Raw genomic sequence first — 288,358 nt, 5'->3', positions numbered from 1 at the left:
CTGCTTTTCAACAAAATATTGGTATGATATGTTCATATATCCGAATTATATAGAGACTGCCCACAGTGACTCCCTGTCTATAATGACCTTTTTTCTTTTCTCCCATCGAAGGTCACTGTAAACAGTCTTTACTGTACCCTGCATTTAGCTGTAGGACAAGTGGATGCTAACAAGTTTCTTTGAATTATGGCATGCATTTGAATTCGAGCAGTTTTTCAACAGTATAAATATTTTTAGCTCACCTGTCACAAAGTGACAGGGTGAGCTTTTGTGATTGCTTTTCGTCCGGCGTCCGTCAGGCGTCCGTCCGTAAACTTTTACTTTAAATGACATCTCCTCATAAACCACCAAGCCAATTTCATCCAAACTTCACAGGAATGTTCCTTTGGTGGTCACCTTTAAAAATTGTTCAAAGAATTTAATTCCATGCAGAACTCTGGTTGCCATAGCAACCGAAAGATAAAACTTTAAATGTCTTCTTTTAAAAAACCCAAAGAGCTAGAGCTTAGATATTTGGCATATAACATCTTCTAGTGAGTGTCTACCACGTTTGTTCAAATAAATGCCCTGGGGTCAAAATTGGCCCCACCCCAGGGGGTCATTGATTTTCCCTATATGCATATAGTAAAAACTTTAAAAAATCTTCTTTTAAAGAACCCAAAGAGCTAGAGCTAAGATATTAAGCATGAAACATCTTCTCATGAGTGTCTACCAAGTTTGTTCAAATAAAAGCCCTGGGGTCAAAATTGGCCCCGCCCCAGGGGGTCATTGATTTTCCCTATATGCATATAGTAAAAACTTTAAAAAAAATCTTCTTTTAAAGAACTCAAAGAGCTAGAGCTAAGATATTTAGCATGAAACATGTTCTAATGGGTGTCTACCAAGTTTGTTCAAATAAAAGCCCTGGGGTCAATATTGGCCCCGCCCCGGGGGTCATTGATTTTCCTTATATGTGTATAGCAAAAACTTAAAGATCTTCTTTGAAAAAAACCAAAATAGCTAGAGTTAAGATATTAAGCATGAAACATCTCCTAGTGAGTGTCTACAAAGTTTTTTCAAATAAAAGCCCTAGGGTCAAAATTGGTCCCGCCCCGGGGGTCATTGATTTTCCTTATATGTGTAAAGCAAAAACTTAAAAATCTTCTTTGAAAAAATCCAAATAGCTACTGTTTAGATATTAAGCATGAAACATCTTCTACTAAGTGTCTACAAAGTTTGTTCAAATAAAAGCCCTGGGGTCAAAACTGGCCCCGCCCCAGGGGTGTCATTGTTTTTAACTATATGTGTATAGTAAAAACTTAAAAAATCTTCTTTTAAAAAACCCAATGAGTTAGAGCTTAAATGTTAAGCATGAAACTTACCAAGTTTGTTTAAATAAAAGCCCTTGGGTTAAAATTAGCCCTGCCAGGGGGGAGGGGGGGAGGTCATTGTTTTTCATTATATATGTATAGTAAAAACTTAACATCATGAAAAATTTTCTAATGGGTGTCTTCCAAGTTTGTTCAAATAAAAGCCCTTGGGTTTAAACTGGCCTTGCTCCGGGGGCCTATATACAGGTGAGCGACCTCAGGGCCATCATGGCCCTCTTGTTTCAAATACATGTTTGTGTTTGAAGGAACTCCACTGAAGTCCGAAGGACTAAAACATAAAATTTAAATTTCTTACATAGATCAGCTGGGACATAAGAATAAATATTCTAGGAAAAACAGAGAGCGAATGATCTGAAAGTTTGCACACAAGTTACAAGTCTAGACCTACATCAAATTGAACATTTATCTCAAAAAAATTCTTCCAGTCCCATCATGTCAAGAAACCTAAGTGGTTTCCCTTTTAAGAAGGAAAAATAGAACATAAATTCAAAGAAAAACGAACAAAAACTAAATAAAAGAAGTACATCTATAAAGAGTGATATAATAACAGTAAAAGGTGTTAATGGTTGGCTGTATGGGGAGAAGATGACCAACAGATGCCAGAACTTTACATGCATATAAATACTAAAACATAAAGACACCCTGTTAAACGTTAAACATTTTAAAGTATATTTGCTACCTACACTGATAGCTCATGTTCTTATTGGTGTTTTTTACCTATTGTGTTTGTTAGGGGTTACTGTTCAAGGCGCATCAAAAGAATACGAAAGTCTCTACACTTTCCACAAGGTGATAAGAGAAGAGTTAATCCCAAGAAAATAAATATGGATGCAATCAAAGATGTCAGGTAATTTACTCTTCTTTCTTTTTCAATGATAAATAATTTGATGGATGTCTCTTAATTTCTTAGGGGTTATATTTCTAATAGGGATGTCAAAATCAAATGTCGGTATTGCACAGGCTGTCCCATAGTCTGTACTAATAAATTGGTTATTTTTAAGAAAATCACATAGATAAGTTACAAAATGCTTCAAATAAAAACAGACAAATAAGTCAATATCAGACTTTGCCAGTCCTGCTTAAAGTAGTCTGATGAATTATGATGTTGATATAGGGAAATGTTCCAAGAAACAAGCTTAGTATTTTTGCAGAAGTTGACAGACAATCAATTTAAAACACAGTAAACAGTAGACTGTAAAAGATCCTGTAACACAATTTTTTTTATGGTTTTATACCATAAATATGATGCTCAAATTGAGATTTATCAATATTGTAAGTTCCAAAAAGCATTATTTATAAAGATATTACCGAATCTAACATTTCATGTATTTAATGAAAGGTAATTATAAATTTATTTTCTTTAAAGTCTTAGCCAATTTTTTCAATAAAAAATGAATGCATATCTTTTAATGATTACATAATGTGCACAAATATTTGCAGTGATTTGATATTATATAAGAATAATTGACAGAGCTTTTAGCAACAGTTGTTATGAGTTTTAATAAAAAGGTAATTATGTGGTATACAAGTCAGTTTTTAGCTGCAAGATTGTTTTATGGGTTCTCCTTTAAGATTTAAATTGATAATGTAATGCAGCTAAAAAAAATGTTTGCTATTAACTATACATTCCAAGGTTTCCTAGCAACATTGATATTTCTTTTTAATTGATATTTGACAGTGTTGTATTCATAATATTTGCTGTCTCCTTACCTAAATGGCTGGAACAAATTCAAAAATGATAGGAACAAATTCAAAATAAAGTTAAAAAAAATAATTTCAAAAATATGCAGTCATAGTCTAAATATTCAGTATCACTGAACTGTTTTCATTTAGATATGTGCATCTGCCTCTGTTTTCTGCTGAACGAGCGTGGTCTTATGCCATGCAGTTAAAGTCGGAAGCAAACACAGAACCTCGTAAGCGCTTCCATATGATCTCCAAACTGAAGAAAGCAGTTGTTTACGCTGAGGAACTTTATACATTATGTGAACATGACAAGTGTGATGCAAGAACTAAACTAGAAAGTCAGGTAAGAAAGCTTTGAAATAATGTTTTATATAATACAGTCTGAAAAAAGGTTCAGGGAACTAACGATATTCACATCATAACTACATAATTGCATCGGTTGTTTCTTAACCAGAAGAAAATCATTCAAATTTGTATGGTTTCATTTAAGATGTAAGTAATCATTTCCTTTATTGATGACACATTAAAAGCTTAAAAGTTGTATGCCTCCAGACGAGCCAAAATATTTTTTAATAAATTAACTTGTGAAAAATGATTTAATGTTTTAAGAAAAGTAAAAAAAAATATATAATATTCAAATAATAATTTACATGTTATTTTTTATTGATTTTGCAGTATCAGTGTTTTTTTTCTTTATATAACTACTACCCTAAAACGGTACCATTCCCAATAGAAAATAGACATTAAAATTCCCAATTGCCAATGTTAAATTCCCAAAATGACTGTTCAAAATGCCCACAAGGCAAAGTGATTTTTCTAAAATCATTTAAATCCAACATATTCATATAAATCACCACTCAATAGTTCTATCTGGACAGTAGAAGCTGTAAGCTATCTTTATTCATGATGTCTAATCTCATTTGTAGCTGAAAAAATGCATTAAAAAAATTCCCAATTTTAGTCAAAATAACGCATTTTTTCCCAATCAGTCTGGTACTGGCACCATTCCCAAAGTAGAGGAAAAAAACGCTGAGTATATATCCCATTATTTTACTGTGTGAAAATTTGACCTCTTTTCTTTAATTGTATGTGGTTTGTAAGTGCCATTTGTAATGTGTAAATTACTTTCTTTATTCACACAATATTTTTTTTTCTTAAACATTTCCAAACTAATCATGAAAATAAGCATAAACAGGGATGCATGCTGCGTGAATTTGATTTGTATTGTTTACAGTAAAATATTAAACAGACAATAAAGAATATACATGATAATCCTTACAGAATTGAGAGACTTATAGGTTGATAAATGATGTATATTATTTTCAGGCTTATAGGCATTATATGAGAGGTAGTTTAGAGTTTGAACTTGAGAAATGGAAGCCAGCTATAGAAAGTTATGGCAGTGTCAAGTAAGTTAAGCCAATTACACACTTTATGTGTGGTTATTTTTTATGAATGGTGATATTTTTAGGGAAACTAAGTAAAGGGATTATCAAGTTAGCTCAAGTTCAAAGGTTATACACCAAATATTGACCTACATTTTAAAAATATATGTTTTTAGCTCGACTATTCGAAGAATATGAGAGCTATTGTAGTCGCCGCGGCGTCGGCGTCGGCGTCAGCGTCCGCGTCGGCGTCTGCGTTGGTTAAAGTTTTTTGTAAAGTCAAATATCTCAATTACTACTTGAGATATTCAATTGAAACTTACAATACTTATTTATAGTAACAAGGTACATCAGATTGACAAGTTGGATAACTCTGCCTACAATATTGACAGAATTATGCCCCTTTTTAACTTAGAAATTTTGGTTAAAGTTTTTTGTAAAGTCAAATATCTCAATTATTGCTTGAGATATTCAATTGAAACTTACCATACTTATTTATAGTAACAAGGTACATCAGATTGACAAGTTGGATAACTCTGCCTACAATATTGACAGAATTATGCCCCTTTTTAACTTAGAACTTTTGGTTAAAGTTTTTTGTAAAGTCAAATATCTCAATTATTGCTTGAGATATTCAATTGAAACTTACAATACTTATTTATAGTAACAAGGTACATCAGATTGACAAGTTATATAACTATGCCTACAATATTGACAGAATTATGCCCCTTTGGAACTTAGAAATTTTGGTTAAAGTTTTTTTGTAAAGTCAAATATCTCAATTATTGCTTGAGATATTCAATTGAAATTTAAAATGCTTTTTTATAGTAACAATGTACATCAGTTTGCAAAATTGCATAACTCTGCCTGCAATATTTGCAGAATTATTTGCCCCTTTGAAACTTTGAAATTTTGGTTAAAGGTTAAAGGTCTTCAAAGATATTTACTTGAAACTTTACACATGCACTTAGGGTCATAATTGGAGGGTCATACTATCAAGCACTTAGAATAGTCGAGCGTGCTGTCCTACCGACAGCTCTTGTTCTTTTTCTTATTTAATTATTTTCTTCCTAAAATAAATTCTTTCAAAGATTCAAGTTTTACAATGATTGTTAAACTAGAAGTTACTTCAATAATGCGTTAAAATGCACTTTAATTCACAGAACAATCTATGAGAATCTAGCAAAGGCTTTCTCGAATTGATAATAATGTTGAATATACTTTAATTCACAGAACAATCTACGAGAATCTAGCAAAGGCTTTCTCTGAAGAAATGCAGACACTTTACCTACAGCGTGTGTCGGAGATTGAGCCAAACATTCGATATTGTGCATATAATATAGGAGACGAGACTGCCATCGAGGATCTGATGCAGATGAGACGTGAAGCAGGTGCTGGCGATTTCATGTTAGGAGAACTTGATGTAAGAATTTACTTTGTACAGTTTGTCACCACAGGTTGCTAGGGGAAATTTTTGTGTTGACATAAAGTATGACCCAGCATAAAAATGTTCTTTAATTGAGCAGCAACATAGCTCTGAAACAGTTTTTTTTACAGTCCGAGCATGCTGGAATCAAGCTTCTGTTAGGCTGTACATATTTTTCATGTATATTTTTTAGCTCACCTGTCACATAGGGACAGGGTGAGCTTTTGTGATCGCTTTTCGTCCGGTGTCCGTCTGTCCGTAAACTTTTACTTTAAATGACATCTCCTCATAAACCACTAAGCCAATTTCATCCAAACTTTACAGGAATGTTCCTTTGGTGGTTCCTTTAGTGGTCACCTTTAAAAATTGTTCAAAGAATTTAATTCCATGCAGAACTGCAACCGAAAGAAAAAACTTTAAATATCTACTTTTAAAAAACCCAAAGAGGTAGAGCTTAGATATTTGGCATGAATTATCTTCTAGTGAGTGTCTACCAAGTTTGTTCAAATAAAAGCCCTGGAGTCAAAATTGGCCCCGCCCCAGGGGGTCATTGATTTTCCCTATATGCATATAGTAAAAACTTAAAAAATCATCTTATAAAGAACCCAAAGAGCTAGAGCTAAGATATTTAGCATGAAACATCTTCTAATAAGTGTCTACCAAGTTTGTTCAAATAAAAGCCCTGGGGTCAAAAGTGGCCCCGCCCCGGGGGTCATTGATTTTCCCTATATGCATATAGTAAAAACTTTAAAAAACTTCTTTTAAAGAACTCAAAGAGCTAAGGCTAAGATGTTTAGCATGAAACATGTTTTAATGGGTGTCTACCAAGTTTGTTCAAATCAAAGCTCTGTGGTCAAAATTGGCCCCGCCCGGAGGTCATGATATTCCTTAATTGTGTATAGCAAAAACTTAAAAATCTTCTTTAAAAAAACCCAAATAGCTAGAGTTTAGATATTAAACATGCAACATCTTCTAGTAAGTGTCTACAAAGTTTGTTCAAATAAAACCCTGGGGTCAAAACTGGCCCCGCACAAAGGGGTGTCATTCTTTTTAACTATATGTGTATAGTAAAAACTTAAAAAATCTTCTTTTAAAAAACCCAAATGAGCTAGAGCTTAGATGTTTAGCATGAAACATCTTCTTATGGGTGTCTACCAAGTTTGTTCAAATAAAAGCCCTTGGGGGGGGGGGGGGAGGAAGGTCATTATTTTTCATTATATGTGTGTAGTAAAAACTTAACATCATGAAATATCTTCTAATGGGTGTCTTCCAAGTTTGTTCAAATAAAATCCTTGGGGTTTAAACTGGCCCCGCTCTGGGGGCCTATATACAGGTGAGCGACCTCAGGGCCATCATGGCCCTCTTGTATCATATCTTGTAGGAAACATATGATCAATTATAATCTATTTCAATTTCATTGTCTGGTATTAAATGTTCTAGCAAGAGATCATGTGGTCTTATTAATTATATAGTGCAGTTTTGTTTGTTTATATCATATTTGCTTGTGCCTGTTACTAACTGTAAAATTGCTTCATTTTTCTGTGGACAGACTCTGTTATCACAGACGAGAGAAAAGCAAGCAGCGACGCTGTCGGAGGTGACATGGCAAGGTCGTACAGTTCCAGTGAAGAGTGAACCGGTTCGACTTTTCCTGCTCAATCTACAGGAGAGTGGAGAAGAAGTGGAGAAGGCGGAGGGTATAGATAATAAAATCTCCATATATGAGAGTATATTGAAAGAGTGTATAGAAGCTCAACAATATCTTAGAGACGCACTACATGATGATCAGGTAAATAATTGTTGATATTTTTTACTCTCTATGAAAAAAAATAAGTCTTTCACAGCACTTTAATGTAGTTATTACAAAAGTATAGGAATTAAAAGGAAAATGAAATTGATTTCATCAGATTGATTTTTAAACAAAACTTGACTGTCATTTTATGTTGTCATATGATTATAATACTTTTAAGAATAAAGCTGAATTAATTGATAAAGGTGCTGTAACTGAATTAATTGAATAATGAGTAAAAACAATGTGGCCAACATTGTTAAAGCAAAGTAGTCGTATCTTAAAACAGTCTGCCTCCAGATTCATGTTAATTTTCGTGAAAATTTTGAAAATGTATTTTAAAGAATAATGTTAAGAAACCAAAAGGTAGCAATTTACACATTATCAGTGACACTAACAACTCACATGAATTACCAAAAAGAGGTCAAAATATGCAAAAATAGCCCTTACTGTGATAGTTATGCAGCAGAAATATAGTTTTACATACTAAAGAATCAGTCATTAATCACACATAAAGTGTAAATAATTACTTGAATCTTGCTTTTCCTAATATCTTAGTACATTTTTCTCAAGTTTGATTTCATTGATATTTTGACTCAACTTGAGGCATGCATAAACATTTTATTACTGCCTAGGAGGTCTTTTATATTTTCTTTATTTCAGAACTTAAAAATTCCTTTATTTATGTATTAAAGTTTATTTTTGCAGTACCCATATTAATTTACATTTACAGAATTTTAAGTTAGCTTTGCGGGGTCAGCCTATAGATGGAAAGATTTCAAATGCACATTACCTACACAGCTACCTGACTTATATTAAGTTGACAAAGACGATAGAGCGTAATCTACTCCTAATAGAAAACCTCAAGTTATACCTGCCCGGAGGCCAGGTCGAGGAAGGCAGGAAAGTCACCAAACCACAAGATCTTGTTAGGCTATATGATATTATGATACAGGTATTGTTCCTTACATATTCCAATCAGATTAAGCATAATATTATTTAAATGATTTAAAATTTACTAAAATGTTCTTTTAAAAAAATCATATAGTTGTTTTTTTAGCTCGACTTTTCTATGAAAAGGGGAGCTATCCTACTCGCCCCGGCGTCGGCGTTGGCGTCACACCTTGGTTAAGTTTTTCGTACCACCCCACTTTATTTCAGAAGTATTACAAGTATGGCTTTGAAACTTACCATACTTGTTCACCATCATAACCTCCATCTACAGACAAGAGTACATAACTCTGTCAAGGTTTTTGACAGAATTATGGCCCTTTTTTGACTTAGAAAGTGTATTGAGCTTGGTTAAGTTTTTTGTACCACCTCACTTTATTTCAAAACCATTGGAGGTATTGCTTTGAAACTGACCATACTTGTTTACCATCACGACCTTCATCAACAGACAAGAGGACATAACTCTGTCAAGGTTTTTGACAGAATTATGCCCCTTTTTGACTTAGAAAATACATTGAATATGGGTAAAATCCACTTATTGCCTTAACCCTTTGAGATATTGCTTTGAAACTTTTAATGCTATTTCACATCATTACCCCCATCTGTACGCAAGAGAAGGTAACTCTGTCAAGGATTTGTTTTAAAAATTAAGGCCTTTTATCGACTTAGAATCTTGGTTAAGTTTTTAGTACCAGTCCACTTTTTGACTGAACTGTTTGAGATATTAATTTGAAAGTTGGAATACTTGTTTACAATCATGATTCCCAAACATGTCCAGGAGAAGGTAATTCTGTCAAAGATTTTATTTGAATTATGGCCCTTAACTGTCAATGTTTTGTATTATAGGCAAGCACTAAAAAACTTAAAAAATCTAAAAAAATTCATTCCTATCCACTTGTTCACTTTACCATAAATTATGTCATAAGAACATTGCTGTAATATTCAAGGGTATCAAACAACTAGTTTTTTTTTCTTTCTTACCAGCCCTCTTTTGACTTAAACATTTCAAACTTTGCTGCAGTGTTCAAGGGTATCACACAATTCAGTAAAATAATTCTTCACTAAATATCTTAATGCTCATGGCCATTGTTCACTTTAAAAATACAGAGATTCTTGTATTGCCTTTTACTGCAAAAACTTTTTTTATTGGCAAGCAATAAAAAAGTCGAGCGCGCTGTCTTACGGACAGCTCTTGTTTAGGTTTGTTTTGGGTGGAGGGTAGTGGTTCTGGGGGGCATATCAGATGCCAGGTAGTCACCTAGTGCATATTGTTGGAATTTTGAAATCTGATTATTTTATTTTTGCAGAATTTTAACACTTTACACAGTGAACTTTTAGCTTGTCTGTTTCGAAGAAAAAACATCAAGCTATAATGATCCATTTGTTGATGTTCTTGTCATCTTGAAAAACTTTAAAATGTAGCCCGTTATTCAAACATTTTAAAAGTTATCAACATGAAACATGGAATACTTGCTTATCTTGACAAGGTGCAGTTGTTACACTGGGAGGCATAATTCTGAAAGCTATATTTTTAAGTCATACCCTCTTTAACTGAGAATTTTTGTGAAAAGTTGCTATTTTAAAGGAGGAGCTTGTTCTTCCTATATTTTACTGGGATCTTTCATATTACCGGACAAAATATGATGTTTTTTCGCTATAACTTGTATTTAAAACCATAAAAAAGAATGGAATTTTACCCAATTGCTTTTGGGTTCCTAATGTATGTTAACATAACTTTATCAAGCACAAGATTTTACATTTTGACTAAAAAATTGTGTCTACAAAGTGGAGCATTATAAGAGAAAAAAATGGTGTAGACAACTCGATTGAAGTCATGAATTGAAATTAATCTTAAAATAATCAAAACTGGAACTACGACTGTTAAATGGCAACGTTAAGAAAACCCAAAGCTGTCACTAAAAATAGACACTGTATCCATGCTTGTTATGAAGAGGCATATATATGTGGTGTAATGAAATTTCACATTATCAACTCAATTATCGTGTTGATTCATCATAACTCGGTAAAAGTAAAGTTTGATACTCATTTAAATTCTGTTCTTTGTCATACAGTTTCAGTTTTATCATCATGAAGCCAGTAAAATCCAGACAATATATTTTATTAACATTTCATGTAGAGTTTCCTCCCTTGGTTTGAAAAAATTATGCATGACCGGTTTCCTAATGTGGTCTTTACTTAGCATTTCCATGTAAATTACAACAATGAAATACTGTCTTGATTAAATTTTAGTACATCCTTTATCATTAAAATATGTTATGATTGTCTGCTGAGATAATTCAGAGAAGATGTATAAGTAATTCCTGTCTAAAATAACCCTTTTAGGGCCTCATTATTTGGGCCTACGCAGAACACATAATTCCCCCTCATGACCAGGTATGAAATAACATTACAAATAAAAGGGCATGTAATTAAATAAAGAACTGAACTGAATCAACAATATTAACCTGAGACTGGTCTTGTTGTTATTTACTTCCAAATTGAAAGTGTGTGTGCAATTTAGACTGGATGACATGAATTGAAACAAATATAAAGCCTTATTCGACAGTAATAGATTTTTTTCCGGTAGACTGGTTGTATAGTTATTAATATTAGGGATCCTAGTATATGTATACTAGCAGAAAACTTGTTTCTCTTTTTGACAGTCTCCTGTCATTAATCTTGTTTGATTGTACCCCAGCCTGTTTCTCTTGACATAGCAAATTCATAATGTTTAAGTATATAAAATATATTTCAGAATTTAGGAGAAATACCAAGTTTAGATGGTATAGAAGAAGATGAGTCATTGAGTATAGAAATGAGTACACGAGCTGTAGGATTTAAGGCATTTAGGTGTGTAGATGTTTATTTTAAATTTCTTATCCATGACCCAGCTGAAATGCCACCAGTATAAAGGCAGGCCAGACTGTTTGTCCAAGAAGTTTGAGCTGTCCTTTTAGCTCAATAGGTAGAGCATTGCACTGTGAATCGGGCAACTTGAGTTCGATACCCAGTGCAAGTCACTTTTGTGATTGATCATGAAATCCTTTCTACCGTCATTCGCATTGTACCTCTGCTCTGGCATGTACAGAAGTTATCAGTTCCTTGCCCAAGTGAAGGCAACTAGTACTGGTTAACTGTTTAACAGCATGCCAAGGAACAATGTGGTGGCTGAACTTTGCTCTAGTATGTTCAATGTGGTATACTGTTGTGATCTGGAGGGTAATTTACCAATGCCACCACTGTCATTGTAGTTTGACAATCTGAAGAACATCATTTTGATATTCTTAAATTGATAATAGACTGTTCCAAAAATGGAAGCTAGAAATTTTCATTATAAATATTTAAGCAGGCTGAGAGTAAATATTATATATAAAGGTTATTCTGAAAGAATAGAGGTTTAAATGGATCCAGACCAGCCTGCGCAGACTGATCAGGATCGATGCTGTTCACTTACCAACCCTACTACAAGTAGAGAAACTAATAGCGAACAGCATGAATCCTGATCAGACTGTGCAGATGCGCAGTCTGGTCTGGATCCATGCTGGTCGCAAATGCACTATGTTGGTTTTGTCATAACGGGCTCAATTTTATGTTAAATGCAATTTGTTTTATATTTCAGATGTTTTTATATAGGACAGTCTTATGCTGGTGCTAAGAAATGGAAGGAGGCTATAGGATTATTTGATAGGGTATTACAATATGCCCAGGAAGCTATAGGCAAATATAAAAAACTGCCCAATAATTCTGTATATAAGGTACATATGTGTTGATATATTTAATAAAAACCACTGATATTGGAATTACTTGTTTACCATGAAAGAGTTATGAAAAATTTGGAGATGCCTCCCCCAATTGCAAACTGGTTAAAACCAATTTCTTGAATCACTTTGGCAGATTGGTTCCGGTCACTAACTTTGAATCACTAGGGAAGACTTGTTTAGTTCTGTAATTTTGAATTACTTGGACAAACTGGTTAATGTCATTGAAGCAGACTTGTAAATTTTGTCACAGTTTTCTTTTATATGAAGAATTAGCTAACTTTCTGAGATAGGTAGTTTTACTGATGTAAATGCTTGACTTGAATGAAAATTGGTAAGTTGCCAAATGATTTTCATAGTGCTTTTGTGACTTTAAACACCGTATGGCAGCATTTTGTGTCTGGACATGCTTAAAAGGACATTTGTAATACTGAACTTGTTTTAATTGTCATACTCTTCTGTGACATTACATATACAGAAAATAAATAACAATACTACTCTTATGAATTTGAGGCAATGTACCGTATTGTTGTAATGAATTGATTATATAGATTTGAATGTTGCTATGTTCTAACATGGTATAGATTTTGTAATTAACTAAATGGCTTATGCTTACATTTGATCATTAATTTTGTGCCTGATCTAGTAAATTTGAAATTTGTAATGGACCTTGACAAAAAAAAAGCGGATAATACCTGTTCAGATGTTGATTATTGATAAACGATACAATATTATGTAGGTTGAGGTGAAAAATTTAGAGGAGCTAGCAAAGGAGGCAGATAGTTTGAAGTACTCGTGTCACGCCTCAAGTATTCTAGATACTGAATCATTGACAGACCAGGTAGCTGATATGTCTGTAAGGAATAACAAGGTATGACTATAATACAAATTACCATTCTCTATAACTTTCTGTGTTAGAAGAGCGTTTAAGCTTGTTTTAGAAATTATTTTGATTTAAAAATTAGATATTATTTTGAGTTCATGGTAGAATGGTTAACATTGCTGACATCAAGTCCCTAGACCATCACAGATATGGATTCAAATTCTGCTATGAACAATTTTTGTTAGGAAGATACCAAACTAGGTTAATGAAGGTTGATGGTCTACTGTGCCTGAAATAATGCCAAATGGGCAACTGTGGTATTCTCCACAAGTAAAGTTGCCACTTGACCTGTGTTGGTGTGGTTTGAATAAAATCAACCAATGAAATTCATAGATATGTTTTAGGATATTACTTTTGAAAAATCTTTCAAAGGATTTAGAAAAAATATGTCCCCAACAGTGATTTAATTACTTAATAAAATCACTGTTTCGAGTGTGAGGAATTACATCTTGAGGGCATAGCTGGAGTGATATAATGGTGGGAACGACAAACAGTGATTTTATTAAGCGACAGAATCACTGCTTGGGATATATTTTTATTATGCCCCGCCATGTAATGGCCGGGGCATATAGTGTTACCCTGTTCCGTCATTCCGTCCTTCCATCCTTCCGTCATTCTGTCATTCCGTCATCATCAGTTTCCGTTCATTATCTTAAGAACGGTTGCACACATTTAACTCAAATTTGACATATGGATATGTCATGAGAAAATACAGGTCAAGTTCGAATTTGGTCATGGTTCGATGATTTTTGGCAGAGTTATGCCCCTTTTACTTTGAAAATAATATGAAATTTCAGTTTCCGTTCATTATCTTAAGAACGGTTGGACACATTCAATTCAAACTTGACATATGGATATGTCATGAGAAAATACAGGTCAAGAACGAATTTGGTTATGGTTCGATGATTTTTGGCAGAGTTATGCCCCTTTTACTTTGAAAATAATATGAAATTTTCAGTTTCCGTTCATTATCTTAAGAACGGTTGGACACATTTAATTCAAACTTGACATATGGATATGTCATGAGAAAATACAGGTCAAGTTTGAATTTGGTTATGGTTCGATGATTTTTCGCTGAGTTATGCCCCTTTTACTTTGAAAATAATATGAAATTTTCAGTTTCTGTTCATTATCTCCCCAACGGTACAATACAATCAACTCAAACTTGACATATTGATATGTCATGAAAAAATACAGGTCAAGTACGAATTTGGTCATGGTTCGATGATTTTTGGCAGAGTTATGCCCCTTTTACTTTGAAAATAATATGAAATTTTCAGTTTACGTTCATTATCTCCCTCAAGGTACAACACATTCAACTCAAACGTGACATATGGATGCGTCAAAGGAATGTGCAGGTCAAGTTCAAATTTGGTCATGGTTCAATGATTTTTGGCAGAGTTATGCCCCTTTCACTTTGAAAGTAATATGAAATTTTCAGTTTCCGTTTATTATCTCCCCAATGGTACAACATATTCAACTCAAATTTGACATATGGATATGTTTTTGGAATGCCCAGGCCAAGTTCAAATTTGGTCATGGTTCAATGATTTTTGGTAGAGTAATGCCCTTTTCACTTTGAAAATAATATGAAATTTACAGTTTCTGTTCATTATCTTCCCAACAGTGTCACATATTCAACTTTAATTTGACATATGGATATGTCAAAGGAATGGGCAGGTCAAGTTGGAATTTGGTCATGGTTTGATGATTTTTTGGCAGAGTTATGTCTCTTTCACTTTGAAAATAATATAGATACATCTTAGGAATAAGCAGTTTCAGTTGGAATTTGGTCATGGTTCAATGATTTTAGACAAACTTATCTTTCCTGAATGTTGGAAAAATTTTGAACTTTCAGTTTCACCACTCATTCTTTTAGCCATTATTTTGGCTACAAATATGCAATATGCTATTTCTAAAAGGTTAAGACTGAATAATTTCAGTGCCTTGAACATTGTATGGAAATGGTTTGTGTTAACATTGAAAAGTTTTAAGGGCTTTGAACTTAAAATGAAAAAAATAATTAATGCACCAACTGAAATTTTGGCTGCATGCGGGGGCATCCGTGGCATGATGACACATTTCTAGTTTCAATTCTGATATAGTATAAATAAATGCTGCCGTACCTGATCAAGCTAAATGAATACATCACATGTCTAAATATAGATCGTCAACATTGATTTTATGCATATTTACACACACTTTTGGTCCTTATATGTTAAATAGGGAAACATGTGGGTCATATTAGAATGTTTCTCTAAACAATCTCATTCTCTCCCTTTAATAGAGAAGTATGACCAGTGTGAAAAATTTGATCCATCCTTACAGTGATATGTGTTAATGTTAAAGAATTAGTAAAAGTAGTTATTTGTGACTAAAATGGTTTGAAAGTAAAAAGCAAAAATGAACTACTAAATTTGTATAAACAATGAGGAATTAAGACTAATAGAAACTTCTGTTTTGACTGCATCAGTGATATTTTTCAAAGCAATTTTGAAATATTTACAGAAGTGATTTTTTTCAGTTATATTGTTGGCAGTTTGAATCTGCATTTAGAAATATGTGTGCTTGAAAGTGCATATTCCCATAATATTTATTCACTAATTTTGTTTTATTACCCACTGCACCTCTTACTTTGTTTAATGTATTTTACATTTCTAATTATGTCATAATATTAAACTTTAGCAGCCAATAGAATAAAATTTTATCAAACTGAATTGATGTGAACATTGACTTGTAGTAAAGGCAAGTTAATTCTACCTGTTGCTAAGTGGATGTCATTGACTTCAAACCACTTGCCCCTCACAATGTAGTTTCGAGCCCTGACAGGGACTTTTGGTTACTTTCATGTGAGGAAGCTGTTCAACTAGCTTACAGAATGTTGATGATTCTACGTAGGTGCTTGTTTGTGTCTGAAATAATGCAAGGAAAGGCATCTGAGTTCTTCTTCCACCAGTAAAGCTGGAAAGTCACCATATGATACTGTGTTGGTGTGACATAAAAGTTGATAAAACCAAAAAAAACAAACAAACAACTTTTTAAAGGTTAAAGCCTTATTGATAAGGTTCATTTATCAAGTTTTAAATCAATATTGTATGAGTTATAATTTTATAATTTTTATTTCAGCCACTGATGGAAAGATTAGACCAGTATGTAGAGGATCCATCCCTAGCAACCAAAAAGGCAAAACTAGTGACATTTCCCCCAGACTTTACCCCAATACCTTGTAGACCTTTGTTTTTCGATTTGGCCCTGAATCATGTAGAAATGCCATCTTTAGAGGATAAATTAGAACAGAAAAAGGCACCCAGTGGTCTTACTGGTATGGTTAAAGGTTGGCTTTGGGGTGGCAAGAAATGAAACGATGAAGTTGGATAATTATAGGATGACAAAAAACACACTAGTCACATGTGTTGTGAGACATCAGATGGCAATTAGTGAAGTGTTCAAAATTATAAATCTTGTAAAAAAAACACAGAATTCGACAGGCTTTTTCTGCCTTTATTGCAAAGGAAATGAGTAAAGATGACAAATGCAAAGTATGTAAAATTGTTAGAAATAAATTTGTTAAAGTTATAGGTTGCCTAAACAATGTGATTTATACAGAAGCCCCTTTTTTATTTCTATATGACATTGTATTTATTCTGATGGAATTGAAGCACTATTTATGCTTATAGAAATGGCTGAAATGGTGAGATGATGTAACTTTGCCTATACAGGTTTATTCTTGTTTTTGATATATAGAGATTTTAAAAAGAATGACCAACTTTTGGTGATAGATCATAGCATACTGTACATTTTTTGTGTATATATATTTCCTTTGATAAGATAATGTTGGTATATGGTGATATACCGACCGTCTTAACACTACTGTTTTATATTGGTTTAAATGGTCACGGTGTGTCAACACCTCCAGTGTATATGTTTGTTTGTTTGATTGTTTTTGATATGCTAATTATGTAAGGACAAGGTGATTGTTTGTATGACTGAGGTTTTTTGCCTTGTAATATTAAAATTTTCTCTTTCTAATATCTTTATAATATTTCCAACTTTTTGAATGAATATTGTACTGTTATTAAAGATCATCATCACTCAAGAAGAACATTTTATACTAGGATAGTTTGTGCTGGTAACTTTGGTGCGATATTTACATGTATTTATTTATTTATTTGATTTTGCTGCTATAAAACTTGAATTCAGCATTATAAAAATCTTGCTTTTCTTCCTGACTGAATGCTAGTGACAGCAATTACTGGCTGATGTCACTAGAACAAGCCCTGACACCATGCAAGAGAGTCTTATATTGATGACTGCTATATCTTTGTACTTTTGATATTGTAACAAAATATCATTACAATGGGCAGTTCAAATGCAAAGCTTAGCAAGTGATTTAGACCAATTTAGCTGGATTAGTGTTAAAAAGTTTAGGAAAATTATGTATGGATAGCATTAAAGTACTGTGACATGGTATACTAATGTATTTCAAATGTTAGAAAGATATAATATCACAGATATAATACATCAACTAAATATATTATATTATTTGTGTTGATTTATTAAACAGGCTAAGTGCAAATGTGTAATATTTACGTTATATTTTTCAATTATTTTTCTGATGTTGAAGATAAAGGATTGTAATGAAAATGTATGCGAGAGTACATGTGGGTATTTTCTCAGGAAAACATCCACACATTTTGACAAAAATTTAATAATTTGTATTTAAAAACACGCAACAGAGTAAATTTGTTTTTTTTATTACTGTTTAATTTGACATTAATCAATATTTACCCATTCTAATGGGCTCTTGATCCTTGATATTTACTTTAAATGTTATTAATTAATAGATTGAAGCTCAATTTTGAAGAAATACTAAACATATCAAGTTTGTTACAACTGATTTTGGTTGCGCATGATAATGGAAAAATCTTAACATTAAACTAGTGTTATAGTAGATATAAGAAATAAACAAAAAGACGACCTTGTTATGTAAATTTTTTGGGGGTATTATGGCTAACACAGATTTTGATAATAGTTTTGGGCGTATCTATCTTCTTGCTTGATTTTTTTTGTCTTGTTTATTTTTCTTTTAAATTTAATAAAATTGAGTCTGGACGTGTGTAAATAAAATTGTGTTCATATAAGAAGTTTAATTGTGAGAGAGTGTGAGATGTTTACCACGTGCTATCACTATGAGTGCTTGACTATATTTGTCAGTCGTTTTTGTATGTCTGACTTTATACAAGTAGTAGAAAATTATCTTTATAAAAATTAAATCAAAGGAATAAAGAAATTCTTAAACCGAAAATGATTTGTCATCATTTGCAATTTGTATGTTTTATGGGATTCTTTATTAGCTCACCTGAGGACAATGTCTTCAAGGTAAGCTTTTGTGATTGTCTATGTTCCGTCCGTGCATCAACAACTTCTTTTCCTAAACCACTTGACCAAATTTGTACAAAAATTGTTCACATTAAGCTGTTCCTCGTTTCTGGTGTGAATAGGGGCTTCACTTTGATGTTTTTGACCTATTTCTTAGGTGAGCGACCTGGGCCCTACTGTTTAATGTTTTACAGATACTGCATCAATCTTAACTGTAAATATTATAAGTAGGAACAAATTCATTAGAAACTTAGTATATCGTTACTTTAGTGCAGTAACAGGTTTACTCCTACTGAGTTATAAACGGAGTTAACCTGTTACTGCAGTATGTTGACAATATGATGAAATGCTTTCATGTTATAGTAAAAGCTTTAAAAAAGCGAAAGAGCTAGAGCTTAAATATTTGGCATGAACCATTGTCTGGTAAGTGTCTACCAAATTTGTTCAAATAAAAGCCCTGGGGTCAAAATTAGTCCCATCCCGCGGGGGGGGGGGGGGTCATTGATTTTCCTTATATGTATATAGTAAAAACTTAAAAAATGTTCTTTTAAAAAACTCAAAGAGTTAGAGCTTTGATAATAAGCATGAAACATCTTCTGGTGAGTGTATACCAAGTTTGTTCAAATAAAAGCCCTGGGATCAAAAATTGACCCTGCCACCGGGGTACTGATTTTCCTGATATGTCTATAGTAAAAACTTAAAAAAAATTTTTTAAATAACCCATAGAGCTAGAGCTTAGATATTAAGCATGAAACATCTTTTAGTGAGTGTCTACCAAATTTGTTTAAATAAAAGCCCCAGGGTTAAAGTGGCCCCACCCCGGGGGTCTGATTTTCCTTATATGTCTATAGTAAAAACTTAAAAAAATCTTCTTTTAAAAACTCCAATGAGCTAGAGCTTAGATATTTATCATGAAACATCTTCTAATGGGTGTCTACCAAGTTGGTTAAAAAAAGCCCCTGTGTTAAAATTAGCCCTGCCCCAAGGGCCTATATACAGGGGAGCGATTTCAGGGCCATCAGTGCCCTCTTGTTTGTGATGTAGTTTCTGTTTTGTGCCATTCTCTTTTTCTGCCTTGTACACTTTCAAAGCTATATTAAAATTTGTATTCCTTGTAGAACCCTGGATGACGTAACATAAAGGAAAATCTTTTAAAAGCGAAACAAAAAAGACTCTTCAAAACCACAAGGACTGCAGCTTTACTGTTATATATTAAGCACAACCAACTTGTATTCTGTAGTGTATAAGTTATCTGCCCTTTAATTGAACTCAAATAAGTAGAAAATTTTGATTCAGGGGCAGATAACTCAAAAACGAGAACATGACCCCATTTTTTTTTCGCTTAAAATGTTTCTGCTATATTCTAACAACATGCGGAGTTTAAAGAAATTCTATAGAACAGTTTCAATTTTGCCTATATGTCTACATGAAAACGTCCTTAAGATGGTATACTTCAACACGCAAACCACTGGTTATAATAACTTTATTTACGAATGGACTGTCTTCATACATGGACTACATAATTGTATCATAAATGATTTGAACGTGATATCACTCATACTTGAAAGCATCCCAAACGATTGCTAAAATATTTCTTTGATTTTATTATCTAACTCTGAACTTAGAATTTAACACTAGTTATTTTGGACACTTTTCAAATTCGGATATATACCGGATATAGAAACATATGTTATGCATAATCATATGAAATACATTAATGGCTGGTGCATAATATTCTAATTTATTGCATTCACAAATTGCATGATAAATTGGTTTCATTATGATCGGTATAATAAGCGAAACATAAATTATTGTGACTATAGAACTATCATAATCGAGGGATGGTACAAAAAGAACGGATTGTTACCTCGTGAATGTAAGATAAAATTCGACAACATAATAGCTGAAAAGATTTGAAACAAATTAAAGTAACAAGAATATTTACACTGCAGTTAAGTTTAAATATTTAAACAGTCATATTAAATATTGATGTATGATTATATTTATGCATAATTATCTGTTCTTTCAAAACATTCGCAAAATATGTTTGCCTGCAAAAATGTTTAAGAGGGAAAAAATCACTCTTGCGATTCCGGATATTATTCGACAAGTTATATGCTAATTTGCACTCAATAGAACTTTATATGACATCATCATCATAATTTTGTCGTAAATTATTTTCGCATCATGCATCAAATTAATGCGTTCCATTGGGTCAAAACTGCGTCTACTTTTTGTTCAATTCTAAAATATAGAGATATATAAGCTATTAAAAGAAGTGAACATTGCACACCCGCGCAAGTTTGGTACACGTGTACGTTATGACCATGTACCGCAGTGAAGACATAGTCATTGTAAAAGTGAGCCGCGTCACGACAAAACCAACATAGTGGGTGTGCGACCAGCATGGATCCAGACCAGCCTGCGCATCCGCGCAGTCTGATCAGGATCCATGCTGTTCGCTATCAGTTTCTCTACCTGTAATAGGGTTTGTTAGCCCTGATCAGACTGCGCGGATGCGCAGGCTGGTCTGGATCCATGCTGGTCGCAAACACACTATGTTGCTTTTGGCGTGACGCGGCTCAAATTGAAAAAAAAACAACACCAAGAGGATCCTTAATCACGAAAAGATGACAAGAGTACAGGCAAAATGGCGCTACGATCACCGTATTGTCTCTCAGCGTTCGGAAAGATGGTGCAGAAAAATTGAAACCACGATGCAAAGCTGCGATTCTTCCTGTGACAGAACGGCAATTTTAACCTAACTGAAATATAAAAATAATTTATTATATTAAAATCTTATTTCATTGGTGAACGAAAACATACAAAGGCGGCATATGTCAACTTACAATTAAAACAGGACCAAACGCAGACGTAACAGCGTCAAAAGAGACAGACTGTTAGTGTCAGAAGTAAATATTTAAGTAACGCCATGTTTCGTAATGTGAACATTTCCCCCCACTATATCTTCTTGGCCTTTAAAAGTAAGTGTTGCCCCCATATTTTTCGTACAATATATATTACAAAAAAATTGAACTAAGGCTGGCGAGGAAAGATAATGTCTGAGGACACAATGCTCATAAGTATCGCAATCATCGTGCGTCTATTGAACCAGTTTGAAGAATAACAAACATGAGTAAATCCCTGGTTGGACCAGCAACTTATTATTATAGAGAAGGCATTCGGAATCTGATAACATCCGTATATGCTTCTACGTCTTCTACATGGTGCTGTTTTTATTTGTTTTTTTTTTAAGCTATGGGACATTCATGTGTTACTTTACTATGATTATGTAAAATGAATTTACGAGTACGTAGGGGATCCTACATATTATTGTTTATAGTTTCAACATATTTTATTGCATTAAATACATATTTACAAACATATTATACAAATAATGAGTATATATCAAAATGACAATGGGTTGGGAAACAAGTTCTTACAACATTAGATTAAGCCCTTCCCAGATAATTGTTTATCAAAATTAATTATAATACAATGTATAATAAAATACGCGGTCCTTCCCCTTAATTATAATGTATGATACCACATAAAAGATCCATAAGCTTTAAATGATAACACAAAATGTTTAATTCTTGAATAAACCAGCATTTTTCAAAAGTATAAAGAAATATAAACCCAAATAAATTGAAAATCATTTTTGTACCATTTCAAGCGTTTTCAAAATGCTTTTCATTTTTGAATCATTTTCCACAATTAATATGATAACTGGAAAATAAAGAATAGAACGAATTGTCATAAGTTTAAATACAAGATATTGGTCCATATAAATGACATGCAAATCTCAAAGAAAAAAAATCAGCCCCGTCAAGTAAAAAAACCCAACTAAATGGAGTCCTTTTAATGAGTGTAAAACAGCAAAGATACTTTGAATCTTAATAACAATAGCAGGACCATCTATGAATGAATGTTCACCACATTTTTTTGCGTCTCGTCTGCTTTTATATGTATGTTAAATTTTAGGACATCACATTTGAAAATGTGTGGGAAAAATGTTGTCAAACCGGATATAACATAACATTAGTATTGTTTGAAAGTAATTTTCGTTTTGAATAGAAATATTAGATATGCCTGCATACAATATATATGTGTCTTTTTTGTTATATATTGATGCCTAGTGTATGAATAAGCGATACCTTTTCTTTTCTTATGCTACAGAAAATAAAATAAGGCAATCAACGTTTTATTACCTCATTTAGACAAAAACTGCTATTTTAAATAGGTATATTAACATAAGAAATAAAACTACAGTGATTCGAAAAATTTGACGAATGGTTTCAAAAATAAAATTTTACATGAGCTTTTGAAGCTGAAACATTTTAAATATAATATTTTGTTTCTTATATTCTCTATTAATAAGAACGGCTTCCTGGTTTGTGATCCTATATAAACATCTCTTTACATATATAAGCGAGTGTTATATTGCAAACGGCCGTTCGTAAACGACCATAAAACCTGTCAAGAATCTCTATAACTCCTTTTATTAGAAAAAATTATTGTATTATATACAACGCAAATTTGGTGGTGGTTTTTTGTAGTTAACCTTCAGGATCATAAAAGTAAGCTACTTTGAACTCACCACCACAGTTCAGCCACAGCATCATTCCATGTGTTTGTCAGTACTAATAAAAAAAACTTCACTTTTGCATGGAGCTGACAAATTTCTGTACATCCCTTAGCACATGTACAATATCAATGTGAAAGGATTTCATGATCGATGGGATTGAAAGTGACCTGCATCGTCCGAAAATCGAACTGGGGTAGCCCACGCCAGTTGCTCTTCTAAGAGAGCTAAATATATATATATAAATGTCTAGCGGAAGCATTAAAAACGGCAAATTTACATGAAAATTACAGACTCGGTTTGATTGAGTCTGAACATGGGGGTGATAAAAACGTGAAACATCCCTCACGCCCCCTAGCACCGTCTTGAGCAGTACTCAATTCTCAACACTTAAAAGTGCTGAACTCAATGATCCCGAATAACCAGAAAAATATAACAACACTGGCATATATATATACGTATTTAACCGATTTTATTTATAAATAGATGAGACAATACTATTGTAAGATATCTTAAGGATATTATAATTGATACAGTGTATTTTGTACTGATTTTTAACATTTTGATGGGATATCTGTACTAATAATTGTTAGTTAATATAGTAATATTTAATAGCATATTTTGTTCCAGGATAAGTGAAGTAATAATGACTACACAAGATTCATGACATTCATAAAGATTTTCAGACTTTCCTTATCCTTCTTCATTGCCAAATGATGTTTAGGACTTTCTCTATTTCCTGTTTGGTGATGACGCTTTTGGCCTTTGACCATATCTTATGAAGCCATACCTAGGCCGTAACCTGACAAAAGAAGAAATGATTGCTGCTACAGAATATCTTGAGGTGCACATTTTGTCGAAAATGAATCGGTTTTTACTAGGAAGCAAACAGACTATCTTAGGGAGGCGTGTGCTATAGCCAGAGAGGATGGTTGAATGATTGAAATACATGTGTAGAAAGTCGGGACATAAAATGATGTTTTAGATACTGTATAGTTCTAGCTGATAATGTCTTCTTCGTCATGTTCATATATTTTGTAAACATATAAGAATAATACATTAAGCAGAAATAATGGCGTTTAATTATTCTCCCAAATTGTCTATGTGACCTTCATTTTTTACCGTTTGGACACAATTTTAACACTCTTGGTTTTATTACTGATCTTAAGTGTATTGATCTTGTCTTACACAGTAGGGGATTCTCGTGTTCATTATTCTGCTTCTGCATTTGCTGTTGATGTACTGAAAGCACTTCCATTAACGAACGTAGCCCAGAGTGAATGCTTGTGGTCGGCGGAGCTGATTGGAACAAGCGTGAATGCCATATGATTGAGTACATGGGTGTTGAGTGGCTTGGTCTCTGTGGAAAATTTCAATATCATTTAGGTTTGCTGTTGGGGGTGGCAAAGGTTCGGTGGAGGATTGCTGTTGTAGAGAAAACTGATGTTGCACCCAGAAAGGATCCGCGGATCCTCAAACACTCGATTGGTTCTTTTAAAGGTGAAGACCACATCTGAGGGGTAGATGCCAAACAGTTTAGGATTCAACTAAAGATGTACTCTGTTAACCTCTCATTAGTTCATTATCTCTTTAAACATCAAACATCAGAACAGTCTTCGTGATGATTCTGTGCTTCTTATTCCAAAGACATGGATGGATTTTGTAAACGAGCTCTCGAAAGTAATCAAAGACTGCCTTTTTCATCCGTTTTTTTCCGTTCTGTCCACATTCAGCGTTTTTCAAATCTACAAATCAATAAATTGGTCCAATATACCGGAATCTTATATATTTAACTTCTGTTGTACTCCAGCTCTTTAGTTATTATCATTTTTATATTTATTATTATTATCATTATATATCTCTCTAGGGATTCATTCTTCCTCAAATATATATACGTTATCATCACCTACATCATATATGAAAATGTTCTTAACTCTAGTACCATCTTTCTAGAATCATCTCATCCGAAACTATGACCTTTTTTAATCCTTGTAAATATATTTCTTAATATCTTAGATAAAAGAAACCAGTCAAAACAAACATGGGCGTTCTGTGTGACCAACTATTTAACCTTCTTAAAAGTACCCTGGCAAGACTAATATGCATATACAATTGGTATAGGAACAGGAGATATTTATAAAAACTAGTCTGACAACTTTGTCTTGCACTGGGCGAGGTCGATAATTCTTTGACATTACAACTCTATCCTGTTGATCATTTAAAAGCAGTTTATACTTTCATGATGCATATATACTTATTTTTATTTAGGATTATGCTGCACAGCTATAACGCTGAGCTGGATAATTTCATCTCAATCATTCAAAAACATTTATCCATTATCATCATCGTTTTTATTCTTTTTTATTTATTTATCATTATTATTAATTTATTAGGATTATTAGGATTATTAGGATTATTATTTTTATTATTCAAACTCAGTCAGAAATATGCATAAATTAATATTTTCAATATACTTGATATTCGAAAATAGTCTGAAATACTATTTCTTATTTTATGGAATTTTAATTGGTCTAGAAATTGTCACGTTTTTTACAGTAATAAATTTTAAACGTGAAAGTACAAAATAAGTTTAACACATTTGTTCAAGCAACATGTCATATTATATTGACTAATTTAGTAGGCGTATTTGGTTATATTTCAGTCCTCTTCTCTGTTTGTAAAATGCGTTGTAATTTGCGTGGGTAGATCTGTGACCATTTACTTAAAAAAAAAGTAATCAGTAAAGTTTGAATGGGGGATAACATATCTCTCTTTACTAAACACATACATGTACATGACATTGCATACATTTTTTAAATTCATTTATAAAAGTCTCACCTATAAACATGATGAAAAAAATATACACATATACAACATAAATCATGTCAAAAACTCTTTTACCCTCGATACGTGCTTGTCGTGTAGCGGCGCAGAACATCGGCCGATCATAGAAGATCCATTGCAACATACGCATGTGTTCTACAGCTTGGTATAAAGCGACACTACTTAGCTCGTATTAAATTAGATGGCGCTGTCCTGACTGAAGCAAATAGAAGTGGCCCTGCAAAGTAAGCAGAGACGGCGAGGAGGTGTGCAAGAGTGCGTGAGTACACAGTGACCTCATTAGAAGCAGGCACTTTGTTTTGCACATTTTAGAGCTAACCTCACAGGAACGTTTAGGTACTCATTGACCGCTAATACTCACCACATAGTGCTTCAAAATTAACTCTCTAAAAGCATGACTTGTGACATGTCCGGGGTCCGTACTCGACAGCGAAAGCTGCTTTCTGTGCCTTAACAGAACAGATGGATCCTCATTAAGTTTAGACTACATATTACATACATCATATTACGAAAACTTATGTATAGCCATTCTAGGGACTTTATTATGTACATAATTACATTAAAACTGATATCATTTGATCGTAAGTGCTGTTTTTTTTTCAGGGTGGTTAAAAGGCGTGGTAATTTTCAATTCATTTATTCTACATTTTCAACATATAATAACAAATGTAAACAATCTATAAATATTTAATAGAAGTCTAATATTAAATAGAAATCTTCAACAAGTATAAGTTATAAAGTTATTGGTCGCTATAAATACCTTTCTATATATATATAATAATTAGTCAAATCATACATGTACATTTCAAAATTGGTATAAATTGAATTTGTCTGCTCGGTCAGCGAAATGGGCGTTTCTTTTTCTTCTTTTTTCTTTTCTTTTTTTTCAATTTTTAAATTATTCAAAGTATATATTTGTTAATGGACAATAAATACCCAGGCATGTACATTAATATCATGATTGTTGAAAGTAAATATTTGGAAAAAGAATTGAAACGAAATTGTAGGTCATTAAATGGGATGGAAGCAAACTTCACTTCTTTAGTATTCTATATAGCCCTAGTATTAAATGTGTGATCTTGATAAAACATTTTTAAGCAAAGAGTGAATGAATGAATGAATGAATGAATGAATGAATGAGTGAGTGAGTGAGTGAGTGAGTGTTTGTTTGTTTGTTTGATTTGGGTTTTACGTCACATCGACACAGTATAGGTCATATCGCGACGTTCCAGCTTTACTGGTGGAGGAAGACCTCAGGTGCCCTTCCGTGCATTATTTCAGGTACGAACGGGCACCTGAGTAGAACCACCGACGTTCCGTAAGCTAGCTGGATAGCTTCCTCACATGAAAGAATCCAAAGTCCCTGTCGGGATTCGAACCCACAGCGGTGAGGGGCAACTGGTTTGAAGTCAACGACCTTAACCACTCGGCCACGGACGCCCAGTAAGTGAGTGAGTGAATGAATGAATGAATGAATGAATGAATGAATGAATGAATGAATGAAAAGTTACGAAGAATATTCTGCAAAACTAGATAGAACCATCAAGAGCAGATAAAAACTGATTAGAAGATTATACACAGATATCTGAAGATTCATTACATTATTTTCAATTGTATCAAGGGAGGTAACCGTATTTTACAGAACACAAGAAGCAGTCATTTTTCAGTACAAGTTTACTCAAGCATGTAGATTACATTTGGATTGGTAGTGAATTATTTTGAAAATGTGATCTTATCAAGTTTGATTTTAATCATTACGATACACGGCGTAAAAAAAGAAGATAAATATCCAACATAAACACAACGTTTGTGTCGCTCGCAATAGATAATCTGAAATATACAAGAATTATGATCACTAAGAAATGAAGTTCAAACAGCTGCTTTTCATTACTAGACCTTTCATTTCGAATTTTTTCAGCCGGAATATAAAACTAGGCGCTGGGCCAATTTTCTTTTTTGCAAGATGGGGTCGCAAACTTTCGACAAAGGGTAATGCATTTTCCAAAGTATGTTAGCAATTTATTATTTCTCAAAGTTGGTTATGAATCAAATTTTGTTGATTTTCGCTAGATTTTGAGTGATTTTCGCTAAAAAAATGTAAGTTGATATCCAAATCTCAGGAATGTTCCATATACAAGCCAAATCAAGGGGATGGGGTGGAGGGGTGCAATGACCGCTTAACCCCTCCCTCACTGGACAGCGCATGTAAACCTGTTGAAACTCTCAGTATCGATCTCAGATCAGTCATTAATTTCAGAACAAAAAGTCAGCTTGAATGTAGAACACTATAACTCTGTAATTTAGCTATTCATGATGCTTGCTGAAGTGAAATCATATATTTATCAATTACCATATTTATCATATTTCATCGTAACTATAGAACATCGTTATTTAAACGTAATATAATATATATAAGGATGTTGACAGGTCTATAGAAATGATACATCGTACATTCTTACAGTCAACAAAGACTGTTACTTTTTCTAACGCGAACATTTTTTCGGCAGGAGACACGCATACCCTATACCCATGTTTTATACTTTTGATTTATAATGCTTCAGTATAACACTTAGTGAAACTTTGCTCTGCTCTCAGTACTAATCAACGTTTGTAAAATAGAGAATAAAGGTAAATTTGTCAAATATTTGTTTATGGTCACGTTCAGTGAGTCTGTAATCACAGGTCAATGGTATATATGGTATGGGCTTACATATTTCTATAAAGCCATGGTTACTGTATCTTGAAACGTACTTCGAAAACTTATATATCTTTAACAAGTGAGCACTTAACGCCTATGTGTTAAAAAGTGTAGGGCATTTATCTACCATAGATCAATGGACCAAATGTTTTGACCAACTTTAACTTGTAAAATTACATTCTTATTCCCCTTTATAATTTGATTTTTTGGAGGCTACAACTTGTCATCATTTTAATCTAATATGTTTATTCCGATTTTTTTACCTTGACTTTTGCTTATCATATTTCACATTATTATACGTTTGATGATTTTGTTGTTACGTTTGGTGATTGTGTTACATTTGATGAATTTGTTACGTTTACTTGTATAAGTAGTTTGAAGAAGGAGCATGGCCATGTCTCAATTAAAAGAAATGTAAAATAAGTATTAAAAATAGAACCGTTGCATTGGTTTGATCTTTTGTTTATTTTTTTATTTTTTTTTTAAATTGCCAGACTCTATGTCTACAAGAATATTTAATGTATTTAGAATGTCTGTGCCTTACTGTATAACTTTGGGTATTTAAGTATCAATTCTTATTGTTCCTTGTTTTGCCTTCTTTGACATTATCATGCCTTATACATAAAGTTAGATTCATATTGCCGTGGTGTGACGAAGCTCAGGAGCGGGGTCAGCAATATCAAAATAGAAAATGCTGAATAGAAGAGGGGTAGCCTACATTATATGCCTGACTTTCATTCGACGGAGATAGGATACTGCTTAAAATCTGACCATAGTCAAACTTGTTTCAACGGGTAGCTCTTAAATAACATTGTTCACTTTGACCTATTAATTTTTGTTGTGGTGTCTGACAACCATACTTCGAAACCATGCACATTTATGTACAAGTTAAAGTAAGGGTCTCACTAACGCTGGAAAATAACAATATAAAGACATAATGGACTGGAATTTCTATTTCTGCGTATGAATACTGCCTGTTTGAATTGCTCTCTGGGTAAGAACATATAATAATAAAGATATTATTCAAAAGCTAAAAGCTTATTCATTATAATATAATATATTGTAATTTTAAATGAAATTACTATAGATATCATGGTAAACAAACACTAGAAGACGTAAAAATGTTTGACTTACATTAATCAATATACGCAATGGTGAAATAAACCTAGTTAAATATAATCGCAAATTAAAAGCCAAGAAGAAAGTTGAATATTTCTATGTTTGTTCTGTCCTTTCTGATATACAACAAGTAGTAATTTTACTTCAGCGTTTGACAGCAAAGAACGTATTGAATACAAAATGAAGCACCCGAGGTGTAATGTCTCTGATTTTAGTCATTAACGCACGGTTTATAGAAACTTTCGTTACTTCAATGTACACTCCAATTCAAATTCACTAAGATAACATTTCATGTCAGGCAATTCTCCGGTAACCTTTTCATAAAAAAGTGGTTAGTTAGTTGGTTGGATGGTTTATTATTGAGCTAGTTAGTTAGTTAGTTAGTTAGTTATAGTTAGTTAGTTAGTTAGTTAGTTAGTTAGTTAGTTAGTTAGTTAGTTAGTTAGTTAGTTAGTTAGTTAGTTAGTTAGTTAGTTAGTTAGTTAGTTAGTTAGTTAGTTAGTTAGTTAGTTAGTTCCTCGACTTATCAGAAGACAACATAATACGACACAAGCATTGTCTGTATGATTAGATAAATGAGCCGCGTGACGACAAAACCAACATAATGGGTTTGCGACCAGCAGTCTGATCAGGATCCATGCTGTTCGCTATCAGTTTCTCTACTTGTAATATGGTTTGTAAGCCCTGATCAGACTGCGCGGATGCGCAGGCTGGTCTGGATCCATGCTGGTCGCAAACGCACTATGTTGGTTTTGTCGTGACACGGCTCAAATATTAACATGAAATGCAGATCAAATGTACATATATATAGACAGGACAATATATGACTGGTTTGAATGTCTGCAGTAGTCACCTTTTCTTATAAAACAATTTACTAATATTCTTAAAAAAGTATTTTGACAATGTCTTTCTGACTGTATTAAAATGAATGATCAAATACACACTTAATTATTTTATTGAGCAATACATAACACCATTTGTTGTGTAACCAAACTTGAAAACAAACGTTACATTTACCATAATTTAAGTACAGTTTGCAAATACTTCGACGCAAAAACAAACTTTTGATTGTTACATATATGTTATACATTACGTTTTTCATTATTCATGAATTACTGGCGTTATTTCCTTTACTTTGTCGGTACTGTCAAATTGAAAACTATATACTATGCAATTGTAAGATTTTTAAAATAGAAAAAAAACACAAAGTATATCATTTAAATATTTAAAAATAATATGCATACGATGCATTTCTTTCTTTGATTAATGCATGGTATCACTTAGTCTGGATAGCTCTCTGATATATAATATAAGAGCTCCATTATACTATATTTATTCAGTGTGAAATGACAATCTTTGTTTGTATAGTTTTGCCGTACGGCATTTTACGAATAATTTGTTGATAAATAATGATAAATTTTCTTTTTTGAAATAGTATCAGGTTTATGTGCATCTCTCGTCTGACTACCCAGGGCTAAAGCAAACTAATTATGTGCTTTATCATCTAAAATCACAGCTAAGTAAGGGTTGTCATGCCGTACGTATCTCCCGCCAAATATAGCTCTACGGGAGCTTGATCCGTTGACACATTACCTTAATTTGTACCGAATGTCAACCGTTACAAAGTAGAGCTGTAAACATCAAGATGTTTCAGGCTTCCCGTCGAATTTTAAATTATGGGAAAATGAATTTTTATCAACATATGTTTGTTTCTTTATATACATCATACACCATACACAAGGTTAAAGCTTGTTCGCCCAATCATTTAAGATTCCTTTGACCCACAGTCTTCATAATTGGCATGGAAGTTTGTCATGACTAGTAGATGACCCCTCTTGATTTTGAAGTCACTGGGTCAAAGGTCAAGGTCACAGGGGCATTGACTTAAAAAAAGCTTGTCCGCCCAATACCTTAAGATTCCTTTGACCCACAGTCTTTATATTTGGCATACAGGTTAGTCATGACTAGTACATGTAGATGATCCCTATTGATTTTGAGGTTGCTGGGTCAAAGGTCAAGGTCACAGGGGCCTTGACTATAAAAAAGCTTGTCCGCCCAATAACTTAAGATTCCTTTGATCCACAGTCTTCATATTTGGCATGGAGGTTAGTCATGATTAGTAGATGACCCATATTGATTTTGAGGTCACTGAGTCAAAGGTCAAGATCACAGGGACTTTGACTTCAAAAAATTGTTCGCCCAATAACTTAAAAACCTTTGACCCACAGTCTTCATATTTGGAATTGAGGTTGTTTATGACTAGTACTTTGTTTGTTTGTTTGTTACATTTTACGCCTTTTCCCAACAGTATTTTAGTCATATAGGCGGGTAGTTTCCTAACCATCGTTCCTGGAGAGTTAGACTAGTACTAGACTTTCTTCCTCCGTGCTAAACTACCAAAACATCTCCCGGGGATATGGCTAGTAGATGGCCCATATTGATTTTTAGTTGACTGTGTCATAGGTCAAGGTCACAGGGATTTTTACTATGATAAGTTGGTCTGCTCAAATGCTAAAGAAGGCCTGTCCGCAGTGTATTGATTTTGACATTTTCACATTTGAAGCATGTAGAATACATAACTTAGCAATGCACTGGCTTCAAGTAACCTCAGATTTGGCAGGGAGGTTGTCCTTGAGCTCTAAATGGCCACTGTTGATTCTGACAAAGTGGTATGCGGGGGTATTCACGCCATGACAGTGGCAGTTCTAGTTAAATATGCACTATATATGACTGTGGACGTAATGTAAAAACAGGTGAACGAATGAAGAGGCCTATCAAAAGAAAACTTTTAAATGACAATGACTAGCGCGTGGGAAAGCATGGCACAAACAATGGTTCCATATACGAAACAGTCAACGAAACGCGGAATTACCTTTTCAGACGTATACTTTTATGCAAGAATAACCGTCATACAGGCTCAGGATTTAAATACATCCTCAAGCGTCTGCAGATGTTAAATATCGAAAAAGGGGCATAACCTTCTATTTAATACAAAGTACTCATTTCAAAAGCGTTCATATCGTTGAATATTGTGTCAACCATCGGCCAGTTGATTAGTAGCAAAGTTATCTCTTCTCTCAAAGCCGAAATTTTCTTGCCACCTTGTCACCTACTTAAATTGGCGAGAAAAGCACCCAGAACGTACCAGCATTCAGTTCTCAACATGGACTATTCCTAGTAAAATTTACCACACACTCGATCCTGATACCGTCACACACGACTTATATACGAGTTTTCACTTCTACTTGACAACATTAGTCCGAGACAATTCGTCGACATATTTACAAATCTCTAATCGATGTTTGTTCAACCAGCTGGTTAAGCAGTCAAGATGATGAAGTTACTGATCAGTAAAATTATGAAAGCTCTACTTACATGTCATTAGACCTTTTACAATCGTTTTACGATTAACTTCACTTTAAATGACCAATTACCCAAATGTCTTGTTTTTCGATCCTTGATCGAATTTTATTGATTAATGCTTTGTTGGACCGTATTTGGTACAAAAACGAATATGGTACAAATGTACCATATTCGGTCGAATATGGTACAAATGTACCATATTCGGACCGAATATGGTACAATTTTCGACCGAATATGGTACAAACATTGTACCATATTCGGTTGGAATAAGTTTTTCTATGCTCGCCAAAACGTATTTGGTACATACCAAAAAAACTCATAAAATGAAAATGGCCTACGTATATGGTACATAAATTATGTATTTCTTAATAAATGAAATAGTCTGCCGATGTGTAAACTTTTTTTCAAACTCAAATACATTGTATTAACCTAATATTGGAAGTGACAAAAGTATCATCATCATCATCATCATCATCATCATTGTCGTCGTCGTCGTCGTCGTCGTCGTCGTAATTAGCAGTAACAGAAACAGCTAACCTAACCACACTTTACATGGATTTTGCTGGTTGTGTAACTGTTTCGCCGGCTAGCTCAATCGGTTGCGCGTCAGATTGGCACGCAGGCGGCCTGGGTTCGATTCCCGGGCGGGCCAGATACTTTCGTGGAGATTGGTCACGAAATGATTTCTACGGCCATTCTTCCCCTACCGCTGTTTCAAGTAGGGCAGTTGTCAATTACTGGCGAATGTATCTGCTTAGTACTGGTTACTAAGTACTAGTACTCTAAGACTAGAGACGTGCTTGCTCCAGGTAACTCTGTAAAAGTTTGAGGATTATCGCATTTTGGTTATGTTCATAGAGTGTGAACTTGTAAGGGTAAAGGTAGGCGAGCAAATCCATGAAGCGCGCCAGCGCTTCTTGGAAAATTTGATCGTTTAATACCCCTCGGTATTAATGCTTATATTTTAATACATTTTAATAATAATTGGTAGGTTTTGTCCAGATATGATTGCTTTAAGCAAACGTCGTTGCAGGAATGTCGACGTCGCATTCGATTGGTCGAATGACGTCGCGTCAGCCATATTAATGATTTCGTGCATTGTTTGGGTCAATCTAAAACTTCTGACAAGAAGATATTGCATGAGAAAATCCGAAAAATAAACAAGAAATTGGGCCGAAAAAATAACTAACGAAATTCATACTTCATGCATTTGCAGTTGTTTTACGATAGAATTTTGATATAATTCAATATCCTTTGGTCAGTAGTTTTAGATTGACCCAAACAATTCACAAGATCATTAATAGCAATTTTCAAATTTTTAAAACTTTTTTTTTCGAAAGTGTATTTTCACCAAAATCCGATTTAAGAGATTTTGAACTCTTTTAAATGAATATATCTCTCCAAAAATAAGGATGTTTGACTGGCTGCTTTAGACAGGTGTGACTGTATTCCTAAACATTAGGCGAAAAGAAAAAAATTGTCTGGTTCCGGTGACCCGACCGAAAAACATCGCAGTTATCATCATCACATTTTTGTGATCTTCATTACGATGATGATAATGGTGATGATGATGATGATGGTGTTGATGATGATGATGACCTTGATGATTGTGGTGATAATGATGGTGATGATGATGACAATGATGATAAAAGTTTGTGATGATGATGATGACGGTAATTTTGATCGTCGTCATCATCATCAAAACTTTTGTCATCATCATGACGATGATGATGATAATGGCGTTAATGGTGACGATGATGATGATGGTGTTAATGGTGACGATGATGATGTAATTGATGATGATGACAATGGTGATGATGATTGGGGTTTGATGATTGTGATGATGATAACTGCGATGTTTATCGGCCGATGATAATGATTATAATGATGATGATGAAAAAAGTTTTTTATTATGTTGACGCCAATGATTACCGGCCGCCGATGATGATGATTATGATGATGATGATGATGCTGCTGATGATGATGATGATGATGATGATGATGATGACGATGATGATTATTTTCATGATGGTATTGATGACGTTGATGCAAATTGTAGTTATGATGATGATGATGATGATGATGATGATGATGATGATGATGATGACGATGATGATGACGATGATGATGATGATGATGATGATGATGATGAAGATGATGATGATGATGATGATGATGAGATGACGATGATGATTATTTTCATGATGGTATTGATGACGTTGATGCAAATTGTAGTTATGATGATGATGATGATGATGATGATGATGGTGATGATGATGGTGATGATGATGATGATGATGATGATGAGATGATAATGATAATGATGATGATGGTGATGATGATGAGATAACGATGATGATGATGATGATGATGATGACGATGATGAGTGTGTACCATATTCGGAACGAATGTGGTACATTTTTAATCCGAATATGGTACAAGTTTGTACCATATTTGGTCAGGCATTTTACCCCAAAACTGCAGATACGTATATGGTACAATTAGACAGTTGTACCATATTCGGCCGAATATGGTACAAATTTGTACCATATTCGTTTTTGTACCAAATACGGTCCGACAATGCTTCAAAGCATCAATGTATGAAGCCGGACTGATACCACCCCTTGTACACCGCTACTGTCGGACAGCCAACTCGATCGAGTATTTCGGATTTAGTGATCTTGCTTAATTAAATTGTGTTCGACTTCAACAACGTATCTTTAAGAAATTGAACTTTGCTAAATGCTACCATAAAAGTGGCTAAACTATCAAAATGAGCATGGTATTATAGCAATTTTCTTTAAAAAAGATTAAATAGATTTTTTCTTGTCGATTTTGTTAGGAGGAATGAGAGGATGCAAAACCCGCTTTTGTTTTGTGACACACTAATATTTTGGATAGTATGTGATAAATTATTTTAGTCGTTTTCCCATGACATTTGAATCTCAAAAAATTCATTAATTAAAATTCATTGCTTTTACATTATCATGACGTTATTTTTTCTTCTTTTTTTTCTTCGTTTGCTTGTTATATTCCTACTATATGCTAAAAATGACCGTGAGAAATTGGAGATTTGTCAACAGAATGACATACACCATTGTTTGATATCTGACAAGACACTCTTATTTACCCTTACCCCGGGTTTACATAAATTCTTTAGTAATCACTTAGTTATATACATTTTGTATTTGAATTATACAGCTTTGAATGAAATGATTTTCCGAAACGATGTACATGTATACTAAAATCTAGGTATGTGTCTAAAAGTAAGTAGCGGCGTAGAAATTAATGATATATTTGGATAAAAACTTGATCCTCTATTCAGCACCCATCTGTATTAAGCAGCCAAAATATGCCTGCATCCCTTGGCTGGCTGCTTAAGACAGTTTTGACAGTCAAGTACGTCACAAAATGGCAGTTCATGTCAGGTGACCGCCAAAGAGTGGTGACCGTTAGTACAGTTTCGACTGTATGTAACTCCTTTTTTCATTTGATCATATTGCTTTATTTTCATCATCAACATCATCACCCTCACTGTTTTGAATTTCAGTGATTATTAATTATTATTATAATTATTTTTTTCATGGCACAGACATCAATGCCTTTTGACACTGATATGTTTTTCTATACTGTAATTTTTTAAACACTGTGGTGCAAATTCAAGTAGATTGAATATACGCGTTATTTAACAATATAATAATATTCAAAAAGGAATGCATAATGATGAACTGCACGGATGCTTCGTAAGCAGAGCAAATTTCATACTTGGCTGAATATATGTGACTCGTACATAGTAATGGTACAATTATGTATGTAGTACAAAAAGTTTATTTTTCATATTAGATTCTGCTGTTAAAAGAAATTATGCAACCATCACTTGGTGACTTTTTTAGAAAAATTACACTGTTAATCAATTTTGTAATAAGCCCACGTAAATAAATGTTTATGATTTAGTACATGTATTTAGGAAAGGTAATATCATGCCAAAAACAAAGTCTACTTCATGCAATTTCAACCAATTAACCTTTTTTAATATGGTATTTTACTATTACGCAATAATGGCCAGAATGTAATAATTGTTATATTTCAAACAGGCATGAAAGTCTGTTTACTCGTGAATTAATGAAAAAACGAACGAACGAAAGAAGGAAAGAAAGAAACTAATTTTGTGTTTTCTCTTATTTGAAAACAATACCATTTTACTGAAAAGAAAGCAATATAGAGTTTGGCTGTCTTCTTTTTGATACAATTGCAAATCATTATATTAACATGGAAATTGGGACAAATTGTTTAAAAAAAATAATTGTTTCGAAATACAATTACCATGTTTTAAATTTCGTTGTTACCAGCAAAATTTAAAATGTCAATAGGTTGGTACAAGCTCTCTAGCACATTTTTTGACATTGTCTCACAGCAGACGACACTCGCATTACAGATTTAAATCTTTTTTAATAAGCTCCTGGTGACCTCGAACACTTTCAATGAATAAATAACACATGCAGCGATGAGCAAAAATTGAATATATACATTAAAAAAAAAACTATTTAATTTGTAAGATGTATTTTAAACCTAAAATACTTGCGTATTGTGCAATTTACTGTTTTGTATTTATTGTGTTTATTGAATTTATTACATAAGCTTTATTTCGAAGACTATATATCAATACAAGTTGTTATTGTGTGATATAAAATACATAAGCTTTATTTCATAGACATCTTGTGATATATGAAATACATTAGCTTTTTTTAAGAGACATTTTGTGATATATAAAATACATAAGCTTTATTTCAGAGACATTTTGTGATATATAAAATACATAAGCTTTATTTCAGAGAAATCTTGCGATATATATAATACATAAGCTTTATTTCAGAGACATTTTGTGATATATGAAATAAATAAGCTTTATTTCAGAGACATCTTGTGATATATAAAATAAATAAGCTTTATTTCAGAGACATCTTGTGATATATATAATACATAAGCTTTATTTCAGAGACATTTTGTGATATATATAATACATAAGCTTTATTTCAGAGACATCTTGTGATATATAAAATACATAAGCTTTATTTCAGAAACATCTTGTGATATATATAATACATAAGCTTTATTTCAGAGACATCTTGTGATATATATAATACATAAGCTTTATTTCATAGACATTTTGTGATATATGAAATACATAAGCTTTATTATAGTGACTATAAATCAGTACAAGTTCATATTCTGATATATATGAAATACATAAACTTTATTATAGTGACTATATATCAGTACAAGTTCATATTCTGATATATATGAAATACATAAGCTTTATTATAGTGACTATATATCAGTACAAGTTCATATTCTGATATATATGAAATACATAAGCTTTATTATAGTGACTATATATCAGTACAAGTTCATATTCTGATATATATGAAATACATAAGCTTTATTATAGTGACTATATATCAGTACAAGTTCATATTCTGATATATATGAAATACATAAGCTTTATTATAGTGACTATATATCAGTACAAGTTCATATTCTGATATATATGAAATACATAAGCTTTATTATAGTGACTATATATCAGTACAAGTTCATATTCTGATATATATGAAATACATAAACTTTATTTCAGAGACTAGACTAATATTTAAGTACAAAATGTTATTCTATGAAATATGAAATGCAGAGGCTTTATATCAAAGGCTTTATATCGGTAAAACTTGTTTTTCTGTGATATATGAAATGCATAAACTTTATTTCAGATACTATATATTAGTAAATGTTTTATATTGAACAGGCCTATATACGAGTACATGTCACCAGGAAATCAAAAAGAGACTCTACATCATTCTATAAGTTGTTTTTTGTCTTTTATACATAGGATGATAAACGTATTTATACATGTAAACTTCCAAAAAATCGTGTACACATACTTTAATACATGACTGCCAGTAAATTATAGGCTATAATTAGTATTCCAAAGTAACATTTAGATGCTTTATAAATATGAAAAAAAACTTTTGATTTAAACGCAAAATAAATAAACTACAATTAAATATCATTTTACCGTACATCAAGATGAATAATTGTGTGGCTTATTCATATCATTTTCTTGTTATCGTTTTTTTTTTCGACTATCAGCAAATTTAGAAAGACATAGATCATATTTCAAAACATGCTATAACTATCACCATTTCTATAGATATTAATGAACAACATTTTTCAGGTACAACTATACAGGCGTGAAATTGAAGTTAGAATGTTGATTTTTATCCGATTTATATGGTGATATCATCAATGACCTTGCTGTCACTTATTATAGTTAACTGCTATATGCATTCAACTAAACCCAATATTCAAAGCTAGGCAAACATTTTCCTTTTGAAAATGCGAAATTCAGGATAAAAATGAAGATATACAAAGATCAACTGTCTCGTAGCTTGTGTTTTCACATTTTCGGATTTTGTGGCGGAGAAGCAAATATGCCAGATGGCGTGTACCAGTGTAAATTGTGCTGCGTCAGCCCAGTTTTATTGGTTGAACTTCTCCTTGCATCATTTCATGCACAAAATTAGCTCTGGTAGAACCATCAACACAACTGAATAACTTGTCAGTATGTAATAAGTATATCATAAAAATACCTTATTCACCCTGCCCTCCGACAAAACATATTGTCAAAGAGATAAAATACCATTCATAGCTCGAAAAACGTCTATTCACAAAGATGAAATGTTCCCGCCAGTCTTTCAAAATCTTATGATACCAGTGTATAATGTATATACGGTATGCACTAGACGAAAAAGTCCACTTATTTCGAAACAACAAACAAAACAAAAGCGGAAGAAGCGGAAAAAACAAGACAAAAACCATAAAACGAACACAAAGAGGTGCAAACGAGAACAACTTGGGTCACTAGCTTTAACCAGTCAATGATTTCAATACAACACACTGTATAATTATTGACCATTTCCATTGCTTTTTTGTATATTATTGTGTAGATATGTTATTGCAAAACATCACATTTTGTACTTTGTATTTTTTTCTAATTGAAGTGTGTATTCTTTAATGTAAATCAAAAGTTACGCGCTCTGACATTGAAACCCTAAAATGCGACGAGAGTATTTTCGAAAGGTTGCACAAGTTATTATTTTGGAAGCTCGGCAACTGTTCAGGATTCAGTTCATAAGTTGACATCCTAGATTTTATTGATATTTTATATAAACAGGCTCTCCTTGAGTTCTAATTCAAATATTTGATTTTTCAAACATACCCATACCAAATATTGGAAAACGGTTTATCTTAAATTTAGAACAACTTTATGCAATGGTTCTTTCTGTCCTATATATCAATAAAAATCTATACAAAATTCTTGTTGTACAATTTTTATGTAACTCGATGACTTTGAAATAAATACATATAAGCATACGATTTATGCAAACGAAAATAATATGCTTTGGAAAAGAATTTTACTTTTTTCTTTCTTTAATGTGCAAAATTAAATGTAAGGATGCTTTAAGTATATTATCATACAATCAGCTATATACCACATTACTATTATAATTGTTTTTGCCTTACAATCGGTTCACATGTCTGCGTAATGCAGGGATCCTGATGAAAATTCCAAAATTTCTGCATTGTGTATTCTCAAAGATTTAAAATTCAATGATAACTTAAAAGTGGACTTGGCTTTTGAAAATTTAGTTACTTGTCATTACTTTACAAGTATGCACATTTAGAAGTTGCTCCAGATATTGGTTTTAATTCCAAACTTGATATTTATTTTGATTTTTTTATATTGTATTTCGGAACGTTATTTCTTAATAACATATCAAAATAAGTTTGCTTCTTTGAAAATCAGCATTTTTTAATGGTTTCTTCTAGCAAAACACCCGCAATTATCTACCCCTTACATGTAAGTAAAAAGCAGTAGTCCTAAAATACATTTTATTGCGCTATATTTTCTTTTTTAGATTGTTAGATTGCACTAAAATACATAACCTTGAAAGTTTGACTTGACTTTCATTTTCACTTGTTTTATGGTTCAAATCCCTCACCGCTGATTCAGAAATCATGTGTAATTATAGTCGTTCACTTCGGAGAAATCGGTTATTACTGGGAAGACGGTTAGGTGGAGCGAAACAAAGATATGATCAAAAGATGCGGAAATAGTCGTAAAAAATAATTAAAAAAACTTTTGGTTCAACCTGGATCTTACAAATAGAATGATCCGGAGTCGGACCAATTTTATGAAAAAAGTTGTCTGGGTTGAATCCAAGACCAGACCGTGACCTGGCTTAGAACATTACCATTCAAAAATCAAATTATAAAATAATGTTTTGTTAAATCGATAAAAAATTATATTTGAAAGACCCTTGTTCAAGTATTTACAAGATGTTTAGTGTACATGATGCCAATCTATCACGTTGTTTAATATAAGAAGTGCCAGGATATATTTTTATTTGTAATCCTGTACAGTAACATAAGTACTAGTAGGTTTACAAGGAAATCCACACTATAATCATGCATTATTTATTTAGAATTGTTGTGTTCATCATAATGATCTGTGATATTTTAAAAACGTCTTAGCCATGCATCTAAAAATGTTTTTTACATTATTAACAACAATTGTTTAACATACGAAAAACGTTGTAAAACCATCTTTATATGTAGTAACATTTCAAATGTATATAAGTGATTGAAACATTCAAATTTAAACAGAATTTGTTTTATTTCATAAAACCTTGAAACCTTTGTACCATTGATTTATGTAACTTCTCTCTCAAAATAAGTGTCTAACAATTTAAAGTACAAGTTCAGCGGTTTTCTTTCTTTGATGACAATCTATCTAGATCTACCTTAAGATATTTCATTTAAGAGAGACAAGGTCACGCTAAGGTAATTAATTGTTCTGGTTTTTGAACGTACATTTATTACATAAATATAAGCAGGTTCATGTTTTTGAGAAAAAGATAATATTTTAATGTATGTTTTTGATCATTTCTATTTTAAAAGGATTTTTGAAGTATTGAAGTGCTTCCTTTCGAGCAATAAAAAACCTAATAACTATACATGCGTTTTATTTATTCATTTATTTCTTTCTTTGTTTTTTTTTTTCATTTATTTGATTTGTGGAATATTTGTGTCAAGGATAGCAACTTAACTTTATTCCACAATCTCGAGGTTTTTTCTAAGACACTACGAAAATTGTAATCTTTCAACAATAAAAGGGTGTTTTAATCGAACTGAAAGTAGTTCGCCTTAACCACTTTGTAAACAAGCCAGGTCGGCCTGTACATCTGTGCAGTCTGACAAGGCTCTATTCTGTTTGATGACCAGCTTCGAATTTTCATCTTGATATCCCCGAAAAATGACAAGAGACAGTTTCATAATGGAAGATGGACAAATCCATAAAAGAAATTCAGCAGGTTAAAAGTTAATTTATGTACTTTTAATATAGATTTCTTTTACTGGCTCCTTCCTGGTCATACTTTATATACTGTAACGTACATATACAGGGGATGTTATTGGTTTATCCTTCTGATTCATCAAGGTTAAATCAAAATACTTAAAATATCTATACATAGATGTTTTCGTGGAAAAAGAAACACCGTGAAATTCATGCTCTGATATACCTACATATATATAAATAAAGCATGACATTAGTTTAAATGTTCCTCTATTTACAAACGTATGAAATAAGAACAAGTATGAAAGGGAGAGGGGGTCTGATGGTTTAATTGTCTGTTTTCCAACCCAGAAATTATCCTTTCATTCCTGCAGTAACAGTCATATGTCTTCAATGCCGCAAGTTCTTATGACGCGACAGTGGCTTTAGGTTCTCATTACAAATGCACTAAAATACGAATATGTATACGGTACGTTTAACCTGAAAAAGCAAGATTGTCAAGGAAATACTTTTTTGGCAGAAAATATTACATGTACATCCTAATAATGCGTATAAATTATATTTAGAATTTCAAATGTATTAAAGATATAGTTTGCTTTACTTGACAGTAAAATAATCAAACTGTTACATATGAGTGTTGTTCCATAATATTTACATGATTTTTATGTGTTTGCCATATGAGCCGCGTCATGACAAAACCAACCTAATGGGTTTGCGACCAGCATGGATTCAGACCAGCCTAAATATCCGCGCAGTCTGATCAGGATCCATGCTGTTCGCTATCAGTTTCTCTACTTGTAATAGAGTTGGTAAGCGAACATCATGGATCCTGATCAGACTGCGCGGATGCGCAGGCTGGTCTGGATCCATGCTGGTCGCAAATCCATTATGTTGGTTTTGTCATGACACGGCTCATATATGTTTGCTCTTGTTGTTCACTTTTATCTATTCAATTATCTACTATATCTATACAATTAGCCTTCTATGTGCACGCATCTTTGAGATTTTACAATTGATTCAGCGTCATTAAGTTTTAACAACTTGACATATTTTCATGTTCATCGCCAATTTATGTCATTGCTTTACATCTGTTGATTTAAAAAGTTTCCTACAGCAGTATCATAGTCCGTCGGATTCACGGGTTGAACCTGGCTTTTGGGTAAATAGTAGGTCTGTGGTCGGTCGGGAAATTATAATATACCGGTATTATTCACGAATCCGTTAATCATTGGTGAGCCGGATGCCATTTTCAAAATGGCATCCAATGTGGTTCAATATGAAATTCATTAATAACAATAAATCTAGCAATTATCGAAGATTGGCAGCCCTTGTATTGATATTTTACAGCAAAATAAATTTGCCATGTTTCAACGGTTCTAAATATATATAATATCACACTTACTATTTAATTATATTACAAGATTTATACTAGTATCATTGCATGTTTGATTTCATTGTGTAATCGTTACATTTATACACATGCCTACTATCAAAATATAAAATTTTGTTCATTTTTCCTCGTATAAAAGAATTTTGTTGTTTAATAAATTCGTTAACTTTATGTAAGAAATATTTTTACGGTTATATTGTTGGGGCCTATACCAATTCGTAGTAGGGTTGGGGCCTTTACAGTTCGTAGAAGGGTTGGGACCTTTACCAATTCGTAATGGGGTTGGGGCTTATACCAATTCGTAGAGAGGTGTGGGCTTATACCAACTCGTATTGGGTTTGTGGCCTTAACCAATTTGTAGCGGGGTTTGGGCCTATACCAATTCGTAGTGGGGTTCGTAGTGACCTACACCAGCTTGTAGTTGTTTTTGGGCCTGTAACAGTTAAAGGCATGGATATCAATATTACAGCATAAAAATAAAATCTTCTCATAAGTGTGATGTGGAACTATAAGAAATTGATTATCAATATCTTAGGTTTGTTTGCAGCTTTAAGTAGGAAAAGGCGGCGGATGTATGTTAATGTGTATGCCTGTTCCATGACGTTTAATGTTTTCAATTATGATGGTGTGGCTTTATTCTATTTTTCTTTTAAATGCATGTCCATGGGTCAGAATTTTGAATCAATACATGCGAGACTTACATGATCTGAAAGAATAACGAGATTTAATATCAATATTCGGAAAATATTCCTGTAAGACTTGTCTTCAATATTTCAAGCCTTTTAAATTCCTAACATTTGAAACAAGCCTTTAATTATATATTTTTAACGCACAGGAGGTTTTAATGTCAGGTGTTTATTGAATTACTACGTCCTACGCAAACTTTATACAATACCGCCTATGCACACATTCCTCTATATTAAGTGTTCATTTACTTCATGAATTAGTGTACAATAAAAGATCATTGATCAATTCAATAATGTCTAAAATGTTGTACAAATGTAGATTTTAATGAGAATTAGTGGCCATTATATTAGCAGTAAGGAGGACATGCTGAATGTTTTAACTTTTTAAAAAATACTTCAAGGTATATGTTGCAGGTACATACAGACATGCAGAATTAAGAAATACATGATATTTATAATTTATTCAAACTTTGCATGGTTTTAGAGTACGATAATAGTAAAAGTTTTAGCGTAAATGTTAAAAAATAGGTTAGAATATGCCCTTACTGCGTTAGTTACGCAGGAGAAATATTGTAATAAATAATGCCAAATCAGTCATTAATTGAATATAACGTGTAAATTATTTTTTGCATTGTAAATATTTTTACTTTTCTTAAATTCTTAGTTTATTATTTTCAAAATTTATTTTCTTGAAATGTTTTAATTATCTGTAGGCATGCAGATTTAAATGCTACGCTTGTAACAATTGGTCACACTCGGTGTTATTCTGACAATGCCAATATCAAGATATACCTATCAAAATATAAACATGTTCATCTAACTTTTTAAAGAAAATCTTTCCTCTGATTCTAGTTGGGTCAAGCACAAAATAACATGTTTCACTTATTTTATTTGGTTATAACATTAAGCAATCTTTTTTAACAAGTGTAATGCATATTTGACTGTCAATTCTTCACACTTGTATGAAAAGTAATTCAAACAGTTTTTATTAAAATATAATTATTCGAATCGGCTTTTAAGATGTTAAGTACTTTGTACATACACGCGTATTTTATAGGGTCTACATTAAAAACTAGACGGCACTTAAATACAATTATTATAACTGGTACGAAAACAGACAACTTGATTGAATGATTCTAATCTATTTCATTCAAGTTAGAATGTAGGTCAAAAAATTTACTGGAAGGTTATGTCGTTCATAATAAACTACCTTATTATGTGCAAAAAAGTAATATGATATTAAAATTAGGCTATTTATAAATTTCAAATTAACTCTTTGGTATACAATGTAAAACATACTGCAGAAATACAAACGAATTTAATGTAAAATGAATTACAAGATTTTTCAAAAAGAATTAATTTAGTCACGCAAAGGCCGACGTTTAAATGCATATATAGCGCACTTTAACAAAAAATAACCTCCCGCCGATTAATTGGGTCTCGTCCAGACGACACTTACAACAGAAGTGAAGGTGACTTCTTTGCGACTGCTGTTTCCTAAAGAAAGTCCAAAACGGAAAAAAATGAAATCTTTGCTTGCTCGGTTTGATTGAGCATGTTCATGGTCGGTTATGGCAATTGCAATCTACCGTTCACACCTGTAGCACCTGGGTTCAGTAACATTAAAGATTTGTACATGACAAATATGAAATTTGGAATCTAGAACATTCGCAGATGTGTTTATACTGCGATGATCACGGAACTTGACAAGTTTACATGAAAAGCAGTGTAGGAGCACATTTGTCTCGGAGCACATTTGTCTCACGAAGTGTGACCGATGTGTTCGTAAACATTCATATATGCGAAAAATTGGAAATGAGACCGATGTGTTCGACACACAATAGAAAGGACACTCGAAGCACATTTGTCTCACATTTTTCCATAAAATTCTTAAAAGGTAATAATTATGCCCGTCCGTTTACCGGCAACCAGCCATTGTTCTGTGTTTTCTGTATTTATAAAACCGTTTTTAGGTCACTTCCGGTCAGTCAAAAACTTCCTGCCTCTGCATAGGAGTCATATATTAAATTAAAGAATATCCCTGTTCTGCATTTCTACAAGTGCAGCATCCAGAACCTAAACACATATGAAGCAAGTCTATTGTTATCGTTATCAATTGTGATACGTTTATTTTCAATGCTTAAAGTTTTATAAATGATTTATGGCACTAGAAATATTCTTAGCAAAAACAAGGTAGTATCTACGGTGGCATAAAGGGGACATACAATTTTCTTATTTATTATGTGCGCACACGATAGCTTTTACGTGGCCACGCGATACTATTACGTGCGCACGCGGATATGTATTACGCATTTGGACACTGACCGGGATCCTCGCAAAGTTCGATGAATAGTTCGATGCCCCGTGTATATGTCGAACTTACAGCGGTTAGGGACAAGTGTTTATTTTTAATCAATCGGCCACGGAGGCCCTTAAATGATCTATGAAGACCATTACACACGTATTTTGTTTTCATCAGAAATATATGTATGTAAAAATTGTCATTTTCCAAGAATTGCGGCTTTCAGATTCGCCATTGAAAAAGCACTTACAACATGTTTGAGTTCCTAAAATAATCCGGGTAATGCCATAATTACATTGTATGGAATATCGGACCACTCAGAATCGTGCGAGACGCGGCATTCCGATGAGACACGAAGCGAGGCACGATATTGTTACACGAGATCTCGCAATGTCGAAGTATCCCCCGTACTACGAGAATTAAGAAATGAATAAATTTTTACTTCTTTACATAGAGCAAGTATGAATTTATTAATATTCAAATAATGATTTCTGAGGAGGTTAGATGCTTGTAATCTAAAGAAATTCGCGATAAATGTGAAATAATGCGTCATAAAAGTAGCAAAATGTAAACAATGTAGTATTTTGACTTCAATACAAAATTCTAAATCACTTCAACTGTACAAACTGCAAAAGAGCAGCAGATGAAAAATGCTTTAGGTAATTAGCCAATGAGTAACTTTTTGGGGCTATAAAAGTATACCAAAATACAAAGCTTTTAAGGAATACAAATAAAGGCATTTGTCAGGCATAATGGGCCTTTAAGTGATTTTATGTAGACTATAAAGGGAATACTGCTTAGCGGTATATGACCTGGAATCTATTTCTTGTCTCGCGTCGACGAACGGGATGCGAAACGAGACGCGAGATTTCGGCAAGATGCGAAACGAGTCACGATATTGTATCATTCAATATCAACCTATTACGGTGTTCCGTTTGGACATAAGTAACATTTTTGACTCCCTGAACAGCTATGCGCAACGGTACAAAGGTGAAATTGAGATGGTACGATGATTAAAACACGATGACACGATGGTGAAATCACGATGATGCAATGACACGATAGAGAAAATAATATCGCGTTTTCATCATCATGCCATCGCAGTTTCATCATATCGTACCATCGTATTTTCGCCATCGTAACATCGTCTTTCACCATAGTATCATCACGTTTTCATCATCGAACATTCGTTGTCTCACCATCGTACAGTCGCTGTTTCACGTTCGTACCATTATGTTTTCATCAACGTAACATCGTGCCACCGCTCTGTCACCATTGTACCATCGTGAACGGGATTTAGTTTGTTTCAGTGTACGCCTTCAGGGTAAGCCAATCAATTACTTGAATTAGAGATATTAGGATTAATAGTTCACTTTAGATTTTCATAAAGAAAGCATAAGCAAACCTATTGATGATTACACTTGACATGAGGTAAAACGGCGAACCTCGATTCTAAAAAAGAATTTCTGCCGTTGGAATAATGTGACAAAATTAATAATAATTCATAAAAAATGACATGAGACAAATGTGCTTTCTTGTCTCTTAAAAACACATGAGACAAATGTGCTTTTTTGTCCCTTAAAAAACTTGATCGGAGCACATTTGTCACACAAATGAGTTTTTTGGGGTAGACAATTGAGGTCCCATTTGTCTCATGTGGGACAAATGCGACCGCATTGGTCTTACGTAAGACAAATGTGCTCCGAGACAAATGTGCTCCTACAAAGCAGCGTATGGCCTCAAAGTAAAATAATACTTCTGTCCTAAACTAAAAAATAACGCTAAAAAAACAAATCATGACGGAACAAAATATAACGTGATTATAAGGGGAAACGACGTTATGAACACTGTGAATGTTCTTCAAGCTATTTATAAACACCGTGTTTTTGTACTAATAATCTGTAATCGTTAATTCAAATTTAAATTTATAAGCTATACTAAAAAAATATGACAGGATAATACTAAAATGATGAAAAAATACTGTTATTTCGAGATGATCCATTTCTCTATATTAGTTTATACCGTTTTTGTTTAAAACAATGAATCTTCAAAATGAATATGTTGGAAATATAAATTTACTATTTATAAAATGCAAATCTTCAGGTATGTATTAAATTTGTAGAATCTTGCAATGTTTTAAAAATATGACACCATGTAATGTATCTGCTTACATAATTATTTTTATCAAGATACCTTATCTAACTATAAAACCTTGTCATTTCAAATTTAGGAACACTATATAAATTAATGCTTTTGAAAAATATTTTTGCTTGCGGTTTTTAGCACACACAAAAGGTCATCAGTGCGAGACCGTCGCCGAGAATAAAGCATCTAAGCCGTCTAACTACATTTATAACAATTGATCAAAAGTGTTTTATTAATGATTCGACAAGCTTTTCAAAAATTTCGAAATTTCGAAATATATTGCATTAAAAATAGATTCGATTTCAAGCTACTTTTAAAGCAAACACAGCTCGAGTAATTTTTTCATTTGTGCAAATAACAGTTGTGTTTGTATAGTAAATAATTCTACAAGAGAATGAAACGCTATTCAAAGCAGTTAAGCATATATCAAGTAGAAAATATTTCATGAATTTAATAAATTTATGAAGTGGGTAGTTGAATTCTTTACCCATTTTTTCATGGGCTATTTTATCAGATTAACCAAACACTTAAACATTTTACCATGATTGAAAGTTTGAATATCATATCCATATTCTGTGTTATTAATTAATTGATCGTTTTGCTGCTCTGCTATGCCGCATATTGCTCCCTACAAATATAGCTCTCCGGTACGGTGGCTGATTTACGCCATGCTTTGCCTCCAAAATGCGAAAACACGGTTAGACGACAAAGTTGACTATATTCGTGTTTCCGCTTTTTTTCGGATTTTCGAGACGAAAAATCGAAAACACGACAGAAGAAGGGAGACAGTTTGACATGTGAAACCTATCGTCTATTTGCACTTTTGCATATCCGAATTTTCGGAAAGATTATTGTTTGTGCTGTCAAGAATATGCTTAACATGTCCAGCTGACAATATGCCGTAGCATTTGATCATAATTATATGCTTAATTATGTCTTTCATTCAAGGTGACTTGTAGACCAATTAAAAAAAATGTTCATATTGTATGTTGTAACAAATGCCACTATAATAATTTATCCTTTTCGAGTTATCAAGGGCTATATATTCGTTAATTTCAAACGAATAAATCTCAACATGCATCGAATTAAAAGTGATGCCTCTCTTTGGCGCATAAAGGTATCGTCTTAAAGCTGGTCAATAAAGACATATTAATAACTATAATAATCAAAGTCGTCACAATGATCCCCACCTTTATCATCGACATCACCATAATAAATCTTTAAAACGTTTATCATAATTAAAATTATCATTAACCTTTATCATCATCATCATCATCATCATCATCATCATCATCATCATCATCATCATCAGCATCATCATCATCATCAGCAGCAGCAGCAGCAGCAGCAGCAGCAACAGCAGCAGCAGCAGCAGCAACAACAGCATCATCATCATCAACAGCAGCAGCAGCAGCAGTATCAGCATCAACATCATCATCATACCACAATCATCATCATCATCATCATCTTCTTCTTCTTCTTCTTTTTCTATTTCTTCTTCTTCTTCTTCTGCTTCTTCTTCATCATTATCATCATCATCATCATCAAAATCAAAATTGTCATAACCAACTAGCTATCATCCACATCGACAAAATTATCATCACACCCAGCTTCCAAAATATAATAATCATCACCTTTATCATTCCCAATATCACAATTAACCTTTATCACCCCTATCATTACCTATCATTATCAAGTCCTATAGTGTCATCATTTACATTATTAAAATCGTTATAATCATCACCTTCATTTTCTAAATTGTGTTTTAATTATAAAGAACGTGGACTTATTTATCTCACTCGGTTTCAAGCAGTGTAATAGGACTTTTACCCCTCAAAACATATTTTTCAAATTTATAATGAAATAAATATGTTTAACATGACTTGCTGAATAATGAGCCACTTTGAAGGAATGCTTTTTAAAATTTTGAATAAATGGTAACAATAAACATGATGGTGATGATGATGAAGAAGATGATGATAATGATTATTATGACAGTCTACTTTTTCTGAAGATGATGATAAGGATTATGTTATTACTTCAATAAGCATTAGGTTGCTTCCAGTCTAATCCTTTTCTTGTTTTGATTGTAAATATCATGTATGTAAATATGCTTATGTGAGAAAGAATAAAATATGTTTAAACCAAGGATTATGTTACCGTTGCAATTGTAGTGAGGTTTCGAATAACAAAGTTCTCCGGGGACCTATGTTTGTTGAGAGTTTCGTGTATATGCGGCGTAATACTGCTCTTTGATTTTGTAATAACAGATTTTATGACATTTTTTAAAATCGTCATTTCAAAATTTTATTAAATGAGTTAACAAATTTATATGAGAATTATTCAATTGCAATGTTGATTTTCTTGTCCGTTCGCAGCTTAAGACATTTCAAAATCAAAATGCAAAAACTGGTCCATGAAACGCCTCATATAGCTCTCAACGAATATAACTCTCCGGATAGCTTTGATGATGAAAGTAATGATATTTATGTACGTGGCGGTGATTTAAATGATAATGATTATGAAAGTGATAATTATTATTTTAATGATGGTGGATGTGATAGCGATTTGATGTTGATGAAGATGATCATATTTTTGATGATGATGTCACCTTCTCATACTCCTTATTAGGTTTCTGATCGTTCTAACGGGTATTACTTCCAATTCTTGGACCAACATGGCTCTTGGTTGCAGCTGACGAGCTGAAACTCTAACATGCAGCTCAATCAACGTGCATTCTATCGGATATAAGTCAGATGAGCGAGCTGGCCAGTCCATGCGTCTATGTATCGCTGACTTGTCAATTTGCCTCTATTTAGCACAACCAGGTCGGTTCGTCCATCCCAGCTGATGCCTCCCCACACCATAACTGGCCAACATTCGTAGTGGTTGTGCTTAAAACCGTTTACCTCGTCTGCTCCTGACTCTAGCACGTCTATATGTTAAGTCTAGGCAGAACTTGGACTCATCAGTGAACAGAACATGTCTCCATGGTCCACCGTGTATGCTCCATGGTCATATCCAAACGTGCCTGGCGATGTCGACGCGTCAAGAGGATATGTATGCAAGGTCTTCTCCACCGCAAATTGCCTTCATATAGCCTTCTTCCTGCCGTCTGCGTAGAAACACGGACCCCCGCAGCAATAGCAAAGTTATTTCGAAGAGAAGGTGCTGTCGAAAACCTCGCACGACGTGCCTGAACGGCTAAAAACCAATCCTGAGCTGGTGTTGTGACCTTTTGCCGACCTTCAGCATGCCTCCTGGCGGGTGCACTATGTAGCCGGTATAGTGATGACGGTGTGGTGTATACCAAGCGCTGCACCGACCTGGTGGAAGGTGCCCCCTGCTGTACCATCCCTACAGCCCTCCATAACTCTGTTTCTCTCAAATGCCGTCTAATATTAGCATTCGCCATATCGAAGTGAAAGATGTAAGAAATGTAAGCCACTGAATGACAATAAGCCGGTAATGTTGCAGTTTAACAAAAGACATGATTTGTACACGCCAACAAAAACATGAAAATATTGGGTTGCCTGCTTTTGCCTAGGTCACAAATAAAACGGGCGCCGTCCGATTAAACGATTTATATAAAATCGGCAGATTTTTTGATGTCGTGGACGCCGGGCGATTTTAAATCTGATACCTTGCGTGGTCATGAATGAAACAGTCGTCGGGCGATTTTCGCCGAGTGGATTTTACAGAAAGAATTGAACGGATCAGGCGGTCGCCGCCCGATGTCCGTACGGCGACTGTGCGATTTAAAAGTGAATCGGACGGTTGCCGCGCGGGCGCTGGGCGACAATGACTTTACATTTAATGACATCCTAGATAAATCAGCCAGTTGTTGTAATTATGCCAGCAAAGAAGTCAGCTGCCAAAACCAAGGGGAAGACCAAGGAGTTGGTCCGTGTTGTTGACAACGAGTCACCAACGGCCAGTATCGAGGCCGTAGAAGGCGAAAATCAATCAGACATTCGCATGGACATTGAAGAAAAAATTCATGTTTACTAGTATTCAAAAGAAATTCACAAATATATTTTTGAGGCAATTACAACTTCTTCAAGCTGAAATTACAACAAACACAAGCAGCCCGGTCGCCGGATGACAAAACGATGACCGCCCGGTGCCTGTACATGAATCGTCCGGGTACCGGGCGATAATCGTTTGACTACTTGTCTCTATTCAGGCACCGGGCGGGGTCCGGCCGATGTCCGCCCGGACGCCTTTTAAATCGGTCGCTGTTTTAATTAAAAAAAAAATCGCCCGATCAAAAATTCATCGCCCGGTCGCCGCCCGGCGACCGAGCGATGTCCGCTCGATGATATTTATACTCAGTGACCACAAAAATTATCGTCCGGCCGCCGTTAGCTTTTAAGTATTACTTAAAACTCGAAGCTAGCGCCCGCCCGATGAGCAAAATTTTCAGCTGCTGCCGTCCGATAGTCACTGCCGCCGGACGGACGCCGGCCGATATTGCTATTTTTTGGAGAAACAGACGCCGCCCGGCGGCATTTTCTTATTTGTGACCTAGGCTTTTCCATGCTACCTAGACGAGTTGTAACATATTAGTCAGCACGGATTCATGTCAGGGGACTATCTCAAAACATTGCTGAATCAGAATTTTCAGAATTGGAAAGAAATCTGTTTTATACTTGTGATAATATAAAAATTAACTTATTGTGCTTAGCAAAAGTATAGTAGTATAATATTCTTGCATGTCATTATGTTCATTTTGCTGCACAAACTAATAGCAGTAAGACATCTATGCAAAGTTAAATTATCAGTCCTCGTACATCAAATATTTTGACATCTTCAACCAAAACTGAATATAACCTTTGTTACTCTATCAACGTGCCATCCTACGATTAGCTTCTTTTAAAATAATGCGTTATTCGTCGAGAAAATGAATAACTCTATAATAAGTAAACTAGTATATTTGATGATTATTCATAAATAATATATCGAAATATATTTCAGTGTTAAGTTAGTTATCTTATACATGTATAAAAGGCATAGGCAAACGAATTTAGCTATAATGTTAATTTAATCATAACAATGGGAATCGTTATGTTTATATATGTACCCCCATATATCATGTAAAAATACATCTGTTCTCAATCCTCAAACCATGATTATCACACTGAGGGGTTGGAAGTGACACCTTCTATTTCAATGTCTTCTTCTTTGCTTGTGTCTCTATATTTGAGACCGTGATCCAATACTCCATGTTTTTCTTTGTTTTTGTTTCGCTGCTTCAGGTTTCTAATTAAAGTCCGGGAATGACAGCAAATGAGGAAAGAAAAACTGTGGCAACCTTTGACTTAATAACCTCATGATTTGTTTGTTTCAAAGAAGAATCCTCTCATATACATGTAGCTTACATGTTTGTTATATTGTCACCAAGCGTGTTCTCTATGTCTCGTCAAGAACACGTAAGGCTGGTGAGGTGTTGTGGTACTTTTCACTTCAGATCATGGCGGTGAGCCACACTGAATTTACCAGTTCAGCCACCGCATCTTTACTGGGCGACTGTAAAAATTTGTAAAAGTTTAAAAACGGCTGTTTACTTTCGCTAACTGAAAAAATTTTGTACAACCAAAAGAAGAAAATACAAAACAATGAAAAATGACTTTCACCGTCCGTTTCACAATCCAAACCGGGGGCTTTTTCATGTGGCGTTTCTTCAGTGTATGAATGCAGCTCCATACAGAAGAGTATAATTTTTTAAAGTGATTGAAGTCATATCCGAATGTTGTCAATAATTTACCCTAGATTACATTTGGTTAAAATAAACTTGTTCAACGACGCATTAACAAAATGACCACACACATGATGAATATATAATTTGAATGAAATAGATCAAAACTTCGAGTGTCGTTTTTTCTATAAAAAAAAACTTTCAATACACTTTACTTTATGAAATCTGATATGACCTCTATTAGTTTTGCACAAATATTTATCCCTTATAATTTTTTTTTAAAAGTAACTGATACGCCATTATTTAAGGCACGATTTTGTCCTATATTTAACATAAATATATTTTCATTCTATATGCGAGTTTAGGCTTAGATTAAATGGTGCGTAATAACTAAACTGCCCTCGTCAATTTTTAAATAATAATTATTATAATAATGTACCGTTTAAAAGCGTATGCTTCAGTTTTCTGCTATTGTACCTATTTTTTGTTTAATTCAAGGACAGATAATTCACGTCCAGGGTATGAAATATCTTATTTTTTCTGCTTTTCATGTAGCTTATTTCTTTTTAGATGACTGTGGAAAGTTTCAAGATTTGGTAATGGGTAGTTTGTTTATTTTTTCATTCTTTACTTTAAACTTAACCATTTTTTTGTCTTAAACTGAATAAACAGAACACAATTTTAGTTGCGAATTATCATTATATCTTAGGGAAGGCCTTCCTACTGTGTGTTGAGTTATCTGTCCCTGTAAGCGAGTTTTTCCTTCTTTAAGGCCTTTCCAAGAGCAGATAGCTCAAAAGTGTAGCAGGCAATACCTTTTTTATTTCAAATTTGTGTTAGTTACTTCAGTCATTGTCATGAAGATATGCGACAGATCATATTCTGCAGTTGTTTATGAGAAATGGTAGAAATTTACTTCCAGTAATGCCTCTTTTTTGAAGAAAATTGCATTTCAAGAAGCTTACTCGTGGGAGCATAGCAAAATGGTTGTTGGATAGTATTGTTTTAAACTTCCACAATGACTAAAAATGAATAAATAAATTTTGAAATAAGGTAAGGTACCGGTACGCTTCATGTTGAGTTCCCTACTTGATTTTTACCGAAAACAGTAAAAGAACTGTTTTAGGGGAAGATACCATGGATTATCTCAGAAAGCAGGGATGGTGGCCCCTTATAATTTTTTCTCATAAATTTGTTTCACATATAATTATACAAAAGATAAGAAAACTATGTTGACTAGTTTTAGTTTATCTCCTGTGTCTATGTAAAGAGCCTTTATAGGAAATATTAAACACATTATGAAGTGTTAGAAACATCAGTTTTTCTCTTAATTTCTCCTTTTTGGTGGGGGGGGGGGGGGGCTAGATTTGTTAATGATTTTTAACTCTCCACCAGCATAATCAGAACAGTGGTACATCCGTCCGGACTATATTTTATGTTGTTAGATGCTGCAGGACACACCCGAAGGTAAATTTAAATCACTATGAAGAATGTGCTCTTTTTTCTATTGTTTTTTTTTTTACGGCGCATGTTCTTAGTGTAATTGAACTATTTTAACTGCATATTATCATTATATACTGAAAAATGAACTAATAAAAAGCTAATAATATTTTTATTTAAAGCTCAACCATCCGGCTACACATGAAAACAAATTGAAATTTTCAGTATGTCAGATTAACATAGGTTACCATGATCGTTTACGATAGAAAATCAAAGCACAGAAGGCGCTGAATTTGTTTTAAAGGTGAAGCTTGTGAGATTATATACCAATTTGTTTGTAAAGTGTCACCAAATTCTGTTTTCAGTTTTATAACAATAGTAAATTGGCTATAAGACTAATTGCAACACTGATATCAATTCAATGTTAATTTGGCTTAATCAATTAAAATAATTAAATATATATATTACTTACATATATTACTTACTTACTTACTTACTTACTTACTTACTTACTTACTTACTTACTAACTTACTTACTTACTTACATACTTACTTACTTACTTACTTACTTACATACTTACTTACATACTTACTTACTTACTTACTTACTTACTTACTTACTTACTTACTTACTTACTTACTTACTTACTTACTTACTTACTTACTTACTTACTTACTTACTTACTTACTTACTTACTTACTTACTTACTTACTTACTTACTTACTTACTTACTTACTTACTTACTTACTTACTTACTTACTTACTTACTTACCTTACTTACTTACTTACTTACTTACTTTCTTACTTACTTACTTACTTACTTACTTACTTACTTACTTACTTACTTACTTACTTACTTACTTACTTACTTACTTACTTACTTACTTACTTACTTACTTACTTACTTACTTACTTTCTTACTTACTTACTTACTTACTTACTTACTTACTTACTTACTTACTTACTTACTTACTTACTTACTTACTTACTTACTTACTTACTTACTTACTTACTTACTTACTTACTTACTTACTTACTTACTTACTTACTTACTTACTTACTTACTTACTTACTTACTTACTTACTTACTTACTTACTTATATATATATATATAAATCAAAAAAACTAAATTGCCTGAACTTGGACTTGAACTTCGGATCTCTCGCTTCCAAAGCGAGCGTGTAAACCTCTTCACCACGGGGAGTTATATAATTGTACTGTAAAGAATACCATATTATTCTTAATTAGAGTTTGTAACCCTTGTTAATTTCGATATATTTTGTTCACGGTAAATCTGTTGTTTAACACTGAAGTAAATAATCATGGAGCTGAATATAAGCATGTATATCTATAAGAATAACACAATATTAGAAATCTTCGACCAATCGGGAACGATTATTTTGTTACGAAAATTAATGCGCCTGTCATTTGACAATCTTTATGCAGTGATCTCCCCTTATTTTTTCGGCGTTAATGTACATATGAAGGGAAGTAACCACTTCGAGGAGTTTGGACTACTTTCGGCATTTGCAAATAAGAACATCAGGGTCTGAAATTTTGCTAACATTATTTGTTTGGTCTGACGACCTAAACAAATAAAAACCGCACTTCTCCTTCTGTCACCACCCACTGCATCTCATAAAAATTAAGAGTTTTTTTATATCCTAAACTGGAGATTATTAAAGCGCACAAGTAAGGTGATACGAGACAATGGAAATAATTTAAGCATAATGTTCACATACAAAATTTCGGCAAGAAAATTAAATGTTGAAATTCTGTAGAATGTAGTTATTCTCTTCCCGAGACCGTTCATAGGAAGCAAAATGTGAAATCATACTGCTTTGTTGTTATATTATCTATATGCTGAATACAAATCTTCTTTATGAGTAATTCTGAGCTATACACCAAAATTTACATATCAAAAAAGTCAGTACAACATCACTCATAGTCATCTTAAGGTACTGAGCATTCGTAAAAGTCAACACCCCCGCACGTGACACCCCCACACGTGTTACATTTATCGTCTATATGTTGGAACACGTTTCTAATGTCCGGTTCCTGCACGAATGCACGTACTTTGATTCAGTGTACGAAACTGTTTTCCATGGACGAGTGAGGAAAGGTGCTGACTTAAAATGACTCGCCCCTAACACTTTAGGTTTAAATACTTAGACTGCAATCAACCAATTACAACCCACTTTCCACCCACATACACACATTTCCGCTCTAAAATTTTTGCTTACCACATTTCTACCATAAATGCACATTGCAGATATGAAATCTCAAAATTTAAACATTGAAAAAATATAATTGATTAAATTGTAAGCTTCTTGTCAAGTAAGGGGTTATGTACATAGTGATATAATAGGTAAAAAACGAGCTAATTATAGTTATAATTATAAATTATGAACATGATATCTATAATTTATTTTGCATTATAATAGCGTTTTGAAAAGTGTAAAATTCATCTTATACATTTCGTCGTTAGATTACAATCAGACAACATAAACATGACAAATTAGATTTTTGTATGGAAAGAATTTATAAAGGCTATATATTTATCTTTTCAGTAATTTAATATTACATATTGCCGACCGACCGACCTAAATCTGCACCGTATACTCTTACTATTATGGAACGGAATAAATCGACATGATTGTGAAATGGAACTTCTTTGAGATCTGAGGCACTAAAAGATACACATGTTTGAACTTCCAAAAAGGCTCGAAAAAGTGCGATAATCATGAATAGTCATATATATGAATAAAACATAATTAATTCATGATATACAGCGTTTTTGCAGCCATGTGCCATTTTGACGATAATGTTAAACTTATCTGACATTTAAAAGCATTCAAGCACACACAAAGATTTTATTCATATCAAGCAATACAAGCATGCATTGAGATTTCATGAACATACCTATATATGACGGTTCAGTGATGAACCGTGAATGTTTCAATACTTTTCATCACTGAACCATGCATTATCTTCTTCCATAAAAAACTGTTGAATGTAATAAATATAAACTAGTTTTAAATATTTATGTTATTATTGATAAAGATATTTGACAAGTTTATGGCCCAAAGTTAAAGGTTGGCAGCTTGTATTACCCGAGCCGCTGGTATTCCTTTAATTGAGATAAAATAAAAAAAAGAGAAACTTTATGAATTTACACCAGTCGTGAATATAGATAATATATAGTAAGGTTTGTGGACAGCGCTATAAACGTGTATAAAGATATAACGTACATGTAAAATATTTACAAATAAAATACACGCTTTATTAATTTGAAAAAACAACAACAACAAACTAATAGATCTATAGTGAGCATTAGAACGCACACCAACGTCATGTCCTAAAAAGGAGTAATTGGCCCGTACGTGATGCATAATCTATGCCTTTCTATATATAATGACACCATCTTTCGTCTCATGTTTTTTTATAAAACTGCGCACAGCCATCGTTTACTTGATTCCGTTAAATCTTGTCCGTTTCATTTCAATTTATGGAAGATCTCAAATTCCACTCAGTAAAGACTATAGTCCTATACGTAGAATCTTTATTGTAAGCGTAATGCTTATGTCACTTAAATATTAACGGTCCTCATACATTTTGAAAATTATAAGCAATTGAATTTTGTTAATGAAAAGAGTGTCAAAAAGTATGGTGGCTGATTTGGAACGCTTTTGTGCGTCGTGTTGGCGCTAACGACAACAGGACAAAGCGGCAAACGGCACGTTTTCGGACTTTCGTCTTGTCGTCCTGTCTCAAGCGCGGCATGCCAAACGGCGCGTTGTCGTGTGGCGCGTTGTCGCGATGTCACCCTGTCGTTTGGCTTATAAGACAATCCTTCAATTTGAACCGAACGACAATGTGACATCTCGACAACACGCGGCACGACAACTCGCCATATGGCGTGCCGCGCTAGAGACAGGTTGACAGGACGACAGCGCGACGCACAAAGGCGTACCAAATCAGCTACCATACTTCATACATTTTCAAAATTCTAAGCGATTAGATTTCTTAAATGACAGACAACAATAGTGCTGATTTGGAACGCTTTTGTACGTCGTGTTGGCGCCAGCGACAACAGGACAAAGCGCAAAACGGCGCATTGTCCGACTTTCGCCTTGTCGTCCTGTCGCTAACGATGCGTTGTCGTGGCGCGTGTTGTCGAGATGTCACATTGTCGCTCGGTTCAAATCGAAGGATTGGCTTATAAGCTAAGGGACAGGATGACATCGCGACAACGCTCCGTTCGGCGCTTTGTCGTGTTGTCGCTAGCGACAAGACGAAAAGGTGAAAACGATATAGGTTTCGTTCTCGCCATCGACAACGCAACGAGCAATGTACCAAAATCAGAAATTCTTGATAAATATGGTGGCTGATTTGGAACGCTTTCGTGCGTCGTGTTGGCGCTAGCGACAACAGAACAAAGCGCCAAACGGCGCGTTGTCGGACTTTCGCCTTGTCGTCCTGTCGCTAACGATGTACGCCAAACGGCGCGTTGTCACATTGTCGCTCGGTTCAAATCGAAGAATTGGCTTAATTGCCAAGCGATAGGGCGACATTGCGACAACGCGCCGCACGACACACGCCGTTTTGCATGCTTCGCTAGAGACACAACGACAAGACGACAATGCGACAACGCGCCGTTCGGCGCTTTGTCGTGTTTTCGCTGGCTAACAGACGAAAAGGCGATAACGATATAGGTTGCGTTGTCGCTATCGACAACGCAACGCGCAATGTACCAAATCAACCACCATAGATAAATGATATATCGCTCAGATTAGCAGTCTGGTAAAACCCAAATTTACTTGTACGGTAAAACCATGGAAAAGCAACAAAAAGCTCGTTAACAGCCAACGCCAAACAATAAAATAAAAAAAGAAAAGAAAAGAAAAGAAAAGAAAAATAAACTCGCACCAACAGCAGTCTTAGCCACTATTGGTGCTATCACATTTTTCTATGGAGAATGAGAGCATTTGCAATAAATAGCTACTTAAATAGAAAGAATCTTCGTGTGCATTTCAAAGCGGATAGACTAATTTACAAATTTTGCAAAACCAGATTACCTTGCAAAAACGCGAAGGAATTAACTGATATGAATTAATGCGCCAAATTAAATATGTGACTGCAATCAGTGACATACCTTCAATATCAGCAGCCTATCATCACAGGGGGCTTACATCATTTCATATGTGAGAAATCAAATATAAGATACACTGTACTTTTTGTATTTGTTCCAAAGGATTCTTTTTTCCATTCAGAATTTACTAGCTTGTAAAACGAATTTACGAAGTTGGATGCTGTTTGTAAAATGTAAATATATGGTGGCAATGAACCGATATCAGTTAAGTGTGCTATGGAAAGATTTAATTCTCCTATATATCGAGAAAGTTTTTATGTTTTGCCCAAACACGTATGAGTCTTTATTCAAATACTATAAGGTTGAGTGATAGAATTCAAAGCACATACTTTCGTGAAGTTTTCATTGGACTGAGAAGTGACCACAGAAGCAAAGATCTATTGCATTGCAATAATGTTTTATCACCAACTTCAACGTAAATTTGCTTTGCAGCGTTCATGTTTGCTGTAAAAGATATAGAGGATATTGAATGAGTATAAGTTCAATACTGAATTTATTGCACGAGTTGAATAAAATTATATTATGCGAGCCTCTGGCGAGCTTAATATTATTTAATTCAACGAGTTCAATAAATTCAGTGATGAACTTACACGAATTTAATATTTTATTTATCACATACCCAAAATAAAGACCGTTTAAAGTGAAAATAGAGTCTTTTTTCATTGACGCACCTAAAGTATAACGCTTACGCTATGTTTGTATAATGCTAATGACGTCACGTCTAAATATATGCACGGCCGTGCAATACCATTTTTCGGAGTCGCAAAATCGGCACGGGTATGTGATATATATATATATATATAAATAATAAACATTTGGTAGTTCATTAATTCCTTTAAGCTATGATAGTGCTAGATGGTTTGTAAAAACGAACAATTCATGTTTTATATCGTTGTTAGTATGAATACCTTTTAAAAACGTTAAAAGAAATATTTCAAACAATAAACAAATAAAAAAATAACCTAGTGTCGTCCGAACTATCATTTTCATTTTCGAAATTTTCAGAAAATTGCCCCGATGTATTTATTTCGTTTTATTCGATTTTTGGCGTCGCACGGTTGCCTGTTTTAGTTTTGAGATACAGCAAATGCGTTGTTTTTATAATCACAATGCAGTATTTACATTTCTTTCATGGAATATATAGGGAAAATGAAGCAATTTAAGATTTTCCAACGAGGGACTTAGAGATGTTTTACACATACGAAGCAATCAATTGATATATTTTAGAAGTTTGAATGGCAGAATTATATAGATTTGTTAGGTTAGCATCTGAAATACTCTAAATTGTGGGACGCTATATGAGTATGTTTTGTGTCGTCGTTAAGATTATACGCTTCGTGATAACGACCATGCATATATCATTTTATATTTCGATAATTTAACTTGCCCAGTGAACTCTTAAATAAATGCTATTTTAAACACATAAGCCCACTAATATATTTTCGTTTAATATCTCAATTCAAAGAATTTTATTGATATTGAAATGGTAGTCATGATTTTGCAAAATTCAAATAAAAGTAATTCTTTTTTCTTTCTGCACGAACAAAATCTTGCGGTTGCGAGCACATGTAAACAAAATTTATGTGACATTTCTTGCAAATTTATACAGTAAACATTTCAATGTGTAACCTGTTTTGCAAAAACAAGCACCTATTAATTCCGGTCTCTATACCTTTCTTGGGGAGCTTTATACATCTACTTCATCTTCATCTTATCTTCAAGATAGAAGCCCTTTTGCGAGGTCATGTTTTTAGTAACATCGGAAAGAACAGAGCTAGACAATTTATACAGTTCAATCGCCAAAGATTGAACTCTTCATTCCATCCAAAACAGATTTATTGATAAGTTATTTTTAGCGCACCTATATAAGAAGATTAGCGGCGTGGTAGCGGTCTCTTTCAGATAAAAAAGTTCGAAGAAAGTAGCATGTATATTTTCAACTTATTTCAACTTAAATTTAATCTAGCTTTACTCAATAACCACACCCTGCCTCCCTATACTTGATATTTGTTGCCGAAAGTTTATTGTAATTTTCAGGCTTTTACAATGTGGGAGCTTTTCGTCATGGCTGGAAACAGAATTCTTGTCTGGTACTTATAACCTTTTGAAGAGGTACATTGTTGAGCATCAGGTTCCGTTAACGGCGCTGACGTTGATATGACATGTAGTAAAGTTCATTTTCATTTATATGGAACATAAATCTGCAATTCATATGATTAGAAGCATGATTTACGTTTTCTTAAATTAAAAGTATCAAATAATTGAATTTGCGTAAGGCATATTCTATCATAACAGTATATGGCCAATGTCATTCAATAAAATGAGAGTTCTACAAACCTCTCAAAAGGCTTTTTATCCCGAAACCAAGTGATCATGGTTATTCACTCACTGCAAAACTTCTGGTTGCTCGATATGTCTGTAAATCAAGACTTCCGCCCTTGCCTAGACGGATTCTTTTGACCTCCATATTATATCAGTTTAAACAGTACCTTAGACATCAAGGGGAACTAAAGTTAAATTTTGTTCTTTTCCTTATAGGTTTAATGAGTTCGTTTACCAGTAGACCTAAAAGACTATTCGCCGATATCACTATGGTACATGGTGCCGATCATATTACGCTTGTAGTACGTTTTTAGTACGATTCTGGCGATGATGTATATATAATATCTTGGGTTTCAATCATTATTTTTCACTGCTTTCCAAACTTCAAACATGAACGGACGTATTAATGCTGATCCGATTTATATGGCACTATTCCAGCAAAAACAAATGTTGGTTGAAATTGAAATTGCACAGGCGGAGGCGCAGAAGAAGGCAAATACGATACTGGGTATGATCATGACTGTCTCTAGTTTGGACACTATAACGTACTGCTGCGAGGACTCCGAAAAGAAGAAACCAGGTCATTCTAATGTTCCTTTTATATTGCCGCCCTTTATATGTAGTTGACAAACTGCTGCCTAATAGGTCGTGGTATGATCGGCGTAGGGTCATGCGCTTTTTCGACGATCATAAAGATCTCTCAACGATGCTACCGAGCTCCTTGTACGATTACGGCGCTCCTACTATGACTTTACCCCGATTGTATTGACCATGATCCAGCTACGCTTATTTTGATTATATTAAAATAAGCGTGGCGAGGGCGTAGAGCTTCACGACCATCACTACCTTTCGCGATGATACTGCGCCTATGAAGACTCCACTACTTGTCAAGGTCGGCCACGCTATGATCGAAGTAGAAGCGGTGTCTATGTGTGAACAAGAGGTACGGTTTAAGCGTTTTTATTTCAGCTCGACTGTAACAAAACCGTGCAGTTTATGTGAACCACTCACGAGTCCGTTTTCTGCAACTAACAAGTACTGGTGTTATGCGAGTAGGGCTCGAGATCGCAATCTCTTGGTAAAGATAACCAGACGATCGTACAGAAAATTTAAAATATCTAAGATTTCTAAAGATTGCGAAAATATTTTTAGATAGTAAAACTTTATGAGAAGCACACTTTACGTGCATGTTGCTTGTTTCACGCTCAGCTAACCAATGAACATTAAACACTGGCACAAAAGCTTTTAGACTATTGCCTTACTAAATAGGTTGTTAACCCATTACTTCATATACACGCCTTTTAACGCCTTTTTCACCCCTCCCCCCTTTTTGTGGTCTCAAATGGTGAAAAAATGCATTATTTAGGCCCTTAACACTTGTGTTTTGTTTGAGAAATGTTGTTAAAAAAAGTGACCACTTTTTCGGCGCGGCCCCCCAACCAAAAGATACATCAGGGGGTTGCCAGAAGGGGGATGTGCCCCCTTCTGTTTGGGGGGTTTGAAGGGGGCGGAGTCCCCCTCATCGCCAAGAAAATTTTGGACTTGTGAGAGGCTATAAATGACCCCAGATTGATCATAAGGTAACGTGTAACCAACGCTGAAAAGCATTTGACTCTATCTCAATCCATTGAGAAGTTGCAGCACTTTGAAATCAATCATGATGGAAAGAATCAACGCAAAATAGTGATTTTTGGCAATTTTGAGATGTCCCCTCGTTGCCATGGTAACAGAAAATTTAAGCCTGAGCATGTTGTTGCAAGGGCAATGGTCCAGTCAACATTTGTGCCAAGTTTGATTAGTGTTGAAGCAGTTTTTATAGTATTATAGCAATTTGAACTTGTAACGGTTGACTTTTCAATGAAAACAGCCATTTTTCACAAAATGCTCATGAAGTAATGGGTTAAATAAAAGGTACCTGAAATGAGATATAGAAAAAATGTTTGACACATAGTCAGTATTTATTGTTAGCAAATGTCGTGTTCTTATATTATTTATGGCATTTTATATAATAACTTTTTCGTAAAAAATATTTTCTCTCCTGTGTTATTAAATTTATGATGCACTATTGAAAGGAATCTTGATTTTAGCTGGTTAATAAAAACATGCGGTTTCGCAACATGCGCATGCGTGTAACAGATAAAAGACAAGATAAACCTTGATTAACATCAAATTGACACAGAAAACCGTTTAAGTTTATACTATATAGGTCATACAGGATATTCATATATATTTAAGGAGTTAGTGCTTTAAAATAAGTCATCCAGCCTCTGTCATTATAAAATAATAATGCCCACTTGCGTCTGAGATATATTTCATCTTTTTGACCTGAACATAACGAGTGTATTTATAAGACTTAATAGTTCTTAATATAAAAATATAAGATGCATATTCCTGTTAAATGCAATGCTGAAATGTATTGTACGAAGCACTAGTCGAGTGCAATATAGGTTTTGCATCAAAGAATGACAGATTCTTTTGGAGAGCTCGCTTGCCACTTGTCATAAGTCATTGTGTGTAGATTTCATGTGTGTTTTTAAACAATGGCAATATGAGCAAAAGTTTTTTTTTGTGTATTTAAACAATCTTTGGAATAGACAATCGGCGATGTGTTTAATTTCATTGCTCTAGTAAGTACTATGTATATGTATGCACCACATTTATAGTTATGAAAACTTTTTTTTTTTTTTCCCGCCGCCGAACCTACCTTTTTTTGGAAAAAATCAGTAAACCAAAATATAAAAAAAAATTGGCCTTATTCTGAAAAATATCCCAAATTTTACTGAATTCTGTAGTTACATTAATTGTTAGTGACTCTAGGGACTTCAAAGTCGCGTGATTTCCGGGCGGGTGGATAAAAAGAGTGGAAATCAATTAATTGACTAGGAAGGAGAGCATAAATCTGCCAGAATCACAATCACCTTCACCACCGCCGATTCTGTTGTCGTCGTCGTCGTCGTCATTCAGTTCTTCATTAGCATAATCAAATCACCATTATTATTGTTCAAATAAGAAAACTTTATTTTTAGCTGTATAATAAGTGGTTAATGCGGAGGGAAAATGTCAGCTTCTATTGTTATGTTATTAACTTCATGCAGCGTTGCCGCGCGAACGTGTTTGCACTGATTTAGCATTGAATAAACGGAATGGACCACTTTTATACGGCACCGCTTCTGTCGCGGACACTTGGGGTATGGAGTTTAAAACGCATTAAAATTCCAAATATAATGTATATTTGTCAATCCTAGCACATGTACTTATCATATATATATCAACAAAAAAACTTAATATAAGACTTTTGAAAAAAAATCATAATTCAATGTCTATAATATTACTATTGTCGTTGAAATATGAAATTCTTTCAATACGGCTTATATCAAGTTTTTTTTGACATATAAGATAAGAACATGCGCAAGGATTGACAAATGTTTCCAAATACATTTCATTTGGACTTAATATGCGTGAAGAGCTCCACACCCCAAGTGTCTGTGGATTCTATGCGACGTTGAAAAGTACAATATATCATTGAAGAAAAAAATGACCCTTTTCATACAAATGGTCACTCTATCATTGTATAGAATATCAGTATTTTCATATTTTATTTAAATTGTTATATTTAGATTGCTGACTAATGTAAACAGTACATACTGTACGCCCCGGAGGACACACACACTATTGACCATTCAAATATTATATTAATTCGACAGGTTTATACAAATCATGAATTTCGGCGGTGTAAACTGACCTACCAAGCGGTCAAATATGACAGACATTCAGGCTATGTTGAATCATTCATTACAATATTATTGATTTTATAATGTTTGAACTGCCTATAACATTTTAAAGCGTATTATATATTAAGGACCACTTTATGTTCGTAACTAATTTTAATATTAATCATGACAAACACATGTTCATTGAAAAATGATTAACATATTTATTTTCACGAATCTAACATAGTCATATTATCAAAAATGAAAAAAAGAATGATATTTTATTTTGGTTTTTGTTTAAATGTGCTTGTTAAAAAGCTTAGTCGAATACTAGTGTAATTCCCCGTGGGCAGATTGATCTTAGTTACTGACAACGCCTGTGTTACTTAAGTCTTTGTCCTACTTTGTGGCCGTATGAGAAGGACGGAATTTGACATTATCTTAGTTTTATTCCCCAAAAATTTTCTTCTACATCGTTAGACATAACCTTCTGAAAGATGTAATATTAAAAGGTGTTAGTCTGCACATCCGTGCAGTCCAGTTAGACTGAAAGATATTTGCATTCTCTGCACAGATTCTGTAGATCTGGATTTATTTCACCTCAACATGCACTGATAAAAAATCAAAGCACAGAAGGCGCTGAATTTGTTTGGGTCTCAGAATGTCAGAAAGGTAAAGGTTGTGAAATCATAAACAAATTTGTTTTTGTATAGTGCCACCAATGCTTTCCAGTGTTTTAACTGTAGTAAATTGGCTATAAGACAAATTGAAACACTGATATTCAATTCAATGTTTATTTTACTTAAACAATTAAAGAAATGAGTTCCCGTACCTGGAATTTGAACTCCAGACCTCTCAATTCCTAAGCGAGCGTGCAGACCCGTCGGCCACGGTGAAGTTATGTGCTAACGGCCTGAAGAAAACCATATGATTCTAAATTAGGCTTTGTAACCCTTATTATTCCGACGCTAAACCTGTTGTTTAACACAAAAGTAAATCATGAAGCTTACTATAATCATGTATATCTTTAAAGAATAAAACACTATTAGAAATTTTCAAATATTGGGGAACTATTTTGCTTAAAAATTAATGCGCATGTCATTTGATAATATTTACGCTTGATCTGCCTTGAATTTTTCGGCGTTAGTGTACATATAAAGGGAAGTAACCGCTTCAAAAAGCGGGCTACTTTCGGCATTTGTAATTAACAGCATCAGGGTCTGAAATTTCGCTACCATTATTTTTTTGGTTCAAACAAATAACCATACTACTTGAAGACTCCCGTGCTCTTTTCCTTTATGTAGTATACAACTGATCTTGTTATAATACATTTTTGCCGACGTTGAATTTCTACCGCGACTAACCGACAACTTAGAATATCTTTCCAACGACCATAGTGCAAAGATCGTATTTAAGAAGGTGGTAGTTTTTGGCTTCCATAGATTTCACACGGATGCGACTCCAATCGTTTAAATTCGACAAAATTAGAAAAATTTAAGCTTTTGAATTTTACTTTTCCTGCCAATATATCATGTTTAAAAAGGTAGGGAGAGACAAAGTCATGCATGTAAGAGACATCTAAACTTGGTCACTTCTTCCATGTCATGGAAGATGATGTTTTCCAATTTGTAATGAAATATTAAAAATGTTTCACAATTCACATGGCTGACTAATGTCTGCAAAAGACTTGGCATATAATCATCAACAATATAAGCTTGACAATTTTCTATATTATATGAGGTGTTTCTGTTGTACATTGTACAGATTTTTGCGATTTTTTTATCAAAAGTTATATCATGCAGTATCTAAGAACTAAGCAATTTTTTACAAAGACTAGTTACTGGAAAATGTATTATGATGTAGCAAGAGAATAATTGACTTTAATTGATTAAAATTCGGCTGAATTTCAACTATATACATAGCAGAGTCTTTGGGAAAGTAGAAAAAAGAGGAAGAGTAAATGATTATAATGGCGATTTTTGAAGCATATATGCTGATGAAACTAAGAAATATTTGGCATTTAGCAATCGCTTAAGTGGAGGTTAAGAAACGGTTGCAAACTTCTGACATTTGCAATAAAATACAAAATATATAAAATATACTTCATACTTTCATATTGCACAGTTCAATGTTAAAGAACCTATAGATACAATACACATTTTATTCAGCATAAAACATAATTTGTTTAAAGCCAATAAAAAACCCCAATGGCGAAAAATCATTCGAAATTTCTTAAACAATACTGGCAGCAACACAACACTTACAAATGTTGTAGGATTTACAAACATAAAAGCATGTTTCAGACATACATAATACAAGAATGAGATGTGGGTTTTCATTGCTATGTGTCGTTTGCGTTGATTCAAAATAAAGTAATTTTATTTGATTTGTTAGAAAGTGTCTTCTAGGAAACATTCTTGCCTTAAGATAAGAAAATGATAAATGAGCCATGCCATGATAAAACCAACATAGTGCGTTTGCGACCAGCATGGATCCAGACCAGCCTGCGCATCCGCGCAGTCTGATCAGGATCCATGCTGGTCGCTATAAACCCTATAACATGTAGAGAAACTGATAGCGAACAGCATGGATTCTGACGCGGACGCGCAGGCTGGTCTTGATCCATGCTGGTCGCAAACGCATTATGTTGGTTTTGTCATGGCGCGGCTCAAATTTACAAACGTTGTACAGTAAACTTCACTTATAGCGAACACGGTTATAGCGAACTTCCGGTTATAAGGAACAATTTATTTTGGCCCGAATTTTGCCCTTCTTTATTTAATATAAAAATATACGGTTATAGCGAACACGGTTATAAGGAATTATCGCTTATAAGGAACTCATTTCTTAGTCCCAATTGAGTTAAAAGTACAGAAAATTACACTTTTATAACGAACTCCAAAATATCGGCTATCCGTAAATAGATACCGCATTTTCAACTTTCGTTTTCAACACGGATTAAAACTCAGCCGAATGTACCGTTAATTGTTGTCTGTACTTCAATACATCTATTAAAATGAATTTGAATAGCAGTACGTACTAGTTTTCTTTTTAGGATATTTTTAGCATGAGTTATTGTCACCAAGATAAAACGGTCATTCCTTTTATTCTATTATTTCTTTTCTTTAATAGTTTTGCCCGGGTAAAATAATTATGATATCATTTATAATCGGTTTTCAACATAATCACGCATGCTTGCTAGCATAATCCTTTGAAAACTTTATCATTCATTAGTAAAAGTCACCCTTAAAATATAATAGAAGATGTTCAATATAAAAAGATGGAAAAATCAAAAATCTTGTTAATTCTTATTCATGGAAAGAAAACGAAAAACACTTAGTTTAGAAACAATATATGATATTTTATGAGAAATTGAGAAAGGGAGTAAAACCAACACTTTAAAAATAGCAAAGGATTTTCAAATTCCAAAAGTACGCTCTCGGGTATTGTGTCTAAAATGGAAATTAATGACTATTTTTTCTTAATCAAATGACTCTTCAAATGGCGGACGATGGTAAACAATCAGTTCGTTATATGTAAATCTGTTCGCTATAAAAACTCCTGATACAAGGAACTAATTCGCTATATGCTTACAAGGAACTCCGGATATAAGGAACAGATTTTGAATGTCCCGATGAGTTCGTTATAAGCGGAGTTTACTGTATTCTTTTTATCACATGACACTAGCCAATCGGCGTATTATAATTAGAATCTATATATTAGAAAAACAAAGATTGGCAATTATCTATATCATTTTTGTATCTAGACACTTAACCGAAATATTAAAGAAAAACATTAACATTCAAACATGAACAAAATAAATAAATTAATTAGTAAATTTATTTGGTAAATCAAAAATAAAAGACATATAAAAACACAGAGAAGTCAAAACTGTAAGAATGATGCTAGAAACAAAGTCAATATTTATTACTTCTTTCTTATCTATAGGTATTTCTCTATGAAGCTCCCGTCACTGGCGCGCGGATAATTTTATCAACCATAATATTTCTGCTTTAATTCGATATACTTCGGTTTAAAATTAACATAAAATAATTAATAAAAGAATAGTCTTTGAGAATCTGTCCTTATATAATTATTATATCTGCGCGACATTTAAACTTTCTGGTATTGTTATCACAGTAAATCCGTATGTACACATTAGAACCGGTTTTGCAACAAAATGTTTACAATAGGCAGAGAGTTACAAGAAGCGACCCGCTGATAGTCGGGTATATAAACCTCAACTGTACAATACTGAGACTTACTAGGCGTGGTAAACGCTGAAGGTAAGAAGGCAGGACTTTTGGTGGATAAATTTTTTTCGACAATTTTTTAGACCTGGAGTGGAAAAATACATACAACTAGATAGACGGTAAATCAGTTTTGATTATTTCATTTTTTTTTTGGAAGCATTTCATGTCATATTTATTAACTTTTCTAATCTCTTGTACTTTGCACGGTCAATACTGTCAGTCGCTTATTCCAGCGTTCATATTGACAATTTCAAATTGATTAATACTTGTATAAAATGCTCTCATTGTTCAATGTTCAGTTTCAAGCAAGTCTTTTATTTAGTCAACATTGGTCAATAAATAACGTGTTCTTTTCAGAAATCATATTTGTACTTTAAAAAAGTATACAAAATGCACGCACAGGTTTTGTAGCATTGTCGGTGCTGTTATTTCAAAAGCGTAAACGTTATAATGAAGCCGCTATGTTTTTTTATTTACTTGATTGTTTAGTTTTCATGAATATTACCGTTATAAATAACATCACTGAACATGTCCTGCGTATTCTTTGTATTTCTTCGTATGTTTAGCGGTTTAGAATTCAAATGCAGGGTGATTTCTGTCAAATAATCGTCGAGGAAAAAATGAAAATGATAATCGTTTACTGTTGGTCAGTTGTATGTTTAATATTATTGATATTGCACCGTGTGTGTACATCATACATGCAATTGGTGTAGCAATCTGTTATGCAAACAAGTCTAAAGAATATATAGCGTGCATTTAAGAATCTGCAATTGTATTTTAGACATTATCCATACAAATGCATCAATTTAATTTAAAGTTGAACTCATCAGTTAAATACACAAAATTGTGTGTATTATATACCAACTTGTGCATTATGCATAGAAAGTATTTCACAAACTTGAGCATAAATATCACCGAACTTACAAAAGTGGAGGGTCTTACCATATAATTTTGGTGTTCGAAATAAAACGTATGGTATGCGTCTTTAATAATGACGTATGTTATAGAACATTCGTTGTACATGTGTGCTCATTGTCTACGAACTTTAACAGTTTAATATTAAAATACGAAACTGACATCAACAATATATATCGTACATTGAAATCGGGGACTGCTTAGATGTGTCAAGTAGGCATGCTGTGTCAAAGGTTATGAGCTCAGGTACTTGTATTTGATTGGTCTAAAATCAGCACCGAACATATATTGACCAATGAAAATCCTTCGATTTGAGACCAAACTCGAAAAAAGTTTATAATATTGACATTCCCATTATTGCAGCATTGACCTACAAGCTGCCGCTTATATTATTGTACTAGTTTTTTTTTTAATTGCAGTGATTTAAAATATTAAGGCTGTCGACGAAGAACGCAAATATCACATGCCCGTTATATTTGTTAATGACATTCCGAATTGTCGGATTTAGATATGTATTTAGAAATGGCTGATTGCCCAAAATCTAGGTGTTTACTGTCACAGATGTTTAAATTATATAAAAAATACAAATTCCCATCAATGCCGTTTATAAAGTTCAGAAATACCTTGAGCATTCAGTAGTTTTTCTAGGAACAAAAAAAAACCCCACATTTTCTCTTGTAAAAAAAAACAATAAAAAATATGTCTATATAATTTAAAAGTTAAAATTCCCGCAAAATGCGCAAATGTTAATGAGCCGCGTCCCGACCAAACCAGCAGTCTGATCAAGATCCATGCTGTTCGCTATCAGTTTCTTTATTTGTTATAGAGTTTGTAAGCTCCTGATCAGACTGCGCGGATGTGCAGGCTGGTCTGGATTCATGCTGGTCGCAAACCCATTATGTTAGTTTTGTCGTGACGCGACTCAAATGTGCATCATAACGCAAAATTTGTTTTTTTGTTTTGTTTTTGTTTTGTTTTGTTTTGTTATGTAGTTGTTATATTGCCCTTACATCTAGAATAAATGATACCATGTGTATAAATTGCAAAGTTTTCGTCCGTTCATTACGATACAATAAATATAATTTGAAATAATCCGGGTGTGAATCTGGAAATCAAGGACAAATGTCAAGTAGGTTCAACTTAAGTCTATCTTCTCAATAAAAAGAAATATGGTAACGCCTCGAAAGCTTTTCAATTTAAATAAATTGCTCCATTTTGGGAGAAATGTATGAAATGAATTATACTATTATGGTTGTAACTATGTCACTTGTCATTGAAATTTTTACCGTATCGGGTTGATCTACTAATACTATTGAAATATATTAATGAGGTATGTCACAATTTTCAGCCACAGCTTGACTTTCAACATTTTATACTACTTAAATATTTAGAAATACTACTTATTTTGTTGTTTACAAGAACAAATCATGAACCTGGATGCCTCTCTTATTCGCAACATTCATGCATTATTTCGCACCATTTTTGCATTTCTATTAGAATTTAAAGGCGTTACCATTTTATAACGGAAATACTTGTATAAAGGCAATACCATTTTTATAACTGAAATACTGATATAAAGGCATTACTGTGTTTTAACCGATATACTGATATAAAGGCAGTACATGTACCAATTTTGCATTGCTATAAGAATTTAAAGGCATTACCATTTTATAACTGAAATACTGGACCGTCTTTATAACTGAAATAATGGTATAAATTTGTTAGTATGTTTATGATTGAAGAACTTGTATAGTATAAATTTGTCAGTAGCAGGTTTATGTATTTTTGATATATTTCTTCATTCTATCGGCAAATGCAAAAACCACAATACTTTACCTTTCACTCGTTCTCTCATAAGACGGTGGCATATGTTATAAAGATTTTTTACCGGTTGACCTAACATCATGACAACATTCGGACTGTCATTTTAATTTCATCCATATTTTTCACAATCTTGATTGACCTGACCTCTGAATAACTTTGAATTAAGACGTTTTTCGTTTTCGGGTCGGTATTATTGCTGATTTGGTGATTAAAATAGCTAATGTACGTTTAAAAGGTGACTGGTTTTGACTATCATTTGACTAAAAAGAAAGAGTACTGAGTAAACCGTGGTACATAGTTGGTTAGCATAGATCATTAATCTTCATTTTCATTCATTTACATTTTGAAATAATTTATCCTTCAATAGTAAAATTTAGTCATCCGCATCGTGTACATCTTTCGGATGTTTAATTTGCATGAAAGTGAAAATTGGGTATTTATTTTTCAAATTGTCGAATGTCTGCCGAAAATTACTTTAGTCATGGTAACTATAAAATTATCTATGTGAGAAAATGACAAACCAAACATGACAAAACAAAACCTGTAAATGTAAGAATTATAATAGTGCCTGCAGCAGTATCACAATTTTTAGGCAGATTAAAAATCTTGAAAAAATCAGGTTTTGCATGTTTTCCCTTGTATATACGTTTTAAAAAACATTTTCATCACCTTCACTTAAAAAACACTTATGTAACTTCAATTGCCTAAAGAAATAAATAAATCATTTGTCTATAGAATCTAAACAGAAATTTTAACAATGTCATATTTGCTTTAACGCGGTTAACTTTATTTACTTTTTGCAATGGCCAACTCCAGGGTGCTTGTATTACTAAAGCAGAATTTTCTAAAATAAACCCGTTTGCACTTTTCAGGTGTATATTCAAGAGCCAACTTTGTGTACAAAAAAATGTTATGACATAAGAGGAAACGTGCAGCTATTTTTTTATTTTTTATTTTTATTGTTGTGTGTGTGTGTGTGTGGGGGGGGGGGGGGGGGGGGGGGTGCAGTGTTACAAAATGCGCATGCATATTTCATCGTGCACTTGTTTTCAGTGCAATTACAATTGTTGCTTGTTTTGTCATTACATAATATGCAAGTGCAATTTTGTTAAAAGCAAAATATCTTTCAGGTATTTAAGCATTTTAATTGAGCGTAAACCTTTTCTTTAAGGAAAACCGAGACATCACGAGTATTATCCTCCCCTCCCCCGGATTAAACTAACTGGAACAGTGAAAACTTGAGCTTAATTACAAGTAAAAGCTTAAAGGGAGACACAGGCAAAATTTTCATTTCTTAGTTTTGAATTTTTTCATTCCTTATTCTGTTAATGCCCTCAAAATGAATATATTAGACAGTCAAAGAAACAAAACTTTTCTCCATATAAAGAATAAAATTGTGGTTCCCTATCCTGACCCGCGTGGGTCAGGTTAGAGCGCTAGGATTTCACAATAGTTGTCACAGTGAACTCTGGAAACGTTAAAGAACATGTCAAATGAATGATTTTGACTTGTTTCAGTCATACAATATCTACACTATCTGTTAATGTAACTTCAAGGATTTGTTCAAGTCACATGACTTGTTTTAAAACTATTTAGTGATTCTATCGGCGTCTAAATTTTGTTCAACATATATAGATATATTTATGTTTCAAATCCAAAATATATAGAATTTAAAGAGAAATTCATGCTGAAACTTTTAGAAATGTCATTTTAGCACGAGTTGAGTACAAAAGATCATTTTAATATTTTTGTCATTATTTTGCCTGAATATCCCTTTAAATATCAAAAATAAAATAAAATACTCCATTACATTCGTTATTGAATTTTTAAACGCAATGCAGAATCTTTTATCGCTGATGTAATAATTATGGAGTGCTTAAGGTCGTACGAAAATACCTATTTATACCCCCCCCCCATAAGCATATCTTTTATCCTTCATCCATATGTCATAAATATGTTGGGTTTTTTTGTCAAGAAGTGTGTAGTAAAAACAGTTTCTTAACGAAAATTGGCGCCATTTTTATCATTCATTGAATCACGGATTTATATTACATAAAAAATCGTGATAGAATGAACCTCATGTCTACTATTTTTACAAATGAGACTTGTGGAGTTCGTTCCACGACTTTTTTCTTGGTATGGGGATGTGGAGTAAGTGAAGAATTCTTGCTGGTATTGTTGCGGTCTTAGTCTACCTAAGGTCGTCGTAAACGTTATTTTTTTACATACATTGTAAAATTCTCATATTTCATCAAGCATTGTAGGTTCCTGTAGCTCTAGCCTGTGCGTCTTCTTAATAATTATTCACATTTATCAATCTTAATAAATTCCTGCACAGGAATCTAGCATTTGTATTTTTTAATAAGAATAATCGTACTTGCTGTCCATCTGACAATACAGTCGGGCATTTTGCGTTACATTATTGTAATAAACGGCAAGTATTTAGATAGAGGCGTAACACTCCCCTTACATATAGACGATTTTATATTTATCTTAATGGTCGCAATCAAAATAGCGAATTAAAGAACTACAGTTTATATTAAACACCATCTCGTTACTTTATATATAATGGGTTGAATTGTTCCAAGGTCACCCGACCTGGTCAAGCATTTATAGATATAGATATAAAGAAAGTACTGACACAGCATTCTGAACTGGCGTGACATTTCTTATGCTATGTGCATCAAAGTATGTCTTCAAGCCAAATTTTTACTTTGTGACAAATAAAAAAATTCTTTTTTTGTATGTTCTTTTTTCTTATCGGAATATTTTTTTACCTCGATGCAATATTTTTTGCATTCTAGTAATAACGTGCAATAAGGTTCAAGTAAAATACCATCTTCGGCAAACTTAATACATGTTTATCAACTCCGATAAGGATCGAGGCGTCATCTTTGCAGAAACGTCTTTAAGCTGTAGCTCTAATTTATGATGAATGATCTTCCGATTTGAATTTTCTTTTGGCAATTCACGTAATTTCTAAAATATTCAAGTTGAAGTTCATGACATCTTTACTGCGGGAGGAAGATCTCCTGTGTGGTTTAAATCGTTGTCGATTCGATTCCCGCAAGGGAATGCACGGAGGAGGAGCACCTGAGATCGTCTACAAGAAAAGCTAAAAATTCATATGTCCATTAGAATATCGGTGTAAATTAAAACTTAACAAACAAAAAAAGAAAGACCCTGTGTGTTCCTCTGTCACTCTGTGCATTGTTCAGTTACGAGTGGGCACCTGAACAGAACCACCGACCTTCCATGGATAGCTTGTTCATAGGAAAAAAAAACAGTCCCTTGCGGGAATCGAACCCATGGGCAAGCTGCCTTAAGCGTGTATTGAGAAAAAGTTGGTTATGATAAAATAATGTAATTACTTAAAAGTTATAAATCATTACTCTGGTTCAGTTTTGTAATACTGTAACAAAAATTGAAAAAGCAACATAAGGAGATGCAACGTTTCTATAAAAAAAAACAGATTTTCTATTTCGAAGTCGTTCTCTCTCAATTCCTAAACTATTTTATAGAGAAGGTTGATTTTGAACTGCCTACTTAATGGTTTTCTACGCAAATTCATCCTAATTAGCCAACATTTTGTCTGCTGCACGTGGAGATCTAATAATTTTGTTCCTATTCAATGGCTAAATAACAGTGGTCACACCACACTCTGATATTACTATGTCGCATCGGACATTCTGTGAACTTTGACAACCTGCAGCTTTCGAAAGCCAGGTATTGTCCTGAATACTCTGTCCGTGTTTGCATTTTAACAAGGGCTTGCCGGAGGGTTTCAGTTAGAGACCGATTTTTTTTAATGATTACGTACTTACGGGCGGTAAAAACTTGTAAGCCTTCTACATGATAATTTCACAAGATAACAAACCATGCATGCATGATCAAGTGTTGCGCATGTTTCCAAATGCAGAATTAGCTATTGCTGTACACGGTGGTCAGTTTTATGCACAAGAAAGCCAGTAAAACAGTACTTAGCATATTAACTGAAAATACGAAGCCGGGTTAGTTTCTGACTACATTTTTTACGCAGATTAACGATGAAAGGTTTCATTCAAGATAATAGAACTTTATTTTCTCCAAATCATTTGAGAGCTTTCCTTTATTTGAATTAAAAACTGTGAATACAGATTAATCGCGCTATTTACAAAGAAATAGACTGATCATTGAGACCATCCTTAGGTTTAATGTTACGGGTCACTTGTGGTATTATTAAGCGAATTGTTAAAATTGAATGCGGGTTGTATAAATATACGTGGGAATTATTAAAACTTTTTATAAAAGGTAATGCGAATAAATCGCTTTCAAATATTTCAAGGGCGTTCCAAACTACCGAGTGCCAAAAATGTCCACGCTTCAAAAAGAATCAACAGACTTATCCTATTTGTGTAACTTATTAAAATTTTGAAACGAAATTGCACAATTAAAAAATGCTGAATTAGTGAACCTTTGAAACGAAATTGCACAATTAAAAAATGCTGAATTAGTGAAATTTTCAATCCTAACTTTTTGAACATTTAACAAAATCGTTTTTCCGTATTTGTAGTAAGATCCAACAGTTAAATTAAGATTCGTGTGTTTTATATAAGTTTACATATATCTATAAAAAAGTTTCGTTGTATTAACCCAGGTGTTCTAATGACATTTACGGATTCAGTGGGTGCTAGTTTGAAGGCTTGTCTGATAGAACATAGTAAAATACTTTCTTTAAAAAAGATATTCAGTTGAACAAATTAAAATATGAGCCGCGTCACGACAAAACCAACATAATGGGTTTGCGATCAGCATGGATCCAGACCAGCCTGCGCATCCGCGCAGTCTGATCAGGATCCATGCTGTTCGCTTAAAAAGCCTATAACAAGTAGAGAAACTGATAGCGAACAGCATGGATCCTGAGCAGACTGCGCGGATGCGCAGGCTGGTCTGGATCCATGCAGGTCGCAACCCACTATGTTGGTTTTGTCGTGACGCGGCTCTTATTAGAAACAGAGTGACCCACGTTATCCAATCTGAATGTACATGTATATCGTTTTTTTTCTCTTCTATTGCCGCTTTCCATACTTCAATGATTTCATAAAATTTGATTTAGCTTTATAATAATATCTCGGGTCATTTGTTATACATGCAACTGTCAGATGGAATGAGCATTTTATACTTGAATAATTTCAAATGATGTAGAGGAGTAGCAGAGTAGTGTTATTAATAAGTTTATGATTCGGAATGTAAAGTTCAGTTCTTGACCATAGTAAGCACATTCAGTCGAAGGTAAAACCTAGACAAACTAATGTACCCTTTAAATCTCAGCGGACCAACCGTCATATCAAGTGCATTAATCAATATAAACTGAATAAAAAAAACGCCATCATGCCGAATAAGATATCCACAGGTTGTAATTACGTTAGGCAGTCAGCAACACACGCTTTTGAAATGAAATATAAATAATTACGAAACCGTGTGTATATTCTTATGCAGATCTGAAAAGATTCACAAAAAATTACAGCATGGGAGGGTATTCCCAGTTTCAGCCAAATGTATTCAAACCATGGGTTTTAATTACTTAATTTTAATATGAATCGGTGATTCAAACGTTAAAAGAATTACCTACGTTCAAACATGGCAAATAAATTATTGGTTCAGTATAATTATATATTTTGTTGCAGTTTTCAATGTATAAATAAACATATTAATGGCATGACTGTGTCTCTAAAAGTCGGATAACAACTAACTTGTCAGACAAAATTTTCGGTATCCATATAAACAGGAACTCCGTAATGAGCTTATCTTTTTGTTAATTTCAGGTCAGGGTCACAAGCCTGCCAGAATGGAGCGAGTTGCACCACCACCCGGGTGGTTTGCCTTCCTTGTACTTGTATTTCTTGTATCGACTGCGCAGTCTCAAACACGTAAGATATTCCGTCGTGTTTTTTTTTTTTTCAGAAAATACTTTTTTGTCTTTCACCTGATCTATTCCATAGACAATCACTGTCTTTTTTTGAGGTTAAGCGCGGTATTATTTTACTAAGAACTTGATAAAAATAGTAAATCTAAAAGTTAGCTCCCTTTATGGACAATGACTCCATTTACTCGAAAAGTTAGCTCCCTTTATAGACAATGACTCTATTTATTCTACTGTTTACTTGTTATTTTCAGCGTGTACACGGGATGATTTTACCAACAGCAACCAGATAAATGTCCAAGTCGATGAAACGGACGTTCGTAAGTTTTAATTTTAGTTGAAATTATATGTTGAATTGGATTATTTATCCAACAATCGTAGGGAATATACAGGTTCAGTGCCTGGTACTACAATTACCGACTTTCTTAACATTTCACCATATCTGGATTGAGTTTTAATGGTGAACTTAATGATATATGTTTTGTTTGAAGACATCAACCTTTCTTTAAACAAAGTATTTTAGTCGAACTGTGCCAAAGACTAAAGTCTAATGTAACCTTGACTGCACATTTCAAAATAATGTGAATGTGATGATGATAAAAGATGCTTTCATAATACAGTTTGAGTATGTATGCATGCAGAATTGAGTTTTTGGTAAATCCCTGTCTTAGTTATTATCTAGAGAGAATTGATAGTATGTAGCTTGATCTGAGAGGTATTTTGCCATTGATGTAGTATGGCCATGTATACTTGAATAATAACACAATTGAATTTTTTATTTTTCATTTCGAAATATATATCTATACTGGGCTTGAATTTTCTTTGCAGAGCCAAATTTCAATGAGAATTACAGGGCTAAATTACCCCTGTTTGGTACTGTTGGTCAAAATGGATTATCGGTAGCTCTAAACCAAGCTAGTTCCGATTTGTTTCCAAATAACTACTTTACACTGGAAAGTGTTTCAAACAGTGGCATTTATGTCCGTTTGATCAATGCACTTGACAGAGATGTAAGTACTTACTTAAATTAATTAGAACTTTACTATAATAACTCCTTAATCTGCTGAATTTATGTAATAGATTTCCCCTTCTTTGAAAATTGGACACAATTTTAAAAGAATTAAATAATCACACAACTATTGAGCTGTAAAAGTTACAGAACCTTCTGCAGTCCTGCGTTTGTCTTTACTGGTGGCAAAGGCTAATTACTTTTAGTTTGAGGATGTTATAAAATAATGACTATGCTTTTCATGTGAGAAAGCTACCCAGCTAGCTTATGTAATGTAAGTTGTTCTACTCAGTAGCCTGTTTGTGCCTGAAATAATGCAGAGGGCGTCAGAGGTTCCCCTTCACCAGTAAACCTGGAAACTAGCCATGTGACCTTTAATGTGTTGGTGTGATGTAAAAACCCAATTAAAAAAAGTCTACAAGGTTATGCTTAAATATTGTTTATTGTTCAGCAGTGACAATTTAGAAATGAAAGATGAAACGATTATAATTCTGATGCACTTTCATTTGTTGAAGGACAGCTCAGTATGAATGTAGTTAAGAATTCATATATTATTGCTCATTTTTATACAGGGTGGTTTGGATGGAAATCCTCCAGAAAGGAACAGTGTGACATTCTCTCTCAGCTGTACATGGAATGGCCAAACAGTAAGATAATATAATATATCGCGCAATATGTGTATTTTCAATACATTGATTGACCTCATATTTTATTCAAGCTTGTAAAAAGAACATTGTAAATATTTTTTTTTTATTTCTTATACGTGGAAAATGGTACATGAATGTCATAAATATATTCAGTTATTTGGTAATGTGATTGTTAGCATATATTAGTTCTGTAAAAATTTCTCACTTCAAACTTTTTTAGCTTGTAAGTTACAAATAAACGAAATATTTTTAAAGTTCTTCTTGCCAGTTGAGAAGGTTTGAGGCATCCAGTCTCTCTATCCACATGCTGCAGCATTTAGCAAGTCTCAATTATTGTCACAGCAAATGTGTGTATATATTATTGTCACAATTTGGTTTCGGACGGAGTTTTAAAGTTTTAAATGATTTAATCAAATCATAGGCAATTTCTCACAATACAAATGGGACGAGTATGCAAAGAGTTCAAACTTTCATTAGGTAACTGCCTGTACATGCCTGTATATGATATATGTTGTATGTAAATGGTGCTTAAACCAGGGAGGGAAGTATCATAAATCTTCTTATTTAATTTTCAGTCGACCTACAGTCTGACCATTGTACTCAATGACGTGAATGACAACACTCCATTCTTCAGGAACATTCCAGGCACTGGGACAATCTCTGAGGTTAGTATACTGACTTTACTCTTGTTCTACATACAGATATTTCATTAAAACACAAAGATATTATGAAATATGGAAATGATATATTATAGTTACTTCATAAGCACACTAGATTTTGTTCAATTTTCTTTTTCAAAATAATTAAAAAAAAAACAACAAAAAACACTGTCCACTAAACTATATTAAACTTTCATCCATAAAACAACTGTTATTACAATGTTACAGGAAACAGCCTTACATAGGTTTGCAAAGTTTTTAGTTAGCCTACATATACTTGTACTGTATAAGTGGATATTTCTGTGTGCCGAAAAGTTAGCGAATTTAAAATTCCAGACATTTCACGTCAGAAAATATTTAAAAAATATGCAAGGGTATAATCTAAAGACAGGTTGGTTGATTTTTACACCAGAGGAAATTGTACGGATTTTTGTCAATTTGCAAAATTTGCCAATATTTCTGCGTCGCGAACTTATGAAGATGATTTTGGAGAAATATATATATTTTTTTGTTTCTTCTTCAGTTTGATGATGGAAGGACTCCTGTGTTTACAGTAACAGCCACTGACAGGGATAGTGCCCCAGTTAATGGAGTTGTTGAGTACTCGATTATTAGCGGGGTAAATAAATTAACTCTTTTGCTGTTAATGAATGTCAAATGTAAACTTTGTTTTTTTTTATCCACATGAAAATCTAGTAAACAGGATAAAATGACAATGTTTATTGTGAAAAAGCTTGCATCCTTCTACTGTAATTGTCTTTCCAAAGACTTATACAAAACAAGCTTTTGGTGATTATGAATATGAATCTGCTAAAGTGCATAAAAATATTTGCCAAAAGAAAATCTGTATAGTTCTGTTCTAGATAATATAAACTGTATAACAGAAGAGGAGTACAGAACTTTCGCATTGTGAAAATTTTTGTTTTAAAAAGTTAACCAGTTTAACAAACAGTTTTTTATTCTTTCTAAATAAAAAGGAAGTCTGAAATCTGAGCAGCTTTTACAATGGTTCTCATTTAATTTAGTGTACTAAAATTTGAATTCTAAAACTGTTCATGTTGTATTTTCTTTTTTTACAGCAATCTTCCCAGAAGTTTATAATAGATGTGAATACTGGTGCTATCAGTGTAAATGAGAGGCTTGATTTTGAAACACAAAGTTTCTATCCACTGACCATCAGAGCTGCTGTAAGTTAATTTTTATATAAATTTGATTGGTCTAAATCATTGACCAAATGTTAATTTTAACCGACTTGGAGCAAATTATCAGAATAAAACTTCTAATACCAGCTCTGAATATCTTTATGTTTTTTTAATGTTTAAGTAAAGCCGTCGGTGATTTTTTTAATATTTGAAATAATAAGGGGAATGTTCCCAATGTAGAGTTAGACATCCATATACAATTCTTCATGGGTGAACATTGTCATGTATGATAATAAATACTATCAACTTTATTATAATTATGGTAACACAGACCTTCCATTATAGACCAATTCACTTAGATAAATACAAATGTTTCTTTTAGGACAAGGCTACACCATCTTTATCCACAACAGCTTTCTTCAATATCTCTGTGACAGACAAGAACGATAACTCTCCAGCATTTACGGTGTCCAACTGCCAGACGGACAGTAGGGGATTTTGTGTTGGTGCGACATATACCACCAACATTATTTCTGGGAGCAACGTAAATTCTGTATGTTTTATAATTGCATCATTTGCATAGTAATAAATAATTTACTATTGTAACATTTTAAGATTATTAAGATTGTAAGGTTGTCTGTGATGACATTTTGAACCCCTACATATGGTATATTATGTGAACATCTGTTGCCCAGCTAGTGCACACACAAAAACTATGAATCTACTCTTGTGCCTGAAGTAATGGCTGGAAGCAACTGGCAAGGTTTCCCTCTCAAAGTATAACTTGATAGAAGTCCTAAAAGCTTTACAGTTTCAGATAACTAATAGATAAATCCCAAGGTTCATACTTATTTATTGCTTTTGCTATTGGTTGCAGCTTTAACCTAGTTGATCTTAATACAATGTCATGTTAGGAAGCATTTTGACATATTTGAAAACTTAGGAGTTAAATTATTATTATTTATTGTAAATAATATTGGTCTGAGCAGTGTTAATAGGCTGTTTGACACCAGTTATGAGTTTTGATGCATAGGAAATGACATTGCAGTTGTAAAGTTGGTAAATCAACAAGCTCGGAGTTTCTCTTCTGAAGCTGTATGAAGGTAGTTACACATGGTTGAGTTCTTTATGAGGCATGTTTGAACAGTAAATACATTCAGACTTTAAAATACTACTTCATATTTGTTTCAGCCTGACGGGACTGTACTAAGTATAAGTCCAAGCCCATTTGCTATCCGGGCAAGAGACAAGGATACTCTCAATGCCCGAATTAACTTCAATATCTTCAGAAGTAAGTATTAGTTTCATTTTTAGCAATTTGTTTCTTTTTATTTGATGTTAGTTGTTTTGTCAAGATGACTCTATTATGGTTTTTCAGAGTTTTTGCTCACTCTGCTTGTTCAGAATATCATTTTTAAAATACAAAATAAAAGATGACAATAAGAAGTGTTTAAACTCTTTTTAACTAAAATTGTGCTAAGAATCCAACATTTTAACTTTGAGTATATTCTTTTGCTATCTTTTTAATGGAACTTCTTTAAAGCCAAAATGCAAGTTTGTAATTAAAAAAAATTGATATAGATCATGTACATTACAATTTCTCTCATTTTTTAAAAAAATTTTCACCCAATTAAACTAATTAGCATTCCATACACCTTTAATCATTGCTATAAAGATAAGGGACAACTCTGCCTTTTAGTGTAATAACATCATAAAGCAGAATAAGTTTGTTTACTGTGAATCCAAGAGCTTAAGTTAAGAACATTTTCTTTTATAAACTGGAGATACTGGTTCAGGTTTTGAACTACGTCAAGCCCTCTCTCTTCTTGTGTTCAATATGTTTTAACTGAAGGTAACAAATTTTAAAGTCATTATAACTATTAAACTTTGTAACAAAAGAAGAAACTTAACAATTTTTATTTTAGAAAATGATGTTTTGGTTTTTTGTAAAGTCTTCTATCACCTGATGTAACTTGTATATATATTTTTTTAACAGCCAGCCCAAGTAGTTTTAACTTATATATTTTTTTAACAACAGCCAACCCAAGTGGATATGAAAATGCTTTCACAGTCAGTACATCAACATTTACAAACAATGGTGATTACACCGCCACTGTTAGACAGGTGCAGACAATAAACAGGAACAATTTAGCTTCTACCGAGGGACTTATTGTTGTAACTATAGAAGTAAGTTGGCATCGGATCTTAATTGTTTTGCGAGTTTCATCTTTGGTGTATGTGATATATATATAGAGTATGAACTTTAGTTACTGACTTATAGGTTTGATTGGACTTTAAATCACTAGCCTTTCACCCCTGTGGGTTCGAATCTTGACAGGGACTTTAGATTCTTTTGTGTGAGGAGTGAGGAAGCTATCCAGCTATCTTAAGGAATGTGTGGTTCTAATCAGGTGCATGTGCATGCCTTGAGTGTATGGAGAGGTCTTCCTTCACCAGTAAAGCTGGAAAGTTGCCATATGATCTATACCGTTGGTGCAACGTATAACCCAAAAAATAAAAAAAAAAAAAAAGAAAAAAAAGGACAAAAGGTTTGCTTCATATGAGGAATCAGACCTCGATAAGTATATTATAGCTTAAATGTGGTAAAGAAAAAGATGATTTCTTTCTGCAAAGTTTATCAAATTGTATATTGAGAAGCTTTAACTTGAATATTAATTGATGAGTAATCTTTAAACAAAAAATGTTTGTAAGCAATCAAAGTAATCGGTAGTTTGTTGACAAAACGTAAGTTGCATTTATATTGATAATATTTCAGGCTGTTGAAGACAATGTTATAAGGTACAGATCATATGCTTTCTTGAATGTGTTTGTCAACGTTGCTGACCAAAATGCGCCACAACTCTCGGTTATTGGTGGTGGCACGTCCGGTTCAATCTCGGAGGATGCCGACAGTGGGGAACTTGTAAGGCGTTCTAGCAGTTTCGGTACAAACAACTTCATTCAGTTACAAATTACAGATAATGACTACGTAAGTATTTATTTTATGCATACAGTTTTCAACATTCTGCAAGATGCTTTGTTTTGATTATGATTGATTAATTAGTGTAGTATTTTGAGTTTCCTTTTCCAGTGTTGAAACTGATATTATTATAATAGCATAATTGATAATTATTGTTATAGCGTAATTTATAATTATTGTTAGAAACTTTCAAATTTAAATTATCAGTACTATTTACAGTATTTTACTTATACTCTTAGCTTGGTAATTGATTATTCTAATATTCAAAATGTCATTAGTATCCATCAAATTTTGTATTAAATTAAGTTTCAAAATTGATTTGTATTCTTTCTATTAAAGCTGGCTTAATATTGTATTACAGTATTCTACAGAAGATCTCCCAAACAGTTACACAATAACAACTAACTTGCCAAACCTATTTACTGTCAGTGACAGATTTATCGCTGTGTCCAACAACGCTGGATTAGATTATGAAACGGCTCCAGCCAACCCAGTTATATTGGACGTAAGAAGTTTTTACAGTGACATTTCCCTAGATTATTATTTTAATATTCTCTGGCAGGCACAAGACAGTTTGAATTGCTTGAAGTTAATTAGTTGTGGCAATTAAATTAGATATAATTTCGGATAAGTTTTATTGAATAGCATTTAGCATGAAGATATTTTTGTAGTTTTATCAAGAAAGTTATTCTATAAAATCTGTTTTTGTTGGATATGGCTAAGCACGGTCTCTTAACTTTTGTTTGTAAATTTATAATGCTGCACGTTTGTAACATCTTTTTTTCATTGGATAATCTTGACGTTTATATAATTGGAGTTGATTTATAATTTTTTTTTTCTCTAATAAAAAAGTTTGCAGTATCATAAATTCATTATAAAGATTGTGTACAAGTTATACGTCCGTATATAAATGGTGTTTTACAATAGACAAACAACCATTTATTTAGGGCCATGTAACTGGTCAAAAATCTTTATAATACACACAGAAAGTAGAATAACAATTCATTGGTATTTTTACAGGTTATAGTTACAGAGCAGAATGGTATCAGGCGAAGTTCCACACTTACGTTGACAATAAATATCTTAGATGCAAACGACAATGCCCCTGTTTTCCCTAGTTCTGCTTATCAAACATCATTCCCGGCGGGTACTTACACATTTGATAACTTTAATAACCGACCTCGTGACTTGATCACTGTGGCAGCTTCTGACGCCGACACATCACCTAGTTTTAGACAGATCCAGTACAGTATCGCCAGTGTAAGTGATAATGGAGGCAACCTATTCACAATAAATCCTTCATCTGGCCTTATACAAGCTGATGGAACATTCACACCAACATTGTATACCATCACAGTACGAGCTACTGACGGACAATGGTATGTGTAGACATTCTTAAAAATAATAGCTACGTGCTTTATAATACTGCATGTTTGTAATGTGCCTTTTCATTGGATAATCTTAATGTTTATAACATCTATATACACAGCTGCTGTAAATTGTAATGAAGTAATTTTTTTGTTTTTTCTCTCGAAGTAATTCAGCTGTATAATAAAATTTGTTTGTTATATGGCCGTGTTTATATAGTTGTTTGCAGTATAACCTATATAACCTATATATTCTCTAAACTATTCATATGGGCCATATAACCTGAAAGACATCTTTATAACTGGTAATATATGCAGCTATAGCAGCTTCTTCAAGTTTGAAAAGTACTAGGTCTTAGATGCTAAATGAAATTGTTTCCAGCTGATTGTAGAAATTTGTTTTATATCAATGCTATACTAATGACCTTGTAAATAATGTCTACATATAGATGCCTATAGATTAAACTTTTCATGGCCAAATTTGTGTAATGGAAATGTGTTGCTTTAATTTAAAACTATTGCAACCTCCCAACATTTTGAAAGGTAAAAAACCTTTTTCATCAAGGAGTTTTCTGTTTATTTAAATAGCAAGCTCCTTGATAAATAGTGGTTTAACCCCTCGAAATGTTGGAGGTTGATAAACTTTGTGAAATAGTTATTTATTGTTTCCAGTGTGATTTCTATTGTTAGTAAGTTTGAGTGATTTGTTCAATATTTAGTTTGCAATTTATGTAAACATGTAAGATGCTGTATACACATCTATTGGGTAAGTAATTTTGAAAAACATCTAGGTGTAATGTCATTTGATCAACATAACTTTTGGTAGCTACAGACCAGTACATTTCCTGAAATACAGCATAATACAATTCATTACTAGGGACAATTCTGAACAAAATGTACAGATTACAAAATTATGCAATTATTTGTTCAAGTATTTGACTTCATACATGTGAAAACTGAAATGGACCAAAACTAGATTTTCAGCTTTAGGGGCTCAAATCTGGATTTTTTATCAACTCAAATTCCAACATGTGTTTGGCACATATGGTATATAGAACCCAGACACTCAATGACTTAAAACACAGAAGGGAAAAGTGCATGTTTGGGGCATTTTTCAGGCAACAGGCAATAATGGGACATGTTCAAAAGTGCTTGACAAGTCATTTCTTCTATAACAATAGTAAAGCTATTTGAAAACATGCTGGAATAACTATCATTATTATAGGACAGTAATTTTACGCTGGCAATGAAATAGGCCATATAAGGGCCATTGTGGCCCTCTTGTTTTTTTTCATCATTAAGGAAAGCACATGTATCTTATCAAAAATGATTTTTTACTGTTTGTAGGAGTACCCAGACTGCTGTGCTGGTAACTGTGACAGAAGTTGGAATATCACAACCATCGTTCCCAGCTAACACTGTTAACATCTTAATTAGCGAGGGCGCACTTTCCGGAACATCGGCATATCGAGCAGATGCTACTGATCCTGATGGAGACGTGTTGACTTACAGCATGAGCAATCTTAACTTTAACCAGAATCAAAACAATCCAGATTTTGTCATTTCCTCAAGGTACATTTGTTAACAATATCGGTATAATTATTGCTTACAGCAGTGATTAATACATTGGTTTGCCTTATAAAAATAACATCTGCTTAAGATTATACCACATATAACAAAAATCAAACTTTTAAAAAAAATTCAAGTTTTTAAGTTGAACATTTTTACAAATTGTTCTGGCATCAATGCCAACTTCATAAGATCATGTCTTATAAGGATGTACATGTATATATACAAAAATGACTGGATATGGTGAACTAAGACATGTATTGGTTAGTCATTTTGTATACTATGTGTTATACGTATTTCAGTGGATTGGTGACTATTCGTGCTGTTTCTGGTAATCAGCAGACGAAGGTTTTGGACAGAGAATCGTTCCCAGCTTATGTTTACCAAATATCAGCGAGAGATAACTCTTTCCAGACAGCTACCATGACATTGAGTATTACAATCACAGACATTAATGACAACTCTCCATTCTTTATCAATGCTCCATATTTCTTCACAGTGAATGAAAATGAGCCAAATAATGTTGCCGTGGGAACTGTGACTGTAAGTATAAAGTACACAGCATTGAGGCAATCTTTTAAATATCTTTGTCATGTAATAAGCTCACCTTTGATTTAGTAAAGAAGTAGTATAGTGATCCTTTTCTAGCAAACATGGCATATGACTGTTTTCCTCTTATTAAAATTGATTGTGAAAGTAAAATGAAAAAAAAAATTACTTTAATTCTTAAGCATGAATTGAGAGTTTGGAATGTGTTTGGTTTCTACATGTATAGTTAAACTGTGAAATAAATGAACATACAGTACGCTTACTCAAATTTTTCAAAAGCCACAGAACCCGCAGATGGGACTCCTTGCAGACAAACATTTGCTCAAAATATGGTCTTTGTAACCCTGTGGACAGAAAATTTTCAATTCAATGTACAATTCTTAATTTTGCAGGCCAGAGACAATGACCAAGCTGATACTCTAAATTCACAAGTATTCTACCAAGTGTCGTCTTTCGGCCAATCAGGCTTGCCATTCACAATCAATTCACAGTCCGGAGAGATTTCCACATTGTCACCACTGAACTATGAAACAAGAAGTCAGTACGTCTTCATTGTTGAGGCTGTAGACAGTCCTATTGATAGGAGAACCGGAACTGCAACTGTCACTGTCAATGTCAATGATTTACAAGATCAAGTGCCGTTGTTTGTTGAAACGAGTGTAACCGAGACTGTCAATGAGAATGTACCAATTGGAACTGCTGTTGCTTTACTTACAGTACGTAGTTAATGATTGCTATTTTATACTTTCTGATTTTCGTAAAAAAAAAAATTATTGATTTGACTTACCCATGGTCCCCTTGTGACCCCTTAAAAAAGGTATTGCACAATTGTGTATAAACATTTGATTGACATGGTTTAAAGATGTGCTAAATGTTACCCTGTTATCCCATTAATGAAAAAGTGATTCTTTTTAACTGTAAATAGTTCTTATTTTGATATGTAATAAATAGAATATTTGTGTTGGTTCATTACTAAATTTATTGAACTTGTTGAATAAAAAATTCTTAATCTGGCCAGAGGCTGATTTGATGTAATTTTATTCACCCTGTTTGAATAAATTCAGTATTGAACCTTCATTCAGTCAATATCGTCTATAGCCATGTCTAATGAGAATATGTATATTACCAAAGGGGGTCTTGCTTTGTTCACGATACTAAACAGATGTTTTGCATACAGCCGTAAGAACAACTTCTCAAAAAAAAATCATGTTAGATTTATAGTAGACTACTTGCATAATTCCATGAATAACAAGTAAGACTTTTTCCTGCAGAAAAACAAACAAAATCAATCAATTTCTAGACTTAATTTGTTGCTTTTTTCAGGCTATTGATGGAGACAGTACTCCAAATATCGTGTACATATTGTCCGGGACAAACAGTGAAGATTTTGCAGTGCAGAACTCGAATGGAATTGCACGTATTACAGTTCAACGAAATCTTGATTACGAGACTCGTCAAACTTACAATCTGTTTTTGACAACATCTGATGGACAAAATAGCAATATTGCTGGATCCAGTGCTTCTCTATTTATTAATGTTCTGGTAAGGACAAATGTTTTGATACTATTGATTATGACAGACATATGGCACCAGTGTTTAGCCACAACATCCTTGACCTGCTGGTCAGTTCAACTGGACTACTATTGCTGCTTCACTGCATCATTTTGACTCCCTTAAATCTCTAAATATAGATAATAGATGCCTTGATCTTTTAATCTGGGCAAAACCATTTGTTATTTTTAGGGAGAATTTCTGACTGAAATGTGCACAATGCAAACACATGCTTGGATATGTTCTGTTGAACAAGCAGAGTTTAATTCATAGCAGGTCTATTAGTTACTCTAGATTGAAAATTCAGCAAGGATTAAGCCAAACAAAAATAGGTCATATTTGGATTGATTTTAAAACATCAAGTTCTGATAATTTGTTAAAATTGAGATAGGTTTGGATTTTTTTCCATTCAAAATGAAGTAAGCATTTTGAATACTTTTGAGGAGATATGATCATGAAAAAGTACACAGCAAATTTTCTGGAAATTAACATCATTTCAGTTTTTAACATGAAATAAGCATTGTCATGGTAGGTCAAAGTGTAGCTCAAAGTTTTTTATTTACAGAATGTTAATGAGTTTTCTCCAGTTTTGAGCATACCAGACACGGATTTCAGTATTGTTGAAACAACAAATCTTGGCCGAGTTTTAACAACAGTCACAGCAACAGATAATGATAATCCAGCCAACAACAGGGTACGTTGAATATATCTACAATGTATAATATCCCAGTGATGAAAGAATGGATAGATTTTGATATAGATATTAACTTCCCATCTTTATATACATATTTATACATATTTCATTAAACACCTGTATTAGTAATAAATAAGGTAGTTTTTGTATTGAAATTTGAAAATTATACTCTTGAGCCTTGAGTTATATTAATAACAAAACTAAAAGTAATTGAGTCTTTCATTTGCTCGATCAAAGCTTTAAGTAGATTATATCCTCTCCTCCTGGATACAGTGTTTTAAAGTACTTACAACTGTTCTAACAATTGAGCCTATGTTTGAGCCCATGTTTATATTATTCCACCTTTTTTATTTTGGTATATCTTGTCTCTATGTTTAAACTTGGTCTTGTTTAATACAGGGTGCAGGGATTGTTTACACGATTGAAAATGTCTTTCCCACGTCGGGTTCGAATCTCTTCACCATGCAACCATATGATGGGCGACTGTTCCTTGTGGGAAGTGTCCTCGGAGATACAAGCAGCCCGTATACAGTAAGATGGCTTCTTTTAAAATGATTAAATCATTAGTAAATGAAGTATGTTTTAAATGTTTTTGTAGTTAATTGCAGGATTACCTTGTAGTTATGTACAATAGCATTGTTAAAGACCTCACTTGATCGAAACTGATACAAACTCTGGATTTAGAATAAAAAAAAAGAATTTTAAATTGTTTCCTTGCTAAGTTTATGAAAAGCAGTACAGAAACTAACTTTTTTGTATACATTTACAGCTAACAATTAGAGCTAGTGACAACGATCAAAACCCTAGGACTGATACTGGTACTATCAGGATTACTGTGGTTCGTAACCAAGGACCACCATTTTTCACTCAAAATGGTAATTATTTTGCAACTGTGGATGAAACCCTCGCTCCAAGTGGCAGTGTCTTGACAGTGTCAGCCCAGGACTCGGATTCACAGGTATTTTATCAGGATTTAACTCACTACAGTGTTGGAGCAGTACCTAGATGCTTGCAGAAATCATGATCACAATGTAGAAAAATATTGTTTTTTTGCCGATTCTTACATTTTTCATTCATTATCTCTATAAATCAGTTTGAAAAGATGAATTTGATGTTTTAAAGTGCATTTTGTTAGTTAAAACAGAGAGGTTTAGCATTTAATCATTCAAGCGCTGTGTCCGGTATATACTGGAAATTGGTAGTTAGTGTGGTGCTCCAACACTTTTTTTAGTCTCACTCATTTTATCATACGTTTTTTGAACTTAGTCTTTAAGTCTGATTTTGTTTCTTTAAAAATTTATTTTTAGATGAGATCCATTGATTTTAGCATTTGCTAAAATTTAAAAAAAACCCCAGAAAACTGTAGAAATTGTAAAAAAATATTTTTTCATTCATGCATATTTTTTATATTATTTGTGCTAAAAACAAAGCAATTTTTAGCAATTATCAATCCATGATAGAAGTACAGCCATTAACTAGCTTCATAGACAATCTTAGACAAGGACATGTATGACCAAGAAGAATAAAGCCACATCAGCCTGTTTATAGATTCAGTAGAACTAGTCGACTAAAGCTGCTTGATTTTAAAATAAAAACAACAGAATAAAACGCCAAAAATACAACAACAAAATGAAATAAATGAAATTGAAAATCAAAACTTTTTAAAATGTTGGCTGAAAAAGTTCAACCAATTGTGATACACTTTAGAATGAAATGGTTGTACCGTAGTTTGCTGGTAGATAACTTAGTGTATTTAGTACACACAAACATTATATTTTTCCTTGCAGGTTGAACCAGTGACCTACTCAATGACGTTTCTCGATATTGGTTCATTCTACTTTAGTATTGATTCTGCAAGTGGAATATTACGAGTAAGAAGGGAACTAACAACAGACAGTGCTCTTTCATACAGCGTACGTTTTTCTGTATTTTCCAATCAAAGGTTACTAAAATACAAAATTTGATGTGACTTGCTTGAACTCGGATCTAAACAATTTTGATGTGTTTAGTTTGACACACTTAGAAACTGTATATGATGTCCAGTGATCTTGTGTAAAAATGAGTTGATTTTACAAAGCATAATTATGTTCTTAGTTAACCAGCATGACCTAGTTGTGATTTTTTAGATATTTGCAGTAATGAAACTAATGATGAAAATTTTATATTGACAGATGCGAGTAGTTGCAACTGATTCTGGTGGACTTTCTGCCACAGCCACTGCTGTGGTTCAAGTGAATAGAAATTTGAACACTCCAATCTGGACAAGAACAAGTTACGCACAAACAATAGATGAGAATTTCCCGCTACAATCTCAAATTCTTGCTTTGGCAGCCACCGATTCGGACAATCAATCGCCTCACAACTCACTTATATACACCATTGTATCACTCAATAGTAATGCTGCAAACTTCTTCTCTATCTCAAACACCGGATCTCTGGTTCTTACAAGCAGCCTCGTCAATACGAACATTGATACATTTACGGTAATATATTTTGTTAATTTTTTTTCATTTGTATCTGGGTAAAATAGAAAATCAATAATAAACTATGCTTCCACATGATAATGCCGGTAAATCAGACATTGTTTTTAATGGATTCACAATTTTACTTAAAATGCAGGCTTTGATGTTAATTAATCAAACAGCAGGTTTAAAATACTGTAGATGCATGTAAAATGGCTAGCTTCAGTGATAGATTATTGATTTCTGTACAATTTGAGACGTTTCAAGACAATCTTTTAATATTTTCAGAAAATTTGGGCATGCATTGGTTAAGAAATGGAGATCTTGTTGGGTAGCTATAAGTCAGTACATTTTCAATATACTGAACAAACTAGCTCTTGACTTAAGAAAAAAATGAAAGGACAAGATTTTTCATTTACCTCTTAAATGCTTTAGCTTTTCATGTTTATGGATAGTGTATATGAATTTTTTACAGTTTGAGGTGACTGTCCGAGATCAAGGTCAGCCGAGCCAGAATACAGCTACTGAAAGAGCGACTGTTACTATCAATGTCAGAAGAAACGAGTTTTCTCCGTTGTTCTTCAACCAGAGCTACTATCAGGTCATCCTGGAAACGGCAAACATAGGCTCGTCAGTCGTTACAGTGTCCGCCCAGGATCAGGACACAAGTGTACGATATCAGAATAAATTTGAGATTTTTTATCCGTTGTATATAAACAATAGCTGATATATTTCTTACAGAACAATAGCTGATAAATTTCTTACCAAACAATAGCTGATAAATTTCTTACCAAACAATAGCTGATAAATTTCTTGCAAAACAGTTGCTGATGAATTTCTTACCAAACAATAGCTGATAAATTTCTTGCAAAACAGTAGCAAATAAATTTCTTGCAAAAACAGTTGCTGATAAATTTCTTAAGTTTTCTTTATTTAAACCTAAACAAATGTGAAGACTGGAAATTTTTTTATTTCAGGCACAGTTTAATCAGATAACTTTCGAAGTAATTGGCGATGACCCAGCACCTACGTTTTTTGGTGTTGTAAATGTAGGTGTAAACGGACGTGCAGAAGTTCGTGTTACATCCAACCTCGCAAATGGTAACCAGGACAGATATTTTGTAAGTTATTTTACATTTTGTCACATTTTAAATTTTAATGACCTTCATGGAATATTGGGAGTTTTTCTTATGAGAAAGACATTCAGCTGGTGAAAGAAGAGTTGGTGGTTGTATCCAATTTCCAGCCCCTGCGGGTGTTGATTGGGGAAACTGATTTTTTTCTAATGTATTACTTTAACAATAAGGATCAATTTATTTTGAAATAGAACATTACAACATAAGGGAATCATGTATGTCTTTAATGAAGTCTGATCTAAGATAAATAAAAATAGGCAAATTCACTGTGCATTAAGGTATTGTTAATATTTAATAAGGTTATTAAGAAATTTGTAGGGGCAATGGGACGTTTGCCTTTTTGTCTCAATGAAAAAACTGCCTAAAAAATAATGCATATGCAAGAAATTTCACTAATTAAAATGCGCATAGCTGAAAAATATTTGTCTACAAGAGTAGAAAATATTTAGAAACGTAAATTATTAAAACATGATTGTGTATACTTTACTTTTACAGGTAAGAGTTTTGGCTAGAGATAATGGTTCCCCAGCTCGATCAGCCACTGCTGTTGTTACAGTAGATATTCAACGAAACTTCCAGGCACCAATTTGGGTCGACACCTCAAAATCTGTAACCATACCAGAAGTTCTAGCTTATGGCGTCACCTTCACTAATGTTCAAGCAAATGACTTTGATTCTCAGGTAATGAAAACAACATAATGTGTCTAAAGGGGATTGAGATCCCTTGCCCAATTTAATTTGTGAGAATTATATTTTTTCAATTTAAAGATTAGAAATATTTATTGGCAAATCATTTTACAATGTCCATTGTCATCATTTTGGTGGTAATAAAAATGTCCTGTTTCACTGGTGATTTGATATTCCAATGATATTGTTTAAAGGCCCATTATGGCCTAAAACGCTTTAATTTTTATTCTCAAAGCTTTCAGTATTGGTGCCCTGTTAATGGCGAAGTAATTTCTTATCAGTTATAACCCTGAACCATTTTTGCTTCTTCTTTTGCTGTTAGGAAATTAGTACAAATAATTTGTATGGATGTGAAATACGACTTTGTTTACATTTTGCTACTTTTATGACTATTTTACATTAAGTACTACTTTATTCAGGTGAGCATCATCTAACATGCTCTAAAACCATTATTGAAATGTTATAAAACTCTTGCGAGCCTTTTCCAAAGAAGAAAAAAAATTGTTTCCATCGCAGAATATGCCCTTAATAATGATGTCCTTCTGTTCACTATTCCTTCAATCTTTTTTTACAGCGATCTAATTCATGTTTAATGTTTATATTATTTTTCAGGAACCACACAATGTAGTGAATTATGGTCTAGTGTCGGCAACTTACAATAACATAAATACACAAGTTGATGCGATAGCTTACTTCCAGGTCAATCCATCAAATGGGGATATAAGTCTACGTCAGTCTCTGTTAAACGATGACAATAATCCTTCTTTTTACACAGTAATAACCATTTTATTTTCTACATATTGACATTTAAATGTGTTAAATCCTTTTAGATAATGTTATTTTAAGAAGACTTGCCTGCCATCAATATAGAGGCAGGTTAACCTGGCCATTCATGCACTTTGCCTACGCTTTATTCCTGGTCTGTGTTTCATAGAAAGTCCTAAGTGTGTCTTATGTCCTAGGACTTGTGACCAGCTATATAATAATAGAAAGTCCTAAGTGTGTCCTATGTCCTAGGACTTGTGACCAGCTATATAATGATAGAAAGTCCTAAGTGTGTCCTATGTCCTAGGACTTGTGACCAGCTATATAATATTAGAAAGTCCTTAGTGTGTCCTATGTCCTAGGACTTGTGACCAGCTATATAATAATAGAAAGTCCTAAGTGTGTCTTATGTCCTAGGACTTGTGACCAGCTATATAATAATAGAAAGTCCTAAGTGTGTCCTATGTCCTAGGACTTGTGACCAGCTATATAATAATAGAAAGTCCTAAGTGTGTCCTATGTCCTAGGACTTGTGACCAGCTATATAATAATAGAAAGTCCTAAGTGTGTCTTATGTCCTAGGACTTGTGACCAGCTATATAATAATAGAAAGTCCTAAGTGTGTCCTATGTCCTAGGACTTGTGACCAGCTATATTATAATAGAAAGTCCTAAGTGTGTCCTATGTCCTAGGACTTGTGACCAGCTATATAATAATAGAAAGTCCTAAGTGTGTCCTATGTCCTAGGACTTGTGACCAGCTATATAATAATAGAAAGTCCTAAGTGTGTCCTATGTCCTAGGACTTGTGACCAGCTATATAATAATAGAAAGTCCTAAGTGTGTCCTATGTCCTAGGACTTGTGACCAGCTATATCTTGAGTCTGTTTCAATGAGTATTTTTATCTTAAGCCAATGACTTCAACTCAATTACATTCATTCTTCTGAGAAATAAAAAGAAATATATCTTTACATACTTTAATTTGCAATGTGTTAATGTTCATCTGCATTGCTATTCAGAAATTTTAGGAGTCTAAACATAGGAATCATAAGTTAGTTTTGCATCTAAAAGAAAAATGTTCCCTCTTGGTTTTGGTCCTAAGACTGATTCTAGACATGGGACATGCCATGAAACGCAGCCCCGGATGCTAGATTTATCATTTTGAGAGTGAACTCCCTTGCATTAATAGTTGACCGTTGACCGTTTTAAATTCAAAATAGCACGAGCTCATGTACAAATAAAAGATGGTAAATGTCTATGTTGTCTACAGTTTAAAGTTATACAGTCTCGATATAAGAGCTTGAGTAATGTAAATCTTAAAATATATCTTGTACTACAGTTAACAAACTATGAAAAAAGTAACCAACAGGGAAATTATAATGATGCTTCGCTAAATCGCATCTTTCTTTGTCTTCTTAGAAAAGAAGACATTGTTTTGTAGTTATATGTTTAAGTAAAAACTTTTGCTTTTCCTGTTTAAGTAAAAGCTTTGCTTTTTCAGCTTACATTGAGAGCATATGACCTTGGTACCCCAGAAAGAGAAACTGTACAAAGAGCTACAGTAACAGTGAATGTTTTACGCAACAACAATGCTCCTCAGTTTATACGTACCCCATACCAAACCACTATCAACAGAGACCAGGGACTTAATACTGATATATTGACAGTGACTGCAACAGATGCTGACTTTAACAGTCAAAACAATGTATGTTGTTTAAACTTATTCTAAAATCTTTTATATAAATTGTTATTTCTTATTTAGTTTTAAAGCCAATTTGACAGTGGAGTGTGATTTATATAATTTCTTTTAACGTTATTGTTGTTTGATTTTGAGTATATTTCTGTGTTATCCTTTGAGGATTTTTCCATTTTAAGTGCTTTACTTGATATTTGTGAGATTTTCAAGTTTTATATTTTTAAGCCTTTTAGCTGCTTTAAGTAAAAATAATAATTGTAATACATAATGTAAAAATAATTGCATTAAATATTTAGAGGAATGCTAAATTGTGTATATGAAGATAACTAGAAATATTGTTAACTTGAATCTGTTTTCAGCTTTTCGGTTTAGTGAGTTATGAAATTGTAGGCATTAATTCGGCCCCGAACTACTTCACCCTTGATGCTACAACTGGTGTGATCTCCCTTAGACAGAGTGTAGCAAGTGACACAGTCACCCAGTATACTGTAAGTATCACTAAAACTTGTAATAAGCCATTTTAATCCCTAGCCTGCTGATTTTGTGTCATGGATTTGCCCAGCATTAGTGACAGTGCATTAGAATTTCTAATCTTAAAGTGGATTTGTCTACATCTGGCATATTTTTAATAAGTATTTCAAATAGTGGTACAAAACAATATATCATTTAGATAAATGTTAATACATTCTGCAGAAAATTCCTTAAAGCTACAATGCATATTGACATTTAAATGTAAATGATGAAGAAAAAATTCTAGCGTTTTAATTTCAGTTGATAGTACAAGCGTACGACAATGGTATCCCGAGGTTATACGACACTGAGACCGTTATAATAAATGTCAATCGTAACAATGAGCGACCAGTCTTCCAGCCTCGTAATTACGAAGTTACCATACTAGAGACTCAAACTCTTGGTTTGTCAATAGAAAAAGTCACAGCTACTGATCCAGATGCTCTCTTTGTGAGTTCTTTGTAACAATTGCTTTTATAAAATTTATTAAGTCAGTCATATCAGAACAATAGATGTTGCCCTATGGCCATGTAGTGAAGCTGTCTGTCTGAAACGCTCGGACCATCATGGCTGTTTGAATCTCACAGCGGACAATGCATTTTTGAGAAAGCTATCCAGCAAACAGAAATTTGATGGCTTTACTGGCAGGCCGTTTTTTGCATTTAACTAAATGTATGTCTTTTTAACATTTTCAAGCATCTTTTTATTTCCTATTTTCTGTTTGATAAAGGTTTTAGAAAATATTCTGCATTTTTTTAAAGTGCTTATGGTATTTAATATTATTACAGGGTGGCATCAACAATGTAGAATACTTTGCAACAGGCACACAGAGGGCGCTTGAATATTTCTTCATAAATCCAACTAGTGGAGATATTTCTGTAAGGCAATCACTACAGAATGATGTCAATACAGGGAATAATCAATACACTGTAAGTCTTCTAAATAACTGTGATATAATATATGAATAGGAGTATGTGATATGATAGTAATGTTTGAATTGATGCATGAGGTTAAGGCATATGATTTAACATGACAAACAATGATATATGTTGCCATGGTTTGACATGACATATTATTACATTTGCCATGATATGACAACATATAGTATAGTTCTTAATATAAGAAACATAATATACTTATTTCACATGGCTGGATATAAATGTTTTAACATGACTTAAGATCAGTCTATTAACTGACTTGACCTGATATACCATATATGACCAGATGATATGACCTGACATGACCTTATATGTTGTTATAAAATGAATGCTATAACTTGATCTGATATCTTTAAACATGAAATATAACCTAAAGTGTCCTGATATGATATAACCTGACTTGTCCTGATATATATAACCTGACATGTCCAGATATGATATAACCTGACTTGAGCTGATATATGATATAACCTGACATAACCTGATATGATATAACCTGTCTTGAGCTGATATATGATATAACCTGATATGATATCACACAACATGACCTGATATGATATGGCACGACATGACCCGATATATCACACGACATGACCTGATATGATATCACACGACATGACCTGATATGATATCACACAACATGACCTGATATGATATCACACAACATGACCCGATATTTCACACGACATGACCTGATATATGATATAACCTGAAGTGACCGGAGATATGATATATAACCCAACATGACCTAATACATAATGTACGAACCTCTGGATTTTCATACACTTTATCATTTTGATAGTAGCAAAAGGAATGGAGAAATTTGAACTGTGATTTTATTTCCTTTATACGACATTCTTCAATAAAAAGGTGAATTTCCCTTGTGTGAGTCTGTTTTAAACATATTATCTAAATTTTAAATCTGTAAAAGCTGTAAGTTAATTGTGTGACCCACAACACTGTTAACATTAATTAAGTGTTTTATTAAAGATGACTGTGTTTGCACGTGATCAAGGAACTCCACAGCTACAGAGTGATCAATCTGCCACAGTCACAATCAATGTGATTCGTAACAACTTTGGTCCAGTGTTCCAGGACACCCCCTATAGAACAGATATTTCACAGAGTATTAGCTCAGGAACCAGTGTGTACAGAGTAACGGCAACAGATGCTGACACAGTAAGTTGAACATGATTTTTTTAGCTGTTCATGATTGGTTTTACTACCCATGATTGGTTTTCAACTGTACAGTTACATTTCAGCTATGCATTATTGGTTTTAAGCTGTTCATATAGGTTTTCTTTTGTCAATAATTTTTTACAGATATTCATGATTTTCAGCTGTCCTGGATAGGTTTTCAGCATTTTATAAGCTTATTACATTTGGACCATATAACCTGTGAAAATCTGAATTAGTTTTATATACAATTATTAAAGTTGTGACTATTGGCAATCTTTTAATTCTTTGAGTGTACATTAATAAGATTGAAATCTGCCTTGTACAAGTGAGTTAGAATTGAAAATGTGTACATGTGACACATAGAATTATACATATATATTTTTTTGCAGATTTTAAAATTTACATTGTTTAATTATGGTTACTGAAATTTTATTAAAGTGGCACTATGCCCATCTAAGGGTACCGGTATGTAATGAGTGGAAAGGTGAAAGTCAAAATAAGTTCATTCTGAAAAAATTCCTTTCAATTTAATAATATACTTGGCATAAACAATAAATAACTCACATGGCCTAAGGAAATTTCTGAAAGTATCCATTGGAATGTAACTGTAACGTTCAGTTTATAAAAAGAGTAGGGCAGTCTTTTTATATTTAAGGCAAATTTATATTTTATCCTAGACATTTTCTAATACCAACAGTCGGTAAATCACCATTAATCAGTTGATCTTTTGAAATATAAAGTCAATTTAGCTTAACAATGAACAAACAAGTATAATGTCACCATAAACACCTGATGTTAATATTTTCTTCTAATCTTTTGATCTCTCTGTAACTCTTTTTTCTCTCTCTGGTGTACATGAGTATTGAAAAGTTTGAAATAATCAATTTATATATTTTTTGTCTTTTCAGAATCAGTTCAATATTGTATCATACAGTATTGTTGGTGATAATGAGGCAGTATCTTTGTTCAGCATTGACCAGAATGGAAACATCCGTACTAGAGACAGCTTGTTTGCTCGCTCGGAAGCTTCATACACGGTATGTTATACAGTCATTCATCTTGTCTACCATGATTTATTAATGAGCTGTGTCACAACAAAACCAACATAGTGCATTTGCGACCAGCATGGATCCAGACCAGACTGCGCATCTGCATCTTAGCTTATTTTCCTGTATATGACCAGCCTTCATATATGTCTGTAATTTCATCATAAATACTCTGTATTTCTATCACACAAAAATTTTATATGTATTGAACCATGTCTCGCATCTATTAATAATCAATAATAACTGTGCAGTTTCGTAGCAAGTATGAGGATTCGTAAATATAGTATATATTATATATTTTCACACATGATAAAATGCCACATGGTTTCACCTGCTGTCCCAGCTTGTGAAAATGTGTGGCATTTTATCATGTTTCTTGAAAATATATTCCATATTTCACTCAAACGAAAAAAATATTGTCTTAATATTTTTTCTTTGTAAAATGTTCTTTTAAGTTGTATTTATTCTGAGAAATAAACAAACTTTTATTTAACAATTCTGATCACAGCAAGTGTCTTGTAGAGTTTGATGCAAATTCCAAGTGAGCACAGGGGTAACCGCCTGGTTTGCATAATTCATTGGTATAGAGTATTGAATTGTGAATGCTTTCAGCCTGGTATGCTTCCCAGACCGTGCAGGCCACTTTCATTGTCATTGATCATGAATTTCTTTTTATGGTCATTAACACTGTACCTTTGCTCTGGCATGTACAGAGGTAACCAGCAGTTCCTTGCAACACTGAAGGCAACTAGTACTGATAACTCCTTGATAACTTGCCTAGGATCGATAGGGCAGAGGAATTGTGCTCTGGAAAATTCAAAGGGGCTTACTGCTATGATGTGGAGGGTTAACCACAAAAACCACCACCACAGATTAACATTTTATTTCTTTATATAGGTTTTATTTCATTTACATTCTGAATTTAGAGAAATAATTTTTGAATTGTTTTAAAATCAGGTGAGAGTAATGGCTTCTGATAATGGTGTCCCAGCTCGAACAGCTTATGAAGTTGTTGTACTAACCCTTTCAAGGAATGAGAACACCCCACAATGGACCAACCCATCTAATTTCGGCAATTATCAAGCCACTACCAGTGTGCTAGAAAATGTTGACTTCAACACCAATATTTTCACTTTTGGTGCCAGAGATAATGATGTTGTAAGTAATTGGTTTATTTTTAATATTTAATTGGCAATTTCGTGCCAAGTATTTACCCCCAAAAAGCATCTTAATTGTTATGCTGATTATTTTTACGAAATGTAACTTAATCATGGCTGTGCTTATATATCAAGTCAAGTGAAACGGAAGTTAACTATAACTTGTCTAAATATGTAGCAATTCTTCTAACTCAATAATGGGGTAGAATTTAGTTACATAATATATCCAAAGTTTCTCCTGAAACAAAATATTTAAGCATTTTTTATATACTACAGAATACAGGTAAACATACATTTTATTTTTCGTAAGTTTGATTTATTGACTTAACACTTCTAAAGGTGTGCTGTTTCAAGTGTGAAGACATTTTGTTTCATGTAATGTACATGTACAGTGAAATTTTTAAGACCAATTCATTATAAAGACACCATAGTTTGGCATTTGTATTTTTTAGTTTTGTTAAAAGAAGTTTTGTAATGCATATGAAAGGATTGTTGGAGTTAACTATTGTAGTATATTTCAAGTACATAAAATATTTTGTATTTGATTTTGTAACTTTGCTCAGATGTATTTGATCAGAATGTATGAACTATGCATATATTGATGACCAAAATTGTGTTTAACTTTTACAGGCTGCGCCTTACAATGTCCTGAAATATACAGTAGTCGGTGATAATCCCGCCCCGCTGTACTTCAGTGTTGCCGAGACAACCGGTGTCGTCACTATTAGATCAGCCCTATATGCAGACAACACTCGAAACCAATATATTGTAAGGACCTAATAATCATTTTAAGATTATAAAGAATGAATTTTTGCTTGAATCAAGAGAACTTCAAAGCTTTTAGTTAATAAGTTTTAATGCTTGTACTGCGTAATAGTTAAATAAAAGCTCAACAGTTTTGGAAATATTTTTTTAAAACACCAATATCTTATTATCACCAACTTGAATTACACTTTTAACAATTAGCTTCATTATAGAATATATATTTTATCATGTCTTTTTCACTTTTTAACCCACAGCTTCAAGTCACCCTTGGAGACCAAGATGGAAGAGTTAATCAAAATACAGCAACTCTAACTATCAATGTCATACGTAATGAAAACACGCCTCAGTTCATCAACTTGCCATACAGTGTGGTAATAAACGAAAACTTTGGAACAACACAGAGTATATATACTGTAACGGCAACAGATGCAGATCCAATTAATACCTTTGAACGTGTCCGTTACCAGCTAACTGGTGATGGCACCGCACCAGCATTTTTCTCTGTCAATGAAATTTCAGGCCAAATTTACATCACACAGAGTTTGGCAAACATCGCACAAGTGACGTACAATCTGCGTATAACAGCCTATGATAACGGTATTCCTAGCAGAAGTAATAGCACAATTGTAGTAGTTACTGTTGATCGTAATCAAAACTCGCCAATATTTCAACCCAGGACTTACAGTGCCTCTGTTGCTGATAATGGAGTTCTTGGTTCTGAGGTGGTTCGGGTAACGGCCAATGATGCTGATACTATTGAACCATATAACACAGTTAGATACTTCCTCCGGGCTAACGCTGGTAGTGAATACTTCTTCATAAATGAAGAAACTGGTTGGATCTATGTAGCTAGAAGCATTGCTCTTGATACTCAGTCATCTCCAAACTACAATCTCCAGGTTGGAGCATATGATCTTGGAACGCCTTCAAGGTCTGCCAACTTAGATGCTGATGTGTTTATAACAGTAACAAGAAACCAGTTTCCTCCCGTGTTCTTCAATGCACCATATTTTGCACAGATTGAACAGACGAGGGCAGTCGGTGAATTTGTTATCAAGGTAACTGCGGATGATTCAGACACTGTTTCTCCGTTCGGAGATGTGACCCTGCGGTTAATTGGAGATGAGCCTGGAACGACCTACTTCGCCTTTGATCCATCAACTGGAGATATAACTGTAAATAGACAACTTACATTGGATTCAGCTTCATCATACCAGCTACGTATAGAAGCCCGTGATGGTGGAACACCGGCAAGAAGTGCAACTGCTCTTGTACAGATTGGAGTCACCAGAAATCTGTTTGATCCAGTATTTACACAACAGTCTTACAATAGAACAATAGATGAAACTCAGCAGCTTGCAGATATCATCCTGACTATTTCCGCAAGGGACGATGATGTTTCAACTCCACATAACGTCATTACATACACATTAAATGATAATTTCAACAACCTTGCTTCTCAGTATTTCTTAGTTAATTCAGCGACAGGTGCAGTAACTCTCAGGCAGTCTCTTCTCAATGACAACTCTGACACACGAAGGTATACATTTACAGTCTCGATCACAGACAATGGCATTCCACTACGTCCCAGTAATAATGTTGCCAATGTTGAAATCAATGTGATTCGTAACATGCAACCTCCATTATTCATTAACACGCCCTATGATAGAGAGATGGACTACACAGAAACAAGTGGGACAACTATTTTTACTGCTACAGCTCGTGACAATGACATTGCTCCCTACAATGTGATAACATATGACATTATTGGTGATGGCGAGGCCACAGTTACTTTCAGTATTGACCCTAACAGTGGAGCTGTACGTCTCCAACGTAATGTTATCCAAGAGTCTACTACAACATACAGGGTAAACACAAATTGTTTTTATTTTTTTGAAATTATAATACTGCTGGTTTGTTATGTTGCTTTTCATTGAATTATCATGATGTTAATATAGATTTATATAAATCTAATATAAATTCACAACAAAATGTTTCTTAAAAAAATGCTTGCTTGTAATATAAATTTGTTATAAATATTTCTGACCGCTTATATGGCCAAATATTACTGGTTGTTTGAATATTTTTCCCAAACAACTGTTTATATAGGGTCATATAACCTGCCAAAAATCTTTACAGCTAATAATATCTACAAGCAATACTGTTTATATTTTTTGTTAAATCTGAGAAATCTTATGCTGTTGGGATTTAAAGTGACATGCTATTTTTTTCATACTCAATTTGAGCTAAATTGACATATTTCCAAAGATTGACTATTACGAGCGTATAATGATTGACTGGAAAATGTTAAGGAGAAAATATAAATCTGTCTAAAATATGAAAAGACTGCCACACTCTTTTTATAAATTGAACATTACAGTTTAAGATTGCATATTAACAGACTTTTTCCATTGCGATGTGTAAATTATTAATCATTCATGAGAAGAAAATTATAAAATTGAAAGGAATTTTGGTAAAATGTAAACTTATTTTGACTTTCAAAAGTTCACTCATCATATACCCTTTAATGGGTATTATGTCACTTTAAGGAACACAAAAAGCTGTTAGGGTTTAAGGAAAACGAAAGCTGTCCGAGGTATACGGAACACAAAAGCTGTTAGGGATAAGGAACACAAAAGCTGCGGGGGGTTTTAGGAACACGAAAACTGTTGGGGGGTATAAGGAAAACAAGTGTTGTTGTTGTGGTTCAAGGAACACAAAAACTATCTTGAGGTTTAAGGTTGGGGATAAGGAAAACAAGAGGGGTTGAGGGTAAAAAGAACACAAGAGCTGTTGGTGCTAAGGAAAATGAGATGTTAGGGTTTAATGTTGATACTGATGGCTTTTAGAGTACTAGATATAGTTAAAATTACAAATTTACACTAAAAATTTGTTATGATGATTCTAATAATAATATAAATGTAATTATGTACTTCAGTTAACCATTCGAGCTCAAGATAACGGAAGTCCGCGTCTATCTGCAACAGAAACAGTGTTTATTACTGTACGCAGAAACTTGAATGATCCTCAGTTCTCCGCAACAAGCTATTCTACAACTATCCTTGAGACTACGTCGCCAGGAACCAGCATATTACGTGTACAAGCTGTTGACCAGGATGTTAATGTAAATTTTTATTTACATGAATAATTGTCCATTTATTTAAGAACTTATCTTAAGAATACTCTATGATAACTATAATTTTCATACCAAGATATGACTTGAATTATTTTGTCTAATGGTTTTAGATCTTTTTTTGAAATTTCTCATTTTCTATTTTTCAGTATAATTCTCTTACCATCAAACTTGCTATTTAAATATTTCTTTATGGATTAAATGTCAGATACGTCTTTTTTATTTAAAAAAAGTTAGAATTTGATTAAGTTTTATATTTTACAGGACCCAAACAATGTTTTACGCTACTATTTCGACCAGACCGTAACAAGGTTCAGGTTAGAGGCTACAACTGGCAATATTTATGTGAATACAAACTTGTACGGTGAAAATACTGAAACTTTTAATGTAAGTTATATCTTTATTATTGTTTACCTTCAAGACTATATTTAATCTAATTATAATCTAATTAGTTGATTAAGTGTATAATCTTTCACCTAATTATCAAATTATGATATTATTTTAGTGATAATGCCTTTAATAAGAATAAATGATTAAACAATGATTAAACACTTGATGCTTTTCTTTGGTGTTGGCATTTCAAATGATTTATCTGTTGAATAAGGACGACCTTAGTTTTATTGTATGGACAATTTGAAGTAAGCTGCAAAACTTATAAGCATCTCCTTAGTATTTCGAGTGAAATGGGGTTTTCTTCTTTTTGATATTAAAGGCATAAATGTAATACAAAATATTTTCAAAATTGTATTTTTATCTCATTATATATTCAAATAAGTCTGATCAAAAATATTTTTATTCCAGTACAATGTATATGCTGAAGATTTAGGAAGTCCATCACGAAGAAGTGGTTTGATCCCCGTAACAATAACCATTCAACGTAATAACAACCCACCTGTGTTTATATCGGAACCATACTCGGCCGATATTACCGATGGCTTTGTCTCTGGTTCAAACATTCTTAGGGTAACGGCCACAGATGATGATATTATTGTAAGTTTGATGCTTATTTAGATATGTTGAAATATTTATTTTAAAGACAAACAAAACTGTCTGTAAAATTCAATGATTTTTTTCCAGCATTGTTTGACAGTGCCATTTTTATGTGTTTTTGTGTTTTCACAACATTTTCATCATTGTTTTGACAATCTCCAGAACATTCAGACATATATGTTAAATGAACACCTGCAGATACCGGTGCAGATTTTCTTGATTTGTTAACACACTTATATAGAATCTCTTAAAGTTACTTTAATAAATTATAGAATATTTTTTACTGAAAGTAAAGTGAAGTTTTTTTTTCAAGATTCCTTATTTTTGTGAATGATATTTTGTTACGAAACAGACCGTCAATATTTGTCAAAAATTAACAGCCCTTACCACCAGTATGAAAGCAAAGCAGTTAGCACATCCATGCAATGAACTAAGGGCATATCCATGTGATAAACCAGGCAGCACATCTATGCAAATAACCAGTAGGAATATGCATGCAATTAACCAGTAAGCACATGCATGCAGTAAACCAGTTATCACATCCATGCAGTAAATCAATCAGCACATCTATGAAGTAAACCAGTTATCACATCAATGCAGTAAACCAGTTATCACATCCATGCAGTAAACCAGTCAGCACATCCATGCAGTAAACCAGTCAGCACATCTATGTAGTAAACAAGTCAGCACATCTATGTAGTAAACCAATTAGCACATCAATGCAGTAAACCAGTTAGCACATCCATGCAATTAACCAGTAAGCACATCCTTGCAGTAAACCAGAATACATTCATGCAGTAAATCAGTCTGCACATCCATGCAGTAAACTAGTCCGCACACCCATACAGTAAACTAGTCGGCACATCCATGCAGTAAACCAGTAAGCACATCCATGCAGTAAACCAGTCAGTAAATCCATGCAGTATCTCTATTGTCAATTTCACATTAGATTTTTATCTTTATATCCCAAAGGTTGACTGCTGGATTTATTTAAAAATTCAGCTGTTTAATGTTTTATAATATGATAATAATGTATTTATATTCTGTTTCAGGCACCATTTAACTCTATTAGGTACTCTATAATTGGGGACGAGGTAGCACCAAGCCTATTTTTGATCAATAGTGCCACTGGAATGATCAGCTACAGGACCAACGTTAATGTTGGTACTGACAGTACCTCAATTTATCAGGTTTGTCCTTTTTTAAAATAACTTAGTATGTAGTTTTCATACATAAAACAGAGTTTGAAAAAAGTATTGAATCTTGTGTTTAGTTTACAAATAGTTGACAAAACAATCTTTTTCATTGGTTTTTTTCAAGCAATAGATTTTAACTCCTGCCAATTTCTGTGTTTTCTTATGTCTGTTTAGTAGGTTAAGAACTGTAAGGAATTTCTCAATGTAAATTAAACTTTAACTTAAGTTCCATTTGGCCCACAGTGTTCAAACTTCATAGGATGATTGTCCGTATTGGGTAGAAGACCCCTATTGATTTTGGGGTCACAAGGTCAAAGGTCAAGGTCACTATGACCTTAAAACTGAAAACAGTTTCCGGAGCATAACTTAAGTTCCATTTGGCCCACAGTGTTCAAACTTCACAGGATGATTGTCCATATTGGGTAGAAGACCCCTATTGATTTTGGGGTCACAAGGTCAAAGGTCAAGGTCACTATGACCTTAAAACTGAAAACAGTTTCCGGAGCATAACTTAAGTTCCATTTGGCCCACAGTGTTCAAACTTCATAGGATGATTGTCCATATTGGGTTGAAGACCCCTATTGATTTTGGGGTCACAAGGTCAAAGGTCAAGGTCACTATTACTTAGAAATTGAAAACAGTTTCTTTAGCATAACTTAAGTTCAATTTGGCCCACAGTATTCAAACTTCATAGGATGATTGTCCATATAAGGTAGAAGACTCCTATTGATTTTGGGGTCACAAGGTCAAAAGTCAAGGTCACTATGACCTTAAAACTGAAAACAGTTTCCGGGGCATAACATAAGTTCCATTTGGACCACGATATTGAAACTTCAAAGGATGATTGTTTTGGGAAGGAGTTAATACTTTATTTAACTCCCATGTCTTACAAATTCTTCATCTTTACTAAAAAAAAAAAATCACTTTCGGGCATATAATGCTCCGCCTAGCGGTGCTCTTGTTACCAATAGGTTTTAACCTCCTGCCAATTTCTGTGTTTTCTTGTGACTGTATAGTAGGTAAAGAACTGTAAGGAATTTCTCAATGTAAATTAAACTTAAATTAATGCACAGAAGGGCACCTGCGGTCCTCCACAAACCAGCTTGAATGTTGCCATATTACCTTAACAGTGTAGGTGTGACATTATATCTAACCCCAGAAAAGAAAAAAAGTACATCTTGTAATTTTTATATGTAAAACTATAATTGTGTAATCAAATACAGGTGCGAGTCTTGGCCAGTGACGGAGGTATCCCAAGTTTGACTGACACCACCGTGGTATATCTAAACATTACAAGGAACCGATTCTCACCAGCATTTTCACCAACTCGGTATGACCGGTTAATCCCAGAAAATCAAGCTCTTGGAGCCGAGATTACAAGAGTTTTGGCTTTCGATTCTGACACAGCTGTAAGATTTATTTTTTTGCTAATTTTTATTATAAAAATGATAAATTTAGATAACAAAAGAATGTAAGGCTCTGTAAATCAATATTTTAACTCTTGGAAATTAAGGATGATCTGGTTTTTTATCAATAATTGATATTTAAAAATTTTTAAATACAATTTCATTCAACTTTGTCCCAGAAATGTTAGAAAGGTCAACAATTTTCTAGACAATTATATATATATATGTATTTGTACATGTAGGCTTGACAACTTTTGTAAGATCATAAGTTTACTTTAATATTTTTTTAATTTTTAATGTATACTTATCCTTACATGTCTTAAAATTTTTTATTTTAGCATATACTTTACCTTACATGCTTGTAATTTTTTTTTGTAGTTCCCATATAATACTACTGTGTATAGTATGGTTGGTAATGCACGTGCTGCCGAATATTTCCGAGTGGATACAAACACTGGAGTAGTTTCCCTTGTGAAACCTGTGTATCAGGACACAGACAGCACTGCCTACACAGTAAGTTTATGTCTTGTGTTATTTTACCCTATGTAATATAATGACTTATTTGCTTTTACATATAATGGATGATTTAGTTAAAACTGATTTTAACAATTCACTTGAACATTAACAGTATGCACAGAAGTCTTGATATATCTTCCCATTTTTAGGTCATCTATTTCGATAAAAAAGTCAAGTTATTATTACTGCTGTGGCAGCAGCGTTTTGTTTTTGTTGTCATCAAGTCATAAAAACTTTAATGTAGCCCATTTTTCAAACATTTCAAAAGGTATGGACATGAAACTTGGAATACTTGCTTCTCATGACAAGTTGAAGTTGTTAGACAAGGGGCATAATTCTGAAAGCACTATTCTTTATGCACCTTTTTAAAATAGCATTTTTTACAGACAAGTATTAACATCGCATGCAGTGCTTTTGTTTTGTTTGTCATTGAGACTTGGGTTGGAGGTTGTAAAGAAACTCTCTAAGGTCAAGGTCAAAGGTTATAAAGAATTTCTCTAAGCTCAAACTCAGATCACGGGTATTTGATTGGGCGGAAACTGCATCAAAATGTTCACTTAACAATAAAAAAAATCTTTTTAAAAGATTTTGGGAGAGATTTTACTTGGAAAAGTGTTTTATAACCTCAAAGCCTGTTTTTTGCAACTTGATTGATATAGTTAATGCTCATCATGATGAAACTTTTTACTCGTTAAAACTTTAATTTATTAAGCAAGCTTTTTCCCCAAATAAATACATGTAATTGAATAAAATGTAACAAATAAACAATACTGTGTGTATGATGGAATATAATCCTATCGATGGTCAGTGTGACAACTTTTTGTCAGTACAAGTAACATCAGTGTAATACGAGTTGTTCATTTTCATTTTAAAGTTTAAGGTATGCAGATGGCATTCAATTTGAAGCTTACAAACTGAGCAGAGAAAGCTTTGGATAATTGTACATAATGTTTTTGCATAACTTTAAAAACATTTTTTGTTTTTATTAATGGATTGGTTTTGCATAATTTTCCATTTCAGTTTACTGTAACTGGTTTTGCATAATTTTCCATTTCAGTTTACTGTAACAACTCGTGACTTGGGTACACCTTCCCGTGCTGGTACCAACACTGCAACAGTAACTGTGAATGTGTACAGGAACCAGTTTCCACCTGTGTTCCAACAGACACCATACAGTACAACCATCAACAAAAATATAGATGCTGATACTTCAATCTACGGATTTACTGTCACTGATGCAGATACACAGGTATGCTAAATGAATTACTTATCTTTTTTTTGTCTAATATTAAGGCAAGAGTGTTGGATGGGAAAAAAATTATATTCAGTAGTGAATGATTATATCTTAAAATAATTATCATAATTCTGTAAAATGTGAAGTAAGAAGTATTTTTTAATGTGTATTAATGTTATATCTGTTGTTTTTTTAGAGCCCATTCAATGTAATAACAGTATCAACAATAGGTGACGACCTTGCACCAACATATTTCTACGTTGAAACTGTAACCAACAATATTTATAACGTACGTGTAAGGAATGTGAATGACCTGGCTGACGATACTACCTCTCAATATCGGGTACTGTTTTCTTGTTTTTATAATTTACTCTTTCAGCAGACTATTTATTCTCTTGTTTGAGCAGATGTAAATGCTTGAATGTAAAGTTTTTGGTTCTACTTGGCTGTCTGTGTGAACCAGAAATGATGAATTTAGGGGCATCAGAGACTTTCCTCCACCAGTTCAACTTTGAAAGTTGTGCTTCAGTGTTGTGAATTAGAACCCAGTTGCCTAATAACTATCTACTTTTTGTTTTGTCTTGAAATTTAAAATAATTATACAAACTTCACATATTTTGTTATTTTGATATTAGTTGTTTTTTCCAGGTGCAATAAATCCAATTAAAACTTAGGGAATAGTTTTTAGTTAATAATCTATACAGTTAAAATAAAAATTGTTTAAAATTACTTTCCATCAGATAACATGATCCATTGATGAATGTTTCTATTTTACGCCAAATAAACTATACAATATACTCAAAATAAAAAATGAATTAAACCTCGAAATAAAACTACATTTTCTAACTTCTTCAGTTGAGACTATATGCTGTAGATGGGGGTAGTTCTGCATTTGGCTTTGGATCGAGGACAGATACTGAAGTTCTGATTATCAATGTGAATCGTAACACCTTCCCGCCTCGGTTCACTAACTTCAACAACATTCAGACGACTATTCAAGAAAATACATTCCCTGGCTCGTTCATCGTTGATCTAAATGCTACTGATAGTGATATTACGGTAAGTTGTTGGTCTTCTTTTTTGTCATGCCTTAAGTAAAGGCTAATGAGGTAAATAAAACCCAATGAAAGATCAACTTAAGAACAAAATGTCACTTGAATATTTGAGGTAAATTATATTAGGGCTATATTCTACAAATACATTTAAGTGGTATATTGACCTAGTTCTGATATTGACCCGTCATTTTTTTAAAACTTTAAACCTTAAGTTGTACCAAATTAAGAAATAAAACCATTTACCAAACATTCTTTGGTTTCTTACATGTGATTTTGTGAACTATTGTGAAGTACAATGTAGTACAGTACAATTTTTGTTTGAGAAAAGTTAGCTTATGACCAAACTGTGTTTGTGCATCTACCCATCTTTTCCCTTTCAGTATACACACTCGACAAAAATACCCCTAAAAACAGCTAATACTTAAGCAAAGCTTTTACTCTAAAGGGAAGATATGGTGCATAATCCATATTTTATCTTGTATTGAAGAAATTTTCATTAATGAAAGTGTTTACAATATTTTAGGCACCAGAAAATACAGTGCGATATGAAATAGTTGGCGATGGTACTGCTCCAAATTTCTTCTACATAAATCCAGTTGACGGGAGGATTTCACTTCTGGCTTCAGTTGAGAACACAGTTACAAGCTTCTACAGGGTATGATCAAAGTCTCGAGGATTTTTTCTTTCATTTTTGTTTTGTTTGTTTTTGATTTTGTTTGGTTTTTAAGAAATTAATGTCATTTAAAAAAGCCTGCCTAATTATCTTTGTACAGTTTTGTAAATCATGTGTTAAAATCTGAGGTAAAAAAATGACCAATACTCTATGATGACAACATAGTATAATTCTATATGTTTTCCAACAATATTTTCATAACTATATACACATGATTTTTGATGTGGATCATCTCCATACAAGTATGAATTTTTTTGCTATTTGACAATGTGAAGCCAGTTTAAGGTTTGATTATTTGGTTATGTATGTTTAATGCAGTGTTAAGCTTATGTTTCAGTAGAAATTGCTGCAATTAATTAATGCCTTATTGAAATACTGTATATATCATGTTGTTGTTGTTTTTTTTTGGGCAAGTATGATATCAATGTATCAGACATCAATTTTCAATATTTATGGTTATTTAGCATTTTATTTTTTTTTAATGTCCAGTGATTCATTTTTAGAGTGGGGGCAAATGTCCTGGGGGAAAATATCTGTATACCATATTTTCAGACAAAGTATAAATATAGTTTTACATTTACAATGTACATTATGTCTATATTAATATTTACATAAAATAAATAAATTAATATATATATATTTAAATAATAACAGCAAACTCCCGAAGTTCCTTATTTTAGGTAACACTTCAGTGCATATCATCAGCGAAATACTTTTAATCCATGTACATATATCTACATCTATTTCCAGATCCAAGTACGAGCATATGATGGGGGATTCCCACAGTTATCTGATACAACTTTTGTGGATGTTAATGTGAATAGAGTGACAGAAACCTTGAGCTTCTTCTCTTCTAACTACGAGGAGACCATTTCTGAGAATGCTCTTGTTGCCTCAAGTGTGCTGAATGTCCAGGCTCAACCAGGTGTAAGTCAAGATTCATTCCATATTGCAATATGTAAAATGGTCAAAATGTTTTTAACCTCTTTTACTTGACTGTTGCCTTGGTTATATATGTCGTGTTTTTTTTTTCGTTTTTTTCTTCTTCAAATCAGATTTTTGTATTTGAGAATGAACTTTTTAAGTTTTGGATTTTCTAATCCTTACCTTGAAGCTTAACTTGAAGCTAACTTCAACTCTGTTAAAAGGTGACATGATAGTGTTATATTCCCTCATTAATTACCTCAAATTATTATTTTTCAATGTCACATGTTTTCACACTAAATTTAACTAATTACAGAATAATGTTAAAATGCATTTAGTTTTTAATGTGATCGAAAATATAGTCATTTGTTTCCAATGGCATGAAGGTAGTTTATTTAAAAGAAATAATGGTATTTCCTAGGATCCAAGTCATATTAGAACATTTCATATGTCTGTTATCCATAAGCATAGAAGTGCCTAAATTGAGCAAATCAAACACATGTATTAAATAAAAATTTTAACACCATGATTTGAGATTGTAATGCCATTACATGTAATATTGCAATGACATGATATAATTTGTATTGCCATGTGATTGCAATGCCAATGATATGTGATTATAATGCCATTATATGAGAGTGTAATGACATCTGTAATAGTAATGCCATGACAAGTGATTGTAATGCCATGATATTAAAGTGTTATGAGATTTGTAAATACAATGTCATGATACGGGACTGTAATGACATCTGTAATTACAATGCCATGATATGTGGCTATAATGCCATGATATGAGACTGTAATGCCATATGTAATTACAATGCCACATGATTGTAATGCCATGATATGTGATTGTAATATTATATGAGAGATATGAAACTATTCTTTGATCATACAATAGTTTATACCTTTATCAGTTATTATCATCATTCAGGTTTATTTGCATACATTATTTTATGAATTTCAGCCGGGCATTGTATACTCTTTCCCAGGATTCGTCAATAGTCCAGATTACTTTAACATGTCCAGTACAACTGGTAATATTTTTGTACGCTCTGACCTTCGACTGGATAGAAATAAGGTCACAAGATTCTCCGTAAGTATTTATCACGAAAAGAATTTAATTCTTTTTACTTTTCCTTTCAAGGAGAAAAGCATTTTAACTCTATTATAAATTTTATTTTTGTTTAAAGATGTTGTTGATTAGTGAGTCACAATGCTTAAATGTTTCTGATTTTTATTTGTGTAATATCCTTGTATTTAAAGGTTTTTTTCTTTAGACATCTATACATGAACATCTATGCATTTGTAAAAAAAACAAAGATAATAATCTAAAGTGTAATATATTGAGATTTTTTTTTCTTTTTTATTTAATTCTTTTGTTTTAAATTTAGTATCAAGTGATGGCAACACGCTCTTTCTCATCTGGTGTACAAACAGCATTCGCCACTGTGAACATCAATGTATTGCGTAATCTCAACCAACCTGCATTTGATAGACAGATTTATGAAGCAACAGTCTCGGAGTCTTTACCACTGGGCAGCAGTATTATTCAGCTGAATGCCAATGACAATGATGCCTTTGTAAGTTTGTAAAGATTAGAAAATGAAATTATCTCCCTATAATGTTTCCTTACGCATTGTATTATTCTGCACAACAGCAGCAGTTCAGTTCTCCGATTGAGAATTTCTAGGTCCAACCATTTGCTGGTCTGATATTACTAAATGAACTTTTTGCTGTTTATGAAGTTCTGAACAGAAGGATTTTCTATATATGTGTACATGTTTTTGATGATTTTAAAGATACAAAGTGTGTTATCTCATAATGAGTCTGTACAAAGTTTATTTCTTGTATTAGCTCAGTTTTCAATGTCATATTAATGTTAACTAACATGTTTCCTTTATTATCATACATGTTTGAAATAAATGTAAATCCAGTTGCTGTTCGCACTTTAAAACTGACATGTCACTAAGTGACTTGACTGGGGTGTTTTTAATGTTTTTTAGGTGTTAGAGTATCAAATGCTTATAAGGACCTTTCGTAGGTTACCATTCTTTGTAAACTTGAGCAGACATGTACATTAAACACATTGCAGATGTTACATTAGAATTAAAAAAGTTTGTTACAGTCTTCCTTAATAATACTCTCTCACACACTAATATATGCATATTAATGTTAAGTGGCAACTTGTTTTTGTTTTTTTGACAAAGTGGTATTACCATGACCTTTTGAGGTAACCTTGCTTTTGAAATCTGTAACAAAAGGCAATGCTGGCTCAAAAAGTAAACTAACATTCTTTATGAATATAATAATTGTTTTTGTTCCTAGTGACTTTGGATTTAGATTTATCTCTTTTTGTTTCAGGATGTATTATATTATTATGCACAACAGCAACAGTTTGGTTCTCCGATTGACAATTTCTACGTAGGACCATTTTCTGGTCTGATCTCACTGAGACAAGTTCTTGTTAATTCTGGACTTAATACATACCAAGTAAGTTTTCTCATCACTGTTTATGTACAGGTGTTTGAGTTTGTTCCTCAGTCAGGTTATTTCAAATACCATTGTAAGAATGGTTTCCATAGCTTCCTTTCCTAGTTCCCACCTTGAAGAGCATAATTCTTTTGGCCAGCTACAAGTAAAATCATGGTCTTAATGTGAACATGAACATTGTTTATCTAGAACAAAATGATAAACATTTGGATAGAAGCTTAGCATTCTCGAAAATAAATTTTCAATTCTACGGATGTCTTCTGCCAACAAGACTAGTTTGAAATGCAGTTTAAAATTAGGACAATTGATCTTTTTCAGTTCCTTGTGTTTGCTCGTGACCAGTCTCAGCCTGAGAAGACCGGAACAGCAACTGTAAGAATAAATGTTCTCCGTAGTTCTGCTCCTCCTACATGGATCAACAATGCTCCATATTCGACAGTAGTCAACCTTAATGCTGTTGCTGGAACTACAATTTACACTCAGTCTCGTGCACGGGATGGCGACCTACAGGTTTGATATTTTTTATATTTATCATGTTGAAAACATTTGTAAAATTATTTGTTCTGTGTATTTCTATAGTGAAATTTAATTTCTTCAGAGATATTCAACTCTTTTATTTAATCATAGTCTGCTGACGGCTACATAATCTATCAATGTGACCAGTGCAGACCAAAACCAGCTGATAACATCCCTATCATCTGATCATGGTCTACATTGTTCTCTATGCAGTCAGTTTATATTTTCCTTCAAAATGAAAAATGGTTATGCCCAGATTAATAGATGGACAAGTCCATTTAAGGTGTTTCGCTTGAGAAGCTATCTAGAAAGTTTTACCAATATGCTCAATTCTTACTAGAGTAATGAATGTTGTCAAGTTTTGTCTTCTATCATTTACAGCTTGTAAACTTTTAGATGTTTATAACTGACTGCATTATATATACCATTAAAAACATTCTGCTAAAAAAATTTCATTGAATAAAAATGGTTGTTTTTACAATTGTAATATGAGACATGGTCATATGAGCAAAGATTCAATGCTAAATAATTGTTAACTCTGATTTCAGGGACAATTACGGTATGGTCTTACTGGCCAGTATTTCTCAGCTGCGTTTTACTTCATGATCAATGAAACAACTGGTGATATTATGTTACGGAATAACCTTGCTTCCGACACATCAGTCTCCTACACTGTAAGTTCTGTATTTCATTTTCCTAGTGACACCTCAGTCTCCTACACTGTAAGTTCTGTATTTCATTTTCCTAGTGACACATCAGTCTCCTACACTGTAAGTTCTGTATTTCATTTTCCTAGTGACACCTTGGTCACTTACATATAAGTTCTGTATTTCATTTTCCTAGTGACACCTCGGTCACTAACATGTAAGTTCTGTATTTCATTTTCCTAGTGACACCTCAGTCACTAACATGTAAGTTCTGTATTTCATTTTCCTAGTGACACCTCGGTCACTAACATGTAAGTTCTGTATTTCATTTTCCTAGTGACACCTCGGTCACTAACATGTAAGTTCTGTATTTCATTTTCCTAGTGACACCTCAGTCACTAACATGTAAGTTCTGTATTTCATTTTCCTAGTGACACCTCGGTCACTAACATGTAAGTTCTGTATTTCATTTTCCTAGTGACACCTCAGTCACTAACATGTAAGTTCTATATTTCATTTTGCTAGTGACACCTCGGTCACTAACATGTAAGTTCTGTATTTCATTTTCCTAGTGACACCTCAGTCACTAACATGTAAGTTCTGTATTTCATTTTCCTAGTGACACCTCGGTCACTAACATGTAAGTTCTGTATTTCATTTTCCTAGTGACACTGCGGTCACTTACAATGTAAATTCTATATTTCATTTTTCTAGCGACAGCTTTGTCACTTACACTGTAAGTTCTGTATTTCATTTTCCTAGTGACACCTCGATCACTTACATGTAAGTTCTGTATTTCATTTTCCTAGTGACACCTTGGTCACTTACACTCAAAGTTCTATATTTCATTTTCCCAGTGATAATAAATATACATTTGTAATGATAATGATTGAATTTTGAATTTTCATTACAAATAAACCTGTGAAACATATCTTATGAAAAAAATTGTTTGGATAACTGAAAAACTATTAAACAATTTTATTGAATTTCATATTGACTCCTTTCATCCAAAGCATATGTACTTGTGTAGTTAAGGTATTAAATAATAAATCCTCATTTTTAGCCTGTCTATTGGAAGAATGAGAGCTATTCTAGTCTTCCGAACGTCGGCGTCAGTGTTGATAAATGAAGGTGTAACCACTTAAATTAAAGTTTGCATACCACCTCAGATAGTTTCAAAGTCCATTTGCATATGACTTTGTAACTTTGCACTCTTGTTATCATCATAACCTCAACCTGTGGACTGGAGGAGGTCACTGTATCAATTTACTATCAAGCACTGAGAATAGTTAGCATGCTGTCCTACTGAGAGCTCTTGTTGGTAATTGTTAAGGTTAGGAAGCTTAATTTAAAAAGCCTTAAAAAGAAATTTTTTTTCAGCTTGGTTTGTTGGTTTATGACACTGCATACCCAAGTCAGATTGCATATACAAATATTACAATCAGTGTGAATAGAAATCCAAATCCTCCTGTATTTGCTAATCAAGCATATGAAAGAACAATTACTGAGGATTATCAGCTTGGCCTAAGTTTAGTTCAACTAGAAACCTCTGATGCTGATGGGGTAAGTAAAGTGATGAAATAATGTGTTGTTACTAAATATTATGCTATACATATATTACTCACTAGAAATAGATTTTGACTTCTGTATATATCCTATATCATGATGTGCATAATTATATTTGATTTATATGAAATAATTACCATTTAAAAAAAATCCACAGAGAAACAAAACAATAAAAAAATAAAACCCATAAAATTAGTACAATGTATATTTAATGCAAAAAGGTTAATTATTATAGCAGCACTACTTTGTGTGATTGTCCAATGTGTAGCTTTTCATCTTGTATTGATTTAAATGTATTATGTTTATTTTAGCATACAGTAAGATGTGACATTACAAGTGTAACTGCACCAAATGTTTTTAACCCACCTAACAACCTTGAGAGCTACTTTTACCTCAATCCATACACTTGCCTTCTCACATTACGCGATTCCTTGACAACCATTGGGGTCAGTCAAGTGCTGATTAATGTAAGAGCCACAGATGACGGCATACCAACGAGAACGTCTAACTTCAATGCTAGAGTAACCCTCACCATTATCAGGAATGAGAATGACCCATTCTTTGTTAATACACCATACGAAACAACCATCCCCGAGACAACACAACTTGGAACAAATGTCCTTACAGTTACTGCTAGAGATAATGATAATCTTGTAAGTTCATAAAATGTTTTCTTAAGAAAATGTATTTCCATGTAAAGATAAATCGTCTTGTAAATTGTTCCTGTGATAGAATAGTTAATTTCTTTTTTAATTTACTTAATTTGCCTCAAGCAATATGTTCGTGTAGACTGCTACCAGTAAGATTGACATCTTTACTTTAATTGTTGTAACAGCAATGTTAATCATAGGACTTTGTCAGTAATATACAAGTAGTACGAACAGCTTGCCAGCCTATTACATGGATTGTGGTCTAAGATTACATATTACATACAGTTGGCTACTCAGATTTATCATCAACATCTTGCTAATTGAAAATAGACAGTTCTGAATTCTTTATAAAAAGTTTCGCTCTTTTTTTTTCCAGAACCAAGATCTTACCTATGTTCTGATTGGAGATGACAGAACATCCACATACTTCAACTTTGATGGTACAACGGGACAAATTACTGTAGCAAGATCTCTCCTAGAAGAAAATAGAAATTTTTACGTTGGAAGAATTGTTGCATATGATAATGGATCTCCACCAAGAAGTGCCACAGTTACTGCTATAATCAACATTAATAGAAATGATAATTCTCCACAATTTGTCGACAGAAATTATGAAGAAACCATTTTGGAGACAGAGAGTACAAACTTCCCTATTTTGAGAGTAACCGCAACTGATGATGATAGAGTTGTAAGTTACTTCCCTTATCATTGATCATTTACATGTATAAGCAGTTCAGTCTTATGAAGGTGTCTTTTCTTGTGTCTTGTATTGAACATACTTGTAAAACAATGTAGTTGAAGTAATATTGCAGTGAGAAGTGTTATGGTATGTTGAACAGTGTACAGGTACCTTTCATTATTGTTTTTACAAATTTTCTTTAATGTTTACTTGAATATTTCAGACACCCTGGAACACTATAACTTACTCTATCCAAAACTTCAATGCAAACAATCTGGTGAACACATATTTCGAACTTGATTCAAACACTGGTGACATCCGAGTGCGTATCCCACTTTACAACGATAACTCGGATACTACTCCATACACCTTTGCCGTGATTGCCACCGATGGAGGTGGAAGGACATCGTTCCAGAATGCTCAAGTAACCATCAACGTGAGGAGGAATTTATTCCCTCCAGTATTCCAAAACACCCCATACAGGATAGCTATACCGTTCACGGTCAACAGTGGATTTACAGTGTTTGATGTTAATGCCACAGATGCTGATACTGTGGTATGTTCCAGTTTTATTCTCTTCTCAATAATCACATTGTATTATGGCAATACTATTTGTTGTAATGTTGTAAATAAGTTAAGATTTCCCGCGCCTTAAAACTGGTTTTTGTTTGTGGTACTACACCAATTAAAGCAGCACAGCATAATGCACTTTCTAAACAGATTTGTTACTATGGTTATAATAATTACGCAATTTATAAGAATTATATACAAAAACATAATGTCGCAAATGTAAGCACAAGACGTATATCTGATTTCACATCAAATGGATATCCCATGTGACAAAGTTGTGTACATGTAATCAAAATTTTTTTAATGTATAGATTGTATTTGTATTATAAAAATTGTTTGTTTTCAGTCCCCTTATAACCAGGTGACCTATTCCATTATTGGAGATGATACTTCACAGAACAGATTCTTCATTAACCCAACTAGTGGAATAATATCCACCAGTTCACAGGGACTTATCAATGAAGTTAATTCATTCTATGTGGTATTTACTTTGTTTTTCTTTTCATTAATTTTTTTTCTTTACTATTAATCTTATAGTGCTTGAGAATATTGGGTGCAGGTTCACATGTTGCTCCCACAGAATGGTTCATGTTTTTAAATGAAGTTGATGACAACACCAAGTACTTGTATATCAGTTTCCTCCAGTACTGGTTCAAAATGATTTACTGTACTATTTTAATATTTTAAAGAGTTTAAAGAAAAATTTTAACAACTTCGAAAGAGTATTGTTATAAATTAAATGAAACTCAAATTATTCAAGTATTATTATGTTTGATTATTCATTTTACAGAATAATTTGAGAAGGTGTTGGGTAATACGAGTTATTTGAAAGAATAAAACACATTTAACACAGCTTTAATTAAAGTCTTTACATGGTTCTATACAGTAATACAAATGCTTGAAAATAATTTTAAACAAATACAGTTAATTAACTGTTTTGAATATTTTCAAGTTCAGCCCTTATACCTAAGGACACACACTTATGACATTGATGTAAAATGTGTCGACAAATAGATTTACAGTCAGATTTATTTCTAAACAACATGTAACTCTAGTTAAAGTTATATTTAATAGATCAGATTTGAATGTGAAGGTATTTGTTCACTCCAGATTCGAGTATTAGCACAGGACGGGGGTACGCCAAGATTGTCCGCTACCACTACAGTATTTGTTGATGTAGAAAGAAACCTTAATACCCCATCATGGAACCAACAGAATTACACGGTCACTGTAAATGAAATTCAGGAGCTTGGAGTGACAATTCTCACGCTGAATGCTGTAGATCAAGATATTAGGGTAAAGAAAATTTATTTGTTTAGAATTAACGCAATAGACATTCATTTGTTAAGAATTTGCACAATAAATTCATTTGTTTAGAATTTACACAGAAAGAAAATTTTTGTTTTAGAATTTACACAGTAAGGAGCTTAAAGTGTTATTGTTAATTTTAAACAGTCTTTCTCTTTTCTTTTTTTTAGGTCGTTTCTTTTGAAATTCCATTTAAACTGGTATTTGAATATAAAAGAAAACATTTTTTTTCTTTATTATTTACCATATAATTATAAAATTAGCCAGAAATTATTGTACTGGATTCATAAAATATGAAAATTTTAATTCCTTTTATGTAATTCAATACTGTTTATTTTCTTATTTAAGGATCCATATAATACCCTTGTATTTAATGCTGTAAACAACTTCGGAAACAGTCTTGCTGCGGAATACATTGGAGTGTCTGTAGATAACGGAGCTATCTACGTTCGTAAATCATTAACTCAGATCGCAGTTGATACCCTTGTGGTAAGTTGCCTTTTACAAGTTTTAGTTATGAATCAGTAACATGCAGGAAATATCAGTTTTGATACAAGACATTATAAATTTGAACATTATTTTAGGCATATTCATTTATAGTTAAATGTTTGAAATTAGAATTTTTTATTGGCTTAGAAAAATATTATTAACATGCATTTAAGTTACATTTAGTTATGGACTGGACTGTTGAGAATTGATGTACATTGTACTGCAATTGTACTTAATGTGATTATATATGAATTCTAAATGTTGAAGAAGAAAAAAAGGCAAATATTGAACTGCTAGACAAAATATTTCATTGATACAAGTCCTGGATATAGTATAATAAAACAGAAAACGTTGTTTTGAATATAACTGAACAGATGCTGTGTATTTTTATTATGAACACATTTACATTTTTGACAATTCATATTTAGCATATGAGGTTAAGGACTGTTTTGATATAATTTCAATGGGTACCAATTCTAATGATCTTTTTTTATGTAAGATTATTCACTTTGTTTTAAAGTGGTTTTAAATAGAATTTGTACGAGATCATATGATTTTTCAATTTGCTTTAGTGTAAGTGGTTATTAACATTATTTTATATCAGCTCCTGGTTATTCATTTTACTTTTGCTTAAGTAAGGAACTTTATTTATGCAAGAATAATTGGTTATTTTCATTACACAGCTTGAAGTTTCTCTTCGTGACGATGACCCGGTTTCACCAAAGGTAGCTGTAAGAAATGCCTTCGTTACTGTAAATATAATTCGCAATGAATTTAGCCCAGTGTTTAACGATGCTTCATGTGACGTGACATTGGAACAACTGAACAATAACCAATTCTTCTTGACCACTGTGACAGCAACAGATGGTGACAGTAATGTGAGTGAATTATTATTACACATGTACTAAGTTTTGTGCTTTGATTATTGACTAAAAAAGCATCCAAATCTTTTGGGGTTTAATTATACATGTCCCAAACTGTGAACACCGTTTTGCTTGTATAGTTAGTTAAAACATAGTTAAACTTTATTCCTTATTTTTTTACAAGATGTACATTTCAAATACATAGAAAATACTTTATGAAAGAAAAAGTATTGAACCATAAGTTCATAGAACAGTAATTTGGTCCATTCCCGATTTTTCTTGTTAATGTTTGGTTTGAATTTTAATTTTTGAAATTGTTAGATTTCAGCTTGGTATGAATATCATTTGCATATTAAATGATAGATTATTAAATAAATGAAAAGAGAATATTGATTTAAAAGCTAACCTGTTACAATTGAATATCTATTTGTTACAACTGAATATCTATTTGTTACAATTGAATATCTCTTTGTTATAATTGAATATCTATTGCTCAGGCTACACCATTTGGAGTGATACGTTATGACATAATTGGAGATGACAATGCTGTCAACTTGTTTGAAATAGATGAGGTCAATGGTCGAATCAGTGTTGTTGGAAATCTGGCATCAGCTGGTGCTGAACTTTTCAGGGTTTGTAAAACTTATGAACATTTAATGAAATACCATTCCCCCCCCCCCCCCCCCCCAAAAAAAAAAAAGATAAAAAAAACGATAAAAAATTTCACATTTTGTTTCAAAGAATTTCATCTGCAATTGTGTTAAAGAAAAAAATTGTGCTTTAAACATTTTTTTCTTCATTTATGTCAATATAGTTGTGTAAAATCTATTTTGATGACTTTTATTTTTAAAATTTTGAAATCCTACAAATCAGTTTGAGAAATTAGCTGTTTGTCATGCATTTTTTTTTAGCATTGTTAACCAACATAGTATGTCTTGCTTTTTTTCATTGTTGGATCTTAGAATTTCCATTTTTTTATTGCATCAAGTGCAAGCTGTAGACTTCAAAATAATTTTCCTTTTTCATTATCATATGAAGTATATTTTACATCAGATTCGTGTACAAGCACGTGACCTGGGTGCCCCTGCTCGTTATGGATACAAAGTATGTCAAGTCAGTGTTAGACAGAACTTCCAGGCACCTTTCTTTGTCAACAACTCATACACAGCTACAATCGTCGAGACCTTCAACCTCGGGGACACAATCTTGACTACAACTGCACGCGATAATGATCCTTTGGTAACATTTTGTCCTAAAATTGCTCAAAAAATCTTCACTTAATTTCACCTCAAAGGATAAGCTATTGATCTTGTATTAATTGTTGAAATTATATTTTTATTAAACTAACTTTTAATTTTGATTATATTCCAACAGTTCTTATGCCTATTATTAAATATTCAACCAAATAATTTATCAACTATTGACCAATAGCAGTGCATCATTCTACTGAAATCGATGAAAATTTAAAAAATGATACATAATTTTTATAATGCAAAAGGCCATCTTTGTTTTCAGTATTGTATAGGTTGCTGTAATTTCATGTTTATTTTAGGCTCCTCACAATACAGTTCGGTACAGGCTTACAAGAGATGCGGAAGACTTGGAATGCTTCATGATCAACTCTGTAACAGGAGAACTGTCTCTCCGCAGGTCCTTGTTATATGCCCCATGTGAAGCTTCATTCTACTTTGTAAGTTATATTTTATTAGTTTCTTACACTGGCTTCTGGTACTGACCTGAATATCTAGCTTGAAGGTAACTGTTTACGGTGGTAACGACGCTCTGCCGAGTTTCTGGTTAACAGTAACCAAAGAGCTAGATATTTGTGTCTGTGACGACAGCGGGTGTTTGATTGACATATTAATCATTTTTCAGAAAGAAATTACGAAAACTTTTTTTTTTAGACTTTTATCTTATAGTAGTGTATTATGAATTTACAACTTCTTTCATAAGGAAAAAATGATGTCATTCTAACAATGCAATTCATTCGTAAACACTGCGTGGGAATGACATCATTTAAAGCTCCCGACTTGCCCACATAAGGGTGTAAGGTTTTTCTAGCACCCATGTAAATAGTAGATATTCCCAATACAGATGCAATTGGTGTTATTTTATTGTTTTTGTCCTAGAAAAAAAGCAGTGTTTGTCCATGCTCAACTTTATTAAACTAACTGACAAATGGATTTAAATTTGACAGTTTTGAAGAATAAGTGACCTCTATGAAGATTTTTTTTACTTTTTCACTATTTAGGATAAGCATTTGTCATTTGATTCTTGCCACAGCCCCTCAACCTTCTCTGCCATTTACATTTTTGTTCGATAATTTTTTTGCTTTGTTATCTAAAAACCTGGCAAATACCAAGTTATTAACCCTTTACCACATATATACGCGAAACAATGCACTTTCGACCCCCACCCTTTTTTGGGCCTCAAATAGTGAAAAAATGTCCTATTTGGGCCCCAAACATAAGTTTTCGTTTGAGAAATGTTGCTAAAAAAATTGAGCACTTTTTCGGCGCCGCCCCCCATCCAAAAGATACATCAGGGGGTTGCCAGAAGGGGGATGTGCCCCCTTCTGTTAGGGGGGTTTGAAGGGGGGCGGAGTCCCCCTCATCGCCAAGAAAATTTTGGACTTGTGAGAGGCTAAAAATGACCCCAGGTCGATCATAATGTAACGTTTAACCAACGCTGAAAAGCCTTTGACTCTATCTCAATCCCTTGAAAAGTTGCAGCCCTTTGAAATACATTTTGATGGAAAAAATCGAGGCAAAATAGTGATTTTTGGCAATTTTGAGATGTACCCTCGTTGCCATGGTAACAGGAAATTAGAGACTGAGCATGTCGTTACAAAGGCAATGGTCCAGTCAACATTTGTACCAAGTTTGATTAGAATTGAAGCATTTTTCATAGTTTCATAGCAGTTTGAACTTGTAACAGGAGGCTTTTCAGTGAAAACGGCCATTTTTCACAATATGCTCATGGGGGAAAGGGTTAAGTGTTAAATTCGATATTCTTTTAAAAATGCACTTGATCATTTGCATAATTAATTCTCATAAAATAGAACTTACACTCTTACTTCTGTCGTTATTTTATATTTAAAGATGTAAGGTAATAAACTTGTTTTATATTTTTACCAGATGCGTGCACAGGCTTACGATTTGGGTGAACCACAACTTACTGGTGCAGAAGTGAACATCACAATATTTGTGATTGGAAATGACAACCCGCCATTCTTCGTAAATGCGCCATACTTCCGGACACTTGATGAGAATTTCGGTGTAGGAGAGTTGGTTTATGACACTACAGCCAGTGATCGTGATACACAGGTAAACTTAAATTATTGTAAGCTTGTGAAATAGTGATATTAATTATTGTAAGCTTGTGAAATAGCGTTATTGTTTTAATTTTATTTTATCTGAAACTTGTATTTAACTTGTGTGGATTTTCTATGTCAAGATCTCATGGATTGTGGAAGTGCCTTGCATGAAGTTTTTGTAAAGTCAACGAGGACCATTGATACATGTACTAGATCAAAATACTTTGACAATGCCTTTTTTGACATATATCTCCTTGAAGTTAAACTAAATATTTATTGACCCTTTTATCATATTTTTTACTTTGAACTATTAATTCAGTTACCCTTTATATTGTGTATGTCTTTAAACTGTAAATTCTTTTTTAGTGACACTTTTATTATATATATTTTGGAAAATTCATTGTCTGTTTTAACTGTGTATCTCATTGAATTTAAACTACAAATTCTACAACCCTTTTATTGTATATCTCGTGAAATTCAAACTATAAATTCCTTGACCCTTTCTTTCATAATATTATGTCCTTCAATTTAAAATGAATATTCATCGACCTTTTAATTGTATTTATCCTTGAAAAATATAAATTCAAAGAGCATTTTATCATACTTTATCAAATTTAAAGTGTTATAATGCTGTATTTTAGGCACCATTCAATACACTTAGCTACAGCATTATAGGAGATGACACTGCCCCAAGTCGATTTGCCATCAATTCTGCCACTGGAGATGTTACTTTAACAAGCAGAGTTGACTTTGACACTGCCACTTCATACCAGGTAAGATTTCTATTAATAGATGCTTTTCACATAGCAATTATTACCTCCCCTAGCCACCAAATTAAGGGGCATTCTCAATATGAAAATCTCTCATTATTCTTTTATCTTAATGAAAACTGAACATTTTTTTAAATATTGGTGCTATAATATTTTGCTGCATATGCATACAAGAACTTGACAATTCACTTAAGTCAGTTGTTTATATTGATTTTTTAGGAGGCTGCTGTAATATAATTATGTGAAATGTAAAGAAATATGAAAAACTGTTTAACTTGCATTATTAGAAAAGTCACTTAATTAGACAGATAAAAAATGTTTTCAGAAGTATGAAAACAAAATTCTACAGTCTGTATACATAGGCAATAGAGCTTGGAATCACGATTCTTCAAAATTCTTCATAATTTTGTTGAGCTTGAAAACTAATATATTGATTAAAGTTGATTCCAACTTTCTTGACAAATCAATGTTTGAATCCAGATGTGAGCTCTGTTTTTGAAATAGTTCATAGAGCTGCATATAGGATCATTTCTCATCATGCAGAACTTGAATTATCTTGTGTCAGAGTGTCTTGACCTATAAAAAAAATAATAAAATGTAAAATAGAGCTCTCTTGTGCATTCATTAGGTGAGACTTCAAGTGAATGATGGAGGAACCCCTTCAAGGTCAAGCACGGCTATACTTACAGTTACAGTAAACAGAAATCTATTCAACCCAGAGTTTAATCCACTAAATTACAATGTTACAATATTTGAGGACCAGATACTTGGAGAACAAATAATTCGTGTTTTCGCCACCGATGATGATGTACGTGATCCACACAATGTTGTAAGATACGAAGCAGTAGGATCAAACTCTGGTAATGCTCTAACGTACTTTGCTGTTCGCCCTGATGATGGTGTGATTTATGTTAGACGATCCCTTAGAGAAGACAACTTCCTACAGTCAGAGTTTACTGTAAGTTAAAAGCTATGGCTTACTAAGAAAATAATGTTTCTCAAGATGTACTTTAATTACAAAAGCTTTATTTTTTATTAAAATTTTAAAACATCTTTGAAGTCTCTTAATTTACAAAATTGCAGTAGCGGCTTTTAATTCATCAATTTTTGTACACGCAATATAGCTAAAGGTGTAGTTTATGAAAAGAACAACTTCATAACTGTATAAAAATAACAATTGCTTATTTTCTTTTCTTTTTTTAACTAATGTAAAATTGTAAAATTACCTGTATATAGAAAATGATGTATTCACTTCAAAAAGTAACAAGCCAATATCTTGTCATTATCTAGATGTTTGTGCGTGCATACGATCTTGGTGTTCCTTCGAGAACAAGTGCCAACCAGGCAACAGTGAGGATATTTGTACTAAGAAACAACAATTGCCCAGTATTTAACAACTTGCCCGGTCAAATTACAATCCCACGTACTCAGAATACTAATGTGAGAATCTTCAATGTCTCTGCCACAGATGCTGATGCCACTGTAAGTTACTTATTTATTAAGTCTATTTTCCTTTTTTCAAGGTTTTAATTATTACTTAATTCTTAATATTTTTCACATGAAACAATATGCTTTTGTGACATCTTAAAATGATAAAATCAGTTGAGATTTTTTTTTTTTCTAAAACTTTGTTACAATTTAAAAGTTTGTTAAAGTTTCTGCTCTAGATAACAGTTCAACAAAGTGCGATTTCTGCCTAAATTTTCATTCAATAAATAAATGTCCATGACTTTTTTATCTGCATCCAAAATATAGTTTAACTTCTGTGAAATAAATCAAAATACATGTATGAATTATGTATGTTTTTCAGTAATTGCGTAATTAAATCAAGTTAAATATTATTTTGACAGGGTCGATTCAGCACTTTATCTTACAGCCTGATTGGTGATGATAATGCAGTTGTTTTGTTCAGAATAGATTCAAGTGGATTCATTTATGTGCAGACAAACGGTCTTATAGCAGATAGTGAATCTCTGTACAGAGTAAGTAAAGTGTTACATAGAGTTTGATACCGAATGTCAGTAGTACTACACAGGTGTTAGTTCTTACTTGAATGAATGCATAAAATGAGCCACTGAGGTCTTCGTCCACCAGTAAAGCTGGAAAGTCCCGATATGACCTCTACTGTGTTGATGTTACATCAAAACAAACCAAAAAAAAACAAAAAAAAAAAAAGCAACAAAATCCACAGGATTTACATGCTGTGATAATAAGTAGTAAAGTAATTAAAATCACCATTGGTGTTACTTTGGTCATTGTAGATTTAACATTTATTTGAGGGGCATTTCAAAAAGCTCCTGATGAACCTTGTTAATGTCTTAATGAAATAATCAAAGAAAGATTTGCTTTATTAATTTCTTTTTTCAAGAAAGGATATTAGAGATCTATATTTTGAATATTATGATAAATGAAGTCTTTGAAGTATTATTTGTAACGTTTACATTTCCTAGAAATTATACAGGTCCGTTTAATAAAGTTATTAGGAGGGTATTAATTATTATATGAAACATTTTATGCTGCACAAATTTGTAGTTGCCAGATGGTGGTTCTATGAATACATCACCTTTAATGTCTTTTTTTCCCAATAGCACAGTCAGTTTTTACCAATATCTGGGATATTTCATATTTAGGAACCTTTGCATGAAGCTCTCAAATATAACATCCAGGATCGTCTTGTTTCAGCTCATTATTCAATCTTTGTATGAGATTCAGAACTTTGTATATTACTGCTGCATTTAAAATACTTACCATTGTTGAAAGTAATTAGCATTTTATCATTTAGATCCGAGTCAGGGCAAGTGATGGTGGATTCATTCCATGTACAAGAGATGCTGTACTGACAGTATATGTAGAACGTAACCAGTTTGCACCAACTTTTGTTCCTAATAACCTTTATCAGACCACCATACTTGAGACTCATAATGTTGGTTTACCTGTATACACTGTGTCAGCTACTGATGGTGACACCCAGGTAGGCTCATTATACTTTATTACATTTTTAAATTCACATATACAGTAGAACTTCTATGAGTCGAACTTTCCCGATGTGTCAAAGTGAAAAGAAAGTCCCATATTTTTCTCCTATATATTCTTTATAAAAACCTTTACACAAGTCGAAATATCCGATCAACTTGTGTGACAGGTGTTAATTTCAGTCTTATGTTCTAACAGCCCTTGTATGCATTCACATGTGATAAAATGCTGTAACTGTTATTTTTCAAATTGCCCTTGAAAATAAACATTACGAATTGTCTCAAAGTTTTTACTCAAGGCCCTTCAACTTTGACTTACTGAAGTTCTGCTGTATTATTAAATATTTTACCAACATTGATAGTTTTATGATACCAGAAAAGATCCAGCCTCGCTAATATAGATTTTACCCAAACCAGTATAGATTATAGCCATATCAGAATAAAGTCCAGCCACACCAGTATATTTTATATATTTATTATATTGTATATTTTATATGATACTTAAATAAGCCACTTAACAGACTGTTTATAATTCAAAGCAAGTCCTGTTCATTATACAATTGTAAGTTTAGGGCTAATCTTTTGTCCATTTATAAAAGAGAAAGTGTGTTGAATATCCACAAAAAGAACTATGATATATTTTTAAGATGTAATGAAATTCCAGTTTACAACTTTTACAGATATGTTAATTTTTGTTTTATTTATAAAACATTTAGAATCTCTTATGTATTTTTATCACTTCTGTGATTCTGTTTGTTTTTAACTTGTAAACTGATCTTGTGTATACCTAATTTTCTAATAAAATATTTGATAATAAAGGAACCCTACAATACTGTTGGCTACTACATAGTTTCTGGATCACAGAACAGCGAATTATTCTTCGCCACTCCATCCACTGGACAGATATATCTGAGAACAAACATTGTTGGAACATCAATAAACCAATATAACGTAAGGTTTCTCTTCAATGATTTTATTTATCTTTCTAAAAGAAGAGTAGGTTTTGTTTTTGCTACCACGGTCATGTCTTAATTCTTAGAATCAGAAAGTGGGAAATGCTTGTATTTGTTTGTTTTACAAAGGTTAATATACATGTATTCAATCACTTTTTTATACAATAAAGATTACTGTACATTTGTGGTTTTTTTTGTAGTGAAAATATTGTTGCTTATTCTTTCCAAATGAAGGCAGCACATACAGTATAAGTTGATTATTCATTTAATTATTGTATACATTTAGATCTATAAATACCTGAATATTTAACCCTGTTATTGGTTGACATATGCATGTAATATGTCTGAATAATTCTGGAGAATAACTAATGTAATATGTCTAAATAATTCTGGAGAATAACTAATGTAATATGTCTGAATAATTCTGGAGAATAACTAATGTATGTCTGAATAATTCTGGAGAATAACTGATGTACATTTTTGTAACTGGACACTTTAAGGAAAATTGATAAAAAAATTTTTTTTTTTAAATTTTTTATTTGATTTGCCAGGTATCTCTGATAGCATATGATGGTGGATCACCGGCTAAATCGGGAACCGCATTGTTGATTGTGAACATCCTGAGGAACCAGGCTCCTCCTGTTTTCATCAATGAACCTTATTCACGAGTGATCGATCGTAACCAACAAACTAACCTTATCATCTACACTGTTTCAGCTACTGATGCAGATATTCAGGTATTGTAAATGTTGATCATTACTTTAACATTTAAAAAATGATTCACAATGTTAAAAATATAGGTCTAGTTAGTTGGTTTTGTCAGCCAGCACTTATACAGAAATTTCTTACATATATTCATATATTGTGTTCAGTAAAGATTTTTTGTGTGTGAAGTGTTATCAGTAATAGAATCTAGCTGTATCAGTTTTGTCTTTGTACAGCTTATAATTATTACAGATGTAGGGTCCATCTGAGGTTGGTTTTCCTCAACATGGACAGCTGGAGAATCCCTTTATGACCTTAAAAGTGACAGTGTAACTTTAAAACCTGATTATATAAATAACTGTTTTTGGCATTTAACCTGTAAGTTTTAAGTACCTCTTTCAGTCATAATTTCAATAGAGTATATTCAGAATTATTATGAATATCATCCGTTATATTCATGTATTTTAGATTTTTAAGTTTTATTATAGATATAGAAATGTTTTATTTGTTTAACATGTTAAATTTTATATACAATGTACATGTACTTGAATCTTCAGGCACCATTTAACTCTCTGGAATATGACATCATTGGTGATGGAAATGCACAAACGTTCTTCACAATAGATAGATTTACTGGCAGAATTTCACTACAGTCTTCTATTTCTGGAGATGCTACGGACACTTATTATGTAAGGCATTACCTCGTACTCGGAACTTAACAATTAGCATTTTTCGACAAATATTTGACTATCTATGTAGCACATTGTTACCAAATGATGATTTTAGTATTTATCAAGTAACATGTGCAAATGAATATAATTTACTGATACATGTAGACTTATGTGTTTGTATCTTAGCTTTTTATAATTTATGTAAGCAATGTAAGCTAAAATATTGCAAGATGATTAAAATTAATTTGCGTCTGCGGCATACAAAATTTAAACAAAAGACATGATTACGATAAATTCTATAGATACAATGTATATAAATAAAAGATCATTTTATATTTAATTTGCAGGTTCGTGTGAGAGTCCAAGATGGTGGCAACCCACGTTTGTCTGACACTTCTGTTGTAGTGATCAGCGTAAACCGCAATCTTTTCCCGCCTGTGTTTAATCCTAGACAGTACAGTCGAACTATTCTAGAGACACAAGCTGTTGGTTTATCCATTCTTACAATTACTGCTACTGACGCTGATACCACAGTATGTTTTACATTTACTACTTTAGTCATTTTATGAAACCTCAGATTCATATTGAAAGATTGATTTGTTTTTAAATAGGCTTCCATGCCATTCATAATGTCCACAGAGCACAATAGTGTGGCAAGTTAGACAGCATTAGGCTAATTTTTGTTAAATTTGACAAAAAATTATTGTTTTAAAGATTTTTCCTAGATTTTCTGTTTCTGCATAATCTGATGATATATTTGAAGATGGTATAGGCCTAGTCTTTTGCTCTTGTTGGTTAACCACTCGATGAGACCTGTACACAGAGTAGTGATGTTTTACTAATCATTAAATGACTACCATTAAAAGAAGCTGTCTAAAGTAATATTTCGACATAGAATATGATAGTAGATGATAGTCTTTGTATAAAACAAAAAATGATACCATGGAAGCAGTTTTATAAAACTTCATGCCATAGTTTAATTGGGAAGTATATTAATGAAAATTTATATAAATATTCAAACTGAGAGATGTTGATGTAAGTTCGTAAAACTTCCTCTCACGAGTAAAAATATTTTTATCTTGTTAAAAAAATCACTTAATTTTGCTATCTTAATTTATAGGACCCTCATAATGTTGTAAGATACGAATTACGTGGTGACACGGAGGACCTTGATTACTTTATGGTAGATGATGTAAGTGGACAAGTGATGTTGCGAAGATCCGTCTACAACTTGGATGCCAATGCCCGTCAAGTATATACAGTGAGTTTACATGTATTATATAGTTAATGTTACAGATAGACCCAAATAATAGGTACGTAATGTTGTATGATTATGCTGCAATGTTGATATATTTGTCTATAATTCATTTTATCATTTACAACACTGGTGGCAATGCGTTAAAAAAAAACAAAAAAAAAAAACAAATTTCCAACTTAAATGGTGATACATTGTGTACTTAGCTGTAATAAATAATAGGTAGATATATTTGTAGGACTCCTGCTAGGGACCCCAGATCTTTTCATGTCAGGAATTAAATCCTTACATGTCTGGAAGCTATCCAACTAGCATACTGAACATTGGTGGTTCTGCTGGGATGCCCACTTATGTCTGAAATAATTCACGAACGGACATTTGAGGTCTTCCTCTACCAGTAAAGCTGGAGAGTCACCATGGATGACCTTTACCGTGTTTGTGTGGCTTAAACCAAACAGATTTTAAAAAAAGGAACAATAACCATCTTTTTATTCAGTCTTTTGACTTGGATAATAAAAATTTGTTTGTATTAGGTATTGATTTGTTTATCTTTTACATAACTAAACTACCAGATACATTTATGAAGTACTTTACTCTTAATCCTTTATAAGAGTTCATAATTTTTTATTATCTAAAAAAAACATGAATTTTTTTCAGTTCCAAGGATATGCCTATGATCTTGGGAAACCAAACTCACTTGATACCAACATTTTGGCTGACATTACGATTACTGTAATAAGGAACAATTTCCCGCCATTTTTCGTCAATGAACCATATTCTAGACAGATTCAGGAGACTCACCCAGCCTTGTCCTCAGTCTTCCAGACGACAGCAACTGATCAAGATAACACAGTAACTATTTTTCTTTTCTTTTTTTAAATACAGATTGCTATTTCAAGATTTTAATTCTTTTTTTGTTTACGTGCAGGTTATCATTTTAAATGCTCATTTGTATATATTTGATTATCAGTTTTCAAAATAATTGAAATATTTCTTATGACATGGTTTAACATCTTAAAATTGTTGAAGGTCTGTAAATTTTACATGACCTAAATTTTTCATTTTCCCTTGCCTCATAGAACAAGTTGTGATACATGTAATTGTTTTAATCAACTTTAATCCAGTCTACACCTTGATTGTTGTCCAGAAATAGATGAACAATGTGTACTTAAAAATCTGAATAAAGTGTGATCCCTCGAAAGCATTAAATACAACAAAATTGCATGAAAATTGCAGACTCGGTTTGATTGATTCTATACATGATCTTTCCAGCTACATTTTATCTATTCATTTTTCAGAGTCCGTATAATGTGGTCCGGTATGAGATGATTGGAGACGACTCGGCACCATCTTATTTCTCCATCAACGATACAACCGGTTTGATCAGACTTCGAGCCAATACAAACTTAGAGTTTGACAGTACAACATTATTTGTGGTAAGAATGTTTTAAACCAAAGTATATAATGGAGTTCAGTGGTAACTTAACATTACCTACCTTGCTGGAACAGAAAGTAATAAGCCTTTTGCCACCATTAAAGAGCCAGGCCAGCCTGCACACCCATAGTCTGCCGAGGCTAAAACCTTCAGGTTCACCAGCTGAAAATTTTCATCACGATGACACGATCTCACCAAAATTGGTATTGAATACTTCCAAAAATGGAAACTGGAAAAATATGGTTCTTGGTGTGATTTAGAATTGTCATTTGGCCTATTTAACATGTTATTCTCTATAAAGCCATCATTTTTGATGATAGGAAAATTGTGCTTTAAATCAAACTCGGTTCAATAAGTGCTTAAGTTTTATATTATTAAGAAGTCTGATAAAAGATAAGCTTGAACATTTTTGAATCACTGGTTAAAACATTTGATTTAAAAGAAACAAGAAACACACAACTGTATTGCAAAATAAAATGCAATAAATAATGAATTTTGATTTTGAAATCATAGTAAAATAAATATTTGCAATAATTTGGCTTTTGTTACTGCTTACATTGCAATATACAACTCTTTACTTTTTTATTATAATTTTTATGATTTGATAATTACAGGCTCGAATCCGTGCGTACGATGGTGGGTTCCCGTCTCGGTCAGCCACAGCTACTGTAAGGATAAGTGTTCTAAGAAATTTGTTTAGTCCCATCTACAATCATTCATCTGCTGTAATAACTGTGACTATCCAGGAAACAGCTCCCGTCGGACAATTTATATTTGACCTCGATGCTTATGACAATGATAGACAGGTGAGGGCTTTAGGTTTATTTCCATATACAATTATTTATAGCAAATTTAATATGGTTATAGATAATAGGTTCCTACAAAGCGTTTCATAAATTTAGTCATCAAGATTAATATTTTACATAATTTGTGTTTTTCTGTTATAACAAAACGTTGGTCATTGGAGGTTCTACTCGGGTGCCAGATATAATGCACAGAGGGGCAGCTGAATTCTTTCTCCAGCATTTAAGCTGGGAAGTTGCAATATGACTTTTGTGTTGGTGCTATGTAAACCCAACCCCATAATAATGAAATTTCTGCTAAAAAAAAATAGATCCTATAATTAAATTAAGGTTTTGAGCCCCCTGTAATAACTTTGTTTTCTACTGCTTCAAGTACTATACTTGAAAAGTTACCTGTTCCTCAAATTAAGTGTACACGACTTATGCTTCAGACTTAAACATACTCTTTTCACACCACTTTTTTTGCGATGGAGAACAACTCTGAGGTTTTGAACTACCTGGTAACTTGTATCAATCCTGGCAACCTATTATGTTCTCAGTTATATCCTTGCACTGAGTTTTGTTCTGTTATCCTTATAAATTATTGTCTTACGTTCGAATATTAGTTTTCTATGTTGGAATATATTCAAATAATTGTTTTTTACAAAATGTGTTCGAATATTTCTTTTACGTAGTATCCGTAATTGATTAGGGTTGAATATTATACTACTTAATAATTATGTTTGCAAGATTAATATAAAGTAATACAATGTGGTATGTTTCAGGCTCCAGAGAATGTTGTCTCGTACTTTGATCAGAATAGTTTCGATGCAGAATTCTTCTTCGTTAATCCTAACACTGGTGTTATAACTCTACAACGGTCAGTTCTTAATACAAACAGGGACTTTTATCAGGTAATTTGTCATTATAATATTTATATGTAGTTAATATTTGTCATAGAAAAATTTCTCATAGAAAAATTTCTGATAACTGCCCTAACGTGTTTCGCATGTTTACATGTGTTCCGTTGTGACGTAGCTTTTAAAAATTTTATTATGTTTTGCACTGACAAAGACATCTAGCTGAAATGTCTGCAATAAATAATTACTGAATGTTCGTGTTTGTGTGGCTTGTTTGTAAATTTTAAAATTTATTTTTATTTATCATAATAAATATTCATCATGTGAAAATATACACCAAGTAAAATTCAATTTTGGGAAATTCATTAGTTAAACACATACATATGAACTTGAACTCAGCATTAATTTGACAATTCAAATCACTGATATATTATAATTTGCTGACATTTTTCAGTTGGCCGTTCGTGCTCAAGATGGTGGCGTTCCACAGAGGTTCACTTCGATAACCGTGAATGTAAATGTGATTCGTGAAACAGATGCAATCAGGTTCACCCTTGCCACATACTCTGTAACCATTCCAGAGACTGAAAATGTGAACAGTACAATTATTCAAGCCTTTGCAAACCCAGGGGTAAGAAATGATAATAGTATCTAAGATATAAGAATATTATAATATTCCTCATATTTTCTCATCCCATCCGTACTCTATGAATCCTATTTTATTCTCCTAAAAACATGTTTACTACATGTTACATAATGACTTAAAGTAAAATACTTTTATAAAACAGAATGCTTGATTTACATAATTGTAAATTATGTTTTATCAAATTCTTAACAGGTATTTGAATGAAATTAAATTAAAAAAAAAGAAATGGTTTTATCTAGTAACTTTTTAGGAATTAAAGCAAACCAACTGTTTTGTGATGCTAATTGTATTGATTATTTTCAAGTTTTGATTTCTAGAAGTCTCGATTTTTGATACTCAGCTATCACATGGTAGTATAAATATAGAAATAGAATATATGCTCATCATTGACTCGATACTGTAAATATAGTACCTGCAAAAATTAAAACCAAAACAACTTTACAAATTATGTAATAACAATTATGTTTAACAATTTCAGACACCTGTTTATAGCGTCATTGGTTATGAACCAGGTAGTACATACTTTGCAATCAATTCAGTTACTGGAAACATTTTTGTACGAAGAGATCTCCGAACTGACCCTTCATATCTGACCTTCTATAGGTAAGTGATATTTTTGTTTAACTGCTGCTGATAATTATACTCTTTTGTTGATTACAAATTATTTTTAATAGACTGAACAATGGAGACCATCCTATCAAAAATTTGAATAAATCTGTTAAACTTGGACAATATGACTGTCTAACTGAAGTTTATAACTTTTCTATCAAAATTTCTTACTGAACATGTTGAAGCATTGTATTGTATTATCAATTTTAATGGTTTGGATTCTTCTCCGGACAGGTTACAAATCCAGGCAGTTGCACAAGGACAAATTACACAACAGGTAGCTACTGCTTTTGTCAACATCACTGTGATTCGTAATGCTAACCCACCAATATTTACCAGAGACAATTATCAAGATGTTATTCAGGACACCCTCGCTGTTGGTAGTAGTATCCTTCAAGTTACAGCCAACGACCGTGATAACGATGTTATTCGTTATACAGTAATTGATGGCACGGAGGCATCAGAGTTTTTCTTCCTGAATCCATCCACGGGTGTTATCTCTTTGAGTAAATACATGTACAATATTGGCGAGGATCAGTACAGATTTACTGTTCAAGCAAGTGACCAGAGGGTCAATGTGAAGACAGATCTGGCCGATGTCTTCATTCAAATACAGAGAGATCAGCAAGCACCACAATTTATACAAGAACCTTATTCCGGTGTTGTCCGAGAAGTTGACATTAACGGAACCACTATTAGGCAGACGACTTGCATTGATGGGGATCTACGAGGCAGAATTGTTTATCAGACGGTGCCATATACCGTAGGATCTGCTTTCTTTAGTGTTAATGCAGACAATGGAAATGTATTCCTTTATGATACAGCTGCATTGAGACAGCATGCTGGTACTGTTTACACAGTAAGTCTTTCTTTATGATAGGTCTTTCTTTTTTTTTGCTTATCTATTCTAAGGATTGATATCAGATGGTTTGTGATATTTTAAATTTTATGAAGCTTATAGAGGTGGGTTTTTTTTAATTGAGCCACGTCATGACAAAACCAACATAATGGGTTTGCGACTAGCATGGATTCAGACCAGCCTGCGCCTCTGATCAGGATCCATGCTGTTCACTATCAGTTTCTCTACTTGTCATAGGGTTGGAAGGCGAACAGCATGGATTCTGATCAGACTGCGCGGATGCGCAGGCTGGTCTGGATCCATGCTGGTCGCAAAACCACTATGTTGGTTTTGTCTTGACGCGGCTCAATTAAATATTGTTACAAATCTTTAAATATCATTGGTCATATTTAATTTTTTACTGTCACTGTTTGGATGATTCTGTTTTGGCTGTTTAAATTTTGTATGTACTTTGGAGGGGAAATTGTTGACTATATTTCTTTTTCTAAAAACTTTTTATGCAAGATGTTATATACTGTAGATGTAACACTTTTAAATCTTTTTTGGAGAGTGTTTCAGTTTAAAATGTTAATGTTTTGCACTAATATCAATGTTTTTAATCATGTTGAATTAAGTTTTTTTTCCCATTATGACATTTTACAATTCTGTTTTGCACATTTTGAGTCAGTGACAACATTAAGTATAATATAACATATTTCAATGGATGTTTATATCCAGTTACTAAATTATTATAATTTTCTAATTCCTTTTTGTTTTTAGCTTCGTATTGAATGCTACGACTCTGCGTATCCACTCAATAAAGATTTTGCTGATGTAACTATTACTGTACGACGTAATATTTTTGCACCAACGTTCAACTTCCCAACATATACCGAAACCATCCCAGAAACCTACGGGCTTGGCATTGAAATTCTGCGTGTAACAGCGACTGATTCAGATGGAGATAGGATCACATATTCTATAAGCGGAGATCAGTTTGGAAATACAAATCGTGCAAATGAATACTATTACATTGGAGCAGATACTGGAATCATTTACTTGAAAAAACCACTTACAGAAGGAGCTCAAAGTGAAGACAATGTAAGTGGTTGTGATAACCCTCTTTTAACCCTTACCTGTTGAAACGTAGATGGCATAATTATATGTGTTGGTTGGTATGGCTCTATACTGGTGGCAAAGGCTAGTAACTTGGTTCCAGACTTGCCTTTTTCTACCAGTGTATAGACATGCTAGTCGGCAGACCTCTCTGCAGTAAGATTGAACTGTGGTGTTGTATTTTGTTTTGTTATTTAAATGCATTAGATTAACCAAATTCATATTGGGTTGAGTCTGTTACATGAATTTATATTATGGAAACTGTAGACGCTATATTTTAGTATTTGTTGCTTGTTTTTATTAATGAATAAAATATTTATGCTATTTATACAATGACAATTATTTATTCACTATTTTCTTGTTCAAATAGGTTGATGTAGATTTTCATAATGAAAATTTAACAATTTCTTTGGCAAAAAAAAAAAATGTAAAAGAAGTGAATGTATTATTAAGAATACAGAATTATGCTTGTTGTATACATATTTTCAGATTGGATTGGTGGCATGTGATAACAGAGGAACTGATCAACAATGTGGAACATCTGTAGCCCGTATTTTGATCATACGGGATCAGTTCCCACCAGTCTTTACCAGACTTCCTTACAACACAGTCATCAACCGCAACCAGCTTATTAACAGTACTGTGCAGTTGACAACTGCTACGGATCAAGATCTTGTTGTATGTATTTAACCAGTTTCCCATATTTAAATAACATCAGTGCATGGGCAGACTGGAATACAGTTGATCAAATTCACTTCAATAAAAGAAACACTGTCCTGTAACTTTTTTCTGTTTTGTCATATCAAGACCAAATTTTTAGACTAAAAATAATTTTTTCAGAAGTAATGTACTGTACACCTTTAAAATAAATTTTGGTAATTTCAAATCAAACGCTGGATTTTTGCAAATTATTTATCAACTGCCTAATTTTTTGAGGTCTTAATAATAAGAAAATCCCCATCTAATGACTACTGTGACAGATCTTGATTTACTGTAATACGTTCATCATCATTAAGTTTATATTTTGTTGTAACAGGGCGAGATCAGATATCTAGCAAATGGAATTTACCCAGCTCCACAGTTCTTTGAAATTGATTCTGTTACTGGAGTAATCCGATTGAAGAATTCAGTTTTCACAGATGCGCTACAGTCGAATGTCTACTATTTGGGACTTCTGGCCTACGATACAGCATACCCGAATGTGTATGGCAGTGCCACGGCAACTATTTCAGTTAACAGGAATCCAAATGGTCCACTGTTTGTGAACCAAGTCTGTAGTGCTACAGTCACTGAAAATAACCCAATTGGATCTTTAGTGTACAACTCAACTGCCACTGATGCTGATGGGGTGTGTATTTTTTCCACTTTTTTAAAAAAGTATTTGTGATTAAATATCAATCTTTGTTTGAACATATGAAAACGTAGATTGACATTTTGAATTAAATTTAGAAGAGGAAGTTTCAGTTGAAATTTTATAAGATTTAATCTTAATGAACTTGGATTTGCCTGTTTGTTCAAGCAGACAAAACTTTATTCTGTTTCTGTATTGTAATAGTTTTAAAATTAACATTTTGATAGCAAAATCAAATGAATTAAGTATTGAATAATTTCAAATTGAAAGAGGATAAATGTAAAGGGAGTAAAAGATTGTAAAGAGAGTAAAAGATTGTAAAGGTAGTAAAAGATTGTAAAGGGAGTAAAAGATGTAAAGGGAGTAAAAGATCTTTGTCTACCATTTTAGGATGTGTTGAGATATTACTTTGGTTCAAATTTTGACCAAGTTGACCAGGAATACTTCTTCATTGACCCTCAAAATGGTAACATTCTCCTGAAAAATCTGCTGACATCTACATCGGTCTCTGAGTTCCAGGTAAGAGTTGAATCAATTTTGTAAATTGTTATTCTAGGTAGCAAAATTATCAAGTATTGTCTGAATTGTTAAGAGACAAATTGATTATATTCCATACACATTTTAGATATTTTACATTATATAAGTGCTAGTTAAAATAACAATCATATCTTGACATTAATTTAGGCAACAATGATCCTGTAGAAGTATGATTTTATGCAATAAGATATTTAATTTCATGTCAAATATAGTTTGTCTATTATGATTATATGCAGATTAATATCGGATATAAGATTGAGATTTTAAATATTTGAAATGACTTGCAATTAGTTTATTCTAGCCCCTACTGATTCAACAAGGTACACACAAGTATGTTGCTTAAGCATCTGAACTACTCTTTGTTTTATACAGTTTACAATTGTTGTAAGTGATCAGAGCAACCCAGTGCGAACCGATTCAAGAACGTGTCGTTTCACGGTAGTACGTGATCAGGACCCACCAATTTTCATCAACACCCCGTACAGTGTGAATATTCTAGAAAACCGCCAGGTTGGTGACAACATCTATCGAGTAACAGCTACAGACAACGACTTGCGTGGTCAAATTGTTTACGATGTATTGGCCAGTAATTTCAATGCCGCATTCTACTTCTCCGTGGATTCAGATGATGGTCAAGTACGTGTACGTAATAATTTGAGGACGGATTCCACAGCAACATCAAACTTTGAGGTAAACCATTTGCAATATTTTAATATAGGTTTACTCCTGACATTAGAAATTAGATTGTAATATAATAAGGATTGTAAGTGGCCCATTTTGTTTTGATTTCATTTTATTTTTTCCTTTCTACACTATGTCAAAATATTTTTTTCAGATGTATAGATAAGTGATCTCAAGATTAAGACATGTCTGTCCAAATTTTCTTATTGATTGGGTTGGGTTTTTTTTACCGAAGTTATTAAATACATGACTTATCTTTTATTGTTTGTTTTTAAATGTGCTCCAAGTTGAAATAAGTGCATAATTGTGTTAAGTACACTCCAATTTTTTTCTGAGTCTATATTATATAGAAAGTGTTTTTTCACTAAATGTAACCTGTAACATGATTTTAAATTTTACTTCATTTTGAAAATTAACCTCTAATTCATTTAAACCAACACTTTTTATTCCAACACTCTTCATTTTATTTTTTACTTACATGTTGTATGCATTGCATAGGAAAGGAATGCTTACTTGTCATATGACAATAGATGTGTTGTCAATAAACCAATTGACATCGTGAAAAATGTGTAGTTCAACATATTTTTAGCTCGACTATTCGAAGAATATGAGAGCTATTGTAGTCGCCCCGGCGTCGGCGTCAGCGTCCGCGTCGGCGTCTGCGTTGGTTAAAGTTTTTTGTAAAGTCAAATATCTCAATTATTGCTTGAGATATTCAATTGAAACTTACAATACTTATTCATAGTAACAAGGTACATCAGATTGACAAGTTTGATAACTCTGCCTACAATATTGACAGAATTATGCCCCTTTTTAACTTAGAAATTTTGGTTAAAGTTTTTTGTAAAGTCAAATATCTCAATTATTGCTTCAGATATTCAATTGAAACTTACAATACTTATTTATAGTAACAAGGTACATCAGATTGACAAGTTTGATAACTCTGCCTACAATATTGACAGAATTATGCCCCTTTTTAACTTAGAAATTTTGGTTAAAGTTTTTTGTAAAGTCAAATATCTCAATTATTGCTTCAGATATTCAATTGAAACTTACAATACTTATTTATAGTAACAAGGTACATCAGATTGACAAGTTTGATAACTCTGCCTATAATATTGATAGAATTATGCCCCTTTTTAACTTAGAAATTTTGGTTAAAGTTGTTTTGTAAAGTCAAATATCACAATTATTGCTTGAGATATTCAATTGAAACTTACAATACTTATTTATAGTAACAAGGTACATCAGATTGACATGTTGGATAACTCTGCCTACAATATTGATAGAATTATGCCCCATTGGAACTTAGAAATTTTGGTTAAAGTTTTTTTGTAAAGTCAAATATCTTAATTATTGCTTGAGATATTCAATTGAAATTTAAAATACTTTTTATAGTAACAATGTACATCAGTTTGCAAAATTGCATAACTCAGCCTGCAATATTTGCAGAATTATTTGCCCCTTTTAAACTTAGAAATTTTGGTTAAAGGTCTTCAAAGATATATGTACTTAGGGTCATAATTGTATGTCACTGACCAAGTTCCATAACTCTATCTTGCATTTAGGCTGATTCATATCCCCTTTTCTATTTAGTCTCTTGGTTAATGATTACATGCAAGTTTTACAAATCTCAATAACTATTAAAGATATTTATTTAAAACTTCACATATGCATTTAGGGCCATAATTGTAGGTCACTGACAAAGATTCATAATTTTATCTTGCATTCAGGCTGATTTTTCTCCCCTTTTTCAACTTAGAAATTCATGATAAAGTTTTGCTTGTAAACTGTTATCTCCATAACTATTGAAGGGTTTGTGCCTTTTTTGGGACAATTTTATGCATTCATAATAATAAAGCAGTGATTTACTTGAAAAAACATCTTAATAACAAGCCTTTGTTCCTTTTCTGCCAATTTTATGTATTCATAGGTAATTAGTATTATTATACTCAATAAAACACCCTTGTGACATTACCTTCCGAATAGTCAAGCCAATACTGTATAATAAGACTCTCTCTCAAGGCCTATAACATGAATTTATAAAAAAAATAGCCCTTTTGTGAACTTAGAAAATTTAACATTATCATGCAAGGCTCTTTTACCATCAAGCACTTAGAATAGTCGAGCGTGCTGTCCTACCGACAGCTCTTGTTTTTTCTTTTTTCTATATACATGTTAGAAAAGAAATAAAAACATCAACTTTATTTTCTTGCATTATTGTACAATAATGCATGGATAATCATTCAAAATGCTTTGTAATTAATTACTTGGGCATACTCAGGTCTTGGTTATTATTTAACTAAGCATTTGAACTGCATTTAAACTTGAACTGAGCATTATCCTTTTCTCTCCAACTATATATAAAAGATTTAAATTTTTTATCATTCTGATGAAGGTTAGTTGGAACCAAAACCAGTAGATTATTCAATTTCTCAACCTGCACTGCTGTTTACATGTTTGCATATCTTCATTTTTATCTTATTTTAACAATTTCAACATCAAATAACAATTTTCTCTCAACAGTTGGTTGTGACAGCTTATGACAGTTTGTCACCTCGCCTGGTAGCCACGGCAACTGTTACCATAGAGGTTATTCGTAATCCCAGCACTCCAGTGTTTGAACTAACCTCATACCAGACTACAATATCAGAATATTTCTCACTAGGACAAAGCATCTTTAATATTACTGCGACAGATCCAGATAGTGTAAGTTTGTGTTGAAGTTTGTTTACCTTCTATTTAAATGTTATGTAGCCATGTGTGACACATAGCCAGTCGACATAGTTCAGTCGGTTAAAGTGTGAAACTTATGTCAACATGGTGGGTTCGATTCCTAAGCTGGCTAACTAAAATTTCTAAATAGTCTTTAATGAGAGTGCCTTAACAATTTTCATGCTAAAGAACCAGGAGCAGTTACTGGAATTTGGGCATCTCTGTATCTTGCACTATCTTCTAAAATCTGAAATGAGGACTCGCCCAATGGGCAACCAGTGGCGAGTATAAATAAACTCGCACACACACATATGACACATACATGTATTTAGAGCCAGGTCAATATGCATATCCATTCAGTACATCCCTACCCCAATACTGTTATACAATAAACCTCTGTTGGCGAGGGGTTAGAGTCGATGACTTCTAATCCAGTTACCTCTCTGGTGTGGGTTTGATCCTTGGGAGATGCTTTGGTAGTTTAGCGCGGAGGAAGGTAGTCTAGTACTGGTGTAACTCTCCAGGAACGATGGTTAGGTAACTACCGGCCTATATGACTGAAATACTGTTGGGGAAAAGGCGTAGAATCAAACAAACCCCCTCCGTGGTCGAGGGTTAGAGTCGATGATTTCTAATCCAGTTACCTCTCTGGCGTGGGTTCGATCCCCGGGAGATGCTTTGGTAGTTTAGCATGGAGGAAGGTAGTCTAGTACTGGTGTAACTCTCCAGGAACGATGGTTAGGAAACTACCCACCTATATGACTAGAATACTGTTGGGAAAAGGCGTAAAATGAAACAAACAAACATACAATAAAATACATTTTGATGGATTTATTAACCAGTTATTAAGACTATATTCCTAAATACTTCCTATAATTATAATGTATCTTTACTCTTGAGACAAAAAGAATTAAAACAACAACAATTAAGGTTATATGTATGTTATAATCATGTGGTGATTTGATTTTTTTTTCAGGATATTGTACGCTACTCATTTATCCGCCAAAATGATAATTTTAACCCCAATATCAACAGAGGTTTGGATTTCTTCTATATATTGGAGAGCTCAGGGCTTGTTTACCTGAAAACGCCCCTGTACACTGACAGCTTAGAAGAAAACAGATTCCAGGTAACATATTTCCTTAAATAAAAAGAAGAAAGAGTACCTCATTGTTGATAGGAAAGTATTATGAAATCTGAAGCTGTAAAGTCTGCTATTTACAGATACAGACATGATTTGGACAGTTTTATCCAGTTATGTCAAATGAGAAAAAAGTAGTCAAAAACATAGGCTAAATTGCACAACTTGACTATCTGCCCTCGCCTCTATACTTTCAAATATTTTAGAACAGTTTTTAAGTCTAATTTTCATTACAAACATGTTTACAGTTTCACAAAAATGACCATAATATATAACAGATTTGTAAAGGAATTAATTAATGCTTTGAAAGTAACGTATTAAAATGATAGAGATATTTTTTGTTTACAGATGCAAGTACAAGCACGAGATCAGAGATTCCCTCAGGAGAGATTTGCCTTGGCTCCAGTTACAATCTTTGTCACACGTACACGCTCGCCACCTGTGTTCAGACAGACACCATACGCGACTTCAGTTTCAGAAAATATTGCATCAAGCTCCTCAATCTACAGAGTTACTGCCACAGATTCAGACTTGGAGGTAAAACTTCTAATAACCTTATAAAGTTGTGACTTAAAAATGGCAATACCTCTAATAGCTTTGGAATGGTGTGACTTAAAAATGGCAATACTTCTAATAATCTTGGAAGGGTGTGACTTAAAAATGACAATACTTCTAATAGCTTTGGAAGGATGTGACTTAAAAATGGCAATACTTTTAATAACCTTGTAAGGATGTGACTTAAGAATGGCATTGATGTTGTATTGCAACTTTATGTGGCTTGGTTCTCTTAAAATTATAGGATTTATCTGGAAGTAAAATTAACAATTTCTGTAAATTCAAATAAAACTGAAAAATACTATTTACTTCATTTTCATATTTAGATAAATGTGTATTGATGAAATAGTTCTCGACCAGAAAATTCTTATATTTGAAACTATGGTATACCTTTTTGAAAATAATGAAAATTGTACCCTTGAGTTGACATTTACTATGTTTACAGCAAGAAATAGAGTACATTGTGGTTGGAGATGATAGCGCACCATACTTTTTCCGTGTGGATTCAAATACTGGAGAGGTTTTCACAAAGAATGACCTTAGAACAGGCATTAGTTTCCAATACACTGTAAGTTAACAAGGCATAAAATGTTGACAGTAAGCTATTTATAGAATATATGGTAAGGTGAAAAAAGTTTTGCATTTCATGAAATACTATGATTGTGTAAGTTATGAATAGTTTCATAGTGAGTATGAAATGCAAAATATGAATAGCTTACATTGTAAGCTATGAATAGCTTACCTTTTGAGTAGCTTACACTGTAAGCAATGAATAGCTTACATTTTAAGTAAGTTATGAATAACTTACATGACAATCAGTTGTGACTTGCTTACATTGCTAGTGAGTTATGAATAGCTTACATTGTAAGTTATAATTAGCTTACATTGTAAGTTATAAACAGGTTACATTTTGAGTTAAGTTTTAAATAGCTTACATGGCCTTCAGTTATAAATAGCTTACATGGAAAGTTAGTTATGAGTAACATACATTGTTGTCAGTTATGAGTAGCTTACATTTTGAGTTATAAAAAGTTTACATGCTAAACAGTACTTTGGATAGATTCATATGTTTTTTTTAAGATATATTTTTAGAACATATTTTTATTGTGTCGCCTCTACGGAGTAGTGGCGACATATAGGGATCACTTCTCCGTCGTCTGTCTGTCCGTCTGTCCGTCTGTCTGTCTGTCTGTCTGTCTGTCTGTCCGTCTGTCCGTCCGTCCGTCACAAAACTTGTCCGGACTACTCCTCATAAACTACTGGTGCAATTTCATCCAAACTTTACAGGAATGATCAGTACCAAGTATAGTTGTGCATATTGTCAGGATTTTCCGGTTCAATGATTTTTGTCAGAGTTATGGCCCTTTAATAATTTTTAATTTTAAAGTTTGTCCGGACTACTTCTCTTATACCACAAATGCAATTTCAATGAAACTTTACAGGATTGATCTGTAGCTCAAGTCCTTGCGCATATTGCACGGGTTTTCCGGTTGAATGATTTTTGGCCGAGTTATGGCCCTTTGATAAAAAGGTTTCTTTTTCTGTGTGTTGCCAGATACACAAAAGCTTGTCCGGACTACTCCTCATAAACTACTGGTGCAATTTCATCCAAACTTTACAGGAATGATCAGTACCAAGTCTAGTTGTGCATATTGTCAGCATTTTCCGGTTCAATGATTTTTGTTTGAGTTATGGCCCTTTAATAATTTTTATTTTTAAAGTTTGTCCAGACTACTTCTCTTATACCACTTATGCAATTTCAATGAAACTTTACAGGATTGATTTGTAGCTCAAGTCCTTGCGCATATTGCACGGGTTTTCCGGTTGAATGATTTTTGGCGGAGTTATGGCCCTTTGATAAAAAGGTGTTTTTTTCAGTGTGTTGCCAGATACGCAAAAGTTTGTCCGGACTACTCCTCATAAACTACTGGTGCAATTTTATCCAAATTTTACAGGAATGATCAGTACAGAGTGGTTAGTCTAGTTGTGCACTGTCCGTCTGTCTGTCCGTCTGTCACAAAATTTGTCCCAACATGAAATTGGCCATCATGAGGCGACACATGTGATTACTGATCGCTCTTGTTAGAACATATGTAAGCTATGAAAAGTTAGTACTCATAATAAGGAATGCTAGTATAACTTAAGGCCATTTTTTATGAGTAAAGCATGTAAATGAATTTTGTTTTATGTAAATAGGTACATAATTTTTTGTAAAATGAATAGATAAACTTACAAAAGCCATATTTAAGGCAAGAGCAGTTGTTTTTCTAATTCGCCATCATTGCATTATCATCTAAAAAATGGCAGTAATAAACAAATTATAAATTTTATATAAAAAAAAACATACCAAAAAATCTAAATTCTGAGAAAGGCATACTTATATTTGTATTGAAGAAAAATGTTCAATTTTTATCTTGTAGCTTCGAGTTCAGGCATATGATACAGCTTACAGAAATCAAATAGCAGAAGAGATTGTCACAATTTCTGTGAACAGGAATGAGAATTCACCAAGTTTCCTTCAGTCACCATATCGCGTAACAATCAACGAAACCATTGCTCTAGGAACCTGTATTATCACTGTTACAGCAACTGATGATGATGGCGTAAGTTATAATATTTCATATGTTAAAAAAGTACAACATGATGATGAAGAAGGTTGAAAATAAATGCTCAGCTCATTATGTTCTTAGAAACATTTTTGAGATATCACCTGAATTTAAGCGATCATTTTATTTTGTGTCGATTTGAGGAGTAAAGATTGATGAATAAGAAATGTATACAATCATTTCTGGACTGGTTACAATAATTCTTGTGACAAAGCTATATAATATGCATATAGGTCAATAATTTTCTCAGGTGCTATCATTTGAAATAATGCTTCAGAGGTCCTCCTTTAATAGAGTGGCATTACACCATAAGTGTCTTTGTTTGATAACTAAATCCAACTGTTCATACTCTTTAAATAAAAAATGGTCAATACATGTACCATGTCTCTATGGCCAGCAGTTGAAATATTTGGTTCAATGACTTTATATAAAATAAATGTTTTGCAAGTGAATTTAAAGGTAACAAGATTACTCAACTTGTCATTTTATTCTTTTTCAGGATCGTGTGACTTACGCAGCTACAGGAGAGACTAACACGTTGAATTATTTCAGTCTTGGTGCAGATACAGGTGTCATCTGTGTCAGAGCTCCGCTACTTGGTGTTGCTCAAACTGAATACAGGGTGAATAGTATTTTAGTTTTTAATTATGTTTTAAATACTGGTGTAAAAACTTGGAAAACATTTTTATGTAAAAACTTACCTTCTAGCTTACAGAAAGTTGATTTTTCTACTAAAAAGACAACTGAGGTTAGAAAGACTTCACCATTAGTACTGGAAACTTTCCCTACTGCCTTACATACTGGTATTAGTTTTATGTAAATTGTTAAAAAATTATGCTATCTATTAAATCTATTAAATTATACCACATAAACAAACTTCTGAAAAATAAACCATTTATGCTTAAAAAAATTATGGTTTTTAAGAAGTTAAAATTTTGTTGTGACTGACAGAATGGGGATGTTCTTGTTGTAAGAACACCTCCTGTTTAGTGTTTGTAATGTATAATATACAAGTGATTACTTTATTACAGATGACAATTGTTGCCAATGACAACAGCAGTCCGGAAAAAACAGGCTTTGTTGAAGCATTCATAACAGTAATACGTGACCAGTTCCCACCTGTGTTTATTAGACAGCCATACAGGGAGACTTTGAATGAATTTGTTCAGACAGGGGCCTCTGTTTACACTGTTACTGCTACAGATCAAGATCTTGTTGTTAGTTTTTTTTTAAATGTTATGTTTGATAAATGATAGTAAAATTTAGTCCTTGATTCAAAAGGTTATATTTTGATATTTTTTAGGTAGAATTTGATTTTCTTTAAAATGTTACTAGAATCAATTTGCAGACATAAAGTAAATGTCTTAAACTCATGTTTTATGTCGAGAAATTAAGATAATGTTTATATTTTTAATGTTTAACAACAGTATTTTGCATGCTTAAAGTTAAGACATGCAGTAAAGCATTTTTATTTATTTATTACTTGAGCATCTTTTCTTAGGGCATTGTACTAGTGTAAAAAAGTACTTGAGTTGAGAACTTGCATTTTCAATTTATGGAGGCTGTGTTGTACATTACTAAAACATTTTTTTATTTCACTGTTTACAGGGAAACATTCGCTACAACATGATTGGTGACTATCCCTCGCAGAGTTTCTTCCAGGTAGACAGTATAACAGGTGTTATCAGAACCACCAACAACTTGAGGTTGGATTATGGTTATTCATCATCTTACATTGCTCGAGTGACAGCAGTTGATGATGCTCGACCCAACCAAGTTGCAACAGCTACTGTTCTGTTCTCAGTTATTCGTAATCCAAATGGTCCACGGTTCTTGCTGCCAAGCTATGCTAATACTATTCCCGAGACAACTGCCATTGGAAGTGTTGTACAGAATGTGACAGCTGTTGATTGATGAAAAAAAAATGCTAATCAAGTCCAAAAAAATATGCTAATACAATTCCTTTAACAACTGCGATGGACAATTGTTCAGAATGTACAGTGATGATCAGATTAATGTAATGTAGTTAAAAAAGAATTTTTTCTGACATTCCAAAATTTTTATAACTATTGAATCAGTCTTATGAAGCCGTTCATGTTTCATAATATAAATTAGAGATTTATTATTAACAGTCAAAGCCCTTTAAACGACTGCAATTTACGGTTAAACTTCATGGATGAACACCTTATGTTAGAGTTTTTTTTAGTTAAAGCAACTAGGATTTATCATGCTCTATTAAAAATTGAAGATAACAGAATAATTGCCTATTAATTTGATGTTTCATCTATATACTAGATTTTTAAAATTGTGAACGTCTTTAAAACAAATTTTGAAATCGGGTACAACCTAAATTTACACTTTGAAATTTTTTCTAGCGCAAATTTACAGATATGCTTTTTCGATTTTTATATTCAACATTGTGATGCTAGTGTATAATATTTGACTATCTATAAATTCAGATACATGCGAATACTATATTGTCCTAAGTGAAACATTTCTATATAATGAGTAACTTCTGTTATACATTGTAAGAATAAACAGTTATTACATGTAATTTCAGGATTCATAAGTTAAATAATTCTATCTATCTTATATCTATCTATTAATTCATTATTCAATATTCTGAACTAATTTCTAATTTTTTATATTGAAATCGCAATTCTGTAATAGTTTTGTTATAGATATATTTTTGTAAATTGTTTTTTTCATTCAAGATAATGCATATTTAAGGCAAATTAACATTCAGCCCCTAAGCCTCTTTTAAATAATTAGATTCTTTGTATTTTGTATTAAGAAAGTCTAATTGAATTTTTTTTTTTTTATTAAAATTCAAGGTTTTTAATAAAAAAATGAAAAAGGCAGAAAGTTTACACTAAACAAGTAGGCTACATGCACAGTAATGTGTCATTTAAATAGCAAAATGTAACAATTTAGTATTTTGACTTCCATACAAAATACTAATACACTGTAATTTAACCAATTACCAATAGAGCAAAAGTAGCAGAAGATAGTTCCACAATGTGGCAAATGAATCAATTTCTGTATGTAACAAGATACCAAAAATATAAAGTTTTTGAGAAATGACAATGATATTATTTCTTAGGAATAATAATGGCCCTTTAAAAAAATATTTTGCTTTTGGTATCTATAATTTTTCATTTTAAATGTTTTATACATGTAGCGTTTAAGCTATTTCCCTATTTATAATAAAAGCAGCTTTATAAGCATGTAATGCTTATGAGTATAGAGTAAGACTGGTTTATTATTGTATACTTGTATTAAGGTCAAACTCTATACTGTTTGATATTCAAGCTTAGCTAGTCAGGAACAATGGACCCTCAAAAGAAAAGTCCAAAATTTGATATATTTAGATTTTTTTTTGATAAGAAATGTTGATAATTTTATTTCAAATATTTTGAATTTACAGTTGAATTATCGGGTGTGTGACAATGGCTTACCCACACGATGTGCCAATACAACTGGAACCATCAGTGTGGTCAGGAACCAGTTCCCACCGGTTTTCTTCAGCGAGCCATATACACGCAGCATTGAGGAGACTTTCACAGTCGGTGCTACAGTATTATCAGTTACTGCAAGTGACAATGATCTAGCCGGTACCTTGGTTTATGAGGCAATCACAACCAGCTACCCATTCGCAGTTGAACGCAACACTGGCGCAGTTACACTTGAATTTGACAATCTTTTCTATGGACCTCAGTTTTACTCTGTAAGTTTCTAAAAATAACTACATGTACATGTACCCTGGTATGTGGTGGTGAAAAAATTTAAGTTAATTTTACTCTCTTACTTGGAGTGAATATTTCTAGCATATTTATTTTCACGATTTTTGTGAAAGAACAATAGTATACACTAAATCAATCAGTTAATTGACAAATAGCAAGAATACTTAAGTGATCTATGTTGAAAGTTTATCAATGTTTATTTGCAACAACACAATTATGTGATAATGTATATATTTAATATTAAAACATCCTTAAATATGTTTTTCCTTCTTATAAATATAGCAAGTTCAATTTTAATCATTCAAACTGGAAATAGTGTTAGAAATTTGTATGTGTATTGGTTACATAAAGAAAAAGTTCAAGCTTAGAAAACCATTTTTAGGAAAAAATAGAAGTTTAATGTGATATTTTATCATGTTCCTTGTGTTTACAGTTCCGTGTTCAGACCTATGACACAGCAGACCCGACAAGAATTGATGTCACCAACGTTAATATTTCCGTCATTCAGAATCCAAGTGGACCAAATTTCATCAATGATCCATATACTGTCACTATCTCGGATACATACAGTGTTGGACGCATAGTTGTTAATACCACTGCAATTGATCTAGATGGGGTAAACATGAACCTTCTTTTGATTTTGTTTCATGTTATAGCATTATGTGTTTTAGTCATAGAAAATTCACAATATGAAGTTTTATTGCTATTCTTAATCATTAATCCCTCCTTACCTTGGACATGAATCTTGTTTCCTGCATTCTACTATGTCCGTCGTCCGTCGTACGTCGTCCGTCCGGCCGTCCACAATTGCTTGTGAACACTCTAGCGGTCGCATTTTTGCCTCAATCATCATCAAACTTGGTCAGGATGCTTATCTAGTTGAAAGCTCGGATGAGTTCGAACATGGGTCATCTCGGATGAAAAACTAGGTCACAAGAGCTAAAAATAGAAAAACCTAGTGAACACTCTAGAGGTCACATTTTTGACCCAATCATCATCAAACTTGGTCAGGATGTCTGTCTAGGTGATAGCTCGGATGAGTTCGAACATGGGTCATCTCGGATGAAAAAGTAGGTCACAGGAGCTATAAATAGAAAAACCTTGTGAACACTCTAGTGGTCACATTTTTGAACCAATCATCATCAAACTTGGTCAGAATGCTTGTCTAGTCAATTGCTTGGATGAGTTCGAACATGGGTCATCTCTGATGAAAAACTAGGTCACAGGAGCTAAAAATAGAAAAACCTTGTGAACACTCTAGTGGTCACATTTTTGACCCAATCATCATCAAACTTTGTCAGGATGCTTGTTTAGATAATAGCTCAGATGAGTTCGAATATGGGTCATCTCGGATGAAAAACTAGGTCACCGGAGCTATAAATAGAAAAACCTTGTTAACACTTTAGCGGTCACATTTTTGCATCAATCATCATCAAACTTGATCAAGATGCTTGTCTAGGTGATAGCTCGGATGAGTTCGAACATGGGTCATCTCGGATGAAAAACTAGGTCACAGGAGCTAAAAATAGAAAAACCTTGTTAACACTCTAGTGGTCACAATTTTGACTCAATTGTCATCAAACTTGGTCAGGAAACTTGAATAGGTCATTGCTTGGAATAAATCGAACATGGGACATCTCGGATGAAAAACTAGGTCACATGAGCTAAAAATAGAAAAATCTTGTTAACACTCTAGTGGCTACTGTTGTGATCCAAATATTCTGTTAATTGGTCTGAAAGTTTTTTTTGATGATTTCTAAGTCAAGATCAAACATGGGTCATCTTGGATGAAAAACTAGGTCACACCGCCCAAATATGGAAAAACCTTGTTAACATTCTAGTGGTCACATTTTCGACTCGATTATCATCAAACTTGGTCAGGATGCTTGTCTAGGTAATTGCTTGGATTAGTTCGAAATCGCATGTGAAACTAGGTCACCGGAGCTAAAAATAGAAAAATCTTGTTAACACTCTAGTTGCTACTGTTTTGATCCAAGTATCCTGGAAATTGGTCTGAAAGTTTGTTTTGATGATTTCTAGGTCAAGTTTGAATATGTGTCACCTGGTAAAAAAACTAGGTCGCACTGCTCAAATATGGATAATCCTTGTTAACACTGTAGTGGTCACATTTTTGACTCACCTGTCATGAGACTTGGTCAGAATGCTTGTCTAGGTAATTGTTTGGATGAGTTTGATAATTCAGGTGAGCGATCTAGGGCCATCATGGCCCTCTTGTTTAAATGCCCAGGTGTCCAGCCATGACTGAAATAAGAAGTCTTTGGGGCCTTTGTGGCCAAGTGGTTAAGGTCGTTGACTTCAAACCACTTGCCCCTCACGACTGTGGGTTCGAATCCCGACAGGGACTTTGGATTCTTTCATGTGAGGAAGCTATCCAACCTTGGTGGTTCTACTCAGGTGCCCGTTTGTGCCTGAAATGATGCACAGAAGGGCACCTGAGGTCTTCCTCCACCAGTAAAGCTGGAACGTTGCCATATGACCTATACTGTGTCGTGTGAAGTAAAATAATAAGTCTTAACGAATTGTATTGTAGCAAAAGATGGAAGCTAACTATGTGAACAAACAAGTTTTGGTATATTTTAAAACCCTCACCTTAGGTCATGTATGTGTCCGTGGTAGAGTGGTTAAGGTTGTTTATTTCAAACCACTTGCCCCTCACTGCTGTTGGTTCAAATCCAGCAAGAGACCTTAGATTCTTTCATGCAAGGAAGTTATTCAGTTAGCTTATGGAACATTGATGGTTCTAAAAGGTGCCCATTTGTGCCTAAAATAATACAAAGTTTGGCACCTAAGGCTGGAAAATTGCTATATGACCTATACTGTTTTGGTAAAACATAATACCCAAACAAAAACAAAATCTTGATTGAAAGAAGCAATATGAGTAAAATTTGATTTCAGCTCCTTAACAAGTTCCTGTATTAATATCTTCTCTATCAAACTATGTGAATTTTCCTCTGTATTCTAGGATGTTGTACGCTATTCTATGCTTGGAGATGCATTGGCAGAAGAATATTTCTACGTTACTCCAGATCTCGGAGACATATATCTGCGAAAATCACTTCTTGATACAACCATTTCCAGATTCACGGTAAGTAAAAAAAATTCTCTCTAACATTCTTTGTCATATTTATGTGCAATATTCAATTTTAGATCATGAGTACATAGTATGATAATATTGAGCTATTTTTATTGATAATCTATCATTTGTCCTAGTGTAAGCTGTCATATCAATTATGCACAATACAGGGCCTTCACTAATGCTCACTAGTGTCAGAAGTCAACTGTTAATGTGTTCCTTAAACAGACTATGCTTGTTCTAAGAAAAGAATTAATAGACTATTATTTATTAAACATGTATTTGCATATTATTTCTTCTAAATGATTAAAGCTCAAGTTAAACCATGTTTTGACTTATATTTGTACTGTCTATACAATTGTAACAAATATGTAACTAAAAAAATTGAATTGTAAATGTTAATTTATTGTTTATCTGTATACTAGATCTCGTTGAGGGCCAGTGACCAGCGTGTTGTGGAAAGAACCGATGTTGCTCAAGTGACAGTGAATGTAATACGAGATAATAATCCGCCATTCTTCATTAACGAACCATACCAGACCCAGATTAGCGAGAATATCTTCAATACTAACAACAACAATGTGATCTACACCCGTGTGTCTGCTAGGGATACTGACTTGCAGGTGAAATATTTATTTCCCGCCAGTAAATTTTTCATGGGTGCATGATGTAGTGGTCCACTAGTTGGAAAAAACCCAGCCATGTGATCTTTACAAAAAAAACTAATTATAAAAAGTCATCTCGCAAAAATTCCTCGGGGGTATTTTTAATTTAACATTTAAAAAGCAGCTTTAACCTAGTCCTGAATAATTTTCAACAGTAAAATTTAGTAAATTGCATGAATATATAGTTAATAAAAATATGGAATTGATTTCTTGACTTGTCTCTTTATTGTAAATATGCATTTTTATTATACAGGGACAACTAAGATACGAGGCTACTGGCATTTATCCAGCACAGTCGTTCTTCACGATTGACTCAGATGATGGTGAAATACGTCTTATAAGGAGTCTTCGAGAGGATGGTCTTAACAGGCAGTCATATAGTGTAAGTTGATTTACTTCATAATATACAACTTGAAAATTGGCTTGTGTTAAACCATCTGAAGTCTTTTAAAGATATTTTCTTTTTTGTAGAGTTGGTGCAACATCATGTAACATCGCTTTTGCATGAAATCTTTGTGTTTAATGTAACCTCAATTCCTACATGTATGTATGTAAACATTTAGTGTTGACAAAGGAAACAAACTCTACATAACGCCTAGTTTACTCACAATCACATCCTCAAATTTTATGGTGCCGTGACAAGAAAGCTTTGGCTGTGAGATTGGACTTGGTTTCAAATAAGTTAATGCGAGTTTATGATAAAAAAATGTAGCAGGGAAAAGATGAAAAATCTACTTTAAAAAAAATTCTGTTGAATAATTTTACACAGTTTTGATGTTGACAAATGTAAATATATTATCAGAATGGAGATTTATGCAGAATTTATCTATCTTTCTACAGCTTGAGATAATTGTTTACGATACAGCATATCCAAGTGCTCGTGACACGTCAACGGTGCTAATTACAGTCATTCGTGATGAGGTAGGCCCTGTGTTCACACCATCTGCCACCTACCAAGTCACTATTCCAGAAACAACTCCAATAGGTAGCAGCATACTTGATGTAGATGCTGTTGATCAGGATGGGGTGAGTTTTACCATATTGTTTGCTTTATTATTTATTGTACGTCAATAGTTATTTGTTAGGTTTGATTTTCCATGTGAATAGGGTAATTTTTCATACATTTTTGCCTTTCTGTACACCTGCTAATCATGTCTGTTAAGAAATGCATTTGAATTCTCATACTATATTGGGAATTTGCTTACGATTTACTGCAGAAATAGTTATGACTTTTTGTCCAACTACAAATTATCTCCATTTTGATGAATTGAATAGATTGTCTGTACTTTTACTTCTGTCACAATTTTGTTTGGCAAAAATTTTAGCAACGCCATTTGTCTTCCACTTCTTAATTAAATAATTCATACAGACAAGTTTGGAAGATGCTTTAGGACAAACAAGCTTAGTACATGTATTTGAACTGGGTCTATACACACACACACACTTTTACTGGGTAAATGCCTGCCAACATACAACTGAAACTCTGGTGAAAACTGATACTTAGGTTAGGGTAAGCCAAGATTAGCAGACTTACCAACCAGACATGAATACACCCTGATATTTGTGTCCGAATGGTAGGTTATTGTATTTTTTCTGAACATTTTATGCAATTTCCAGTATTGTGACAAATGTTTTTCTTCTATACAGGATGTTGTGACTTATACACTTGTAAATGGAACAGATTCTGGTGTTAACTACTTCTACCTTGATCGTGAATCTGGAGAAATTTCTGTGAGGCGAGATCTTGTCAGAGACCCCTTCATTACTCAATACCTGGTAACTTTTTACATTTACTTATAAATGTTCTAGGTTTAAATTCTGTCGGACTTTGGATTCATTCATGTAAGGAAGCTATCAAACTAGTTTATGGAAGGCTTGTGGTTCTTCTTATGTGCTGGTTTGTGCCTAAAAAAATGCACAAAGGGGCACCTGAGGTCTTCTTCCATCGGTAAAACTTGAAATTGTCTAAATGACCTTTACAGGTCGAGATGACTGAAAAAAAAAACAACAAAAAATCAAAACAAATGCAAATAACCATTTGTTTTAGCTGACTTATAATTGTCTCGCATTTCACTCATGATCTATTTAGTTTTTCCGTAAGGTTCTCGAGCAGTAAGCCGAGTCTTAACATATTTCTGATTGAGAGTAAAAAGGAATGTTTTTAATTAAATGGTTATATTCAGGAAAGTAATTTGATGGATTAATGTAATCTTAAGCTTAATTAGCAGCAGCATTAGCTAACATCTTGTTACCACCAAATTTTCTTCATCACAGAAAATTAAGATTTTTGTAAGAGCAAATGAATTTAGAAAACAGCCTTTCAAGTCATAATAATAATAAGTTTAAGCTGTGAACTTGTTGATGCTTAGTTTAGTTTTATATTTTAAGCTAACAATTCAAGCAAGAAGTCGAACACGAAGTGCCTTTGCTACAGCTAGAATTGGCATTACCAGACAGATCAATCAGTTACCATTCTTTGTTAATACACCATACAGAAGGACAATTACTGCAGTATCCCAACGTTTGAATGACACTATCATATCTGTGTCTGCACGAGATAATGACCTTGTTGTAAGTTTACCCTTATTCTTTTGAATCGGTATAGTAGATTTGACTTGCTTTAAATTAAGAATGGTCTATTAGAAATTAAGTGACACTGCTAACAGTATAGAGCCAGGTCAGACAACACTTGTTTAGTCGGGCCCAGCTCTATACTGGTGGCAAAGGCTAATATTAGTTGGTTTTCAGCAGAGTTAGGGTAAATAGATAATATTCATGAATTAAAATGTATTAAGAATATTTGGCTTTATTTTCAAGGATTCAGATTTAATATTCATTGAAAATTTAGAAACTAAAGGTTGATTTTTGGAAATGATTTAATTTAAAGTTTTAAATTAAGCTTAAAATCAAATAAGTAAAGTATTGGAAAATGTTTCATCATGAACTATTGTTATTGTCTTGAACTTAAAAATAAGCGTCAGAAAGTAGTACCTAATTGAAAAATTGAATTTATTTTTAGGGTCAGATACGTTACCAAACTGTAGGATATTTCCCTGCCACAGACTACTTCCGATTGAATGAAATAAGTGGAGATATTGTAATGTACAGAAGCATTGTTAATGAACAGTACTCATCTCTCATTTACGTGGTTTGTGTTTATTTTATTCTTTATTTTGTGTGTTTGTGTGTGAGATTCTACTTTGGTGCCAGTTCGAGCCAGAAATAATGCATGAAAGGGCACCAGTAAACCTGGAAAGTCGCCATGACTTATACTGTGGCGATGCAACATAATACCAAACAAACAAAAATACACATTCAAAGTGGTTTGTCATTTACTTCAAATACTGGTTTAATTACTAATATTACTTAAAATTGGCCTTTAACCTGGCTTTCTTCATTTAAGGAAAATATCTAGCTAACATAAAGATGGGTTGATGACTCTAAATTCTGAGTTACTGGTACATGCTGACTGATAACTTGCACCCGAGTATATTTGCAACATGACCTTAAGTATTGCATTGTGATAAAAATTCAAACCTTTGGATTTTTTCTTCATTTTTGAATTCCTTACAAACTTGGTAGTAAAATTAAAATTGCGATACAAGAGATGTATCCTCCAGCAGTTACAGCTTGTAAAAAATGTATGAAAAAATTTTGATTGTTTATTACTTAAAATTTTGATTGTTTATTACTTATTTACATTAGTTGTTTTCTCATGTTGTGTTTCAAACTTTTTATAGATGACAATTGAAGCTTATGATACTGCATTCCCTACTGAGAGGGCTCGTGAAGATGTATATATAGATGTAATACGTAATCCAAGCAGTCCCATCTTTGAAGATAACTTCTACGTACGTGAAATAAGTGAGAATGTAAATCTGGGTACTCTAGTTTTGTGCTTGACGGCCAATGACGCAGATGGAGATTTACTTTCCTATGAAATTACTGGCGTAAATAATCCATTGAACAATAATGATGTTGCCACCGAGTACTTCTTCATGACAACAGCTGGATGTGTGTACGTACAGAAAAATTTGAACTTGGCTATCAGAGATACATATTCGTTCACAGCAAGAGTACGTGACCATGCCTACCCAGAGAAATTCGGAACATCAACTGTACAGATACAGATTGAGAGAGATCAGTTTGATCCTCGCTTTGATCTGACTGACTACACCGTGACTATTCCAGAGACTTCACCAGTCAATAGTTCAGTTCCTATCATATCTGTTCGAGCAACTGATCAGGATATTAAGGTACGGTATTTACTACATTCATAAAGTACCAATTTTAGTTGTTTTATTTTTTTGCTAAAAAAAAACTTATAAAAACTGTTTTAAATTTTTTTTGCAGTACTTTGCGTTGTATTTTTTTTTTTTTTTTTTTTTAGCTATACAATTATTATTCAACATATTATTACATCTCAAAATTATATCAATATACAAAATGTATTTACCAGTTCTGACTTTTACTATTGAAATTGCATATAGATTTTAATATTTTAACTAAAAAAAATTGGAGCAAAGCAAATTTACAACAGTGATTCTTTGGCCCTTCCATAGAACTACTGATTATAAAATGGTAAAAAAAAGATTGGCAAAATGGTTGATGTTCAAAAGAAAAAAAAATTGCATTTTTTCCCTTTACAATTGAATGCAACCTGTCTGTAAATCTGACTTTTGTGTAAAATGAAAAGAAATGCCTCAACAGAAGGATAGGGATGTTTCAGTTAGTCATATTATCATACTTTTATACTTTCAGAACCAGATATTTTATCAGGCTGTAGGTGATGGATCGGCATTGTCTTTCTTCAGAATTGATCAGAATGGTCAAATATTTGTCAGGCAAAGTCTGCTTTCAGAAAGTGTAACTTTCTACAATGTAAGTAAATAATTTATCTTTTTGTACTAGAAAATATAGTTTTTGTGCCTTTTTATGGTGTGCCCAGTAGAATATAAATGATAGGAAAGTCTGGAAATAGAGAAGTTCATTAATTCATGTCAACTGTTGTTAAGAAATTTGAAACCACTGTTCAGCATATGAAGATGACTTCATAAGGACAAGCTCAGAGGTCAAGGTCACTCAAACTTCAGGGTTAAAATCAAAAGTTTGGTGCTAACTGGTTTATACTATATGAGTTTCATTCACTTGGCACCAAGACTTTGGAATGTAATACAAACTTTTGATGTTTAGTTCGAAAGTATGGACAGGCGGACATCTGCCCAAAATGGAATGGGCCATTTCTGTTTTTATTTTCTTTTTGTTTACAGAATGAACTCTATTCTTTTTTTCTGTTTACAGTAAGATGCCCCCCCCCATCCCTATTCGGTAGTGCTAAAATTCTATTAATAAAAATCATTGAGGTCAATATCACAATTGGGAAAATCTTGTACATGCCTACATATGTAAATAGACTTATTCTCTCATTTATTGAAAGATTATTAAAAAACATTGCTGTTCAGCTCAATGTTTTGTAGTGTACAATTTGTAGTGTGTATGCTAAATACATTATGGAAATTGCTCTTGATTTCAGATGCGACTAGAGGCTTATGATACCTTCTACCCATTCAACAAAGGCTTTTCAAATGTAAGAATCAATGTGATTCGTAACCCAAGTGCCCCACGATTCAGTCTGCCAAGTTATGAAGTGACAATTAATGAAAACTTCCCTCTTGGAAATGTTGCAGTAGATGTTACAGCATCGGATCCCGATAATGTAAGTAGACCCAGGAGATTTTACTTCAATTTTATTTTAATTTTGATTTTACATACCGGTATGATTTTGAAAAATGCCAGGTAGTTCTGAATGAGTTTGGGCAAAAAAATATTAGTGATGTGAAAGAGTAAACATTACCCAAGGTGAAATTGCTACTGTGACGTCATATTTGTGTTTGCCTGGTTAGTTGCAGATTGCCAGTTCACTGACTGGTTAATTGCAGTTTGCCAGTTCAATGCCTGGTTACTTGCAGACTACCAGTTCAATGCCTGGTTAATTGCAGATTGCCAGATCAATGCCTGGTTAGTTGCAGACTACCAGTTCAATGCCTGGTTAATTGCAGATTGCCAGTTCAATGCCTGGTTACTTGCAGACTACCAGTTCAATGCCTGGTTAATTGCAGATTGCCAGTTCAATGACTGGTTAGTTGCCAGTTCAGTCCTGAGCAGTGTTATACCAAGCACTGTTATTAATTATAGATCCTTGCTTGACACAGATTTCAGCTGATAGAAAGGGCTAGTGTCCGAGTAGCCAAATGTTGGCTTGTGAGGTGATTAGTGTAAAAGGTGTGCAATAAGGTAGCTCTTAGCAGACTACCTATTTAACTGAAATATTTATGGAGGCTACAATCAAGCATGTGTATGAAGGTTAATGATAACTTGCTGACAGTGGAAGGAAAGTGACAAGATTTCAAGATTTGTAAAGTGGAAAAATTTACTTGAATTGAGCAATTTGACAGAAGTGTTGTTTTTTTGTGTAAAGATGAAAAATTTCTTGATACAATGGTTATTTATTACCAGCAAACCTTTATTGTTTCTATTTTAGGACTATTTGACCTTCAAAATGATTTCAACAAGTACAGATGCTAGTGAATACTTCCTGGTCAACTTTGATACAGGTGATGTTATCTTGAGGAGGGAATTATTCCGTAATCCAAATATCAACAGATATACGGTAAGTTTGGTTGGTTATCACTCAAAAATTAAAAGTACTTCATTAAAATAAATGTGAGTTTTCGGGTAAAAATTTAATATATTATCTTATAAATTTTTGTAAAGAAAGCTCACATTCAAATATTCCAACTTTTGTCTTTTTCACAGAAGCCTTATTAGGTGACATTCACCAAAAAAATCTTTTATATTTAGTCTTAGAGGAAAAAAAAAAAGAAGGGAAACAAAAAAGTTTCCTGTATGTCATTTCTGTGCTTTTGCACATTTTTTGTTAAAGTTTCTTGAAAAGAAAGATTAAGGAATGCATAATTTTGATGTTATTTTCTTGTTATAAACAGATTGTAGCAATGAGTCGTATATTGCTTCAGTTTTGAGTAAATGGTAACACTACATTCATCTTTACACAATTCTATCGCCACGATAATGTCCAACCCCTAGCAAGGATGTAGACTTGTAATTCAAGAAGAACATTTTTGTTAATTCATCACTTTGAATAAGCTGTTGTATAAAGTGTTTAGAAATTGAATGTACGAGGTATGTTCAAAAAGTTCGTGGACTATTGCTGTCAATTTTTATGTGGTTCTATAAAATCAACTTGGTTGATATGTATTGAAAGTGTGTTTTTCTTTCTATAAGTTAGTTATAAATTTATTTTAAAATTTTATTTCTTCCACAATCTATGTGCATTTTAATAACCATAGCAACGCAACATCGGCGCAAGCCGAAATTTTCATACAACGTTTAACTTTAAACCAATACTGAATTAAATAAAGCGGTTACTTTCAAGTGAAAATGCGGGAAAACGTCAATTTACAATTATATGACGTCATTTCAAAATGTGATGTAATTTAAACGCTCTAAACGGTTGGAACCAAATGTTGTTCATAACATGAGAAACCAGAAATCTCATCAAAATGACGTCAAATGAAAGGTCTGAAGTACGCGCCGTGATAAAGTTTTGCTCAGATCTTGGTTAAACTCCAACACAAACCCACAAAATGATTCTAACAGCTAGAGGAAGTAATTCTGTGTCACGTTCATTAGTTTTTAAGTGGCACAAACGCTTTTCTTGATATGAGAGAAAGCACAGAAGATGATACTAGGTCTGGAAGACGGACGTCGATTGGCGTGTCATAGCACCGAATATTGGTTGACGCACTCAAAAAAGATCGACGCCTAACGGTGCGGGAGTTGTGTGACATAACTGGACTTAGTACAGGAAGTGTACACAACATACTCACTAAGCAAATGAATATGAGAAAGGTAAGTTGTTGTTGTTGTTGTTGTTGTTGTTATTTTTGTCTTTTTTGTTCCTTTCTTTATTTAATGTTGATATAATTTAAATTATTTTCCAATTGATAAAAAAATTCCCGATGAAAAATGAATACTTATTAAATGTTAAACACACGGAAAAATTTATGCATAATGCACACATCGCATACATTGAATCTTTGTTATCCGTGTTAAACATGCATATTGAACATTTGCCTTCATAGAACAATTACTAAAACACTGGCTATTAATTTATGTTATTATGTTTATTTTCAGGTTCACGCAAGATGGGTACCACGCTTATTGAAAGATCACGAGATGGAAAGAAGAGTAATAGAGTCAAGAAAGTTTCTGCATGATTATCAGCGTTTGGGTGACAGCTTTCTAGACTCCATCATCACCACTGACGAGACCTGGCTTTTTCTACACGACCCAGAAACGAAAACGCAGTCCGCAGTATGGCGTCGTTCAGGCTCTCCTCCACCCATGAAAGCCCGTGCGATACTGTCTGCAGGCAAGCAAATGTATGTGATGTTTGCTGACAGGAAAGGAATGATCCTCTGCCATGCTGTTCCGACACATACATGACATACGCACATAAATGCAGATTAATATTATTCAAAGGTATATTTTTATTTTTTATTTAGTGCCTTCATTTAATGTAACATGCACGTTAAATATCAATCACATGATGAGTGTTATGTTTTTATAATAATGTCAGAAAATTAACGGTAGTTGTAGGAAAATAGATAGATAAATATGTATATATTATTTTCAAATCATCACAAATAATAATATTTTATTTATAAACACGTGTTGTATTATTTTAAGAGAGAAAAATTCTTTTCACATTGATACCTGTAGTGAGAAATTGTGTACGCTTCTTTATTTCAACAGGTGCTACGCCGTGACTTAGTGTACGCACTTCAAAAAAAAGCGACCGGGTGTTCCGCTTGAAAGTTTCAGGTTTCATCAGGATAATGCTCCACCTCATATGTTCTAGGTTTTCAACAATTAACTCATGCTCCATATTCACCTTTCGACTATACTATATTCTCTCACATAAAGAACATGCTTAAGGACCATCGATTTGAGAATTTGAAAGAATAAAATAAACAGACTGTATCAATAATACGACAGATAACAAAAGAGTGGTTTGATAGTGTTTTTAAAATGTGGATTCATCGGCATCAACGATGTATAGAGTGTAATGGACGGTACTTTGAAAAATTGTGAAAGAATGAACATGTATCGGTCTATATTTGTCGACGACGTCAACGACGTTATTTGTTGACGTGATAATTACACCGTATTGTGCGCCGGTAATGTTATATGTATGTTAGTTCTGTTATCCTTGTTGATGTAGTTTTATAGTTTTGTAGTTCATATTGATATGTATCTGTTGGGATGATAATGGTCTATCCAACAATGTATGTTTTATGTAATTTCAATAAACGAGTTAAAAGTTATACGGTTTGTCCACGAACTTTTTGAACACCCCTCGTATGTTTTCTTCTAACCTTAATTTCTTTTTTTTTCTTTTAACAGATGATTGTTCAGGCTAATGATAATCGTGGAATAAATACAAAATACACAAACGTCTCCGTGGTTGTCAATGTTCAACGTAATCAACCACCATTCTTCATTAATGATCCATATCGTGTTGGCATATCGGAGCGTCAAGCCCAGAACGAGCGTATCTACCAGGTGACGGCTAGAGACAATGATCTGATTGGAGACATTGTTTATACTGTTTTAGGTGATTCATTTACACCTGGATATTTCACAGTGAACCCTGACAACGGTGTAGTTACAGTCATTTCAGATCTGAGCCTTGATCGAACACTCACATACACTGTAAGATTTTACAAATTCTTAAATATTCATTTGTTTTAAAGTATTTAGTATTTAATTCCTATCAAAATGTTGTATAAATTATCTGTATTTTTCTTTTTTTCTTTTTTTTTTCTTTGGTAAGTGCTTGTTACTAAGGAGTTAACGTCCTCCAGTGTTCCTGTCTGAAAAAAATGCGCAGAGTTGCAACTAGAGGTCTTCCCCTTATAAATCACTAAGTTTTTAAACAAACTATAGGCTACACAGGATTATGAATATGACTAAATGATTGATAAGAAAGTATTATGTATATAAGTTATTTAGCTTGCAATAGACTACAATAATCTAAAATAAGAGAAATAATTTTTGTAAAAAATAGCCTCAAAACTGGTTGTAATTTAATTCTTCAGCTACGTGTTGGTGCATATGACAGTCTTGTTCCACGTGAAGTTGCCACGGCAACTGTTGTCATCAGCGTATCAAGAAATGAAAACGAGCCGATCTTCTTGGAAGAACCCTACTCTGTTAATTTACCAGAATCAACTACAGTAGGAACCAGTGTATATAGAATCACAGCCAATGATGCTGATGGAGTAAGTGAAAATTTCATTTTAACCCTGTAATTACATTCAGAACGGGTATGCCTGTGCCAATTTTCAGTCCCAAATATCAGTGACTGGTATAGATAAGACGGGTATACTTGTTAGTTTAAACTTATCTATTTTAGCTCAATTGCAAAACAAGTTCCAGACCAGAGTAGGGCTTGAACCTGTGATCCCCGGATTGATAGGCAGACACCTTAACCACTAGGTCACGTCTTTACTTGGAAAATGAAATGATTTATCAGATATATTTTGGGGTAGTTTTGTATTTTTTCATTAAGGTTGGAATAAAAATCATTTATCTTAAGTCATTTTCTTCAATAATACTATATGGGTTTATATACTGTATATATATTGGAAATATAATTATATAAGAACCTATCTGACATTATTATTTCTGTAATTTTATATATGCATTATTTAAATAAAAATCATTCAAAATGTCTTTCTAGTTAATTTTCTCTTAAAAATTGGACATTAAAGATGAAAAATTGTAAAATTACAAACTATGCTAAAATTTCAAAAAGTTTAGTTTCAACATATTTTTCTTTCAGGATGTCATTCGTTACAGTTTATTAGATGTGATCACAAATAACATTGCTCGTGATCATTTCTACCTACATCCAGACAATGGAAATATCTGGCTTGTTAAATCTCTAACAGACTTTAGTGAAATACAAATTGGCGTAAGTATTTTAATAATGGAACTAGCTGCTCTATGAATGATTGTACTTTATACATATTTCTATGTCATTTTCTTTCATTCAGCAGGTGTTATGGGTGCCATCCATAAACAGATGCAAAGCAAGCCTGTATCATTTTAAGTTTTGTGGTTTTGGTCATTCTTTAAGGTTTTCATTTCATGTATTTTATAATAAGGATCTATCATAACACTAAGATGAGGTGTAACGTTTTGAAACAGGACAGTTCTGGAATTAAAAATTTTGAGTGGTATACTCTGGTATTAACTTGACCGATGTTGGTCATTGATGGAGCTACAATAGTTGTATTTCAGTGATCATTTTGAACACAAGTCATTGATAAATAAGAAAACCAGGAGATTGATAAGAAAATGGTGGAATTGATTATATGATAAAATGGTCATTGAATACATTGATGGATAAGAAAATGAAATAACTGAAATACATAGAATGATATGATTCAGAATAGTCAAGGTCAAGTCATTTTTAAGTAAAGGAAAAACATTAGTGTGTCAAGTTTTCATTGATGGAGCGGAGTGAAATTTGATGCATTATTTTTTTTATGGAATTGTGGCATAAAATTTTTCTTGATTTCAAACTGATTACTTTGGTACTTGTAATGGTACAAAATTGTATACAGTTTAAGGAATATGATATACTTGTCATCTCCTTGTTAATTGGATTCAGTGTGCAAATGTCTAATACAGGGTTTTCATTAATAATAGATTGGCGATCCATATCATCAGTAGAAATGCTGTTAATATTGGTTGAAATGCTGTTAAAATTTGTTGAAATGCTGCTAAAATTTGTTGAATGCTGTTAAAATTGGTTAAAATGCTGTAAAAATTGGTTAAAATGCTGTTAAAATGGGTTGTATTTTCAGTCTGTAGATTAAAATGTCCCCCTTGACCCTTAATTGGCCAAATTGGTTGTTTTTGTTGGCGCATCTGTTGCCTCAGATAAAAATGAAAACCCTGTAATATTGTGATCATGATATTGAAAAGGAATATTTTCTTTTGTTATAATTTGCCATTTTGTTTTCTTCAAAGATTTGTGCCACCAGAATATGACGGTGAATACACCTTTAACAATGTAATGTTATGTTTATAACTCGATTATTATTTTAAGAACATTCTGTGGTTATTTATATCTTGTATTATGCTATTTCAGGACCGATTGCAGGTAGATGTGGCGATGATATATATATTCTTATTTAGAATTATTGCTTGAAATTTAAATTAGTAGTTTAGTTGAAGCCATTAAAATGTTAAGCTTGACATATATTTATTACAATATTTTAATGATTAACTGGACAAAAAGTTTTGGAAATACCTGTAGGATTGGGGTTTATTTTCAATCTAAACTCAGTGAACTTTTCACAATTGAACAAAAAATCAAACATTGTAATTCAGCAGTTAAGTAGGTTGATTATGCTAGATGTAATAAAGCATGTTGCATCTTGTATATTGGCTATTTTTGTCCATTATACAAATTCAGTAAAGTAAGGATTAATGATTGTAATTGATTGTCCAGAGTGAAAAGCAATGATATTGTAGTAAATATATTTTACACAAGCTTTCTATGCTACCTAGACTGCATGCTTTAAGACTTATGTTTTATATTGTTCACACAAATATATGGCATGTCCGGTTAGAGATGATTAAATGATTATTGTTTCATAGTTTGGAGACCTTTCTATTGAAAACGTGTCAAATGTGTACAAGTTAAATCATAGCCATATGTACACAGTACATTAACAGAAGTGCAGGTATTAGTTACCACACTCTTACTTTGACTGCACTTTTTGTCCGGGATAAAATAAGCATGCTCATGGATTGGTGTATATTATCTGGGGTTTACGTATTGTGATGACAGGGAAAGGAATAACGATAGAAAAATAATATTCAGATGCTCGTGCATTGGTTTTCTGCAGTATCTTTTTGTGACAACATGGAAAGTGCGTTTATTATTTTTGCCAATGATACAAAAGAGAAAGAACATTAAAAACAGTTGGCAGTAAGATTTACACTTAGGCGCTATGCCCCCTTGTACAAATCGGGTAGCCTCGTGTTTCGATGCTCTTTCTAATACAAGGACGTTCAAGTGGAATAATTTACCCCATACTGGAATTGGTTTAAAGCTTATTAAGCATGTAAATATTTTTTATGTTAAATTAATGGGAAGGTTTTCTCCTCCATGACAATTGAAAGTCATCATATGACATTATCAGTATTGGCCTCGTCTATAAAAATGGTGAATCTAGTCTTCACTAGATTTTGATTAATATGTTTTAACTAAAAATCCAAAATCTATTTTTCATAAAATTGGGAATAGCCTCATTTGCATACTTATGATACATTTTCTGTATTTGTCAATAATAAATGATAGGCATATTTTATGGCAGTTGTTTTATTACACCTAACTTTTGCTTTTGTTCCTCATATGCACATTAATTTTTTAGTTATATATATAAGCCTTTTTTAAAAATGTTTATGTATTTTGACTTCAGGTAGTTAGTTGCAATTTAATTGAAAAATATATAATGCATGATTAGTATATTTTTATGTATTATTTACATTTATTTTTTATTTATTTTACAAATACATTGTACATCTTTAAAATTATTTGACATAGTCAAGAAATAAATAAGGCATTGAAAAATAAAGAGATTATTTCATTGGAATGAATACGGGTTGAATTTGAAATGAAATTTTAAAATACGGAAATTGTATTTCTTCCCCTTTATTCTGCTGTAACTTAAGTGATAAACCTTTGCGACTTCGAGCATCCAAGTTTTAGGCAGCCTCCAACATAAAATCTTAATACATGAAATAGTACTAATTATTAAATCCATACATGGCAATAAATTTATTTTTTTAAAAAGTCACTCATACAAATAATGGACAGTTCAGTAGACCAATTTCATTGATACATTTTCTGCATTTCTTCAGTGATTATCTTGTACAGTGTATGTAATTTTGTATAGAAATTGCTTTGTTTAAATTTGAATTTACTTGTACATTGTACATACATTATATATATAATTGTATTTTTAGATCTCGGTTCGAGCTTCTGATCAGAGAAACCCAGAGCGTGTCGATGATTCTGTTGTAGTAGTTAACATCATAAGAGATCAGAATCCGCCCCAATTCATAAGGGAACCATATCAAGTAGAAATAAATGATAATCAGCCCCTCAACCAGACCTTCTACACTGTGCGAGCTGTTGACCAAGACCCACAGGTAATTACAATTAATATAGAGAGTTAATATGTTTTTCCTTCTGATTAAATTTGTATACTTTAAGTAACATATTGGGCTTTTCTCTGCTGGGTTACTTTAATGGTGTTATGTATTAGCCAGTGTAATGAGTTCTTGTATATATATTGAGAAGTGTTTAGAAAAAGACATACCGCAAGATTTAGAATAATTTGGGTTTTTCAATGCAAATTTGGGGTACATACACGCTTTTACTATTACAATTTCCAAATTATTGGCAATAGGTTGACTATTGTAAACAGTACAGCACAATGAAGCAATAGTAGTAAAAAAGTTTGTGTTGGGGAATTTAACTTTGAAAACCCGACATTCACCATTAGCTGATTACATCTATTTTGACTGGAATCTGGCCATTATAAAGGTGGCCATTAAAACGTTAATTCAATTAGTTCTTATTGACATTGATAAATAAAATGATCAGAACAACTAGTGTTTGATTTATGCTGAATTTGATAAGAGGAGTGATCAAAATTATTGAAAAAAAAAATAATGAAGAAATTTATTTATTTTTATTTATTTTACAGGGCCCATTGAACTTTGAGACAATTGGCATATATCCTGCTCAAACATTCTTTGATGTAGACCGTGTAAGTGGAAACGTTTATGTGCGACGTTCCCTCAAGGAGGATGGTGTAGCTCGCGATCGTTACACCCTACGTGTAATAACTTACGATTCAGCTGATCCTGGCCTCCGTGACACTGCTGATGTCTTGATCTCAGTTATAAGAAACCCGAGTGTACCTCGATGGTCGGAAGCATCTTACCGTAGGACGGTCAGCGAAGAATACTCGTTGGGTGTTCCAGTACTTACAGTATTAGCAACTGATACAGATGGGGTTAGTAATTGTTGTCTTTTCTAAGCTCTTGAAAAAAACAAACTAGAAATAATTTGAAAAAATGTGTGAGTGTAATAAAAGATATGAAATATTTATGAAATGCATTAAAACCTTTATCGTTAAGTAATAAAATCAAACTTCAACTGATTGCTCATCAGCAAGATTTAGATTACATGAACCTTCATGTAAATCACTATATTTTAGAGAATAAAAACATGAACACTTATTATCACTTATGCAATTTATCTTTAACTGACATGCGTTAATGATACAAAAAGAATATTTGAGACATTTGTAATGTTTTCTGTCCTAAATATATCGAGTATGATAGGTCTAAAGCTGTATGCCTCCAAATGAGTCAAACTGTTTCAAGAAATTCAACCTCCTTGAAAAAAAATACCAAGATTAAAGAAAGAAAAATGTTCACAATTCAAAAAAATAATTTACATGTTATGCAATGAATGACTGATTTTGCAGTATTTATCACCATATCTCTGCTGTGTGATTAATGCAGTAAGGGCTATTTTTGCATTATGTGACCTATTTTTGGTAATTTTCATAGATATCAAGTGTCATTTGCATTGTGTAAATTACTTTTTGTTCACTAGAAAATATTTTGATTTTTAAAACAGTTCAAAGATTTTCATGAAAATTAGCTTGAATCTGGAGGCAGGCTTGCTGCTTTAAAAACTTTCTATTTTGACATAAAAGTACAATGTACAAATGGAAATACTGAATGCAACAAGATGGGAGTTTGAAGAATATTTTTATTTTATCATTAAAGGATTCAGTAACATATGATATTGTGGAGGATACAATTGCATCAAACATAGCTGGAAGCAACTCTTTGGACTTCTTCTTTGTCAACCAAGTAACTGGAGAAATCTACCTTAGACAAGCACTTACCAATGCACCATTGAACCAGTATTCGGTAATTACTTATATTTTGTTTGTTATAAAAATCTATGTATGTGTGAAGACTTCTTGTATACCTGTTAGCCAAGTAAAGCCATATGGTCATAGATTTTAGTATCAATTTTTGATATGACATTAAGTGAAAGCGATTATTAGCTCTAGTTGTAAAAATGATATGCAGTCAAAACAATTCGGTGTTAGTATCTTGGATAATATATAAATGTATTTTGAAATAAGACGCGTTAAAACTTTTTAAACTATTGATGTTTCAATGATGTCATTGTGTATTTTTGTGTTTGTATAGTTTACAATGAGAGCCATTGACAGTGGTAATCCAAGACGAAGCACCACTGTGTCTGTGACCATTCTCATTACAAGGGCAGTACTGCCAGTGTTTATTAATCTTCCATATTCCACAACGATAGAAGAGGGAAGAAATAACGCCTCACAGATCTATAGGGTCACAGCTACAGATGCTGATGGACAGGTATTATTCAAAACTTTAACCCTTACCATGCTAAATATTTCAATTGGACTTGTCCCACTTCCATTTTTGGGACAGTCCAATATCAATTTTAGGAATATCAATTTGAATAATTAAAGTTTGTCAGCCAACCGTATAGAGCCTGATCAGATTGCACAGATGTACAGGCTGGCCTGGCTCTATACTGGTGGCAAAGGCTTAACGCTTTTGGTTCCAGCACTTTAAGGGTTTAAAGTATATAAAGCTAGTATATAAAATTATACTATTTTTTTAAATAAAAAAAAGCTTCCAAAATGCTTGTATAGAAGAAATATGGTAGTTTATTGCTTTAAAAGCGAATGGCCCATGCATGTAATCATTAATGGATAAAATTCTACTTAAAGTATCAGAATTATATCTAATTCCAAAACATTTTTATTCAGTTGACTTACAAAAATTGTGTGTGTGTTAAATAACAGACATTTTGTACCACAACTCTTTCATGACTTGATCATATGAATATGGAATATTTGCAACAAGTCCTGGAGAAATTTCAGATAATTTTACTGGATGTTGGTATAGTATAAATAGTCCTTGGTTTCTAAAATATATTTTTTATCATTACAGGGTGTGATGATGTACAGTGTAATTGGTTTGAATACGGCTCCAAGTTTCTTCTTTGTTGGTAGCAATGGTCAAGTGTTTAGTCGAGGAACATTGAGATCGGATAGAGATATGGAATATGTCGTAAGTATACTAAAGTTTGTGTGTATTTTCAAGTATAGTAGATAACAAAAAAGTAAAAAGTAAACCTAATTATAATTATAATTACATTTATATATCCTTAAACATTACATAACTTATCGAATTTCAGCCATTCTTCTTCCAACACTTAGGGAGATGAATTAACATAAGTATGTGATGCCTGTTTTCATATCCAAATCCAAAATGTATAAGAAATACATTTTTTTTCACAATTTGCTAATATAAGTGTAACATATTCAATACTATTTGTAATGTACTGCCATGTATTATTTTGTAAATGAAATACTAAAAATGTAAATACAATGTAGAATTGTAATCAGTAGTAATTATTCAAGATGTGACTGGTTTGTAAACCTCGCTGACTTCAGACCAATTGCTCTTCAAACGCAGTCTGCAATCTTCATATTTTGTTGTCATTGCTTCTGATAGATTACTCCTTTCCCAGTTTTCTATCATGGTTTGATATTAATATTTCAGTTGAGAGTTGTAGCATACGACAGTTTGACACCCAATCAACAAGCAACAGCAGACGTCACAATTTCTGTCAGACGTAATGTGAATGCTCCTGTATTCCAACCTCCTTCATACACGCAGACAATACCAGAAGACACTGAAACTGGATCTAATATAATAAGAGTGACAGCCAGTGATGCTGATAATGTATGTCCTATTGAAATATTAGCCTTTGTAAATTTTTATCATTCTATTAAACTTGTTAGTTTTTGTTCATTAATATATGCATAAAATTTAAAACACTTAAGTAAAAATACCATGTTTTGGATACCTCATTCAGGACCTTAAAAAAGTACCAGTTTCAAATTCTATGAAAATTTTTTGTAGTGTATCATAAAAACTTTCAACCAAACTTTGTTTAGGGTGAGTTAAAATTTTAATTATACACCCAGATAATCAAGATATTTGAAATACATGTAATTGTGATTTAGTGTCGAAGTTATCTAACCAACCATCAAATATTTTTGCTTTAATTATAAATATATAATTTTACTTAAAAACGGTGTTTAAAAATTTATTTCAGGATTATCTCACTTATTCATTGACTGGTGATTTGAACAATTTATGTGAACAGATGTTCTATATACTCAACAATGGAGAGATTCGTTTACAGAGGTCACTCCTCAATACTGGTGTTACATCCTATAATGTAAGCTTTTTTACTATTGTAATAATACACCAGTGCAGCGTCTTTGGTTTATACAGAATTTATTTTAGTTTGATAGTGTAGGAAGCTATAAGTGTTTTAAATCCAATCGTGGAACCAACCAGTACTGAGCAATCAGTGTAAAGTTTCTTGCTCAAGGAAACGACTTGGCCCCTGACAGGGTTTGAACCCATGTGGCTAGCGAGCATAAGATTACTAGTGAAGCATCTCTTTTTACATGTTTAGAAAATGATAATAAGTTTGCTTTAATTCCGCTTCTTAAAAATCATTCAAATTATTAAAAGTATAATAAACATAATAAATTTGCAAAGAAACTTGTCCTTAACTTTCTATTTAAGTAAGATATGAAAATTATATTTTTAATCTGATAAGAATCCTGACACTAATTATACATGTATATGCTATCTTTTTCAGTGTCGAGTTACTGCCAATGATAATGGTTACCCTAGCAACAATATTGGAACAGCAAATGTTGTTATCTTTGTAACACGTGACCTTGCCACACCAGTGTTTACAAACAATGCCCGTTACCAGGTAACCATTAATGAAGATGAAGATGTAGAAAACAGTATCATCAAGGTTACAGCTACCAGACAGGGACTTATTGTAAGTATATAGCTTCTTAAAAACTTGGAAAAGTCACCAGGTGACCTGAGCCAAATTAAATGGTATAATTCTAGAGATCATTTTTTTGTATGATGTGAAAGAAGTAAATGTGAGATCTTAACGAGTTTGTTTACCATCCAAGTTATTCTGTAGGTGATTTCTATCACAGATCTTTCAACTTGTAAATTAAATTTCTTTCAGTGTTGAAGATTAAAAATCTGGAAGAAGGGTGATCCCCCGAAAGCATTAATCACAACAAAATTACTTGAAAATTGCAGACTCAGTTTGATTGAGTCTGTACATGAGGCATAATGAAAATGTGTTACATCCCTCCTGGTCCCTAGCTATCATACTACTTATTTTTGTTTTTCAGAACCGAATTGAATACAATGATATAGGTGATTATCCTGCCCCGAGCTTCTTCAAGGTTGACATTGATGATGGTGATATTCGTGTAAGACAGAATCTTCGTAATGATGGAATCAGACTTGGTACTTACACAGTAAGTATTTTTATATATTGAAGAATTTTAAGTTTATTGTATTATTATTTCTACTTACTGTATATAGTATTCTCAGCACATTGATAGCAATAAGGAATGTGTAGGTATATACTACTAAATGTTAGCTGATCTGTCTACTTTCCAGCATGTGTATGAAAAAATGCATAGTTGGCCATCTTAGGTCTTACTACATTGATAAACCTTAAAAGTTCCTATATGACCCACCATTATGCTTGTATGACTTCAGGCTTGAACCATATAATATTATGTTGCTTAATTTGTCATATGTCATGATATTGAAGTAAAGCGAAGGGATTTATAACTTTTACAGTTGCGAGTAGTGGCCTATGACACAGGAGCTCCACGTCTGCAGGCAACGGCTGAAGTCTTCATTACAGTTCTAAGGAACTTGAATGGACCAATATTTAATCCTCAAATATACAGATTGACCATTGATGAAACCACACCAGTTCAGTCATACATACAGAAGCTAACTGTCTCGGATCCTGATGGCGTAAGATATTTGCATTTTGTTTAATCAAGCCAAAAATTTAAAGAGTTTTTCTAATGATAAAGAAACTGTTTAAAAAAATTAATCAAATGATTAGAAATAATGAGTCAGACTTTTGAAAATACGTTATGTACTACATTCTAAAAAATGTAAAATTGAAAATGGAATTTTTAGCCTTTTGCTTTTATGACCTTGAAAAATATAAATACCATGCTCCTGTCTTTGGAGTAGATCATTGTATTTTCCCCTATTTTAATGCAATTGAATCACTATATACTTTATATTTGCATAAGTTTTTTTTATTCAATTCAATTGAATTTTGAAGACATATATCACAAGCTTATATTCTATTTTACATATGCTCTTCGCTAAATTTCTTCAGGATGCAGTCACATGTAGTTTACAGACGGAATCTGGAAGTGTTATTGGAAACAATTTCCGAACATATTTCCAAGTGGATGCCGACTCTTGTTTTGTCTATGTCAATACTGATTTAGTGTCTGATAACTCCGACAGACAGGAATACATTGTAAGTAAAAAAAATAACCTGACGTATAAACAGCTTCTATTCCTATACAGTTAAACTCCTTTATACCAGTTTTTGTTAGTAACACTTGTGTTATAAAATTATTGACTATGGAAAAGCAGACCATTAGTGTTTTTTTTATAACAGATGACTGTTATTAAAGTTACATTTATATGTGTATGATATTGTTTTGTTCTTAAAAACTATAAACTCTGCTATAAATAGACAGATGTTGCCAGTATCCATTAGTGCATTGTATATTTCAGTGCAGTTATAAATTCTGTAGAAAGATTTAATCCTTCTATGTATTTTTGTTTATAGCTAACAGTACGTGCATCTGACAATCGTGATCAAAACCCGCAATCGAATACTGCCACTGTGTACGTGACTGTACTACGTGACCTGAATCCACCACGTTTCACAAATCTTCCATCTTCTATAAATCTGGATGAAGATACACCAACTGAGAGGTAAACTTTTAATCATATAGTTAAGATTTGTTCCATCATCTTTGGTCGTCTATCAGTTTCAACACAGAATTCTTTCATGTGTAGAAGCTATCAAGCTAGCTTACTAAGGGTTGCTCAGTTAACTTCTGCAGCGTGTTTCCTGTCTGAAACAAAATATACAGACAAGCACTTCATCTTCTGTCAATAATACTTGAAAGTTAACATGTTGATATTACTTTCAGTGTAGTCTTATTACTAACACGGTTGTATTTTTGTCTGGAAAGATCCATCATAGCTCGAGCATAATGATATATTTGATGAAATGACTTGTTTTTATACACATCAATTTTTCTATCCAGATCTGTGTTCACAGTAACAGCTGTTGATGATGATCTAGAAGGCCAAATTGTTTATGGATTAGAAGGACAATTCCCAGTTCAAAGTTTCTTCACTGTAGATTCATCTACTGGTGTAGTTACCCTGAGAAACAGCCTGTTATCAGACACCACACAGAACACTATCTACACTGTAAGAAAACTTATTGTGCCATTTTATTTTGCTTTTAGCCTTATGATTGCTGGCAGCCATAATAGATAAAAGAAACGGTGGCCTTGTGATCATGGTGGCCTTGTGATCATGCTGGCCTTGTGATCATGGTTACTATTAAATTGGTAGTAAATTCAAAACCCTAATTGGATCATAACGATGCCCCCTTATGATGTCAGTACTGTATCCAGGAAATAGTACTTGTATAGGAATACTTCATTTAAGTTCAAGGAACTTGTTTAACAATCAAGCTGAAATAAAATGTATAATCTCATATGTTATCATTATATAGATAAGCCATCCTGCACATGTTTGCAAATTGACTACACTGTATAATTCTGGCTGTCCAATTAGGAAGAAGTGAACAAAGTAAACAATTTTAAAGACAACAAAGCAAGTGTATTACACAGTTGGAAAGATAAATGTTGAATTTTTAAGATGCAGACACTTTACATTCAGATTCTATTAAATTTTAATTGTTTTAAATTTGTTAATCTGATAAATTAATTAAATTTTCTCATCCAATTAATTGATTTCTATTTACAGGCCAGATTCACAGCTTATGATAGTGCAAATAGAGGTCAAGTAGCAAGAGGTGACCTCTCCATTCAAGTATTGAGAAACCAGAATAGTCCAGCTTTCAACCCATCTATCTATAGAAGGACCATTGCTGACACCTTTGCTGTTGGTACAGTTGTTGTGACTGTAACAGCTGCAGATGCTGATGGAGTAAGTGCTCAATAACTTAATATTAGTTTTGGTTTGTTGGTCATCATACTTGATGATCTTTTAATACATTTGCGAGTTTAAATATTGCTGGCACATATTTTTTTGTGAATATTTAAAGCTGCAAGCCTCCAGATGAGCCAAATTATTCAAACCAATCAAACTCAAGAGAAAAGTGTTCTAAGATTTAAGAAAATTGATAAGATCCAATATTCAAGTAATAATTTACATATTGTATGCAATTAATTGCCAATTTTGCATGGATTGTAATTGCCATTTGCAATTGACATTTATTGAAAACATTTTTTTTTTAATTTTTCAGGATGCCTTGTATTTCTCACATCAAGGTGACAATACTGACTTGGAGTTCTTCTATATTACACCAAGAACAGGAGAAATTACATTAAGGAAACCATTGACTGAGACCACAAGAAACAGCTTCTCATTCTCTGTCCGTGTTGTTGATGACAGGCCAACAGGTGTTCAGAGAAGTGACCAGGCCACTGTTGAGATAACTGTACTCCGTGATAGTGCCCCTCCACGATTTGTCAATACTCCATATGTCACTAACGTTCGCATTAACCAAGCTATCAATAGCACTGTATACACAGTGAGAGCTGTTGACAGTGATCTCAAGGTTAGCTAAGTTTGACAGTTATTAGCTAATTTATTTCATAACAAATGTATCCTTAGAAGATAACTTTTAATACTGTTCACAAAATGTCCTGATTTCTGTTTAAGAACATCTTGCTGTCAGTGTAAGCATTTTCTTTTAGATTTCGATAATATGTTTTAACTAACTTGTATTTCAGATTGTCATATTCAATTATAAAATGCCCTTAATAAGTCTTTTGATGATTAATTTGATTTTATTGATTTTTTTTTCCAGGGTGATATTAGGTACAGACTTGATGGATATACACCTGGCACCAATTATTTCAATTTGAACACCGTTACAGGAGAAATCTTCTTGACTACAAGCTTGAGACTTAATAACCTTGACCGTTACCAGACTTTTACAGTAAGTTTGTTAAATATAACATTTTTAACATTTATGAGAACCTCAGCATTTCATATTTAATTACTAATTTGCTTATCAAGTTGGAATAGAAAGTTCTTGTTTTTTTTTGTGCCAGCCTTATGGGGGGGGGGATTTTTTGTTTGTGGGTTGGTATTGCTTTTTTGGTTGTATACCATCACCCTTGTGCGGTAACAGGTACATGTAAACACCTATTAAGTTATATAAGGAGTTAACCCGTTACTGCACTAAGGTAACGATATTGTCTATATTTTCTTTCAGCTTTTGGTGACTGCCTACGATACTGGAGCACCTGTAGCTGAAGTCAGGGAAACAGTTTTCATCACTATCGATAGAAACTTGTTTGCACCAGTATTCGATGAGTTGAGCTACGAAACCACGATTTATGACTTTAACCCCATCGGAACTAGCGTTATTACAGTGAATGCAGAAGATGCTGATACTACAACCCCAGAAAATCTTGTCAACTACGATCTGACTGATATATCCAACAACAATTTGTTCAGCAACATGTTCAGTATTCATCCAATATCTGGACTGATTACAACAAATAGACTGCTTACCACAGAAAATGTCAATGTTTACAGGGTTAGTGGTTACATTATACGTGTAATTATATTAGTAAAGCATGTAATTAAAAGTAAAGCGTCAACATTTTGTAATAAATAATTTTGAATATTTCTAACTAATAAGAGGTAGACTTTTGTTTTAAGATTTGTTTTTTGAAAATTGTGAAGTACATGTGGTCAATTTACAATATATTTATCCATATGTTTTACTTTGGTTTGCTTTTTTTGCTGAAGATATAATAACTTGGGGTTTGAAATTCATTTTTATTGTTTATCTAAATTTGCAGTTACGTGTAACAGCAGAGGATTTGGCCTACCCAGCTAAGTCGTCAACAGTACTTGTTACAGTTAATGTAATCAGAAACAGTCAAACACCAGTATTTACAAACAATGGACGTTATGATGTCACAATTAGTGAAGACAAGCCGGTCCTTGAGTCAGTTGTCAATGTAACGGCCAGAGATTCCGATGAAGGTGTGAATGGAATCGTCAGATACAGCATGGTTTTAAACATCAACAACAACAACAACAACCAAGGGATGGCAAATGTATTTGGCATTAACGCAAACACTGGTGTCATCTTTGCTAGAGTCTCCCTGCTTGAAATATCAGAAAATTTGTTTCAGGTAATTTATAAGCTCAACTATACTATTAATGCAATGATATAAGCATCTATAGTCTAGACTCTTTTCTACATTTCCTGCATTACCCGAAGCAGCCTTTAAGTTAGTAGCCAATGTTAATTGTATTGAATATCTACCACTGGTAGCTAATATTTTTAGTTGGCAAGTACGCTGGAATCCAAAATCTACCACCATTGATACTCAATAATTCTGTGATAGATTACATCCTTTAACTTTTAAAGGTTAAAGGCCCATTATGCCTCATATATAAATGCTTTTATTTTATTTTTAAAAAGTTTATTAATTTTGGTTTACTTTTATAGTAACCAAAAATTTACTCATTGGCCAATTACCTGAATCATCTTTTTCATCTGTTGCTTTTTGGCAATAAGTACATTTATAGTAAATTTTGTATTGAAGTCAAAATACTACTTTGTTAACATTTTGCTACTTTTATGACATTTCATTTTTTTTATCACATTTATTGCTACATGTACTTTCTTCAGGTAACAAGCTTCTAACATTCTCTAAAACCATTATTTAAACATTATAAAATTAATGTTTCCCCGTAAAAGTTTATTTATTTCTAAGGCATAATGTGCCTTTAAAGAAACTATTTACATTAATTTGTATGAGAATTTTTTAAGAAATATGTTGAAATTTATTTGTAGTTTACTGTAACAGCAACTGATCATGGTCTTGTACCTCGATCAGCAGAGGCCCAGGTAGTGATTCGTATCCTGCGTGAAGGGTTACCATCCTTTAGTGACAATGAGTATGAAGTCACCATTCCAGAAGATCGTATTGTTGGTGCTCAGGTGTTCGACGTAGATGCAATTGATCCTAGGGCTGGTGTAAGTTCAAATCCTAGAATATACAAGATTTAAATAATTTACTCTTTTTTTTTGTTATATGCCCGAAAGAATTTCGGACATATTATGTTATACCCCCTGGCGTCCGTCCGTCCGTGTGTCCGTCCGTCTGTTAGCAATTTGGTTTCCGGAGCATAACTTAAGTTCCATTTGGCCCACAATATTCAAACTTCATAGGAAGATTGTCCATATTGGGTAGAAGACCCCTATTGATTTTGGGGTCATAAGGTCAAGGTCACTATGACCTTAAAACTGAAAATGTTAGCAATTTGGTTTCCGGAGCATAACTTAAGTTCCATTTGGCCTACAATATTCAAACTTCATAGGATGATTGTCCATATTGGGTAGAAGACCCCTATTGATTTTGGGGTCATAAGGTCAAAGGTCAAGGTCACTATGACCTTAAAACTGAAAACAGTTTCCGGAGCATAACTTAAGTTCCATTTGGCCTACAGTGTTCAAACTTCATAGGATGATTGTCCATATTGGGTAAAAGACCCCTATTGATTTTGGGGTCACAAGGTCAAAGGTCAAGGTCACTATGACCTTAAAACTGAAAACAGTTTCCGGAGCATAACTTAAGTTCCATTTGGCCCACAGTGTTCAAACTTCATAGGATGATTGTCCATATTGGGTAGAAGACCCCTATTGATTTTGGGGTCAAAGGTCAAGGTCACTATGACATTAAAACTAAAAACAGTTTCCGGAGCATAACTTAAGTTCCATTTGTCCTACAGTGTTCAAACTTCATAGGATGATTGTCCATATTTGGTAGAAGACCCCTATAGATTTTGGGGTCACAGGTCAAAGGTCAAGGTCACTATGACCTTAAAACTGAAAACAGTTTCCGGAGCATAACTTAAGTTCCATTTGGCCCACAGTGTTCAAACTTCATAGGATGATTGTCCATATTGGGTAGAAGACCCCTAGTGATTTTGGGGTCATAAGGTCAAAGGTCAAGGTCACTATGACCTTAAAACTGAAAACAGTTTCCGGAGCATAACTTAAGTTCCATTTGGCCTACAGTGTTCAAACTTCATAGGATGATTGTCCATATTGGGTAGAAGACCCCTATTGATTTTGGGGTCACAAGGTCAAAGGTCAAGGTCACTATTACTTAGAAATTGAAAACAGTTTCTTGAGCATGACTTTAGTTCCATTTAGCCCACAATATTCAAACTTTATAGGATGATTGTCCATATTGGGTAGAAGACCCCTATTGATTTTGGGGTCACAAGGTCAAGGTCACTATTACCTAAAAACTGAAAACAGTTTTCGGAATATAACTTAAGTATCATTTGGCCTACTGTGATTAAACTTCATAGTATGATTGTCCATATTGGGTAAAAGACCGCTAATGATTTTGGGGTCACAAGGTCAAAGGTCAAGGTCACTTTTACCTTAGAATTGAAAACAGTTTCTGGGGCATAACTTAAAGTTCCATTTGGACCACAATATTGAAACTTCAAAGGAGGATTGTTATTTGAAGGAGGTAATACTTTATTTTAGTCCCATGTCTTACAAATGCTTCATCTTTACTAAAAAAAAAAAACAACACTTTCGGGCATATAATGCTCCGCCTAGCGGTGCTCTTGTTAAGATTTGTCTTGGACTATTGACCGTGGACATTGAATACATTGGTCAATTGTCTCTCACCACTGATTTAGAAATGTGGATAATGTGGAGAAAATGGTTATAACCAGTAAGTTATCAACAAAAATCGGTTAGGACTAACAGAGTTAAAATTTGACCTAGAAACCAATGTTACTGGAATCGAATTTTATTGTAAATGTAAAACATAGTACAAAAATTCAATATATTTTATGAGCAAGTTAAACAAGTATTTAATCATTTATTTTTCGTAATTTTAAAATTTTTAATAATTTTATTCCATTGTAATAGAAAACTTGTTTAAAAGTGTTTATTTACTGACATTATTTTGAATTGTTTGTTACACACAGAGCGTTCTGGTTTATGATATTACTGGTGACAATGACGCTAGCTCACAGTTCAGGATTGATGCTAATACAGGTGTTATCACACTAGCAGTGTCACAACTTAATAATGATGTTGTCTCGTACTTGGTGAGTGACCTTTATTTATAAGCACTAACATACATCTTCCCAGCTAATTAAATTACTGTTAAGTTTTTGAGGAAAAGTTGATGATAAGGTATAAATCCATGAATGATTTTGCAATAACATTTCATAAAAATACAAATCTGAAAGTTTCAGCAGGGGTCAAAATACTTTAATTTTGTAAATTGAAGTATTTTTGGAAAAAAAAATAATTGAAGAGGTTGAAAAGAAGAAAAACAATCAGAATATTTAACCTCATAAATTAGTTTGAAATGATAATTTCTAAAAAAATTTGGTGTCATGAAAATGTCTGAAAGTTACACTTTTTAAATTGAGTGTAACTCATTAACTCATTTGTTGACTGTTTACAATGGCTATTCTGGAATTGTTGAACAGTCTGTATTTGAATTTTTATATATTATAGGTACGCGTTGTAGCATACAGACGTGATTTCCCAAATGACAGAGCTTCTACAATTGTACGTGTTTTCATCACTCGTAATGGAGCAGCTCCTGTGTTTACACATGGAGATCTTACATACACCCTGTCGGAGGATCAAGCTCTCGGAGTCTCATTTGGTGGTGTTGAAGCCAGGGACAGTGATTCTGTAAGTTTGACAAAATAACTTCAATGAGATACACACATATATGCTAGATAAACACACTGGCATAGCATGCCTGTGCTTACAACCACCTCAGAAAGACAATAAAGAAATGTTGTTTTTACCCATTTAACTAGTCAGAAGTTATCATTTTATTTGAATATGTTTAAGCCTTTAATTCTCATTTTAAAAATGATCATTTTCTGAAGTGACTCAACTTTTTGTATTCAAATTACTTTCAAAGATATGTTCATTTTGTAATAATGATTTTTGAGAGATGCATGATTTTAGTGTTAGTGAAAAGTTATAAATGTTATGTAAAATTGTTCATAAATTTTAGGGAAGAAATGGTGTAGTACAATACTTTATCCGAGAAACAGATGCTGTGCCAGATCAGACTATGACCTACTTCTATGTCAACCCAACAACTGGCGTTCTCTCCGTTAAATCACCACTTTCTGACGACACTGACCAACCAGAGAGATATACGGTTAGTGTAATTAATAAAGCATGATACTGTTATATTGAACATATTACTTATTTTTCACATATCAATACCTGGAGAATCTTACTTTCATAAGTTTTGTGTTAATATTTCTTAAGATGAATTTAAAACTATGGAGCCAATAATATGAGGTCCTAACTTACTAATGGAAGCCTTTTTTTTTATAAACAGATTGTTTGCTGTAATGATTTCCCTAAATAATTTTTGTGTTGCCATTGAATTAACTTTGATATGTTTTATCCATTGTTTAGTAACAAATTGAAATGTAAATCAATATAAAACTTAAGATTTATATTATTGCAGTTCTACATAGTGGCAGCTGACCAAGGTGTGCCAAGCCGATCTACAGCTGTACGAGTAACCGTTAACATCAGGAGAAACAGAAATAGTCCAGTCTTCAGATTAGACGAGTATGAGGAAACAATCAATGAGTTCACATCTGTCGGAACAAGCGTTCTACGTGTAGTCGCCGATGATGCTGATAATGTGAGAGCACCTACTTTATTTTAAATTTAGAAGTCCTCTTACCGATTACAATATACTAAATACTCCTAGCTGTGTAAGCAGTCATGTTTAAACTTTGAAGTGACCCCGTGTTAAATGGTCAGTTTCAAGTCCATAATTGCAAGAAATTCTGTTATATCACCTGTTTATAATGTGGTCAGCAACAAGTGTTATGCAGACAAATATTGATGTTATAACTGCTTAGAGGCAGAAATATACAAGAACAAAATACACAGCATGTAAATATTACATTTTTAAAATAAAATGTGCAGATATTCATTTGCTCCTCCTAATGAAGCACATTAACTCATGACTGCATACATTTCTGACAATATTTTCACTTATTTAAGCTAATATATTCTTTTTATCCACATTCAGATATAGTATGGCTACTTTGAAAATCTCTAAAATTATAAAATATAATTTCACTGTCCACTGAAAAGCAAGTAATAAAAACTTTATACACTTACGTAAAATGATGTATTATCAAAGAAAAAGTTAGAATATAAATTGAAAGCAACATCATTTCAAACATTCATGTTTTTTTCTCACAATGCAGCATCCAATCACCTACAATATTCTGGCAAGCTCATCTGGAAACTTGTACTTCGATATCAACCAAGGTAGTGGTGTAGTCAGTGTAAATGGTATTCTTACAGAGACTGGGGTCACCAGATTTGTGGTGAGTTCTTTTTTATTTTGATCAATTTTGTCATACTTTTTTTTGTAAATTGCCACTTTTGATTTTAATTTTGTTCTTTTTCTGGTTATTTTTAATTTTTTTTTTTAATTTTTAAGACAAGTGTTTAATGCGTTGGACTTAGGATTGCTGGCCATGAATGCTAAAACCCCATCAGGGCCATATGAGCAAGAAACTTGACACTCACTGCTAAATACTGGTTGGTTCCAGGAACGGATTCAAGAGTGTTTCATTAAGCTTATGACTTCCAACACAATCCACTTAAATAGATTTGAGTAAACTAAGAGACAGTTTTTGGTACATTATTACTTAAGCACTTCATCCCTTTAGCACCACCGTGGTTTCTCAAATGCTTTAAAGATACTCCCAAGAAAGTTCGCTAAGCAGCAATTAAATTATAAATCTCTCAGCTTTAAGGTTGCTTCTTCATAATAGAAAACCTATACTTAATTTGTACACAATAAAGTTAAATATAAAATTTTAAATATCTTGGTCTAATAATTTTTAGATTAAAAAAAAAAAATACACATTGACTTGATATTTCAGATGACAGTTCAAGCCATAGATAACCCTGGACCTAATGCCGTTGCTCGATCTGACACAGCCAGGGTGATCATCAACGTTCTCAGAAATCCCAATGCACCAAGGTTCACCGTTAACACTTACAATGTTACCATCTCGGAATATCTACCGGTTCAAGGCTCAGTTGTTAAAACTAATGCCGTTGACTCCGATCCAGCTAATGTATGTAACATTCTATTTACTTTTTGGTTAAAAGAAAATATAATTACCAAACTGAAATTATCACTATCAAACTGTCCTTATATTTTGAATAATTCTTATTCTGGAAATCTTTGGATATACATGTTATGTCTCCTTTATTTATAAGCCGGTGCATTGGGTAAAAGTATACACATAACCATTAAATAAGTTTTTCAATACATGTACTAGGGGAACAAAATGTTATGTCAAACTTTTTAGATCAACACAAGATGTAATAATGTGATTATTGTAAGAAAATCTTGGTGCTTTATATTTGAATGGACTTTCACTAGACCAGGATTGCACAAGGCATGAAAATTCTAAATGTGATCTTTCCTTCTAATATCCATCATGTCTATTAGTAAAGGAAAAAAAATATTCATGCAATGAGTATTATATTAGGAGCCTACATGTGTATTTTACACTATATGTACATGTATATAACTAATACAATATTCTGCTTTATAATATAGACACCAAGTGGAACACTGAGATATAGCATTAACTCACATAGTTACACAGCTCTCGATGGCGAGGACCAGTTTGTAATCAGCCCAACTGAAGGAACCATCTACCTGAGCCGCCCACTTACCAGAGCCGGAATACCAAATGAATTTACTGTAAGACTTAAATAGAAAAACATTTCGTTTTTGTTAACCTCTGTAGCATGGATATTAATGCAGAAATAGTGTTGTTATAACAAAAAAAATACCTGGTAATGATGAAATAAAATAAATACATGTAGGAATATTCTACAATTTTCACATGTTTTTTAATATTTTTACATTTTACAAAGTTGAAAAATTCTGAACATGCATGAAGAAAACGGACAAAATATATTGTAAAATTAATGTATTTCAAAAAGTATTTTCTTGTTCTGTTACAGTTAATAATAGCAGCTGCAGATGGAGCTTCCATACCAAAGACAGCCACTGCAACAGTTTATATTAGTATAGTTCGTAACCAGTACACACCAGTATTTGACAAAAACGATTACAGTGCATCAATATCCGACATCTGGGCTGTTGGTCGTGACTTGTTCACCGTGAATGCCGTCGATGGCGACAGACAAGTTGCACTTAGCAAGGATACACCGAATGCCGAGTTGTATTACTATATAGATGAAAAAGAATATGCTTATGAGAATCAATTCTTTGGTATAAACAATGATGGTGTTCTCTATGTAAAGGGAGATCTCCAACAAGCTGATGGTAGAAGCCAGTTTAAGGTATCTTTCAATCATTTTATGAATGTTTATCTTTCAAAAAAAAATACCATTGGTGGAGGATTATGAATGGGCATTATTAAATGTAGATTTACATATTTTGGTGCCCATAACAGGAATAATTAAATACATCAGTGAAAGGTTATAATATTCTGAAGAGACCTTTAAACTTGAAAATTCTGAAATTTTTTATCTTGTATTAGTATAATTTTCTTATTTCCCTTTCATGATGTATTCTCATCAATACTCATACAATTTTAAACAGAAACTAAAATCCGTAAATTTTATTTTATGTAATTTATATTTAAATGTATGGATTAAGAATAAAGTATTGTTTAAACTAAACAGAAAATAATGCCTTTATTTTTCTGTGTCTTTGCAGTTTATCATCGTTGCTGTTGATCGCAGTTGGGTACCACGAAGTAGCGGTACAAACGTTGTTATTGACATGACATACACAGAAATAGAAAGAAGGCTTGGATTCTCTGTACCAGTTACTTACCTCAGTTTAATAGAGAACTACGATTATGTAGCACAGCCTTTAATTGCTACCCTTGCTGTGAGGAACAAAGTTAATGAATACACATGCAGAATTATCTTTATCAACGGACTATCCAGAGGATTTGACACCAACTCTGACTTCAGTAAGATCATTTATAAACAGTTTATTTCTAAGAACAGCTAAAATATTAAGCAATGATCTTGTTTATCATATTGGAGCAACCTTATACTTTCAAAATGAGATTTGATAGCTTTGATAGTTTTATTTAGGAAATAATTAGAATAATTCAACTGAATTGTACACTTATTAGAAGTGACTAAAATCCATCCCTTGGAAGAACTACAGTCATAACGTAAATGCATTTCTTTTCCAGATTTGTTCTCGGTGACAACTTTACAGGGAGGTGATTGCCGCTTAGAAGTTAAAGGCGTCTTGGATAGAGAGTACAGACAATTCTGGAACATCACCATTGGCTTGGACAATAACCGTAAAAAGAGACAAGTAGAAACCGAACTTATCCCAGGTATGTCCACTCTTTACATCTGTTAGATTATCAAGTATAATGAAATATAGTTTTAAAGATCTTTGTTTTTTCTGACCTTATGTAATTATAAATACATGTATGCTCTAACATTATTAGTACATCTTGATTGCAGTTTGATATTATGGTTTTCCAATTAGTTAAAAAATAGATTTGGGTCTTCCAAGGCAGAGTGATTAAAATTGTTGATACTGAATATATTCAGAGATGAAGGTATAAATGTGCATCGTGAACGACCACAGATGCGACTAACAGTAGAGTGCCTGTCTTTTACCAAATAATTGGTACAAAAAAAGTAACTTAAGGGTGTTTTCTTGGCAAACATTATTTAGATAGTAGTTGTTTGACTGGGAAACCCAGTGTAACCAATATATGTAAGAATCAAGTGTTAATGTTATGATTTTTTTCAGTTCAGCATCACTACTACTGTAGTCAATGCTACAATAATTATCAAGCGTGTTACTGATCTTATACAGGATATTGAATTAAAAATTGTGGTGAGGAAGCTTTAAGTCCAGCTAGCTTACATAACATTTGTGGTTCTACTCGGGTGCCTGGTCATGTCTGAGGTCTCTCCCACCAGTAAAGCTGGAAATTTGCCATAAAACTTAAACTGTGTTGGTGCAAATTAAAACTGAAAAAAAATGTGGTATTCAAAGCATCATTTTGTACATTGTGTATCCTTTACTCATAAAAACTGATAAAATTTCTATTTTAATTTTCAGTTTACCCATCATACCTGTATACCTATGTATATATAACATTGATGGATGACAATGACAATAATCCAAGTTTTGTGTACCCTGTATATCCCTCCGTCCAGACTCTACAAGATCGTAACTTTTATATTGGTGCCATATCTCTACTGTCTCAGGCTGTAGTTACCCCAGTAACACTTGTTGTAAGTATGATCAGTTTAGATCAGACCTTAACCTAGCTGAATTTGTTCAGTTGACCTCTCCTTACTTTTTATTTGGAACAGTTTGAACAGTCCATTTTTCAGTGTCAAAAACTACAAAAATTGACCTACCGGCAGTATAGAGCCTGGTCAAATTGCATGAATTCCAGGCTGACCAGGCATTATACTGGTGGCAATGGCTGATATCACTACTGGATCAAGCATGGTTACAAGTATTTTTAGCTAGAACAGATGAAAGATATCTTTGACATTAATCTTTATTACTTGTTGTTTTTTTTCAACTCTGAATCACAGAGGTTTTTGTTGATCAAATTTTCCATTTAACAATAATTTAACCAACTTCGGGTATACATTATAACATAAGAGAATTGTGTTAAGAACTTTTCTACGGTTTCTTAGTTAAATGTCCAATAGAATCATATTAGTCTGAGATATACAACATTAAACAATATTCTAACAAAGATAGGATACACAATTATATGCTAATTTATGAAACATTACAGGCAACTGATCCTGATCTAGGAGGCAATGGTTTGATTGAATACAGAATTGCAGGAAACAATAATGAATTCATTCCATTTGGTGTTGATTCCGCAGAAGGAACAATAACGCCGAAACAAGAGTTTATTCCTCGTGATGCCAAACAGTACGACTTTACCGCTACTGCTCTCGACACTCCACAAACTGGCGATCGACTTCGTGCAGAGACAAGAGTTATTGTAAGTTTGAACATGTACTCGTGTAATACTGTTGGGAATGATAATGATATTGTATTTAGTTAATGTAGATTGATATTGCATTATCCTGTGTTAAAAATGTCATAATCCTGTGTTAAAAATGTATCTGGCATGATTTTTTTAATAGATATAAAAAATATTAATTTATAATTTTAATTAGATTGATGTCATCGAGGATATTAACCGCTTCATTCTGGTACTGAACTCGCGCAACGCAGATGTTAGTGACGATATTGAGGATATTCGTCGAGGTCTACAAGATGAGATTGGAAGAATCGTTTTGATAGAACGTGTAACCTACAAAAGATTCCTCAACAGTGGCATACTTGAGGTGGATAAGGAGCGCACAGACATAACATTTGTTGTTGTCAACCATCTTAACAGAGCGTACACCCTCTACGAGAATGATGCAAATAATATTGATATGTAAGTTTCTTTAAAATTTGATACGAAAATCTTTTTTCATAAACATTTATTATATATCATGTAATAAGTTAATTTGATTCTTCTTTTTTTGTCAGTTTAAAGTTAAAAGAACATTGTATCATAACAAATGTGAATTTAAGATCTTCTTTATGTATCTATTTTAGGATAGACTCTATAAACATAAAATTATTACTTGTCGATGTTGAAGAGTTTAGATTGCTATCTGATTTTAATATTACAGCATCACACAGTCTACAGGACCATCTGTCACTTTGATTAATGATCTAAGGGTAACAATCAGTGGCTTTGCCAGTGTTGATAAGATCAGAGGACCATTCGCAAATGAGAACATCTTGGGAGTCTCGGATGAATTGACTCTCAACAACAGAGCTCGCCCAACCAAATCTTACGTATGGTGGACCAATGATCCATGGGCCGGTTTTGTTGCCTTAGCTGCCATTATCATTCTTTTGGGACTGATTGCCCTTACTGTCCTTCTTTACCAGTGGAACAGGTAAGAATTTCCTTTGAATGAGATATGATCTACATGTACAAAGAAAGTGAAATGTTGAAAGTGATAAAGGATATTGAATGAGTGTAGGTTCAGTACTGGATTTATTGAACAAGTTGAATTAAATTATTTAATGTGAGCCTCTGGCTCGTATATTATTTTATTTAACAAGTTCAATAAACTTAGTACCGAAATGACACAAATATTAAAGTCTATTTATCAAACACCTAAAATAAGAATGGTTAACAGTGAAAAAGCATCAATTTTTCATTGACGTGTGCATACTGTGTAAACGTAACAATCAGCATGTCTTTAGCATGTCTTTACCCTATGTTGTATAACGCAAATAACGTCTTGTCAAAAGAAATGTACAGCCCTGCAATAAGGTTTTTATTGTCGCATAAATGGCACGAGTTACGAGTTTGTGATAAAAATGTTTATGCCATCATTATAGATACAGGCAAACCAGCACCATGTAACCTATCTGACCATATTTAAGACTTTATATAGATGACTGCTTCATCAAATCATTTTGATATTGAAACCCAGTTTGACAAATTTTACACATTTTCAATAGCTAGGTTCTGTTAATCAAGTAAGGTGATTTAGGTATTTATATGTTGTAACAACATTGCAGCTCAGGACTTTTCAATGGAAAATGTTTCTATGTATTCCATTTTAAAATCATTTTATTAAAACTATTCGCTAAACATAGTTGTTACTCTGTTGAGAGTTTTATAATTTTTCGTTTACAGGTACAGCAATTATTTGAACAATTACCGTGTGTACCATCGTAACTACGAACACCAGCCAGACTTTACCAATCCACCAAGCTTCCTTAAAGAATACGAGACACAGGTATGGTAGATATAAAATATTTTATACACCCCAGTTTGATTAACTCATATACCATTAGTGTCTAGTGAAGCCAGCTTTCACATCTGTCAAGTTTGACCGGAATCTTTCTTGTAGTTATAATTTTACTTAAAATCAATGAATAAATTTTAAAAATTTCAAAATTGGTTATTTTCTCGTAGTAAGGTAAGCGTGAACTGCATACAGCATAATGCATTATCTGTAACAGAATGTAATGCATATTGAAAAATATTATACAAGGATAGCCATTTAAAATTATTAAACATAAATTATAAATAGATAAAAGGGATAGGGTTAATCAATAAATAGAAAAAAAGGATTGGGTTAATCTATAAATAGAAAAAAAGGATAGTGTTAACCTATAAATAGATAGAAAAAGATAGGGTTTGTTAAATCTTCATCACAAAATATTCTCGCTAGGACTATCTACAAATCTCTGTGGAGGTGCGTAAGCATTTTTTTTCTTCTATTATTGTATTTTTCCAAGTTAAAGATCTAGTATTGTGAAGTAGGTAAAGATGATGATATAAAGAATAATATTTTAACTTTACAGACATTGGATATGTACATGCCCCCTGATGAGACTGTTCAAGATTTGGGAGAGATTAACCTGAACTTTAACCGGAATGAATCGGCACGTCGTACTGGTGAAGTGACCCGTATCACCACCAGAAACCCAGTCTATGATAACTCTCAATACCAGTAAGTTTACTTTCATACATTTACTGTGATAATAAACAATGTCAGACTATGTCAAACAGTATACAACAAGGCTATATGACGCATCCCGACTGTCAGATCATGTTCGGTACTGTTGATTGGCAGCTCCAGCTGCTTAATTTGTATAAAGGCTTTGCCCTGCTTTGAATTTTTAACTAATATTCAGTGCTGAAGGTATTTAAATATTGATGTACAAAATTTAAGCTACCAACAGTATAGAGCTGGTCAGACTGCATGTATGTGACGTGCACGCTGGGCGTAGCTCTGTTGTGGTGGCAAAGGCTAATAACTTTCAGTTCCAACAGGTTGTTGGGTAAATTTTAATAATTTTATAAAGAAATCTTTCATATTAGCAAAAATGAATTTAAAAGCAAGCTGTGCCATCATATGTTATCAATTTATTCTAAATGTCTACTTTTGTAAACTTTTAATATTGAAAATGATATTTTAATGTAATGAATTTTAGATGTATTTTAAGTTTACATAAATAAAATAAACAAATTAAGGAACAAGAGAAAAGTTTGATATGTTTTTTAACATTTGATTTTATTTGTTTCTTTAGAGTTGAGTCTTACTCTACCACGGTAAGCAAGCAATAATTTCCACCTTTCTTTATGTGTACATGTTAAGTTCATATTATTTGTGGACCACATACATGTACAGGGCTTTTAGCTTTATTACATGCTTATGTTTCTTTTAGCGTTAAGGTTGGTCAAGTCCACTACTAACAGATTTTTGGTATGTTTCAAGTTGGTATGATTTCCAGTTGATGTTTTTATAATCAACACTTTTTTAGTGATCCTAATTATTTGTTCATATAGAAACTTTATCCCCTTTTTTTACCGACATTATTTCAACAACTTCCTTCTGGTGAAAATTAGTTTCACTTTCCTAGACATTATGAAGGTCCATTCATAATACGATAATATTATGTATACATGTACAATAGTATTCCTAGTATTATCCACCTCTTCCTTCATGTATTGTAAAGTCTGATAGAACTAGGATCTCAATTAATGCTTTAATTGTAGGAATAATTTTGAACATCTAGAAACCTTCTTGTGCATTTTTTTTTTTTGGTCACTGAACGGACTAGAGAAGGGGTTCACAAAATTAAAAAAAGTATTTCAAAGGACCAGACTGTAGAATCGGTTAATATCCCTATATCTTTTCAAGCAGTGTTGCAGTGAATTTTTTACCTTTCTAGAAGTTAGAACTTGGATATACCAAAATCGCTATATATTTAGTACTAATTTCTGAAAATATATACAACCTAGGTGATATGGTTTTATTTATTATACCTGGCTGTAAAGCATCATCAATGCCACTTTGGGAGTCTAATATTACCTTTAAGTAAATGCTTAACATTTTACTGACCATCATTTCATTTAAGTTTTTTAACACAAAATTCTAACAAATTATTTATTTCCACTACTAACTTTATTTCTTTTTCACACATTGTATTACTTAACCAAATACAATGTATTAGCAATGCAAGCTTTTCAACAAGAACAAAAATTATCTCCAAAACTTTATTTATTGTAGTGTTAGTTATAACTGAACTCTTTATCTTCATTAAATATTCATATTATTCAATTTAACACATCAAGTATTTATTAATCTGAATAAAACACTCTGAAAAACACCTGCAATTAAAAAAAAAAAATATTTTAAGAAAAGATAGATTTAATTGCACTGTGGAAGATTTTATCCATAAACCGGTAATTAACGCCTCCAATGTATGAAAGAAAAGCTTGCAGAATGTGAATAAGTTTAGTATATTTCCTGACATATACCTTCAGTTTGATTAATCAATTGGCGACTTAAATCGTGTATCAACATTATCCTTACACTTGAGGATATTTTACAACAAATCAAATTTTTAAAATTTCTATTTAATATTTAAAATCAGGACATTCTTATCTTCTAGTAGTTAATGCAAACTAGAAATTTTAGCTGTCAAGATTACATTTAGTTTATTAATGATGCAATATTAATTGTAACATTATTTCAGTTTTATATAGTAATAACTTTACCACTTACAAATCCAATAATAATATACACACATATTAAAAATTACACATATTAATTAGATAACTTAAGAAAAAAATGCGTTTTGATTGAGACCATTTCAATATTCAATACTGTTACAGCTGTATTCATTGTAATAAAATTTGATAATAATGTATGAAAATGGTTTATTTTCAGACTCCACGCCAAACTGAAATACCCGGCAATGTTTACCACGTCACCATGAGGTATGCATTAAAAAGATCTATATTCTTTCAAAAAATATGTAAATTTTAATTTGTAAAACTGATAATTTCTTTATACAAAAGAGTTGCGATAGAACTGCTAAATCATTTTAATCAAATCCATTTTGACTGGTCTTAAATGTCCTCTATGTTAACATTACCTACCATGAATAGTTTAACTTATTATTAAGAAGTCATGTGATACACTTTGATTTGATGTTTGTCGAAATGCCGCTACTTTACAAAGATCCCAAACAGTACCAAACAAGAGGAAACAGAATATGCAAACTGTCCAACTTATCTCGGGCATCTGCATTCTTAGACAAACTGAATTAATCTCTGAATTTTCTATTTAAATCGCGAGATATTATGTGTGGATAATGAATGAATGTTGTGTTTTTATTTCAGCCAAGGAAGCAGTTCTCGACCAGTTTTGACTGATGGTGAAAACACCGTCGTCTACACGGCCAATTAATCTACACAAATTCTACAGCAATCTTCACACTAACTAGCTTCCAAATACAAAATTATGAAATTAAAACATTTAATGTAATTAAAAAGTGACGGGTGAATAAAAGAAAAATAGAATTGAAAGTAATTTTTTAATAGACAGTGATATCCATTGAAAGTAGTGCTTTTTACTTGAAAAGAAAAATTATAACCATTAAGTGCTGTGGAAAAAAAAGAGAAAAATAAATGACAATAAAAAAGAAAAAAATATATATATCTTTATAGAATAGTTTACCATAGATAGTGCTTTGTTATTTTACTATATAGCTGCTCAGATCTCTTTTTATAATATACATATATAGAGGGTAAGTGATAAAAATATTATAAATACTCCAAAAATGCTTGCATAGTACACTTTGCATAATGTTGAAAAGAATATATGTACATAGTTATACACAAATTTGTTAAACCTGCAAGTTTATCTTGTTTACAAATGTTGCGATGTTACAGATTTTTGAAGAGAATATTTTGTACCCATTTTGATATTTTGTTTTACATTTATAAATTTTTTGCAAATTTTTGTTTCTCAAATTGTTTATATGGATTGTTATTACAAAAATTAATGCTCATTTATCATAAATACATTGATACCTATATTTTGTTACTTTAAATAAGAAAAATAAGAGTGTTTATGTGTTCTTTTATATATATATTTTTTATTAATATACAATCATACGCTAGTATATTGAAATGTGCTAGAAACAATCAGTTGTTAAGATATTTACAAACAGGCATTTGTTAAACTTGCTCATTCTACCAAATCATTTACCTTTAAATACTCATAATAAAACCTATTTCTAACTAAAATATTTTTGTTTTGAATGAATATCACCAAACTGGCCAAGTAACTGGTATTGTTTAACAATATTGACCTGGCACTCTTGCATTTGTTGTTGGTAAAATTTATGTGTAAATCGGTATGGATGTAACCAATTGTTAATGGTCTATGTAAAGAATCCCTCTCAGCTAGTCGGAAAAGGTCTTTCACTTCAAAAAAATAGAAGTAAACTTGCACTGTTTGTATCCTTGTTCCGTCACTTTTGCCGGTTTTTGAAAACCGCCAGTATGAGCAGTACAACTGACATTGCCAGTGAAGTCAATTCAGTGATTTGTATTTTACAAGCACTGTACTTTTTGTTAAAGATAAATTAAATGTACTGAAATAAAAAAAAAATTGTATGAAAAAAAAACACTAAGGCATCCTTAAACCAGATGTAGTAAAATGATTTAAAATTCTTGCAAGTTTATCTTCATATCCCGTTGCTGGTAAAGAATTGAATCGGATACCTTCAGATCTGTAGCCAGACATCTATAAAATACTCCATACTTCTCTAACATGTGAAGTTACCAAATATAGCGTTATATCAATTAGATACCAGTGTTTATCCAATGACCTTTACGAAAGTTAATGAAGTGCCAGGTTAATATTGTTGGACAATAGTAGACAATAACATAGTCGCTCTTTAGTTTTGCTTCGGTTGGATTTTACGTGACACCAACACATAGGTCATATGTCAACTTTCCAGCTTTAATGGTGGAGGAAGACCTTGGTGCATGTCCGAGAACTGGTTTGACTTAAAATTATGATTATTGAAGAATGTAGAAGTGTTATGGTATTGCATTATTTATTACTTTTGGTTTTGTCAAGCCAGCCTGATAAGGTCCTGGCTGGGTTTTCTTGCTGTGTTGAGGAAGATCCCCAGCTGCCACTCTGTTCATCCATGTTAAACTAAAAACTGGGGGCAAGGCATGTTGGAAGAACCACTGACCCCTTTAATTAAGTGAAGATGTAGTAATGAGTTTGAATCCTCCATATCAGATGTTTTCAATCTGTCCCTGATCATTTCATTGTGACAACAGATATAAACTTGATATTATACAGAATAATGACTCTTGGCTAAAATGTCTGACCAAGTTTTGAAGACACACATACCATAATAGGTTTGTAAGAACAAGACATTAAAAGGATGAAATCATAAATAAGATTGATTAAATGTTTTTTTTCTGTATTTGAACTAACCTAAGGGGATCATCCAAAGATCTTTCAGGGTACATGACTATACTCGTGATCCCAATAAAAAGGAACTTTCCAGATTTTTTTTTTTGCAGTGAAAAATTTAGACCAGCCTTTTCATTCCAATGCTAGGTCAAATTCTCAAGACAGTATCACAAACAAAACATGTGACCTTTTGTGTAAACCCGGTTCAAACCATGGACTTGTGTATTATCCCAGTGAAGTAATTTCTTAGTCAGAAAGAGAATTTGCATAAAACTGAAAACTCCGGAAATGGACATTGCTGAACCATTCATCAATCTCATTAGTTTTCAATTTCACTAAATAAAATTATGGTTCTTGGACAATGTGCTTCTCATTAATGAGATTAAGCTATGAATTTTCAAATTTATACCTCCAATACTTAATTAGTTGTAATATACCTTGGAATCTAAAAAGTACTTAGTACAATAATGGTTCAAATACATGGCCTATATGATTGTGATCTATTGACCTATACAGTTTCAAGTAAATACCTGCCTTACTTTTATTCAACTATGCCCGAAACAAAAAGTATGACAAATTAAAATAAAGTATGATAAATTTGCAAAGGGCAATAACTCAAAAATTTTGCAAAAATGAATTATTATTCAACATGAGATGTAACCATATAATTTATGTTGAAATAGTTAAAGGTGCTGCATTCAATTCCATTGTGGATGTCGAAAAAAACGGCACAATATTAAATGTTAATTTTTTCATCAATTAATATTTTGCTCATTTACATCTTGCCAATAAAGAACTTTTGATGAGTTTGTTTAATTACCATTTGATTAGACTTAACTTTATGAAAATTATTGCAGATAAGTTAAAAAATATAACATTATACCTATGACCTGACATTGTTGTCCCCCCATCAAAGGTAGAGATACAGATCTGATATTGTCTGTCCGGTTGTTTGTACATCCATCTTTCCAAAAATTTTAACAAGAGCTGTCAGTAGGACAGCACGCTCACTATTCCAAGTGCTTGATTGTAAAAGAGCCTTGATAATGTAAAAATTTCATAATTCACCGATCTATGTTATAGGCCTTGTAGAGAGTCCAACTATGCTCACAAATAAGTGTATAAAATTTCAACTTGTTTCAAAGCAAGATGTCGATGAAATATGAAAATATCTGAGATGGGAAATTCCAAGTCGAAAAAGGGGCGTAATTCTGTCAAAATGCTTGATACAGCTAGTTACCGCCACCTGTGTACAGACTGGGGTCATGATGGTTAACAAGTTTGCAAAGTTTTAAAGCCTTATGTCAATGGACTTTGAAAATATTTGAGGTGTTACAAAAACTTAAACGTAGATTCTAACTTGAAAAAGGGGCATAATTCTGTCAAAATGCTTGATAAAGTTACCTTCTCCTGTCTACAGGTTGGGATCATGATGGTGAAAAAGTGTGCAAAGTTTCAGAGCAATATGTCAAATGACTTTAAAAATATACGAGGTATTACTTAAACTTTAACATAACTGGTTATGCAGATGCTCGGGTGTCTAGTATAGCTCTAATTATTCTTATCAAATAGTCAAGCTAAAAATTAATCGCAGTATTAATACAAATATTTTGATTTTTGAAAAATTCTCTTTCCAAAGCAGTTATCACACATTAAGGCAATGGGTAAAGTTTTATGAATTTCCTTTAAAAACCTGTCATTAACATTTGTAATCTGAATTATATTGTTAAAATAACACAGTATATAAACAATTCTACTTCCTGTTATCGCAAGTAAGGTACAAGTTAAAATATATAGGCTTCAAAGTAGGGTACAGAGATTGGAATGTAGCATGTACTTTTACTTGCATATGGCAGGGTACACATTGAATTATATTGGCTCACAAGACAGGGTACATAAACTGTGAATAAATTTCAGGAAAAAATTCAGACTTGTGTCATTAAAAAAATGAAAGAATACACATCAATTATATTTTATTTTTACATGTATTTAAACAAATATACAATGATCAGAACTAGGAATTGTATGAATACAGGAAAAGAAACAAGAGGGCCAAAATGGTCTGTCATAACTCATACAAAATATGTAACAAAAGTAGAGGTAATTTCAGGCATATTATGGTACAGCACTAATCTGACTGTAATGTTAGCCTTGTTGGGATGTCTTTTTTATAACTTGATAACTATTGAGTGCTTAAAGGAAGTTATTGTGTTTGATTTAAAAAAAATACTGCACCTCAGTAGAATATTAATATTTTATAATATCCATTGAGGAAGAGGAACATGTACTGACAGTAAAGAAAAAAAGAGCCATGTTAGCATGGCCATCCCCCACCGAATGTGTTTGCTCATTGTAAGAATGTATATGTAGTAGAGCAGAATAATTCAATCTAAAGAGGTCTTTTGGTATTGAAAACTGATGGCTGAAGTGATTACAGATTTGAAACCTATGTGAATACTGATGGCTGAAAATAACAAAGGACAATAACTGAAAAATAATGCAGGGTATAGTTATCATTCTTGTGTGCTGCACTCCTCCTCAATATGATCTATCCACCTATGAAGTTTCAAGTTGATACCTCTAACACTTTTTGAGATAAAGTATGAAAAATAACAAAGGGCAACAACTCAAAAATTATAAAGAGTAGTAATCATTCTTGTGCACAGCATTCCTCCTCAATAAGATTTATCCACCTATAAAGTTTCATATTGACATCTCAAAGACTTTTTGAGTTATGCTCCACTCAGGTGAAAAATTAAGTATGAAAAATAACATTAAGGGCAAAAACTAAAAAATTAAGAAGGGTAGAGTAATCATTCACATCCTAAGTGAGATATATCCACCCATGAAGTTTCACGTTGACATCTCAAAGGCCTTTTTAGTTATGCTCTATGTATTTATTTTGGAATCATACACCGTAACTTAGTATTTCCTTATAAGGAAGTAATCGGAAGTTATGTTTTTGGCGGCAATAGTGCACGAGTTTCTTGTAATTAGTAAAGCGGGCATTCAAGGTTTATTTGTCAAGCCGTTTAGATGTGAAATATCCGAAAATATTGAAATATTTTCGATCATATTATACAGAAAGTTATGCTAATGTTTCTTACAATTGTTTTCTTTTTCAGGATAATGTACAGCTCAGAGCAAAGTAAACGTGTGTCATTATATGCAAAAAAAAATAAAAATGGACTTTCAAAATCGATGAGGCATATTCATTTAATTCCGTTTTGATTCATTGTGAATTATTATTCTCTTTGCATATAATTATGTACATGAAATGAGTTTATTTCAGTGGCAAATTATCTGTGTTTTCGTCTATTTATAATTTTCAAAATTCGTTTCCTTTTTCCATTATGACAAAAAATTTTAGACCTCTAAATTTGGGTTTTACGTCAGGTAGGTTTGAAGGAGCCGCTGGTCTTGAGCCTGGATTAATCCTTCAACAATACCTCCCCCCCCCCCCACGTTGAAGTTAGGGTTGGGTATCCCGCTTGCAGCAACCTGACTTTTCGAACATTTCCAAAAACTTCTGTTTTTACAAAACTCTATTATTCAGTTATATTGGAAAGTTTGTATTTCTTTACCTTTACACGAAGTATTTGGCATTTTTTAACAGATGAATTTGCTTAGTAAATTTATTACTATAAGTCATATGGAAGCTTTTTTGGATTTTTGTCTTAACAAAAATTGATACGTTGATTTATATCCAGAATTTTGTCTTTGTTGGTTGGGAAAATAAACGGTTAGTGGAGACGGCTTACAAATACTCCCTCTAGCCTCTTTAAACTCTGTGTTGTGTTGTTTATTATTAAAGAATGTAAATGATTTATGCTCGTTTGAGTGTAACGAATTAGAGCATAAGGACAAAAATTAAGTTTGAAAAATAACAAAGAGCAATAACTCAAAAATTATGCAGGGTAGAGTTATCATTCTTGTGTGCTGCACTCCTCAATATGATCTATCCACCTATTTAGTTTCAAGTTGATACCTCTAACACTTTTTGTTGTGATAAGCTCCGGACAAAAAGTATGAAAAATAACAAAGGGCAATAACTAAAAAATTATAATAGGTAGAGTTATCATTCTTGTGCACAGCATTTCTCCTGCAAAAGATCTATCCACCTATGAAGTTTAATGTTGATATCTCAAAGACTTTTTGAGTTATGCTCCACTCAGGTGAAAAATTAAGTATGAAAATTAACAAAGGGCAATAACTCAAAAATCATGAATGGTAGTTATCATTCTTGTGCAATGCACACCTCCTGAGTGAGATCTATTCACCCATGAAGTCTCATGTTGATATCTCAAAGGCTTTTTGAGTTATGCTCTGGACAAAAATTAAGTTTGAAAAATAACAAAGGGCAATAACTCAAAATTATGCAGGGTGGATTTATCATTCTTGTGCACTGAACTCTTCCTTAATATGATCTATCCACCTATGAAGTTTCAAGTTGATACCTTAAACACTTTTTGAGATATGCTCCAGACAAAAATGTCGGATGGAAGGACAGAGACTATTTCTAAGGCGGCCGGGGGATAATAAGCATAAAACATGGCTGTAATGTATTAAAGAAGACACATTGTTCATTTTAGTACAAACACAAGTATCAACAAAGAAAATTTTTTCTCTTTTTATATTACACGTCAAATAAGTTTACTCATCATTCTTTTAAACATCATTTACAACAGTTTGCCAAAAAAGTACAAAAATCTTGAAAAACACAATTAAAAAATACATATTAACTACATACAATATCTTTACCTTAATGGCATCAGTTATGTCATATGTAAATCTAATTTCAAAACTTCATCAATCAAAATACATGAATAACCATTGCTAACTGGAAGATTATGACATTTTGCAGAATTTACAATCTCACAAACAATTCTTTTTCACATCCTGTTAAATGTAGAGACTTTTACTTGATATTTCCCAATTTTAACCAAAAATAATGCTAAGATTAAGGTGTTTTCGACAGATTTCATAAAGACATATAGGCAAAATTAAAACTGTTCAATAGATTTGTAATAATTGAGCCGCATCACGACAAAACCAACATAATGCGTTTGCGACCAGCATAGATCCAGACCAGCCTGCACATCCGCACAGTCTGATCAGGATCCATGCTATTTGCTTACAAACCCTATTACAAGTAGAGAAACTGATAGCGAACAGCATGGGCCCTGATCAGACTGCCCGGACACGCAGGCTGGTCTGGATCCATGCTTGTCGCAAACGCATTACATTGGTTTTGTTGTGAGGGGGCTCATATAATGGTTGCTGGGTAGATCCTCGAGCGAGGCGCAATTTGTCTATGACAGTTTATCTCGAATATTAAGACTAATGATGTCCCACCACTGATTGAGAAATCATGCTGCAGTAGTAGTCAGTAACTTGCGCAGAAATTCGTGATTACTGGTTAGTTATGTATAAAAGCTAACTAAAAAGTACGACAACATAGACATTACAAAAAATTTATGAAAATCGGTTTTAAAAAACAATCAAACAAACAAAATAGGTACAGATAGTTAACTTTACACAAGAGACAAAAACGTGTTAAATCATTCATGTAATAAACTTTTCAGAATTTTTATAATTTATGAAATTGAAAATTTATAATAAAGGAAATTAAACAATCTCAAATAAAAACCAGTTTTACAGAAAATAATAGAACACAATATGCACCACTGTGCAATACCGCTTTTATGGAGTTGTAAAAGCAGCATGGGTATGTGATAAATGTACATGTTTAAAAGCATGGTATTTTTTTAAAAAATTCAGACAATTCTAGTTGTTCAATTGTTTATTGTTTTAATAATTATCGACATGTTACCCTCTTGGGCAACAATTTGTCCATCAGCAATTACTTGCCGAATTATCCTAGCTGCTTCTGAATCTCCTACTGGTTGACCAGACTCGGTTGTCAATGTCACTTGGCCATCTTCTCCCTGAGTGACAACCACGCGACCACTTTCACTCACACCAAGACTTGTTCCCTCAGATAATTGAGTACTTTGTTCATTTTGCTGATCATCACTTTCCTCTACATCTTCCTGCTCTCTTTCAATTCTCTTTTTCATCTGTCGTTCCAGGTCAGCTGTATCGTTTCCTTTCTTCTTAACAACTGTTACAACTTTTTTACCAACAGTAATGTTCTCTTGAGGATGATACTTGCTATTATGATCGTAAAGATCAGTTTTTTTACTAAAGCTCTCTCCACAGATTTCACACTTATGTTTATAGATACCATGAGTCTGCATATGGTATTTTAAGGATGATTGATGAGAAAAATAGTTACCACAAATTTCACATTTAATTCCTTTGTAGTTAGTATGAATACGAGAATGAAATCTACAGTTTGCTCTTTTCCTGAATAATTTTCCACATGCACCACATGCATATTTCATCCCTGCTGTGTTAGACACTTTTTTGATTTCAGGTTCTGGAAGATTACCATCTTCATCGGGCTCATCCTCTCGAAGATATTGTCGCTTTCGTCCCAAGTTGCTGTGAATGCTCACAATAGAACCACATGAGCAGATTACATCTCTTTTTGTCCTCATATCCATCCCCGTACTCCAGGGCACCGTCTCAACAACATATTCCTGGCATGTTTCACATCTTCTTGCATGCACAGAAAGCATATGGCTCTCTCTTGCCGTTGCTGTACAGAAGCCTTTCCCACAAATTGTGCACACCTTTCCTCTCAGCTTCAAATGCACTCGATTAACATGTGCTTTCAGACTACTCTTTCCAGTTAAAACCAAACCACAATATTCACAAGGTATTGGCATAGTCTCTGTCAAAGGCCTTTTTTTCTTTGGTTTTCTCTTTAGACTCTGAGGTGTGTTTAATTTAGAAGAATTCATATCTCCTGTTTTAATGCTACTTGTAATCTTGGGTCTTTTCACACTGGAAAAAGCTTCTGGTTCAAATGTTGGATCAGACGGATCCATGTAGTTATCATCCTCTTCTTCTTCATCTACATTTTCATCAAGATACTCCATGTCTGAGTCATCCATAGCTTCATTTTTCACCCTTTCTATGCCAATGCCCTCCACTTCAATTGTTACTTTACTATCTGTATTAGCCTCATCTAGAATCACTGTCACCTGAAATTGCTTGCTCATTTAAGATTTTGTAAAATGCCCTCCACTGATTTTACAGTGGAGTTTCACATAATGTGGTATTTGGCTCACCGTGCTTTTCAAGACCTTTGCAGTTACAAGCACTACAATGAAATTGTGCAAAAAAACTTTTAAATAAAGTATGGTGAATTCTCCACCGCGTTCACATTTGAAATACCTTTTGTCATTAAAAAGCACAGTGGCCCTCTTTATGCATGAAAAACTACAATACATTACCTTTAATATTAAATTGGTAAAATCTCTAGTGAAAAAAAAAATCAATCATCTTCAATTTCAATCTAATTTTTGTAAATTACAATCTCAATACTAAGCAAACTTGTAGTTTTTATTTGCTGTCTATCGTTAATAGGCATTTCAAAACTAATCTGTTTATAAACAATAAGACAGCATTACTTTATTTACAGATTCTACAAAACCTTGCAGCTTTACTTATTATGTAGATGGGCATTTGCAAGAGGAACCCACCAATTGATCTTGAATCTACTTTAAGCAAGACATATGCAATTGCAGTGTCTATTCTAGGAAGGGGGATGGGGGATTCATCCATATTTTTGAGAATTCCCTCCCCATTTTTTTTCAGAGGTCGGGGTAAAATTTTACATAGAGAAAGAAGGAAAAATATCAACAAATGTAATAAATTCTCACTTTTCGATAAAAATCCCCTGTTTTTCATATCTTAGAGTAGACACTGATTGATTGTCATGTAATTTTACAACATGATTAATGTGGCATCTAATGTACATAAAGTTTGCTATTTATTTTAATGTAATACCTCTACAAGCTTTTCTTTCCTCAGGAGACCTCCTGCCATCTCATCAATTTCTTGTATCAGTAATACAGCCAGACTCTCCAGTTGATCCGAGCTAGCTAGAACAGACTTTTCAATATTGACAGGTACTTCCTCTGATGTTTTCACCTTGACCCTACAATGTTATTGTTAAATGTTATCAAGACTGTACTATGCATGTCTCATACGTCATTAGACTAACAATAAAATCAATGTAATATTAGATTCTGTTCCATGGGCAGGTACCCTCTACACAGATATTCATATGCAAACGGAAATGGGAACGCCTACATGACTGTAACAATACCTTTATTTTTTTTTTTGAAAAGAAAGTCCAGCTAAAAATTGGAGTTCAGGTAAGTTTGCACAAGTTTAACTGCTTATCTTCAGAAAGCTAGTCTCCTTACACGCAGAATCAAAACAGAGAAAAAAGTGAACATTAGTCAGTTACCATGATCATTATTTCACAGAGGCAAAATGAGGTTTTAATATTATTTTATTTAAACATGCCTTTATAGTATTTCATAATATCAAGCAAACTTTCTTTTTCTTCACTAATTGCCACAAAATTAAATGTACATGTTAGCAAAATCAGTGGGTGTTTTTCACCAAAATATTCCGCGAAATTCGGCCCCATTCCCCCCTCAAAATAGTATGTTTTTTTCCCCCTCAAAGCCAAAATTTCCCCCCCTATGGCAGCCCAAATTTGCCTGCAATAATTACCATTTTTTTTGCATATAACTGCCAAAAAATGTTTTATTTTATGCCTGTAAGACTTACTGTTAAGCAAAGTTGTTTACAAATTGTTCCCGGGTAGGTAAGGGGAGCTATTCCGGGCGTCCCAACAAGTTTAACATGGGACACTTTAAATTCTGCTGTCAATATTTTAGATCGGTATATTAAGAAAATGCGACATATTTTAAACTTGTGTTGCTAGAGTTGCTCCCCTTTTCTACTCATTGGAAAGAAAACAATGTCACACAAAAGTAAATCTTACAGTGGTAAGTGGTACATTAAAATATGCATTGGATTCTTTTTCATTTCGTCTCATTTGTGAAGAAATAAATTCCCCCTCCAATTGCATTTTCCCCCCTCTAAAGGGCACCGACCCCCTTCTCCCAAAAGTGAAAAAAAACACTGAAAATATTACATTTAATGTTTTAAACATAAAATTACAGAACATATTTATTGCTGCATGCCACTGACTTTATTATATTGATTTTGCTCAAAAAAGTTATCTTTAAAATATAAATCAGTAGCCTACATAATGTTAAGAATTTTACAGTCATACATACCTTTTTAAGATGGTTTTACTCAAGTCTGTTAACATGCTAACTATGACATTTTCATTATGTTCTGAAGAGAAACAAATACCACAATGACCTCTCAATACATCATTTTATAATTCAAGTTTAACAAAAGTTACTTAAAAATGAAAGAAACTATTTCTATCAAAAGAAGCTGGATTTTTACGAAAATAAGAATACAATAGCATTTCTCTTGTTTGAACCATAAATAAATGGATTTTTAATGTAAATATAGTAACTGTTTAACCTTCAGTCACATAAATCATTATAAATAAACTTTATTTGTACATCTGTTTGTTTGTTTGTTTCATTTTACGCCTTTTCCCAACAGTATTTCAGTCATATAGGCGGGTAGTTTCCTAACCTCTTTCCTGGAGAGTTACACCAGTACTAGACTACCTTCCTCGCGCTAAACTACCAAAGCATCTCCCGGGGATCGAACCCACGCCAGAGAGGTAACTGGATTAGAAGTCATCGACTCTAACCGCTCGACCACGGAGTGAAAATGTTACACTTTGTGCACCTATCTCCTATAAAGAGAAGGCACTAGGGCAGTAGCAAGTGAAGAAAACTGCAAAAGTGCATCTTAATATCTTATATAATCTTTTAAAATATAACAAGCATAAAAAAACAAAAAACTAACAATCACATGTACATTGTCTTGTTGTGAGATCAGTTCTTGTTAGCAATTTTATGTGCATATGTCATAATGTGACCTTTTTTGCTCCCAAAAACGGGAATGATTTCAAAAATGTAGAAATGTAGGACATTAAAAGACTGTTGACAGCATGCCATGTGATTTTGGGTAGTACATCTTTTTTTATTTGAATGAGTTTGCATCCTGCTTTTTCCCTTCACCCCCCCCCCCCCCCTTCAATAATATCATGTTGTTTTCAAACTTTTGGTATTATGAAATTAAAGAAGCCATCTTTCACATGTTTCGATAACTTAAAATTCATTCCTGTTTTCAGGAAAGATAAATAAATAATAAATAAGAAAACAAAAAGAAATATCTTACCAGTTTCAATTTCACAAACAGTATCATCATCCTCTGAAAAATTATTTATTTTTTCTAAAAAATTTTTTATAAATTAACAGCAATTTATAAATATCAAAGCTGAATTTTTTTCTTTGTTTGCTTACGTTTGTTATGTGAAGGAAAATATCTCACTTTTTCGTTTTCTTGCATTCATTTGGGTATTCATACATTGCAATATGCATGAACATGGAGATCGATTGCCAGTGAAACATAAAAGGTAAGTTATTTGTTAAAACCTATAAGCCGAAGTGGTGGCATGGCTGAGTGGTTAACGCGTCAGACTAGTAATCTAAAGATTGCTGACCGCGTGGGTTCAAACCATGTCGGGGCAAGCTGTTTCCTTGAGCAAGAAACTTTACATTCATTGTTTAGTACTGGTTGGTTCCAAGAACGGATTTGAAAGTGTTCCAAGAAGCTAATAGCTTCCAACACAACTAAAATAAATTTGTATAAACTAAAACCTATTAGCACAGGGTTCGTACAGACATCCAATGCCAAAATTCAAGGACTTTATAAGCACTATTTAAGCACATTTTCCTATTATTCAAGCACATTTGTTGCACATATACCAACACAATCACCAACCTAAGATGGATAGTTTATTCACCATTTTTTTGTTGAATACAATTTTCTAACCACAAATTTAGGGAATTTATAGAAGAACAACATAGGGTGCATCAAATACAGATTACTTCAAAACAACTGCAATTTGTCCACTTACTGATACCTTGAGAAAACATTTCATTGATTTTGATAGTATAAAATTGAATCATTTTTTTTTATTTTGTTAACTGTTGATTTTTATCGAAAACTAACCGTTGATTCAAATTTATCGAAACTATGACTTCCTGTGATTCAAACATTTTCAAGCACATTTTCAGCAAATTCAAGCACTTTTTAAGCACTTTTCAAGAGAGTTATCAAATTCAAGGACTTTTAAGCACTTTTTTTACATTTTTAAGCACTTTTCAAGGGACTCAAATTTAAGCACTTTTTAAGACTGTACGAACCCTGTAGCAAGTATTGTTATAATGACAGATAATTATAAGTCCTTAGAAGCTGCGTCTCCAAGTATAAAAAAGATTACATATTTCATGACATATTTTGACACCCTCTTAATCTTTTCCCGACGTCATCAAATAGTATTTTTTTGTTTTTGGAAATAGATTAAGTTTAAGTTTTCATATAGTAAGTTTCTAAAACGTAGGTTTGGTTATGAAAGTAAGAAACCTAACTTTTGTCCAGAAACTGGTCTTTTCATAAAGATATAAAGCTAAATATTCTTATTACATTAATGTACAATTGTCAAAATTGTCAACCACAATATGAACTGGAAACGATCTGTCATTCAAAATTATCTTTAGATTTAAATGCTTATATGACATGTGTATTATAAGAAGCAAAAAAACCTAGAACAAGTACTTGAAGGTTCCGACATAAAATTTTCAACATACCCGACTTTATTCCTTTCTTTAAGCTGGTAATACCTTCCTTGTACCTCTGTGATACTTTCCTTTTCCTAGAAGGAACAACAAAAACATATAACACATAACTAATACATAAACATAACTATAGAAGATTGTTACTTGTTTACAACAAGATGTCACACTAAAACAAGCATATGTGCCTGAATATTATGCTTCACTCTAACTCTGTCATATATTTCAAAATACAGAAAGTTATCACAAAGTTATATATAAAATTATCCAATAATTACAAAATTATGGAGCAGACATGCAAAAAAGTACCCCATTTCTTGTTTACAGCTTTGTCAAACCTTGTTTTTTTTCAGGTAAGGAACCGCATCTTGGCTGTGACACATTTTGTTGTGATAAGAAAAAGTTGAGCTTTAATGTTTGCAGCATTGTTATTCTGCAAAAACTTTAAAATAGTGTCTATTATCTATCAAACATTTTAAAGGGTATCAACATGAAACTTATGTAAGTTATGCCACTTTTTATTAAGGATGTCATTCGGAGTCCGGATATCCGAACGTTTGGATCACGATTCGGTGTCCTGAGCCGATGTTCGGATCTGGATGTTTGTATAAAATATTTCAGAATATTGAGAAAATGTGATAAATACATGCGTTGAGATAATCGACGTAGACATGGTGTTGACACCATATTGTATCTTAGTTTGCCAATACACATCATAATCAAACCACAAGAATCAATAATTACTACAAAAATTATGAGTCAGGTATGACACATGTTGTTAATCTTTATTAAACACCAACAAATTTAAGTTCTGTAGGATTCAAGATGAATATTCTATGTCCCGTGCGATTGTCATCGGCAACGATGTTACATATTTTATGTCCAAATTTAAATATTTAATTAGGGTATTTTTTTACATATATTTCGGCTTACCGACCCGTCAAATCCTTATTTGAGAAAATGAAAAATCTGCAGAAATAAAACAAGCAAATCAAGAAATGCACTTACCAATAATAGCATGTTAACTTTAATTATCACAGTTTTTGTTGACGTTGGTACAATAATTATCCGACATAATAACTTTCTCCTTTAGTATTAATCAAACATGTGCATTTTTTTTTAAACAATTTTTTCACAATTTTTTTTTTACTTATGAACACTTTAAATGTGTGTAATTAATGTAAGTTTCGGCAACTTCTTTGATGATTCGAATCAAACAGCCAGGGCTACATGTTGGTAAACATCAAAGATTGGCAAATTCTTTTGAAAAATTGGCTACACACCTGTCAAAGGTCATCGTGTGTAAATTGTATGCGTGTTATTAAACAATGGAAACTTTAAAGGGTATTATTTTGTTTCACAAATGTGAGCAAGTGTTATTGTGTATTATAGCACTAATTGAGGAATTGAAACAATCTGCGATGAATTTCATTTTTATTTCATTTGAAAGCAATGAATTTCATTTTCTTTTCATTTGAAATCGTAAGTATCATATGCCTTTAATTTATCGATTACAGTCATATTCTACATAGAAAAAAATAAAATCAATACCGAAAATTTGTTGATACGTAACATTCAATTAAAAAGGAAGTGAAACGAAATACTACATTTTGAAAAAGGTCGCGAAAAAATGGTTACGTCATATCAGCCAACTAAGATTATAACAACGATCCGAATATCCGGATGTCTGATTCGAATAACCGGATGGCCGTTTCGGCTCCAGATGACATCCCTACTTTTTATCTTTAATATTTTGTCAAATTTTGCCTACTTAGTAGAATGATTTTGAAACTATTAAAAGTATCAACATGAAACTTGGAATGCTTGTTTATCATGACAAAGTGCAGTAGTAAGACAAGGGACATAATTCTGAAAGTTATATTTTTGGAGTAATGACCCTTTTTAACTTGATTATCATGACAATGCACAACTGTATTTCAAGGGACATTATCCTTAACGCAAAATTTTCAAGAGTATTTAATGTCATTTTTAACATAGAATATCTATAAAAATTGGTCACTGGCACTTCCCTTAACAGACAAGCATTTGACCTTCAACTTGTAGATGTGCGTCTTATGTACTTTCAGTAAAACAATACATCTCATGCTGATGATGATTAATATTGAATCTTTGAGCTTTTAAATGCCTTTAATAAATAACAAAGTTATGGATCAGCCACTAAAATTAGACACCATGTTTTACCTTTGACCTCTATGTAACCTTGACCTTTGGCTTGTGCCTTACACAATGTCTGACAATGGTTCAAACATTTGTACCATCTATGATAAAGGTGTAATCAGGACATGATTTTAGATAGACTGATAGATAAAATGGCAATTACTGTATTTCCATTTTTGTGGGAATGTAGAAGGTAAATAAATAACCAAATCAGTTTGCTCGATTATCAGACTCAAATGAAATGACATCCTTTTTTTACAACTAATTTAAGGTATTAGCACCCTAATGCATTACCTCCGCTTTGAAGAGTATTCAAATAGGCTAGAACTACTGTTAACTACATTGAAAATGAGGGCCATGGGTTCAATCCCCAGAAGGGTCGACTTTTTTTTTCTTTCTTTTTTTTCTTTTAACATTATTTATGTATTTCTCATGTCCCATTTGGAAAGAAAAAAGTGATTAATTTTGATTTTTTAATTTATATAGGTATTTATTGGCTAAATTATGCTAAATCTAGTAATAAATATGGTACCTGATATTTTCAAAGTGTAATATAATCAAAACTAGACGGTAAAAGTATTTCATATTTTACAAGATCAACAAATATACTTTTTTAAAAATTTAGGGAAACTTTGAAAACAGGCACTCATTTGGGTAAATTTTAAGATTTTTTGAATTAGGCTCCCTAAGTAGAAAAATGGTCAGACACGTGGTAAAAATGGGTGGGATAGGGTAACATTTTTACACAGATTTCATAAATTTTGAGTAGAAACCAAAATTTTGCTTATTTGGATTGTTAGCTGAATGGTACTGTTTGTTTCTTACCAAAATTTAACATTTTTCATTAGAATGTTATTGCAGATTATTTAAAGGTTCCTACTTTCTAAAAAACGGCCCTCATAACATCCTAGCTTGAGTTCAGAAAAGTGGCCATAACCTGATTTCCGTACGGTAAACTTTGTTTAAATTTTGCATACAGGTGTACTTTAAGGTATACATCTGACTTATGATGTCAATTTTTTAGTTCCTGATAGTGCCCATTAGTGTCCTAATACCTTAATGAATATATTTTTGGGTATTGTCTGAGGTGGAAAAGATTCACATCACTACATACCTTGTAGATCTTGTTGATGGTGTCGATACCACAGAGCTTGTTCCTCGATTCTTTTTAGCATTGTTTGCAGCTTCAACCAGTAAATCAAACTTTGTACCACTGCTAGAGCCATCACCTTAAAACAAGTTAATGAAAGCATACATGTACTTGCCTGAAATATAATTTTGTTTGTCAAATCTTCAAATTAATCTATTATGAGTACTTCCTAAGAGTTGCAGTCAGATTGTACGTTCTAGATAAGAAATTAAAAGAATTTGAGAAACCTTCTATCATGCACATTAGTCTTTTTCTCACCTTAGAAGCATTTTAAACAGTAAAGCAATGCAATATTAACCAAGTGTGTCATATTTTACTCTCACCTTTCTCCTGAACAGCCAACTGAGAGGCTACAATCCTTCCTACTAGAGAAGCAAGCTCCTCCTCTGTTACATCTCCAGCCAACCGTTTCGGTACAGTCACTGTTAATGTAGGGGCATCTGTAACGTATCACATAAAATTTTATGATTTTCCATTATATCAATTAAACCGCCCAAAAAATTAAGACATGTGCTGTCACTGTAAAGTGACAAATGCCAGTAAAATGAAGCTTTTAATTTCCAACCTGCGTACGTCCTTTATTCAATATGCTCTACAAATGGGCAGCAAGTATTGAAAGAAAAACTATAAAAATGTAATTCTCTCAATGATATTTTGCTGTATACAAAACTAAAAATTTACGTTGAGATGAAAAAAAGTTGATATTGGAAAATGTAAAACAATAAAATATATAAAGACTGCCCCCACTCATTTTGTAAAATGAACATTACAGGTAAATTCGATGGATATTTACAGAAATTTCCTTGGGCGATGTGAGCTATTTATCGTTCATGTAATTAAAAGTAAATTATAAAATTGAAAGGAATTATGGCAAAGTGTAAATTTATTTTGATTATCACCTGTTCACTCACTTCATACCCTTGGATGGGCATAATGTCACTTTAAGGTTCATATGCAAACAGTTATCATTAGAATGCCTCATGACAATTCAATGAAGGCTTCATACAAATAAGACTATGCAATGAAGAAGTGGCACTGATGAAGAATGGACAAGATTGTACAAAGAAAATCTATACTTGATAACACTCACTTAATTACTGGTAAAGGTTTCATTTAAATCGAACAAGTGATTCTGGAGACAAAGCATTTACTAGATTGTACAGTTACTTCAGTATTGATCATATGTATGAAAATAAAAAGGGTGATAACTCCAAAACTTTTGACCATATCAAACATACAAAAGATCTGTACCACTAGGATTATTCATAATCACTCCAGTGAAGGTTTCAAACAAATCAGGTCGTTGACTTCAAACCACTTGCCCCTCACCCCTGTGGGTTCAAATCCCGACAGGGACTTTGGATTCTTTCATGTGAGGAAGCTATCCAGCTAGCTTACGGAACGTCGGTGGTTTTACTTAGGTACCCGTTCGTGCCTGAAATAATGCACGGAAGGGCACCTGATGTCTTCCTCCACCAGTAAAGCTGAAACGTCGCGATATGACCTATACTGTGTTGATGTGACGTAAAACCCAAAACAAACAAATCAGACTAGTGTTTGTGGAGATGAAATGTGGACAAAATAGTACCTGATGGACAGGTGGAAGGACAGGTTTCATTTTAGGCATAAAAAACTTTCACAGAATCCCCATCATTCTTACTGTAACACAAACCATATAAAAAAAATAGCATCTTATCACTTAAATTTATCAAAATTATATAAAAAGATGAACTGTAAAATAAATGAAAAGATCTATTCACCTTCAAATTTTTTTGTCCCTCGTTTTACAGGTGAAGACTTTGGACTTGAAAATATATCATTACTTATGTGAGAATCTGTATTCTGGCTCTGTCCTGTAAATCAGACAATATACTAAAATTACTTGTACTAAATCAACATTTTCTTTTATTATTACAGAACGCAATGCATAGATCCCTGACCTTTCTAATTCTAGTTATCAAAATTTCAAAACATATTTTCTTAACAAAAGAGCACATGTCAGTTTTGTGGTTAAATATATTATTATCAAATAAAAGGTCAGAGTAGGGATCCATCAATCAGCCTATCAGTGAGTGTTTAGACACACCACTATATATGAAAAAGAACAATACATTTCCGTAGTTAGACACATCTTTCTTATTAAATTTCCTGGTTTGTATTCTAAACTTATAACTGCTGATCATCATTAGTTGTAAAGGTGTATACTTCTTTATGTTGACTTCCATAAGAATTTCAACACTTGGGAGTCTTTTTCATATTTTGAAGATAATTTAACACATAATTAACATAGTCAAAATGGCACATTATTGCTTAAATTTTAGAATTAAAACAAGCAAATTCGTTGAATTTATATCCCCCGCCGAGTACTGGTTATTATTAACACAACAACTGAAGACATAAGGCTATGCAACAGACTGGAACCATTTGATCAACTTTGGCAGGGGACCACCCTAGGATCATTCCTGTAAAGTTTGGTTGCTGTGCAGTCATTTGTTTCTGAGGAGATGTTGTTTAAAGAAATTGCTGACGACGCATGACAACGGACGGTGGGGAATCACAATAGCTCACCTAGATGTAAAAACATCTTAATCTCCAGACTTCATTATTCGTAATTTTAAACATTTCCTTAAAGTTTATCAATCTAGTAAACACTTGATACTGACAAAGTGAAAAATTATCAAATTTTTATGCTTTAAGGTGAAGGGCAAAATAACATTACTTATGTAAAGTATATCCGCAATCAGACAAATACAAAGGTCACGTACTTCACATTTTCTTTATGAACCAATTCATAATTGATTTCTAATTAATTCACCCAATTAGTTCAGAGAACTACTCCGGAAAGAAATTGGCACGTTTTGTAAACTATATAGTCAAATGGTCAGATAATCTATAATACTAAAGTATCTAGACAAAACCCTATATTGCAAAAAACATACATTCGTATTAAACATTTCCATTAAAGTTTGCGGTTTGTAAATTCGCACATATTAGTTGCAAGGAACCTAGTCTCCAAAGAATTCAACAGTTGCGATTTTTCAATTGAAGATATTGAACAGAAAATTAACAAGCCAAAACTATATCCCTCACATTCTCAGAATAATAAGTCGAAATACATAATTCTTATGTACAACAAAATGAAAGAAAGATCCCTTCACCTGCCGACTGTGTTGTCCGCTGTTTGACAGTTGAAGTTTTTGAACTGAAAATGGATCCAGTGCTTATGACATTGCCAGCATCTTGGGTACCTTCTGTAAGCAAGACATTAACAAATAATCAGAAGATAATCTCTAATAAAAGTACCTTTTCTTGAAATTTAAAACTTTGCAATTAACTTAGGTATTCTGAAAGTAACATATGACTACCACTATATTAAGACAGGATCAATAAAATTCATGTACCAAAAATTTAGACTGATTTATCTAAATATCTAAAACTAATTTTTCCTGTAGAATCAAAATGCAATATATATCATATATAAGGTATGTCATCATTTTTAAGTCTGAAGAAATAAACCATGTTACTTTGTCATTTATGCAATATGTTATTTGTTGGGTTTTTTTCTTATGATCTGCTAGGGCTAAATTTCACCCTCTTTTAATTTTACATGTTGTATATCTAATGTTATAACTATCAAACACATCAATGCACATGGTAAATAGATGTTTTCCTGAACATGGCAAATGTGGGTTTTTCAATGCTAATCCCCCTGTAGAAACAATCTTTTACTGTTATAGCTTTGTGGTCACAATAGTTAAGTCAACCAGTTGCGCTTAATATATTTTGAAGCTGTAACTTTGTACCTCTGAATTAGCTGGAAAAAACCCCAAATATTCTTAATTCCGGAGTAAGTCTATTGGGATACATGTTGTATGTGTAATGGACAATATACCAATGAAAAGAAAACTTACAAATAACTTTAAGCTAGAGAGATAACCAAATTTTTTTTATATTTTTGGTAAAAATATATGTGCATTAATTATATAATATATGTTGAGCACTTACTTTTACTTTTCACTGTACAGAACTTGAGAAAATTTTGGGCAAGGTTCTTCTGTTCAGAAACAAACCATTCACCACTAGGTGACCCAAAATGTGAACATGTGTTGTCATCTAAATTAACAGTCAATATTGCTATCTCCTCGCCACGCTCTCGTAACTGTTCCATCTGTAATATTATAAATAGTACAATATAAATCTAACTGTTCCATCTGTGACATTATAAATAGTACAATATAAATCTAACTGTTCCATCTGTGACATTATAAATAGTACAATATAAATCTAACTGTTCCATCTGTAACATTATAAATACAATATAAATCTAACTGTTCCATCTGTAACATTATAAATACAATATAAATCTAACTGTTCCATCTGTAACATTATAAATACAATATAAATCTAACTGTTCCATCTGTAACATTATAAATACAATATAAATCTAACTGTTCCATCTGTAACATTATAAATACAATATTAATCTAACTGTTCCATCTGTATTATTATCAATACAAGATAAATCTTACTGTTCCATAGATCTGTAATATTATAAATCTACAACTTCACAGTTATTTATAATTTTAACTTTGAGTGAATGCTATTGTTGTCCCTTTTTTACAATCAGTAATAATACAATTAATTCCTTAACAAAATGGAACATCAGTATGCAATGTTAAATCATGATAAACAAAAACACAACATATTTTGCCTGGTATAGTCACAACTCTTAGGTGCTTAATAGGGAAAAATTTGATTGTTTTTAAACAAGGAAAAGTTCAAGAAAATAAATTATCTGGAAATAAAAATGATGGTCACTCTAAATAAATTATCTAGCGATAGAAATGATGTAAGCCAAAATAGACCAACAACTCACCAGATCTCTCATTTGTCGCTTTATAACAACTTTTACAGCCCATTTAAATTCATCAGAATCTTCCATCGCTGATAATTAGAGTGAAAATGACAATCTGAAACTAAATATATCATAATAATATATCATTAATGTCAGTGAAAAACTTCTCACAAAGTTACAAAACTTTGCAATTCATAATTTTGAGATAAATTCACTTTTAATGAGGGTACATACAATGTACATGTAACTTATCATATGTGTCACAGGATGAGAAAAATGTGCAGCCTAGCAGGGACTTGAACCCCGGACCCTCAGAATACCGTACCATGGCTCTACCAACTGAGCTTTCTGGCTGCTTACAGATCTTCTCCCCAAATAGTGAATAGTTCTGAACCCTGACATACTCCCCTGCTATATTGAAACTTGTCCTTGAATTTCTCTTAGTTACAGAGCAATTTGAAATAAACTCCGAGCCATATTCAGTCACAGCCCCACCTTGGGCGCCAAATGTCACAGGGTAAGAAATATGTGCAGCCTGACCAGGACTCAAACCCCGGACCCTAGGAATACCATACTGCAGCTCTACCGTCTGAGCTATTTTGGCGCTTACTTCTTATCTTCTCCCCTAAATTGTGAACAGTTCTTAACCGTGACATATGCATTTTAAATAACCCTGTAACTTTTGTTTTCAGCAAATTTTTCTTCATAATCATGTTGTTGAAAATAAATGTTATTATCCAATCTTAAAAGTTTAATTTAGACTTAGAAAATAGAATTTATACAGATAGTCTTTACAAATGTTATTTGATCCTATTAATATTTTTGGAATTTACATGTATTTTGATGATAGTGGTTTGGAATAATGGGAAACGTGCAAAACGATATTATTTAACCTAGATTTATAAAATGCATTACAAAATATATATTATAAATAAGTTTTTTAAATGGAATTACCAATTATCAAACAAATCCTTAGCACCTAAACTGGATCGACAGAAACTGAGAAAGTCACACAATTCGCCACACGTTTCGGCCCAAAACTATTTCGCCCCTGTAACCTGTACAGCTTTCCAATAGATAGTTCGGACCTTTTAAGACTTTAAGTAGTCATGGATGTAATGTAAGTTATAAACTAAAGAAAAATGCAGTACAGACCTTTGATCTGCTGAAACTAAAATAAAACTGAATATATTGTAGGTTTTTTTGACGATCCCAAAGATAAAGCAGAAAATCCAGGTATACGGAATCCGGAACGGTAAAGGGTCAACTCGGCTTATACAAACTCGGCACGGGTCAACTCGGCCCTCTATTAGAATTTTTAAGGATACTGGTCGGAGAGATAACTCCGGCGCATAGATAACCCCGACACTTGATAAATATATTAAAAATTGTTATAACTTTGTTTTTCAACAAACAAGCACATGGTCACCTAAAAGTATAGGAGCAGGATAGAATGGGGTGATTTTTTTTAATAATTTGGTAAACTTTTAATGTTTTTCAAATAACCTAAACTTTTCATATGCTTTTTGATTCAGATTTTCCAGTCATTTTTTACTTAAACAATAAAGTGTCGACCATTGTTTGATACCTCTTTCAGAAACTTAAAGAAGTACCAGATTTCATTTTCATACATAATTTTTTAATGTTAAGTCTTTGAACTGAACTTTGTTTAGGTGGTTCAATATTTAAAATATACAGGAAGATAATCAAGACATTGCAAAAAATATGTGATTTAGTGTCGGAGTTATCTTTCCAACCAGTATAGATTGTTTAGTTAATTGACTTTTAACACGGATTTATGTAATATAAATCCGTGCTTTTAAGTAGTAATAAAATTACTGTAAAACTGTAAAAGTAATAAGACAAGTTAATTAAGTATTAAGTTTGAACAGAACATTTACGTCAATAATCTTGTTTTAATTTTCATTGTTTTATAAAACAAAACTTTATTGTATCATGAAGCTAAATATAGATATCCGTGATTGTATTTTGCAAGAATTAAATGGTTCATAATCAAAATGTGAAAGATTGCTGATTCTCAAATGCTGTATCAGCAAAAGTGTAAAAATCTATGATCTTTACCCAAGTACCAAAGACCATCCGAGATATATTTCTACCAAATATGAAAGACATTACTTAAATCTCAATGTATGAATGCTATAAATTATAAGCGGACTTGTAACAAACATTATTTAGTATTATATAGGGAGATAATTAAAAAATCAAGCAAGGTAGCATTATATCATATGGATCTCATACAGCATACATCCTCTCTCTGCCAGATGCCAGAGACTCTGATCAACGTGTTAATTTTTTAGATTTCTGTAAGGCTTTCGACAAGGTCAGCCATGAGAAAGTACTGCTGAAAATACATGACTATGGAATCAGAGGTCAAAATTTAAAAATGGGTCAAACGTTTTCTAGAGAACCGGCTGCAGTCTGTTGTGCTGAATGGCAGCTGCTATAACCCCATCCCAGTATACTCAGGTGTCCCCTGAGGCTATGTTCTAGGACCTGGTCTGTTTCTCACCTATATAAATGACTCCCACAAATTCCCAGGTCCGCTTGTTTGCAGACGATACTGCAATAGACATTTCTCTGACGTCTGCAATTTGTGACCAATCAGTCATTCTCCAAAATGGCCTTAATCGGTTAGAAAAGTTGAGTTGGAGTGGGATATGGAATTTAACCACTCCAAGTGTCAAGTTATCCACGTCACAAAAAGGAAACATCCTATCCCAACACAATACTACCTTCATTGAGTCCAATTAGAATAGCTAAATACCTAGGCGTGGATATATCAGAAAACCTCACGTGAGATATACCCATATATGCAGAAACATAAAGGTTAAATCCCAATCCATTAAGTCGATCGCTTACCAGACGTTAGTCAGAACCCAGCTTGAATAAGGTTCCGAAGAATGGTCTTCCCACACCAAAACTCAAATACAGATCAAATCGAAAATGAACAAAGAAGAGCAGCCCGATGGATTAAGCTAGATTATGGTCAGACCTCTAGCATCATGGACATGCTGCACTCCCTTAACTTTCGAAAACTGGAACTCAGATTTATATATGCTAGGAAGACTCACCATGGTATGGTTGCTATATCCCCATAGAAGAATAGTTGATACCCTTCTCCCGAAAATCACGCCATGACCATCCCTTGTGTTATATATTATTCACAGCAACTTCAGACTATTATAAAGTCTCATTCTTTCCTAGGACGGTATATCACTGGAACCACCTACGCTCTGCAGTTGCCATACTCCCTACCACGTACAGAGTAGTTCAGTGCAGCCATAGCTTGCAATGAACATGCTCACCTTGTTTTCAAGCCCCTGTTTTTAACATTTTTAACTATTCTTTTATCCTCTTTTAAACACTTTTTTTTAACTTTCTTGCGATTTTTGACGCGCAGACATACAACTTATGTACGTCCCCGCGAGTTTTGACATTATTGGAAGATAGGAAGTTTTATAAAGGTAGATAATTATAAAAACTAAGTTATGTATTTAACTTACTAGATTCAGAGACATAGATAGATTATCTATGTCTCTGCTAGATTTTTTAACCATGCAAAGTTGCAATAAGATATTATTGACAGATGTTATATTTCTGACAAGCATTTAAAAAAATTTAAGTATTAGAATATTAAGGGAGATAATTAAATAATCAAGCAAGGTAGAATTATGCATTCAGTACAGTGCACTTTCCCATGGTTATCTCTACCACTGTGCAATATTTTAATCAAATTTCTTTAGTATGTTGCAAGTTATTCATCAGACAAGCATTATTAAATATTATAAAGGGAGATAATTCAATAACAAGTAATGTAGAGTAATGGTTCCTTCACTTCCTACAACTGTGTAAGGTTTGAATGATATTGATATTTTTTGGGGGGTTGGGTTTTGCACCAAGACAGTTTAGGTCATATGACGACTTTCCAGTTTTACTGGTGAAGGAAGACCCCAGGTGCCCCTCTGTACATCATTTCAGACAGAAACTGGCACCAGAGTAGAACATACATAAAGGGAGATAATTCATAAATAAGCAAGGTATACAAATAATTCTATGACACTGCACTTCCTTTCTAATAATTTAGTATTGTAAAGTATAATTTGAAAAAAGCAGTGTAGAGTTGTTTCCAAGTCTCAACAAAATTCCTTCAATACTAATGTTATTCTCCGGACAAGAGTGTGAGGAATGGACGGAAAAGCATCGACTATATTGTCTCCCTTTGGGGAGCATGAAAAGTACTACTGGTTACCCATTGTCAACTTCCAGCTTTTGCATTGGTATTGACAGAAAATAAGCATTCTTATAATGATGAAATGAAGTCATCAAGAGTATTTCTACCTTTTTCATGTTTCATAACTTACATTTCCCGATGTGCACAACTCTTGCCACAATATCACATGCACCAGAGGTGGGCAGACTAATTGACAAACTGCATGTATTCACTATGGCCTGAATAATAAATGATGGTTGAAATTGGCAACATTTTTACCAGTCTGTTATACAACCCTGTCCAATGTGACATCACAGGCTACCTATGCATTGGTTTGGCTTTATAATTAACACGATAGAAAAGGTCACTAGCTTGAGAAAGGTTGTTCAATTTTCATGTTAGATAGGGTAGAAGCTGATTCACAAGTGATAAGGGCCTCAATTCTCTTCACAGCAATGTTCCAGGTAAAATGACACAATGTAGAACCACTAATCTATTACCAAAATGATGTAAACTTAATTCATTTCTAACATAGTTTCCTCCTTTATAATTTATTGCATGACAGTGATATTTATTTCTCACAATTTTTTTCCTACATCAACATATTTGTTTCGACCAAGTACTTGACTCTAGAAATGCAAATGGCATCTGAAGTTATATCACTATGCACACTAGCACAGTCTGACCAGATAAGAAGCTATCAGCTGCTCAGTAGGGGTATTTTGGCATTAAATCTATCAGTTCTAAAACCAATATAATAATTATAAAGGCCATCATATAATGACAATCTGATAGAGGTTAATGGGCATCCTTTAGAAAACTGTCTACAATAAATTACAGTGTTAATACGAATTGGAGTGGACAGAGAACACAGTTCTCTCTTGTCATTTGAAACATAAAAGAATACATGCTATATTTCATTTTTATTTGAACAAGTTTGTACAATGATCATAACTAAAAATTATTTACAAATGGAGAAATTGTAACATTGAAAAACTTGATGCTCAATTAAGAGAAATGTGATTTTTATCTGCCTATAGTTTTAAAACTTTTTTATTACGACATTGCTGAACTCTCTCCTCATTATGAAACTGTAAACAAAAAACGACTGATGAACAAGAGGACCATGATGGCCTGGATCACTCACTTGAGGTGCTTTGCTAGAAAAAACAACACCTCAGAGAAAGTGCTCAGGTGAACTAAAATTTTAATAATATTAATTCTGTTAACTGAGTGTATTTTTCAGCTATGTGTTGTTGTTTTAAATTAATTGTTAAGAATTGTGAAACCTGTATACACACATAACTACCTTTACAAATAACTAATAGTCTTGGTACAGAAAATATAAAGAATCAATTAAAGTAACCTACAATGTTATCTTTCAGAGGGCAACATGTTTGCTGGCTTGCTAGAAAATCACTAATGTTGTTTTCAAGAAAATCATTAAACTTCAAAAATAATACATGTACATGTAGTAATTTTCTTACTCGACTGATATACATTGGTCTATATTAATTCCTATTACAACAAACAATATAGTTGAACATTGCACAAAACCAAAAAATAAAATAAAATCCCAGAAACAAACTAGAACTATCACTAAATGTGATTAATACCCCCGCAAGACTGCTTCAGAAATGAGGAAGTTACTAGTAACAGAATACCTTGCAAAAGAATTGAAATAGAGTTATGGTTGTGGGCAATTAAAGATAGTTGTAGTTCTTGTATGTTGCATTTCCTTTTAATGTGGTTGACCATTGATAAAGTTTTATTGAATAACTCTGTAATAAGTCCAGAAAGAGTTACGCTTCTTGAGCACTGCACTTTCTCTCAATGCGCTTGACCATTGTATGAAGTTGCATTGAATTCTAAACATTAGTGTTTAAGTAATGCACCGGACAAGGAACAAAGGGCAATAACTCTACAAAAATAGAAGATGGAGTTATGGTTATTGTACACTGCACTTCCTCTCATTGCCCTTGACCATTGTATCAAGTTGTATTTAATTCCTACTACATGTACTAGTTTTTAAGTTATGCACTGGACAAAAAAAAGTAACAAAGGGAAATAACTGTAATTTGTCCAAATAGAGTTATGGTTCTTGTGCACTGCACTTCATCTTACTGCCCTTGACCATTCATTGAATTTCAACAATTAATTTTCAAGTTATGCACTGGACAATAAAAAGTAACAAAGGGCAAACATTCTTAAATGAGTCAAGAAAGAGTTATGGTTCTTGTGCACTGCGCTTCCTCTCAATATACTTGACCATTGTATGAAATTGTATTTAATTCCAACTAGTAGTTTACAAGTTATGCTCTGGACAAGAAAAAAGCAATGGAAAAGTAACAAAGGACAATAACTCTACAATTACTCTGGACAGAGTTATGGTTCTTGTGCACTGCACTTCCTCTTATTGTGCTTGACCATTGTATGAAGTTGTTTTGAATTCCAACAAGTATTTACCAAGTTTTGCTCTGGACAAGGAAAAGTATCAAAGGGCAATAACTCTGTAATTAGTCAAGATTGAGTTATGGTTCTGGTGCACTGCACTTCCTCTTAATGTGCTTGTTGACTGTATGAAGTTGTATTGAATTCCAACTGGTAGTTTTCAAGTTATGCTTCGGACAAGGAAAAGAAACAAAGGGCAATAACTCTGTAATTAGTAAAGATGGAGTTATGGTTCTTCTACACTGCACTTCCTCTCAATGTGCTTGATCATTGTATGAAGTTGTATTGAATTCCAACAATTAGTCTTCAGTTATGCTCCGGACAAAAAAGAGCATGGAAAAGTAACTAAGGGCAATAACTCTGTAATTAATTTAGATAGAGTTATGGTTCTTGTGCACTGCACTTCCTCTTATTGTGCTTGACCATTGTATGAAGTGTTTTGCATTCCAACTAGTAGTTTTCAAGGTGTGCTCCGGACAAGGTAAAGTAACAAAGGGCAATAACTCTACAATTACTCTGGACAGAGTTATGGTTCTTGTGCACTGCACTTCCTCTCAATGTGCTTGACCATTGTATGAAGTTATATTGAATTCCAACCATTAGTCTTCAAGTTATGGTCCGGACAAAAGAAAGCTATGGGAAAAAACAAAGGGCAATAACTCTGCAATTAGTCAAGATAGAGTTATGGTTCTTGTGCACTGCACTTCCCCTTATTGTGCTTGACCCTTGTATGAAGTTGTTTTGAATTCCAACCAGTAATTTTCAAGTTATGCTCCGGACAAGGAAAAGTAACAAAGGGCAATAACTCTGTAATTAGTCAAGATAGTTATGGTTCTTGTACACTGCACTTCCTATCAATGTGTTTGATCATTGTATGAAGTTGTATTGAATTCCAAACATTAGCCTTCAAGTTATGCTCCAGACAAGGAAAATGCAGCAGACCGCTGGACCGACCGACCACCGATTGACTCCTATATACCCCCCCAAACTTTGTTTCAGGAGTATAATGATGTATCTCTATTATACAAAATAAAAAGTTAATAATTAATGACAAAAAGAGAGAAGACAAATAACACTGCACAGTCTGTTCAACAACAAGATTGCTTTTTTCAAGATGTCAATACCAATTTTTTTATTATAAGATTACCTACAAATGGATGTACAACAAAATAAACTAGAGGATGCTTTTGTAAAAAAGCGCATGTCTCCCCCACTGCTGAGAATAACTGTGAATGGAAACAGGAATGGAAATGGAGATAAGATAATGTAAATACCCGGTAGTCACTTCAATGAAGGCTGTCTATGGATGGTTTCTATTGTTAAGGTTGTATGAGAAGATGCTTCCTAAACTGTTTGTTTTTAACCAGGTATTCAATTTTGAAAATCCTGGTTATTCAATCAGCATTGCATGAAAACTCACTCGCTAGTAGGAATTTGTAGTTATCATCAGCAAACAAAACAATGCGTGTAATACACCTTGCTGTGACCATGTAGCATTGAACGCGCAGCGGGGAAGAAATGACCGCATAAGGGTGGAAAGATCCAAAAAGAACAGAGTATATAAAACCAGAAAACTGATATATCACTGATATATCAATAATAGTTAAATGTCCTCACTGATAAGAACTCTAGTTATCATCCGGAAATGAGAAAATGACCAATGGTCACTGTGACCTTAACCTTTGACCTACTGACCCCATAAACAAGAGGGATCATCTGCTCAATAAGACCAATCATCCTATGAAGTTTGAGGGTTTAGGTCTAAAGGAACTCTAGTTATCATCTGGAAAGGAGAAATTAACCAACGGTCGCTGTGACCTTGACCTTTGACCTACTGACCATTAAAACAATAGGGATCATTTGATTAATAAGACCAATCATCCTATGAAGTTTGAGGGTTGTAGGTCAAAAAGAACTCTAGTTATCATCCGGAAATGAGAAATTGACCAACGGTCACTGTGACCTTGACCTTTGACCTACTGACCCCAAAAACAATAGGGATCATCTGCTCTATAAGACCAATCATCCTATGAAGTTTGAGGGCTGTAGGTCAAAAGGAACTCTAGTTATCATCCGGAAACGAGAAATTGACCAACGGTCACTGTGACCTTGACCTTTGAACTACTGACCCCAAAAACAATAGGGATCATCTGCTCAATAAGACCAATCATCCTATGAAGTTTGAGGTCTGTAGGTCTTAAGGAACTCTAGTTATCATCCGGAAACGAGAAATTGACCAACGGTCACTGTGACCTTGACCTTTGACCTACTGACCCCAAAAACAATAGGGATCATCAGCTCAATAAGACCATTCATCCTATGAAGTTTGAGAGCTGTAGGTCAAAAGGAACTCTAGTTATCGTCCGGAAACGAAGAATGGACGGACGGACTGATGGACGGACGGACGGACGGACGGACAGGGCAAAAACAATATGTCTCCCCCCGAGGTGGGGGAGACATAATTAATTTAAATACAAATAGAATGCTTTTACCTCTTCTATTATTTCACTAGGTAGTGTACTATATAATGTTAGTTTTTTTGGCCCAATTTTATTTGTTTCAAACAAGGAAATATTTTAGAACAATGTGTCAAATTTACAATTTATTGATTCAGTTGCCTTTTCACTCAGTTTTAAGTATGAAGGAGACATTTCCATGTTCATCTACAACTTGCTCAGCAGGAACTAGTTTCCCATCATGCATTATCTGTACACTAGTAATACCAGATGCCGATTGGTCCCCTGCCTGCTCATACATTACTACCTGGCTACCCTCCTCCAGAACAAAGTTATCTGCTTCTACTTTAAATTGAGACACTGCAACATCATCAATGTTTTCAGATTGATCTTCATTTTCATTGTCAAACTCATGAGTAAATTTATGATGTTCTTTCATTTCAGTTTCATCACTAACAGGTTCTTTTTCAAGTTTCTGTACACATTTATGGGTCATTGCATTAATTTTCTTCAGGAAAATCTTGCCACATGTTCCACAAACATATCTTGTATCAGATGGAGCCTTTTGCTTCTTTTTCCTACCTGGAACTTCCTCTCCATTACCTGGTTTTGGACCCAACTTTGTGAATATACTTACCTGGGTTCCGCATTTGCATTCCACAATTCTTTCTTGTGTTCTATCCATATTTTCAGTCCATGGTTCTTTTTCAATTACAAAGTCACCACAATCTTTACATTTTCTTGTGTGAACAGATAAAAGATGTGTTTCAAGGTGGGTGGATGTAAAAAATTCTTTCGAACAAATTGTGCATTTATGATCAAACTCTTTGAGATGCTGGCGTTTAACATGAGCAATAAGGCTACTTTTGCCTGTAACAATTAAACCACAGTGCTCACATGTCATTGGTGTACATTCAGCCAATGATTTCCTTTTCTTTTGCTTCGTTGTAACTGTTCCATTCTCCTCTTCATCTTCTACCTTTGCACGTCCTACTTTGGAAATATACTGAACTTGATTACCACATGGGCACTCTGCAACACGTAAAGACTTCTTGGTAACACCTTCATCCCAAGGTGTGGACTCGACTACATCACTGTTACATCCCTTACACCTTCTTGTATGAACTGATATAATGTGATCCTCCCTGTGGGTAACAGTAAAGAAAGCTTTTGAACAAATATGACACAGGAAATCTCTCTCTTTCAAATGCATTCTTTTGACGTGAGCTTTTAGACTGCTTAACCCAGTTAGTACTGTGTCACACTCCTCACACTGCATTGGAATAGACTCCATCATTGATTTCTTTTTTTTCTTTTGAGAACCTTTCTTTGGTCTACCTCTGCCTCTAGGTTCATCAGACCCTTCAACTAATGCTTCCATAGTTGTATCTATCTCTTCAAATTCTAAGCCAGGATCAAAGTCAGGGTCAGACTCATCGTCTCTTTCCGAGTAACTGACCGAGTTAAACTGTTCATCTCCAATCTTTCTTCTTTTCAGGTCACTTGCCTCAGGAAGGTCAAGGTACTCCATATCAGAGTCATCCATCTCTTCTCCTTTTCTCTTTTCATTTTCTGCATTTCTGGTACTCAATTCAACAGTAATGTTATGTTCTTTATTATCATCATCTAGAATAACCTTTACCTGAAATTATTATCATTTGATAAAAGTGTTATTATTTTGAAAGATGTACCTATAAAATGTTTAATTAATCATATAATACCAACATGTATTCACTTCAAATTACATGTAATCTTGTCCAATTACTTAAGATTAAGTTATAACATTCATAAAATTTATTTATTCTATTCATTAAAAATACATTAGTTATTTTAACCTGCACATTAATCAATAATTAGTAAAGATTAGTTATTTACATTTTCACAATATATAAAAGCACTGAATGAAACACTCAAATTTTTAGATGAAAAACTAAAGATAGAAACAATCATCTGCAAATACCTTGAAAAGCACATACATAAATAATTGCTAGAATAATTGTAAACAAGATTGTCAGCAAATATCTTTTATTTATTTACAAAAAAAGTTCAGGCAAGTTTTCCTTTTTTCAATAAGCTGTAGGTGGATTTTTTAAAGAATTACTCTGTCTGTTTTTACAGCTCTCCATTTCAGTTTACAAATAACATCAGCGAAATAAAACATTGCTCCAAAGGTATTTCCAAAAATGCTGGTTTGAAATACAATGTATACAATGTACATATACATGTGCACAACTTTGTAAATGGAAATTTGTTATTGGTAAAATATTTATTCCCAAATGAGCAATCATTCAATCCTTTATCTGGACTATATTGATAGCCGTTTCTTTTATGTGTTTATTTTTTTATTTCTGCCACGATTCATTAAGTGGACCAGGCAAGGGGAAATTTTTCTGTGTCAATTGCTATCAAGAGATCGCTACCGAGTCTTATTGTCATTTGAGCCGCGTAAATGACAAAACCAACATAATGGGTTTTCGACCAGCATGGATCCAGACCAGCCTGCGCCTCCGCGCAGTCTGATCAGGATCCATGCTGTTCGCTATCAGTTTCTCTACTTGTAATAGAGTTGGTAAGCGAACAGCATGGATCCTGATCAGACTTTGCGGATGCGCAGGCTGGTCTGGATCCATGCTGGTTGCAAACCCATTATGTTGGTTTTGTCATGACCCGGCTCATTTGTCTTTCAACGCTTCGTCAAAAATCATGTCAGATAAGCAGCAACTCACTTTCAGAGAAATTGGTAATGACTGGTAAGTTATTTAGTGAAGTTATGTGGACCAACCAAAGATGTGGCCAAAAATGTGCTAAAATCAGCATAAATAAATACTTGTTTCCTATTACAAAAAATAAAATAAAAAAAAATGAAAGTCTTCCATTTTTTGTATAATAAATGGTTTTCGATTTATAAATAAAGTAAGATCTGGTATCAGTTTATTATAAACTCAGGTTACAAATAATACATTTATTATAACTTTATATGTATGTTCTTTTACACAAACACACACAATAATCCAAGAAGAAAATGTTATATGTACATCATTATATTATGCACGCCTCCAGATTCATACTAATTTTCATGGAAATTTTGAAAATGCATTTGAATATGTAACATTGTGAAGTAACCAAAAGGAAACAATTCAAAACATTATCAATGACAATAAAATCCACGCAAATTACCAAAAAATGGTCAAAATATGCATAAATAGCCTTTACTGTGTTAGTAACGCAATAGAAATATAGTTGTAAATATTGAAAAATCAGTCATTAATATGCAAAATCTGGAAACTTTTTGCTTTTCTTTACATCTTTGTACATTTTTCTCAAGTCTGATTTTATTGAAATATTTTGACTCATCTGGAGGCATGTAGCTTAAAAGTTAAATTAAACAAATAAAAAACAAGAGGGCCATGATGGCCCTGGGGTCGCTCACCTGAACATAGGCCCCCAGGGCCGGGCCAGTTTAAACCAAAGGGCTTTTATTTGAACAAACTTGGAAGACACCCATTAAAAGATATTTCATGATGTTAAGTTTTTACTATACACAAATAATGAATAACAATGACTTTTGCCCCGTCCCCCCTCTCCCTGGCAGGGCCAATTTTGACCCAAGGGCTTTTATTTGAACAAACTTGGTAAACATCCATTAGAACATGTTTCATGCTAAATATCTTAGCTCTAGCTCTTTTGGTTCTTTAATAGAAGATTTTTAACTTTTTACTCTATGTATATAGGGAAAATCAATAACCCCTGGGACAGGGCCAATTTTGACCCCAGGGCTTTTATTTGAACAAATTTGGTAGACACCCATTAGAATATGTTTCATGCTAAATATCTTAGCTCTAGCTCTTTGGGTTCTTTAAAAGAATTTTTTTTAAAGTTTTTAATATATGCATATAGGGAAAATCAATGACCCCCTGGGGCGGGGCCAATTTTGACCCCAGGGCTTTTATTTGAACAAACTTGGTAGACACTGATAAGAAGATGTTTCATGCTAAATATCTTAGCTCTAGCTCTTTGGGTTCTTTAAGAGAAGATTTTTTTGAATTTTTTACTATATGCACATAGGGAAAACCAATGACCCCCTGGGGCTGGGCCAATTTTGACCCCAGGGCTTTTATTTGAACACTCTTGGTAGACATCCATTAGAACATGTTTTATGCCAAATATCTAAGCTCTAGTTTCTTTGGGTTTTTTAGAAGAAGACTTTTTAAAGTTTTTACTATATGCATATAGGGAAAATCAATGACCCCCTGGGGCGGGGCCAATTTTGACCCCAGGGCTTTTATTTGAACAATCTTGGTAGACACTTATTAGAAGATGTTTCATGCTTAATATCTTAGGTCTAGCTCTTTTGGTTCTTTAAAAGAAGATTTTTTAAGTTTACTATATGCATATAGGGAAAATCAATGACCCCCTGGGGCAGGCCAATTTTGACCCCAGGGCTTTTATTTGAACAAACTTGGTAAACATCCATTAGAACATATTAAATGCCAAATATCTAAGCTATAGCTCTTTGGGTTTTTTAGAAGAAGATTTTTTTAAGTTTTTACTATATGCATATAAGGAAAATCAATGAGCCCCAGGGGCGGGGCCAATTTTGACCCCAGGGCTTTTATTTGAACAAACTTGGTAGACATCCATTAGAACATGTTTCATGCCAAATATCTAAGCTCTAGCTCTTTCGGTTTTTTAGAAAAAGATTTTTTAAAGTTTTTACTATATGCATATAGGGAAAATCAATGACCCCCTGGGACGGGGCCAATTTTGACCCCAGGGCTTTTATTTGAATAATCTTGGTAGACACTCATTAGAAGATGTTTCATGCTTAATATCTTAGCTCTAGCTCTTTGAGTTCTTTAAAAGAAGATTTTTTCAAGTTTTTACTATATGCATATAGGGAAAATCAATGACCCCCTTGGGCGGGGCCAATTTTGACCCCAGGGATTTTATTTGAACAATCTTGGTAGACACTCACTAGAAGATGTTTCATGCCAAATATCTAAGCTCTAGCTCTTTGGGTTTTCTAGAAGAAGATGTTTAAAGTTTTTTCTTTTGGTTGCCATGGCAACCAGAGTTCTGCATGGAATGGAATTCTTTGAACAACTTTGGTAAGGCTTCACACAAGGAACATCCCTGTGAAGTTTCATTATGATCTGCCTTATGGTTTCAGAGGAGATGTCGTTTGAAAAGTGTGAACGGACAACGTACGACGGACGACGTACGACGGACGACGGACGAAGAGTGATCCTAATAGCTCACCCTGAGCATATGCTCAGGTGAGCTAAAAACAACCAACAACTCCAAAGCACAAATTCATTTTAAAAAAAAATAAATAAAATACATGATGTTTGTGACTGCTACTGAAATGATGAATTTAGCAAAACCCTGTACAGCAAGTAAAGCTAGTGAAGTAAATCACATTTATGGTACACATGTATTTTAAACAGAATCAAACACACTATGTATTTCTGATGTAATGATAAGTGAGTACAATGTAATTGGAAAAACACAACTTTAATGGTGTGAAAACATTTTTTTTAGGTTTTACTAAGAACAAAATAATTATTCATAAACTTGGAGTCCAAAATTTCTGTACCCATATACTATTTTGTCAAATATTTTTCTTTTGTAGAGTCAAAATGCCAAACAAGAGCTATCTAAGAAACAATGCGTTCCACTTTTCTAAGTGTTGGATAGTGAACATACATGTATATATTTTGAATAAGTCCCAGTGACCTTTGACTGAAAATGGGTGAGGCAAGTAGACCTCATCAAAGTGCAAATAAAGTGTAAATGGTATAGCATTTTTAGTTCTGTTTTTAATGGCTATAAACATTATCTTAACTGAAAAGGTAACCGTTAACCAACCCGAACAAGTGGGACATGACCACAGCTACCAGTTTTCTTTAAAAAAACAAAAACAAGATTGCATTTGAGAAAAATGCTATGCCACCGCATGGTTCAAATTTCATAGCTGTACATCAAAGGACAAGAAAGTAGGTCACATCATCAAAATCTAGGTCACCTGATATCAAAGTTCAATTTTACAACTAAAACTGTGCACATGGTCAAAATGTCATTGCTGTACATCAAAGGACAAGAAAGTTGGTCACTGTCCCCTTGGGCAAGGCATAATTTTGACCCAAGGGTTTAATTCAAAACAATTTTGATACAGGTCCACCAAACAACATTTCAAGTCAAATATCTAAGCTATTAGCTTTCTCCCATTCAGAAAACATTTGTTTTATTTTCTGTTTTTACTATGTGTACATAATGAGAATCACTGCCCCCGGGCAGGGCCAATTTTGACACCAGGGGAAAATTTTGAACAACTTTGGTAGAGGACCTATAAATGATATTATATATCAAACATCAAAGCTCTATGCCTTGTACCTTCAGACAAAAATACTTTTTATTTTTTCACTATATGTACATAATGAAAATCAATGACCCCCGGGGCGGAACCAATTTTGACCCCAGGGCTATAATTTGAACAATCTTGCAAGAGGTTCACTACACAATGTTTCATGCAAAATATCTTAACTCTAGCCTTTGTAAATTTAGAGAAGATGATTTTTTAAGTTTTTACTATATATATATATATAAGGAAAACCTATGGCCACCGGGGGCGGGGCTAATTTTGACACAAGAGGCAAAATTTGAATAACTTTTGTAGAGTACCTTTAGATGATATTAAAGCTCTAAGCCTTGTACCTTCAGACAATAAGATTTATTTATTTTTTACTATATGTATATATTGAAATCAATGACCCGAAGGGCGGGGGCAATTTTGACCCTAGGACTATAATTTGAACAATCTTGCTAGAGGTTTACTACACAATGTTTCATGCAAAATATCTAACCTCTAGCATTTGTCAATTGCTAGAAGAATTTTTTTTGAAGTTTTTACTATAAGTTTTTACTATATACATATAAGCAGGCCTCGACACTAACTTTTTTAGCAGGTGGTACGCCGGACCACTAGATTTGAAAGTTAGGTGGTCCTTCCAGAAGTCAGGTGGTCAGTTATCATTATTATATCATTTTATTGCAAATGTAGAAAAAATGTTTAAACTTTATGACAAAGATGTATTATTAACCTGTGAAGAAAACAGATATTTTTAGATATATATTTTTCATCTAATCAGAAAAGTGAGAGCAAGTCAGTAGGTATTTTATCGTAGAGTTATTTGTTTATTTGTTTTCATCTCAGTCAAAAATACACAACAGAGCTCTTATTTATGTTAACTTTTATATTAAAGTGATTTCTCCCTCAACTCAAGTTAGGGAATAGTGAAGCCATTTGTGTCTGTGAAGTGTTTTTTTCTTACTGTTATTCAAATATTCATTGCTGATACGTGGTACGTCTTATAATCATGATAATAACATAGCATTTTTTAAAGATTAACATTTTTAATGGAACTAATAAATTATCTTATTCTTGTCTTTGAAAACAAGGAAATATCTAAATTATTAGAATAATGACAACATTATTATTTACTATAACTTATCTTATTTTTCTCACAGATTTATAATACAGAATTTTACCTCCCTGTTGCTTGTTGGTTGATATTCATTTTTGACATTGGGTATTTTTAACCTTCTAAAATAATTTTAACTCTAATAGAAACAGATCTCTTATCGTTAAACAGTTAAAATAAAAATTAATAGCATAGAATTACTAGATGTATTTTTCCAGTTCCTTTGTTTGCTGCCTTTATTCAAGTATCTGAAATTTAAGTTTATCCAATATCATATAATTACCATCATCGAATACTCACGGTTGATTAACATGTACCATAACATAAATGTTAATGGTTCCGCTGTCGGTATCAGACGATGCATAATTACTAGCACTATTTGAATGAAATTTGTACCTAAATTAATATCACAAATTCTTAACTCTTTTAACTTGCATAAACAAAATTTTAGCGACTTAAAATGAAAGTTATTGATGACTTAAGAACTTATTTAAATAATCAGAGATTAATGAACCATATACATGTACATCGGACATACATTAATGATTTTAAACAAAATTATATAGCATGTTTTTGACCAAATCGCCATTCTCCCAAATGAGCCTTGCATCAACCAGAAAATTCAAGTGGTCCGACGGACCAGTGGGTTTTAAAATTAGGTGGTCCTTGCCAAAATCAAGTGGTCTCGGACCAACGGACCACCGCTAATATCGAGGCCTGCATATAAGGAAAACCAATGACCCCCGGGGCGGGCCGATTTTGACCCCAGGGCTATAATTTGAACAATCTTGGTAAGGGTCTACCAGACGATGCCTTATGCAAAATATCTAAGCTCTAGGCCTTTTGGGTTTTTACAAGAAGGTATTTTAAGTTTTTACTATATGTACATAGTGAAAATCATTGACCCCCGGGGCGGGGCCAATTTTGACCCCAGGGCTATAATTTGAACAATCTTGTTAGAGGTCTACCAGACAATACCTTATGCAAAATATCTAAGCTCTAGGCCTTTTGGGTCTTTACAAGAAGATTTTTTAAATTTATTCTTATAATTCCTTTTGGTTGCCATGGCAACCAGATTTCTGCATGGAATTAAATTCTTTGAACAACTTTGGAAGCCCTTCACCCAAGGAACAATCCTGCCAAGTTTGGTTGAAATTGGGACTCGTGGTTTTTCACAAGAAGATTTTTTAAGTTCACTATATAATATATATAACACACACACAAACACACACACAAACACACACACAAACACACGCACACACACACAGGTGAATCGCTATATGCCACCGCATCGCAGATGCTGCGGTGGCATAAAACAACACTGTCTTCTTTTATTCATGAATCTTGAAGAGCTCTTATAATTATAGTGTTTCCTCCTGAAAACATTTGATCCCCTTGTAAAGCTTGTTGTACAAGCTCGTATGCTGCTCTGTCCAGAGATCCGTCAGATACTGCTGTCAAGGAAACTGTAGAATCTCCAACCCTATGACTGGTTCCTGGCAGACTTGCTAAAGTCATACCAGACTGCTGATTCCCGGCTGCCTCTTTATCACACGCTTCCTTAAAACTCTGCAGATTTGCTCTGGAATCATTTCTTACAGTTATAACATTTTGCACAGAAGTATCTTCCTTTGTAATTACTTTCACTGGTCTTTTATCTGTACCTTCTCCAGAGTCATGACCATGTTTCTCTCTGGCATGCTGTTCCAATTCAATACTTGTAGCATATGTCTTCTTGCATACTGTGCAAGCAAAGCCCTGCAACATTTTGTGTGCAGTCTGTACATGTTTCTTCAGTGACACTTCATATCGGAAAGTTTCTGGACAGTATTTACAGTGGATATCATTTACTTTGGTGTGCAGTTTCGTGTGACGTACACAATGTGCTTTCCTTGAGAATATTTTACCACAAAACTGACAAGCATATTTTGTGTTGTCCTTATATCTTCTCTTTTGCACATTTTCTTCCTCCTCCTCGTTTGATCTTTTTCTGCCAAAATGACAGTATATGTCCACAACGGCACCACACACACAGGTAACTGAGCGTCTGGTTTTCATATCTGTACCTTCAGGCCACGGAACTGATTCTATCACATACTCCTGACATGTCTCACATCTTCTTGTATGAACAGCTAGCATGTGACTCTCCAATGATGAACTTGTATAAAAACCGGATTTACATACAATACATTTATGGTTCCTCAGTTTGTAATGTATTCTTTTTATATGTGACACCAAATTTCCCCTCCCTATCAAGGTTTTCCCGCAATGTTCACAAGGATATGGTGTTATTTTTGACATTGGCTTCTTCTTAGGTTTCTTTTTCTTTTTTAATACATCATTTTTGAGAGCTGCTTCTCTCAACTTTTTAAATGTATCGTTAAGCTCCTCCAATGTTTGTTCTGGAAGAACATCTTCCATGTCACTATCACCAGAAAAATTCTCATTTTGGTCTAAGTTCATGTCATTATTGGGATCTGATACAGTTGTTTCATCCTGCCCTGCATTACTTTTTAATACCACATTGATGGTATCGAATAGATCGCTGAACTCATTTATGTGAACTATTACCTGTAATTGAAAAATATACATTATAGATGCCATACTTTATGAAAATAACTTTTTTCTTATAGTTCTATTTGTCTTAAATCTTTCATGTTTGTATTGTTGAATGGAGGTATATCAATTATGTGTTTTAAATTTAAGATTATATTGTAAGATTTATTGTAGATTATTGATAACCTTAAACGTTTTCAAACAAAATCAAGATCAAATTACATGTTCATAATCAAGGGGCAGGACGTGAAGTGGTTGCACACTTGGTTCAAGCGAGCGAATTGGTTGCAAACTTGACAAAATGTCGAACATGGCGTGATTTTTTGAAACAGGCAAACGAATATTTGCCAGGCAAGTGGGTTTCTTTGTTATTTTGAAGTTCATTAGTATGTCTATTCCACAATGCAATATATATGCCACATTCAGTTTAAGCAAATTTGATATGTGACTGTTCTGGTCGGTTTTTCTCCTAATTTATTCGAATTTGTAAGTTTTGAACTGAATTTAACAATAACAAAATATGTTTCTGTCAATGCTGTACAAATGGTTTAGTTCGCAAGTCCGCAGATTACGTTCAATACACAAAAATATCTTGTTCAAGCACATTTTGGTTGCAGACTTATACTTCAAGCATTTTTGGTTGCAAACTTATTCTTATTCTATTGAAATCCATAAAGGAGTGTAGAAACCTATTTTTCAATGGCAATTATTGACATTTTCGTTACTTGTTTTTGTTATAAATGTTATTTATACTTTCTTCTTTTACAACAGTTATCCACTTCATGTTTCAAATTACATGGTTCTCGGTTCAATACTATAATCATCAGTAAAAGCCTGCATACAAAATAATAGCATATAGCATGTGAGAGTACTATTGTATATAAGTAAATTATTTTCATCATAAACATAAGGACATGACATTGTGCACACATACGATATTACTCGGCAAAATTTCTAAAGTTTATCAAAACCACAAGAAATGTTAATTTGTTTGTTTCGTATGATCAGCAGTTGCTTTAGACATAAATTATGTAAATGTACTTTAATATTTTTACAAACCAAAAGTTAAAATGACATACTTGTTTACAATATTTCGGATTTAATGTACATCATATGTCAATTGGTATTCTAAAGATGATTTTGATTATTAGATCATAATATAAATGATATACGATTGGTTATTTACATTGACTGATACGTGACAAAACTACTTAAAGTCATTATTCGAGTCAGGGAATTTGGAAGATGTTTCGATTGGTCAATAATAAGGAACAATTTAAAGAAACATGTGAATAATGCCCTTGTGTCAATGTAACTACTATATAATCAAATTTATTTCAAATCTCAAAAAAGAACAATAATGAAAGCTGTTTTTTGCTATTTTCTTCTTCTTTTCCTTTACAGTTAGTCATGCCAAGATATAAAAAAGTCCTAAGACTTTGTAAAAAAAAAGTATATCGAGGAGAAAAAATGATGAAGATCAACACAACTGAACTTCAATTTAGCATATTGTGTTATATATCTATTTGAAAGACCCTGTGTTAGGATATATCTGCACGCATGCACAATTTGTATATATATTTCTTATTAGATAAAAGGGTATAATATTGCTAATTATTAAAAAAAAATGATTAGTAAATCCCGTTTAAACTATGCATGCCACATTATTGACACAAAAGTTTGCAACCAAAAATGCTTGAAGTATAAGTCTGCAACCAATATGTGCTTGAACAAGATATTTTTGTGTATTGAACGTTATCTTCGGACTTTCGAACTAAACCATTGGTACAGCTTTGACAGAAACATATTTTGTTATTGTTAAATGCAGTTCAAAACTTATAAATTCGAATAACAGGCTGTCCAGCACATTCTGACAAAAAATTAGGGCAAATTTTAGGGCAATTTTTAAAAAAAATTAGGGCTAAAATTAGGAATTTTAGGGTAAATAAAAGAAATTTTAGGGCTCAAAGACCATGGTATGGGCTCAACTTTGGATATTTGACACAAAAGTAACTCACAAATAATGCTCTAGTTGGGTTATAGCAAAGGTGTTACCAGTGTTCCATAGTCACCAGTGAAGAAATGGATTCACTGGTTCACTGCCTTTAAAAAGAGCTGAAAAACTACATTAATACAAAAAATGTACATAACTAGAATGAAAACATTTTCAAAGTTATAAGTATCCCGGAACATCCAATATTCAATTAGTTAAGCTATGATTAGCCAATAATAAATGGAGGGGGAAATTATGCTTTAGATTTATTTTAGCTATAAATGCATTTATTATCAACATTTATTCATTTTAAGGTTGGTACTTTTTTCAACAAGTCTTGATCTTATTTAAAAAAACAATAAAAAACAGTATGACCCACTCAAGTCATTCCCAGGAATATTAAAACTTAAATTCAAACAGCAGGGTATACACCTATGAAGAATTTGTTCAAGATAAATCAGGCTACTAAAATTGTAGAAATTTCACAACAGTGTCAGTGTTTTGAATGATTTTCAACAGTTTTTTTCCAGATTTTAAAAAAACTTGCACTATATGTTATAACATATGTTCAGTACATGTTAATGTGTACAAAACGGACAGCTGAATATGTCACTTCTTAGTACCCTAATTGGGAAGCAAAATGGTTAACGCATCCAATCATTACTGCCAGTTTACCTTACCCACTTTATAATTAGCAATGGAAACTTGTCTAGATCTGCCAGCTGGTATCAATTACCAAAGATCTGTTCTACAGTCATCACTTGAAAATAACTTGATTACAAATTAAGATTTTATTAATAAGGACCCCTACATAAAGTTTGATGAAATTTAGTGGTTCATAATGTAAACAGTTGCTTTAAATACACCTAAGACTGAGGTAAATGGTAAAACTGAGACTGTAGCCAATAAAAATGTAACTTCCTTGGAAAATTTTTTATCACAATTTTAAACAATTTTCATTGTTCTATTTCAAACAAACAGTTTCTTATTATTTTTCTGATAACATCTGGTAATTAATCAAGTATGGCATTTCTGCAGGAGTTGAAGTAAATACAACATGTGACTTTATGCAATTTAGTCAGACATGACATCAGCTCCACTGACTGTGTTCGAATTTAAGTTGTGATTGAAACATGGTTGTTTCGCGATATATTTATCACAAAAGATGAAAAAAATAGGAATTTAAGTGAAAAAATAGGGCTTTTTTAGGAATTCCCTTTGAATTTTTCATTTTTTTAGGAATTTTAGCCAAACTGAAAAAAATTAGGATTTTTTAGGAATTTTAGGGACGCTGGACAGCCTGGAATAAATTAGGAGAAAAACCGACCTGAACAGTCACATGTCAAATTTCAAAATATCTACATGATCAGTTTATATCTTCAATAACTTCGTCAAAACAGAATCTGGGATGCTGAAACCTTAAACCAATGTGGCATATATATTGTATTATGGAATAGACATACTAATGAACTTCAAAATAACAAAGAAACCCACTTGCCTGGCAAAAATTCGTTCGCCCGTTTCAAGAAATCACACCGTGTTCGACATTTTGTCAAGTTTGCAACCAATTCGCTCGCTTGAACCAAGTGTGCAACCACTTCACGTCCTGCCCCTTGATAATATGGTATAGCAGTTTAAAAACAAGAGCACCTTATGTGGTGTAACTTTTCAGTAAGAAAGGGCAGAACTCCAAAATATAGCTTTCAGAATTATGCCCCTTTGTCTAACAACTGTACCTTGACAAGTTAAGAAAGTATTCATGTTCAAGTTTTATGTAGATAACTTTCAAAATGGTCAAATAATTGGATGCATTTAAGTTTTTGAAAAATGATGACAATGCAGCAATCAATATAGCTCAACATTTCCTTTGTAACAAATAAATAGCAAAAAATCATCATAAAAGCTCCATAATCTCCAAATGTCAATTAAATTTTAAATCTTAATTTTGTTTACCTTTCCTTAAAATGATTAATCAGGCATTTTCAATGAACACATATAGCGAAATGAGCACACGACTGGGTTTTATTGTATCACAATGTTCTTTGATACAAATAGAAAACTTTAAAAGTAGATACAAATGGTTTACTTAAAATAAGCAAATAAAATGTAAAACATGATGCACTGTCCTTTCCAGTACCAATATAAAACATAAAGACAAGAACATTTCCGTAGAAAGTATGTTTTTGTTATTTTATTTTTTTTAATTTCAAGTCAAATTAGTTTACTGTAACTTACTTAGGCCAAATTAGATCAACTACAACTTTTAGACAGTTCCCAAAGAAATGTTACAAAGGTCCTGAAAAGCACAGTTACAAATCATACAGTAGTCAATTTTGTAAATAACCTTACCTAAAAATGAATGTCTTCTTCTGTCATGAATAAATCAACCTTCAAAACTTCTTCAAACAAATTTGTAACTTTGTTTCTACATTCTTTTTGACAGTATTGTCAGATGACCAAAAATAATTCTGATGACTTATTTGGATGTTTATTGTTTACTTATATTATGTTTTTATAAAGCTGCACGCCTTCAGATGATCCAAAATATTTCAAGAAAATTAATATTGAGGAAAATGCACTAAACTTTTAAGAAAGGTAAAAACATTTAAGATCCAAGTTATATTTACATGTTATGTGCGGTTTAACACTGACTTTGCAGTATTTTATCACCATATTTCTACTACGTTACTAACACAGTAAGGGCTGTTTTGCATATGTTGACCACTTTTTGGTAATTTTCGTGGATTGTAAGTGCCGATTACAATAAATATGTAAATTACTTTATTTGTTCACCTCACATTATTTTACTTCTAAATACATTTCCAAAAATGTTATGAAAATTAACATGAACCTTGAGGCGTACTTCTTTGAGAACAATATTTTCAAAAAGAAAAAAGAATTAATATACTAGAACTATCACTAAAGGTGATTCATATCCCCTACCGCCACATTAACTACTTGAAAAACAAGTAGTCTGAAGCTAAATTTGAACAGGACCTATACTTTTAGATGTTTCATCTGTGTACCAATAATTAAATCAATTGACTTGTTAAATGATTATAATCATCTGATAACCATTATTTTGAAGTATATAGGTCACAGTGGGCACATTTTTCATAAGTATTTCAAATATTGCTTGAAAAAAATATAAATGTATTATATTAATATTCTTATAAAAATATTGCTTGAAAAAAATTGTGATATTGATAAAGTTCTAATGACTTAAAATAATGGATAACAATATTCTGTTCTGCAACAATTTGTTATCTGCTATATGAACATATGTAATATAGAATCTTGAATCTCACACTTGCCAGCAACATCCATGTATAATTCTTTCATGGTATATCATTAATTATGCCTCATAGTAAATGCGATAAACATAATTATTTATTGTATCACTGACTTGCCATTATTAACCCTGTCACTTAAAAAAGAGAAAAGGAAAAAGGGAGATAACTAAGTAAAACTAGAAAAGTATCTATAGGACTTGGATGCCCCCACACTCCATCAGGGTTCAAAAAGAAATCTGTCAACTAACTTTAAGCACTTTTTCAAGACAAATTTTGCATTTTCACATCCAAAACTCTGCAATGGCCATTTCAAACATTGCTTTATGTAACTGAGCAACTTGAGCAAGAATTTACATTTTTTCCATTCTTAGACTTTTTTTATTCATAATTTTCAAAGTTTATTTTTTTGTCAAAATCAAGCCCTTTTTCAAGTACACCTTCAATTCAAGCACTTTTCAAGACAGAGATCATTTTCAAGCACTTTTCAAGACCTGTGCGAACCCTGTCCACTATTTTTGTCAGTCTACAGACATACAGCAGGACAGTATGACAAAGGAAATTCTACAAGACTCCTCCTACATGCTTATGGCATAAAAATGACATCTAATTTAAATATTAAATCTTGATATTGCAAATTTTTACGAAGTCAAGAGCAATTTCTCTACAATTACAGAATAAATCCCTAAGTAAACCCCCAGGTGCACAACTACACATGCTGACCAACATTCCTGTAAAGTTGAGGCTGAGCTACCTGCGGCACAAATTGAAATTTTTTACCAAGTCAAAGGCAAGAATTAAAATCTACCGGTTCCCCAAGATGGGACAAGACAAGGTGATACATATATAGTCCACCCCAAACAAAACTATATTTGGTTGGGGTATAATAAATAAATATTTCATTTATTTACAGTATTGTTCTTTTCGTAAGATTTAGCTTTTAACAGTGAATTTGGTGAGGAAGAGCTATTTAATAGTTAGATTAGACCAAACTTGAAAAATACACAAAGACTTCAAGTTTTTTAAAATTTAATCTCCACAAATTTTGAAATATTTAATGCTCAGTATTCACTGAATATATACAAACATGAAATAATGCACTATAGATACAAAATGAGCAGAAATTATTGGGGAAAAAATCAAAATGGAAATACTACATTTCTTTTCTATTGATAACACGATTTGTACACCAAACACTTTCAAACAAAATAAAGACACCTCTTTTACAGAAATTCTAAGCAGAGATCTGATTTTCATTACAAAATAATCTACAAATATCTGAACTTCCATTTTGAATATGTTTATGTTAAAATCTATGTCCTATCATAAATTGTAAGAAACTTGTTAATTTCTTTAAAAAAAAAAACAGCTCAAAAATCAAATTTTGACACAATCATTTAATATGGGATGTCCAACTGTCAGGAAGATTTGCAGGACAAAGCAAATATAAATGCACATAATGTCAAGATAGTAAAGAAAAAAAAAAAAAAAAAAAAAACAATGAAAGATTAATTACATATGGAGGGTCAATGTAACAATTTCATTAACTTTTACTCAACAGTTTCACCTTTATTCAGATTCCATTTATATTTTTTCTAAACAATATCTTAAACAGGAAAAAGACTAACAATAACATAAATTAAATAACCTGTCTGCTACTACATATATAACACAGCTCTCAAATTCTTAAATATGCTTTAAACTTTTAACTACAATGACTGTGTAAAATTTATTCCTGTTTCATAAACTACATGTTATCAACTTATGTATAAATTAATTATGAAGCCAGACACAAAGGAATAAAATTATTGATGTTACAATACAATCATTAAGCTTTAACTCAGTCAATAAATAACACAGAACAGTGTAATAAATAACTAGCATGTCATTCTGATTTTACACATATCTAAATGTGTTAATAAACAATCATTTGGTAACAAATTGTTAATAGGAAAATTTCATTAAGAAAATTATGATCACTAAAAATGGTTATTACCAATATTTTATCATTGTAGCTCTTCGACTGGTAATTGTTTAATAATTATTGACATATTTCCTTCTTGGGCTACAACTTGCCCATCATGAATAACTTGCTGAACAATCCTAGCTGCTTCTGAATCTCCTACTGGTTGACCAGACTCGGTTGTCAATGTCACTTGGCCACCTTCTCCATGAGTGACAACCACCTGACCACTTTCACTCACCACAAGACTTGTACCATCAGCTAGTTGAGTTATTTGTCCATTTTGGTGTTCCCCTATCTCTTCAACCTCCTGCTCTCCTTCCATTATCTCTTCCATCTGCTGCTCAAGGTCAGCTGTGTCATTTCCTTTCTCTTTAACTATCATTACAACATTTTCTCCAATTGTAAAGTTCTCCTGAGCATGATACTTCACATAATGTACTTTAAGAGCAGTTTCATTACTGTAGTTCTTTCCGCAGATTTCACACACATGCTTAGTGATACCATGCTCAGTTTGCAAATGTTTTTTAAGAGAAGATTCATATGAAAACTGGCTACCACAAATTTCACATTCAATTCCTTTATAGTCAGTATGTGCACGTGAATGCCTTTCACAATTCGATTTTTTCATGAACAACTTTCCACATGTACCACAAGCATATTTGGTCCCTGTATTTGATTTTCTTCTAGATTCTGGTTCTGGAAGATTACCTTCTTCATCGGGCTCATCATCTCGAAGATATTGTCGCTTTCGTCCGAATGTGCTGTAAATACTAACAATAGAACCACATGTGCAGATTACATCTCTTTTCATCCTCATATCCATCCCAGAGCCCCAGGGCACTGACTCAACAACATATTCCTGGCATGTTTCACATCTTCTTGTATGCACTGAAAGCATATGGCTCTCTCTTGCTGTTGCAGCCCAGAAGCCCTTTCCACAAATTGTGCACTTTTTGTCCTTTTGCTTCAAGTGTACTCGTCTAATGTGGGATTTCAGATTACTTTTTCCAGCTAAATGTATACCACAATGTTCACAAGGTGTTGGCATTGTCTCTGACAAAGGCTTTTTGGATTTTGGCTTTCTTTTCAGAGTCTGAGGTGTGTCTAACATTAACTTAGAAGAATCCATATCTCCTGTTTTAATCATACTTGTAATCTTGGGCCTTTTCAGAGTGGAAAAAGCTTTTGGTTCAAATGTTGGATCAGCCGAATCCATATAGCTATCATCCTCCTCATCATCTTCTTCGTCTATATGTCCATCAAGGTCAAGGTACTCCATGTCCGAGTCGTCCATATCTTCATTCTTCACCCTTTCTGTGCCAATGCCCTCCACTTCAATTGTTACTTTACTCTCTGTATTAGCCTCATCTAGAATCACTGTCACCTGAAATTGCCTGCTCATTTAAGATTTTGTAAAATGCCCTCCACTGATTTTACAATGGAGTAGGACATATTTGTTTTCTGGCCTACTGTGCTTTTCAAGACCTTTGCAGAACACATTGAAGTGTTTTAACAAGTATTACAATGAAATTGTGCAAAAATAACTTTAAATAAAGTATGGCAAACTCTACACAGAGTTCACTTTTGAAATACCATTTGTCATTAAAAAGCACAGTAGCCCTCTTTAGGCAAGGAAAACTACAATGTATTATTATGTTTAATATTAATTTGATAAAAATTTCACGAGATACCAATCTAACTTACTTAGTTTACAATGAAATTTTATAGAATAAGATCCCAATTCTATTAGAACTGATTTTATTTATTAAATCTTTCTCATAATAATAGGTATTTCAAAACTATTCTCTGTGTAAAAGGCAGCCTTACATTATTAAAAGATTCTACAAAATTTCATTGCTTTACATGATACAAACTTTTACTCTTTATTTTAATGTCATACCTGTACAAGCTTTTCCTTAGTAAGGAGACCTCCAGCCATCTCATCAATTTCTTGTATCAGTAATACAGCCAGACTCTCCAGTTGATCGGAGCTAGCTAGAACAGACTTCTCAATACTGACAGGTACTTCCTCTGATGTTTTCACCTTGACCCTACAATGTTATTATAAAATGTTACTAAGAATGTACTACCCTATACACAGACTAGTTTGGGTCATATAAGAAACTACTTTTTAAAACTTTACTCATTTCCAAGTTACAACATCATTCATTTCATATTTTAGTTACATTTCAATCATCACAAAACCTTGTATGAACGTCAAACAGTGGGAGTTAAAAAGCAAGTGAACACATGTTGAACCACTCATTTTCAATATGCTTGTTTCCTTACATGCAGACTAGAAGGCAGACTGTTACAATGACCATTGCGTCATGGAGGCAAAATATCATATAGTACAAAAGTTTTTAAATTTTAATTACAATAGCTTAATAATACAGATTGGAAGTCAACACTTAAGTTTGTTTTGGTCATACATACCTTTTTAAAATGGTTGTACTTAGTTGTGCTAACATGTTAGTTATGACATTTTCATCATGTCCTGAAAAGAAACAGAAATTTATTAGTCACATTATACCCATCAAAATGTAAATTGTCAGAGCAAAGTTAAAGTTAAAATAACTATATATTATTTTAATTTAGCAAAAATAATCAATAATCCATGTGACCCACATAATTTTCTATGAATATTGTTTGAAATGAATCCGTAGCGTTCAATTTTCAAAGAGTTCCAAAGTAATTTTATAATCTAGGAGATTTTTTATCCCAAGTAAAATTTTTTGGTCATTCCATTGAAAGGGTTTAAACGCGAAAATATTACTAAATTTGAAACTAACAGTGACAAAATGAAAAAATAGCACTTTTTAAATACCCGTAAAAAAACCCCCAAAAAAAAAATTTTTAGACAAGTTAAATAAAGAGTTTAAAATACTTGTTTGATTAATATTATTAGATATTCCACTTTGTGTTATCATTAAAATAAAGGAAACAAATTTGAATGTGAAATTTAACTAAGTATTTTATTTCCAGGAAAGAGAAAAAAACATCAAACACAGGTAATATCTTACCAGTTTCATATTCACTGCCAGTATCCTCCTCCTCTGAAACATAAAATTACTCCATGACAACAATCATTCTTAATTAAACAGTAAGTTATCTATTGATATTGGGGCTTCAAGAAATTAAATGTTGAATTTACTTGCCAAAAAATCTAACAACACTATATAGACAGACAATTCCAGTGTTTACAGTTTTATGCAAATATAGGCTGCCTGGCTATTCAATTGTTTTATTTGGATAATACAGTCACTGTTACACAAAAGAAAACATGCTTGTTTGTAATATTGTTTGAAAGAACTTGATCAGAGAATGCATAGATAAGCTTAGACTGAATTCCCCCCCCCCTTTGATTTTGGTTTTTAGTCACATTTACACATTTAAGGTCAACTTTCAAGCTTTACTGGTAGAGGAAGGTCTCAGGTGCTTGTCTGTGCAATATATCAGGTACCCAGAGTAGAACCACCAAATTTCTTAAAACTAATTGGACAGCTTCCTAGTATGAAAGAATAGGAAGTCCCTCACAGTATTTGAACGCACAGCGCGAGAAGCATGAAGTAGTTTAAAGGAAACAACCGATTCACCCGGCCACGAACCGCCCCGTGCAAAGCAATATTACCTTCTTTAAAAAAAAGGACATAAATATTAAAAACAAGGAAGCAATGCATATAATTATGCCCCCATTTTGAAAAAAAGGGGGTATATTGCTTTGCACTTGTCGGTCCGTCGGTCTGTAGACCAAATGGTTTCTGAGTGATAACTTAAGAACCCTTAGGCCTAGGAACTTCAAACTTGGTATGGTGATTGGTCATGACCAGTAGATGACCCCTATTGATTTTGGGGTCAAGGGGTCAAAGGTCAAGGTCACATTGACCTTGAAAGCAAAAACGGTTTCCGATCAATAACTAAAGAACCTTAAGGCCTAGGAACTTCAAACTTGGTATGGTGATTGGTCATGACCAGTAGATGACCCCTATTGATTTTGGGTCAAGGGGTCAAAGGTCAAGGTCACATTGACCTTGAAAGCAAAAACGGTTTCCGATCAATAACTAAAGAACCTTAAGGCCTAGGAACTTCAAACTTGGTATGGTGATTGGTCATGACCAGTAGATGACCCCTATTGATTTTGGGGTCAAGGGGTCAAAGGTCAAGGTCACATTGACCTTGAAAGCAAAAACGGTTTCCGATCAATAACTAAAGAACCTTAAGGCCTAGGAACTTCAAACTTGGTATGGTGATTGGTCATGACCAGTAGATGACCCCTATTGATTTTGGAGTCAAGGGTCAAAGGTCAAGGTCACATTGACCTTGAAAGCAAAAACAGTTTCTGATCAATAACTAAAGAACCTTAAGGCCTAGGAACTTCAAACTTGGTATGGTGATTGGTCATGATCAGTAGATGACCCCTATTGATTTTGGGGTCAAGGGGTCAAAGGTCAAGGTCACATTGACCTTAAAAGCAAAAACGGTTTCCGATCAATAACTAAAGAACCTTAAGGCCTAGGAACTTCAAACTTGGTATGGTGATTGGTCATGATCAGTAGATGACCCCTATTGATTTTGGGGTCAAGGGGTCAAAGGTCAAGGTCACATTGACCTTGTAAGCAAAAACGGTTTCCGATCAATAACTAAAGAACCCTAAGGCCTAGGAACTTCAAACTTGGTATGGTGATTGGTCATGATCAGTAGATGACCCCTATTGATTTTGGGGTCAAGGGGTCAAAGGTCAAGGTCACATTGACCTCTTAGGTAAAAACGGTTTCTGATCAATAACTAAAGAACCCTTAGGCTTAGGAACTTCAAACTTGGTATGGTGATTGGTCATGACAAGCAGATGACCCCTATTGATTTTGGGTTAAGGGGTTAAAGGGCAAGGTCACATTGACCTTGTACGTAAAAATGCTTTCCGATCAATAACTTAAGAACCCTTATGCCTAGGAACTTCAAACTTGGTATGGTGATTGGTCATGACCAGCAGATGACCTATTGATTTTGGGGTCAAGGGTCAAAGGTCAAGGTCACATTGACCTTGTAGGTAAAAACGGTTTCCGATCAATTAACTAAAAACGCTTAGGCCTAGGAACTTCAAACTTTGTGTGATGATTGGTCATGACCAGCAGACGACCCCTATTGAGTTTTAGGTGAAGGGGTCAAAGGTCAAGGTCACATTGACCTTTTAAGTAAAAACGGTTTCTGATCATAATTCAAGAACGCTTAGGCCTAGGAACTTCAAACTTGGTATGGTGATTTGTCATGACCAGCAGATTACTCCTATTGATTTTTGGATCAAGGGGTCAAAGGTCAAGGTCACAATGACCTTGTAAGTAAAAACGGTTTCTGATCAATAACTAAAGAACGCTTCGGCTAGAAACTTCAAACTTGGCATGGTGATTTGGTCATGACCAGCAGATGACCCCTATTGATTTTGGGGTCAAAGGTCAAGGTCACATTGACCTTGTATGTTAAAACGGTTTCCGATCAATAATAAGAGAACCCTTAGGCCTAAGAACTTCAAACTTGGCATGGTGATTGGTCATGACCAGCAGATGACCCCTATTGATTTGGGGTCAAGGGGTCAAAGGTCAAGGTCACATTGACCTTGTAGGTAAAAACGGTTTCTGATCAATTTACTAAAAACGCCTAGGCCTAGGAACTTCAAACTTTGTTTGATGATTGGTCGTGACCAGCAGATGACCCCTATTTAGTTTTGGGTCAAGGGGTCAAAGGTCAAGATCATGACCAGTAGATACTTTATAACCCTTATTAATTGTTTGATCACTGGGTCAGAAGTCATGCATAATAACCTTATCACATGACTAATTGGCTGCTGATAGGGGGCATACATGTTTTACAAACATATCTTGTTAAGTTTGGATTTTTTCAAGATAATATAAAGCTATGTATTTCTATTACAATACATAAATAGCACATGAGACAGTCTTTTCATTTCAAATGAAATGTAAATGCTAATATTAGTAGCAAAGAAATCTGAATAAGTCCTCAAAAGGTTCTATCATAAATTCTGCTTTGACAACATACCTGACTTTTTGCCTTTCTTTAAGCTGCTAATACCTTCACGATATCTCTGTGACATTTTCCTTTTCCTATGAGAAACAACAAAAGTATACATATCATGACAAAACAAAAAACATAATAGGTATTTAAACTAGACCTATCACTGAAGGTGATAAATACCCCCACCAGCAACTTTGACTTTTGAAAAATAAGTTGTCTGAAGAAAAATTTGAACTCAACCTACAGTAAATAAAGTATCATCAGCACTGTGTACAAAGAATTATTTCAATTTATTGCAATCTCAACTAGGATCTTGATATAAGCTTGCTATAATACACCAAGTTTGATAACAATATCTCATTCCTAACCCTAGTAATTGTCGGGAAACCATTTTTCTATTTTTAGTGTACCTTGAACCCAGGGAGTCCAAATGCAATACCAAGCACAGTCTTCATGTAAGCTTGCTAAACACCAAGTTTGATAACAATATCTCATACCTAACTCTAGTTATTGTCCAAAAACCATTTTTCTATTTTTAGAAATGGTGACCTTGACCCCAGGGGGTCCAAATGCAATACAAACCGGGGTTTCCATACAAGGTTGCTGTACACCAAGGTTGATTTCAATATCTCATTCCTAACTTTAGTTATTGTCCGGAAACCATTTTTCTATTTTTAGTAAGATGACCTTGACCTTGGCCCCAGGGGGTCCAGATGCAATACCATCTGGGGTCTTCATAAAAGCTTGCTATATACCAAGTTTGATTACAATATCTCATTCCTAACTTTAGTTATTGACCGGAAACCATTTTTCTATTTTTAGTAACGGTGACCTTGACCCCAGGGGGTCTAGATGCAATACCAACCGGAGTCTTCATATAAGCTTGCTATATACAGTGAAATTTGAGAAACCAGATGCTGAGAAAAACTCTCTAAATACCGGACGAATAATTCAGTCCCAAATTTTCCCTTCTTTAAACTATTTTATAAACATTGACAATACCGGAATCTGTAAAAACCGAATAACAGACGGTTGATTGGGGACTACAAAGTCAATTATATAGACAATTACCCCGACAATACCGGATGACACAGGTGTGAATAACCTTTTGTACTTATCAATTGGTTGTGTCTAATACGCTATCTGAGCGGTAACGGAACAATGATTGTCTGATTTGTTTATAATGTCTTTTTTCACAGTTTGATTTATTGTAAGGTATAGATGTTACCGTTTTATAAGAATTCCAAATGCACGAGGAATTGATCAGTTAAAATCAGTATGAATAAAAAATAGAGTATTTTTCTACTGTGTTGCTTTTTGTATATTCATTTCCTAAAATGACAACGCAATGGAAACGACATTTATCGGCGCTAAGTTCTATTCCATGCCCGAAAAGAATTCGACGAGAGCATTCTACAAGTGACAAAGTTAAATTAATTAAAGACAAAGAAATTTTGCCGAGACCTACTTTAAAAATCTGACCAATATGTTATTATTATAAACAAACAAAGTAAACTATGTTCGTTAAATTATTATCCATTACCCAAATGTAAACATATGCGGATATACTCAGACTTGATCGTTATGAGGTAACTGCTGTTCATTTAAATCCAAACTTTTATTGTATTTATATGCAATAATGGGACAAAAACGATTAAAACATATTTTCTTGTATTATTATCATTTCTTTATTTAGCAATATACTTACTCATTATTATGAAAATGCAAATATACAGCATCCTTTGTAAGTCATAGCTCAGTTATAATATAAGATCCTGAACAGCTGAAGGGGACATTGAGAATACCGTACCGCTGAGAAAATCGGACAAATCCTCAGTCCGAAAGCCGTCCGGTTTTCTCAACTTTCACTGTACCAAGTTTGATTACAATATCTCATTCCTAACTTAAGTTTTTGTCAGGTAACCATTTATCTATTTTTAGTAACATTGACCTTGACCCCAGGGGGTCCAAATGCAATACCAACCGGAGTTTCCACAAAAGGTTGCTATATACCAAGTTTGATTACAATACCTCACTCCAAACTCTAGTTATCGTCCGGAAACCATGATGTGGACTGACCGACTGACTCCTATGTACCCCCCCCCCAAACTTCGTTTGTGGGGGAATAATAATCAAATCAACTGGCCTAATTATTAAACACAAGCAATTATCATAGTATTGCAAGCAATCCATAAGTCCCCTACCGGTTAGAACCCCAGCAACATTCTGATGGGCCATTGGCCATTCAATTTTACCAGTGAATGAATGACATAAATGAACTTAAATCTTTTGAGTTCTAAGTTTGTCTATATCACAGTAATGTGTTAAGTTTCGCTGCCTAGTAAGGAAATTATGTTTATACAACCTTGTCATATTATTACGATGTGGGATTTTAAAGTAAATCCTATAAGGAATGAAGAAGTTTGAGTGAAAAATACAAATTTCTCAATAAAAAATCTAAGTTCAAAGGGGACATAATTCTGGAAATAGTCTTGCTAGAGTATTTAACCTTCTCAAAAATGTTGAGTGATAATAAGAAACATACATATGAAGTTTGAAGTAGAAACATTAGGAAATAAAGAAGTTATCTAAAAAAGACAACATTTTTTTCCATAAAATTCTAAGTTCAAGGGAGGTAATACTGATAATTCTAACACGACCCGCATTTTTCCCTATTGAACATAGAAGAACCGAACAGACTTCCCGAAATACGTCGGTCCGACGGACATGTCCGATAAATTTTGATCAGGTCCGACAATTTTTTATTCCGGATCGGTCCAACTGTCCGGCTTTTATCCAAGCCGCATGTATACAAAATGGCGTCGCTAAAGGTGCAAAACCTGGGGAAAACGAAAATCTACGCCAGAAGAGTGCGCAGAACAGCAATAAAAGGATGAAAAGAATAGACCTGAGACAAAATTTAATGAAAAATGAAAGCAGAACCATGAATCATTGGTGTATGACAGGGAGGAGATGAAAATGCGCTGTACGGATTGTGCCGATTTTTACGGCGAAAAAATAAAAAACAGTGTCTTAGAAATACAAACACAAGTTTTTCTTTGATTTTGATCAATTTTATTTGGTCCGACAGATTTTGTTTCGGTCCGGCAGATTTTCATGGTTTGTCAGACCGAATGTCTGACAGTTTTTTTCAACTTTCGGGAAGTCTGCCGAAAGTGTGTGTTATTATGCTATAAAATCACTGTTTGACGTTCTATATTTAGACATGTGACGTAATCATTATACACGTGACGTAACCACTAAAAAGTGACGCGCTGACAATAAGTACGGAAACAAATCAGGCGTAATTTAGCTAATTATCATGTACGGCTGCATTTATTTGTTGATGTCGTGTTAGAATCGAAATAATATATCCAAATCAGTGATTTTATTGCTTGATAACATCACTGTTTGTCGTTCGGATGCGCATCATTATATCACTCGGGCTACGCCCTCGTGATATAATTCCCCCCATCCGAACTCCAAACAGTGATGTTATTGAGCAATAAAATCACAGTTTGGGATATATTATTTCTTAATTTTTGTGCTAGAGTTGTAAACCTTGTCACACATGATGTGGTTGATGACCAGAAACTTATATGTAAAGTTTGAAGTAAACACCTTAAGAAATAAAGAACTTTTAGTGAAAAAGCTGAAAAATTAAATCAGAAATCTTGAAATTCAGGCTATTTGTTGCCATAGCAACCAGAATTTTCAACATAGGAAGAAAAGAAAAAGATGTGCATAATCTCCAGACTGCCAGCTACCCATATTTCAAGTTTCATAAAAATATTTTCAGTACTTTTTGAGTTATCACTGGATCCAGTTTATGTGTTAAATTTGCCATATTGTCAGACTATTTGTTGCCATAGCAACCAGAATTTTCAACATAGGAAGAAAAAAAAGACATGCATAATCTCCTTACTGCCATCTATCCATAAATCAAGTTTCATAAAAATATTTTCAGTACTTTTTGCGTTGTTTTGTGGACGGACGGACTGACAGACAGAGGGTTAAACCGGTAGGGGACTAAAAAGAAATTCATGTAATTGAATATATACATTTTTTGAGGTGGAAAAGATTCACATCACTACATACCTTGTAGATCTTGACGATGGTGTAGATACCACAGAGCTTGTTCCTCGATTCTTTTTAGCATTGTTTGCAGCTTCAACCAGTAAATCAAACTTTGTACCACTGCTAGAGCCATCACCTTAAAACAAGTTAATGAAAGCATACATGTACTTGCCTGAAATATAATTTTGTTTGTCAAATCTTCAAATTAATCTATTATGAGTACTTCCTAAGAGTTGCAGTCAGATTGTACGTTCTAGATAAGAAATTAAAAGAATTTGAGAAACCTTCTATCGTGCACATTAGTCTTTTTCTCACCTTTGAAGCATTTTTAACAGTAAACCAATGCAATATTAACCAAGTGTGTCATATTTTACTCTCACCTTTCTCCTGAACAGCCAACTGAGAGGCTACTATCCTTCCTACTAGAGAAGCAAGCTCCTCCTCCGTTACATCTCCAGCCAACTGTTTCGGTACAGTCACTGTTAATGTAGGGGCACCTGTAACAAAAAATTTAATTGTTTTTTTATAATGTTTGTATGACTATCAATCTCCCAATATTTTATAAAAAAACTCTTAAAGATCAGACACTTAAGCAATAAGCTACCAGTTATCAATTAAACACACAAATAATATTCATAGAAACCTCTTCATTCTTAACAGCAGATCATTCTAGTAACTCGACAGTTATGAAAGTCAACATCTGTTTCTTTGTATTTCGTTGCTGATTTTAACAAAAATTTTGGTTATATCTCTGTGGTTCTTTCACCAAACAGGCTTTCCTTCGGAACTAGCCAGTGTTACCAATTTCTGTGTTAGTGATCTACTAACACTCTCACATGACTTTTTAATCAGGGGTGAGAGACAAATGACCATTGAACTCAATGTTCAAGATGAATTGACATGGAGAAATTTCGCTACACCCAACGCTCAAACCAGCTTTATTAAATTACTAATATGATGCTTTCCCTATTGACCTAAGTGGGCTGAATGACATCTGACAAAATGTTGCACAATTACTCCAAATTTATAAGTATAAAAAATGTTTAATTTAAACAAAACTTTAATTTTAAAAAATCCTTTCACCTGCAGATTGTGCTGTCCGTTGTTTTACAGCTGATCTTGGACTTGAAAACGTACCAGTGCTTATGTGTGTGTCTGTATTTTGGCTGCCTTCTGTTAAAGTTTAAACAGATAATATACAAAATAGTTTTTTTTGTTTTTTTTTTTTAAAAAACCCTACATTATTGCATATTCTTTTAGAAATATCTGGCTTTATTTGCCAAAAAAACACACTCTTTCTCAGGCTAATCTATTTTTAGGTAAAACACTCTTTTCAACATTACATTCTTTCTGAGAAGTATTCATGCGTTTGTTTTTAACAAGAACACAGACTTCATTAGGGGTTTTAAGTTCAAACCCTAACTGCAGCACTTATAACTTTTTTTATATATATCATTGTTACTTGTTATTTTAAGACTTTGGCCCTTTCTAAAAACTTCTCTATAGTTAAATGAAGAATAAGTCACTTTTTTTCTTCTAAACACAAACATTTCTTAAGCAGCATGTCTCAAATTTTGTGTTTATTTTTATGAAAAACATAAAACTCAGACTTCCTGAAATACGTCGGTCCGACGGACATGTCTGATAAATTTTGATCAGGACAGACAATTTTTTATTCCGGATCGGTCCGACTGTCCGGCTTTTATCCAAGCCGCATGTACACAAAATGGCGTCGCTACAGATGCCAAACCTAGGAAAAAACCAAAATCTACGTCAGAAGAGTGCGCAGAACAGCAATAAAAGGATGAAAAGAATAGACCTGAGACAAAATTTAATGAAAACTGGAAGCAGAACCACGAATCATTGGTGTATGACAGGGAGGAGATGAAAATGCGCTGTACGGATTGTGCCGATTTTTACGGCGAAAAAATAAAAAACAAAAAGTGTCTAAGAAATACAAACACAAGTTTTTCTTTGATTTTGATCAATTTTATTTGGTCCGACAGATTTTGTTTCGGTCCGGCAGATTTTCATGGTTTGTCAGACCAAATGTCTGACAGTTTTTTTCAACTTTCGGGAAGTCTGAAAACTTGTTATAATAATAAAATTGTTAAATTTACAACATGCACTATCCACAGAAAATAACTGCAAGTTTGTTAAAATGCGCAGAAATTTATCTTGCAGACATAGTAATAATATGAAATTTAAATACACTTTTCATGAAAAACATGTGCATTATATGTAAAATACTTACTTTTACCTTTGACTTTACAGAACTTGAGAAAGTTTTGAGCAAGGTTCTTCTGTTCAGAAACAAACCATTCACCACTAGGTGACCCAAAATGTGAACATGTGTTGTCATCTAAATTAACAGTCAATATTGCTATCTCCTCGCCACGCTCTCGTAACTGTTCCATCTGTTATATAATAAATAGTACAATATATAAATCTTCAACTTCACAGTTATTTGAATTTAATGTTTGTATAAAAGCTAATGCGCTCTCATTAGGAAAAACTAGAACTCCGCGAGTCGGATGTGTCGCCTTGTGAACAATGTAGTTTAGGGGAAATGGCCAGGACAAAAATGAAATATGAAAAATAACAAAGGGCAATAACTAAAAAAATAATAAGTGCAGAGCAGCAGTTTCTGTACACTGCACTTCTTATCAATAAGATCTATCATTCAATGATGTTTCAAGTCCATAGCTTTCATACTTGAGGAGAAATGACCAGGACAAAAATAAAGTAAGAAAATTAACAAAGGGCAATAACTGAAAAATAAGAAATGCAGGGTATCAGTTCTTATGCACTGCACTTCTTTTTAATGAGATCTATCATCCTATGAAGTTTCAAGTCCATAACTTTTATACTTTCAGAGAAATGGCCTGGACAAAAATTAAGTATGAAAATTAACAAAGGGCCATAACTCAAAAATTAAGAAATGCAGAGTACCGATTCTTGTGCACTGCACTTCTAAATAATGAGATCTATCATCCTATGAAGTTTCAAGTCCATAGCTTTTATACTTAAGGAGAAATGGCCCGGACAAAATTAAAGTATGAAAATAAACAAAGGGCAATAACTCAAAAAATAAGAAATGCAGAGTACCAGTTCTTGTGCACTGCACTTCTTCTTAATGAGACCTATCATCCTATGAAGTTTCAAGTCCATGGCTTTTATACATTAGGAGAAATGGCCCGGACAAAAATAAAGTATGAAAATTAACAAAGGGCAATAACTCAAAAATTAGGAAGTGCAGAGTACTGGTTCTTGTGCACTGCACTTCTTCTTAATGAGATCTATCATCCTATGAAGTTTCAAGTCCATAGCTTTTTTAGTTGAAGAGAAATGGCCCGGACAAAATTAAAGTATGAAAATTAACAAAGGGCAATAACTCAAAAAATAAGAACTGCAGAGTACCGGTCCTTGTGCACTGCACTTCGGGTTATTGAAAGAAGCATGCATACCAAGTTTGAAGTCAATCAGACTTATAGTGACTGAGTTATGCTCCGGACAAGCTTTAGGGGACGCCGACGACGCCGACACAAACGCCGCCACCTTTTCAAGGCGACACAAAAATTATCAATAATTATGATTCCTTTCCCTTTACAAACAGCCATTCAAGTAAATTTTATCATTTATGTATGTACATTGTAATTAAACTATATATAGATATTTTTGCATTGTCTAATTATTCTACATAATGAAATTCATGCTTTGGAATTTTTCAACAATGTAAATAAATTAATAATGAAAAGAAGATGATATATTGTAATGTCACTTTAGATCCAAATCCAAACATCATCCAGTTTCCTTCTAAACATATCCTTAAATTTTTCAAATGCAGTCTTACCTAAAGACAAAATCAAAGCAGTGATCAAGATGAACAAAGTATGAAAAATCTGATATATAAGAATTTTTTATAATTCTCATTACATTAATAATAAAATCATGTTAAAACATTTCAGTAAAGGATGTTCCATTATAATGATGCTGCTAACATAATATTGTGGACTTACCAGATCTCTCATTTGTCGTTTTATAACAACTTTTACAGCCCATTTGAATTCATCAGAGTCTTCCATGGTTGATTATCAGTGAGTAATTGGCAAACTGAAATTTCAATTTTTTTCAATCATACTTTCTCAAAAATTTAACAAAACCTTTCAGTTCATAAACTTTTCATTAAACATTATAACTGACTGGATGAAGATATATAGCAGACTTAATTAGGTCCTTTATATAATGTGCACTCTCAGATACATGTCTTCATCCCCGCAAGGGGATTGACATTAGTCATCTACATCGTACATTGGCGCAATCACACTTGATTATTACGTGACAGGTGGTGCTAGGTCAAGAAAAAGAAATATACAAGAAATGATAGAAAGTAAGAAGAGGTTGGATAAGTCAAAAGAAAGAGATATAGACAAAAAGTCTGGCCAGCTACATTTCGCCTCTTCAACTACTTTGTCACAATAACGATCAACAGAAGATTGATAAAGGAAGTGGCTAGCCGTATGGCTAGCCAAAAGTTCTAACTGTACGCGAGTCACGTACGACTAGCAAGGACACACTGTATTGGCTAGCCGTACGGCATTTTCAAAATTAGATGGAAGTCGAAAATGCATGTTATTTTGTGACTTTAAGCGAGGATTTTAACCAAGAAACAGACATTGTCTTCGTATGTTTACATTTTAGAGATAAATTGCGTGTTGGCTACAGAAAGAGTACGAATATCGATCTTTGTCGTCTCAAGACGTTTAGAAATAATGGCGTTTGGTCGCAGTTAAATAACATCAATTGAAAAAGTTTACAAAATTTTGATGATAATCCCTTTTTGTTTCATTAAGTTTAATTTTTGACACCTTTAAAATGAAAAATTGTTGTTGGGCTCTGATAATTGCGTCAATTACCGATGGTATAGAAGATTGTCCATCATTAAGGAAAGTTTATATGTTCTGTGAAACGCATTTTAAAATTCTATTGTCAGTCCCTGGGTAGGCTTTAATTAAGGCTTATTAATTGATTGTGCTTTCATGTTCGATATTTATCTACTGTATTTGAAAATTATACAATTATTTTTGCTTTTGACCGTTTTTTTTCCAATGTTCTTTTTATTTATTCCACTCCGATCATTATTTATTCCATCCATGTGCTTAATAAACAAAAATTCATCTTTCAAACAAATAAAACAACAAATCATATCATGAGGCACAAAATAACATATGCATGTTCGACTTGGACCATATTAAGTTTGAAAAGTGCTGTACGGCTAGACAATACAGTGAGTCCTGGCTAGTCGTACGTGACTCACGTAACGCTTGAACTTTTGGCTAGCCTCGGCCCGTATGGCTAGTCGCTTCCATTGATAATACAGTGAGTTAGCGTAAGAAACTGGACCAAAACAGCCTTTTTCCAAAGATTTATTTTACACATTATGTTTCACTTTAAAAGGGGTAAAATTATAATTTCGAATAATAACTCGATATGAGAGCCTTCACATCTTACAATAAACAGATAAGAGTTCTTCATGTGATTTGATTTCCGTGGTGATTACCTCCCTTGATTAGGTAAATTTGTCATCGCCAAAGTGAAAGAGAACCTCCTCTTCTTACACTTTTAAAATATGTCACTCTCAACTGTCTAAATACAATGTCAGAGTGTTCAAGAACTTAAAAATATACCGGTTTATTACTTTACAGGAAACAGAGCCAAAGAAATAAAAACACACAAAATGGCGGAAAACGTTTTCGTGCAAATTTTTGATAAAACGTAGAATCGTAAAATATATGCACATATTTTCCCTCTGTATGCTGTTGGTTTAATGCACATTTTAATCATTAAACAGAATAATTAAGTATGCAATGGAATAAACAAATTATGAATCGATTATTATACGGAAATAAACGGAATTACCAATATCCACCAAACGATTCTTTGCGCTTAAACAGGCGGCAATGCGGGCTTTGTACGACCTCTGGCGCCCTCTCTGGAAAATTTAAATACCGTAATGTATCGTACCAATCCGGATATTCCGGAATATTTTGGTCCGGCTCTTGTATTTTATTACATTAAGGTATTTTTGCTTTCCTTCAGTTTTAGAGGTTGTGTCTTCTCCAAATCCCTCCAGAGGCGTGCACGTCGCGGAGAAGGCACACGGCAGGTCAAGGTCAAATCATCTTAAGTACCAGAGGTGATTGGTTGACCTGTCGTGACTAACTCTGGAGGGTGGCGCTAACAAGAGCCGTTTTATGTCAACCGCCTGTTTGCAGCCGTCACGGAACTTGATGCTTTTCCGGTAATGTCTTTCCTCCACCGAACGAAGAACAGGACTTAGGAAGATCGGCATGAAAAAGACGTCCCCGATGAGACTACTAGAGTGGACCGGCATGGACGCTGAGATCTCGGACATATGGAATTTCCGGCGCCGAGCTAAAATAAACCTAAAAACAAACAAACGAGGTTGTGTAAAAAATATGTGTTGTTTTGGTGTATTTTAACTAATATTATCAGAGACATAGATATCTATGTCTCTGATTTTATCCGTTAATTGCAAAAATAGTGGGCCCTATTTCACATCAAAATATGCATTAGAATATATCACAGGAACTTGAAATTCTATCAAATAACCAATATTAACGACAAGTTTGCTTCTTTAAAAAGAAGCATGTGAGAAGTCTTTTTGCAACTGTTGAAGATTTGTTTATTTGGAGATATTTTTGCATAATTTAATAAAGTGACCAGATATTTTCCAAAACTTGCATTAAGTATATGTTAATCAAAAAATTTAAGTCCTAGATTTACAATAAAAAATATATATAATCAAACTTGATCCAAAAAAAATTTCCGATGCGTAACTTATTATAATAAGTCATCCCGGTTCATAAATTAAGGGAGCAGCAAATTTTCGTATAATAGTACATGGTGATATAATTAAGCTACATGTATACAGTAATGTTCACTGTTAATAATTTTTGGAACAAATAATAATAAAACGCTTTTCTGTAAACAATAATCGATTTATGCAGTTTACAGGATTAAAAAACGGAATGAACAAGTGCTCGTAGTGTTATTAAGTAACGTAAACGTAAATGATATTAATTTTCCGATTTTTCATTCTACCGATGTTTGTAGACTGAACCTAATGATTTAAAGCGATGCATTCGCTTCAATTTGATATGCAAAAATGTATGCCGCCAGGAATGTGGAGAGGTCTGTTGACCTGTCCAATAATATTAAAATGTATTGTGTTTATTTACACGATTTAGGGGGTGCTTTTTATATTATCGCACTCGACCAACATATAGTTGCTTATGATATGAAATATAAACTAACTGTATCTCAAAGATTATTCATATTTCATTTTCCCCTTAAATAATAAAGATCATATCGTATCAGGAGTATCATTTTTTTCGGACAAAGCCCGTCTGTTATCAGTTTGGCTTCCTGTAAAGTTAACAGGAAAGGACTGAATATAAGAAGAAATTTTATTGGTCATTTTAAAATTACAAACTGAAATAGGTGAATCTCATTATTCATTCTAAAACAAAATGTAAAGGACACTTCTAACCATTACAGGATAAAATGTTAAGGATAGTTCTTACCATTCTAAAATAAGATTTTAAGGATAGCACTAGGATAAAATGTAGGGGATATAGTTTTGTCACCATGAACAGGGTCTTTCTATTTGAAAGACCCTGCCATGAACTAGTACTAAAATAAAATGTACAGGAATGAGGAAAGTTCTTTTACTTTTAGGTTGATTTGTTAATGATAACAAAATTTATAAAGTCAAACATAAAACAAGTAAAAGAGACATCTTAAAGTCTTACTTTGAAAAACCATCAATATCAATATGCTATAATGTAATTTCAATGTTTACAAAATGGGTATTTTCTTTGCTACAAGAAATAATTATTACGTCATTTTTATGCAAGCATTGCTAAGCAGAATTAAAAAAAAACCAAAATGTGCAGAGCATAGATACTAAGCATGTAGAATCACCTTGTGTCTTTAACATATTGAATGAATCATGCTCATAGAGCCACCCTTGTTTATAGATTTGTATAGGAAAATATAAAAAAAAACTTCCAGTGTTAAATCACTATGACTAGAAGTAAGATATCTGGGATGTAAGTATGATATAAAATGCATAAATTTGTATGATAATGGGTATCACTTAAATTTGCATAGACTTATACAGGAATATAATTACTTAAATCCTCCCGTGTGATACAATTCTGAAAAACTAAGGCAACCTAATACAAAATACTTCACAAATCATGTATGTTATGACAAAATTAATACGCCCAATATGATCTTACTACTTACCTTTGTTGAAGAACTGTGACCTTTTTCAAACAATGGATCTTAGGTTAGTGATCTAGGGTCATCTTATTGAAAGGAAAAAAAGAGATATGAATAATTATAATGCATGTATTTAGTTTATATTTTAACTGATGTGGGTCAAACAATGATTGATATATCTGTTTCACTACACAAAGATCGGATAATGTGACAGTATAGCCTTATTTTTACTGTTTTTAGATATTGAATGCAAAAAGCATACTCACACTGTGTTCGCTTTAAAGCCATTTTTCATATTTTTAAAATGAAATTGTGAAGGAGTTAATAATATGCGTTAATGGACTACCTTTATACCTTACATTCATGTACATGTTTATTATCCAAAACACGTTTCGTTGATTTGTTGTCTTCTTATATATATTTACAATAAACAATTAATAGATAATATCAAAGATATTGAAACAAGTAATACAATGCAATGAATGTACGTATACACACGACTGTATGTGCAATTATTGATATTTTAGCTCACCCACTTGACCTGAGGGAAAATACAAAAATACCTTCAATGCATAAGATTTTACAATTATCGGATAAATTTACCCCACCCACTTTGACAAATTATAAAACCAACAGATATTATGTTTTTCTTACATTTTTACAATAAGCACCTAGTGTTAATTAAATGTCAAATACAATATAAGCAATATAGAAACATTTTTTTTTTAATTTTGCACATGTGATTTAGAAAACCAAATCATAGAAACATGCAAAAAATTGGGATATTTTTCCGGAGGGCATTTTTGAAGATATTTTTCGGACAGAAAAACTTTGCTTTTATTGTGATTAACATAAAATTTGATTATTTCTGTTATGTTTAAACACCTTTTTTATGAAAATAGGCGTAATTTGTGCTACAAATTAATGGATAAAAATGATATAACAGTTTTGCATAAAATCGACAGCAATACTGGACGCCATCTTGGATTGCGATGAGGTATGAAAACGGAATTTTTGTGAAGGAGAAACTTAATACATGCTTTGGAGTAAGTTTCAGGTCTATATATATGAGCTATTATGTACGTCAAATTTATATGACGGCCATTTTGAAAATGGCGGCCATCTTAAATGAGCAGAGATATTTTGGGCCCACTTCACATTTGAAATCTAGATGGTCTAAAGATGATTTCTTGAAAATTTCATTCTTGTATCACCATTTGCAATATTTGCTGAATTCCCGCCCCACTACAGACCCATTGTTGAATGGTATTCTGTACCAACAAACATGCACAGTGAGTACCTTGTGATTATTTGAAATACATTCCTTGGTGATACAAAGCATTTATTCTTTTAACAAACAGCAATGAAGAATCAGCGAAGTACCTGCTAACTCTATTGTTTCCTTATTATGTACATATTAAGATATTCACATACCAGGAATTTAATCTCATTAAGCAACGGTTTTTGTTTTCACTATTTTTCACATTGTCACTGTTCTCATGGATGGATTTAGTAGCTTGGATGTTACTATTACACCTCCACCATGTATGTAATGGACATTATAGTACCAAAGAATAGCAAGAACAAGAAGAACAAAATATTTTAAGTACGCAGTTGATTCCTCAATACTGGATTTGATTACTTAATTACCAGAGCTAATTTCCATTTTGAAAGGTTGCTCTATATAATTTATGACTGTAATGCAAAGGGTTAAAAATTTTATATATAAATCATTTCAGGACGATTACATTTTGGTTGTTTGAAATCAATTGATTAAGCTGCAATTCTTCTTTTGTTGATGTTGTTGTTTTAATTATCTCTCATTACTTCTACGTTTTCAAATAAAAAACTTAAATTTTCTCCGCGGAGTCATTGGAAATCAACTTTTGATAGTCAGTTTGCTGGACGAGGATATGAATACTACAGACAGGGTTTGGTATTGGGGTTGTGGGGGTGTCGTGAGACAACTGTTTGCTTGTTCATTAAAAAGTCTTTATCCGGACCTGATGTTATATTATATTTTATGACCAATACAAAATCGGAGGATTAGGGTATAAGTAATGATGGCTAGAACCAGATTTTTTACAACGCTCCTGGTAGAGCTCTATGCAATTTCGACCAGCTGCCTTTTGTCATACACGAAATCATTGTAACATTTCTTGCAAGCTTATATACATGCCTCTCTATTACAAGTAACTGCTATTTCCGGTTTCCTTGCGAAAATAGGAAATCATTTTGTATAGACGTTCTTAGACAATTCCACAATTGTTCACTGTACAAAGAATAAAATTAAATGTAGACTAGAGCAAACTCCCCAAGAGTTGCATGTTTTAATAGTGCTACACTGAATATAATAGTGATCACTATAGTGATTAGTTAAAATTCAAATGATGAATAGCAAAAATAAGTGCAGTATGCACTTTATAGTAGAGTAATTTTATTTCCTTTAAACTTTTAGAAAAATACAAGGTGATAAACAGGATGATTTACGGTACGTCACTCCTGAACTAATGTCACTAGCATTTCATTATAATCAGGCCCAGAGAACTGAAGCACTTTTTAGTATGGCTTTAAGTTTTTCGGACAAAGTTTGTCATCAGTTTGACTTCCCGTAAAAATAACAGGGAAGGACTGAATATAAGAAGAATTTTCATTCGTCATTTTAAAATTACACACTGAAATCGGTGAATATCTATTATCATTGGTTATACTAAAATAAAATGTAAAGGACAGTTTTAACCATTCTAAAATAAATTGTTCAGGATAGTTCTTACCATTCTAAAATAAAATAGTTAGTATAGATAAATGATAAAATGTGAGGGATAGTTTTGCCATTATAAAATAAAATGTAAAGAATAGTTCTTAAATAAGATGTATACATGAATGAGGATAGTCCTTGAACTTTTAGGTAAATTTGTAAAAGATTATAAAATTTATAAAGTCAAACGTAAAACAAGTAAAACAAGTAAAAGGGACACCTTTAATAGGAGTTTTGATTTTCTGAAAAATCATCAATATAAATGTGCTATAATTTAATTTCAATGTTTACAAAATGGGTATTTTCTTAATAGCTACAAGAAATAATTATCATGTCATTGTTAGGCAAGCATTGTTAACATTTCTTTTTGTATTGAAAACTTAAAAAAACCCATAATTTCGGCCAAGTATCGTATGAAAAGATATTTCTTGTTTAAATGTTACTTCACTATGATTATTCAAATAAATTAATTTCCATTTTATGAAATTTTGTAAAAAGGTTTAAGGTTCTGCATTACGCGAATTTGTATATTTATGCAGTCATTCGAAGAGATCGCATCAACTGTCTTTTACAAGTAGGCATGGGAATTATTGATATAGCTTGAATCTTAAGTTATGTTAGTTTAACTTTACCCTGTCCCACAACGTGACCTAAAAAGTTAAAATTGCCAGACAGAATTCACTTTTTGCAAGATTAACGGTTGACTTGGTACTAATCAGATGTTTGATGATAAAAGAAAGATAATCTGTAAATAATCTTTAGATAATAATCTTTAGATGTTTCATTCATTTTGGATCTTTGGATTTTGTCCAAAGATGACAACATCATCAACGTATCAAACATATGAAAACATAAAAAAACGAAGTTGAAATACTGCTGACCACAATGTCCATCGCCATTCTAAGTAGCATATCTTGTATTAAAGCTGCATTTAATAAATATCATAAAAACCAAAATAACGACATTTCATTAATAAATTGGGTTTCATATCAACTCCAAATCTTATTTTGGTGTCCAGACAACCAAAATGAGTTTTTAAGCATAAAAATCTGCAACCTCATTGTGGCGAAATCGCAAGTACAATTTCTGTTTGCCTTCGGATTTTCAGAACATCAACATATAATCAACAAACATCCCTATAAGTAGCAGTCCAAATTTTACGGTATATTTCGCATTATAACGGATGTTTTCATATAACTTTAATCTTTTTTATGAGATGATTATGTTTCTCCGAAACGCCAGGCCTTATGCAACGTGAAGCTAAAACGATGAAAGTGTATTTGCGCAAGAATATCTCATTTTGACTGTGGACTTCCGGATAGCAACAAAAACACAGTCATCAATTCTTGTTTTTTGGAATGAATCAGTTTTAGAGGCAATGTTAATTTTCGATAATTTGTACACATTCGATATGTTCCCTTTGATTTTGATAAAAGAATACATGGAAAACTATACATGTGTACTTATTTTAGCTAGGTTCAGTAATTAACATAGTCCCTAAATTAATGAACGCCTAAAACGACAAAACTGAAACTGTTGCAGGTTTGGTTTGATTGAACCTGTTCATGGACGGTACTGGCAATTGCAATCTACCGTCTACTCCCAATAGCACCGGCATAAGCAGGATTCAGCATTTGAATATGAAAATGGTCAAATGTTGACTATAAACAAACGGAGATGTACACTTAACAAAACTTATAACTGTGCAGTTTTTAAATGTGAATAACTTTTTTATTACTTTACATTTTTTACCAAAATTTTGGAATTCATCGTTTGAATGGTTTATTTTTACAATGCTATATTCAGAAATAACGGTTATTTTTGTTGTGTGCGTTCATCCGTGACATGTACATAAACAACAAAGTGCACATGAGGATGACAGGTTGGCGCTGAATGAAGTTATTATTGACCATCAAGGATTCTATTAAAATAAAGACATCCAAAAAACATAAATTTATTGCAGAATTTTAGCAATTGAAAGAAAAATGGCCGTCTAGAAGTTTTACGCAAGGGAATTTGCATTTCGGGCGCCCATTTTGAAAATAAATTTGCATAATATTTTCTCAAATAAACATATTGACTAAGATTTTACTTTAAAAATTAAAAACAAACTTTCATGGTACTTTCATATTAATGAAAATATTGGTTTGCATTGCTTTTAGTAACTGGGTACAACGCGTTACGGAGATCGACATAAACCAGTCTTTACTGAAATTCAATAAAGCAAATATTAAAATCACAGTGACATAATGCCCTGGTATTCATTGTAGTATTATACCCTATCGATGATCCTATGTTTTATGTTTGTATTTTAGTGAAATCAAGATATTTAGACCTTTTTGCACCCATTATAAACACGCATTTTACAGAAATGTGAATTTCGGTTTCACGCAATCTTGCACACATCGCGATTTCTCAGTAAATACAAATCGCCCTGACATAAAAATCGATACCCATCATTACACATATCTGTACTATATTTGGCTAAAATATCAGAGACCTATGTTTATTAGTATCTGAAAAAAAATGATTTTTATACGTGCACAGTTATAAGATTTGTTAAGTGTATACATACAGCGGTTATTATGGAACATTTGCTGTGGCACGTGCATGCCATTATATAAATAGCGGTGTATGATCCCCATGTAAAAGAATGCGTGTGCCCTAAATGAGAAACTAATGGGCATAACTAAATAAAATGGAATTTTGATAGGGGATCAGAGATTAATAAGCCTTCCTATCACAGTTAAAACTTCAAAAGACTAATTTAAAAAGCAGGCAACATAATTATCCTAAGTGTGTTTTATTTGTTTTGAATTTACAAATACAACGTCATGGAAATATTTTTACCTGTCCACGTGAAATATCATGAAATAAATGTCCATACTCAAACATTATCTCATTAAGTTTCAAAGTTTCAAAGTTTATTGGCAAATCAGTACAAAAACCTTTGGCCATATATATACAAACATACATACAAATAAAGATCAAGACAATATCTTTACAATTTTGCAATTCATACAATACAAAATCACAAGTTAATGAGTTATGTGCGAACTGAACAAAAATTCTTGATTATGATAATAGTGGTATTATATCTATATTCTTTTGAAATACAAAGATTTTACTATGAAGCAGCTAAAATATTTAAACTTTCTTCTCTTAGTCTAAAACTGTCATACAAAAATTTTGACAATCTTCTCAATGTATTGGTGTTTTGGCTAGACATAACTGAGACAAATTTATTTATACTAGGCCAAGTTGATCTAATATTGTATTTTATGCGTAGTTCGTTGTACTTTGGACAACAAAGTAAAAAATGATATTCTGATTCACAAACATTTTGATTACACATCTTACATTTACGTTCCGACCTAGGTATATTATTAAATCAACCAACTTCTATTTCTAGACAATGAGCACTTTATCTAAATTTAGTCAACTGTTTTCTGTGTGTTTCTTTAACAATATCAACAATGTATTTTTCAAATTTGAACTCTGTTTTGAATAATTTATAATACACATGTAATTCAATTTAGGTTGGTTACATATTAAGTCATTCCATTCCTGGACATATTGATCTTTAAGTCTTTGAGTTAAGCTATCTATTGAGAACAAGTTTACGTTCAAATTATTATACAAAAATCCATATCCAAGAGTATCTAACATAGTTTTTATAGATTTACACCATACATATGAACGTGTAGTATTTATAACGTATAATGTATAACGTGTTGTTATATTTTCTGGTCCTTCGGGATCATTGATGCCAACACTATAAAGTGTTGAGAATTGAGTACCGCTCAAGCCGGTGCTAGGGGGCGTGAGGGATGTTGCACTTATTCATTATCCCTCATGTACAGACTCAATCAAACCGAGTCTGCAATTCTTATGTTATTTTGTTGTGATTAATGCTTCCGAGGGATCACTTTGTTTCCAGAATTTTTTATATCATTTCTTTCATACAAAGTAAATTGATCTATCATAACACTGTACATCAAAGAATTCGGCTTATTCAGTATATTAATGAAATATTTTAATGATCTTTGTTTACATTGTAATGCTAATGGAAATCTGCCTAATTCTCCCAAAACGGCTGCATTTGATGTAGAAGGACGGACCCCTAACACATATTTGCAAAATTTGTAATGTAGTTTATCAACTTCTGCAATTTTGTAAATTCCCCAAACTTCAGAGCCGTACATAATAATTGGTGACAAGTGCATCAAATAATTCTAGTTTCGTTTTTACATCTACATTAACACGGCTAAAAATTGATAATAAGTGACCGTATGCTTTCAATGCTTGATCATTTAGTGTCTTAACAATGTTTGTCATGTTACCAGTATAGTTAAATTTTATACCTAGATAACAAAAACTATCAACAATTTCAATACATTCACCATTTATATTCCACCTAAAATTGCAATGTGTTCTTTGTTTTTCATAAATGCATATTTTGGTTTTGTTCACATTTATCTTTAAACCCCATTTAATTGAGTATTGGTGGACAGCATTTAATTGCGACTGAAGACTAACTGGATTTGTAGTAAAAAGTACAATGTCATCAGCAAATAATAACATAAAAACGGATAACAGCTCTAAATCGTTATTTGTAAGGTTATCAATATCAATACAGTCTTTAATGTCATTTAAAAACAATATAAACAGAAGTGGGGATAAGGGCTCTCCTTGTTTAACACCAATCGTTACATCAAAAAAGTCTGAGAATGACAAGCCGTTGGCATTTTTAACACATGACTTAACATTTGCATATATAACTTTTATCATTTTTAACATTTTACAACTTATTCCTGATTCAATTAATTTAATCCATAGAGCTTCATGGTTGACAGTATCGAATGCTTTTTCATAATCAATAAAAGCACAATATAGTTTGTGTTTCTGTAAGAAAACATTTTGTATAATAGTGTGTAAAATGAAAATACAATCTGTGGTACTTCGTTTATCTCTAAAACCAAACTGTAGGGGATTAAATATATTTTCATTCTCACACCATTTATTTATTCTATTCCTAAGACATAAAGAAATATTTTTGCAATTATATTAACTAAGGTAATGCCACGATAGTTAGCTGGATTGTTACGGTCCCCCTTTTAAATATCGGTACAATTGCACCTTTGCACCATGATTCCGGATATATGCCTTTGTAATATATGTAATTGAATATTTTGACAAAATATGGTGAAATAAAGTTTTTGAGTCAATGAAAAATCGGCGACATTATTATACAAGTCACTACTTTTGTTCCTTTTCAAGGATGTAATTGTTCTTAATATTTCATCTAAAGTAAAGGGATAATCTAACTCTTCAATGTTTATTGGAACATCTGTATTATCTGTAAAGTCATTTGAGTTAAATGAACTATAATGAGCTGTATTTGATGATTAAAATAATCAACGAATTCCTGCATGCTTATATCATTGCTACTGGAATTAGATTTATTTTTATATTTGTTAACGTATTTCCAAAACTTTCTAGGGTTTGTTTTACTTAAGACAGATAGAGTTGTCTTCTCTTTATAGCTATATTTTCGTTTTGCATCACATTTTGTTTTACAATAATCACTTCTAGCATTTAAAATATTAATTCTGTTTTCATTTGATGGATTTTCTTTATATTCTCTTTTCTTCAAATAAAATTGTTTCTTACCTTCTCTACAATTATTGTCAAACCAACAAGACCTTTTGTTTCTTTTTTGTCTTTATAGTTATTATTATTATTCACAGGATTTACAATTTTTCCATGCACACTAAACGATATATCATATATAAGTGAAGATAAGTTATTGATACAAGTATCCAAATCCTCCCTTTCTAATATCAAATCATCAGTTATATTATCAAAACAAAGTTGATTACTATATAATTTCTCAGACAGTTCAAAATTTTTACTTTCGTCCCAGCTTATTTTATCGTAAGTGCAACATTCTTGATGTTCATCGGCCATATTACAAAGTAATTTAAACTCTATCGGACAGTGGTCGGAAAATTCATTCAAATCGAGAACATTAAAAGTACTAATACAGGAAAAAACATTATAATTTGCAACAACATAATCAACAACGCTAGCACCGAATCTGTTTCTGTTTAAATTATAGCATGTTCATAAGCCGGGTTCTAATCGTCCATTAACTATAAAGACGCCATTTTCTTTACATAGTGACAAAAGTTTGTTTCCGAAAGAGTTTGATTGATAATCTGCTGATAACCGTTGAGGCAAAACATTTGTTGTTATATCATCCAACGGAATATCAATATACCGTTCAAGATTAATGTTTTCTACAATATCTGATCTCTGACCTATTCTAGAATTTAAATCTCCCGCAATGAGTATATCACCTTCTTGGTTATATTTTTTAATATCAGTAGACAATTGTTCAAAAAATCATATTCATAAAGCGGGGAGTTACTATTTCTATACACATTTGAATCTACAGGCGGGACATAAAGGCAACAAACAAAAATGTCATTATCAAAGTTAAAGTAAGACCTTTTAAGTTTACACCATACTATACCCTTATTATTTGTGTCAATCAATTCAATATAACCACTGTATTTGTTTTTAAAGTAAATTAAAACCCCGCCACTTTCCCGTTTGGCTTTCTTATTGCATTTTGGTCTCGGACAAGAAAAACATTCATAATTGTCTATTTTTATATTTGTTGTCTTGGCGTTCCATGTTTCGGTTAATAATAAAATGTCATATTTATTCAGCAAGTTCAGAAAATCAACATCATCTAATTTTGAAACAAGTCCTTGTACGTTCCAAGATAAAACAGTCAACTGCTTCTCAGCGTCTTCCTAGCTGTCTGAGGATGGCCTATTATTGCCGTTGATTCCTGAACGATCTCGCCATTGTGCATTGAATTCACGCGGACTTGGCGTATTTTGGTCACTGGCGCCCGAATTGGTTGTACGACCACGTGTAAAGTTTGTACGAAACTGCCGGGGAGGAAGCTCCGGAACCGGCCCTGGGGGTGGCCGATCGTGTGTATATTTGATACGATCAATATAAAGTGTATCATATGAAAGTGTGGCTTGTTTGCCATTCCTCTTAGCTTCTACTAAGAACGGAATCAGTTTTTTACGACGCTCTTGTATAACTTTTGGCAATTGATCAGCGACACGGAAGTTGGAGCCTTGTAGTTTGTCACGTGCAATATTTTTTATCATCATTTTGTCACCATAAAAATTGAATTTAGCCACAATTGGCCTTTTTTTATCGCGCTCAAAACTACCCAATCTATGTGCCCTGTCGATTTTCATCGATGACGTGGCATTATCAATACCTAGTTTGTTTTCACAGAACTGGAGCACTTTTTCGGAGCAATTTTCTTGTTTACGACTCTCAAATGAGCGTTCTTCTTCAAAATTAAAAAACAATAGATTGTCCCTCATCGCTTGTAGATCGATTATATTTTCTTTCAGTTCAGAATTGTCACAGCGAAGTGAATCAATACCCGTGAAAAGTTCATCAAAACTTGTTTTCATATTTTCTATTTGGTCACTGTCAAATCTACGGCTATTTTCAATATCATTAAGCTTTTTCTCAGATTCTGAATACTTCTCTTCTAGCACTATTACTTTGGATTCAACTAATGAAACTTTTCCTGAAATATTTTTAACATCATTTTCTATTTGGTTTAGCCTCCATTGATTTTTGTGTATGTTCAATGCTGGTTAACTTGTTTAAAATCAGTGAATACTTATCACTTTCTGCCAGAGGCGTAGCTTGAGTAAGCGGTTGGTTCCCAGATGGTGTCATCATGTATGGGTATGTATAAGTGTTTTGTGGGCTCAGAAATTGTAAATGAGGCGGCATGAAAGAACCATCTGCTGTTGGCGTACTGTATGGATTGGAAGCGGAAAGAGGTGGTGAAGCTGATGTCGGAGTGCTCTCGGCCATGTTGCAGCTATGCCGTTTGTCAGGTTGTTCATTTGTCGTGCCAGGTGATGCTTCTTCTTTAGTGCGCTTTTTACTGCCCCTGTTCTTAGTCATAACGGGTTTTCACAACACTCTACGTTATTTAAAGTTGATAAATCACAATTATCACAATTATCACCATTCATCCGTTCATTCGTTACCGTTAAAAGTAATAATAGGATAAATAAGATAATACTACCGTTTAGTTTCTTACTGCGAAAATTGACAACTGTTCACTCAATAATCCTTCTATTGTAAAGGTGATATTTATTTTAAACGTAAAATTGCATTGTTTGACAAAAAATCTCTTCAAAAAATCTCTTCAAAACCACCTTTTCCAAAGTAATTCCATCACGAAAAGTACATATTCCAAAAATATATTCCTTACACTTTCTGTTTGTATAAAAATATTCCGTTTACTATAGAGAAAACACTATTTTGACAGAAAAAAACACAGAGCTCAAAATGACACGTCTTGACACGTCTTGATCTTGATCTTTAAATAGCCCAATTAAGAAAGAGAAGAAAAAATGGTCCCTCAGAAGCATTAATCAAGAAAATTACAGAAGCATTAATCAAAAAAATTACATGAAAATTGCAGACCCTGTTAGACTGAGTCTATACATGAGGGATTATGAAAAAGTGAAACATCCCTCAGGCCCCCTAGCACCGGCTTGTGCGGTTCGAGCGGTACTAAATTTTAAACATTTAAAAGTGCTGGAATCAGTGATCCCAAAGGAACAGAAAAATATAACAAAATATAACAACACTCTACGCTTCGTCAGAATGAGACATCAGGTAGTCGCGATTTTTTTCCATTAAAATGATGATGAATTCCCATCCTTATTATTCATGCGATGTTTCATTTTCACTGAAAGCCTTTTGAAAAAGGACTGAAATTCTGTTTCTGGATCGTGACAGTAAGCCATGACATTGATCTTTTGGTCTTCGTGGAGAAAAATGAACTAGCCAAGTGTGTTTTCAGGCAGATCAAAAGAAATCTTATAATAAAAAGACTGACCCATTAAGGTATATCTGGCTCAATGGTTTTCTTAGCCATAGATCTAGTAACTGTACATGAAGTCAATGATTTTTCTGTTTTCAATTTCTCGCGCGTTTTAACGATCATAAAGGCATCTGATTCAATTGAAGATTTATAATGTAGATGTCTTTAATCAATGGATTTTAACCGTGCTACAATTTTGTGTGTGTGTTTTTAACTCATATGCACACCTTTAAAACTAAATGTATTTAACGGAACTCTCCAATTATTTAAATACCTCTTAAAATATTTGAGTTTGTTGTATCAACTTGGCGTTCCATAAAGATGGACACTATAATTCATGCATGAGTGTTTTAGTAATTATAACCTTTTGTATAGCTACTGCACTCGTATATTGTTAACGCTTTATATTCGAATTCAAGTTCCTTTCAATCCAATAAGCAGGTGACGGACCTGTATGACTGGTTTCAATAGGAGAACAACCGCGTCCTCGACCTCTTGGACACATGCTATGCGCTTTACTTCAAGACACTATAAGGAAATGGGGAGAAAACAGAATCCCTAAAGAACGCATAAAACGGCAAAATTAAAAATGTTGCAGAGCATGTTCATGGACTGTACTGGAAATGCAAGTTAGCGTGCGTGCCCTCTTACTGATTCCTATTCACATTTAACTTACTGAATTTCTTAAATGGACTTGCCCAGTTTCAATTTTTGGAACTGTGCATCGTCATTTTCTGGGATATCAGGATGAAAATATAAAGTTGGTCAGTCAACAGCATAGATCCTGCTGAGATTTCACGGATGTGCAGGCTGGTCTGTCTGGTGACAAAGACTTATTACTTCCGGTTTCAGGTGGGATAAAGGTTAAAGAATTTATGAACACTTGTTATATAACTTTCATACCATAAAATTTGTAGAGATCAATTATTTCACCTACAATTAAACAGCTGCAAAACACAAACAAACAAAAGAATTTGATAGAAAACAAATGTTCGTAAAATCGTAAGTTTATTTCTTGTAAATAAAAGTAACATAAAAGGAATGTGTCTATGTCTGTTTTTTGCAAATACATATCCAATAGTTATAACAATAGAATATTAAACTATAAACACAACCTTGGATTTCATTTAACACAAACACTCGGTTATTCAGACCAATGATTGATTCGCTGATAAAATTAATGAGAGAACATTTTGATTCCAAAATTTTAGCACACATCACATGATTGCAAAAATAAAATTCATACATAATAAAGGTGCGTATTGAAACACTAGAATAAGTCGGACATTAAAAAATGAAGTCAGGGTGTCACATTTATAGTTATATAAACAGTGTTTGCATCATTATACCATTGGCATTTTCTACCATGTATAGATTTTATATAAAAAGATAGATTATGCTAGAGAATGCTTAAGTTAAACGTCATTGCTTCGTTTCTGTCACTGTATTTTTGTCCTTATACTTAATTAAATTGGGGAGTTTATCATCATTAAATTGTCCAGAAACAAACATGAATAGCAGAAAATGACATTTATTTCAAAATACTAAAATTATTCTCTTTTTTTGCAAGGTTTAAGAAGCACACTTATTGTTTTCTATGACAATATTTCATATCATATCTGGTATCCCCAAATTTGTTTCTTTCCATTACATTATTCACCGACTTTTACATACACATGGAAATAAGTTAAGCACATCCGACATTTTGTCTCAGTTTTGACATGACCACAACAGAAATTTTAAATTTTATTTGGGCAATGGTACGAACCACCTGCAACAACTGGAACAAGCTCTGCACCAAGAATGGCAAAAATTACCTCAAAATCACATTAGACGCCTTACTGGTATAATAAGGAGAAGGGTTGAGGCTATCATTCGGGCACGTGGCGGTTATCAAAAACTTGGCTTCATAATGTCATTAAAGGTTATGTAATCGTCAACATTTACCGAAAATATAAACTAAACTCATAAATTTACTGGTTTATGATTACTAAACTTCTAAAATACTATTTCTTAACTCATTTAAGTCGTCATCTCATGACAGTGATTTCAATCACAACCAATTTCAAATTTCCGGGGTGTGCTTAACTTATTTCCAGGTGTATACATGAAGCATTTACACACGGTATATGCATGTATTTACAGTAGAGTTGTACGTTAAATGAAATTGATGTGTTCTTGAAACATTTAAAGCAAATGAAATTTTAAAGTATAAAATGGTTGATGTTTTAGATATCGAACGTTTGAAGTGGCATTATGCTATTTTTTCATTGTCTAGTTGAGCTGAATTGACTATATATTTCAATAGATTGACTATTTTAATGGGGATTGATCAATAGTTGATACTGGAAAATGTTAAGGATAAAACATAATAAATGTAATAATTTAAAATATGCAGGTAAATTTCGATGGGTATTTACAGAAATTACCTTGTTCCACGTGAGTTATTTATCGTTCATGCAAAATAAATTATGAAATTGCATTGAATTATGGCTAAATGTAAACTTATTTTGACTTTCACCTGTTCACTCACTATATACCCTTAGCTGAAAAAATAATGTCTCTTTAGTTTTCAGAAGGGTTAAACCCAGTGTTACACAACTTTTTTTCTGTTGTCGTATGCTTATATTTCATATTTTTTATAATTGCTTTGTATGTCCTTTTTAACAGAGAAACTTATTCCAATTCAAATGTTAAAAAATCTGTACTATATGATTCCTTTAAATTAAGATTCTGAAAAAAATATAAAGAATGCATGCATGAGGATTGAAACAAAAGAGAGATAAGTAATTATATGCGACAGCAAAACACATATTGTTATTTTACCCATAATCTGAAACCACATTTAATAGCGAGTCATCAGGGTCAGTGTAATACTTAAATGACTAGTAGTGCATGGTGTCAAAATACAAAAAAAAAAACTTACAAAAAACTGACCAGTGGAAATGCACAAATCGTCATCTTAGTGCAATAAGAGGTTAACTTCTATTAAATCATACGAGAAGTTAACCCGTTACTGCCATAAGGTGACAAAGTGCAGTTAAGAAGGGGACAACTTCTGTTGGCGGTTATTTTTCCTGAAGTGGAAAATAAAACGGAATTTAATACACAACTGACGCTACAAACAACTACGATTTTTAGTCAATCATTATTCGTGTATCTATTTTATTTCCGTTTGTTGTCGTGGTGATTTGTTTCACAGGAATTTTCTTTTCTCGTAATTCATCAATGGCGTCTAGTAAAGCGTCTGGGAAATGATGTGCTAACATGTCCGGACTAACAATAATTTCTGTAAAAGTTTCTGGTAACTTCCAAGCAGCTGTGTACTCTTCGTCACCGCTGATATGACTGTAATATATCACAATTTTTGCATTGTTTAATGCATTTTATTTATGGCAATGACATGCTGGGACAGTACCTTAAGCATAACAAACAATATCATACCCCTTGTGACAATGTTTTATTGACCGAACATCGGACATAAGAAATGAGCCGCGTCACGACAAAACCAACATAATGGGTTTGCGACCAGCATGGATCCAGACCAGCCTGCGCATCCGCGCAGTCTGATCAGGATCCATGTTGTTCGCTATCAGTTTCTTTACTTGTTATAGGGTCTGTAAGCGAACAGCATGGATCCTGATCAGACTGCGCGGATGGTCTGGATCCATGCTGGTAAACCCATTATGTTGGTTTTGTCGTGGCGCGGCTCATATACTTAATATGTTTGATAGATATACGTTATATTTATAGAATTGTAACAATTTTTAGCCCAATTCCCCTCGAATTCTAGATTACATGTAATTTCTTATAAATCAATACATTTTTATTGTGTTAATGCGGAATTCGGAAAAAAATATATTTGAATTCTTTATGTAGAACTTCAAACATTCTTAAAGTAAATACAATGCATTTTAAATCTATATGTTATTTTCAATAGATGAAACATAGGAAAAATCTGAGCTGCCTTAATTTGTTAATATCGAAATACACGAAATTTCGATTTCATAGAAGATTTTTGTTACACGTTATTATTTTAAGATATTGTACCTTTGTTCAACATGAAGAATTTGCCCAGGTAGAACAAGAGGTTGATATGTACTTTTTATATGTTGACTATGCGCCATACATTCTGTAAGCGACATCTGAAAATATATCAGGGAATAGGTAAAATAAATGTGGTAGAAAGCTACATATAAACTAGCTCTGCTTGGACGCAACAATTTTAAAACTTTACCAAACTCAAGTCACTTGTTTTCTTAATACACATAGAAGCTTTTAAAATAAATGGACACTTTTGAGCATGGATTCTTATTCTCAATGTTTTTTTTTTGTGAAATACATATGCAAAAATGTGAATTAAATGTCTTCAATTTCAAATGAATGTATTTCTTTAAAGGACTTCCGCTTATGTCCAAAAGACTTACAAATAAAACTTGATTTTTACATAAATCAACTGGGGCACTTAAACAGAAAAATATGCAACGGATAATAAGAAATAATCCAAAATTAAATTATTTTTGTGCATTTTCTTAGCCTTATTTGAGTTAAAAGCACACTCTTTAATTTTAGTTCATTTTGCACGATAAGAATGATTGATTAATCAGGGGAAATAGAGGCAAGCGGACGATCTGAAATTTGCATACAAGATATTGGCCAAGAGATACATAAAACGGTACACTCATTTCAAAAAGAATATGTCCAATCCTGTTAAGTCTGAAAGCCTTAAGAGGAGTCCCTAAAATCTCAAGCTACTTGATAAGGACCAGTAACCTCTCACATAGAAAGGCATAGACTATTATCTGTATAACGATATTGCTTCGAGAAAGGCATTTTATAAATCACTTGATAAACCATTACATTGTATATGCCGTTAGATTACAAATATAAGTTTTGGTTGTAAAAACCTTGATCATTTGATACTTACTTCTAAACTACATCTGTTAACATTATATGTGCTTCCTCCATTTTCATTTTTAGGGTCTTCATCTACATGAGCATATTTGATATTCTCTTCCAAAGTCCCTGCTCTGCCACAACACATCCGCCAACAACCGCTTGCAAATATCTTATACTGACAGAAAAAAAATATTGATAAAAAATTCTATTTCTATAGGTGTTTGTTATAAAAAGTACATCGATCACTCTTTACCGTGATTGGCAACGGTTCGGAATAGAATCCTTAGACGGCCTACTGAGCAAGAAGGTGATTTTCCACCACTAGTATTTTTATATATATTTTCATCATAGGAATATATTGATCTAGACCTTGTATGTGACCCTTGCGTTTTGTGCTAGGCCAGGATCTCATTAAACGTTGAACCGCAATGTGGTGCGTTCTCGTAAAATTCACGAGGGCCAAATATGAGTATATTAGATTAAGAAACTCTTATAATAACCATTTACTATATAATTCCTTAAATTATTCAGCCAGCCAGTTGATATTACATCAGCGATGTCATCCTGATTCACACTCGTACATGTATATTATACGGATTTTAATTCTGTCAAATCCTTTATTTAGTAATTTCGTTATTTACCGTCAGCAGGGTAACTATAAAATAAATTTATTGCAAAAATCATCTGTAAATTAAATAAAGTTAGACTTTAACGCAAACAATAACTTTTATCTCCGCCTGTAACCTGTTTTATAAAGTGTTCTTAAGAAGCTTCTGATATTTGTCTGGGACAGAAAAGTTTCAAAATATAGTTCTATGTCTAATAAATATCCCTTTCTGTACACTGTCGCACTTTCATTATACTAACACATACAATTTAAACATGTTTTTATTTAAAAAGTTTTATGTACACATATCAAAAAAAAAAAATAAAATGAAAATTTTGAAGAAAGAGTTCCTACTCAATCAATTTAAAAGGCGAATGTTGATTATATTTGATCGTATATTACTGTAAAATCAAGTAATATGATATATATAATGATATTGGTATAACTAGGAAATGAGACTTCCTTTCATCTTTTGCGAAATGATAGACATTCATCTCCAGCTTAATAATATCCTTTACTAATTTGATAACATAGTGGTAATAGTGTGCTTAAATTGAATAAATTGACTGTCACAGTATCAGTTGTACGTTAGATTGACTATAATTCAATACAAGTTATAGAACTATACTTAATCCATAGATAAACTGTACTGATAAGCTGAAATTGTTGCTGACACAGGCGTGCAATTATTACATTACAAAGGCTCTATATTACATTAGTGTATTATAAATATAATAATTGTCATTATATAGCGTTTCTCTATACGAAGAACGATGTCACTGTAATATATCTGGTTGAAATAGCATCATTGTAAAGAACGAAGATGGATTTGAGTGTCAGTACAAAATATTTTATTGCAATGATTTTTTTCACTGAATTTGCACATTTGTCATACATTAGCACATGCATATGCATGCATATACTTTATGCCTATTTAAATGTTTGCTACATTGTTAAATAAACTGAAACAATGATATCGATATTTCAGTCATAGATACCAAACATTCTACAAATTCAAACATTTGTGGCCTAGAAAATGGAATTAAGCTTTGTCGATAATAAAAAAATGTACGATAATCAAAATATTATACATGTATGACTTTTTTTACAAAATACAGTTTAACGAGTTGTAAAAAGCATAATATTTGTTTATAAAAGAGCAGTCAGTCATTCATTTGAAGATATAATGTAAATTAAGATAAATATTTAATTACCTTTGGTAATCTAGTTTGATGTATAGCTTTTAATATATTGATTTTAAGATCGTCCATCATCAGCATGCCTTGTCTAGAAATAATATCATCACCAAGAACGACTGAACATACAATATCTTCTGCATATTTTGAAACTGTAGGACTGAAAAGAAAAAAACCGTAAAATTTATATGGATCTGATATACTGTAGCTCTTAAAAGAAACAAAATAAATGTGTGTTTTTTAACATTCTAAATAAAAATGTTTGACATTCACACACTAAAATCATACAAAATCTGAGTTAAAGAAGTAACATTTAGATGTATACCAACGCTTAGTATTTGTAAACATATTAATCTCTGAGAAAATAGAGATATTTAAGATCTTAAAGATTAACCATACATATCTTAGCAAAATCAAAATTATCTATTTTTAGTTTAACGTTGTATTTCCCTATAAGGATGATATAAGACCATTCAACGAATACGTGTCTGACTGAAAACCGCCTATACGGAACAAGCGGGCACTGGGGTACCAGCAATCAATGCATTATTTTTCAGGTTTAGATATACATTTAGAAACAGAAAGATCTTAATTTACCTGACTAATTCTCCCGGTGGTGAAAATGCAAAACATTTTAATTTTGGATATGATGGTTTTAAAAGAATGGCCAACAAAGCTGCCGCGCCGGCTCCAAGACTGTGTCCAGTAATAACTAGATCAGCACCCTATATTTTCAAATAATATCAAATTATTGTCATCATCAATTTTGTAGAAAATACAAGCATAGGCATTTTTTGTATTAATACATATACACAAAAAAGACTCCACTGAGGTGTTGTTTTTTTTGACATGACGGGAATGGAAATATCCTTTCGAGATTAATGTTTCATTTGATGTAGGTCAATGCCAATAAATTATGTCCAAAATTTCAAGTCATTCGCTCACTCTGTTTTTTTCCAGAATAATTATTTCTCTTGAGAAAAATGACCAAAAATTGAAACACTTTTCATTCAAATAGACCTATGAATAGCATAAAAAAATCAATGTATTTCTGAGTATATTTCTTTTCTTTCTTTCTTTTACACATCTTTCTGTTCTAAGTGTCCAAGATGATGTATGCAAAACATTCAAATTTAATGTTTAAGACTTTTGTACCTCATTGGAGTGTCTTAAATAAAACACTTAAACTTTCGAATATTCAAAATATATGAAGCACCCCGTTGAAAACGTATAGAACACTTTAAAGCTTATAAGAGTTGTGTGTACCGCAATAGTGCATGTAAAGAAGCAATAAAATCATTAAGCTTGAAAAGTATGATAAATTTCTGAAGCTGGAAATGGTACAATATATGTCAATATAAAAACAATAATTATGAAAGTCTAAGATGTTAAAATTGCACCAATATGTGTTTTCATTAGATATAAATCTCTGTTCCTCTGCATATATGTCAGAGTAAGACGTTAAAATACTCCCAACAGGCTATAAATGCTGACTATAAACACACTGAGTGTTTGTTTTATGACATATAATGCATCATTCTTCTTTGGAAATAAAAAATATACTGAAAACAGAGTTTATTTCCCACTCTGTCTGTATTACATCTGGTAAAAGATTATAAGTTGGCATAACTATTAACATTATAATAGAATATTTATGAATTCAGCACTTACTTCTGCTAATGAAAAAGCTTTTTTAAGAATATTTTTCTCTTCTAAGATTTGCTTTATGTAGTTTGCACTTTGTAGGATACCATTGTGTGCGCATGCGCAGAGGTCCCCAGTAATGTCAAGGTCGCCACGTTCTATCACCAAGTCTGTAATGACATCCTGGAAAATAAAACAAATCTTATATATGATAGAAATATATTATTTTATGGTTAGAAAATATACCTTTGAACGTTTACTATTTAAAACATTCATTTATCATACACATTTTATAATGAAAAAAATATATAAAAAAAACAACAAACAAAATAAAAAAAACGACAACAAATATATATTTTTTTTTCTACTTTATCGTTATAAATTCTGCATATTATAGTTTAGTGTATTATATAGGTGTTAAATATTCCATCTTCAGATGCTCTTAGATATCAAGTTAGCTTCTAAGGTTGATATATTTTACAAAATGTATAACAATAATAAATAGAACACGGATTTGACAACCAGTTACTTTTATTTCATGCTGATATGAAGTATATATCAGTCAACTTTGTGCTCTTAAAATCCACCTCCGTATAAAGACCACACAAAACCTGCCATCTTGTAAGTGTCTTATTAGAATAATTACAATACAGAACAATAGTTTTGTGACATATTGCGTGTACACTTCTAAGTTGTTTTTTTTTCATTTTCCATGAGTGGCCATTATATGAAAGTTTGACTGTATATGAAAAAAATATATATGTTTCATGTATAACTTATATAATATGCAACATGAAGTTTACCTGTAAAGAAAGTGTCCCTCTAATGGCAACAACAACCGAATTTGATTCTCTGTCTATCACCACATAGAATGGAAGTTCGTAAATCTAAAAATAAAGTTACAAGTATGGTAAGTGTTGCATTTTTTTAACAACCTATATACTACCCTGGAACCAAAACTGATTAACATTTGCCTCTAATCGCCATATTGAGCCACACAAGCCTTATATCTATGCAGTATGACCAGGATTAACATCATTTTTTTTCCTGATATCCCCAAAATTGAAAATGGACAGTTAAAAAAAATAGAATCTGGACAAGTCCATTTAAGGAATTCAGCTGGTTGAGAACAAGTATATGATGTCTGGTTTCTAAAGTATGGTGTGCTCGATTTGGAAATTTTAGTAGAATATACAGCAGATCTATTTAAAAAATGCTGTATACAAAGACATGTTTATAAGTAACCGATAATGTGATTTTTCATCACTAGGATGAAAATGCTGAGAATATCTATGTGTAAAAATTAAAATTTACTTTATTATATATAATAAAATATTATTATTATTTACTATAAAATAGTACCAGAATAGTAAAAATTGTTTTGCATTATACGTTATCTATAAAAGATCATTATTGCAAATTCCAGACATTATTAATCTCTTGAGTACATGTAATTCATCGTGAAATTAAATTATCGATTAAAGTGGTACAAACTTTCAATTTGTTTAAGTAACAGTTTCAGAAATAATCAACGAATGAATGAATGTACTTATCGGCATAGGCATCAAACCAATTCTTGCATTTCGACATCAGATAAAAAGCTAGAAATTGATTTCGGAACACATGCATTTGTTTTCGTTACATAACTATGACGTCCCTGTGGTCAAATGGTTACGGTTGCGTGCATTAATACTTGCATTGGACAAATTATTTTATGCTCAGCTAACTTACTATAGGCCGTTTGTTTTGTAACTTTGCGCGTTCCAGAAATAATGCACGAAGGTGTTTTCTTCATAAGTAAATGTTTAATCGCCAGATTACCTAAACCTCAAGTTACCCCTAAAAACAAAGCCAATTATAAAGCATACCTCATTTTTAAAGCAAGCGTAGAC

The 288,358-nt window shown here is 33.0% G+C and overlaps 5 protein-coding genes and 1 long non-coding RNA gene across 13 annotated transcripts in view; 3 read left to right on the top strand and 3 right to left on the bottom strand.

The window, feature by feature from the left end:
* LOC132737847 (signal recognition particle subunit SRP68-like) overlaps nucleotides 1–18,553 on the top strand; it is a gene marked incomplete at its 5' end in the record, with an annotated part of 19,804 nt that extends 1,251 nt beyond the window's left edge. Inside the window, 10 exon segments of the mRNA XM_060725207.1 lie at nucleotides 2,104–2,217; nucleotides 3,204–3,399; nucleotides 4,383–4,465; nucleotides 5,675–5,864; nucleotides 7,417–7,656; nucleotides 8,390–8,611; nucleotides 11,363–11,457; nucleotides 12,227–12,362; nucleotides 13,105–13,236; nucleotides 16,375–18,553. Of these exon segments, the coding sequence (XP_060581190.1) occupies nucleotides 2,104–2,217; nucleotides 3,204–3,399; nucleotides 4,383–4,465; nucleotides 5,675–5,864; nucleotides 7,417–7,656; nucleotides 8,390–8,611; nucleotides 11,363–11,457; nucleotides 12,227–12,362; nucleotides 13,105–13,236; nucleotides 16,375–16,608 (1,642 nt within the window).
* Nucleotides 18,554–71,706: 53,153 nt separating this feature from the next.
* LOC132737850 (uncharacterized) lies at nucleotides 71,707–199,877 on the top strand. Its single transcript, XM_060725210.1, has 148 exons — nucleotides 71,707–71,863; nucleotides 80,288–80,392; nucleotides 80,640–80,705; nucleotides 81,214–81,395; nucleotides 81,967–82,041; nucleotides 82,617–82,706; nucleotides 83,224–83,319; nucleotides 83,780–83,887; nucleotides 84,225–84,395; nucleotides 85,034–85,133; nucleotides 85,881–86,029; nucleotides 86,619–86,831; nucleotides 87,184–87,327; nucleotides 87,843–88,201; nucleotides 89,537–89,761; nucleotides 90,061–90,301; nucleotides 90,700–91,023; nucleotides 91,631–91,849; nucleotides 92,424–92,552; nucleotides 92,952–93,083; nucleotides 93,322–93,510; nucleotides 94,340–94,465; nucleotides 94,724–95,035; nucleotides 95,490–95,684; nucleotides 95,992–96,135; nucleotides 96,646–96,831; nucleotides 97,450–97,611; nucleotides 99,104–99,307; nucleotides 99,658–99,786; nucleotides 100,070–100,258; nucleotides 100,597–100,737; nucleotides 101,737–101,925; nucleotides 102,834–102,962; nucleotides 103,929–104,129; nucleotides 104,759–104,896; nucleotides 105,148–106,761; nucleotides 107,832–108,017; nucleotides 108,291–108,413; nucleotides 108,828–109,016; nucleotides 110,069–110,206; nucleotides 111,436–111,621; nucleotides 111,997–112,131; nucleotides 113,192–113,383; nucleotides 113,565–113,711; nucleotides 114,224–114,427; nucleotides 114,947–115,078; nucleotides 115,847–116,023; nucleotides 116,988–117,116; nucleotides 117,415–117,603; nucleotides 118,385–118,513; nucleotides 118,832–119,023; nucleotides 119,578–119,703; nucleotides 121,057–121,239; nucleotides 121,554–121,895; nucleotides 122,269–122,580; nucleotides 122,795–123,127; nucleotides 123,488–123,622; nucleotides 124,252–124,437; nucleotides 124,798–124,938; nucleotides 125,622–125,816; nucleotides 126,299–126,433; nucleotides 126,855–127,040; nucleotides 127,354–127,491; nucleotides 128,939–129,127; nucleotides 129,759–129,890; nucleotides 130,516–130,845; nucleotides 131,178–131,369; nucleotides 131,738–131,869; nucleotides 132,670–132,858; nucleotides 133,679–133,810; nucleotides 134,364–134,549; nucleotides 135,075–135,206; nucleotides 135,536–135,721; nucleotides 136,309–136,449; nucleotides 137,101–137,295; nucleotides 137,742–137,879; nucleotides 138,493–138,684; nucleotides 139,446–139,574; nucleotides 139,975–140,151; nucleotides 140,645–140,769; nucleotides 141,010–141,634; nucleotides 142,394–142,714; nucleotides 143,219–143,407; nucleotides 143,766–144,077; nucleotides 144,471–144,599; nucleotides 144,990–145,307; nucleotides 147,825–148,007; nucleotides 148,990–149,142; nucleotides 149,503–149,691; nucleotides 150,155–150,277; nucleotides 152,130–152,312; nucleotides 152,815–152,937; nucleotides 153,347–153,532; nucleotides 153,924–154,220; nucleotides 155,743–156,042; nucleotides 156,492–156,674; nucleotides 159,042–159,164; nucleotides 159,578–159,775; nucleotides 160,071–160,199; nucleotides 160,658–160,843; nucleotides 161,465–161,593; nucleotides 162,206–162,388; nucleotides 162,837–162,965; nucleotides 163,558–164,073; nucleotides 164,579–164,698; nucleotides 165,351–165,533; nucleotides 166,359–166,487; nucleotides 169,304–169,612; nucleotides 169,999–170,181; nucleotides 170,745–170,876; nucleotides 173,948–174,133; nucleotides 174,694–175,005; nucleotides 175,790–175,936; nucleotides 176,225–176,407; nucleotides 177,011–177,130; nucleotides 177,626–177,808; nucleotides 178,185–178,310; nucleotides 178,743–178,934; nucleotides 179,308–179,436; nucleotides 179,768–179,950; nucleotides 180,330–180,476; nucleotides 180,795–180,943; nucleotides 181,282–181,450; nucleotides 182,015–182,197; nucleotides 182,517–182,831; nucleotides 183,084–183,215; nucleotides 183,495–183,821; nucleotides 184,090–184,428; nucleotides 185,097–185,279; nucleotides 187,259–187,381; nucleotides 187,800–187,982; nucleotides 188,317–188,466; nucleotides 188,785–188,967; nucleotides 189,545–189,667; nucleotides 190,232–190,429; nucleotides 190,921–191,067; nucleotides 191,334–191,675; nucleotides 192,055–192,316; nucleotides 192,548–192,697; nucleotides 193,441–193,616; nucleotides 194,138–194,353; nucleotides 194,532–194,797; nucleotides 195,039–195,311; nucleotides 196,064–196,166; nucleotides 196,738–196,886; nucleotides 197,467–197,488; nucleotides 199,113–199,162; nucleotides 199,568–199,877. Exons 2-148 carry the CDS (start codon nucleotides 80,311–80,313, stop codon nucleotides 199,632–199,634), a joined length of 28,461 nt encoding a protein of 9,486 aa, XP_060581193.1. The 5' UTR covers nucleotides 71,707–71,863; nucleotides 80,288–80,310; the 3' UTR covers nucleotides 199,635–199,877.
* LOC132737846 (uncharacterized) lies at nucleotides 185,323–186,835 on the top strand. Its single transcript, XR_009626790.1, has 2 exons — nucleotides 185,323–185,969; nucleotides 186,114–186,835. It is a non-coding gene; the product is annotated as an uncharacterized LOC132737846 (long non-coding RNA).
* A 7,564-nt stretch (nucleotides 199,878–207,441) lies between the features above and the next one.
* Nucleotides 207,442–222,825, bottom strand: LOC132737845 (myoneurin-like). 4 transcript variants are annotated; one of them, XM_060725204.1, is made up of 12 exons: nucleotides 222,727–222,825; nucleotides 221,593–221,692; nucleotides 220,722–220,884; nucleotides 219,875–219,967; nucleotides 218,477–218,569; nucleotides 217,040–217,156; nucleotides 216,681–216,795; nucleotides 213,404–213,468; nucleotides 211,929–211,961; nucleotides 210,899–210,959; nucleotides 209,589–209,739; nucleotides 207,442–208,780 (listed from the first exon to the last, which is right to left on the bottom strand). In XM_060725204.1, exons 2-12 carry the CDS (start codon nucleotides 221,656–221,658, stop codon nucleotides 207,464–207,466), a joined length of 2,274 nt encoding a protein of 757 aa, XP_060581187.1. In that variant the 5' UTR covers nucleotides 221,659–221,692; nucleotides 222,727–222,825; the 3' UTR covers nucleotides 207,442–207,463. The 4 variants fall into 4 exon arrangements, with proteins under 4 accessions (XP_060581187.1, XP_060581185.1, XP_060581189.1 ...); XM_060725202.1 differs by lacking the exon at nucleotides 222,727–222,825 and adding an exon at nucleotides 222,526–222,663; XM_060725206.1 differs by lacking the exon at nucleotides 222,727–222,825 and adding an exon at nucleotides 222,526–222,663 and having other exon boundaries at nucleotides 219,875–219,955.
* A 7,894-nt stretch (nucleotides 222,826–230,719) lies between these two features.
* LOC132737843 (zinc finger and BTB domain-containing protein 24-like) lies at nucleotides 230,720–264,102 on the bottom strand. 5 transcript variants are annotated; one of them, XM_060725197.1, is made up of 11 exons: nucleotides 264,019–264,102; nucleotides 262,119–262,212; nucleotides 260,354–260,516; nucleotides 259,183–259,272; nucleotides 258,480–258,596; nucleotides 258,121–258,235; nucleotides 254,047–254,111; nucleotides 251,019–251,051; nucleotides 250,432–250,492; nucleotides 249,896–250,046; nucleotides 230,720–232,351 (listed from the first exon to the last, which is right to left on the bottom strand). In XM_060725197.1, the coding sequence occupies exons 2-11, from the start codon at nucleotides 262,182–262,184 to the stop codon at nucleotides 230,876–230,878; spliced, it is 2,337 nt and encodes a 778-aa protein (XP_060581180.1). In that variant the 5' UTR covers nucleotides 262,185–262,212; nucleotides 264,019–264,102; the 3' UTR covers nucleotides 230,720–230,875. The 5 variants fall into 5 exon arrangements, with proteins under 5 accessions (XP_060581180.1, XP_060581182.1, XP_060581181.1 ...); XM_060725199.1 differs by having other exon boundaries at nucleotides 260,360–260,516; XM_060725198.1 differs by lacking the exon at nucleotides 264,019–264,102 and adding an exon at nucleotides 263,611–263,951.
* Nucleotides 264,103–279,117: 15,015 nt separating this feature from the next.
* The window catches only part of LOC132737842 (diacylglycerol lipase-beta-like), a 15,675-nt gene continuing 6,434 nt past the window's right edge, over nucleotides 279,118–288,358 (bottom strand). The window contains exons 5-12 of the mRNA XM_060725196.1: nucleotides 288,335–288,358; nucleotides 287,270–287,353; nucleotides 286,494–286,649; nucleotides 285,420–285,547; nucleotides 284,841–284,982; nucleotides 283,048–283,194; nucleotides 282,171–282,265; nucleotides 279,118–281,468 (exon numbers count right to left, since the gene is read on the bottom strand). The exon at nucleotides 288,335–288,358 is cut by the window's right edge and continues 106 nt beyond it. Coding sequence (XP_060581179.1) covers nucleotides 281,258–281,468; nucleotides 282,171–282,265; nucleotides 283,048–283,194; nucleotides 284,841–284,982; nucleotides 285,420–285,547; nucleotides 286,494–286,649; nucleotides 287,270–287,353; nucleotides 288,335–288,358 — 987 coding nt within the window. The 3' untranslated portion in view covers nucleotides 279,118–281,257. The remainder of the gene's footprint in view (nucleotides 281,469–282,170; nucleotides 282,266–283,047; nucleotides 283,195–284,840; nucleotides 284,983–285,419; nucleotides 285,548–286,493; nucleotides 286,650–287,269; nucleotides 287,354–288,334) is intronic.

Source organism: Ruditapes philippinarum, unplaced genomic scaffold (assembly GCF_026571515.1).
Source record: "Ruditapes philippinarum isolate M1 unplaced genomic scaffold, ASM2657151v2 ctg125_1_1_1_1, whole genome shotgun sequence".
In the NCBI taxonomy this organism is placed as follows: Eukaryota; Metazoa; Mollusca; class Bivalvia; order Venerida; family Veneridae; genus Ruditapes; species Ruditapes philippinarum.
The sequence above is the reverse complement of the archived record's forward strand: the minus strand, read 5'-3'. Positions and strand labels throughout refer to the sequence as shown.

Bases quoted from the DNA above. Each gene is read 5' to 3' on its own strand.
- LOC132737850 (XM_060725210.1), top strand. From the start codon at position 80,311: ATGGAGCGAGTTGCACCACCACCCGGGTGGTTTGCCTTCCTTGTACTT. The intron at 132,859-133,678 runs GTAGGCTCATTA...TTGATAATAAAG, and splicing joins CTACTGATGGTGACACCCAG to GAACCCTACAATACTGTTGG. The intron at 175,937-176,224 runs GTAATTACTTAT...GTGTTTGTATAG, and splicing joins CACCATTGAACCAGTATTCG to TTTACAATGAGAGCCATTGA.
- LOC132737845 (XM_060725204.1), bottom strand. From the start codon at position 221,658: ATGGAAGATTCTGATGAATTTAAATGGGCTGTAAAAGTTGTTATAAAG. The intron at 218,570-219,874 runs GTGAAGGGATCT...TCTGATTTACAG, and splicing joins GCGGACAACACAGTCGGCAG to GACAGAGCCAGAATACAGAT. The intron at 211,962-213,403 runs GTATGTTGAAAA...ATAATTTTTCAG, and splicing joins AAAGAAAGGAATAAAGTCGG to AGGATGATGATACTGTTTGT.
- LOC132737843 (XM_060725197.1), bottom strand. From the start codon at position 262,184: ATGGAAGACTCTGATGAATTCAAATGGGCTGTAAAAGTTGTTATAAAA. The intron at 251,052-254,046 runs GTATGTTGTCAA...TTTATGTTTCAG, and splicing joins AAAGAAAGGCAAAAAGTCAG to AGGAGGAGGATACTGGCAGT. The intron at 250,047-250,431 runs GTATGTATGACC...ATAACATTGTAG, and splicing joins AGTACAACCATTTTAAAAAG to GGTCAAGGTGAAAACATCAG.